The following is a 234664-nucleotide window of genomic DNA, read 5'->3' on the forward strand; positions in this document are numbered from 1 at the left end:
AGCTGGGCAGAAGGCAGGGTAGATTTGCACCTTTTATAGACAGACTAAATCAGATTCATAAGCACGGGGATTACTTCCTCAGATGCCATGAAGAGCATGAAAGCATATGTTATACATCTCTGATTTTACTCAGTCTGTAAAAATGCAAATCTACTGTGCCTTCTGCCTAAACATTAGACTGTCTCTTATTTCTTCCCACGATCTGGTCTTATTCACAGCACATCTTCTAGATGATATCACATATTTATGAAACATGTAAATCAGCTCATCTTTTTCTTTTTTTCCCTTCTCTTACTGTTAGCCTGCCTTGCCTGTTTCGATTGTAAATTCCAAAGGGGTCAGTCCCTTATGAAGGCCTTGCCTATACTAGACTAATTCTGGAGCCAGAGTAGTTCTGGGAGCATAGAGAAACCACCAACACAAATGCACATCTGCATGGCTTCTAGTAACTCTTGCCCCAGCCAGTACAGCTGCTACAGTAGAACTGGTTAAACACAACCCGGGAAGGCCCAGCTATTGAAGGGACCCTGCAGCCAGCAGAAAATGATGCTTGTTCTGCCAGCTGATGGGTGGTAGAAGAGGTATGGTCTCACTGTCAGGAGAAAGGAGGTGCTCTGCAGCTGAGCACCTTTTGAGTGTGAATGCACTAGTAACTTTACCAACAGGACTCTGAGCTTGAGTTCTGTCAGCAAAGCTGTGTAGTGTAGAACAGGCCTTGGTATGGGCTTAAGTGTCTGGCATAATGAGATTGGGTTTTCTGGTATGGTGGCAATACAATTAACTAATAATGAATCTTGCTTCCTCTGTGGCTTGTATATATCCTCAAGGATCATTTTTTCAAATGTGCTTATTAAGTTTTTAGTGCCATATGCAGATATCTTAGGCTTGACTTTCAGAGAAACTGGCATTTACAACATCAAATTACATTAAAAAATGCTCTCAAAGTCCTATATAGGATCTTACAAACTAAAGCAATAAGCTGTAAACCCAGGGGTAGGCATCTCCTGGTATGGGCACCAGTGTGTGGCACAAAAAGAGTTTTGCTTGGCCCATGCAGTTTGGGGTGAACAGCCAGGGCTGCACTGCCTCAACAAGGACTGGGCCTCTCACAGCTCCCCAGCTGTCCACCCGTGGCACGCCAACAAAGGGCAGTGCAGCTTTGGGCTGCATATTTCATCTGTATTTGCACTTAAAACACTGTGGACAGGTATAAGATGTGCTAATGTACCTATAATGAACATGCTGGAACTATTAGGAAGGAAAAGATGCAAACTCTGATGCTAAAAACAAATGTTACTGATTCAGCTAACAGACTGGTCCTAGCTGGCAGCTGTAGCAGGACTCTAAATTTCATATACGCCACGGATAGCAGGAGACAATATCCACAGCTGCCTATGGATTACATATGTAAAAGTTTCTCACACTGCTGCACCTGCATTATTGTGTTGTCTGGGCACAAACTGGCTTAAACCTTCTCCCTTTGAAATCAAAGGCATTTTTTACCATTGACTTAAAAGGGGAAAGGATTGGGTCTTTCATAACCAGAAGAGCATGGACACAATCGAAGGGGTTCAGAGCAAGTCTATTTAGAAGACAAGGTGGAGTTCTTACAGAACAGACCCATGAATTCAGCCTCAAACTTTTAAAGTGACAGCCTTGCTTTATGAAACATTGGCATTGCATAGTACTACAGAGATTGACTTAAAATGGAAAATAAAAAGATGAATATTTATAACTTGGCTCTACGGCCTGTATTGTATCTGACTATTAGCAGTAGAATTTTTTGGTTTTTTTTAAGACCAAGGAGGGAAAATAATTAACATATAAATATTTTAGGAGTCATGGGATTACATTAAAGAAGAGAAATTTAAGGGTGAATATTAGGAAGCACTAGTCAGCAGTATGATCTCTCCTGGGAAACATGGAAGCTCTGTCACTTGGTATATTTAAAATTAGACTGAACAAATTGCAAATCAATGTACAATAGGAAATAGTTACAGGGACTACTTGGCCTAGGTCTATGCCCATTTGGCAAGGCCCGAAGCAAAATGAATAATTATGATGCTTATCCTAGAATTTAGATTAGTTCTGCTCAACCTCAAGGTTGAGGGAGCATGTCATAGAGTAATGTGATTTGGTTAGGGTTGGTAAAGTCAGTGAGAGATGGAATCCTGATTTAATATCTAAGTAAAGATTACAGAGAAGCATGGGCTGTTGCAGCATTTCTGTTGTTAAGTTCACAAAGTTTGTTTGGAAGTCAGAGGTAAAGGGAAGCCCAGGGTTCAGAGAAGGAAAGGGTGAACAGTGCTGCCCTCTAGGCTAAGTACAGACAGTCAAAAAGCCCAAGGCTAAATCAGTTCAAGCTTTGCAGGTTAGTCTAAGCTGCATAGATTGAACTGATAAACAGGTAAACAGACCCTCATTTTTGATTCCAGAAATGCAGCCATATGCCTGCAGGGGCCCAGGCCAGCCTCTAGGGAGCACTAGGGCACAGTGGTTTGCAGGGGAGGCGCAAAGTATCCTGGGGTGCTGGAGGCCTAAGAGTTAACTTAAATCTGGAGTGGATCTGGGATAGAACTTCAACAAACCAATTTAACCTAATCAGTTAAGTCTGATGCTACATCCATCCGGGTACATCTTAAACTGGTTTCAGCCATTTTGAAAGCAGTTTATGCATACTGAACTTCTGTTGTGTTAAAATTTGAACCAGTTTCTGACCACTCATACCGGTTTATGTGTAATTTCTTTCCCTAACCCTAATGAAAGCATTCTACTTCAGTGGGTGCCAGAACTCTTCTTGTCAGGATAATATGTAATGTACAGTAACTGAGGTTTACTGATTCCCTCTGAAAGTGTGTATACAGAACTTGTCAAAATATGTGGTAATACTCTGAGAGTGAACATGCTTGGGTAATAGCTGCTTTAATGGGTGGTCCCTTTTAAGCTAAGAGGGCTCCGTGGGCAACTTCCTAGGTGCTGTAGCACTCTTGCTCTTTGTTTTCTCATAAAAAGAAGCAGAGCATAACCACATCTGTCTCCAAGATCATGGTGTCTACCTGTTCTAGCATGCATGGTTTTATTTTCTTAAGGTTTCTCCTTAGAGATGGGACTCTGCAGAGACCTTTGGCCAGGCCTTCAGTTATTAGGAAAAAAGCAAGTTGTGAGATACATTTGTAAAGCAGTTTGGTCTATATTTCATCACTGGACTACAGTTCAGCTGCCTTTCTTGAGCAGGAAGACTGATGGTATATAGAAACAAATATTAAAAAACTGCCTTCCATACTGCTTGTTTGGGGCAGGTGTATACTGGCTCCCATTACAGCAGAAATGCTCAAGGAGTTTGGAATAATATTCTCCTAACATATCCTGGAAATGCTGATGGAAGCAGAATACAACATAATATATAGATACTAGAAAGCAGACTTACTTTTTCCTCTGAATAGAGTTTGAAACTAAAGCAGAATTTCTATCCTATCCAGCATGGATTTGAACAGCTGTTACATGGTCATGTACAAGGGCCAGTTTTTCAAAACCCTTGGTTCAGAAGTTGGTAAGATCTAGTATAATTTTGGGCAGAGGTGGGCAAAATATGGCCCATGGACTGGGTCTGGCCTGCCAAGCCATTCTATCTGGCCCTTAGGGCTACTCTAAAATTTAGACAATTATTCCACACAGGTGGCTGCTCATCTGAAAGCTGCTGAGGCACCAGCAGCAGGAGGTGCTAGCTACAGCAGTGAGCAACTCAAATTCTGGTTGCTACGTGACCAACCCAACCCCAACCTGAGTGCCTGACACTCTAGCATGCCACTGGGCCAGGCCGGGGTGACTCTGTGCTGCACCGTGTGGATCCCAACCATGGAGCAGGAACCACATGCTGCCAGGCTGGGCTGGTTCCATGTCACACTGCATGGGTCCTGGCATTGCAGCCAGGAACTGTGTGCTGCAGCTGGGACAGGATGGGTAGGGCTGGCTCCATGCTGTGCCATGTTGCTCTGTGCCATGCATGAGGGTGGTAGGAGTATGGAGCTTTGGTGGGCTGGGTGTGGGTGTGAGGGAGGGTGGGGGGCTGTGAGAGCCCCCCACAAACTCCCTTCCCTTCCTATGGCACAGTTCCTGCTGCTGGCAACTAGGGCTGTGTGAAACACCAGTGTTTTGTTTTGACATCTGTTCACTGTTTCGAAGGGACAGTGTTTAATTTTGTCATTTCATTTCATTTCATTTCGAAGCGCTGTCCTGCTTCATTTTGTTGAAACCATTTCACTGTTTTGACGTTTCGCCTGTAGGCTATAATGGGGAATCATGAAAATGCCTATACCTTTGTCATTTCTTGCCTGATTCAGATGAAAATTGCAGAGGTGGTAACCCCTTCTGAGGGCATGAAGCCTGCCAAGTTTCAAGGAGATGGGTGCAGAGGCTTCTCAGAAACTTCACCTCAAACTGCAAAAAGCAAAACTTGTGACACTTGCAGGCAGCGGCAGCCTCCTGTCATCTGGCGCGCAGGAGAGCTGCGGGGCAGTGCCAGATTCCTCCCAGGGGTGCGGGCCCCCAGATCTGCGCCAGATGTCAAGCAGCTGGGACTGGTGCCAGGCACAGCCTGCACCCAGCTCTGGGGAAGACTGATGCTGCTGCTGGCCCCAGGCAGCAACAGCAGCCTCCTGTCACCCAGCTTGGTGGCAGGAGACAGGGGAGAATGAGGGCTGTGCTCTGACCGGCTCCACAGCCCCATGGAGCTCAACCTGGCAGTGGGAGGCAGAGAGCAGTCCTGGCTCTGCCCACTTCCTGACACTGGGATGAGCTCCATGGGGCTGCGGAGCCACTTGGAGTGCAGCCCTGGCTCTTCCCCTGCCTCCTGCCACCAGGCTGCTTCAAACCTCGAAGCATTTTAAAACTCAAGGGAGCAAGGAAGGCAGCCGGCTCCATCCCACAGGGCTTCCCCCAGTGGTGCAAGAGTGCCAGGGACTGTATTTGTTCAGCGGGGAGCCCTGCAGGATAGAAGCAGGATGGACAGGCTGTGCTCCTTGGCACCATGTGCAGCGGTGGCTGAAGCTGCGCACCACCAGGTAGCAGTGCCTATGTGGACCATGAATGCCCCAAGAGCTCGCTGCCACCTGCTGCTGCTGCTGCTGCTATTGCCAGCAGCAGTGGCTGTGCACCCACCCCACAAACCCCACACATGCACACCCTGCAACATATTCTATGCCCCCCGCCCCCCAAACCACACAGGTACATATGTGTGCGCACACATCCCCACCCAACAGTACACACACCACTACCCCCAACCACACCCCACACACTCCCGCATGCACAAAATACAAAAGTAAGACTTTATTTTTGATCTATTATGCAGTCATCTCCAGGGGAAGGATTTGCAGTGGCAAAGGTCAGGGGTTAGGGCTGGGACTTTCAGTCCCAAGATGGTGACCAGGGGCAGGTCTACCCTTGCAGCCCTTGACAGCTCATCAGAACTCATGAAGTGGCCCTCCAGCCTAAATAATACCCCCCCTCCCCCCCTCGCTGTAGGAGCTTAACAGTGTGGGCATTTCAGGGTGGGTTCTATTACTCTGCCATGCTTTGCACTTTAACTCCATTTTTTCTAGGTGGTGTCTAGGGCCAGGTACAGATATTGCACTTCTACCGGTATAAGTGATTGGAAACCAGCCTGTACATGTAATGGAACAGACATTTGGCACACAAAACCAGCTTATACCTGTAACGGAACAGAAGTTCAGCGTACCATAGACTGGTTTAAAAAGGGTAGAACCCAGCCTAAGATTTGCCCCCTGTGCAAATACACACCCCAAAGGGCAAATGTGTTTTGTTCACTACTGATCTCAACTATGCCACTTACAGAAAACTGTGCAACTTGCATTGATTCTGCCTTGGGCTTTTTGAGTGTCTTGTAGTTACCCTAGAAGTCTGACTGTTTAAGTGAGTCTTGCCATCACCTGAGGTGGTGGGTGCTGTAGAGATTCTCTGTAAAACAAAATAAAAGCCAGCTTGGTTAAAGTAAACTTGTTTAATCACACGCATTGCTAGAGGAGTAACAAACTAGTCATTTTGATTATGCAGAAGGTGAAATGAGTCATCTACTGCCAATTAAGTAAGAATGAAGATTCCTCAGGGCAAAATAATTATCTGCTCTATTTATTACCTGCAGTAACTGCTTTTATAATTGAAAAAATATTAGAAATTATTTTAAGAGTTTTTAATTAGGTAGCAATCATTAATGCATCTTTGTTCGAGTTAACTCAGAATTTGAGTTAGCAGGGACAAAAAAGAGGCCAGCATGGGTAAGTGTGTCCTCCTTGCCCTTTATTTTTTATATGAAAAATCATTATGAAAGCTACTATAGGAATGAATCCTGGTCAGGTAGTGAAATGAAAATGTTCTCTATAGAGAGTTTCTGCTGCATTTGCAAAAAAAGATAACATGGGAACAGACTACTGGCTCAGAGTACAAAAACCTGTCTCTAACGGTAGCAATACTAGTTGCTTCCCTGGAAGGCGTAAGACGCACTGCAATTAGCTTTTGTGTAACCTTCCCCACAGGAAAATGTCCTTCTAACTCTAAGGTACATGGTAAAAAAGATGAGGCACAGATGAGAGAATGGGCCTATGGTTAGGGCCATTCTAATCCTGCCTCCATAGTAGGTTTCCTGTTATTGGGCAGGTTACCAAAATCAACACTTTCAGGTAGCTATTCTGTGCCCTCATTGTCTTATCAATTTGATACCCAGGGCTTAATTATCAGAAATACTGGATGCTCATGAATGTAACAAAAGTCATTGACAATGGTGCCTCTTTGGCATGCCTGAAAAATCAACTGCAGTACCCAAGCACTGAGGCACCCAAAATCGGTGGGAGGATTTTTAACTTTTTTTCCTTTAGCATTTGTCTTTGTCTTGATTCCTTATGTGCAAACTGCTAATAAACTGCTAATTTAAAGTTCAAGTCTGAGTTCTTCAAATATTTATGATTATTATGATAGTGCCACAGAAAAGCCCATAAGGAAAATGAATAGCATGGTGATCCGTGCAGGATCCAGGTAGTATATGATGAGGAAAAAAAGAACATGGAACAAATATACCATTCCCTGAGCAGTATTTGTCATGGGCATGAACAAACTAGGGATCCTATGCATAAGTAATAACTTTTGTGGAACTGAAAACTTCAATTCTAGCTTTTTGTTTGTTTGGTTGTTTTTGTTAACTTCCACATGCCTCTTTCTTTACTTTACTGTAATATTCTGTTAACAGCTATGCACTCCCTATATAACTTCCTAGGTTGAGAAGAAAAATTAAAAGCTCAAACTTTACCACAAAACCTATAAAAAAAATTTTAAAAACCCCACTTAAAACAAAACAAAAACCTGCTTTCCAACTGTACATCAGCAAACTTTGACCTGATCCATTAGAATGGACCTCTGTCACTTGAAGTAGAGTAATGCACATCAGCTGGTAACAGCTGACAGCTACCTTCTGTGGACCACCACTAGAGAGGTGGTAAGAGACGTTACTTATTGGAACAGCTGATTGTCTATGTAGGAATATTCCCACTTGCATTCAGCAGAAAAAAGGCATGGGGTAATTTATTCTGACAGGTGGTATGGCTAAGTGCAGAAGCTCTGGATTTGCTGATTAGAAATATGGATATAATTTCCAGAAGGGACTTTATACTGGTTTTTCTTATGCTGTAAAATTGGACTGATATTTGCCATTCACATAAGGATGGGAGGTCATGACGTACATATGATGAGTTACGTTGGTCAGTAATAAAAGCAAGTCTACAATGCTTGAGTTTCTGGGTCCCAGTGAAGTGTACCTTTTTCTCTAGGGTACAAGTAACTTTACAAGGTAAAAACAGGCACAACACTGGTCATGCCCCAACCCTAAATTCCAGTAGCTACTTCAAAATGGTAGAGAAAACTCAGAAGGGCCTTGGAAAATGTGGGTAATGAGGATGGAATGCTAAAAGATTTGAGGAATGAGTACTCCCAGTCATTTCTACAGCATGTGGTGAAACTCTTCCTTTTCTGTGGCTTGTAACTTGGCCAAGAATTTTCTCAGGGGCACTTTCCACTTCCAGAACCAGACCCTAATGCTCCAAATCAGAGGCAAAAGTTCCAAAAAGATAGCTGGAGAAACTGGGTAATATTAGCAAAATTACCTGTATTTTCATGGTTTGGTGAAAGAGTTGAAATATTTCTTGCTGAATCTTAAACTAGCTCATGTTAGAGACCAAATATGGAAAATGTGAGCCTGAATGGTTAATATGTGGCAGTTATGAACAGCTGATGAGGTAATAAAGACAGAAGTCTTTGGCACACAATATAAGCTGCCAGTGTCCTTAGAATAAATCACTTGCACCAACTCTGACATTCATTCTTCACAGAAGTTTTATTTATACCAAAACTGCACAGTTTTGTTAGTGAAAACACTTTGCTTACTACAAATACAAGCAGCATCACTAGACCATATTGAACTGTAGAGTAGTTTTTGGACTGCAGTAAAAGAAACTGTGGACAGTCCACTAGAAACTGGCTCAGTTAAATTATAGGATGCTTGGCCATAATGAGGCCACACAGAATAAAACACTCTGATCTGCAGAAGAAAAATAAGAAACAACATGAAGTATTTGAAAGCAGGAAGTCATATAGTGTTGTTGCATCTGTTGCATTCATGAGGAAACTACCATGCTTCCAATGCAGAACAATTTGACAGTTTATCAGAAAAGTGACATGGGGCCAGATTTCTAACTAGTATGTAGTTGGTGTTCATCAATTTATTTCACTGGAGCTATCCTGACTTAGGCCAGCTGAGGGTTTCGCTATAGTGCATCTGTTATGTTCATGGGTAGATCCAGGATTTTGTAAAGAGAGGTGCAGAAGCAGTGACTGGTGCTAGAGGGGAGGCTGTACTGCAACTGGAATGGGCAGATCGTATCACAGGAGCAGCAGCCGGGGGCTTTTAAATCCCCAAAACAAGCAAGTGAATTCAGCCAGGGGTGGCAGCAGTGGGGACAGTAGCAGTAGGTAGGTTCCCTCTCTGCGCCTGCTCCTGGGGGTGTAAGGAACACCTGGGAGGGACTAGGCAAAGAGGGGAAACCTGCCTACTGCCAGAGCTGCCCTTGGCTGAGCTGGGCTTCCTGTACAGTACAGTTGGAAGAGGGCAGGAACATAAGCACACTCCTGCACCCCATCTGGTTCTGTTCAGGGTTCAAATTATACTTTGACTCTTGGAAGGGGGGGGGGGGGGCCTTAAAAAAAATTGGGCTCTGAATCATGATGCCCTAATAAAATCAAAGAGCCCCCCTCCCCAGTTATGATTTTTAATTCTTACGTGGGGGGGAGGGAGGGAGGGCTCTTGTCTTATCTCTATGAGCTCTTCTGCAATTCAAACCCTGGTTATGTTCATTTTAAAATGCACAAAAGTAGTTGCAATTTGTTTTGGATATGCAACTTAACTTCATTCTCTTCTTCGCCACTCTACGCCTATCTTTAAAAACGTGTACATGTGTATGTAAAGGGAGGGGTATATGATGTCTACAGGCTGCTATGGTCTTTTACATTGTAGTATCTGAGCTTTTTGCAATCATAAATAGAGGTTTTGAAGATGTTAAAAAAATCCTTATGTGGCATCCCTGGCTAGGAATAATAGGCTGGTTGGAAGAGAGGTATTTTAACAAGGTCTTATTTTAACAACAGCCTGAAACTTTTCTCATTGGAATTGAGTTTATTTACAGGAAAGAGCTGGACACAGAAATAGAGCTAGATTTCTGTATCGCTGCAGTTCTGTGGCAAGTTGAGGAGAAAAACTGCAGGAATACATATCGCAGACAGCAGAGCAGAGCACAATAGGACTCCTTTGTGTACTGAATGCTGCAGTTGGTGGCTTCTGGATGTTGTTCAGCAGAGGATAAACTTGACTGCGTGCTTTCTAAACTGCTGAGTTAATTCTGCCTCTGGTTTCAAACACTCTGGGTCTTTGCATAATTATTAACTTGATTAGATCCAGAGGGAACTCATACTATTGAATCAGTTCCATTTAAAGGCCCTGAATGCTGTGCATAGAAGCAGTGAGCACAACATAAATTTTTTTTAGTAATAAGCAGGTGAACTTCATCTTCAGTCTGGTGATAGAGAGCCTGTGCAACTGCAGCTGCTGGTCTAGCTGCAGTCTGGCTGGTGCCTTAATTAGAACATCACGGTTTTGACAGCAGTATATGCAGGAACCACAAAGACCACTATGATGCCACTGTAACATGAGCCAGCACAAGCAGTGAGACACAGTAAATATCCATCTGGCACTAGGCACAAAGTTGGGAGACTTTATATTCTTTAGAGATCCAGGCCAGATTTGGCTCCTGGTTTTATCCTTGTGGTCCTCCATAAGTCTCCTGATTCCCTTTTTATGTAAGAGAATCATAGGAACATGGGACTAAAATAGAAATCCTGGGTCATTGAGTCAGATCTCCTACTGCCACAGGCACCATATTACATACGCCTTTTCATAAACTGATCATCAAGCTCAGTCTTAAAGACTTCCAAACTGCTGCTTTGATGCTCAGAAACCTTCTAACTTCCAAACTAACCTTTGTTCATGACTAGTTTTTAACCAGCTTTTCCGGTACCAGCTTTATCCTGTACTTTACTCTTTTCCTAGTAGTTAAGCTACTTGTGTATTTATAGAAAACAATAGCATCTCTTTTTGCCCCTTGCCAGGTTAAACGAGTCAGTGTCTTTTTAAATATCACTTTGTAATGTACAATCTTTCTCTATTCATCCTAGTAGCCCTTCTCTGTATTTTTCCAGTTTACATCCTTTTTCTTGAAGGCGGGTGACCAGAATTGTTGTACTCTGTAGTCCAGATAAAGTTGTATGAGCTTTGTACCGTACAATTCATTCCCTCTCTCTGCTGGAAGTATTTCTCCTGAGAAATCCTAGGATTAGTTGTCTTATTCACATCCACTCTGCACTAGTGCATCAGTTATCCTGCAGCTGATTAGTATATCAAAGTAACTTCCCTCCTCTGTCGCCTCCAATTGCTGAGCTCCCCAATATTATAGTAGCAAAAGTACTTGCTAATTCCCAAGTTCACAACCCTGTACTTCATAGTACTGAATTTCATGTCATTCCAATTCCAGCTCCTGAAATCATCTAGTTCCTTATTTATGACATTCAAGGCACTTCTGTATTCATAATGGCTTACAACTTTGTTTCACCAGCCACTTCCATTAGAATGGTCCTACTTTTTGTACCAAGATCTTTAATAAAAATATCAGTCCAAACTCTGATCCTGGAGGAACTCTATTACTAACTCATCTCTAGCCCTTCACTTTCCCTAGCACCCCTATCTTTGTTTGGCCTTATCATTCTCTTACCTATCAATTAGCAATTGTTTTACTAATTCCCATCCTTTTCAGTTTTGCTAATAATTTTGAAGTCACAATACATGAGATTCCCTGCACTTCCCCAAGGATTTTTTTTTCCTACTGGCTTGGGTATCATGGGTGCTTATACATATGACAGGGGTTGGGTCCTCAGGGTTTTATTCTATGCCCCTTTAAATTGAAATGGTGGGTTTTTAATTAAAACCCACAGTCTCAATTTTTCTGTCATGTTAGTATGAGAGGCCCGATCCTTTTTTTGTCTGAGCAAGAGCCTGTCTTCAGCCAGGGGGTGAGCTACCAGCAGGCAGAGTGTCCCCTGAACTGCAGGGGAGGGCAGTCCTTCCCTCTGCAGTGGTGGTACCCCCCTGGGGCCACCCAGGTAGGCTGCTAGTGGGCTGGGTACTGCCCTAGCTTGGAGGCAGGCCCTGGCCTGATCCAACTGTTCTCTGAGCCCACCGGGGGAGCATTGCCTGGTGGGCTTCCAGTGTGTGGGCTTGAGGAAGAGTTGGATCAGGCCAGGTGCTGCCTCTGAGCTGGGGCATTATCTGGCCTGCTAGCATCCTATCTGGGTGGTCCCAGGGGGTGCTGTTGCCATGGAGGGAAGGACCAGGGCCCACCAGCAGTTCACCCGCTGGCTGTGGGAGAGGCGGGCAGGCTGGGGGGGGATAAAAATGGGTTTGGGCTCCTCACCACTTCTGCCTTCAGCAGGCACCTATTGAAAGCAGAAGTGGTGAGGAGTCTGATCCTTTTTTTCCCTGAGGAGCCTGCCCACCTCTCCCACAGCTGAGGAGCAAGCTGACAGCTGCAATGCATCATTGCAAACTAAACTACATCAAATGTAGGTTAATTTGCAACAATGTATACTCGGCTCTGTGCGGGCCGGAAGCGGTCCAAGGCCCTCGGGGGCGCGCGGCGGGCTGTGGCCAGCAGCCCTGGCACGCAGGTCGGGGAATGCAGGCCGGCAGACTAGAATTAGGCACGGACGCGTAGCGGTTGATTAAAGATTATTTTACTTACACCGAAGATGGTCGCGGTGCAGGCAGGAAAACTTGCTTGAGTTGCAGTTACAGACAGGAAAGAAGAAAAGCGGACAAGAGTTCCTTCCACGCGAACCTCTAGCCCAATCCGGTTGAAGGCTCTAAACACGCGAGCCCGTCGTGTCAACCGAAGAACACAACTTGGAGAAAAGAGCTCTGGATACACTCTCACAAAGTTTGCTAGGCTCTGTGGAACTTGCGCGCAGGGAAGGGGTTCGTCGAGGGATCATTCAGCGACGGGGAGAGGCCAGAGGTTGATCAGACCCCTATAGCCTTCTTAAGGTACGCGCTGGGTTCTATAGGCTCCGCAGCGCTTAGGGTTCTTCACAAGACGTGAAGCCCTCCTCCTCCAGATGGTTGTGGAGTCCTCCCTTGCGGGGTTCTCCTTGGAGTTCTCCAACTTGGGCGGAAACCGCTCAAGCCTCTTATACGGCTAGCAAGCCAAACGCTAGCCGCCACATGGGAATAATTTAGAAACAGCCAATAGTGGGGAACAAATTTGCATGCGGGTGGCGGGAACTCCTTTGCACTGTGCATTTCTCTTTGCAACTAAGAAATGCACCCTGCAAAGAAAGCTCCTCGTGGTGGGAAATAATTCAGCAGTGCCGAAGCTCGCGCACACAAAATCACACCCTTGGGTTGTGACAGGCTCAAACCCCCAAAACATGTGTAATGTGTGATGTCATTAAGCCATACAAATAACATCTTTGTCATGTGTACATCGTGATGACAGTCAGATGCGCAAGTACCCCAAAAGCCTGTTGGAGCGAATGGAGATGGAGTGAGTTCCAGAAGTCCCATGGTTTTGCTGAAGAAATGCCTCCCTACAAATTCCCTTGGATCTTTAGAGAAGTGTATCTGGATGAAATAGGAACATTGAAAAGGGTCTTTCTTTAGACCCTGGGATTGGAATAGAAATGTCACCAATAGGGTCCCCAAGATTACTGAAAATTTAGGATTAGAGCACGCTGGAAAGCTGGCAGGTCTCAGCAACAGTAACACAGTGACAAGCAGCAAGGATTTTTCAGCAGGAGCAATTCTACATACCTGTAAATGAAAGCAATTGTTTATGTTTTAAAAACAAAGGTAAAAAAATAGTCCTCACTTCCTGAAATTTCATCTAGTCCCCTAAGGCTCCACTGGCATAATGTCAGCACCCTTACCCCAACCACAACCTCATTTTCCATTTGTCAACCTAGAAACCATTCTTATAGCTTGTCCTCTGAGCATCTATACAAAAATAAAGGAGACTGAAACTCTATTTGCTGGTGACTTGACCACTTTACCCTAATAACGGTCTTATATGACCTGTTGTTGTTGTGACCTACCCCTAGAGTAGACTGGAAAAGCCTGTGTTTGAACTTATTCAAGTTCACTAGCAGGTTTCATAGATTCATAGATGTAGCGTCAGAAGGGACCTAAGTAGATCATCAAGACTGACGTCCGACCCCCTGCCCTGGGCAGGAGAGAATACTGGGCTCATATGACCCCAGCTAGGTAATTGTCAAGCCTCCTGTTAAAGACCCCCTAGGAAGGACCCAGCACCACTTCCCTTGGAAGTTGGTTCCAGATCCTAGCCGCCCTGACTGTGAAATAGTGTCTTCTAATGTCCAGCCTGAACCTACTCTCTAACAACTTATGGCTGTTATTCCTTGTTACTCCAGGAGGTGCTTGGGGGAACAGGGTCTCTCCCATTCCCCGCTGGTCCCCCTGGTAAGTTTGTAAATGGCCACCAGGTCCTTTCTCAGCCCTCTCTTGTGAAGGCTGAACAGGTTCAGGTCCCATAGCCTCCCCTCATAGGGCCTGCCCTGCTGTCCTCAGATCATGTGAGTGGCCCTCCTCTGGACCCTCTCTATGCTGGCCATGTCCCTCCTGAAGTGCAGCACCCAAAACTAGATGCAGTACTCCAGCTGTGGCCTGACCAGTGTCTCATAGAGAGGGAGGATCACCACCTTGGCCCTGCTTGTGATGCATCTTTGGATGCATGACAAGGTGCGGTTGGCCTTACTGACCGCATCCTCACATTGGCGGCCCATGTTCATTTTGGAATCAATAATGACTCCAAGATCTCTTTCTGCCATGGTGCTTTCGAGAAAGGAGTTCCCCAGCCTATAGGTATGCTGCTGGTTCTTACTGCCCAAGTGCAACACCCTGCACTTGTCAGTATTGAATCCCATCCTGTTCTCATTTGCTCACCCCTGTAACCTGTCCAGGTCCAGCTGTATCCTGTCCCTCCCTTCTAGTGTGCCCACCTTGACCCAGATCTTGGTGTCGTCAGCGAATTTGAACAGGGTGCTTTTCACCCCCTCGTCCAAGTCGCTAATAAAGAAATTAAACAGTGCGGTCCCGAGGACCGAGCCCTGGGGGACCCCACTGCCCACATCCCTCCAGGTTGAATATGACCCGTCCACCACCACTCTCTGGGTGAGGCCCCTCAGCCAATTTGCGACCCATCTGACTGTGTAGGCATCAATGCTGCAGTCGCCTAGCTTTTTAATGAGAATGGGGTGGGAGACGGTGTCAAAGGCCTTCCTAAAGTCCAGAAAGACTACATCCACCACGACACCTGCATCCAGTGATTTTGTGACCTGATCGTAGAAGGCAATCGGGTTGGTCAGACAGGACCTGCCCCTAATGAACCCATCTTGGTTGTCCCTGAGCATCGTTTCCCCTGCTGGTCCTTCCCAGATGTGCTCCTGGATAATTTTCTCAAAGAGCTTCCCCAGGATCAAAGAAAGACTAATGGGCCTATAGTTGCCTGGGTCCTCCCTCCTCCCTTTTTTGAAAATGGGGACCACATTGGCCCTCTTCCAGTCGTCTGGCACCTGGCCAGAGCACCATGAGCGCTCATAAAGCCTTGCCGGGGCCCCTAGATAACCCCTGCCAATTCCCTCAGCACCCTGGGGTGGAGAGCATCTGGACCTGCTGATTTGAACATGTCTTGTACTATGTGCAAATAGTGTACCATACTTTTACACTATGTACCAATAGAGCTGTCTGCAAACCCCAGCATCCAGGTGCAGGCTGTCTACCAATGGTTGTCTTTGGGATAAGTCTCAAGGCCTTTATCACCCCTGAGCCTAAGCATGACTTTCTCCTTCCCCTCCCCCACAAACACAGTAGGAGCATCTGGAGGAACTGGTTAGTGGAGAAGGAAGAAAGCCATTCATATGGTGGTAAAACTGGGTTTTTCCTTGTATCCCAACCGCTGTTATTAGTAAAAAGGAAATATACCATAGGCTATCTGGTATTTTATATCTGAACTCCATACCTATGATGGCAACACCTGACAAACACTAACCAATTTATCATCTTTACACACTCCTTCTGAGGCCATGAAATGCAATCTGATATAAAAGAGAAGCAAAGTCATAGCTTCCTGAAGGTGGGTAGGTGTCACTGAAACCAAAAGGGAATTAAGCGTCTACCAACCTTGAGGGAACTGGGCGTAAGTGACATGAAGTTGCACAAGATATCTGTGGTAGAGCAGAAAGCTGAACACATGCATCCTCTGTCTTTAACCAAGCTACTTGGCCACTGAACTAATCTTCACAATATGGAAATTGATAGGAATGCAATTACATGCTTTTGCAGCAGACACAAAGGACATCAGTCTTACTATGCAAAACAGCCTATTGAATCTAGCAGCAGCTTTTGCAGCTGATTGCTTGTTTTGATTAAGCAAAAGTAAGATTTTACAAGATCTGTTTCTTTAACAGTAGGGCAGCGGAAATATAACATTGCCAGGATGTTCTACATATGAAACAGTCTACTTGCACACAGGATGTTAGAGTGAGTTGCACATTATGCTCTTAAAATAGAGCACTTTGAAACTGGCATGGGATACTTTAGTTCTGGCTGGGTATCATTATTAGCTGTTGTGTAGTTTTAAGTAAAACAAAATGAGCCTTTGGTTCACGTTGCTTGTTTTTAGAAAAAAAATTCTAGACATCATAAGACATGGCAAATATTTCTGTATTTAATGTTTACTTGGGAAACTGCCCACTTTTTCAGCTTTGGCTGCGCTATAAGATGGATATCTGACTCATTATCTAATGTTTACTTGGGCAGATTCTGTGTGTATAAATCTTAAATGCTTCCATTTTGCTTAGCTCCTTTCTATTAAAAATAAAATTCCTTTAACTGTCTGGAATGCAAGTAGAAAAATAGGGATTTGTTGCACTGTTGAAAGTGTACAGAAAGCAACTTGCATTCTGGCTGCCCTCACACAATGGTTTCTACCACAAAAGCCTTCCCAGAAACTTTTCAGACACATGCTTATTTCCATTCTCAAGCCTGAATTTGACCTTTAAGGCTAGGTTTATGTAAGCATTTTAGCCAGCAGGGCATAGTGCACCAGTTGCACTCAGCCAGTTTGCGACCCATCTGACTGTGTAGGCATCAGTGCTACAGTGCTACTCAACTGATGTAAATTGTACCTAAACCAATGATGGAACAAAAATATGGGCAAAAAGGTAGGGCACCACTAGGCTAGATTTAATCAGTTTAGAAAAGAGATGCTTGAGGGGGAGACGTGACAAATGAAATAGGATCTCTGTTGTGACCATAGACAAAGTCAGACACAGGTTAAAAATAATCACTCCAATGTTGCATATAAAAAGAAACAAACTAAGATGAAATGGCTTCTGCAGAATGGTAACTACTTAAAACTGTTTAAAGGCTTTCTCGCCTGCTGTTATAGCAGTGTGTGTGGGAGGGTGGGGGGCAGATGGGAATGGAGGAGTTACCTATAGCTCCTGTATTCAGGGTGCATTCAAGGACATGCACTTACTTGCCCTTCCTACGTGTAGCAAAACAACCCTCTCAAGAGGTGATAAAATATCAAACTGCACATTATGTCTCTGGACAGTGGAGTTGTTGCATGCTTCCACACACAGCTGGTCCCATAATCTTTGTGCCCTCAATCTGAGGTTGATCTCGGATTCATGGGTGTGTGCAGACTGCCGGGTCTGGCTCAACATAAAGCTTATATGAATAAACCTGTGGGTAGTGTGTTGTGGCACTTTCTGATTTTAGCACATGTGTAATCTGTAATTCACTGTTGCCCTTGGGTTTTAAATGTCTTTCTTTTTTTTTTTTCTTAGTTTTTGCACTTCTCTCTATAAAAGGTTTAAACTTGGAGGATGGCGGTACGGGGAGAGGGGAAGAGAAAAATTCAAGATCACAAATGACAAGTTTTGTCTTAAGCCAGTTGAAAGGCAATGGTTGTCTGTTTGTCAGAATGCCACCAAACAATTTGGCAAAATTGAATAGACTTTACTTGGAAGAGGTCTGTAGGACAGGAACATGAGTCCTACCTGACTCTCATGGCTGAAGTTGGTTGATGTCTGTGCATGAAACTAATTTACTATGTAGTGAGGGCACAGGGCAAATTTAATATACTGGCTTTTTACTTCTGGAAAATTTAATTAGAAATTTATATATATGAAATACAGTAACTTAGTAGAAATTTTAAATTTGCTAGTCTTATCTTAGTCTCTGGGGGCTATATGTACGCATCATAAAAACTGCACATTTTAATGCATTTGGCAGTCTGTGCTATAGCTTGAATACAAGAAGGGTTTTTACGGGTCAGAATTTAAGCTTTATTTGTAGAGTGCCCTGGGAAACTTGGGAACACTTGCTCCCTTCCTTCCAGTGTTGATTGCCTGTTCACCTTTATGATTAGACCAATATTTCAGATTATTTAATTTTTGTATTCCATACCTGAAGCAAATTATTGGGAGTCCGCTAGAATTGATCCTGTTAAATAAAAACATGAATATTCATTTGGTCTCTGCAGGAGGAGGATGCTCTGGGACTTGGGGAACTGAGTGAAGGAGGAGCAGTTAATGAATCCTTCTTGGGTTTGGATTAAACTCAATGCAGACTGGGGTTCTTGGGTGGTTCTGTGCATGACCAGTACCAAAAATGTAAGTCCTTAGGGGGCTTTGCTGGCAAAAAAGTTAGGCAGTTAAGGAATGTGGGTACTTCAAGGATTAGGTGGAGTTTTGAGAATCTAGCTTTTGGGCTTGGGACACATCCCTTACAAGCGTGCATGTGTAATTTGCAGGACCTCAAACCCATTTGAGGAAAATCCTGGTGTCAAAAAAAACCTGCTATTGAAAAGTGGTATGGCGCACATGTTGGCAGCATGCACCAGCAGAAACCGGAGCCCTGGCTGGCCAGAACCACACTCTGGCTTCTGGCCAGGCTCCAAGTGGCCAGATGGCTGCTGCTGTCTTGGGAGGGCCCCAGGTAAGGCTGTTGGGGCCAGCACCCATCCCTTACCCCACCTGGGACAATTTGCCCCACACCAACCTCATGTGCAGGGGCATGCACAGTAGCAAAAAGCAGCAGCACAAATTTGTGCCACTGTTGTTGCCACAGCAACTGCAGGCCCCTGCATATGGGGATGCGCTCAAAGTATCCAAATGCCCCAGTATGGCCCCACAAGTGGGAACGTGTGCTTTGTGGCACCTGAAAGGCTTTTAAGGCACCACAGTATGTGCATGGTGCACACAAACAGGTTCACCGCATAGTATATTTGCCACATGGTGGCAAAAATTGGATACTGGGAACTCCTGGTATCTTTAAAAAAAAAAAAAAAAAAAAAATGGTGGTGAGGGGATATTGGTGTGGTGCAGGTGGCAGCAGTGTGTACCACCTGAAACCAAAGCCTGGCTGCCAGACCCATGCTCCAGCTGCCAGCCAGGCCCTGTGCACCTGGATCACTACTGCTGCAGCCTGAAGAGCCCCCCAGGACCCTGGGTAAGGCTGCTAGGGCTACTCCTGGGTCTGGCCTCAGCCTCCCCTCCCCTCCCCTGAGCAACTTGCTGTGCATCAGGGTGTGTGCGCAGGGGTGTTCGCTGCAGACCACTAGGAGCGGCACAAGCCACCTGTAAGTTTATCGGGTGCTCACCAGGATCTGGGGGAACGTCTGTTCACCAGAGCACCCCAAGGGATGACAAGGTCAAACTGTCACAAACTCCTCCATGACCGTTTCAGGCTGGACATAAGGAAGAACTTCTTTACTGTCTGAGCCCCCAAGGTCTGGGATAGACTGCTGCTGAAGGTGGTTCAAGCACCTACATTGAACACCTTCAAGAGAAATTTGGATGTTTATCTTGCTGGGATCCTATGATCCCTGCTGACTTCCTGCCCCTGGGGCAGGGGGCTGGACTCTGATCTTCCGCGGTCCCTTCCAGCTCTAATGTCTACACAATCTATGAAGTATGTGCTGCTGCTGTTTGTCCCTGGGGAAACGCATGCATCTGCTCATGGGGATGTGCCGTATGTGGCTATTTCCCCTTGTGGATCTGGTCTAATGGTCTATTTTCTAGGTGCTCAGTTTAAGATGCCTAATGTGTACAAATGCCAAGCATTTGCACCTGTAACCTAAGCCAACAGGAGCTGTGCTTATGGATGGTGTAAAGGGCTGCACAATGTGAAGTACTTGGATAAATTGGGGGCCAGGTGTCCAGAATTGTGTCCCTTTAAATCACTGGATACCTTCAAGCCTGGAGCCTGTGTCGCCCCTGCCCTGGGGCCTACAACCATCCGGGCTGTCCCGGGCGGGGTGGGCGCACAGGACGACGCCGACCAGGCTAGTCCAGCGGGTCTCAACCCTTGTAGACTGGAGGCCCGTTGCAAAGCGCCGGGTCTTGAGCTGTCGCTTTTGTCTTTGCCTGCAGGAAAACAAGAGGGCGGTTTTCCAGCTGAAAGGAGCTCCGCCACCCGGAGCTGGGGCTTTCTCCCCGCGGGCTGGGGCTTCCTCTCGGCGCACCTCGACCCTGCGGCGCCCCGGGCTGGCAACACGGCGCCAGCCCCGGGCTGCCCCGGCGTGATGACACCACGGCTCCCTTACCCGGGGGCGAGGGGGGGGCGGTGCTGGTCCCATTCTCTGGGCCGGAGGCCCCGCCCCCGCCCGTGGGCGCATGCGCGGCGGCAGGAGGGGTGGTGGCTGCTCACGACGGAGCCCGCGAGCGGCGGCGATGGGGACGCAGGGCGCCGGGCGGAAGAGGCTCCCCAACCGGGAGCGCCTCACGGCGGAGGACGATGCGCTCAACCAGATCGCACGGGAGGTGAGGGCGGGCGCGTCCCGCTGCTCAGGGCTTCCCGCGCGCCCGGCGGAAACGGGGGTGGTAACGGTCGGCGCCGCCCCCCCCGCCTCCGGTCCATCCTCGTTGTGGGGCCTGGGGACTTGCTCTTCCGAGGGAGGGAGGAGCGGGTCGAGGCTGCCGGCTGCTCCCTTGGGCTCCAGGATGCTCCCGGGCTCTCGCCTGTGGGGCGGCCTCAGGTGCGGGCCAGGGAAAGGGGGGTTGAGGAACCAGGCGCTCTGCCTAGTCCATGGGGGTGGGGAGCGGGGTGACAATGAGATGTAGAGGTCTTGTCATAGAGAAGTAAGGCTGCAGGGACGGACCCCAGGAGACCACCTCGTGCATCCCTGAGCCGACCTGCAGCATGGATGTTGGATGGGGCTGGAGGAAACGTTGCCCTGCGCCTCACAGGTGCACCCCCACCAGCCCGTAACATGGGCTTCCAAATTTCGAAGCAAATAGGTTTTGAAGCCCCCATTCAGATCAGGCGGGTGGTCCAGCTTTATTCTTTATTTTTCATGGTATTACACGTGAAATCATGCTGTCAGGTTTTGCGGGCACAATGTTTGGCGAAACGGTGGCTTAATTTCATGCCTGCATCTTCATTGCTGCCCCCTTGTGCAGGTTTTGCTTAGCTCTTGCATTGCCTTGAAGGCTTCATCTACAACAAGCCCCTTGGCAGTTTTGCACGGGTTTGTCCTCTGTTTTTGGTTGCCTTTCTTTAAAGCGTCATGCTCCGTGCAGTGGACACTTGGAAAATCCATTGGAACCAAATATGGTATTTACTCCAAATATAAGATGACCCTGATTCTAATATGACCCCCCCCCCAATAGTTATATACTAAATAGAGAAAATATTTAAATTTGATATACACATATAGAATCAAATTTTATTATTGGTTTGTCCTGAATTTGTCCCCTTCCCACTGCTACATCAGGGAAACTTAAATATGGGGGGTCCAGTCCCCTCAGCTTCTCACCCCTGTGTGAGCCCCTCACCCCTAGCCCTCCTTACTGTCAGATCCTGAGGAACAAATTTGAAGAAAAAAACCCAAAACCAAAGAACCTTGAAACAAACACTACTGTACTAATTTGCATATTGTAAGGGTAGACATAGTTCATTTGCAATTGATGCATTTTATTGGTTTTTGAAATCGCTGCAAATTTAGCACAGGTATACCACAGAAACACCCTTTTAAGCAGCACTTTAGCACCTGCATAATATTAGTCCAAAGCCAAAAGGCTCAGGATTAGAGACCTACTCAAATTATGATTTTGCCTCTTTCACATTGCCTGCAAAATCGGGCAATGTTCACAGAACCTGCAAAATCAAAAAAAACCCAAGAAACAACTTACTAAAAATAAAATGCTTGCTTCTCAGCGGGGCTATTCGGTGGTGAGGAGTGGCACCGCACAATGGACAGCCCTCAACCAGTCAGCAGTATTGGGGGGCCCATCACAATAAGCCTGTAAAAATGGCAGCCGGCCCCACAATCTGCTGGCAAAATCAGCTGCCTGCCACCTCAATGAGGTACCGACTCATGATTTACTATACAGTTCATTGGGCTGGGCCTCAGATGAATCAACAGCATTGCAAGCCATGGTGACTGCACAGCTCAACACTGCTCAGTATGCGTATACTCCAGATAGCTCAGCACTGCTCAGTTTGGGGTATGCATGTGTGCTCCAGATGTACCTGCCACCCACACACAAAGGATCCATGTGCTAATTAGTCATGACTAGATTGGGTGTTCTTGTCACAAGTCCTGGAATCTTCCAAAAATTTGTATGCACATGAGGCATAGGACAGCCCAGTCTGGCTTTTGGGTGGGAGGAGCCACACTAATGGTATGTACCAGGCTGTCAGCCCCTCTCAGAGGATTCTGAGTGAACTGTTTGGGTCCTGTTTGGTGATGTTTGCTAGACACTTAAGCTGGTGAAGAAACAAGGATCATTGGAAGTGGGAAAGGAAGGTGCAGCTTAGCTATGGGAACGAAGAGACAGTCTGAATATATGCATTGTAGTGGCTCACTTGATAAGAGTCAGTGATGAGAGAGACTGTGTTCAATGGGCACTATCATCTATTGTATTCAGATATATGTTGCACTGACCTATACTTTTGGCTCAGATGAAGTGTAGTAGTTCCTGTTGTATAGCTTCCCAATGGGAGGATCTCAGCTGCACACTTATTTTTAAGGAGAAGAGGGATTTCTTCCTAGCTTGCTCCTTTGGCCTTTTGGCTAGGGGCAAGCAAGACTTAGGGGTATCAGAATTCCAAGGCCTGTGGCCTTGGGGCCTGTTCATAGGATACCTGCCATGGATTTGGGAGTTTCTGTAGCCCTGGGCTGAAGAGTCTGGGAGGTAGGATACTTGCCGCTGGTCGTGCCATACAGTGTTGAACAACTGAACAGTTGATAGAATTTGAAACTGATTTGCCTAATTTCGCCTGAGAAATGGGGGAAAAAGTCTTGTGCTAAGTTTCTTTCAATGTTGTGGCAACGGGGGACTGCTTTCATGCTTTTCCCTTAGCTGCTTCTTGGCCTTTTGGTTACAAGCAAGAAAAACTAAGGGGCAACTGCCCTCCAAGGCTTCTAGGCCAGAAGCTTACGTGTACGATGCTGTCTGGGGGAAAAAACAAAAAAACCCATAAAAACCCTCTCTTCCTACAAATAACACACACGCACATGTCTGAGGTGTTATCCTTTGCCATCTCACTTGATGTAATCTTTGTATGAACTTGTTTTATTTCCTCTTTCTCAACTAAGAGACAGCCTTAGTATAGTTACAGCACATTAGATAAAAAGCAAGATTGTGCCAAGAACCTGTGTTAAAGCCAGTATTGTTTTTAGCCAATAGTTCCACTCCTCCCCCCTCTCCCCCCACTTTCTTTATGATGTACTATGTGTAGAAATAAATAGGGTTTTTAGGGCAGTTTATATTACAGAAAGGAATTTAACTGCAACAAAGGACAAAAATTTATGTGAGCAAGTGTAATTGGTTGTATGTAGAATTTATTTTTATATATTCCAGCTCTGACTGTGACATCTTTGCATTTAAAAATATCTTAAAGGCACAATGTCATTCTGTGCACATAAAGTCATTGTATGGTATTAGAGAGACACTGACACATTGATACGATATTGGATCGGCAACAATATATAGAAATTTGACTATCGGAAATCAGCCTGATGTGATCTATAATTTGGCCAATAAATGGCCTGTGCATGTGTGCAGCCGCAGCGCAGCACATAGGCAGCGAGGAGCACAGCCTGGCATCTTGGAGAGCTGTGTGCAGCTGGTAACTCTGTTGTGGAAGGGAAGGGGCATGGTGGGGCAGGCATATCAAGGTTAGAGAAGGGCTGGGGCTGGGGCAGGTGCTGCCCAGCTGGGGTGGGGAGGGGGACAGAGCCATGGCTTGTCTGGGAGTTGCGGGGTGGTTCCTGCTGCTGCACACACCCTGGTAGGACATGTGGGGGGCATGTATCCCCCGGGTCTGCATGAGGTAGAGCGGGGCAGGTGGACTGCAGCTGTGGGCTGGGGCTGCACCAGGCTCTTGTGGCAGATGCTAAGCTGCTTAGGGCGGGGTGGGCAGCAGCAGTGCTGGGAGGGGGGTTGAGGGGGCTATGGTGAATTTTGGGGTGGCTGCAGCCCCCCCATAACTCCCCTCCCAGCACCGCTGCCTGTCCTGAGTGCAGCCCAGCCAAGTCCCTGCTGGGAAGAGCCCAGCGCACAGCAGCAGCCCGACCCCCCTCCCCCCACAGATCTGGGGGCATATGCCCCCTCCATGTCCTCCCAGGGTGTGCACAGCGGAGGGAGCCCCCTGCGCCCTGTGGATGAGCTGCTTGTGCAGCTGCGCTAATTAAAGCACCTCCCCACCTCACAGAGACAGTTCTGTGTATTTAATGAGCGTTGCTTCATTAAGTGGATATCCCTTTTTCATTGTAGAAGCTGTACACATAAATGGCCCATAAGGTCTGGTTTTTCAGTTACCTGTGATTTAAATAGGGTGTTAGGCTTTTCAGCACCTTAAAAGAAGTTCTAAAAGTGCGATTAAAACTAATGTCGTATCTAGTAAGATAAGATTCAGATTGGCTTTTTAGAATGGAAATATTGCTTGTCCCTTTCTTGCTTAGAAATACTGGTACAGGGTAATAGAATAAATTGTAGAATAGACCTAGAATAAAAGGAATCAATGAGAATTCAGAAGGTCACAGACAATTCAGACATTTCTTAGCTTTGAGTTATACTTTGCTGTCATCAGTCATATTTGCATTAACGAGATATTCTGAACCTCTCTCTCTCTCTCTCTCTCTCTCTCTCTCTCTCTCTCTCTGTGTGTATATATATATATATGACTACATTCCATTGGTGGTGGCTTGGTAATTTTCCAAAGTGTAAGTAAAGTGCACTTCCATAGAATAACATAGTAAAATTTTATATATGTACAGTTGTTGGTTATTAATTCCCTAGCTTAGCAAAATTGTGTCCTGATGGATTAGAGGTGTATTAATTCTAGCAAAGTTGTCTGTTTTAGGAAGAGACCTACTATTCAAGTGTAAATTTATTAAATGCAAAACAAAATTATTTTAACGTCAAGAGGCTTAACCTATTTATAGTTCTGGGTCAGCACTCTAAAGTGTTTTAAAGTGTTTATATATGATAAATATTCCTTAGTGTCAACCAGTAATGAAGTCATTCTTTTCTCTTACCTTTAGAATTGCCAGTGGGATTGTTATGCTTCTTGGAATTTGTCTAGATGAAGCAAAGATCTCTGCCAAAAATAAAAACCCAAACAAACCCCCACCCTAAAACAACAAATTCACGAACACATGCCTCCTTACTTACCTATATCGCCTATCTTTTCCATTGGGCAGTAAGGCTAAGATCTAGAAACAAAGTTCAAGGTTTTTCTATATTATTTCATGATCTGGATTACCTTGTATCAATTCAGTATGGTATGCACAGTCCTCATCAAGGGATATAGTGTTAACATTAATACTGTGTATGAATTCTTAGTTTTGTTGAAAAGCAAGGACAGCCTACTTTTCTACAAGGTAAAAAGGGGAAAATGATTTACTGCTCACCAGTGCTCTGCACTAACTGCCTGTGTACAAGCTTTTACAGCTTGGTAGAAAAAAAAAAGTGAAACTCTTAACACAGTCTTTAGTGAAAACTTCTTGGATTCATTTGTCGAAAAAGCTTACAATGAATCCCAGACCTCCCTCCTAATGAGAACACCTAGAATGCTAAGAATGCTGTGGTGTTCAGATAGATGATGGCATTTTTGAGATTCCAGTTGTCCCAGTCTCGCTCTGGTGGTCTGGCAGTGTTTTGAGATTGTTTTCAATTGATGAGAGACACAAACATTTAAGAGAGAAAATTTATTTGAATCCGTCGGCTTCTACACTTCCTCCAACCATCCCTCTCCATTATATCGGAGAAGCTTGCAAATTGTATTGTAGCTTCTAGTTATTTTGCTGTGTTAAGACTGAGCATATAGAGTTTAGTGAAGAGGCTATGCCAATATTTTGTCATGTAAGATCTTATTCCTATGCGTTTTTGAGGCTTGGGAATTATTTGGCATTTGTTTGATGTTCTTTAAATTTTCTCGTTTCTTTCCAGTAATGTTCTGTTTCCTTTTGAGTCTTTGCAGTTACTGTCTCAGCTATGGCTACATTAACCTTAAAATCAACAGTTCTTGCTATATCAAATGCTTCTGCAGAACGTACCTGACCATGCAAAAGTCCAACTACACACCCTCACAACTGAAATATAAGCCTTAAAAATGAGAACTACCGTTCTGTTTCTGGTGCATTTGTGAAACGTAACTCCTCTCCCTAGAGCAACTTCATATAGAACATAGGAGGAGAATTTAAAGCAAAGTCTGAACATGGGTTTTTGGAGCATAGCATTTCTCACCTCTGCAGGATGTGAGAGGGCAATTTTAGGAGGAAGTAGCTCTGAACAAATGAAAGGAAATTGTATAAGTGAAGCCCATTGCAAAAACATCTTTTTTTACATTGTAGGTTCAGCACTTATTTCCTTGGAGCTATTTCTACACCAAGAATTTTTAGCTGTACTTTCACCACTGATTTACCCATGGAAGTCCATCCTAGAATAGGTCAGTTGCAGGTATTTTTGTCACCACATTGTATAGATCTGTTCAGAGTAGAGGTGGGATAACAGGTGACCTATAGTAACATGTCCATATGTGTTTAAAATAGTTAAGTGCTCTCAGTTTAGAGAAAGCTATTGTGCTGAAGGGCAAGAGGGGAGTAATGAAGTATTACTTATTGGAACTAACTTTTTCTAAAGGTACAACATTTACCTGGAATGCTAATTTATTTCAAAGCAGCCCTTGGTAAAAAAACAAAAAACCCCCAAAAAACCCTACTTTGAATTTGAGAGAGATGGAAGGATTATTTGTCCAGAGAGGATTTTTAAAAAATATATGTACTTGTATCTAATGCTGAAACTATTTTCTCCGTTGGCATTAGTGTTTTAAAGGTGAGAGTAAAGCTGATCAATGACAGGCTTCTCCACTTTCAAACATTGACACAGACAAGTGATGATGCCGGCATATTATTCTGCACTTAGGTCAGTGGAAACTTTTGGACTATATTATTCCCCTCTAGGAATGTGTGTCAGCAGTGCTAGCAAAATCTATCAATTCAGTGCTCCATTAATGGTATGATGCTGGCCAACAGTACAAGGACATGCATGCTGGAGTCCTGTCAGAATTCGAAGACTAGTACATTTGTTTGTCATGGTTTTGGCATGCCTTTGAAAGCTATGAAAACATTAGATAGCTATGCTAGATTTCATAGATGTTTAGGGTCAGAAGGGACCTTAGTAGATCATTGAGTCTGACCCCATTCCCTGGGCAGGAAAGAACACTGGGGTCAGATGACCCCAGCCAGGTGCTTGTCCAGCCTTCTCTTAAAGACCCACTGAGTAGGGGAGAGCACCACCTCCCTTGGAAGCCCATTCCAGATCTGGCAACCCTTACCATGAAGAAGTTCTCCCTGATGTCTAACCTGAACCTTCTCTCTGTCAGTTTGTGGCCATTGTTTCTAGTAGTTCCAAGGGGTGCCCTGGTAAATGGAGCATCTCCTATTCCTTGCTGTCCCCCCCTGACGAATTTGTAGATGGCCACTAGATCCCCTCTCAGCCTTCTCTTGTGGAGGCTGAAGAGATCCAGGTCCCTCAGTCTCTCCTTGTAGGGCCTTACCTCCAGGCCCTAACCATCCAAGTGGCCTTTCTCTGGACCCTGTCAACATTTTCCACATCCCTCTTGAAATGTGGCCCCCAAAACTGGACTCCAGCTGTGGCTTGACTAATGCCACATAGAGGGGAAGTATCACCTCCCTGGACCTGTTCATGATGCACCTGTTAATGCATGATAAAGTGCAGTTAGCTTTACTGATCACTTCGTCACATTGACTCATGTTCATCTTGGAGTTGACTGACTGAGATCCCTTGCTGCTGCTGCGCTGCTTAGAAAGTCATCTTCCGGTCTGTATGTGTGTTGGTGGTTCTTTCTCCCTAGGTGCAGTACTTTGCACTTACCTTTGTTTAACTGCATCCTAATTCAGTAAGAGTGAAAATCTCCCCTTTGCAGTGGGCCAGTGCAAAGACTTCAATCCTGCTTAGGCAGGACTCTGGCCCTGCCTGTCATGGTCATCTTATCATAGCAATGGGATCCTCAACCATGCCCATTCTATTCTGTGTAGCCTGCCTCCTAAACTGGAAGCAGGATAGTGGGGACTGTGGGGTGCTGCAGGCAGACTAGTTAGCATGGGGCTAACTGGGGCGGTCCCTGGGCTAATGAGCCCACCCCAAGTGGTCTGAAGAGGCAGGCCCGCTGCTTGTGGTTCCAGGGGCAGCCTGGATGGCACTGCCAGGTACTGTGAGTCTGCTGTGTTTGCCAAGCCTGTGTTTTGTTCTGCAAAAGCAATGAGGCTCATGTGCAGGAGGCAGGACTGTCTGCATGTTGGACCTCATGGGTGGGATTTGCTCTAGTAAGTGAGAAGAGGCCATGAGACTCCCTGTAAAGCTCTTCTCCGTGACTTTACTTTCCCTCCATCAGTTCATCTCCTATCAACAGACCCTGTGGTCTGGTCAAGTTCTTTCTCCTACAGGCAAGAATGAAGGAAAATGAGTCAAACACCCATTGGTCCTCCCTTCAAGTAGCTGACAGGTAGTCTCAGCTACTGCAGAGGTGTGAGCGAGGCAGGGCCTTGACCCAGAGCACTCCAGTGTGTGCTGAAGATGAAAATGTGCCCAGCTGCTTTCCTGACTCCAAGCTAACAATCAGCACCCATGAAGTTCCAGCGGTACCTGGTGAGCTGGTCAGATACCATCCATTAATTTGCAGTCTTGTAAGCAAAACTTGCTGCAGGAGAAGTTTAATTTCCCTTTAATTACTTGTTCCATCTTGCTCTGTGTTGTCAAATGTCTTGGATACAATCACCAAGCTTTCTGCATGGCTTTCTCCAGGCTCCTTTTTGGATCAAGAGTTTTAAAAAAACCAAACCATTGTGCTTTGTTAAACTTTATGGGAACTTGCTGATTTGTATTGCTCTACAGTGTCAACCCCATCTACACTCTGGTGACCCAGACTTGAAGCAGCAACACTTCATCAGGAATGCCTTTTATTTCTTCTGCTGACTTCCCTTCCATCCTCGTGTTTGCTGTTATGGCACAACATTAAATAGATATGAGAAGGCTACCAAATGTAGCAAGGAGGTTTGTCATTTGTATAAATGAACCAGTTCTGTCAAAAGAGAGGATGAGGCCATGAGACTCCCTGTAAGGCTCCTTACCATAATGTAGCTTTTCCTTGAATTGGGAGCAGGATATCAGATTATGTACAGTACTTCCAGTTTTATTAGGTTACCTAGAAAAGTCATTTATACACTACATTGGTGACACTTTGTATGGAAACATTTTTTCATTGATAATAGCTTACATTATTCCTGTGATAGAACACTTGTCCCTTTTTCTACTTTGCATACAAGAGACAAGAACAGGTTTATCGGTGATACTTTTGAAAACTCATTAAAATTAACAAAATGGCTGAAGCAAACCACATTTTTAATAGCATTATGAGAGTGTTTTCAACTTCAAATTTTAGAACTGGGTACTTGAATACTTTCCAGGATTACTGTTAGGTAGGACTCAATATTTACGTTTTGTGTGTGATTTTTTTTTTTAAAAAGAAGAAAAGATTTCATACAGTGTAGATTAAATTAATTGAAGCTTAATTTTGGTGGGTTTTGAGTTTAAGCATTCCTTTGCATTACTTAAAAGAAAAATGCTGCCATTCTGGATTGTGCTTGGGAATTAGAATATATCACTTATTTAAAAGAACAATAAATGAAAGTGAAATGGACTATTCTTTAACCTGAGGGAAGTACTAAAAAAGGCTGGCCAGCTGGTACTACACGAGGGGTTAACCTGCAGCTCAGTCTCTAACCAGGCTGCTTCCCTCCCATTGCTCAGGCTGAGCAGCAGTTGGGCTTCTAGGTTCCTTCTTTTTTCAACTTGTGTAGGTGGGGGAACCTGTGGCCCGAGGCACCCATGCAGCACAGTACAGCAGGAGGGCCTGCAGCTGCGGGGGGATGAGTGTTGGGGACCAACGTGCCCATGCAGGATGGTGCAGTGATGTTAGAAGGGGCAGGGAGAATGCCTGCATAGCATGTTGTCCTAAGAAGGCCTGTGGCTCCTACCAGTGCGACTCATGGGGCATGTGGCCCCTGGCCGCTTAAAAGTTGGACAGCCCTGTAATAAGTAATTTAAAACTCTTAAATTGTGAAACTTAACTTCTTTATGATAAACTACTGTACTGGTATATTGGTAGTGACATCTTTTTATGGCTTGGGATTTGAACTGATAAATATTTTGGGGAAGCCCATAGGGTCAAAAAAAAGGGAGCTATGTTATATTTTCTTTCATACTGTGGAGTGTGGCATCTGCTTGGGTTTAGGTATTAGAATATATGGGGAGCCCCTCTAATTGGAGTCAGTTTCTTAATAAAAAATGTTATATATGTTTCAGTGTTTTTTTTATGACAGAATTCTTTTAAGAACTCTGAAGGGCCTTGTACTCAAAGGATTTTTTTTCCTAATTGGCAATTTCTTCTTTTTTTTTTTCTCCTAGTATGATTCTACATGTGAGTAGAAAGGGCAGATGAGAGACAATTTCTTGTAAAAATAAATAAATTAAAAAAAAATTACTATACTATAGTTTTGAGTGACCAGGTGTCATGCAGATAAAAAATTCTTAACTAATTTCTGTCCCCAGGTTCAGCTCAAACAGTATAGCTGCTGTAGTGCATACTGAAGTGGAACTACTGCATATCTTTATTGCGAGAATGTGATTAGTTGGCTTCCTTTCTCAAAATCCATTCTAGTTAATGAGGAGGTGTGGTTTAGTGGCTGAACTTGGAGACAAGGGTTCGGTTTTTTGGCAGCTCCCTTTAAGCTTTCTATGTTACTGTTCATCCAACTGCACAATAGACCAACACAATACTTCTGACAGGATTATTGAGGCTTCAGTAAGGTTCATCAAGTGCTTTGTATTTTCATGTATAAAATGTCTAGGCAACTTGTTTTTATGTTTGAACATCTGGCTCAGATCATATAATGAGTTTGGAAAGGATGTGTTTACTCAATTATGAACATAGACAGTAATTTGGATGAGGGAGAAATAAGATGCAATGAGCAATTCTCCCTAATGGCTGTGGTGTCAGTGGAAAAAATTGTGTGGCATCTTTTAAGCAATAGTTGACAGAGGTGTGTTAAACTTAGGTAAACTGTATTAATATAGGGGGGAAGTTAAAAATTCTTGTGGATGATATCTTTTATTGGACCAACTGCATGGTTGGGATAGGTGTAGGCAAGCTTTTGGGTTTCATAGAGAAAGCGCCCATCTCCATTCCTCTTTGTAATTGTCCTTCAGGTATTTGCAGACTGCTAACAAACCCCCTCAGTCTTCTCTTCTCCAAACTAACCCTAGTTCTTTCAGCTTTCCCTCATAAGTAGGCACCTATTGAGGTTCCTGCCAGCTGATCTCACGGATAGAACATGGGGCCTGACAGCCATTTTGTGGGAAGAGCACAGGTCTCTCCATGCCTCTGGCTGAGTGGCCCCAGTGGCCCAGTCCCTTGCTGCTGATAGGTTACGAGGTTCCGCCCCTTGCTGCTGATTGGCTGAAGGCTGTCCATCATGTGGTCCTGCCTCCCCACTAATTGATAGGGAGGGGCAAGGCCGCATGACGGGCAGCCTTCGCAGACAATCAGCAGCGAAGGGGTGGGGACGGCAGCCATCTAGCTGGCAGCCTTTTGAGAGGGCAGCCACTCTTCCCCTTCCCCCCCGCAGTGGGCTGCTGTAGTGCCCTGGGGATTTCTGGCTCTGTCTGAGGAGCCAGCAGTTTATTTTCAGTAAGTTTTTTCTTCCTCCCTCACTCTCTCCCCCACTTCTTCCTCTCCCTTTGGATTTCACAGGCAATGCCAGATTTAGGGAAATGTACAGAAATAAATCGTGATTTTAGTAGGTCCCTACTTCATAAGTTTCATCTCCGGGAGCTTCAGTCCTTTTTGTTGCTTTGTGCTGGACTCTTTCCAAACTGTCTATAGCCTTCTTGAAAAGTAGGGCCCAAAACTGGGCACAGTATTCCAAGTGAGGCCTCACCACTGCTGAACAGAGAAGAAGAATTGCTTCCTCAGATTTGCAAGTGATGCTCCTTCTCATACAACCGAGCATGCTGCTAGCATTTTTGGAACAAGATAACATATTCACCTTATAGTTCACTGTAAGCCCCCCACATCTTTCTCTGCAATATTGCAGTCTAACCAGTCAGTACTCAGTCTTTATTTGTGTATGCAGTTATTCCATTTCAAGTGCAAGGGATTTTGTCCTTGTCCTCGATGAATCTCATTTGATTTTAGATCATTTCTCCAGTCTGTCCAGGTTGTTTAGGATTCTAACCCTACCTTCCAGAGTATCTGCAACTCCACCCAACTGGGTGTTGTCCAGAAATTTACTAAGCTGCGCTCAGTCTATTGTCCAAATGTTTAATGAAGACATCAAATAATACGTGACCCAGGACAAAGCCAGTGCTGTTTGTTGGCTATTTGTGGTTATTCCTTATTCTAAGGGAAATTTGCAAGCAAAGCATTCAGGAGTTTGGGAAATCTGATAAAACTGTAAAATCCATAAAACTGAAATGAGGTGGGTTCCTTCAGCTACTCTTCCAAACCAGGATCCACCTCACACCATGTATATTGCTATTTCAAATAATTGCCTATCTGTACATGCCTGTTCTGAATCCTGTTCAGCTGTTCCCTAACTGGCTGAGGAAGCAGCTGTTTTGTAACCCTCAGTTTATTCTCTGATGGAAATAGGACTTGTGTAAGGACTGAGGAGATATACAAATTCTAACCTTTCCCTTTTCAAAGCTAGATGCTGAATTTATCTGCAGGTTGCAGATAAGTAGATTGGATAGATATATTATAACTTCTAACGCACCTAAAGAAACAGTACTTTGAAATTTTAATCATTTTGAATTGAGATACTACAGGTGAAGTGCTTTTCCAACTAGTATTTAGAGGATTTATTCCCCCTGCCCCCCCCCCAGAACAAAGATCAGATACCAGTGCCTTTCCCAGAAGGGTCACAAAGAGCAGCATTTGTTTCTACTGGAGTACAGTCAGGTCAGCAGGCTTCAAGGCACAGTACATCAATCTAGATATAGACACTCGGTCACCAAACCTTAAAATAGCAACTGTAAAATATCAGCTGTTGTTTTACTTCTGTTCCTTAAACAACCTTTTTGGGAGGAAAGCGTGGGAGGACAGGAGTTGCCTGTCAGAGCTGGAAAGAAACAAACAGGAGATAGTACTGTCAACATCTGCATTTACACACACAGGTTGACAGGTGAAAAAATGAGAGTTGCATTGGTGTTCTAGCATGTTTAGAAGTTCTGCATGCTTCTGAAATCATCTGACCTATTTAAATATCTGACTCAAGTCCAAAGGCATGAACGGCTGATTTTAGGCATGGCAGGTGGAGAACAATATCTAGGTTGGATCTTGGGCACATGGCTATTAGAAATATGTTGGGGAATTTTATGAAGGTAATCCGTAAGATTTTTTTTCCTGGAAGAGCTTGATTTGTTTGCTCTTTCGCATCAGGTAAATGTAGGTGAGAAGGTAGGATAGATTTCTTCACATAAAATATATTAGATTTTTTTTTAATATTAAAAGTACTAGGAGTAAAAGGAATACTTCTGGAAGATAATTTTCAATTGCTTTGCAAGATACAAGGCTGAACATAACTACTTCTTGTTTAGTGCATTATAATTGAGACTCTTTAAATGTGAAAAGGAGCATCACTGCTAATTTAATGAATATTGATATATTGCTGAGAGTTCAAAGAAAAACCCATTAAAAGGACAGTGGGACCAACTTAATGCTTTAAATAAATGCTTAATATTAGCAGAATCAAGTTAAGGGAGGATAACATTGACTACAAGTATTTGATAGATGTAATTATCTAGGATAGTGGTTTTCAACCTGTGGTGTGTGAACCCCCAGGGGTCTGCGAAAGATGACTATGCTCAATCAAAAGTATGTGAATACCCACACTTACAATTCAGAGGGGTCTGCACCTCCACTTAAAGTTTCCAAAGTGGTTCGTACCTCCATTCATAACTTTAGGGGTCTGCCAATTAAAAAAAGGTTGAAAAATTAGGTTGAAAAATTCTTCCTCTGGGGAAAAAGAGGAATTAGTGGCCAAAGGTGTGCTAAAGTGAGTAGATGAAATTAGCCAAAAGAAATTGCAAAATGTCAATAAAAATATCTGTTTGGTTGTTTTCCAAAGTTGTAGAATCTAAAGCTAGTGTGATAACAAAGAATTAGATCTACTGGTCAGAGGACCAAAGAACATACTACATGACAGTCATGCATTGGCAGGATCTTGGGCTGGATGACCTAACCATTGTGATCGTTTGGTATCCTTGACAATCAGTTGGAGAAATCAGTGAAAGAGTTCCTTTCCCATAGCTATTTAATACATTTATTTGGATGTATTCTTAAGTGTTCTCAAAAGCTAGTTTGTTTAATAATCATGTACATCAATAGCGTGTTGAAAGCACAAAATGACTGGCATACAACATGTCAGGAATCGGGCACAAGTTGGAGATTTTTCTTACTTGGCTTGATAAAATAAAAAATGAATAGAAGTCGGTACAGAAAATAACTTTTCCTAAAAGGGAAATATCAACTAAGTTGCATTGACGGGCCGAGGGGTGGGGCAGGAATGACTAAATGTTATAGCAAAAGTAAAGAACTAAAGTGATAGCAGTTAAACTCACTAATAATGGCATGATTTGATTGTTGAGTTTTTCAAAATACCTTCTTGCTAATTGTTGGTGTGTGTATGCCTTGTGAGGTGATGTGGTGTTCTTTGAGGTGTATGTCAGTGAGCATCCAGCCTGCAGTTCTTCCTTGTCCCATTATTTTCCAATCCAAATTCTAATGTATACATTTTAAGTGTGTTCTATTTTGGTGGGCATTCTAGTTTCCAAGTTATAGTTATAATGACACTTTTCTAGTACTACTGTTTTTAGATTCAGCTTTTTAAAACCTTTTTCTTAGTCCAAAAATAGTTATTTTAGAAAACTTGAGCTAAATGAGTGGTTGTTTTTGAGTCGTGAAGAAATGCTTTAATTTTTTTTTAAGGCTGACAACTCATCTGGCAGGAGTGTTCATAATTTAGAAATTTCAGAATGACCAATCCTGTGATTATTTGTCTCACAAACTTCCTTGAAAGTTTTAGTTTGTGCAGAGTGCAATAACTTGTCCTAATTTTGGTGGGGAAGGTAAATTACTGTTGATTATCAATTCTAATTAGTGTCTTGACTAATTACTGACTTTTTTTCACAGTACAGCTTTAAATGTTGTTTCTCAAGGTAGAAATTCATTTCCCATGTGTCTTTTTTTTTCCTCCTCTTTTTTGCCTTCCCCCTTCTCCCCCCACCTCCCAAGAATTTTGATTTATTTTATAGTATCTGGGTACCCCTTCTGTGTGTCAGGGGTGACGGCCACATTTCATGGGCCTGTAGAATTAATTAGTGTGTGAAGATCCAGTTAGGAGAATGTTTTAAGTATAGACAGTGGAAGGTGTCATACACCCATGTCAAATATATACTATCTTTCAGGCTAAAACCTGATGAGGAAAGGAACCCCTCATTTTCTATCATGTTTAACTGTGCCTACCCATACAGCTCTTCTAACATATACCACCACATGTGTAGGAGTCTGGATGGCAGTCATTGATATAGTTTCTGTAACAGTGCCTGAGTGAGTATGTAAGCATACTTCTAGTCTTTGAAGGTGCTTTACTAGCAGCTGTGCAGCTTGAGTAAAGATTTAGTTTTTATTTTTGTATTGTATGCTGCACAAGTAATCAGAGCCTCTTGGTAAACCAAAACTGCCAAGTACGTTGCCACTTGTGTGTTCCTATTTTTTGATACTTGATAATTAGGTAGGGCTGTGCTTGTTGTCATTGGAGTACTAAGAAATATAAAAATAATGTAAACTATCAAAACCAACAAATTTTATTTTTTTTAGAAACGGTGAGGAAGAAGACCCACCCACTCTTTATATTAATGGTTTCCCTGTGCTTGAATCACTGAAAAATAATATACCACTTAGGCACCTATATCTACTTATGCACATAATAGGTAGAATGGAATCTGGCCATATCTGTATGTAGTATTCAGAACTGATTTTATGCAAAGGCTTGTTAATAGGTTTTAGTGGGTCATTTGATTTGTAAGTGACTACTTTTGTTTAATCTCTGTAACGCGTGAAAATAGTACCACTACTTATTTTCATTTTAGTAGGGGCAACGTTGTGATTTATTTGCAGAAAATTCTTGCTGTCTCCCAGATGTCTTGAACTGTATTACATAGTCTACACAAGCAGTGACCTTTTTCTGCTCTCTAGTATTTGATCTGCATCATATATAATTTTTCTTTATTCTTTTTCTGCTTCCTCCCCCATTTTCACTTCTGTGCAATCTAAACTCCTAATTTTTTAATTTGGGTCTCAACCCCTCCTTAATGCTAGTGGATTTTTAGCAAGAGCACTTTTCTCTTCTTAGCCAATTTTGTGTAGCAGGCAATATTAAATTACTTTTTTATCAGGTAGGCTAAAACTTGACTGAACTATCTGAACTTGCTCACTTGGGTCAGATGGATTTCAGGCTTCTCCACTTGAGGATTCTAATTATAGAATATTTATCAGCTACTTTATTAAGACAACAGGGAAAGAATTTTGTTATACTTCACATGGAACAGAATTCCAATCTTGTGGTTGGTTGCCCTGCCTCACTATGACTTTACTGTTTCCACTGGCACCATGAAGCACTATTTTAAAATTAAATGTCCTCTTAATGTAATATATTTTAAAGAGCCATACTTAAACTGTCTGATAATGCTATAGAGCCCTTAAGAGAAACTTTGTCAAATTCTCTTTTTGCATTTCTTTGAACAGTGAGACTAATGAGACGTTTTCTGCCTTAATTTATAATCACTTTCTGGTCTCAGAACTTCAGTGTTTGGCTTGTAAAAACTGGGGGGTGGGGGGTGAGAGTATCCCATCTTGATATTTTCCTTAGAGTGTCAGTTCTTTTGCATGAAAACCATAGATATTTATCAGTCTTGGTCTTTTTCCTTTGCGCATGCTGTTGTATAATATTTTCAATGTTCTACTGCAAAATGTGCTGAACCAACATCTGTTAAATTGGAGTGGGCTTTTGAGACATTCTTGCAATGCCCTAAGGTCACCCTATTCTGTTGTCTATTAAATATGAAATTAATTTCCCCCTTCTGTCAAATGAATACATTAAAAGTGATGTGATCTAACCTTCATGTGAACTGTGGAGGATTCTAGAGAGACTGAGAAATAAAAAGGTCTTGTGGGTACTAATAAATAGCAGCATTGAACATATTTGTGTGGAAAACACCACTTGGGAGGTTAAAAGAAAAGGAATGTTACGGTGTTTGCTAGAGATGCCTTTATCTGGTGCCTACAGAGCATATGAGCTGCAGTCACTAACTTGCATTCAAGAATTGTTACTCCTCCATCAGTAGACTGTAATGTAGAACCTTTTATTGACTGACCAAGGAACCTACCAACTTTTGCATATTAAAGATCAAGAGGGATAGAATTAGGAGAAATGCTTCTGTGTAGGCACTTGGGAAGTGTTGGTGAATAATGTCATGTTACCTGTCTATGCTGTATGGATCTGATGAGAGAAGGTGAAGGATGTGTGTGCGCAGTGGTTTGTAAGAGTGTCTAATGCATTATTCAAATTGCAGGTCCTTAAATTCTTAAGATTCACTATTCTAATTAAAAAAAATGAAGGAGACATTCTGCTGGCCACTATTACAGGCCATCCAAATCTAACTGGAAAGGATGAACTTTTCTTTAAGCATTTGCCTATAATGTGTAGAGCAGTGTTTCCCAACCTTTTCCAGCCCAAGGCACACTTAAATTAATAAAAATTTTCCACAGCACACCTGTTAAGGCATTTCCCATCTTCATACCTATTGTAGCTCATTGCCATGGCAAAATTTGGCGGCACACCTGTTAATTTCTGACCACACACTTTTGTGCTGGTGCACACTGGTTGAGCAACACTGGTGTAGACAGAGAGAATGCTATGGGTGACTTCATTTCAAGGGGGCATTTGGCATTGGTAGGGACTAGGGGTTCACAATAGAGATTTTGGGGGCCGATACTGATAGCTGATATTTCAGGAGGCATGTTGGCCAATACTGATCCGATACAGCTGCCATCAGGTGGTAAGTCTGGTGTGGTGGAAGGGGAGGGGAGAGTGAAGGGGCGTGGGGGGGAGGCAGTTTCAATGCCCTCTGCCATGAGGGAAGGTGGCAGTGCACGGGCCTTTTCTTTTTGCCAGTGGCTGGGCTCAGAGCGGGCTCCAGCAGCGCTGGGAGGAAGCTGCAGCCGCCCCAAATTTCACTGCAGCTCCATTCCCAGCCCCGCGCCTGCGCCTGGCACAACCCCTGGCTAAACACCCTGCCTCCACCCAAGCACTGGGAAAAGCCATGGCTGCTGTGATGAAATCTGGGGTTGCGGCAGCCTCCTCCCAGCACTGCTAGAGCCCGCTCTGAGCTCTGCACCTGGCAAAAAATGCCCTGAGCAGCGCCGGCTCCAACTCTACCCCGCAGCTGCAGCCTGTGCCATGCAGATCTGGGGGCATGCTCCCCTGCCTCCGCCTTCCTGGGGTGCAACCAGCGGTAGAGCTGCCCTCACCCCGCAAGCCGTGCCTCAGTCCTGTGGTGCACCTACCCCCCCCCCCCCCCCCCGGGCTGGACAGTGCCTGCCCCTGTCCCCTCCCTCACCACAGGGGGGTGTTGATTCTCTCCCCTGCCCTTCTGGTTTACCAGCTGGAGGAAGCTGTCCACACTGCTCACTCTGCTCTATGCAGTACTGTGGCCGCACACAGGACAGGCATTTATTGGCTAAATTATCAGCCCAGTCAGGCCGATATCTGATGTAGACAATTTTCTTTATATCGGTACCGATCCGATATTGAACCAATGTATCAGTGCACCTCTAGTAGGGACCACTGTAATTTAGACTTCAAGGGAAGTCTGCTTAAGGGGCTTCCTGCTCAGGGGAAAGCCCAAAATATAGCATTTCCCCCAAAGCCCCATAAAATTTCGATTTGGCTGGAAATGGCGTGAAACTGTGTGGAAGAGAAGGCAGAGGAAAAAGCTTAATTTGTTTGTTTGTTTGTTTATCTCAAGTGCAAAGCAGAAAGGCAGCAGAGTCCTAGAAACACCGTGGAAGCCCCTCAGGTTTCCAGGGGCAGCCTAATACAGGATGAGCCCCTGCCAGGGGTCAGCCAATCAGGTTGTTTGATTTCCCTGCTTTGGTGGGGAGTTTAAAAGCCCTGCCTAGAGCTGAGCAGGTAAGTAACCCCTGCTCTAGGGGCTGTGGGCACATGCCGGGTGCTTGCCCCCACAGCTGGGTATGGGGTGCAGAGTGCCCTTACCACAGGGGCTTCTCCCTGCCTGGCCCAAGTCTCCCAAGCCCTGCTTTGCTTTGCTGCTGTGTGGGAGTGGAGGAGAATTTCCTCCTTCTATTTTCAGCTTGACAGGGCAGAACGGGGCTCGGGAGACCTGTGCTAGGCAGAAGGAAGCCTCTGTGGGAGGGGGTGCCCTTCATTCCACACCTGGCTAGGGGTCCGGCACCCAGCATGGGTCTCCCAAGCCTGCCACTCCCTTCCTTTCCCATGCAGCAGCGGAGCAGAGCAGGGCTTGGAAGACTGTGTACCAGGCTGGGGAAAATTCCTGCTCTACCCCTGGCTGTGGGGCAGGCGCCCAGCTGGTGGGAACCCTCCCCCTCCCAGCCTCCCACCACTCACCCCACATCCAGCCAGCTAAGCAAAGTCTTGGCTGGGATGATATAGTTGGTGCTGGCCTTGCTTTGAGCAGGGGTTGGATTAGATGATCTTCTCGGGTCCCTTCAACCCTAAATTTCTATGATTCTATGATTTCAGCATTTTGCATGCTGCAAACTGAAAAGAGCAAGAGCAGTGTGATAATACCCCTGTAACAAATTTTTTTTTTGCCACGGATTGAGTGAAGCAGTTTCCTGTAGGCACTCTTCATACAGATGGTGGCAAAACAGCTGAAGAACAGCCTGTGTGCTGCTGTTCTATAGTAATCAGCCCTGTGGTGGGCTCCCTCAGCCAGTTAGGTGTGTGGGAGAGCTCACCCTGAAAAATGCCTGAAATTGGCTCCAGTGAGCCTGCAGGGAGCCCACTTCTCCCTCCACCAGAGCCTGAATTACAGTGGTCCCTATTTATTGGCCATTTTTGCAGATTCTAAAAATGATGGAGGATTATTTAACGTAAGAATCCCTTCGGCTGTCCTGGGATAATGTGGAAAGGCAGGAGAAACCTCCATTTGTTACCTCCTTTCTCTCCCCCTTCCTCTGTTCTAATACTAGGTGATCCAATAAAACAAACACTTCTGCTTATAAGACTATCTATCCAGAGTTGTGATTCTATGAAAAAACATACCAAACAGACAAATGCTAGTTTAACAAACCAGTACTATCTTAACCTCAAAATTATTTTTTGCTAAATGACCACATGAGTAGTCATGCCAGCTAAGTTCTGAAATTAAAAAAAACCCAACAATTAAAAAAAAAATCAATTGTAGCCTGCAAAAATTGACTGCATCATCCTTGAAAGCTCACAAGAGGTCATCCAAGTCCATGTAATGTCCAAATTCGTGGCAGGAAGCAAATTCACCACTTTGGAACCTGAAAGCTGACACCTTGGCTCGTGCTTATTGTTCTAGCTATATCTGCATGTTCACAGAGCTCAAAGCTGCCTCAATACAAAGAAATTCCTTGCCCAGGAGAATATTCCATCACCCCATCCTGCTGTGAAATATGAAATATCGTAACCAAAAGGAAACATAATTTAACATCCTGCCTGATACCAGACAACACTGAGGTAAATAGACAGTTCTAACATTTATCTGAGCCTAATTTGCACAAAATGAACTATTGCAACCAGGAGATATTACAACACCTTCAGCTCTCCTGTGAAATATGAATTTTAATTTCCATCTAAGAGAAATGTTACAATCTTTGCATTCTCCTATGCCTGAGGGAAGGGTGTGTGCACCTGAAAGCTTGCAAATAAGGAATTTTTTTCCGAAAATACCTAGTTGGTCTCATAAAAGATATCACCTCTGCCACAAGTTCTGATTCCTTTTGCCTGTAGCCAATATGGCTACATCCTGTATCCCTGGATACATGCAACATACTAACCCACCTGTCTACATCAGAATAGGATGACACAAACCATGGAGATGTCAGCAACACTTGCATTCCGTGAAATCAAAAACCTAACCTACAAGCCACAAATATTGCCAGTAACAACAAAATTAAGAGGATAGAATTTGACGGTAGTCCTTTTTTCTGCCCAGTTTGGACCTCTGCAGTCCAGTCTGCTAATGTGGCAGATTGCATAATTCAGGTTCCTGCAACAATGCTGGTTGCCTACAGAGACAGTCAATTGCTTTGTGATACCAGTTATTAGAGGTGCACCAATAAAGATTTTCTTGGTTGATACTGATTGCCGATTATTAACCAGTCATATTGGCCGATACCAATCCAGTAGCTGATTTGCAGGAATGCAGCTTGGCAGCTTGGAAAGCAACCTCTGGCTGGTAAGTCTGTGGTGGGGAAAGGGCATGGTTGGCGGGGGGTGCACAGATTGAGGCCTCCATGGTAAGGGAGGCAGTGAAAGTGACCCTGGGGTTAGAAGTGGGATGGAGCCACAGGTGGGCAGGGAGGGGATGCAGCTCCCTGCTGCAGCATGCACCCCCAGGGGAGGATGGGGGACATGTCCCCCCGCCTTTCCCCCCCTGGATTTATGCGTGAGGCAAAGGCAGAAGTGGGTTGTGCACTGTGGGCTTGGGGCCATGGGCTGTGCTGGCCTCTTCCCCATGTTGTGGGGAGGCTGGGCTCAGGTCGGGGCAGGCAGCAGCACTAGGGGTGCTACAGGGAATTTTGGGGTGGCTGTAGTCCACCCCATAGCTACTCCTCCCAGTGCTGCTACTGCCCACCCTAAGCACAGCCCCAGTACCCCCTCCTCCCCCCCACCAGAAAGAGGCCAGTGCAGCCTCTGGCCCTGAGCCCACAGCAGACAGCCCATCTTTACCCAGTACACAAATCTGAGGGGGGGTTACACATGCCCCTCATGCCTCCCCTGGGGGTGCATGCAGTAGCAGGGAGCCACCCCACCTCCCCATGCCCTCCAGATGAGTCACCTGCAGCTCTGTCCTGCTGCCAGGGTCACATTCACTGCCTTAGCTGTACAGCACCTGCTCCTGCCCCACTCCATCCCTAGCCATGGGGGCCTTGATCTGCCCTCCCCTGCCCCTTCCCCCCAACAATCTTACCAGCAGGAGGTTGCTCTCCATGTTGTGGCTGCACACATGCACTTGGCATTTATTGGTGACATTATCAGCTACACCGGCCAAAAAAAAGCTGATTGCCTCTTATCAGTGCCCATCTGATATGAGACTGATCTATCAGTACACCTCTACCAATTACCCATGCTGGGAGGTATGGCCTACTTCCTTGATATCACTGTAAAATTATACTGGCTGAGAAGGCCACTGTGCCAAAAAGTTCACACAATTGGTGATGCAACCTTTTGTAAATGCAGTGGTAACACACTGATCCCTTTATAACTTCTGAATGCTTGCCAAGTAAAACTGGCCCATGTCATTATGTATATAAAGCAACACCTCTGGTAAAAATTTACTGTAAATCCGTTAAATAGATCAGCAGGAACAACATGTTTGTCCAGGGGAGATGGTCTTGGAGATGTAGCAGAAGTTAAGACTCAAGTTCAAGACAGATTGCTCTTCTACCTGTGGGGATCAGGGTTGTGGAAATGTCCTCAAAGTATGCATCAGAAAAATTCTAATGTACACTTGCAATCTTGATTATTGGCGGTCTCCTTTGTAATCTAGATGTTCCTAATATCGTGCTAATCTGCTAATGCCTAGGTTTAACATCGCTGTCTACTAGGAAGGATAAATTGGTGACGTGACAGCTGAATGAATCCAGCAAGAGAAAGAGAAGAATAAATTAAAAAAGGACTTCTGCTGTTTTCATTTATATGAAATCAATAACATTACTAAGAGCATGGAAGCAGCCCTAGGGACACTACTGAGAACTTCAGTAAACGTCTACTGTTTCTCATCCACTTCCTAAAGAACCTAAATCTTTTTATCTTAGAGGTATTACATTATGTTTTTTTAAAACTGAACTCTGTTTCTTAAGTAGGGTTAAAAGTGTAAAGTCTTTTGGAAGGAAAATAGATCAGCTAATCCATGGCAGCTCAGTTCGTTTGGATATTTTAACCTTATCCTACTCTGACACAAAAGCTGTCTATTCATTTCTTAAATAACTCTGGTTTTGGCCTTAATCAGAGCTGATGGGTTAGTCAGCTCTGTTTGAGTCATGAACGAAGATGTTTTGACATGTATGGTCTTCTCAGTTACAAAAAATTCCTAAGCGAGAAGAATGGCTGCGGAATAATACCAACCATCAGCTGTAGTCTTCTGTTGTCCGGGTAAATTTCTGTTCTGTAAATAAGATGTTGACACTAAAATTTTATATGATAAAAATGCAGAGGATAACTTTTTCCCCTTTCATTTTTAGAAGTTACTTTAAAAATTATTTCAAATGTGTTACATGTGAATTGTGTGTGTGTGTGTGTGTGTGTGTGTGTGTACACATACAGTGAAGTGGATATCCATAAGTAAATATTAGCTGTAAACATATAGTTACTTGTCCCAATTTCTTTGTTTTGGACATACCCAGTTCTAGCTTACTTATGGGAGGACATTTAAAATACTGTAGCTTTTCTTCCATTTTTTAATCATAAGGGGTGTTAGCAGAGGAAATCTACTGTTCTTCATGCTTGTACTAAGGTCAGGAAGAAATTTTAGTAGTATTATCATCATTATTATTTATTCCCTCTGAAAAAAATCCAGTCTTTCAAACAACACATGGAAACTATAGAACTCTTCTTGCAAGTGGGGGTGAGGGGAAGCTATTTTGGATATAAAATAGCAGAAATGCCATTAACCCTCTGTGCAATTATTGCAAGTGTTTTGTAAACCAGGATTAGTCTTCTTTGCACATGCTCTTTTAAATTTGCTACATAAACATAGTCTGCTTTTTGTTCTCCTAACAGCTGTGTTGGAGGTGTTCATGCACTGCTAAAAGCCTAGTGCCAGTTACTGCATTTCATATTTGGGTGTCTTGTTGTATACAATATGTAAAAATTACAATCTTCATTGGAAGAAAAATCTGTAGGAATAGAAACATAATTAGTAAGCGTAAGTTAAAACGTTGTCTTATAGACAACATTATAGACAATGTTGTCTTATAGAATTAGTTACACAAAGGAGTTTAGTTGACATCAGCATATTTCAGAATAGAGTTTTATGTCTCTACCAGTCTGAGTTAATTTTATATCTACTTCCTTTATCAGAAAAAGATTTGCCATAAATCAAGAAGTGCTTGTATAGCGTTCTAAATATTGAAAAGATGTAAAGTTTAGAATATAGAGTTGGATTCATGTACTTTCTGCTTCCTTTGCAAGTATTTTGTGTGTGTGTGGAAGAATTTTAGATGCACAAAGATATATTTGAATCTTTTATTGTGAAGAGTCCCACATGAACTGGGACCAAATTTATAACTTTCTCAGAAATAGTTATGATGTAGACCAAGGCTGTCCAACTTCTGACAAGCTCTTGGACCATGCCACGCTGTCCTGCCCCCAGGGGCGGGTGCTGGAAGCAGAATCTCAAGGGAGAGGGAACTCAGACCAGCTGCAGCTAGTATAGAAGCCATGGCTGGAGGACAAGTTAACCCCTTGCAGGCTGTATGCATTGTGCAGACCTGCAAGTTGAACTGCCCTAATGTAGATATTATTCCACAACATTATAGAGGGTACAATGTAAAGTTTATAGGAAATCCTTATTTTATTGTATCAAAACAGAAACAATGTTTAGTTTCACTCCCTGTGTTCCCTCTGCTGCTTCCAAAGGCAATATGAATGAGATTTATGTAGGAATGCTGGTATCAGTGATTGTATGTGATCAAAGTGGAGTAAAAATAGTTTGCTTTTTTAAAACTGGAGGATGCAAAGGGATGGAACTTTGGAGAAAAATAGGAAAACCAACCTAGATGAGTTGTAGTACGGGGTGGGCAATTATTTTGCCTGAAGGGCTGCTTAATGGGTTTTGGTGAGCTGTTCAAGGCTGCAAGGGTAGCCCCACCCCTTGACAGGTGCCCCACCCCTTGGTTGCCATCTTGGGACTGGAAGTCCCACCCTTAACATCTGAACTTTGCCACCAGAAGTCCCTCCACTTGACCCCAGAGGTACTCCTTTTGAGAAGGGGGCTTGCCATCTTGGAACTGGTTAAAAAAGACGATAAAAATCAGATATCTACAGTAACATATTTTAGTTTTATTTAAAAAAAATTTTGTCCTGATTTGTGTGTGTTTGCATTGTATATAGAGGTGATGGCATAATAATAATGAAGTCTTATTCTTGTATATTGTCGGGGGGGGGTTATCAGGGTTTTGGGTGGGTGAGTGTGGGGGGCTCTGTGTGTGTGTGGGGGGGGGTGAGGCTTGTGAGGAAGATGTGGGTGGCTGGGTGGGGTTGTGGGGTATGTGGGGGGGAGGGTGATTGCCCAGGGGTGGGTGTGCAGGGAGTGTGGGTGCACGTGTGTGGGGGTCCCCTCCCTACAAACACACCCCCTCATTGTGCACAGCCTCTGCTGCCAGCCACAGGTGGAGCCCCTAGCAGTGAAGTGGTCCCAGTGAGCCCCAGGAATTCCTGTAGCTGGGTTGCCAGGTCCATCACATGAGGCTCACATGCCTAAGCCCTGTGTGATGAAGCTAGTGGTATAGGCCATGGGGCTAGGCCAGGGGGGCAGGGAGAGGGGTGGAGTCAGCCTGGCTTCATAGCGTGGAGCTCTCTGCCATTTCCCTTGACCTGCATGTAGCAATGAGCAGGGCTAAGCTGCTGGCCCCATACAATAGATCCAGGCGGTCCCTGCAACCCTGCCAGCCCATGCTCTGCACTCCTGGTGCCACACCCTGGGTCCCCACTGGCTCCAGCCCCAGGGCACCGGCATGGGCTTCACACTCCCACCCAGCTGTTGCTTCACTTCTGCCTGCTGCCACTGCCACTCCCCCCCTGCCCGTTACCCCCCGCTGTTGCAGCCTCCACTACTTCCCCCATCCACTGCTGCCCTTCCCTGCCACTTACCTAGCTTCCTGCCCACCTGCTGCCCCCCCTTCCCTCCCTCTGCCTGCCCACCCACTGCTGCCACTCCCCTTCCCCTTCTCCCCATGCCACCGCCACCACTTTCCCTGCCTGCTGCTGCTGTCCTACCTGCGGGGCCAGAGTCAGGGCTGGTCCCTTAGGAGAGGGTGGGAGTTCAGCGTGAGCTGCCCCTGTGAGTGTGTGGGGGGCTCAGGCCCACACAAGCAAAACAGGGGCAGCGTGGGGCTGGCCCAGATACAGTGAATTAGTAGGCACCCACCTGCGGCTGGATGAAATTGCCAGGCAGACTGGATCTGGCCCATGGGCTGTATTTTGTTTGCCCCTGATGTAGTGTCAGACTTAACTGATGTAGGTTGAATAGGTGTATTGAATTTGTCCCAGATCCCCTCCAGATTCAAGTTAACTCACAATCCCTCAGCATCCTACAATACTTTGCACCTCCCCTACAAACCCCTGGGGCCCCCTTCAGGATGTGTGGGCTTGCCTTGGCCCAAGCTGTCTGCCTCAGCTGAGCATGGAGACAGGCTCTAGCACCCCCCAACATCTGACCTGAGCCACTGCAGGCATGTGGTTGCATTTCCAGAATCGAAAGTGAATATCTGTTCACTTGCTTATTGGTTCCATCTACGCAGCTTAAGCTAACCTGTGAAGACTGACTGGATTTAGCCTCAGGCTTTTTGACTGTCTGTATGTAGCCAAACTGGGGCATTTACATGTTTGATGAACATCTTTTGTTTTTCCAGAGGTTTAGAAGTTTTTGCTGGGTTTTAGCAAAACAACCCCCCCATGTTTTATAGAAGTGTTTTAAATTAGAATAATAATAAAAACGTTTTTGTTTTTAAACTCTTACATTTTCATTTAATCGGGATACTTAAAATTCTAATACTGTTCCATTTTCAACTTGTATATCCTTGTTTTTGTAAGTAGATACTGTAGACAAGATAAAAATTTCTCATGTTTCTTAAGGCACCATTTTCAGTGGCTTAGTCTGACTTTGTGCATTTTGAATAAAAACAGGAAGACAAAAATCTACTTTTTGCAAGGAAAAGATTCAAGGGTTGTTAAAAATGTCTAACTTTAAACCTCTGAATAGGGAAGCAGTGTCCCTGTTGGATGGAATCCCCAAACTATTTCAGTGACTTAAAATAAAAATGGCACAAGTTTATCAAAAAGAAATTTTGAAGCAGTGTTTAAGATGGGTGTTTACATTACTGAGTTGCTGTAGAGCGATGATTCTCAACGCAAGGTGCCATGGCATGCAGGGGGTGCCTTGATCCTTTCAAGGGTGATGCAGAGTACTCCACAATGTTAATACTGTTAGGTATGCAAACATCTTATTCACAAGATAAACCTGCAGATTTCAAATAAGAATCCATAGTGTTAAAACCATTCTGGCCTGTTATGGTCTTTGCAAATTCTTTGCAACAGAAGAATTACCCTATTATTTTTCTGTAGTCAAAAATGTGTGAAAACTAAGAGCTGGCATTTTAGGAGGCGTCCCTTGAGTCTAGAAAGATTAAGAAACACTGCTATAGAGTGCTTCTGTATTGTACGTCTTGTTTTCACCCAAATCCTCTATTCCAGTTTCGGAGGTGATCAGAGTGTATCAGAAAAATTTAATTAGGCTAGCAAGTAGTTCATCCAATATTCCCTCTGCTGACAAGTTTCTCTGGATTAGATATTTGAGCTGTAGTAGTATGACATTTGTTTTTCAGTGTATACTATACAACTGCTGTATTGATTTAATTTCCTTTAGAATGTGTATGCGGTTATCCTGCCAAAAACTGCTTTCCATTATTAATATTCAGATGTTTAAGTATGAAAGTCTTCAAACAAATTTGAGGTTCATATTAACCCTGTCTGCCTCTTATTCCTCTCTCTCTATTTGTTGCTGTTTGTTTATTCCATATTTTCTTTGAAGAGCATGCCATATATGTTATATCAGGCAATTGGATGCCAGAATGAGATGTTTCTTGATACATAAGCAGTAATACAAAATGATGTGAATAAGTATGTACTTTCACCTGTTCTTAAAAAACAGCATTCTTAAAATAATTGCATTAGAGTTTTTATTCAAACTTCTACAAAAGCCCCTGTGTGAGCTTTGCAAATTGAATATTAAAAACTGAGAAGTATAGTAAACTTCTAAATTAGCAGAATTTCCCTACCTGTCTCCCTCACTGGCTGCTTGCATCGCTGCTCCCTGCACCGTAAAGTAGAAGGAAGTTGAGCACACTTCCCCTCTCTTCCCTGCTGCTGCTGCCGGCCGCCCCCCCCCCCCTCCCCCCCCCATGCCTGCCTCAGCTGGGAGCTGTGGAGAGCAGCTGTGCAGGGAGCCTGGCTTAGCTGTGGGCAGCAGTGGTAGTGTACATACAGGTTTCTCCTGCCTCCCCTCCTCCTCCTCAGTCTCTCTCACTGGTCTGGAGCAAGCTGGAAGGATGAACTTCCATGCTGGGGCAGGTGTGGCTCTGAAGCTCCTCCCTGGTGCCTACTGCCTGTGTTACCTATAAGCTAGGCTGATCCAGATGGGAACTGAAGGAGGAAGGGAGCCTGGCTCAGCTGAGGAAAGCATCAGCAGTGCCCGGATTCCTCCATCCAGTGTCTACTCCTTCCCAACAAGGGGGATGGGGGGCAAGGGGGTGCCAGGCAGGAAGCAGACACTAGAAGGAGAAACCTGCACGCCTTGCATGGGGGGTGGGGAGGGTGGGCGGAGCTCATCTTGGAATTGAGTATATACATTACGTTCTTTTTTCTCAAAATGCCTAATATTTTCAGTACAAACTGTTATATCTGGTGAGAAGCTGTTTGGGCTGGAGGGCCACTTAATGCGCGTTGGTGAGCTGTTGAGGGCCAGGGGGAGAGCATGCCATTTGATCCTATCGGGCCTTCTGGCCACTGCCAGAAGCCCGCAGAGGGAGGGCTGTGTCCCATGCTGCTCCACTGCTGCAGCTGGGGCTGGGCTGTCCTGGCACCACTGTCACCAGCAGCTGGGCCCGCATGGGACATGGCGCGATGTAGTGCACTGAGTAGCTGTCCCATCTGCCTGCCCGCCTGCTGCAATGAGCCACTGCTGCTGCGCTGCACCGGTGAAGATGAGGACACTTGCCCCAGGCTGAGCCCCTTCCCCCCAATCCCTTGCAGCCAGCCAGGACTTGCCTCTTAGCAGCACTGCAGCAGTCGTGGCTCATCGTGGTGGGCAGGTGGGACAGCTGCTCAGCATACTACATCACGCCTCGACCCATGCAGTCCTGGCTGCTGGAAGTCACAGTGCCAGGACTGCGCAGATGCAGCACCAACAGGAAGCCAGGTGGGGGATAGGGCAGGAGTGGAGGAGTCTGTGCTGCACAGAGTGGTGCAGGGCATAGTCCTTCCTCAGGCTTTTGGTGGGCTGGATATGACCCGCACGCTATATTTTACCCACTTCTGTATTACATTATAGAACTATAACATTTAGTATTTTAACAACATAAATCATCTCTGTCTGCTTGGTAGTCCTTTAATGTCAACAGTGCAGAAAGGCAGTTGTGAGGATTTGTAAAGAAAGGGCATTGGCATGGACTTCCTTTCTTGCCCCCAGTAAACTCAAAGGAGCTCTACTCTGCAGCCTTCTCAAGTTACTTGTGTCAGATTTGTGATTTCCTTTTAAAATACTTATTCTGGGTCTACCCACATCTATTATAAATTTCTGATCCTAGTATTGACAAAGCAGAAGAAATACTGTACTTGTATCGAACACCAAATTCTGTAATATCCTCTTCAGCAGTCCTGTCCACTGTGTGCTCTGACTGCTAATTTTAATCCCCTAGGACAGGGCTTCCCAACCTTTTCCTCAGCGTGACCCCATTTATGACCCTGTTTCCTCAGCATGGCCCCTCACTCCCAACTCTCGCCCCCGCCCCTAGGCCTGCTGGTGCCTCTCACTTGGAACCTGCAGCCCCCTGCCCACCCCAATCCTGCTGGAAGGGGCCTCAAGCTGCCATGGCCTGCAGCACCCTGCTCCCCGCACAGCAGTGCCTGAGCCCTGGCTGCCACCTGTGGGAAGCACCAGTTGCTATGGCTGGAGCAGAATGCAGAACACAGCTCATCGCCTGCCCCCACTGGTGGCATGGCTCAAGTGGAGCCCATGGCGGGGGAGGATGCAGGCTGTTCGATGTTGCCAGACAGGCAGGGGACACCTTGCTATGGAGGCGTGGCTGGTGTGGGGCTCCTGGCAGTGGCACCGAGCCTCTTGATCCGCTCTGCTGCGGAGGCCTTAAGGGGAGGGCAGTAGGGTGGGGAACACTGAGCATACATTGGGCAGCCTGTATCTACCTCTGCTCCATGTGCAAATCTGGGGGGCACTTGCCCCCCATGTCTCCCTCCCTGGGAGTGTGTGCAGGGGCAGGAAGCCAGCCCCCCCCAGACAAGCCACCTGTGGCTCCATCCTGCTTCCCCAGCCAGGCTCTACATTCCTGCCCCACGCCCCATGCACCAGCCTGGCTAGGCAGCACCCCCCCAGCCCCAGCTCTGTCTCATTTGCTCCCTCCCTTCCTCCCTCACCATGGGGGCTGTAATCTGTCCTCTCCCTCCACCTCTCTCCCCCCTTACTTGGAGGGAGCTGATATCCATGCTGCCTGGTTGCCACATGCATGTGTGGGCATGCATAGTCACATGACGCCCCCAGCCTGATCACCCTTCTCCTGGTCTCCCGAGCCCCAAGCAGCCCCTTGCACGCTGCAGCTGCCAACCTGCAAGGGAAACCTGTCATTTCCCACTTCTTTTTCACCTTTAAAAGAGAAAATCTGTGATTGTTTTTGTGATCCCATTTTTTTTGACCCCAGATGAGAACAGCTGCCCTAGGTCATCTTGAAAAGCACTGAAGTAATGCTTAAATAAATAAATAGGTCACAGGTAGACCATATCCTATTAACATGTTTTTAAGTGTTAAACCTCTCCACAATAGTTTCTAACCTTGACCTGTTTTCCATGTATAAACATGGTGTAAACCAGGGGTTGTCAACCAGGAGTGTGTGTATCCTTGGGGGTACTTGTATGCACGGTGGCGTGGAGTGGTGAATGGCAGTGACAGCTTCTGCATCTGAGCTCCCTGCTCCCCCCCCCCCCCCAACCATTCACCACTCCGTGTAAGGTACACCTCTTAAAAAAGGTTGTGTAAACTATTGGAATTTGGTGATTGTATGTTGAAGCGCTTGGCTTTTCTCTGTAGTTTTGAAAAAGAGGACAAAGCACATCAGCTGCAGGTCTTTATTTTTGTTGATGTCAAACTGATGGCTTACTATCATAGTTGCTCTCTGTACAGGATTCTTACTCCTTAGTTCTTGAGAGCAGCAGCAACTACATTGCAGAGTTTCCACTTGTCCCATGTCACCCCAGAAAAATATAAATGCTGGTCTTAAAATGTTGTAGGCTTTATTTCTATTGCGTGACATGAAGATAGTGAAGGAAAATTAGCTCCAGATGAACGTAATACTGAAAGCAATTACTAAAATTGAAAAATGAGCCATCAGAATCAGGCCTCCAAATAAATGAAAGTAAGAGCTCAACACATTTGCCTCTGAGCTCAGCCTTGGGGTAGGTTTATGGTCATTGCTCCTGCCTTAATATTATACTGTGCAAATGAAGGCTAAGACAGAATAGTACGCAACTTCCAGAGAATACTCCACCAAACAGTACTTATGTTAGAAACCATCATTGCATACAGGGGTGAAAGAGAATCAGGGCACTGACAACTATTAGTACTTGTTGGATGTCAAATTACCCAGCACTGAATCCCTGCAAATGTTGCTACATTAGACATTGTTTTTTTTCTCCTCTTTGCAAAATCCTTTTCATCTTCATATAACTAACATCATTACATTTAGAACATTTGCTTAGCAAAGTTCAGCAAATCATCAGGTTCTTTGAAGTCATTGTACATCCCTCAAAAAGAAAAAAAACTATGAAAAGCTATCAGAGTTTGTTTTATGCTGCTTCTCTGACTGTTTTATTTACTATATTTAGTAACTGCGTGGCAATCCCAAAAGAGAGGTTCAGGATGGAGTGGAAATAGTGAACTTCACTTGGAAGTGATTTAGATTTGCGTCATATTGGCAGAGTCCCATGGCAAAGTCGTTGCACTTCCTGACATGTCAGACTACCAACTTCTGTGATCGCAACATTTTATGCAAAATAATTTAAAAAAGAAAAATAACTTGTAACCATTTTCTGGGGGAGGGCAAAGTAATTGGTTCTGACTCTTAAAAAGATCTTAAAGAGAATAGAGCAGACAGAATTAATGGCGTTGATTTCTAAGGAATCGGAACTTATGGCAGCGGTGAGATCTTTTATTAGACCAACTAGATATTTGCAAGCAAAGTTCTTTATTTTAAGCTTTCAGGCACACTTGCCCTTCTTCAGGCATAGGAGAATGGAAACATTGTAACATTTCTTCTAGGTGGAAATAAATTCATATTTCATTGATTTCTAACAGCTTTTTGAATCTGCCATCAAAAGGAACAATAATAACCAGTAGCTGAAAGGGGGATGTAGGGCAGGATATCATCTCATACCATGTGAATTGAGAACGATACTAGTTGGCACAGTACTTGTGTTTTAATAGGGTACTGGAGGTTGTATAGTTTTTGTTTACACATTTCTGTGGTTCTCACTCCTTCATTAAGTACCTCTGTCAAATGCAGTAGAGGAGCAGTTACCTTCATATTGGAAGATGAGGGAACTGATGCATGCATGACTTGTGTAATTACACAGGAAATACAGAGCTGGGACCAGAGCCCAGGTCTGATGAGTTCTTGTCCTCAGTTTTAATCACCAGGCCATCCTTTTTCTTGTCGCTGTTGTTCCTCTCTCTATTTAGAGATTGGAAGTTGAAAGAGCTGTTTTTGAGAAGTTTGCAGCTCTAAAGTGGTGATTCCTGTGGCTTCACTAAATAACGTGTCATGCAGGAATGAGCTTCCTGTTGTAACGGTTCTCTGTACTGTCTTCTTTTCTCTGTGCAGCTGACTCATACTTGAAGTCAGATGACTAAGAAATTAACCCTTTACAAGAAAAAAATTAATAATTTTTCTTATTCTATGGACTCAAGAAGCCTGTAGCTAAAAGGGTGTCAGACAGTTTCTTTCAACTGAAAAGAGAAGCCTGTCCCTGTTGCTGTTAGGCAAATTCTGAGTTGTTTTCATTTAGATTAAGTCTAAAAATAGTGGACCTATTCACAAGGTAAAGAGAGTTGTCCAAGTAACCCATGGAGGTGATTGTAGACAAACTGCATATAAGAGCATGTATATACTAGTTGCAGAACTATTTGGTGCAGTTAAGTAATAAGTTGGTAGCTTTGTATGGGTTTACCTTATTAGAATTACTCGTGTGAAAACTTGTTCTTGTTTGTTAGAGTTTCTGTTTCCTTCATAACTCTTTAAGTGTGAAGCCAGAAATCAAAGCTCATTTGAAGGATGAATTAGCTGGAAGGTTCACCTTGATACTAGAAACTGAGGTTTGTATCTAGTTCTTAACTTATGTCTCTTGGAAGAAGTCATGTCATGGTGGTTTGGTTCTTGGAGTTCTAACTACTAATAAAAAGTAAACATTCTTTGACTGAAGAGTATAATATATTCCAGAGATCTTGTTGAAAAGTATAGTCCAGGGTTAGGAAAAAATTGCAATAGGCCTCATTCTGGGTATACTGAAACCTAAGACGAACCCTTTTAAGCTGGAAACCAGTCCAAGCTGGAAAATGTTTTTGATCCTGGCATATTTTAGGGAGCATCATGTATATATATGTAGTCTATATAAGCCAGACATTGTCTATCACTGAAAAGAAAAGGAAATTTGGGGCCCATTTGTAGAATCACCTTGTGTATAATGGCAAGAAATTGTGTGCGTGTTCTGATATATAGTCTGATATTGTAATTTAGTTTTGCTAAACCAGATACTAAATTTGTGTCTGCATGCATGTGTTGGTGGGGGGGGTGCGGGGAAAGAGGGAGTGAACTGCATACAGAGGAGGGGTTGGGTATACAACCCTCAGCAGAGAGAAGAGACAGGAAAGCTCTCCTATGAGATGGAAAAGCTCCTCCTATGAGACAGGAACCTAAGCTGGAACTTTTTTGTGGTCCTGTGTAATTTTGTTTTCAGATGTATTTCAGTGTATAAGCATATCTGAGGTATTAACTGCTGGAGAGGTAACATTTGTACCCAAATTTAAACTATTATGTTACAATACTGATTGATGTCAGTGACCTGGAATAAGGTTTTTCTTTTCTTGCATCTTGGATGTCAGTGATATTCTCATGCATATTACAGAACTCCTGTTCCCAGTGAGTTGTTGAGTGGGGCACTGGCCTTGTGTGCCAATTTAGAGGGGGCACCAGAATGAAGCTTGCACCAAGATAGCAGCAGCTTGTGTGCTGCAGGGATTTCACCAGGGTTTCTGGTATACTTTGCAACACCTCCTCATGCCCCCTCAACACACACTTGATAGCATCTCTGCCCAGGGCACTGATTGTGCTAATTATGCCTCTTCCCCTGAGCTTTCATGTCATGGAGGGATTGAAACAATCCACTTAGCTGGCTCAGAGATCATCAACTGGCTATCAGATCTCAACATACAACTTTAATTATCCTGCACCTTTTTGCCATTGCTTGCCCTAGCCATACAAGAGGAATTATGCCTCTGCCTTGTTTCCAAATATGAAATTTTTTTCAATATAAAAATAGCAAATGTGGAAGATTTAAACCATGTCTTTTAACGTCAGCAGAAGCCTTCAAATAAGTAAATTAGTGGAGCTACTAATGGGCATCTGAAACCTGGCATTAATCTCCAGCAAGAGTAAATGGGGACACTTAAATCAGTTATAATAGGAGAGTTATTTGCCTTTCTATCTTATTAGTTTACAGGAATACAGCAGGAAATATCAAAGTTGAATAAAAAACATTCAGTTTGGTTCTTAAGAAAACCTTAAGAATGCCTCAAGGCAAAATACCAAATAATGTGGGTGAAAAAATTTAAAGGAGCTACTCGACCATCAGAATACTGTAAAACAAATAGAGGATTAATGCTTGGGCATTAAGATCAGGCTGGGATTTTGTGCTATCACCTGTGTAATATTTATTACTGTATTTACTTGAATACAAGATGAGGTCCCATTCCACCAAATCAACATAGGGGGTAGGGGATGTGGGGGGAAGCCCCTCATCTTACATTCGCATACAGGGAAATTTCATTAAATACATTGTCTGTCATTAAACTGCTGCCAGAAGCAGCATGTGCTCAGTAATGGAAACCAACTACGAAGCTGATTAAATGTAGCCAACACCAAGCATGACTTTATTCAGCAAACATGCTGGTGGGAACCTACCACTTCTTTTAAATTTCATGCCTTAGCTCAAATTAGTTCCTAATTCTATCAACTGAAGCAGATCACACACACAGAGTGAGAGATGTTCCCAGAATGTCCTCACCACCACATTTCTTCTGAAAAGCAGGGATATCCTGAGGTTTGTTTAATGTTTGTAAAATGCTTGGAGGGCCCCACATAGATGCACTGCATAGAAATGCAAAATATATTTTGACTTATTTGATTGGCATCTTGGGCCGAGATTTTTCAAAGCCGAGTCAAAAGGCAAACCTCCATTAAAATGAATGGGTTTTAGAGGGCTCCAAATCTTTTATGACAACTTTATAACATGCCTATCTACCCCTTTTTGTAACTCTCAGCCATAGTTTGGAAGCTCAGCCAAAGAACATAAGAGCATAAAAAGTGCCATGCTTGGTCAGCCCAATGATCCATCTAGCTCTGTATCCTGTCCTGAACAGTGGCAGAGGTGGATGCTATAGAGGGAGAGTTTTGAACTGGTTAAACCCATTTCATTATCACTTCCTTCAACTTCATTGGTGCCAAAGGTCACGTGACATTACTTCTTGATGTGATACCACTTCCTGTGAGGTCTTTGAATATGGCTCGCTGGCCCACTGGGTGATAAAGTTCGTGATCCGGCCCCACGTTCAAGAAGGTTGGATGTACCTGCTATATGAGATGATGTGAAATTGGGGACACTGCCCCCCAAGCTGCAGGGAATCAATGGCCTGTTAATGACCCATTGGTTTTTGTACTTAAGAGGTGTTAACAATCACCTATTAAATACCAATTAGTGTTAATGGTCATTCCGCTAATCGAGCTAACTTACTTTAGGACAACTTTGTTGTCTGCTAGGACTTCTTATTTCACAGTTCCTGCTGCCCTGCCTCTGTACCCTGCGACCTGAGCCTGGGATACTTGTTTCAGTTTTCTCCAGCTGGCCAGGACTGGCCTCTGAAATCCAGGACTGTCCCAGCTGAACTGGGATGAATGGTCACACTATAAGGAAGATGAATGGTTTGAATGGTTCATCTATCATTAAATCCTCTTAACGCCAAAAGAAACTATCATCCTGTTAGCTGAAGTTAGTCATGATTATGCTGTGCAAAATTTCAATGGGTGTTTTGTTCTGAAGCTGTTTTGACCTGTTTTGTGCTCGAAACAGCAAAATCGAAATGAAACAAAAGGTTTTGAAACAGCTTTGAAACGAAATGAGGGCACTCGAACCGTTTCAAAACAGGCTTGCAACAACTAAACAGAAGCTAAGGAGAGAGGGAGGGGGGGGAGAAGGACTGCTCTCTGATATTGACATCTAGCTCCCTGTTCGATTCCCCAGCTCTCCAATCATTTCCCTAGGTCTTCCTGTGGGGTGTGGGCCCCCAATCTGCATGTGGGGTTTCAGCAGTCTGCTGCTGAAACTCCAGCGGCAGCCTGCTAAAACCCAGTGTGAGAGCTGGGGGAACGTTCAGGTCCCTGAACATTTCCCCCATTTCTCGGTTGGATTCCCCATTCCCTGATCTTTCCAGCAGCTCTTCCTGGGGGGCCACCAGCACCAGCTGCAGTAGGAGGGCTGCGGGCTGGGAACCTGTGCTAGGGTCTTCCTTACAGAGTTCAGCCCAGCGGTGGGAGAGCTGGTGTTGGAACTGCACAGAGCACAGCCCTGGTTCCGAGCACAGCCCTGGCCAGTGGCTCTCCCCTGCCTCCCGCTGCCAGGCTTAGCTCCATGGGGTGGGGCTGGTGGAGCTGCTCAGGGTGCAGCCCGGTGGTGGGAGGCAGGGGAGAGCCAGGGCTGTGCTCTGAGCGGCTCTGCCAACCCCACGGAGCTCAGCCTGGCAGCAGGAGAGCCAGTGGCAGAGTGAAACTAAATGAAATGATGAAATGAAACACTGTCCCTTTGAAATGACAAAACAGAAGTCGAAATTAAATGGTGCAGTTTCGCACAAACCTAACTCTTAGGGCTATTTCAGAAGCTGAGGATTTAAAAAAAAACCTAATACTGACTGACTTGTTCTAATTCTCACAGTTATGTTATAAGTCAAGGCCTAATAGTTCTGGCTGCTGTTTCAGTTTGCGGTGGGAGGCAGGGAGAGCCAGGACTACACTCCAAGTGGCTCCGCCAGCCCCATGGAGCTCAACCTGCCCTTCCAGCACTGCCACCGAGTACTGGGAAGAGCCCAGTGCCACCCTTGCTGCAGCCTTGGGAGTGGCAGATGCTGCCTGCGTGCAGCTGCCGGGCTACATTGTGCCTCAAACACCCTGGCGTGGCACAACCCAGCGACTGCAGGCAGGCAGCATCCACCACTCCCGGGGCTGCAGCAGCGGCAGCACCGGGCTTTCCCTGGCACTCAGGGCAGGCCACAGCAATGGAATGGGGGCTGCTGCCACCCCAAAATTTGCTGTAGCTCCCCCCACCTGCCCTCCCAGCACTGCCATCAAGTGCGGGCCTCCCGAGTGTGCAGTCCCCCAGATCTGCGCGTGGAATGACAGCAGGCTGCCGCTGCTGGTAGGTGATATGAGTCTTGCTTTCAACTGTATGAGGTGCAGTTTCACAAAACCCGCTGCACCTATCTCTTTGAAACTTGGCAGACTTCGTGCCCTCAAAAGGGGCTACCATCCTGGCAATTTTTACCCAAGTCAGGCAAGAAATGACAAAGTTATAGGCATTTTCATAATTCCCCATTATAGGCTACAGGTGAAATGTGTCGAAATGGCAAAACAGTTTTGACGAAACAAAATGGAACAGTGCTTCAAATCAAAATGAAACGATGGAACAAAACACTGTCCCTTTAAAATGGCAAAACAGAAGTCTAAACGAAACGGTGCTGTTTTGCACAGCCCTAACTCTTAGGGCTATTTCAGAAACTGAGGATTTTAAAAAATCTTAATACTGACTGACTTGCTCTAATTCTCAGTTTTGTTACAAGGCCTAATAGTTCTGGCTGCTGTTTCAGTTGAGGTTTGCGCAAACTTTTTTGCAGGCAGTTCCTTGTATGCAACATTGTTCTAATATATGTTCTGGTATTATAATCCAGTTTTGCAAAACTAGACACATTTTGTGACAGACCACAGGGGCAGGATGAGATCATAAAACTGTAATTTTTACCTGTCACAAGTTGAATATAAATCTCCACAGGAATTAAGCTAGTTCACTAGTCCAGCATTTCCCAACCTTTTCTGTCCCATGGCACACTTAACATGGCCTTTTCCATCCCACAGCACATCAGTTGAATGTGGAGTTGGGGGGCTGGGTGGTGGTGAGTGGCCAGACACGGAGCAAAGGGGTGGGGAGCGGCCAAGTGCGGGGCAGGGGTGGAGAGTAGCTGGATGTGGAGTTGGGGGGTTATCAGTGTGGGGCAGGCTGGGGCGTGGTAGCAGCGTGGGGTGGCAGTGGCAGCACTTTCTGTAGCCACGCCATGCCAGAAGCCACGCCCCTCCAAGATTCCGTGGCACACGTGGACGTGTCCGATGGCACACCAGTTAGGAAATGCTGCACTAGTCAACAATGTTTTTATTAGGGGTTTCTGTTGAGAGAAACAAAAAGGAAACAAAGTTAAATAACCAATTGTTAATAAGAAAGTCAGTGGCCCATTTGCAGTGAGCCTTCATTTCATGACTTTAATCAGAAAATGTATTTGCAATGATTAGAGAGTGCATTTCCTGTCAAAGAAAAGTGCCAAATGTGGGTCAAAGGAGTCCTGAAGGAGATTCACCAAAAGATTTGAAAGCAGATTAGTCTTTGACTGTTAGCACTTCACGTACCAAAATTCCACTGGCCTGTTTCTAGTTAGAGGGCAAAATTTGCTGCGGCTCCTGGGAGTCATGCATTTGTTGACAGGATGGAGTTGCTTTCTTCTGGAGTTGTAAGTAGAACAGCTTGTTGAGAGGCAGAGCTGTAATGTGGTGCATTAGATTTTTTCAGCAATTCAGTATAATTAATTTTATCATTCAACTTTACAGCCCTGCTTAAAGATCATCAGTTTACATAATAGATTGACGTTTAAAGAGATATAATCAATATCTGCAGAATGACCTTTGTCCACCTCTTATACATGAACTGTTTCTTATTGTGAAAATTTATACTCCCCAGTTCAACCATCTGTGCCAAAGAAGTGAAGCTTAAATTATGGTGATAGCAAACAGTGAAGACCCATATTAAATACTGTGCCATAGTAACATTGTGGTGTTTTTACAAAGGTTTGAAGAAGGAAGTGACAGCTTCCTGATAAAAACTTAGCTTACTTTCACTGATATTTTCTGGCTGTGAAGATTGGTTTTAGTTGCTTATGGACCTACCCTACTCAAAAATTATTGAAACATTATCATAATGAAAGTTTATTTCATAAAGTTGGCAGAATTTTTTTAGATCGTTTATATTTTTAATCCAATTTATGTAGTGCAAAGAGTAACAAAAGCAACTGGAATATTTAATAAATTGTCCCTTATATTATCTAACACCTCACCATAGCTCTTTTCACGTAAAAAATCTTATAGAATGAAAGCTACCTTTAGGATTGGAAAGCTGCAACATATCAGAAAAAAACGTAAAACAAGGCTTAGTTCTGCAGGGCCTTTACCTTTAATGAACACTAGGACCCTGTCTCCAGGGCTGCCTTCACACATTTGACAGTTAACAGAGTATATATCTTACATATTCTTCCTCTTCAAGAGCATCTAATGGCCCACAGGAAGATGTGAAGTTTATCACTTCTGAAAGTAAACCAACCTGCTATTTAACCTCCTCCTGCCTTTCTTCTTTTTCCTCCTCCTTCGTATATATAATCTATACTATACTAGAAAATTCTTTCCTAAAAGATTTTTTTTCATAGTAGGCTAATTCTAATGGGCTTTGTACTCCCTGAACAGAATTTATATTCTTCAGATGGGGAAAGAGGTTCTTCCATCTCCTCTTAGCATGACCTATTCTATTCTCTGTTGGCGCTGGGTTAGATATTTCTTTGCAGTTACTCCATACCCCTGAGGTGGACAAATAAGGAAGGCCCGCAATACATTTTGTAGGTATGATAGTTATTTGGAGATGGCTGAGCTGTTTAACAGCTGCAGTCCTCTGCTGTCTTGTGAATAGCTTGCTTTTTCTCCAACAGCTTATTTTAATAACTGCAGTGTAGTGTAGTCCATAATAGAGAACAGGCTCCTGCCCTAAAAATGCTTGCAATACAATTCAGACACTTAAGGACCCTATATGCTGGGCAACAGATAAAGCTCCAGTATCAAAATGGAGTAGAATTATCTCTGGCTTCCTAAGGAAAACTTTCAAGGAATGGTTTTTAAGAAGGGAGTTGAAAAAAAAATTGTTGTGCGGTAGGAGACTACATCTGTCACTTGCACCTGTGATCTTTGTAAACATTTTTATTTTTGTGATTAATTTGTTGCATGCTGGATTTCTTTTTCTAACTTGCACTAACAGGCGGGATAATCAACCGCTCCCTATGACTTCTCCCCAGTAAAGTTTTCTCCCTTGTGTCTCCAGCATTTAATTCCTGACTCTTTTGATTGAGGAAGACAACCTTGATGGCAGCATTTAGCGCCATCTATCTTTTGACCAGAGAAGATGAGCAAGAAGAGTAGGGTGACATATCAAAGAATCGGACGCTGATTGCATTGTTCACAGTAAACATTTCCAATAGGAGTCCTAAGCACTTTTCTTGTTCTCATTGGCTTTCTTTCAGCTGGGAAAACAATCGGGTTCAAGTTTGACTTGCATAGCTTACGTTAGTTAAATCCACTCATCCCCTGTCCCAAGTGAGTATAGGTGCAAGACAATATCCTTAGCTTAATTTATGTGAATTATGCAGAAACAAGATCTACCACTTCACACCCAGTGCAGTTACAGTTGCCCTAGAGAGAGTCTGTCCTGCATGGTATGCCTTCCCTATCCTTTTCATCCTGCCTTTGGATAAAAATAAATCTATGTATACAGTGCACTGAACCAAAATAGTGTTATAAATATCTCAGTGAATGGAAAAAATAACTTTTATTCTGATTTTATAGAAGGAAAAAAACATTTGTTCAAGTTAAGACACTGAGTTCAGCCCTCTTAAATTAGTAAGTTCTATATATATAAATACTTAGCTTTTAGGTAGATCTTAAAAAGATGCAGTAAGAGATTATTCAACTGAAATGTCTTAGAAATTTCTGCAGATGCTCATTCTTGTTAGCATCATAATTCTCAATGTTTCATTTCTGTTGTCATCTCTAATTTTAAGGTTTGATAGATGCCGTACCACTAGATTTCAAGATGGAAGCCTTTTATGGATCTGCTCATGTACTACATAAGTACGGTGAGGGAAGAGTAGTCTGGGTGGATCATCTGATTAATTCTTGTCTCTGTTGTGAGCTAAAAGGAGGAATACCTCCATCAGTTTTTATTCCTGTTCAGTCTTTCCTTGGAAGAATACATTATAATCTTAACTCTCTCTCATAGTAAAGCGATTGATGTTGAGAGAGAGGGGAGGAAAGAGTAATCTTGGATAGCTCTGTAGCCTAATGTGGTATTATTTCTATTCCCATTGAAATCAATGGGAATTTTGCCAGAGGTCTAAATATGAATCTGATGCATGCTATGTTCTTGAAACGTACATCAGAAACCCAAAGTAAAAAAATTTAAAAATGCATTTGAGTTGTATGTGCTTAATATTGAATTTAGATAAACTTCTGGGGGGGGTGGGGTGCCTTCTTCTGTAATGAAGGGATCCTTTTCTTAACATCTTATGAGCATATATTAATCAACTACTTCCCTACGGTAGCAGGGCATTGCTAGTGCCCTGGTCTCCCCCTTCTTTTGTCCTATGGCAGTGGAAGCCAACCTTTTCAGCAGGTATGCCGCAAATTAGACTGGCTGGTTCCCTTTCAGAGTGCCTCTTTGACCCTCTTCCTGACCCGCTGCATGACTTTCTGCCCTGTTGCTGCTGTGCCTTCTGTCCCCTGATCTGCCTTGTCACACAGAGGCTGCCCTTGCCATTTCTGGCATGCATGCCACAGATTGGCCACCCCTTTCCTATAGCATGTTACAGGGTGGTGGGGGCACTGCAGGTATTGTGCCTTGTAACTTTGTGTGAGGGTTTGAAGTGCCACTTTTGGAGTATTCCTTGGGTTAACAAATGCCTGTGAATATGGTAGTCTGGTGGATTTGATGGATCATGGGCCCCTTTCACTTCACTAAGGAACACAGGTGTTCAAACTTTTTGCCTTGTGGGCTGGATGGATGATGCCAGGTCCCTCTGCAGACCGGATCCAGCTAGTGGTCCCAGTCTGATACCCAGGGTAGGCTCAATGGGGCCCCATCTGGTTGTGTGGAGGAGGGTGAGGAATGGGCGGGGAGCGCCTGACCCTGATCCAGGCAGGCAGGGAAAGGGGACTTAGCCTGACTCTGAGGGGTTGGAGGGGGTACGGCTAAACCTCAGTCCAACTGCACAGGGTAAGAGGGTGTGGCCTGGCCCCAATCTGGCTGGAAGAGAAAGTGGCCTGGTTCTTACCCACATTGCAAGGCTTGGAAATTTGGCAGCAGGGGAGGGTGCCAGTATTAATTGCCGCTGATCTCCTGCCACCAAATTTTCTGATCCATAGGGAGACCTGTAGACTATATGCTATGGCTCCATAGACCATATGTGGCCCACAAGCCAGAGTTTAAGCACCCCTGTTCTGGTAAGTAGTCTGGAAGAATCTTTTGTGGTTTTTAGTACAAAGTAAGGCTGATTTACACAATTGCTGGTACTGTTTTAATACCTGAAGTATAAATACATTATTACACAGATAGGTATGTTTGTTAAGGCATACATGTTTCCCTGAACCAGCCCTGAAGCTCAGAAAAGAAGCTCTTGGACTGTCTTTTAGATTAAATCAATTATGTATAAAGACTTTAGCCTATACAGATTATGCTGTGTAGAACTGAGCTTCTTCCATTGCGGCTTCCAGTCAGTTACTTACATTTATCTGCTGCTCAAGTGGGTGATGGTGATAGACTTCATTTAGCACGTTAGCTGCTTTGATGAAATGTGTGCCGCTTCTCCGTTTTCTTGTAGCTGCAATAATTTTGAAGTGTTAAATATTTCATTCTTATTTGAGCAAACCAGTCTGCATCAGGCTGCAAAAAAATAATATTAAGATGTGGGGAATGGCTTTTAAAATTGGGTTAAATAAAATGCCTTCTGGAGAAATCAGGGTGGGCTCAGAGTTAATCCACTGTATAGTATGCTAGCGTTTCAGGATTGTGGATTAGTAGAGGCAGTCATTCTCTTCTCACTCTAATGATAAAATATGGAGCAGAAAAGGCCTCAGCATATAAAATAGTGAATGTTACTGGAATTTTGGAAAGGGGTGGAGAGGTGGAGGAGAGGGAGAGAGACCTACTGGCTCTTAACCCTGTGGTAGCTGTAAATAGAAGAAATGAAAGCTTTTGCACTTCATAAGAATGGGGAAGCCTGTGGGTTTGTGTTAAGCAACTTACTTTTCTGTTATAGTGCTAAAATGCTCTGAAAACAGTGTTTACCAAATATAATGTTGGTAGTTTTTTGGCTGTTTTGAATTGCAAATTTAGTCTAAATTAAGAGGTTGCCCATTAAGGAGTAACCTATAAATATTTCTGCATTAGTGCAACTTTGTAACCTTGTACAACAATATTTTTGGGTAAAAATGGCAGAAGTGACTTAATCATCCAGTTATGCAAGTTTCATTTGGTTTCCAGTGATTTAGGTGTTTAGAAATCATAAGTCACTCTTGAAAACAGGGCTTAAGTCCAAGGCCCAAATTCTAAAAGGTACTTAAGTACCTATGTGTACTTATTAGAAGAAAGTGTCATTTTTAGTTAGTGTCTGAGTAATGGTGCAGGAATTATGCAAGAGGCAAGGATTTTTAAAGGTGGTTTGTTTTTCTGTTGGCCCAACTGTATGGTTGGGATAAAGTTGGACAAGCTTTTGAATGCAAGAATGCCTTGGGTCAATAAAAGATCCTTGCCAGTGTCATCCTTAAGCATCTTTCAGCTCTCACCTTATCCAGAGGCGTTGAAAAAATATCTGTTAGTGGCCATGTGTGAAGTTACTTAAGGTCTGGCACTACCTTGCAGCCAGTTAGCTTCTGGGAACCCTGACACCATTTCAAAGCTAATAAGCAACTGGGCGTCCTAGCTCAGGTTGAAGCCGTGGGAGCTATCAAGTGGGATGCTCAAAATAGGTGTTGCAGCTGTGTAGTGTGATCCTGTTGGAGTCCTCGGGGCATGCCAAAGCTAGATGTAGCTCACAGAAAGACCACTAGGGACTAATGAGGCAGAGCGTGTTCATCCCCAGATTTACCAATAGCTTAAATATTAGCATACTCCATTGATGTGAAAGACTGGTTCAGCTCTCTGAATGCTATAACCACTAAACTGTGCAGTTTTGCGATGGCTCATCCTTCTGGTGTTTTGCTGTTGGAAAAACTGATCATTGATAAAACCAGTCACCAAGCTCCGGGGGAGAAGTTGATAGCTCAATATATGCTGCCGTGAGCTTTTCTGCTTACTTTCTATTTAACCAAGCTTATCAACCTTAGCTGGTGAAGATTCTCACTTCCTGCCTTGGAGAAATCACAACCCTTACCTAGCTAACTTGGCTGTTCTGGTAGACTTCCTGGGAAATCTGTCTAATACTACTGCTGCCATAAATTCTATCAAGAGAGATGTAGTAATAAACTAAGGACCCTTTGGAGGCTTGTGAAGCAGAAGCTTAATAGAGGAAGACATCTACTGCATTGTGCCACAATCTGTTTTGGTCTCTGAATGCATCTGTGAGATGAAACTTACAGAACTCTGCTGAACCTGAATTGCTTCTCAGCCTCTTGAAGGCTCAGATCAAGTGAAGAGAAATTGGCACCATAACAGTTTCAAGAAACACTTCATGAAAGACAGATGAGATGGATGCAGGGAGAGAGTTATTTTTTTTAAATGCAGATGGTATATTTTCCCTAAGACACAGAATGGATCTTAGTTTTAAGATCTATAAGGCCTGTCAACACAAGATGTTTACTGTGGAGTAGACTAATTAGTTCTGCAGTAAACATCTTGCATCTACATGTGCGGTCCTATTAGGCTGCAGGAAACTAATAAACTCCTCAGCAGGGTAGAACTTGTAAATACAAGTACTTACCCTTCTGTGGAGTATTTTACTCCACCGCAGTGCACGCGTAGACATTGGGGCTGGCTGGGGCATGAGGGTGCTTCTGTGAGGGGGGCAGCCCACTGGATAGTCCCACACTACAGTGCCCTAGCCAGCCCCTTCATAGCATGTTGAGCCAGGAGGGAACAGCCCCAGGCTGGCATGCTGACTCCCCTGCCAGCTAGGGATGCTCTAACCTGGCTTAAAGTGTTTATTGCTCCCAATGTGGCGCCAGCGAGCAATAAACCCAACATTAGCAAGCTGAAACAAAACAAACAAACAAACAAAAAAGTGAAAAAAAATTCTAGTTGGTATCTGCCTTGGTGACCAAAGCAGTTTTCACATTTTAGGGGAAAAAAGTGTAGCTTTCTAGGAAGACATTTTTAAAGTTGTTGAATCATTCAGAATCAAAATTGCTGCCTAAGCTTTCATTTTGTAAGCTTTATAAATAGAGCTTAAAAGAATTAATAACTGTTTATGTTGTCACCACTATAGGCAGCACTTCTTCAAAGACTGTTATTTCATATTTTTAGTTCTGCTTAATAACTAGATGAATTGGTGCAGATGGTGTGAGGAAATGCAAAACGAAGTTTTCTTGAAGCCCTGATATATTTCATGCATGTTTTGCAGAGCTATAACACTTTCACTTCTCTGAAAGTGTTAGTAGTTCAAAGCCAGTTATCTGGAGAAATGGACTGGTTGTGGTGATCATTTTGTAGATTAGCAATCATCTTAATGCTTATGTTTCTCAAATTGCATTATCTCCAGCCAGTACTGTATGACTCGGTAGTGGAAGTCAATTGCTACTAATTGCTTTTCCCTTTCTTTTTTTTCTCTTCCTTTTCCATGAATCTTGTTTCATGGGAGCACCATTAAACAATTTACAGTGTCACAAAAGAATGTTGCAGAATTCCTGTGATGAGCAACGGTAAATTTAAGATTTTGGGGGGAGGTTTGGTCACTTGAGAGGTCAGTGTCCTTTGCAATTCTTGGGGTCCGACTCTCTGTAAAGGATGAGGAAAAATGGCATGCAGTCTTACTTCAGAGGAGAAACTGTGGAAATTTATGTGAAATAGGGAAATTCCAGTATTGTGCCCATGGTATAACACAGAGATATTAAGCCATTTAGCTCAAATACTTTTAATGACAACAACTTTTCTGGGCAATGTGGATCTCTTGAGGGAAGAGAGGCACTTCGTAAGCATATCCTTACCAGCTGTTTCCTGTCACTCATATCTGTCTAGTTAAGAATGGAACTGTTCAGTGTTCCCCAGAGTGTTAAAGGTGGCAAGTGACAGTCTGCTTTTCTAGCGATTTATATTAATATAATACATATTTAATATTAATGAGATGTGATCAGAAAGGGTCTGCCCATAGGTAGGGACACACTTAAAACTTTATATCTGTAGTAAGGGGCAGGGGAGGTGGGCATGATTTTCTTCTTGTAGGAAAGGGAAGTTAACATGCACATTTTCCCCATGGGAAGACTAAGGCCCTGATCTTGCAGCTACATCTCTGCAGGTTTATTTGTGTGCTGAGGCAAACATCTAGTGATTCCTTGTGTGGGTTCAATTGCAAAATTGGGGTCTTAGATTGCTTGTATGTTTGATCTTTCTGTTGTCAATGAAAATATAGGCACAGACGTGGCAGAATCTTCCTTTTTAAAACTCCTGAGGAGGAGAAGAAACTCCTTACTTGGTATTCAGAGAGATTGCAAAATCCTTACCTGGTGTCCTCAAAAATGGCTGTTTGTTTGGAGTTTCTGCATTGTCACTAGAGATAGAAATTAGACATAAACCAGTATAAGTGATTGGAAACCAGTTCAAATCTGTAACGCCACAGAAGGTCAGTGCGCATAAACTGCTTTCAAAATGGCTGAAACCAGTTTAAAATAAACTTGCATGGATGTAGTATCAGACTTAACTGATTTAGGTTAAATCAGTTTATTGAAGTTCTGTCTCAGATCCCCTCCAGATTCAAGTTTAACTCTGTCTCCTAGCATCCTAGGATGCTTTGCACCACCCCACAAACCCTCCCTTTCTAGGTGGGCTAGCCTTGGCCCAAGATGTCTGCTCCAGTCGAGCAGGGAGGTGTGCTCTAGTATCCCCTCCTCCCTTTCCTCCCTAGCTTCTGGCCTGGGCTGTTGACTGCAACTGTTGGGGCTTTTTTGTATTGGTTGTACCTCAGGGTTAGTATGCAGCATAAGAGGGCTGTGTCATCTTACTGCTGTCTCTGAAAGTTGGAAGCCAGTGCTGGTATGAAAATGTGGAGCAGATGATGGTAGCAGCAGATGGAGACTGATAAATCTCAACCAAAAACCCCAAAAGTCTTGTATTACTTAGTGGAGATCTGCAAATTGTTTTAAAGTAAAACCTTAAATTGCACAAGTACTGTGAGTATACGATGAGACAGAAATAGATGCCTTCCTTCAAGCATCACATAATCATAACTCCTATATTTGATGTGCTCTGTAAAGTTTGTTAATGTCTTAGTGGTTTGAGGTCTGTCAGGAAATATATTTGGGATTACAGCACAAACATCAAAACTGGTTACAGTTCTCTTCTCTCTTCCTTTATTTATCTTGTCTGTTTAGATTATAAATTCTTCAGGAACTCTTGCTGTGGGCATGTACTTAGCACAGTGGTTGGAGGGAAGACAATCTCAGTCACTGGATGCTACTGGAATACAAACAGTTGTTAATAACTTATGGAAAAGCCTATGAAATGCAGACTTTCACAGAAGTAAATATTCCTGGGGTTTTTTCTTTCTAGAGAGATCACATGTTGCACAAATACAGGGGTGGGCAATTATTTTGGCTGGAGGGCCGCTTAATGAGTTTTGGTGACCTATCAAGGGAGGCAACAATAGCCCTGTCCCTTGATACATGCCCCACCCCCTGTTCACCACCTGGGGGCTGGAAAGTCCTGACCCCTGACCATTGGCACCAGAAGTCCCTCCCCTTGCCCCCAGAAGTACTCCTTTGGGGTGGGGAGTTGCCATCTTGAAACTAGAAAAAACCCAAATCATATACTAAAAGTCAAGCATCTACTATAACATATATTTTAATTTTATTTCAAAAACTATTTTTGTCCTCGCTTGTGTGTTTGTGTAGTGTACATAGAGGTGACTGAATAATAGCTCAAAAAATAAAGTCTTACTCTTGTATATTGTGTGTGGGTGTGCATATGGTGGGATGTGTGGGGGGGTTTTGTGAGGGTGTATGGTTGTATGTGGGAGGGGGTGTGGGACCCCCATATGTCCCCCACATGGCGCACAGCCCCCACTTCTGGCAGCAGCGGGCTCTTGGGGGTTCTCATTGCTCTCAGGCTCAGCTGCCTGGCAGCGCACAACCCCAACCAGTTCCAGGAGCTGCACATAGTGGTAAAGAGTGGAGCCAGGCCAGCTCGCCTATGTTATGTGGGACTCTCATGTGTAGTTCCTGGGACTCGTGTGCCACTAGGAGGAAGCCCCACACGATGGAGCCAACTGCCTTCCCTGTTCCCTGCCACCACGTGCACCTCCTGGGACTCAGCTTCCTGGTGTAGTCCTAGGAGATGCACATAACAGCAGGGAGCAGGGAAGGCAGCCAGCTCCATCATGCAGGGCTTTCCCCCGGTGATGCATGAGTCCTGGGAGCTGCGAAGCTGCGTGTGAGCCTCATGCAATAGAGGCAGGCTGGCCTGGCTCTCTTTCTTGCCACCACATACAGCTTCTGGAACTGGATAGAGCTGCGCCTGTGTGGGCCATGATCACCCTGAGGGCCTGCCACCTGCTACAGTGGGGGCTGTGTGCAGCAGGGCCTGCCACCTGCTGCAGGGGGGAGGTATGGAGAGTGTCCTTACACACCCCACAGATCCACATCCTGTGTGCCTAAGCTCTGTGCTCATGCTGCCCTGTTGGGTGCGGGCCCTGGGCTGCACACTTCTCCCAGCCCCAGCATCATGCTCCCATCCAACTACAGCTTCTCTCCCTACTGCCTGGGGCAAGTGCTGAAGCAGGGACATGAGGAGGAGCCACTGGAGGTCAGGGAAGCTGAGCTGGGGCTCTTGTGCAAATGAGTGTCAGAGTAAAGTATGCAGGCTGGATGAGGTACAATTAATTGGTGGGCTCCTGCAGGCTGGATGAAATCGCCTGGCAGGCCAGATCCAGCCCACAGGCCATATTTTGCCCACCCCTGCCTTAATACCTATTCTTGCACTAATACCTACCTAAGGGGGGAAAGGATAATTTGCCATTCTTTACAATGCAGATTACTTCCTAGGCATAAGACCTGTCACCGAAGTGGCAGGAAAGTGTCATTGAGAATTTAACCTGTTTATCTCAAACTTCTTTGTGATGAAAAACTAGTAGAAAGGGGTAAATGGATTATGGGAACACTTAAAGTGGCATTTGTTTTGACTAAGGCAAAACAGTAGGATCTAGAACTGAGTATTTACCTGTTGGAGTTTGTAGCTTGTGTTCAGCATTTTTTGTGTCCGAGGTCCTTGGTGAATGCAATGAAACACAAATCCAACACCTCATGTCTAATCTCAGAGAAGTCTCATCTCTGTGGATATTCTGCCTGAGGTACAAGGCACTTATGTTAGTATAGGAGCAGTACCCTACCCTTACTACACTAATGCTACTTTGGCAGAGTCTAAAAGCTGTCACCCTCCTACACACACTTTTTTTTTTCCCCCCTCTTCCCTCAAATGAACTCAGTGATGCTCAAAGCCTTTTAATAGGATTCTACCACACCATTTCCAAATAAATCTAAATAGGTTTAACTTTCCCACTACTAAGAGCCACTGCAAGATTTAAGTTAGTAAATTTTCAACGAATTTTTATTAGTTGGGATAAATTTTGTATATCTTGTTACACAAATGTGGTGTTCAATTAGCTCTTACTGTTGTACGTTACAGTATTGTTTTTAAGAGCCTTATATGTTTGTTAACCTCTTATCTTACACAGCTACATCTGGTAGGAGTCACCAACACTTATTAAAGTAATACATTTCTTGTCTGAGGTAGAAGTAATACTATGGAAACATCCTTTTGGACATAACTCCGATATGCAATTATGGGCAAGTATTAATCTGTGCGTGTGTGTGTGCGTGCGTGCATGGATAGGTAGATCAATTGGTCTACACACTGTATGAATGGCTTTAATCTATGAATGAAACTGGAACAATAGAATAGTTGTTGGTAAAAGCTGTTGAAAAGCTGTTGTGTGATCAAGGGAAAGTAGTGGAGACTGAAGTCAAGATCAGTATGTTTTAAATGCTGTACTGGAATTGTTCAGCATTCTCAGATGGCTTAGTCTGTGAGATTTGTAAGTAATATTGTAAAAAAAATATATATGTATATCTGAGGCAGCAAGGAGACTACTAGAGAGCATATGCAGTTGGACTAGGAAACTTTCAGTTGTGAAAGTCATGGTGCTAGCGAGTATAGCACTGCTGAGCCTATAAGTGTGATGTGGGTTCCCCGCTCCCCCTGCCCCTGAGGTGAAGCACCTTGCATTTCTCTGTATTGATGCCATCAGGTTTTCAACTGCACACCTTGCAAGTCTATTGAGGTCAACCTGGATCACCAGCCTATCCTCAAGTATGGATACTCTTCCTCAGAATTTGGTGTCATCATCAAACTTGACCAGTCCACTTCTGACACCAGAGTCCTGATCGTTTATAAAGACATTAAAGAGTACAGGTCTGAGAACAGAGCCTTGTGAGACACCACTGGTCACTGAGTGCTATGTCGGTTTGATTCCATCAACTACCACTCTCTGGGTCCGACCTCGGAGCCAGTTCCCCAGCCATCAGACTGTAGTGTAGGCCACAGTTGCCCAATTTTTCCATGAGAACATTGTGGGACACCAGGTCAAAGGCTTTTTTAAAGTCCAAATACATGATATCAACCTCTTCCCCTTTGTCCAGGTGATACGTCACCTGGTCATAGACGGAAATGAGATTGGTCAGGCAAGACCTACCTGCAACAAACCCATGCTGGCTATCCCTCAGAACGTTGCCTCCTGTTAGTCTGTCAAGAATGGTTTCTTTTTGATAATTTTTTCCAAGATGTTCCATGAGATTGAGGTCAAACTGAATGGCCTGTCATTTCCCAGATCTTCTTTCCTTCTTTTCTTGAAGATAGGCACCACATTGGCCCTCTTCCAATCTTCAGGTACTTTGCCTGATGGCCACGAGTTCTCAAATATACTTGCCAGTGGCTGTCTATGATGTCTGCCAGTTCCTTTGGCACTCTTGGGTGTAGTCTATCTGAACCAGCTGATTTGTGGGTGTCCAGCCTCTCAAGGTGATCCCTCACAAGATCTGCGCCAATGATGGGCATATATTCATCCACACCCTGGTCATCCCGTATTATGTTAGGCAGGGTGGTCCCTTTGGGCTGGTGAAAAACCAATGCAAAGTAATCATTAAGCAAATTGGCTTTTTCTTGGGTGTTGGATGTCAGCTGCCCCAATTGGTTTAGCAGGGGTCCAACGTTGCCCTTGTTTTTCTTACAACTCCCTGTGAATCTGAAGGACTTCTTATTGTCCTTGATTCGTGTAGCCAGTTTGAGTTTGGTTGCAGGCTTGGCTTTCCTTGTTTACTCCATACAGATCTCGACCAGTGCAGAATACTTTTCCTTAGTGGTGTTTCCTGTTTTCCATCCTTTGTTATAATCCTCTCTTTTTAGACGTTGGAGGTCCATGAGTTCCCTGTTGAGCCAAGGGGGTTGCTGAACCCATTTACCACCTTTCCTGTAGGTTGGGATAGACTTCCCTTGTGCTTCTAGGATTGCTTCCTTAAGGAGCAACCACTCATGAACTCCCCTCCATGGCCTCTCAGGGCCTCAAGAACAAGCCTCCTGAGCTTATGAAAGTCGGCTTTCCTGAAGTCGAAGACCACTGTATTGCTGGCTGACTTGCCAGCTTTGCAATGGATAGTGAAAGTGATCAACTTGTGATTACTGTCATCCAGCTTCCCTTCGATTCTTAGGTTGCTGATTAGATCATCCCCTTTGGCCAGTACCAGGTCCAGCAGTGCCTTACCTCTTGTTGGCCCATAAACTTCTTGAGATGGGTAGAGCTCATCCACGTATGTGAGGAAGCTTTGAGACTGATCGGATATGGCTGAGTGGTCTTCCCATGAGATGTCCAGGTAGTTGAAGTCTCCCATGACAACCATGCACTGAGAGCATGTAGCCTCTGCCAGTTTCCTGGTGAATTCATAGTCAAGCTCTTGTTCTTGATTTGGAGGTCTGTAGTAGACTCCTACCATTGTATCCCCTTAGCTATGTTCCCCTTGTATTCTAACCCAGAGGGTCTTCAGTCGTCCTCCTTGGGTGCCAATCTCAGTTTGTGGGGACACATAGCTCTTTCACAGAGAGCTACACCCCAGCCCTTTTTTCAGCACAATCTCTTCTGTACAGGGTAGAGCCATTTATACCCATTGTACAGTTATAGGAGTAGTCCCACCAGGTCTTTGTTATCCCTATGAAATTGTAGTCATTTTTGTTTAGCAAAGGACCAGTTCCTCTTGTTTATTCCCCAAACTCCTGGCATTAGTGTACAGCAAGTAAGCATGCCATTGGAAGCCCTAGGCTTCCTTGCACCCATGGAGAAGCTCTGTTCCTGGGCTAGGGTAGGAGTGGGTTCCCTTGGACATCTTAACCTGCTGATTTTATGAATGATGCTTGGTGAATTTGCTCTGGTGGCTGTCTGCCCATCCCCCAGCAAGCTTAGTTTAAAACCCGGTCAAGCAAGTCAGCCATTCTGGCGGAGAAGGACTTCTTCCCCAGTGGAGTGAGGTGGAGGCTGTCTCTTCCCAACAGATCACTGCCTCTTTCTCTGAAAAACAGACTGTGGTCGTAGAAGCTGAAGCCTTCACAATGACACCAGCATCACACTCTTCTGTTCACTACCTCAGTTCGTCTTGCCCTCCTCAGCTCGAGACCCATAACTGGAAGGATAAAGGAAAAAACCTGTACCCCCAACCCCCTGAGTCCTGCTCCTAGAGCCCTATAGTCATTCATGACCTGGTTGGAATTGCTCTGAGCCATGTCATTTGTGCCCGCGTGGATAAGGACTACGGGGTAGTGGTGGGAAGGCCAGATAAGTTTTGGGATCCTCTCAGCCACATCCTGGATACAGGCTCCCAGGAGGCAGCAGACCTCACAGATTAAGGGATCAGGGTGGCAGATCACTCCCTCTGTCCCCCTCAGGAGGGAGTCTCCCACAATGACCACTCTGCATTTCATCTTAGGGATGGTAGCTGGTCGCGTTTCTTCCTTGCTCGCAGAAGCTGGCACCTCTGCAGCCTCTACTGGTGCTGCAACGGGTTTGTACCTGTTGCAGAGATTCAGGGGGGTGGTGACCCTGGTGCAGTAAACCTTGGGGTTGAAGACCACCTTTGTCCAACCCCCTGGTTGGACAGTATGAGAGTGCCTCTTGGCCTCCCTTGTCCTGACAGGTGACCTAGCTCTTCCCTCTTCTTGGGGTGAAGGGTCTGGCAGTAGGAGTCAGTTTCCTGTTCACCATCCCTGATGGCATGCAGCCTCTGCACTGTGGTCTGCAGCTCCACTATCTGGCATTCCAGAGACTCCAATATGGAGCAAACCTCACAAGGGAAGGTGGCAGTGCCCCTGATCCCATGTGCCTGCAGTCATGCCAGGCAGTCCCCACAGCCAAGAGCCAGGGGCTCCGTGTGAATGGAGGCTGGAACCATGGGTTCCGTCTGGGTGGAGGCCTCAGAAGTACCAGACAGGAGGACTTCTGCCGCAGGGGGGGTACTTTGTGGGTGAGATACGTCCCACCCACCGTTGCACAGGTAGTAGTCTGGGCTACTGCTGTGCCAACTGTTCCCTTCAGGCTCACTGCCTGGAACTTCATGCCCCTCCTGCTTGCCTTCCTGTGTGAACTCGTGCACCAGGCCAAGAGGGCACCTGTTTGTGCATTCTGTTCGCAAGGCACCCTGGGGGGCTGGGCAAAGTAGGAGCTGAGGAGGAGGAGCGTGACCCTCCTTGGCTCCTCTCAGCTGTCTCACAGCTGAACTAACTCCCATCCACTGCAGGCCCCACCTACCTGCCAGCTGTTCTGTAGGTCGAGTCTGGGGTCCTGGGTGGGTCGCAGGGCTCACGGGGGCACAGTGGACTTCCACCCATGCATCTCGCTCCACAGCCAGGGCCAAACTGCAGCTTCTGCCATTGGCAGGCCCTTCTAAATTCTGCGCATGCTCAGCAGGGCCTGCCAGTCCCATGCTGTTCTTGGGGGGCTGGGGAGGTCCCTCCCCCATCAGAGATGGGGACAGGTAAGTGCCCCCCTTCCCCTGTCTCGTGCCGGGAGGCACCAGTCTTGTGGCTCCCTAGGGGCCTGGGCCAAGTAGGAGCCAGGGGCAGGGTGAGGCATCACCCTTGTTGGCTCCTCTCAGCTGCCCTGCGGCTGAACTAACTCCCACCCATCGCGGGCCCCTCCTACCTGTCAGCTGTGTTGGAGGTTGGGGTCCTGTTAGGTGTTCTGGGGGGTCCCAGGGCTCATGGGGTGCAACAGGCTTCCGCCTGTGTGTCTTACTCCCGAGCCAGGGCCAAATTACTTTTTGCACAGTGGCAGGGCACATTAAAATAAAATATCCTAGTATGAAAAAATGAAATTTGTTGCAATGTGTACTAAATGAACTCTGGTTGCACACTAGGAAAACTTGCTGAGATTGTTCAGGGGAAACTGAGGCCCAAGTCCAGTCTTTCCTCTCAGTCTTGAGTTGCATGATATTTGCATCAATGCACTTTTAAGTGCAAATGACATCCACTGAATTGGATATAAAGTTGCTATAATGCTAACTTGAAATAAAATCTGACTTATAGGCATAGCAGTTTATTTGTACTTTCTCCATACACCTTAGTGAAGTGGCAAGTTTATAGTTCTTCTTTCATTAACACTTCCTGTTTTTGCAGTTATGTAAACTCAAGCTGATCATCATGCTGTGTTTTAATTAGAATGATTTTAATTTTTTCTGTAAACACCTTTCATCTACTCATTAAATATGTATCAGATAAATTAAATCATAAAATAAGATCTGTACAGATATTTTAAAACCAAAAATAAGTGATTTTTCTCTTTCAATGTGCACTGTAATTTGTGAAAAGGTAAAGTAGTGCTATAATTAGCTTGAATAGCTTTGTCATTCACATTTTCAATTATCCATGCATTTTTTAATTGATTTTAATTTTGGTTTGGCAAGTTTAGGTTTTATTAGCACATGCGTCCTGTCCTGTGATTTTTATAACAGAGCAGCCTCTGACACTCAGTATCTCTCTACAGCCATTTAACACAGCAAATGAGAAATGCCATAGCCCAGTAGTGCTCAGCCTTTTGGCTCCATGGACCAGATGGTTGATAGAGGCTAGTCATCATCAGGCTGGATTGAGCCTAGCTTGCCAGGACAGTGCCCTGAGGTCTGGTGCTATCCCCTTCCTGCCCTGTACTCCTACAGGATTGGCACTTTTTCCTTCTGGCTTGCTTGGTGGGATTGGACCATGGGGCCAAGCACTGTCTTTGCATGCAGGAATTGGGCCCTGAGGTCCACCGCCACTTCTGCCCACCTCTACAAGCTGGGACACAGAACCGGGGTTCCCGTGGAAGTGGAGGAGTGGTGAAAGGGATCGGTGCCTGTATTATTGCTTATAAAATATATTTTATGCACAGATGTGGGTTTTCTGGAAAATTTTGAATTGGAAAATTTTCCAATGCCCTAAATAAAGCGTGAACTGATTTAGCATGCTTATTTGACTTATTTAGTAAACAAAACTAACAAAGTACCCCCATGTTAATTTTATGTCCCATAGCCACAAGTATTTGAACTAGAGGCTTACTGATACATCAGTCAAATATCACATTGGTACTGATATAAAGAAAATTGTCTAAATTGTATATCGGCCTGACGGGGCTGATAATTTCGCCAATAAATGCCTGTGCAGCACGGAGCAAGGCTGGCAGTGTGGATAGCTGCCTCCAGTTGGTAAGTTAGAAGGGGAGTGAGGAGGAAAGGGGTGTTGGGGGGTAGATCAGTTCCCCCACAGTGAGGGAGGGACAGGAGCAGGCGGGGGCGGGACGGAGGTGCAGCTCGGGTGGGGGCAGCTCCTGCCATTACCTGCAACCTGTGGGGGTGTGGGGGCGTGTGCCCCTGGACCTGCGTGGCACAGGGCGGGGTAGAGCTGGTGCTGTGCGGGCTTTTCTTGCCTGGGGCTGGGCTCAGAGTGGGCTCCAGCGGCGTTGGAAGGAAGCTGTAGTCGCCCCAGATTTCATCACAGCTTTGCTCCCAGCCCCATGCCACTGCCTGCTGCCTGGCACAGCCCATCTTTTCCTGGCGCTTGGGTGGAGGTGGAGCATTCATCCAGAGCTGCCCCCACCCCACAAGCCATGCCTCTGTCCCATGCCGCCCTCCCCATGCCCTGGCTGTGCAGTGCCTGCCCTGCCCCCTCCCTCACCATGGGGGTCATTGATCTGCCCTCCATGCTCCTTCCCTCCCCACTCCCCTTCCACCACACCGGACTTACCACCTGATGGCAGCTGTATTGAATACCAGATACCAGTATTGGCTAATATGCTTCCTTAAATATCAGCTATTGGCATCGGCCCCCAAAATCTGTATCGGTGCACCCTTAATTTGAACTGAAATATTTGATTAGGAAAGAATTAAATACAGCACACAACGTGGCTTAAATGTTATATTCAAACAAATTCAAAGCTTTATGTGGAAAGAAATTATTTTTATTGGAATACTTGTAAAAATGTAAAAACAATACACACTAGCATGTACTTCACTTACATTGTTTGTTTAAATTTAAGAAAAAAATGAAGGCACTGAAAACTGTTGACACAATAATTTTAGCACACCCAAAGAACTGTGCATGATATACCATGCTTTGGTTTTGATTTAAAACCTGCACAGCCAATTAAGTGAATTAATTGCTTGATTTTGTTTGTTTGTTTGTTTGTTTGGATTATTATGTGTGTATTTACCCTCCTGTTTACAAATCAGTAAAACATGTGTATTCTCTCTCACACTTCCTAGGGATAATCACCTGAAAAACATTAATTACAACTTTGAAACTGCCAAGCTTGCCTAATATTGTATTGGCATCCATTCATTGTTGCTAATGAATTTTATGAAACAATGAATTTTTAGAAATGGAAAATTTCTTGCAGAAAAATAAAGCACTGGAAATTTTTCCAGGCAATGTTCCGCACCACATCTCTGATTTTGTGTATTGGTCTTCTTTGTTGCTAGAGATCAAACTGAGTGCTAGCGATCTGAATGTTAGAATTCATTTGGCTTATCCAAACTAGCCTCTGTTAAACTCCTGTATTCCTTAATGTATTTTTAAATTGAGTCTTGTGGCTACAAATTGAGAGAGAATTGAGGGTAATATTGCATAAAATCTCCATGGGGAGAGGTGGAGATGATAAAAGAGCTGGGGGAATGAGCATTTTTATACTGTATTTAATGGACTGACTGGTAGTTAGGTGGTCAGAGGGTTTAAGTGTATACTTCAGCCTTTTTGTGCGCTTGCTTCTTGGCTGGGTGCCAAAATACCATGTTTCTATAGAGCTGTATGTGAAGTATACAGTATTGTAATTCCTGGAGTTTTCCAGCAGGCGGTAGGATTGTAATCTGCCATTCCTAGGGCGAAGTATATGCAAAGCATAATATATTGTGCAAGTAACCCTCCACTTTCTTTAAAAAATGATGGCGAAGAGGGGAAAAAATTCTTTTCCTTTTCCTATTTATTTATTTATTTATTGAGTAACGCCTTTTGCCAAAAGCCCCGAAGAACTAAGAAAACATTTAATGCTTCTCATTGTTTTATTCCTGTAGGAGAAAAAGTTATCAGGCTTTAAAAGTGCAGAACATGCACACAGAATTTTCACCATGGGTTAGGAACAGGTTTTTTCATTTTTTATTTTATAGTTTAAAAGGCATCTAAGTTTCAGGTTTGGATGGTAAAAGGTAGTAGAAGCCAGACTGGTTATATCATTGACTCCTCTTTGTATTTTCCTATATAGTAATTTGTTGGCAAGTGTTTGTGTCCTATATCAGATATTATGATGAAACAGCCAGTGAAACAGTGAGTACAGTGTAGTTAAAATGAGCCTTGCTGTTTTTGTTTAAACTCCTTGCAATTAAAAACAGGGTCATAATACATTCCTGGAAGTCAGTGCATAAACCTCTTGCAAGGGACAACTATAACTTTTGTCAAGTCAGAGAATGCATTTTCTTGTCTCAAGTCTTAATTTACCTATTGGGCATAGAAATTGATTCTCTTGAATGATCAAGTATAGAAGAATAAGGTGGCTGTAGGTTTGTCAAAGTTTTCCAGAATAAACTGAATTACAAAGGGTACAAAATAATTTGCTTGCAAAGCAATTTGTGTCCTCTTTAAGGTTTCCTGACCAATACTGTCTAAAACATTATTTTCTGATATGTAATATGGTCTTCTGTTTTTTTGTTTCCTTGCATAGAAATTTGCATTGCATAATTGGCCTTCCACTAGTTCTGATACCCTGAGCAAAACTAAATTATAATTATTTTATAAAAAGGTATCAAAAGGTACACTTCTGAACATACCTTTTGTCTTTAGCCTGCGACGTAATCCATTGTTATTAGCACCTCTAAGGTTGACGTTGGGATAGCATCCTTTAACTGTGCCTTGTGAAAACTGTGAATGTAGTTATTTGGAGCAACACTTCAGCATCCCGTTTTTTGTGAGGAGTTATTGTTTTTAACTCCTTTTTTTTCTTTCCAACAGGCATAAAAATTTAGTGTGCTTAATTTCTACTTCTGTGTTTAGTTTCAGTACTAGGTTTGTTAGTTTGTTTTCAACTCTATGTGCATCAGCACTTGCAACATTTTCAACTTAATTTTTTGGCAGCATACTCAATTGTGGATTCACTTTAAGACTGTTTCCTGTTTTGCTTTTGGGGAAGCTGAGACTGTCAGGCTTATAAAGTAAAATTTAATTGGTCAAATGTCCTGAATTTGGAAATTCCCTTGGCCTGGATAGTCTTACAGCTTGCAAAAGGACCTTGCTCTGATGTTGAATATGTTTTAGGATATATGGAGCATCTTCTATCTGCTCATTTCCACATGTTTTTGGTATTTGAGAGGATGACCATTTTTCCATGAGTCTTAAAGGACTCCTCAGAGATGCATTCAATTTCTGGTTGTCCTAAACACAGTTCTTTGTTTATCAGCCCTTCCTGCCATTCCTTTTAAATCCTCCACTCATTCCTAATATCCTTCTTTAGGTTACTGTTGATTAATTTTAGGTCTGGAGCTGCTTCGTACAAAGTTTTTCTTCTCTTACTGGGGCCACAGTCCTGGTACTGTCCTCAACCTGAAAAAAACCTGGGCTTCCTGCATTCAAGCCTTTTGACTCTTCAGTCTAATTGACTGCACTAGCTGTTTTTATTAAAGTTTTCTTTCTTGACCAGGGTTTCTGGTTGTAGCTGTGTTGGTCTAAGGACACAGGCAGGCAAGGTTCTTTGGGTAGATGTGATATCTTTAATGTATTTCCTTTGGCCCTTTTCTGTCCCCTGTTCTCTTCCCCTCCTTTACCTTTTGTTTTTCTACTTCTACCCTCTTATATTTTCACTAACATCTGTAACACTTTTAGCTTCTCCCATTCCTGCTTTCCTGATCTCCAGCTATTCCCTTTTTCACACACTGCCTCTTTTTCACCTTATATTTTATCTCTGTTGTCTCCCTCCTACTTTCTTCTCTCTCTGCTCTCTTCCCCCTTCCCTTTCTGCTTTTCCTTTTGTCTTGCTCATCTCTTCCTATTTACATTTTCACTGACATCCCTTCACACTTTTAGCATCTCTCATTCCTTGGAGTGTCTCAGATGATCAGAGACTCCCTATGCCTGACGAAGGGTAACAGCGCCCAAAAGCTTGCTCAGAACTTTTTTCCAACTACTCAGTTGGTCTAATAAAAAATATCACATCTGCTCAAAGAACCCTGTCTGTCTTGACCAGGGAACTGTAGTTACAGGTCCACTTTTATTTATCCTGCCATTTAACTTAAATCAAATCCAAGATTATTTTTAATGACCTGTTTTCTACAGTGTCCTGATTTAAAGCATTGCTTCACTTCTGCCACCTAAAAAAAGAAAAAAGTCTGATGTCATTAAAGACTTGACAGGCCCACCCTACACTGACCTTATTAAACTACGTGTTGTATTTTTTGTCAGTCTTCAGTCTGTAGACACTCTTTTTGACTCATGGTGCACCTTTGCTCTGCAGAGAGCTGGTTTGCTATGCGCTGATAATTATTTCCAGAAAGTAAATTCTGTTAAAACATCTAAAAATAGAGTAGTGGTATTTTCTTTGTCACACTCTTCTATATAAAGAAGTTGCTATAGTTGCCGCAGGTATGAGTGTTTAATGGATTAACTCTGCTTCCAAACTCAGTCCCTTTTGGGGTGTTAAACTACAATTTTAGCTCTTGTAAATGTAACAGCTATTTCAAACCTATTCAGCACTTTGTACCAAAAGATCTCAAAGCATTTTACAGTTTTTAAACTTCTCTTTGAGATGCAGAAGTCTTTAGTTTAATTCTGCAGATTGGGAAACAAGTACAGCATGGTTTTGAATTGTTCATGATTGTACATTGTCAGTGTTTAGAGCTTAGAGTAGAAACTCAATTTACGGTTCTCAACTTCAGCCAACTAGAAATACTTCCCCTTAAACAGTAAATTACAAATCAGAAGTGAATTGTCCTGACCTCTGACAAAGTTTGAGGGTCATGAATAAATGTAATTTGCAAGTAACTGTAATATGCATGATGAAATGTCAGTTTCATCACATTATGTTGAAATAACGGTGCAATTTAGATTATTACTATAGCTATAGGTTAATAAGCCCCCTCTTTACTGGCTGATAGAGCTAATATAGCATGTGCACTGTACTGGTTAGAAGGTGTATTTTGTTGTTATTTTTGACAGCACTGACCCCTTTGAATGAAATGCACTTCTGCCCTTCTTGAATACTGAAGGAAATATTCTTGATGTGTATAAGGGCAATTACTCTGTAAGAAAAGACATCTCATGCTGCATTGTAATTTTTATTTTCAGTGGACTGAAACCACATCAAAGGTCATTCTGAGTTCTTGTCTGTGTAGGAGAATACATATATTCCTACTTCAGGCTGTTTAAGTCATGGTACTCAACTTTAAATATTTTTCTGATTATTTTATACCCTCTTTATGAGAAGCTATGCTGAAAAATAATCTTTTAACGTAAGTTTCTGTAGAGGGGGCTGGTGGACTTGTGTTGATTTTTTTTTTCTGCCTCTTAGTTGCAGGAAAAAAACTACTTACAGCAATGGACAACTTAATTCCCTTCCTTACAGTATTTTGTTCTGTGAAGTCTGTTATAAAAACAGCTGCATCTTTATCCTAGGAGAGCTTGAAGGGAATACCCGCTGTATCCAGGAAGGATACATGAGGTGTAAATATTAATTTTAATATAAGCCTATTATTGTAGAGACAAACTTTGGAAAAGGGCTTGGAAGCTGTGACTTAAATTTCAGTAGTTTCTTGGGTTTACTTTAGTATTTTGATTCATTTTTAACATATGCATAGGGAGCCATTTTACAGTATTTGGAAGGGGAGGAGAGTTGTCCTTTGTGCTGTTACCTTTTTGATAATGGTAACACCTAAAAGAAAGCAAGGACTTATATGACTGATATAGTGACATCAATGTTATGAATAAGTAAAACAGCAATCTTTTTCAAGCTGCAGGCTATAGCAACCTGGCCCCAATCCCATGTGGCTTCAGCAGTGCATCCTCATTATGCTTCTTAATATTTTAAAAAGAGAAAGCAAACAGTACACTGGCATTTACAAGAGGGTTATGATATGAAATAAAACTGTGCCTGTTATAGCCCAGATATTTAAAATCGGTCTTCCTATAACTGCCAGTATATTTATGGAGTGATGGGTGTGACTCTTTCAAAACTGCAGATATTTCAGAACAGAAAGAAGAAAGGGTACTTATTTCTTAATTAGTTTATAAAGAAAATATGCAACTGTGGTTTGGTATTTTCTCAACTATAAATGTTATGAAATCATAATAGATTCATAGATGCTAGGGTTGGAAGGGACCTCAACAGATCATCAAGTCCAACCCCCTGCCTAGGCAGGGAAGAGTGCTGAGGTCAGATGACCCCAGCCAGATGCCTATCCAGCCTTCTCTTAAAGACCCCCAAGCTAGGGGAGAGCACCACAAGTGTATCTGATTTCCTGAGTAAAAGCTAATTGAAAGGAAAATCAGATGCTTTAGGTATAAAAGAATTAGTTTGCAATCTTGTTCTGCAGCTGTTTCTATGGCATACTTCCAACTTTGTTCAACTGCCTACAGCATTCCAGAGCTGGTATTTCTGGTGCATCAGGTTTGCATATCCACATATCTGTTCTATTGTGATGTCATGTGGACAGGGTGGAGTAATTTTTAATCATGATTTAAATGAGTAAGCAGGAAACTTGAACTTTATATCACTAATTTTAATTACTGTGTACAGTATTTATAACTTTTCCTTAAAGCTCGATTCTCATTAGTAAGTTAACCAATAAAACATACTGAGAAAAATGGTCTTCAGACTAAATTTGGTATTTTTTTGATAACCAGGAGAGTACACTATTTATGCACATTTATTGAAGTAATTTCATAGCTTAATAGAATTGTAGCTTGTCTCAGATTTATTTAGATGGAAATTGGAATTCAGTTAAAATATACAAAACGGTAAATGATTGTTTTAGACCTTAAATAAAACTACCCCACATCACATACATAAATTCAAAAGCAATTTTAAATGTTTGAGTTTTTAATGAAATTATTAGATAAAGGAAGAGTCATCTTTATTTAATTAGAATTGAACTGATTCTGGATGGCATGTCTTTAAAGATTTTGGAACTAGTAGATCTCATCCTCATACCTCATTTTATTTGTAGATTGAAAGAAGAAATTACTTTTCTGCTTTTCAACTCCTGGCTTTCTCAGCTTGCGCAAGCTAGTTACTTAGCTGAATCAATTTAATAAACAGAAATGAATAGAAAAAGAAGCAGCTGTTGTTAAAAGCTGGTTTAGCATTTTAACAAACTGCCACCAAATACTTAAGTTAGTAACTTCCACCAATTTAGTGCTTTGACTTTGTTTAAAACTTTGGCAGTAAACTTCTATTGATTATTTATTTCATGAAAATTATTTGACTCTATTTAAGGCTTAGTTTGTTTAGATTTTAATATAAGCTTGTCATAATGTTACATGTTAAATAGGCTTGTTTTTTAATTTATCCACCCATCTCGTGTAACAGTGAAAGCTGTATTTAGTTTAATGTTTTTGTTTGGTTTGCTTTATTTTTGTGGTGTTTTTGGCCAAAACTAACATTAAAAAAATGCCCATGGTTATGTAGGATTTGGGAAGAAGGGTTGCTTTGTTTAGATATTGTACATCTTCCTTGTTCCATGTCCAGAACATGAAGTACTCTGTTGGGTTTCTTTTTGGCATAGAAAATGTAATGCAGAACAGCAGAGTAACATAGGGCTCCTATACATGTGTAGAGAGGCTGCTCCGGCATGCTGTAATTATAGCACGTCATAGCAGACTCTAATAGAGCACTCCAGCAGACTCCAGTGTCATGTGTATCAGCGTCCCTGCCCTGAAAAATGGCAGCGGGGCGCTTTAAAGTTAATTTGATGAGCTTTAGTTCAAAGGCCCTGCTGCCATTTTTCAGCGTGCACATGAAGTTCCGGGCACTTTTAATAAGCACAGTTCTTGGAGCTGTGTTAATTTAAAGCGCACCCTGCCTCCTGGACCATGCCTATAAACACCAGTATTTTCCTTGACTGCTCAAACAGGTCTGAAATTGTATAATTGACTGAACAATTGCTTGACATTTTTTGTGAGTAATACAATATGGGTTACACATACCTCAGTTTTTAATTTTGTTCACTTGATGCTTGTGCTGCGCATTTCCAAAAAAAAAAAGGCCCTTGATTTTTAAAGAAGGAAAATAAAGCTTGCTAAACTGAAATTTGAGACTTTTCCAGGATAATTCCAGTTGTTGTTCTGTGTAATGATCTATCTGAAACACATTTATCTTGTAACTCTGTCTCCAAGTACAAGCCACATAAGAGGATGGTCACAGGGAGAGGTGTAATCTTTTCTGTTTCCTTGGCAATTGCAGTTACTGGAAATTTCTTAAGGTCAATAATATAATTCAACATGATACCTACTTACCTTTGTTGCAGCTTATTGTTTGGCATAATGCAGTGCTTGTTAGGTTATGGTCTGTTAGATGAATGGCCTTCTTGCTGAATGAAATAGTCTAAGGAACAAGTATGTAGGAGATTAGGCACATGGTTCATTAAGGGACTTTCTTATTTCCTGTTATGTAGAAACAGAATTTTTTTTGGCCTGGCATTATTATATATATTGTTGCAAGTGGATATCCTGGAAATGGTTAGGAGGATTTACTGGTGGTTTGATTTTCATTTGTTTTGGTTATGGCATAGAAAGCAATGAAATTTAATTGAGCCAGTTACACACCAGGGGTTGGTACCAGTATATCTTTGACTATAGTATAAGCAATGAGTTAATTTTAGGCAGTTACTTTGGTGATTAGACCATGGGATGTAATGAAATAAGGACTATATTTAAAAAGGAATGAAATGGTAGATTTATATATAACAGGAAAAGATGGACTAATGCTCAAACTTACACTCTCATAACTGAGTTCTAATGAATGATTCCCTGCTTCAGAGCATGGGTCCTTGCTGTCTTGAACATCTTTTTCTGACTACATTTTGAACATTGGATGCCTTCTATAGTATATTTGGTTAACCATTTTGTTTCAGTGGCTGACACTCTGTTTATCAGTGGTGGGTGCCAAAAATGTTAAGGGGAGGCAGAAGGAAGTATGGTAGGAATTTGCTTTTCCAAATGTCCCTTTTAGTCATCCAGTTCTTGCAGTATAAGGCAAGGTAGGACAGGGTGGCACCTCGGAGAGAAACTGGGTCAGAGAGGTATGAGCTTCCATAGGCAGCAACCTACTTCATCAGATGCTAAGATGATGCTGTGTCATAGCATCTGACTAACTAGGTTGTTCCATATGGAATTTTATGCCTCCCTGAATGAGTTCATGTCTAAGGTGCCACTCTGCCCTGTCTTCTACCTGACTTCAGACCAATACAGCTAACGACTTCCTTGCACTGTAAGTAAGCCTGAATTTCTCAAGACATTAAAAATGATAAGACCTTGTTGATGAGTTCCTTTATGTACCACATATTTGGTCCTTAAAGACTGCAAGGTAGTGCTTCATATTTATGGTAAAATTAACAAAATTAACACTTTTAAATGCATTGTCATATTCTGCAGGGTAGAGTAGAAAAATGGTTTCAGTAATCATGTGATTTGCTGGGAATTTCACAAGGGAGATGATAGCCAAATATGTGAAGAAATAAAAACAGCTTCATTTCAGAGACCCCTATCCCACCTGTGGGGGTGAAGCTATTGCCTTTAAGTATTTGGGTTAATAAAATGGGGGCTTCTGTAAAGCTCGTGTCATGCTTGAGTTGTTTGGAAATTGAATCTAATTTTCAGACCCTCTCTGTCTTTGGGCTGTGTTGGTAAATGGCTGTAATCAGAGGGAACTGCCATTAGACTGCTTGGATGGAATGTTTCTCTGAATAGTTGTTTTTTATTAAACTATTTTTGCAGTTCAGGAAGAGAAACAAATGAGACTTCTTTATGTCCATGTTCAAAGATTCTGGCATTTGCCCAGCACTAGAATACGCATAAGCGCATCTCAACCTGTGTTTATATTGTGGAGGAGACAGTCGAAGTACCACTGTTTATTAAAAAAACCAAAAGACCTGAATTTGGACATTATGCTTACTTCACCCGAAGCTCAGTCAAGATAATGTTTTTTGATCTCTAATAATATATACCAATAGCTAGCTTTATTTTGTATGCATGCTGCTCTGCTGAAGGGGTTCTGCTGATAGTTGAGAAAAGCTGTATGCCTGCGGGGTGAGCATGGGATAGGAAATAATCAGCAAGTTGCAATTTCCCAGCAACAGTAACAGCTATTTGGCTTCAGACCTAGCAAATAATTGTTACCATTATTCCTCTTGCAGTCTTTGTTGCAAGTCTTTGGTTATATTCAGAATATAGAAACAGAAACTATTCAAGAGGAAGGCTAAGTACAGATATTCAGTGTGGCTAGGAGGGCATAAGTTTGGGTAACTATTTTTAACTCCAAGGTAAATCGGGATGGGGGGACTAGCAGAAGAGGGTTGGGATCTCAGGGGTAAGCAGGCTCAGGGGAGGATTGGGGGGTCCATGGGATTTTGGGGGGCAAGCTTGGGTCCACAGGGAAATGGTAGGGGGGGCTGATGGGATCTGTGGGGGATCAGGGTGGGGCAGGTGGGATCTGCAGGAGAGACTGGGGAAATCAGGGGTACAGGCAGTGTCTGCAAGGAGATTGGGGGCACGTGGGAGTCCATGGGGGGTTGGTGGGACCCATGATGGAATCGGGGGACTCATGGGCTCTGTGGGGGGGTTGGGGGTGAACAGAGGGCTGTTTTTAGCGCCCCCCTCCCCCCACCTGCCCCTGCAAACCTACATTGTCATCCCTTCCCCCATTGGTATTTACTTCCTGAAAATCCACCATCTGCAAGCACTGATGAAAGTGGCACCAGGAGCAGCTTTTGGGATGAGGGTTTGGTGGGGAGCAAGGGGCCAGGGGGGCACTAAAAATAGCCCAGTGCCAGGGGCACAGGTAGGCAAACTAAGTTGAATTGGGTAGCCATTTTTAATATGATCTAACCTCTCCCTAACCTCCTTGAATGTTTGTATTTAACCTAAAGTAAGAAATGTGCATTCAGTAGAACCACTGGCACAAATTCATACCTGTGGATATGGCACGCCAACAACTGCAAATGTTACATCAGGAATGTAGTTTAGCTTTTTTTTCTGTGTTCACGTCATTTAATGGGTCAGTACAAAAGAGTGAGAATGCAGCCTCATTAAAATGCTAACTTTATCTTGTTCTTTTTGTATATTGTCATCCTAATAATTTTAGCAAAACAAAAATTGTTGCAGGTCCTGTATATATAAAGTGTTCATTTTTGCATATTGCGCATCATGCATATATGCAAAACTTTGCAATACATTGTGAATGTTGTTTAGTTTTCTGGATAAATCATTAATATTCAACATCCTTAAAATATTAATTAAAGACTATCCCTATAGCTTTTCTTGAAATTAGAAACTTATTTTTTAAGTTTGAGATTTCTTCTGTGCACATCCTGGAGCAGGCCCAGAGATTCCCTATCTAATAATTTACAATCTTTACTAGATGCTATTCTGTCTTCATGCCATCTTGTGCCTGCTGTCCTGCAACCCTGGATGATACTACCATTAGCTCCCTCCACTTAATTCCAATGTTCAAAATAGTTCTAGAAAACTAGGCAGGGCTTAACATTCAACTGTATAAGGAAGCTTGTTTCTTCATGGTTGCTTGTGAATTGCCCGTGCTGGGATTGCACAGCAGTAAACAAGCAGAGATCTATCTGAGTTGTTGATACAAAGTGACATACTTTATTCCTAAATATCAGTGTTATGAAAGAATTACCCACAATCCATGCTGACTTAATCATAAATTAATCAAGGAAAGGCAATCCCAGCAGTTCATGATTTCTTTGTGGTTGAAGTCAGTGACTTGTCTTGTATTTAGTCTTCTGTTTCTACTACCTATGAAATTTGGCATTTTTCTACAAAATGTACCCTTTTGACAGTGTCATTTTATTTTGTCTTTCTAACCTGCTGGTGATGAGTTGCCTCTTGTTCTGGTGTTCTCTACAGGAGAAAGTTATTTCAAGTGCAGTGCATGTTCCTAGCACTCCCCATGGATCCAGGATAACATCCAGCTGATGTTCAGCCCTTGGTGACGGAGAGGAGGGAGATCATTGCATAAACAGGCTAAGTCCAAGGAAGTTGAAGTAAACCATAGAAGTTGGTTGCAAGCTCTTTACTTCCATGATCTGTTATGAAGAGGGAAACTCTTCTGAGAGAGATACCTGTTTATCAGTGATGATATTACTGAACAGTGTAACTCTATAGAGGGCAACCTACAAAATATTTTTTTTGATGAAGGGCCAGCTTACCTAGGTGCATGGCTGACTTGACTAGGCCCAAGGCCATTGATATTACCCAGGGAGGTTGTGTTGTACATCCTGACAACATTGTGAAATTGGGACACTTAGGAAAAATTCTCAAACAGCTGAAACTAATTTGAATTTTACATTATTAATTTTTAAATCCCTGATCTTGGATTACTTATTTTTTAAGTTTGGGGTAAGAGTGACATTCATTTTTACAGTACATTAATTTTTCAAAATATAATGCTGTTGCCCCGGGTACTAGGCTATTCTTATATTTTCTTTGCCACATATCATCACGTGTATGTGGTGTGGTTGTCTTTAATCTTTTAGCAAATACAAGGCCACCGCTCTGTTTACTAGTATGTGTTTAGACAAGGAGGGTATTTTCAGAGTGGCCATCCATGGCAATATGGTTTTATGGACCTAAGATAGGATAGAGCTACCTAATTGTTAGTTCTATTTTCAAAGTTTTGTAGAAATAAACTGCTGCTCACAACAGCTTCGGAAGCAAAGAATATTCCCATTTTATAGGCAGGTGGAAGACAGAGTACTGATTAAAATGACTTGATGAAGGGAGAGAGAAAAGACCATTTCATAATCAAGAGTTTATGCTTCTCTGCTTTGTGCTTTCATTAGATTTCCCACTAGAGGCCATAGCAGAATTTTACACTAAAGCAGGGAGTGATCAAGTAAAAAAATCTTTATCACTAGTTTGTTTCCTCCCACACTGTATTGTGTTTTGGATATGCATTGTTGAGCAATAGTAAAATCAAGGATGTTCAAACCTGAAATTTAGGTGATGTGCGATTGCGCCATAGATATTTCAAAAGAGCTAGGCTGACTGGGTTTAAAAAAAATGCTTTGCCTCCTAAGAAGTTAAACTTCCTCTCCCTGTCCTCTTTTAATCTCTGAACACATCCCCTGCATGAAGAAAATACAAGAACTGTTCTTTCATATATAAACAAAATGAACTGTTTCAGATTCCTGATTATACTTTTATCCTGTGTGATTGCATAGGTAAATGGGTGAAATTTAATGAGAAATAGACACTTGTAAGTTAGAGTAAGTGTATGCCTGCAAGAATAGCTGTTATGGAATCACTAAAATGGTTAATGATTTTTGCGCGAGTAAATCATATTTATTTGTGTTTCAGATCTTTATGCTTGGGTATAGGTCACATGAGTAAGTGACTAAATGCTTTGGAAACTCAAACGAGCCTGAGATCTGATTTTCATTACATTTTGGTTAACTTTTCATTGCCCTTTCAACAGAAAGTCAGTAAAGTGCTTATGTAAGTTGGGGACCAACCATACTTTCGTGAGCTTCCAGACATTTCAGGCTTTCCTACATAGGTTTGCCCAAATGAGTTAGGTTTGAAATTAACTGCTTTTCTACTCCTTAGGCAAACTTTACTCAGAAGTCAGTGTTTTTACATCCAAACTGCCAGTACTGGGGGCAATAGTTGATAAGATTTTTAGTGCACCAAAACAATGGGGTTTGAAGTAGAGCTAGAGCATGTACAGGTGCTGAACTGAACAGTCCAACAGAGAAACAACTGCTAGAAGCAAAGGCAGTTTCCATTTCCTCATCTTTAAGTTAGTATCCTTGTCTGTTTTTAATTTTGATTCCGTCATAGCATGATTTTGTGGGATTAGTTCTCACTGTGAATGACTAATATCAAAGAAGGCTATCTACAGTTGAATCTTCTGCCTGAAAACTCCACCTACTTTTTCATTCTACTTTTGCAAGACATCTTTACCCTTAGTAGCAGATTAGTTTTATTAGGCAAAAGAGCCAAGAACCATAGGCATGAGTTCCTCAGGACATTGGCTGGCCACACCCTTACCTTATTGCCTTTTTTAGAAAGAAAAAAGGCAGTGTAACTTCCTATATACCAAATTTCAAAATCCTGCAAATTTTGTACCTTGTAAGAACTAGACACAAGCATGTTTATGTATCTGTTGCCCTGTGGGGTCAGGCCAATGCTCAGGATCTCAATATTGCATTGTTAGATAGGAGGGTGTGGTGTACAATTGCATGCATGCACGCGCGCGTGCACACAAATCAATTAGGAGTGCATACACACTCTAGGTGCATAAACCCCCATCAGGCGCACATGCATACATTACCAACTCAGCACATACACATCCCGAATTACCAGCTTAGGCACACCTGTCACCAATTCAAGCACCTATACACTATACACACCAAAAGTTAGACAAAAATCAATTCTTAATACCCGTACACTCAGTACACACATGGATCACTAATTCGTATATCACACACATGATGACGTGTGTGTATTCACCAGTTCACACACAAACCACCCACCTACACATACACACAGGTGAGCTCCTAACTTGGAAGGTACATTATACATATGTGTGTTTGGGGTATTTGGGATACCTGGGGGAAGGTTAAGGTGAGAGAGAAAGTGTAAGGAGTGGAAGTTGCCGGAACCAGGATTAGAACCAGTAGACTAGAGAGAAGCTGGCTGAGGAACTGAGGCTTGGGTTTACCTGAGGTTTAAGGTCAAGTGGCCCCGGGGTTACTTGGGGGTCACCTGGTGCTAGGATGGAAGCAAGGGAAAAAGCCTGGTGGCAAGGAGGAAACAGCCAGGAGACAGAGGCAGAAAGCTGGGAGATCAGGGAAAAAAGTGGTGGGGATAAGGCAATAACCGTGGCAGAGATCAGGAGAAATGAGACAAGTTAGAGGGGCGAGGAGCAGAGCTTGGAGCAGGGCTGGAACCGTAGTAAAGCAAAACCCAACTCAGGGTTCTAGATAACAGTTTTATTAAACAAACACTACTGTACAGCTTGGTTCCTACACACACCCACACAAAGGTAGCAGGAGAAAGAGACTCAGTGGAAGGGTTGGAGTCCAGGTAGGGAAGTCCTTGGTTGAAGAGAGGATGGGGGTGCTAGCTACCTATCCAGGCTGGAAGGGGGTCTTTGTCCAGCAAATTTTGTCAAGAGGGGGTTGCCAGCAGGGCCTCTAGGTGGTGTGGTGTGGTACTGGTCCAGATGGAGAGGGCATCCCACTGGGTCTGTCTTCACTACCCCTTTTTATGCGGTAGACTACCTATGACCCTAGTGGCAGGGGCATGCCCATGCAAGGGTCAGCCCCTGGTATACTGAGCATGTGCATTCCTAGGTAAGTACATGCAGTTTCAGGTGTCTGTGATGGTGGGTTGGTTGATTTCTGCAGCAGTCTTTGTCTTCCAAATCTTGAGCCAGGGAGGGTCAATGCAGGGTGATGGCTGGGTCCTCGAGTTGATGGTTTGGTCATTCAGAGGGAGCTATTTTTAGACCTACTGCTATTGTCTCTCAGGCACCCTCATTCATCCCCATTCATTCAGGAACCAAGTTACATAGGAGGGGTAGGTATGAGTCATAGGTTACAACATACTTGCACAACAGGGCATGGGGACAAGATGGGAACCTGACACACAAAATGGATACTTGACATGACTCATGCCAACCCACATTGCAGGCCGAAATCATACGGTATTAATATGAAACAATAAAAATCAATGCACAAATGATAGGACTACAATATAATGCAATATAAAACAGTAAAAATCACTACAAACATAACAGAACACTATTTACAATATAAAAAGGGACTTATTACAATAATAGCATATAAGAACTTAGCTTAGCTTACCTAGTACTACTTGCAATCACTTATAAGGGATAAAAAGGGAAGAGAGAAAGTCAGAAATGGTTAAGGGAAGGGGAGGGAATGTATTAAAAAAAAAAAAAAAAAAAGAAAGAAACTGCGGGCTTTGCTACATATCAAGCAGTTCGTGAAGCTATTGCTTCCTCCTTTTTGCTACATTTTATACTAACACCCCCAACCCTTCCTTCTCTAATCTCCCTCTCCTCATAGCAAATACTCTGAGACTAGCAGTACATTCATTTGGTAATGAAAACTAGATGATGTTTTCCTAAGAAGCATTTAGTTATATATACTTGAGTTCATTTCCTTGGTTACAATTTATAAGGAGTTTTTGTTATCCTTGCTAGCGAAACTGTAAAGATGCCAGGTTGCCCATTCCAGACAGGAATGATGAAGTGACATGCATGATTGAATATGTTAAAAACTTTAAAGAAAGATGACTTAGACTCTTAGCTATGAAATGTTTTCCAAACATCTTCTCAATTGAAATTACTTGCATTCTAAAGAGCATCAAAACTACAAATTGTAGTTTTCTTTGTTTGGTAGCAAATATAATATTCATATTAGACTTATTGAAGTTCTGAGATTTTGTGTTCCCTCATAACAGAATCAGAATTAAACCTCTGTTTAAACCTAGTTGTGCAGATTATTTCACAGTTAAGTAGTGCTCAGAAAACTGCACAAAGTTTGACTGCATGTGCTTGACTCTGTTTAAAAAAAACAAACCCCCAAAACCAAAAAACCCACAACTCAAACTACATTAAAAGAACAAAACCAATAGAGTTTTCCAAAATACTTTTCTATTATTTTATTTAGATTTTTCTTTCCCTTTGACTTTAAAAGCAAGACTACTGTTTTGTGTTGTTTTGCATATGTCCCTGGATATAATACATACCCTATTTTTTTTAAACCCCAAGGAAGAAAGGAAAAAACCTTATCATAAAATACAGGTAAGTAACTAAGGTCTGGGGTGTCTGGGGCTAGGGGGCATGCATGGAGATTGAAGACCACCCCGTGGCCCTGAGCGCCTGTGGTGCAGTGGCTCTGGGCCCCAATCTTGTACATCAGCAGTGGGGCCATATGACGAGTCCAGGGCCCTGAGTTGGTTCTGGAGCCACATGCTGGGTCTCACTGTGTGGCTCCAGAATCAGTGTGCGCTCCTAGAACCAGTCCTGGCATGTGGCCCCAGAGCCAGTGCAGGGTCTTGGACTCACCATGTGGCTTCAGTGCCCGATTGGGCCCAGTCAGGCTGCTCTAACGTCAGCATGCTGACGTGAATGGCACGTGGTGACTCCAGGATGTTGCAGTGGCTCCAGAGCCGCATGTCAGGTCTGGGTGCACAAAGTCCAGGACCACACATTGGCTTTTTGGCCTGCATCTGACATGCTAAGCCCATGCATGTGGCTTCAGAGCTAGTGTATGGTCCCAGACTTGCTATGCAGCCCCAGTATCAGCGGTGGGGCCCAGCCCGGCATACCTGTGCTTGGGCTGTGTTGCAGGGCCTAATCCAGCATGCTGGTGCTGGCTCTGAAGCCATGCATAGGGGCCAAGCTACTCTTGTAGGTGTCTAAAGATCAGTTAGCTATGTTGAAAACTGGGTTGGGTTCTTACAGGTATGGTGAAACCAGTGCTTTGAAAAACTGTGCACTTCAGCAGTTATTCTAGATCAGTGGTCAGCAATCTTTTTAGGCTGCAGGCCAGAGTGACCCAGTTTGGGTAGTAGTGGATTGGTGCTAGGACCCAGATGCTGCTGCCATTTTTCCCTGCGGTGACATGGGGAGAGCGCCTGCTGCTGCCTCTCCCAGTGGCAGCATGAGAAAACCGCACATCTGAGAGCCAGATCAGATGGCTCCATGGGTCATAGGTTGTCATCTCCTGCTCTAGGTGGCTGCCTTTACAGTTGTAAGAGCATTCTTCATACAGAAGCTGAATTAGTTCTAGAGAAACTGACACCTTGCATCATTCCTGAAGATGTCCTCGCCAATGGTATCACTATGAAAGATAGCTGACATTTCCTCTCCTGCTGACTACATTCCCAGCCACAACCAGCATCCTGGTACTGCAACATTGGCTCACATCCAAACAAAGTGCAAACTGGGTATTTAAAGAGTGGTTCAACTTGTATACCTACCAACTCCTCTGCTATTCTGTAATCTTGCCACAACATACTTTCAGGTGGGTGAGAAAACTTGTTTAGTGGAGTGTTTTATTTGAACATTATCTTTCATATTTGCTGCTGAAATTATAAAGAAAATCAAACCACTAGCCTGGTAGAAGTTACTCATGAGGCAGCTGGAACCTGAGTTTGTTGAAATGCTAGTCTCTTTTTAACAGCATGCTAACCTGGAGGTGCAGAGAATATTTTCTTCAGTTTTATACAGCTAATTCAAATTGATTAGCAGAAGCAATTCAGAGTTGGGAAACTTACTTGGGAGTTGAAAAAGCAAGTAAGTTTTATTTTTTTTTCCCAATCTAAGAATAAGAAAGGTTTAAATATACCTCACGTTTAAAACTGCTTTATTAAACAAACAGAAGTATTTTAGTTTGTGAGGGAACTGAACTGAGATTTCAGAACCTCAAAATCTAGAGTTTCTGACACCTTGGCGAATATGATAACCAGAAACACTCGGTTCAGTTTGTGGGGTAAACTTTAATACTTCTGTTTGTTTAATAAAGCAGTTTTAAATGTGAGATATGTTTAAATCTTTCACTTACAATCCAGCAAATGTAAGGTAGCTTTATGTAGTTTGTTAATATCATATTCATACATTATAATGTAGTCCAGTCTCCATTCAAGTAAAGCATGACTTAAATCAGTGGTTGCCAACCTTTTTGGCAGGTGTGCCACAAGCTAAATCCCCCTCCAAACTAAGTGTCCATGCCCTAGTAAAAAAAACCTAGAATTTTCCTTCTTTAGTACTAGATGAATTAAGAAATAGACCTTTCAGATTCTGTGAAGAAGCATAAAGAACACTGATGTTGAAGGTTTACCCTTAAATAACAAGGTCACAGATGTCAGATAACTACCAGATCAGCAAAATGGGAAAGAGAAAGGAGGCATGATCTTGTCTACTTCATAGGAACACAGAAGAATTCTGAGAATATAGTAGTTGAAGAACACCATTACCAAAAATACTTGGTTTAATTACTTCAGGTGACCGTAGCTTTCTAAACCATTTGCAGGCGCAGCAGTTGGTTTTTCTATGCTGTTTTGGTGTGCACTTTTGTCAGAGTGTTCTAATCTTTTTAGCTCAGTGCTATCTGCAATATAAAATTCTGAGTTTCATTGGGCCCTTAATGAAGACAAATGCAAGTTGGAGGAGAAAAAATGTTTAGTGTTTGATTTTTTTTTTTAACTTTTTAAAGTTTACTGAACAGCTTGCAACTCAGTTAGATGGTGAGTTTTACACTTGTGTATTGAGGTGTAAAATCTCTTTCAAATCTGGAATGTAAAATCAAAGAGGGCAAATGCAAGGATCCATATGTAAGATTCAAGTTTCTTGTAGACAAAGGGGAGGAACAAGAATAGGATCATCTCAGCTAGGCAAAACCGTGATGGAATGCTAAAATTAATTTGTGCAGTTTCTCAAGTTAAAGAAAACTGAGTTTTTTCGAGAACTGTGCCCAGTTTTTTATGTAAAAACAAAGTTCCACTTTTGAGAGAACGTTTTCTTATAAAAAGAATTTCAGAGAACATATATCCCCAAAGCCTATTTGTACAAGAAAGCTTGTTAAAATGTGTGCGGCCTGGTAGGAGCAATGCAGCATGGCTGGCATCCAGGGGCTATCGGTGAAGAAAATCGAAGTACTAGCCTGTGAATGTAACGCTGTGCCATGTGTTTCAAAATGAGTTAAAGCATTCTGCCAGTTACACAGACAAAGCTATGGGAACAGCATGCTCTGCCAATATGACAATATGGGTTCCTCCTGTGGGGCCTGGTAATAGTCTCAGCGTTTATGGAAAAATTAAATTCAGTTGTTAGGTGCGGCCTGCACTAGTTCCCGAACCTTTTCTGGCTGACCAGGCAGGAACATAATGGTTTGGTTACTAAGTAACAATCTATTTTGCTTGTCTGCACAACATAAGAAATGGTGCCAAGAAACAAAGACTCTATTAACACAAACCTACAAAACTTGAGCACCTAAAATAGGTCTGGTAGCTTTGGTAATCCCACTGACTACTATTTTTTTTTCTTGTTGTTAGAGAGCATGCATGCGCTTAAGTCATGAAATCCAGGCCCTACTGAAGTCAGTGGGATTTCTGCTGTAGATTGAAGTTAAGATTTAATCTGTTGTGTATAAATCACTCTGCTATTTTATTATAGATCTCAAAATATTGTTGGTTTGCTGGGGGACTTTACACAGTCTTTTCAAAATATGTTCATATAGTTCAGTCCTATCAATTAAGAGTGCTGATGAAAATAATAATTAGTAACATCTCTAAACTAAAATTGGCACACCATAGAAATCTCAAATAGATTTGAGAGAAAAAAGGATTATGCTGATTTATTCCTGCTTTATACATTGAAGAAATTAATTTAATCCAGTGAACAAAATCTAACTTTTTGTTGTTTTTTTGGTTTAGTACTCGGTGATTTTTAGAATGCCATGAAAATTGCTTGTGGCTAAGGGGCTCTCTCTCTCTGCTGACAGTGCCAGTATCCTCATCTCTAATCTGCATCACCCACATTTTGATGCAACTCAGGTTAGACACTCTGTGCCCTTGCTTCTTGCCTTGTGTTTCCATTTATAGGCATTGTGGATAAAGCTGTTATTTAACCATTGAAGAGCAAAAACACAGCTGTTGTTCTCAAACTTGATTACCTGTTTTTTTACTTGAATCTGCAGAAATAAAGCACAATATTGGTAATTGCACCAAAGTAGCACCCTATTTATGTTGGACTATCCAAGATGTATAGTAGGCATCTGTCTGTCTAATTTGCATGCATAAATGTATGCATGTAAGAAGCCTCTAAAGTAGGATTCAATATAAGCTTTCAGTGCACCTAGAGTAGCCACCTGGTAACCTCCATTGTTGATAGGTATTCAGTTAGGGTATTCAATTTGGCTAAGTACAGACAGTCAAAAAGCCCAAAGCTGAATTGATTCAGTCTTTGCAGGCTAGTCTAAAATGCAGAGATTAAATGGAGGAACAACTGGACATTTACTTTTGATTCAGGAAATGCAGCCACATGCCTGTAGTGGCTTAGGCCAGAAGCCAGAGGGCACTAGAGCATGGGTCTCAGCCAGCCTGGGCTGTATGCTGTCTTCCTCCTCCTGCTGGCCCCAAGGTCTCTGTGATTTGCAGTCCACAATCAAAATAGCAGGACTCTGCAGGGTTGCTCACCACTTCCTCTTCCTGCTTCCAGGTGCCTCTGGGATTTGTGGTCCACAGTCTCAACCAGCATTAAGTTCCAATAAATTTAGCAAGGAAGGGTAGCTCTGTACTTGGGGAAGTGGGGTTTAACCTCCCCCTCTCCGTAGCACCAGACCCCAGCCGGAGTTTGCCTGGTGGGGGGGCAGTCCCCATCTTCCCCTCCCTCTTCCCCTCCCCACAACCCTTCTCTGCTGGAGCAGACAGCATAGCCCAGCCCAGGGCTGGAAAGCATGCTGGGATTCTGGGGGACTGTTATTTAACTTGGACCAGGAAGTGGTCTGGGACAGAAGTTTCATAAACCGGTTTGATCCAAAACAGTTAGGTCTGATACCACATTCAACCAGGTTTATCTGAAACCAGTTTCAGCCATTTTGGAACTGGTTTATGTACACTTCTGTAAACTTCTGTTGTTACAGGTTTAAACCAATTTCTGATGACTTAAACTGGTTTATGTGTAACTTCTATCCTTAGACTTAACCTCCATTGTTTTAGGTTTATTTTCCCCTTGCATTGTGAAAAGTTGGGTAATGTGCAAATAACCATTCAGCCTTCAAGTGGAGTTCAGGATTTTCTCAGTATAAACCCCTTAAAGGAGTATTGTCATTACACTAGCAGAACTAGTAGTAGCAAGGACAACTGCTTCATAAAAGCAGCACAAGAGTCCTTGGTATTTGTACTGTTAATACATGGAAGCAGTGAGAGCCTTCTAAAAGTGACATACAGCATTAAAGTAACAAGCACATCCTGCTCTTTGTGCATTTCTCTCTGGTGTCTTTCTATTGGTTGTGACTATGCCAATAGAAATTGGGAGATTTGTCAGCAGATTTGTAGTTGATAGAGCTTAAGATTCACCATCCTGCATGTAGGTGAGACTGAACACAGGACCTTTCCTCACCTTTTTAACCATATGCTTATTTGCTGACTCAGAACTGCAATCACTGACTAACTGGAAGTTGAACTTTACTACTCTGCCTCTCCCAGCATTTCTCCTGCTGGATAGAGGAGGTGGAAACTTGCATGCAAATAATTTTCAGGAACTGGAAGTTTTTTGTTAGAGGAAATGTGCATGTTTTCATTTTCCTGCAGAGGTTATAGAAACAGTGGTTTATTTTTAGCATGCTGTCTTCTATCAGTTGCTCACTAAATCACCTGTGGGACTCGCCCTCGGTTTTAACCACTCCCCTCTGTAGACTTGGGTGACACTGCAGAATAGGATCTGTTTTCACTGACGACAAAAGCCTGAGGATTTTTGAGAAGGGACGGGGTCATTACTTTTTTGTTTGGAAAAAAGTTGGAGCAAATGCTTTCTTTGGAGATTAAGCAAATAAAAGCAGAAACCTAGCAAGTAGCAGTGAGGATATATGGTTTCCTTTTTTGTGAGTGAACTTTAGAGACTGAACTTGAATAACAAACTGCAGCGATGCAATCGGAAGCAGACTGCTTGAGTCCAGAAGCTCAGAAACTGGTAAGAGGAGAAAATTAATCTATTGCTTTAGTTCTCCTGTTGTTTGTACTGTATTTTAGAACTAGAAGGAAGGCAGTGCTTGACAGATATCTTTGTTTAGTGCTCCACTGGCCCTTCCACCTTAGGCATGTTGGTTTCAGATTACATTTAAGGAGCTATGGCTTCTGTATAGTTGAAGAGAATGTACATATACTAAATATAAGCCTTCTCCTTCCACCTAAATTCTGTTCCACGCGTCTGCCATATTTCATGTACAAAGAACAATCCCATCTAAAGCCAGAGCTTGTGCGCAGTGATATGTTTTTATTAATGATCTTAAAAATCTGTCCAGATGGCAAACTCCTAATGGCTGCATTTCAAAAGTTAATTATTTATTTTAAATAGCAGCTTCCTCTGTATACAATATCTAATTCAATATACACTGATTATGTGGAAAAGTGAATATTGCGGATGTTTCTTGAAGACCTCTAATCCAGTGGTGTTCAACCTTTTTAGACTCAAGGTGCCCCTTAGAAAATGCTAGCTTTTAATTTTCACTTGTTTTTAGACAACAGAAAAATAATATTCATTCTTCTGTAGCAGAGAACTCAGACAATAACAGATCACTGTTTTTAGCACTGAGTTCATATTTGAAATCTCTGGGTTTATTTTCTGAAACATGTTTGCACACCTAACAGTGGTAACGTTGCTTGGCACATTGAGGCACCCTTAAAAGGATCTCAGGGCACTCACAGTGTTGAATCACCCTAGTTGTGAATCTCTTCTGTAATCATATGTGCCTCTCAGCTCTATGCTAAAAAGGTGAAACCAACCTTCTAAAATCTTTGTGCTGATTCAAATTCTCTTCCTTGCTGTTTCAAAGTTTCTGATGTAGATTTATAGAAACTCCTTAATGCTACCTGACAGTGTTAGCAAAGTCCCTTTTATTAGTTTTCTCAGTGCTAGCTTACAGAAGACAGTTAGTGATTTTAAATGCAATAATAATTTTATGTAAAAAATCTCAAGTTTTAAGTATTTTTAATAAAAAGATATTTTTCTCAGACCTAATGTAAGAAAGGTTATACCTTATTAAGCCTATTTGAAAAAGCCTAAACTACATAATGCTCGATTTGACATATGAGCAGACATGTTAAATTAAAACTTGGCTGACATATTTTAAAGAAACTCCATAACAGTCCCTGTGGTGTCAGTGTAATGTGTAAGACTGACAGTGGAAATGCTGACTTGTCTGTTCATAGGTTTGTCTAAAGTGCAGACTCGAAAGTGTATTTCTGGCACATCAGTTGCAAGTGAGAGTGGAGTGTGTGCATTTATACACAGTACAGTTGCAGAGGGGAAACCTGTTGGTGTTCTGTTTCAGTGGCGAGATAGATGCAGGTTAAAAGGTGACCAGCTAAACAGGCTCTAGATTCCTCAATCCCCAGCTGATCCACAAGTCAGAGATAGCATGAACAAGCTGTGCCAAGTACCGTTTTTATAGTTGTGTAAAGGGACTGATATTCATCAAGCAATATGAGCAGAGAGAGAGATTTTTCTCTTACTATTTTAGCTCATGATCATTAGTTTGGCCACTTGGATAAATTTATTATTATTGTTTCAAAATGCTTAAGAAAGAATTTAAAAATGTATTCCACCAAACAGTTTGTTTTTGGATGAACTGTTTCAATACCTCCAAAAAGCCAAATGAATTCTGGGATAGAGTACTTGGCTGTATTAATGGATAGTGGGACAGCGTTATCATTTAGATTTTAATTTCAGGATTTTTATCAGAAAAATTGAAAAATACCTTTTGAAAACTTTAGTTCTTAAAATACTGTCTGTGGTTGAGGTGAAACTACTTATTATAAATGCATAAAACATTATCACTTCCAACTTGTATGTTGGAGTTTGGTGTCTGTCTCAATATTTTGATTTGCTTCACTGATAAGGGAGAGAGGATGATGACCACTTCATGTCAATAATGCAGTAACCAATTAAAGATAGCTGCATCTCTTTAAAAGAAAAGGAGGAGGGACAGGGAAGAGAACCTCTTTTTGTTTTGTTGCTGGTACATATTGCAGCTGAAGGTTAGTGTTGAGAGAAGTAGTTAGTCATGTTAGTCTGTAGTCAGTCAGAAGGCAGGATAGATGTGCACCTTAATAGACTCACTAAGGTGTGCCTTCATATATTACATGAATATGAGTACAAGCTTTTGGGAACCTGAGTTCACTTCATCAGATGCTGTGAAAGGACATGCAGAAAGCAGAGTATAAGGAGAGAGAAACTGAAAAATAGGTTGTCAATGTACCACTTTGCTAAAGAAGTTACGTGGCTAAAGAAGTTATGTACTACTTCAGTAAGACAAATGCTGTCATATTCTATCGATCACGTTTATCTGTTGACTCTGCATCTCAAAACAGGTGGAAGGAATGGCAGCACAAAACGCGTCTTTCAGCATGTCACTGTGGAGCATGCTTATACTTCCAAACATTAAAAATTGTTAGACGTTAACTTTATACAAAAAAATAGAAAATTTAAAATAGACTCAAAATAAAGTGTCCTCCAGTTAAAAAATACAGCGAATTGTTGTATGTATGCTGTTGCTTGACTAAATTGTTCAACTCTTCCAGCAATATTGAACTTAAATAAAATGATTAGCAGAAGAAGTAACTTAAAGTAATCACTTCTTCAGGCAGAACTGGTTTCTACCAGCAAACTGTGGCAGTGCCCCCTCTCTTTCTTACCTCTAACCCATAAGCACCTGCTACTAGTTTTGAATACTAAACCCTTAACAGAATGAAGTGTTCCTTTAACGTAACACAGTCTTTCAAGGTTCATCTACAAGCAGTTACAGAATTAATGCCAGGTTTGTTCCATTTAACACTACTGTAGTTTCCTGCCTTTGTTGTCTGTTTCTTTGGAGCTCCAATTTAACAATGAAGTCTATACGTTTTTCAGGGCATTTCCTTTCACATTTGCACCTTTGGGATGTGTCTCGTAGAAACCTGTACCTAATTAAATCTCTAATGTATATTATCTTGTTCAAAGTAAGATTTATATGCGTTACTTCCATGTGATTGGAAGGGGGGAAATGTATACTTTAACCTGGAAGTCAGAACTTCCTTAGCCATTGTTCTGTTTTATACTGGCTGAGCCCAGGCAGGGTTAGATATGGGTGCAAACAGGTTTTGGTCCGTTTTAACTCCTGTCTGATTCATTTTTAGGTTGGCACTGATATTTGAGAAAGTATGGGGAAGATAATTGGTTGTAACCTACTCTTGCTGGCTCTCCATCTTGTGGGGAGCAGTAGTGAATAAAGATTCTTGTCCAGAGGTAAAGTAAAAGAAAAAAACCTGATATTTTCAGAGACATTGGGTGAATCAGAGCTGTAGAAATTAGTTTTATAGTCTGTAGGGTTCTTGTACCTATGAGATACTGGCTATCAAACTCTTTAAGCAGGATGAGTGTCTGGTATTAATTAGTATTTTTCATTCTTTAAAAAGATAAGTTTGTGGCTTTAATTTAAAGAACAGAGACATCCAGCCGGGGTATTACACCAGCTGGTCAGCCAAGAAGGAAATACTACACTTTTTCAAGTATAGTAATACACCTGTATTAGGGCCTGCAGTAGCTTTATATGTTTTAGTGTTCAACTGTAATTCTCAAAATGCAGCAGTATGTATTGATATGGCAGCATTTTGGCAATTTCTGTAAAGCAGTGTTGTTCTAAATAACGCTGACTTCCATGGTCCTCTCTACAAGTGACTGTCTCTTCTTTTCTCTGATTTGTCTAGGGCATTGTTTGTAACTCCTCCGTATTCCTTGGCATAAGAGAATTGGTAATTTGAACCTTTTACTTGTTGGATCAGCCAATACGGTATAAAAGGGAGGATTCAAAGCTTTTAACAAATGTAATAGGGCTACACTTCTTATTTACTCATCTGTCTCTCCAGCGATTTTTGAGTGCTCGCCTGTCCTTTTCTAGTTAAGTCTGTTAGAGGCCTGCATCCCTCATTAGGTTTTTGGCAGTTTCTGAAAGATTAAGTCATCTATAAAATATCTAAATTAATTATTTTTAATCTTGAATAACATGAAATAATTCTTTCATATCAAGTTTGACAACCTGGAGAGTCTTGCCTTAATTTTCATTTACACATTTTACAAATTTTCTCTTAAGTCCTCTTGTTTTAGAGATTTCACTGATGTGCAGTTCAGCTGTCATCTCCTATTGGATGTAAGCAGGTCTGTCTCCTACCATCACTCTCAAGTTAGACCCCAGTTAATATTTGATGTGCTTATCTGCTTGGTCTGAAGGAGGGCCAAATTCATGCAGGCAATGTCTGTTCTGGCTTAGTCAGCAAGCAGTGGGAAATTAAAATGGCTGTTTGCATAGAGCAGAGGAAATCAAGATATTTAGAGCAGAGAACTGTTAACATCCATAAATAAAACCAGAAACCTTGGTTCCCCCCTCCCTGTCCCACCTGAACCCAAACCCGGTCTGCTGAGTACCCCCCCCCACCCCCCCACTGCTGCACCAGCAGGCCCCAAGGCAGAGGGGGCGGGTGGGGGGGGTTATTCCCCCCTCTGCCCCTGGGGGACTGCAACCGGGTCTGCCTGGTCTGATTGCTGCCGCCACTTGCTCCCTGCTTATGGCAAATAGTTGAATAAGCCCCCTCCACTGGACGCCAGAGGGTGGGGGCTTATTCTGACACTTGCTCCAAGCACAGAGCAAGTGGCAGTGGCCAAGGTGGGCAGACCCTGTTGTGGTCCCCTGGAAGCAGAGGGGGGAATAACCCTGCTCTCTGCCCTGACCCCCAAGGGACCCTGGAGCAGTGAGGGGGGAGCGACCATGATGGGGGCAACAGCCCCTCTCATGATTTCTCCCAGCGTGAGCTTCTTCCCAGTGCGGGGGCTGCACTGCATGGTGATGAAAGCTGCTGTGGAGTGTGGCGGCAGTGGTGCTATGCGGGGCTTGGAGGGCTCTGTCCCCCTCCGAGCCCCAGTGTTGCCATGCACAGTCTTCTGCAGCTCTGCCTGCCCTGCAGTGGGGCCCTCTTCTGGGAAAGGGCTCACACTCCCTGACACTATGACAGGGGTTGCTGCCCCCTCCTGCTGCAGCAGTGGGGTGGGGTTGTGGCCAGATGCCAGCTGGCAGGGCCCTTTAGGGGGAGAATGGAGGTTATTCCCCCCAAAAAAGGGCAGAGGGGGCAGAAGGGGGTCTTACTCCACTGCTTGTCCCAAGCAGGGAGTGAGTGGTGGTGGTCAGGGTATGCAGACCCAGCTGCAGTCCCCTGGGGGCAGTGGAGGTAGAAGGGGGAATTACCCCCCTCCCTGGCCCCCTCTGCCTCAGGGGCCATGACAACCCGCCACTGCAGCAGCAAGGGGTAAGCACCCAGCAGACCTGGCTCGGGTCCCTGCCAGTGGGACAGAGAGGGGGGAATTAAATCTCTCTGGCCAGTTCACCCTGGACTGGCCATCCCACCCAACACAGCTTCCCTGCAGCTGTGGGTACACTCTAACACCCCCCAGCTCCTGGCCTGAGCAACTGCAGGCATGTGCCTGCATTTCTTCAGTCCGGAGGGAATGTTTGCGCTGTTAGAAGCCGGTTCAACCTAGGTAGGTTAGACCAGACTTTTGGCCCACTTCCAGGTCTGCCACCAAGTGTATGGGGACCCTGCGCCCCCTCAGCTTGGTGATTGGCTGCGGGGGGGATGCCAGGAGCCCCCCCAGACCCAGGAGCACCAGTTGCTGAGCTGGGGGGCGGTCCCCTGCGTGCTCCGCAGTGGACCCAAAAGTGGACCAGAAGTATTTCTGGTCCACTTCCAGGTCTGCTGCTGAGCGTGTGGGGCAAACACTGCCCCCCCCCCCCCCGTTGCTCCCATGGGACACTCCATCCTGTCTACCATCTCAGCATTCATGAGCTGCACCTGGGTTAGACTAACCTGCAAAGATTGAATCAATTTAGGCTCTGGCTTTTTTAATGTCTTTCCCTAGCCCAGAAGTTGTTATATAAGCTGTTCATGTATCAGCAGGTTATAAGTGAAGTTTGTGCTGTAAAATCTCATTGCTCATGAGAGCAACATGTCTGCCTTCACAGTGTAACAGTCCAAGCCTTGATGCAAAGTTCTGTGGATAGTTGGAGGCTGTACAGTTTAATGCTAAGATTTTCTTAACATTTAATTGTGTGAAAACTTCACTTAAGATACCTTGTTTTGGTTTTTAGTGCAGCGCTTGGGAATCCCTGCACACAACGCTAGAAACCTCATAAATTAATTAGAGCAGGTTTTACAAAATTTCTTTCACAGCACTTTCCATGATCTCTCTCTCTCTCTCTCTCAGGTCATTAATTTAAAATATTTGCTTCCTGTAGCTTCAAGGTTAGATTTTTTACTATCTGCAGAGTGAACCAGAACAGCCTAAGAGTCAGAATTCACTGTAATTCAAATACAGCTTCTTAAGAATAAAACTGCAAAGATTGCAGCTTTCATGGTTATAGTTAATGACCAGCCTCATGGCACTGTAGTGCACTTCTGGCTCTCGCATAACAGCTAGGAGTATTATAAATAGGATCATCATCTTAACGAGGTTATGATTTTATTTTCCCAATTAGCTACTTTCCTGAACAACTCTGAACTTTTGGGGGCATTTGGTTAACCTTCCGTCTCAACCACAACAAAAGTACTTGTGAAATGCACATAGTAGTGCATTTGTTGCTGGAGGAAGGGACCTAATACTACAGAAAATGGAAAGGAGTCAAAACAGGGTGGTTGACACGTGCTGCTGACTGTAGGGTTTTCTTTATAAACCATAATAAACTAAAATTAAATTTTAAAAAAGTTTTATCTTGGAAATATACCTTTTTTCCCCCCTTAAATACCTTGGTAATCATATTAATGCTTATCGTGCTGACCAGAATCTTCTTGTCATGCCCTGGTGTTGCTCACATTTTGTCCTAGTCACTTTTTGTCTCTACTTACACTTTAGATTGTAAGGTTTTTGCAGAGAGAACAGTCTTTCTTACAGGCTGCTTTATCACCTACCACCATAAGGTTGGGTCCTTTAGTTGCTATTGCAATGTAAATACTTTATTAATAAGTAATTGTTCAAGATGGAGGCTTAAAAGGATCTAGACAGTCTGTGATGAATGCATGCTTAAAAACATAGTAGTTAAAACAAATCTCAGTGTTCAAACCAGTTTATTCTTGCACGATGTGGTTAAGATGAGCCATCCTAAAATAAATGTCAGTGCATTGGTTAGAAGAATGTTGCAGTGTTTTTTGCCCCCTCCCTCCCATAATGACTCTAGGAAGTACATGATTTCTGGCATTCGTGGAAGTTTATTGTATATTATTTAAAAATCTTAATTTAAAAGAATCCAAAAGGTATTGGCCAAGAGTAATAAGTAATGGTTAAGCTATACCATTAGATGGGAATGGGGGACACCAGTGTGTGTGGCTTAGAGGTATGTGGCTGTAAGCAAAACATGCTTGCAAGTGAAATATATTTGCCTCAGAAACAGCTCATCATTACGTCCGGTTGGGACTACTAAATGAAAACTTGTTCTCTTCAATCTAATTCTGTATCTATAGTTTGAATTTGCACATACTGGATGGAGTGATAATTTATTGACTGTGTGCCGAGCATGTACAGAATGCATTGATTGCAAAACTGGAGTATAATAAATTAATAGAAGCCTAGGAATTGTGTTGATCTCTAAATATTTGACATTAAAACTGGAAAACAAATTTTACACCAAGACACAGGTGAAATTAAAGTACTACAATATTAAACTGATTATCTTCTACTAAAAGCTGAAGCTGGTATTTGCATCTGAAGGAACTGCTGCGTCTCAAGGGCGAATTTCAGAATTCACAGGTATTAGTATCAGTACGTGACAAAATGTAGTTACTGCAAGAGTGGATATTTGTGACACTTGATATGTAGTGTATAAACTTTTTGGCCTTTAATTAAAAATGGAGGAGCGGAATACATGCATGTGTTTCGAGAGTAACGTCCTGTCATATATACCCAACTCCAAGACTACTTCGAATTTAAGATGACCCCCACCCCACCCCCAATTATTAGACTGTATAAATGGAGAATTATAGATGTGTTATAGTTTTCCATTTATAGAATCTAATTAGTAAGAAGTTGTTTTAAATTCATTGTCCCCCTGCTGTGGCTGGGCAAGTAGCAGTGGGGGTGAGGAGCCAAACCCCTGGTCCTTACTTCCTTGACCCCCCTACATGCTTGCTCCTGCCCTCCATCTGTTGTTCTCCCCCCACACCTTATACCTGTGTCTGATCCCTGCTGCTTCTCTCCCATGCCAGCTACCTCCATCCTGTGTGCTTCTTTCTGTCTGCTGCTTCTCTGTTCCAGTTCTGGAGCAGTCAACAGTAGCGACCCCAGCCCAGCATAGCCAGAAAGAAACGGCAGTAGCTCCTGGCCCGCCTGGATAAGAGCTGGAGGGACTGAAGGCAGGAGCAGAAAGCAAGGAGGGAGGAAACAGCTGTGCGAGGGGTGGGAGCAGACTGTTGTCTTCCCATGCTCCCCCTGAGCCGCACATGCTGGCTCCCCGTTTCCCATTTGTTCCCCCTCCCCCCTCCTAGTCTATCCCTCCCTGTCAAATGAGCCATCCCAGCCTGGATCAGGTGGTGGCCCCAAACCGGGGGCCAAAGCCCCAGCTGAGTTACAGGCTGTCCCAGACTAGTATGGAAATCTAAAATGAGGCCCCCTTCCCTCCCCGTCCCCCCATGCTGACGGAAGGGGAGGGAAAATCCAATTTATTTTGAATTTGAGCAAATATGGTAATGTCAACAGGTAGATTAAATTTAAAAGATTGTAATATCCAAAGAAATGGTTCTTCTCTCTCCTTTTCTTTTTTGGGTACAGTAAATATTGCTTATCCCCAGGCTTGTTTGAGTGACACCAGTAGATCCCAGAGTCCTAGATATTCCTCATGCACCAAGAAAAGGATAGGCTGTGTAACAAAAGACTCATTTAGCAGATCTTCCTGTCTGGGAGCTTTGGCTTTTTCAGTATTTTTTTTTTTTAAATTGTAGTGTTAGGTTAATGTAATGTTCCCCTGAAAAAAGATTGTTATAAGCTTGTCTGTATTTTTTGGCTCCTGCCAGTTTTTGTGTAGGCAGCCATGATCAGCTAAGCTGTGAGAAATTTTACAAGATTTTATCTTCACCAAAGTTAGTGTCATCTGTATTTGACAGGCAAGATTCATATTAGACCAACTAAATAGTTGGAAAAATTGTTCTTTACAAACTTTTGGGCACAAACACCCTTCTTCAGGTATAGGAAGAGTCTGCTGGTGTTTGTGTACTCTCGTGGGTGGAATTGAAGCTGAAGCCAATATGCAAAATTCAGGTCTGTGAAAATGCAAGTGCATGTCAGGGAAGATCAGAGGGAATGGGAGTTAATGGGTGTGAGACAGGTAGGAGGCAGGTAGTATTTGACAACTGTGCTAGAATCATGAAACTAGAATTTGTTTCTTCAAGTGTAGACTCAATTCCTAATAAGAAGGCTTATCTCTGAATTCATGCTGTTGTTGACAGATACCAAACCAGAAGCATTACTAATGTTAAGCATATTAAAAGAAAGGCACACCCAATCTTCAAATTTGATGATCTGGAAAGTTGGAGTTTTAGGGATGAGATTATCATTCTTCCTAAGGTGCATACAATGAAACCTTACTTACTTGACAAACTATCTTAATTGGGCAGCTACTGAAGGAGAAGGTGACTGTGTCTGGGCCTGGTACCCTCTAAATTTCTTGACTGCCACTTGTACTGAATATTTCAGAATGATCCCAGTTTTCGTAGTAGTGTTGCGTTGTCATCTCAGCTTTGTAGAGCCCCAGATAACACACTTGGCCTGTAATAGCCTTAAATATTTAAGGTTATGTGCACAAAACCAACATTTAATTAGGGGAACAAAGCATTTCATCATATTTTAATTTTTAATTGCATAGGGTCAAATAGTCCTCACCAATGATTATATAAACTATCCATATTGGATGCTAGGGTACTCAAGCCCTTAACGTATATATAAAGTACATGTTTTAAGAGAGATCAAACTTTGTAGTTTATAGATCTTTAGTTTATAGGATCGAGGCTCATGTTTGTACAATTCCAGGGCTAAGTTGTTTGCAACCTTTCTGGGCAGAGGCAAATGATATTTTTGATCCCATTGTTAGTTCTCACTAAAACCAATTAATCATATATGTTCATCAGGTATGTGAAAGTACTATCGTTGCTTTATAAATAACCTAAATGCTCTGAGACAAAGATCTGAGACTTGTTTTCGGACATGCTGCTAATGAGTTACTGTATCTTAAGATATCTCATCAAGTATGTTTTACAGTTTTTACTGTTGAATGAAATGGCTAGATACTCTAGAACTCAAATGTTGAACTGAAGGACAGCATCTTCTATTTAAAAAGAAATAAATACAATTTGCATTTTCCTGCCAAAGGGAAGTGTTTAACTTTTTGTGGAATCAGTAATTTTTTTCTTACAAGTATTGCCATCTTGACATGAAATTCAGGATGCACAGTTAAATGTCTTGTAATCTGATTTCACTTTCCAATATGCAGTAATCAAAGCAGATACCTGCATATGTGGATGTTTTAGAGGGAATAGAGTAAAATGATGACACTACTCCTTTGAAAAGGCAGGGGAAAAAGTTTGCTAGAAATATGAAGAGTCTTCAATTAGATATAAGGTCTCATATGTATTTTTGCATGTTGACTGGTGCAGTCTAAGGTAGAAATTTATGGTGATCTAGAAGAATTGTCTTTAGTTTATAAGTTGGCATATAGTTTAGGTTTCTAGTTTTGCCAAAAATGAGTTATTACCTGAGCACCAATATCTTTATTAACTGAGTGGTAGTTTCCTTATTCTCCTGTTGTGGAGAGGGAGGGAAGTTCCTTTCTCCATGGTTTTGAATGGTGAATATACTCTGCAATAAAAATCAGCAATTGAAGGCCCACAGAGCCATTGGATCTTTGGCATCTGGCAGCCAGAGCCTTTGGCTACAGATGCTCTTCCTGTGCCACCATGCAAACTGGAAGCGATTGAGTCCATAGCACCTGCTTTCTGACCTGTGGGTTGTTCTGAGTCGCATCTCGAAAAGGTTGCCCCTACTTTACAGAACAGAAGACTGATGCTTTATGTTCTCCAGTTCTTTTCGGTATAGGATGATTGGTGGAAGCCAATGTTCCTACTTTATGCTTTACCATAACCTAGCTGCAGTCCCCTTGTTTTTTGGTCAGTTAAGCTGCTAAAATTTTGTTGGTTTGCAGTTTACTATAGAAGTAACGTTTTACAAGTGCTACTTAAATTATTTTTAAATGTTGCGCTTTTCAAAGTGGCAAATAGATGCCACTATTAGGAAAGAGCTATTCGTCATCAGTGCTAAGTTCTATATTCTACTGCAGTAAAAAGTTTGAGGTCTTATTCTATGAAATCGTATAGTGATGAGCAGGGATCCATGGTTTTCCCTGATTTAAAAAAATCACAAATTCTCTGATAAAAAACAATTCCATGATTAAAATGAAAGGCCACTCACACTCCCCCAGCCCTGCTGGTGCCCCTCACGCCTCTTCCTCTCCCGCCAGCCTCCCTGGCCCTGCTGGTGCCCTTCACTTCCTGCAACACCTCATTAGCCCTGTGAGCTCAGGTGGAGAGGTGGGGCTGGCTCCTGGATGTTGCATGCGCTCCTGAGGGATGGGATGGGGGCAGGGGGAACTCATGCCTCCCAAATCTGTGTGTGAGGTAAGGGTGGGGGTGAGCTGCCCGCTGTGGGCTTGGGCTCCTGCCCTGCTGCCCTCCCCTAGGGCCTCTGCAGCATACTGGGTTTGGCCCAGCACTGCAGGGCAGAGTGGGGCTGCAGAGGACAGTTGCTGCCATGGCGATGTTTCCCTTTTGCAGGCAGCAGCAGTAACAGCCAAAGCCCTGTGCTGCTGCATTTGCAGGGGATGCATCTCTAGGGCAGCACAGGGCTCTCAGCAGCAAGCAGCTTTCCTGTACGGCCCTGCAGTGCCAGGTTGCATCCACTGGCCTGCGGAGGGCCTGGGGGAGGGCAGCAGGGCAGGAGCCCGAGCCTGCAGCAGGCAACCCACGTCGCCCCTCACCCCATGCACAGATCTGGGGGACACAGGTCCCCCTTGCTCCCTGAGAATGTGCGCAGCAGTGGGGAGCTGGCCCCATCCCCTGGACAAGCCGTACACAGCCCCATGCCACTCCCTGTCGGGGTCCTGCGGCCACATAATGCAGCATCTGGGTCCCAAGCTCCACGCGCCCCCTGGCTTGGCAACAGCCCCAGCCCTACCTAACTCCCTCCCTCTGAGGGCCTCAGTTCACTAACCTGCAGGAGCTGTTCTCCAGGCTGCCTGGTGGCCATGCGTATATATACATTCACATGGCGCCCTCTGCCTGACTACCCTCCTTCCGCTCCCTTCCAGCCCCATGCAGGCTGGAAGTCTGCCAGCCTGCAGTGAGCTCTTTGCAAAAGTGAAAAATCAGTGGGTTCTCCGCTAAAATGAAAAATCCGCATTTTCTTCTGGCAAAAGGGGAAATTTGTGTTTTTCTCTGTTTTCCATGGGAAATAGAAAACCCAGATCCCTGGTGATGAGGGTTAGTGTGTCATTCAGCCTTGCTCTACTGTGGGCTACTTCTGATTGCGACTGGGCAAGCCACTGAAAATATCAGAACAGAACCACACCTGAATCTCTGAGGTTTTGAAAATGTCAAGCTAATTTTAGATATATTTTCTTAATGTGACTTTTGCCTTCCTACTTTTGTCTGGAATCATAAACAGAATATTAAAATGTCATCCTAGAATATACTTTGGCATTTCCAACTGCTAAAATGGGGAAGTACTAAAAATCTCATGAGAGGCCTGCTCTTGGCAGATTTGCAGACCAGAGGGGTTTGGATAGGATTCAGAACATTTGGATACTTTAACAAATGTTAAGTGGATTTTCTTAGATTCTACCAATTCCTTCAATTATTTCAGTCTTTAGGATTTACACACAAAATCATGCCTAGCTTTGCTTATGGGCATGTGCAGTATCAGACTTGGAAAAAGCAAATATATTAATTGTGTATATAATATACATCTTTATTACTTCCAAGTTTCTTAATTTGTTACTCCTGTTTTTAAAATTGACAGATCTGTAACTCTCTCTTAATACAAATGTTTCCTCTGCATGTGTAAATGAGAGAGTGCTTCCTTTTAGAAGTTTTTCCTTCCTTCCTTCCTTAATGCACCTGATGAGTAAAGCTAGATGATTGTGGTTGCAAACACATGTTCAAATCCCCTTGGAAAATTGTCCCAGATCATGTTTTTCTGAAAAAATTTACCTGAACAGATGTTCAAATGCTGGGCTGCTGCCCCTATGCATACTTTGCAGGCTTCTCAGTCTGCTTGATGATAGATGGCAATAGCCCTGATGTGCTACCTTCCAGGCTGTGTCTTCTTGCATCACAACGTGAAGGTGCTTCCTGTTCAGTTGGAGCACTAAAATCCAGCTAGAGTGACATGCCATCTCTCTTGAATGGGGGTTGGGGAGAGAGGAGAGCAAAACACACTGGGATGCGGCTGCTTTCCTCAGAAAGTACATGTACAAGTTTCCTTTCCCAGGAGAATCTCTTCTTGGGACCCATTTATCTCTGGTTGTTCCCAGGTGTGTGTTCTCTCGGAGTGGCCATTTTTGTTCTGTGAGAATTGCTGACTGTCTTCATACTTATGGCATCTACTGGGAGAGCAGCAATTCTCCCAGTAGAAACTGAAAGTCTGTATGTAGCCTGTGTAAGGATGTAATCTGCCTACAAAGCATAACAAGTTATAGAAGGCAGGATCATTACTTGTGAATGAAATCCTACCTGTTATTTAAAGTCTAACTGAATCCCATCTCCTTATTCCATGCCCTGGTTTGCATTTGTGCTTCACATTAAATTGCCCAGCATTTATTAAATTGTTTATTTTCTCTTCATAGGCTGAAGCAAGGCTTGCAGCAAAGCGAGCAGCACGTGCTGAAGCGCGGGAAATTCGGATGAAAGAACTTGAGAGGCAGCAAAAAGAGGTACGTACCAAGTTTTCAGTGGGTGACCTTCTCTGCCTTCCTGAATAGGATCTCAATTCCTTAGGTCACTGGTTAATTTTCTACTATGCTGAAATGTCAGCTGTCTTCACTGGCAACACTTTTGATCAACCTAGTAGTGGTCATTAAACTGTGGTTAAAAATGAGTCTGAAAATGCAGAAAATGTGATGGGAATGCTTTTTGCTAGAAAACCCAATATAGTTACTTACAATTGGAGTGTGTGCGCCTGGTTTATACTTGTTGACAAATATTTCTGAGTTTATATTAACTTTTAGGGAGTTTTTGGGTTTCCCCTGTATCAGACTTTTACAAATATGATAATTAGGGAAGACATTGAGCCTTCATCTTTATAGTAAATTAAAACAAGCTACATAATGGCAGCGTTGACTCTCTCTGGATCTCATCCATTTAAGGAATCTGTGTTCTTAGAGTAAAAATACCATTTGCACAAAAGGTTGTAGCAAACTGAACTCATGAAAATATCACCTTCTTTTGAAAATATTTGGTGTGCCAATGTGGATTGCAGATTTGAATAATTTTATGGATCTGGAAAAGACTTCTGTTGTATCTGGCAGGTTAAGAGCTGTACTACAGAATATCAGACTTATCCTGTATTGAGTAACTGAGTTCAATATTTGTGTGCTTGGTGAATAAGAGGTAGTAGAATAACATTACAGTATTACTTCTAGGATGAGGCCGATTAGAAGAAAATGGATCAATTTTGTATAATGAAGAAGATAGTGCTGTCCAAAACAGCTGAAACTTCACATTTATTGAGATGCATCTAATGAACTGGGTTGCTGCTGTTATTGTAGATGCTTTTAAAATAATTGAGTTTTCTCAAAAACAAGAGGATATTGGGTCACGTTCAGGATAAAATGGGTGGAAGGAAAGTATGGCTGTGCAGCTATGATTCAGTTTAGTCTAGAAATAGCTAAACTGGTGTTCTGTTAAGTGCCATGGGACCTGGCAGTAGTTTAGCCATGGCAGTACAATGCCTCGTGCAGCCTGCAAAACCTGCCTGTAAATCAGGATAAGTACTGAGCAGTTAACCCACACTACCTTCTGTGCCATGGTGGCTGGATTGTTGCTGATGCATGAGCTAGCTAGTTTAAAGCTAGCTGAGATATGTATGTCTGCACTGCAGCTGAGAAACAGCTGCTGAAGAAACGTTACCAGAGAAGCACGATGTTGATTGCAGGAAGAGGCCTTTTGCTACTCCAGTTGCTTCTCATGTTTTGCATGGAATGTTCCTTTGTCACTTCAGTCACAGCCAAAAGGTTTGCATGGCTGGCAGTAGATTTATATTATAGAGCCTCCTGCTGTGCTTAAGTCCTGAGTAATAGGATTTCCGAAACAGCCTGGGACAAATCCATAGTAAACAAATATTTTCACTGTGGCAGCTCATAATGATGATAGTCTCTAATTTCATGGTAATTGCAAAGCAATTGATGACATCTTCCCTTCTCTGGGAGATTGAAAATTAATGCTACAAGCAGCTAACTGGTAAATTGTAACTTAACTGTCTAGTTCAGACTGTAACAAAGCATACGTTGTCTCTTGAGACTGCACTACTTAATTGTAGATAATAACCACAAAAAAAACCCCAATTCTATGAAAACATTTTTTTTGGCTAACTATTCAGTTTTAAAGATGCCATAAAGGTATTTTAAGTAACATTTGGCATGGAGTAAATCAGCCTTGTCAAACATACAACCTGTGGGTCAGATCTGGCCCATGGAGCCACTGTTTCTGGCTCTCTGGGCTACTGGCAGGTAACTGGAAGTAAGGGGGCATGGCTGGGAGATGTGGCCTACCACAGAATCTGGGGTCCATGGACCACAGTAGACATGGCAATCAGGACAGAAGACAAGTAAGGGCTAACAGCCCCAATTGCCTTTCAGCCACCTTGCCCAATGTCACAGTGGCCACCTCAGCTCCTCGGGTACCAGCCCTGCTGCTGCATGCCCTGTGCTGGACCTGGAGCCATCTCTGCTGTGTGCCAGAGCCATCGCCCCAGCATGAAATGGGCTGGTGGCAGCAGCTCTGGCTCAGGCATGGGGCATACATTACATGGTGGGAGCTGGAGCCATTGCCACCATCACTGCCAAAGCCACCCATTCCCTGTTCTAGATCCAGCCCCCAAGGAGCCCTGTGGTCTGGTTCTGGTCCAGTTGTCAGACATGTTTAAAGGATGACTGTGGGACATATTAAGATAGCCAGCAGCTTCAGTGGCTTCTTGGCATCTAAAATTGCCTTAGATGAATAGACATTGTAATGTCAGTAGGCACACAGACCCTTGACCTCTTTAAGAAAAGCAGTGGAAAAAAAACCTGTTCCTTCTTGAGAATGCAAAAAAAATGGTATTGTCCATGCAATTGTCATCTTGAATATCTAAGATTCAAAATGCTTGTTCTATTATATCAGGAAGTTGGGTTTTTTTAGATGCATTTACTGCAGTTATAAATGCAACAAATATATTGAATATGTGTGCATTTATCTCATGTTTAAAGCAGTACACATGCTCTGACAGATCTGCTTATGGGCAGGGATCACTTGAAAATATATACATTGTTAGTCCTTAAGGTTTTTAAATTTTTTGGATAATGTCATTCCAAGCTAATTTATTTAGCCTTTACATGCATGGCGGCAGTGGAGTAGCAGTGGACCATCTCAGATGTAACAAGGAATTGCAAAAAAGCAAATTTTCTTTGGTAATATCTCTTATTGGTCCAACTGCATGGTTGAGAGAGACGTTAGACAAGCGTTTAGGCATGAAGAGCCCTTCTTTGGGTCTGGGAAAGAAGCAGATAAGGCAATGGCTTGTGTTTAACACCATGTGTAAAGAAAGTAATGTAAAGAGGCTTTAAACTGTGGAGCAGAGAGACATTATCAGAAGTAGCATTAGAAAAAGAGAAATGCAGTTGAATAGCATCACTTTAACTGGCAGAGAGACAGTATGCTTTTAGTAGTTTGGGGAAAGGTGGGGGAGAAAGGTAGACAAAAATTGGGCACTCCCGTTTCTGTTGCAAGCACAGCTATTTGCTATGTAACATCAGTTCACCTCTGCTTCATTTTTCCCTTTTGTAAAATAAGAGTGCTTGCCTCATGGGAATAAAGTTGAGGTGTTTAACTCTTATTTGGTAATTTCTCTACTGTGATAAGCGCTTAGTATACATACCTATCTTAATTTCTTCACTTGTGAAGTTTATTGGCTGAAAAATGATCTGTGTATTTATATTTTTCGTAGAAAAGCTGACTAGTAAAATACTGTAGAACAATTTTGTTAAAGCCCCATACACAGAGCCTAGAGCTAAAGGCTTGTTCCAGGTATCTAGTAAAGCTAATGAGTACATTAGAAAAAATATGTAATATAAGGCCAAATTCTGATCTTCATTTTGGCAGAAGTTTTTTGGGGGGGAGCCTATTAGATTTATTTGAGGGCAGACAGTTGCAAATTTCTGCTCTTACCCTTGAGGTTATAAGTGTGACACCCTCCTTTTGATGCTTCTTCCATCCAGCTTCCTTATTTAAATATATAGGTCATTTAGGACCTGTCAGGAAACCTTATTTAATGCAATTATGATAACACTTGTTTTGTGCAGAGGGTTAGCACTCATTTGCTTTGCCAACCCAATGGCGTCTGTTTTGTAATTTTTTCTTCTATGTTTCCAGTGTTTATGACCAATGCTGATGAATCAGTTGTCAAGTAAAAGTAAAATACAAGGTGACTGTGTAGGACCTATTTTGGAAACTATGGGAATTATGCAGTAGTACACTGATTCAGTTAGTCTGCTGAGTAGAATTACTATTAAAGACTTAAGTAAATTGTCTCTCAAAAGTGAAGGGAATCTGCTCTGGCACCTCCACTAATGCATGACCAGGGGATTTGGAAGACAAATGGTAGAAAGGGTTTGAATGGGTTGGGGAGGTAGTCAGTGAACATGGTAAGGGGATATTTTGCGGGTTGGAAGCAAGGAGCATGGCTGGTATGATATTAAGCCAGGAACTTAATCTGTATTTGCTCAACTAGAAGAGGAACCTGAATATAAGATGACCCTCCAATAATTAGATTCTGTATATGGAAAATGTATAAATGTTTTTATAATCCTCCCCCGACTTTTTCCCCTGGCAGCCCCTCCCCCTCTCCTTACTGTAAGACCCTGCTCTCCCTAAGCACATGGAAGTGAAAAGCAAATGTATATAACCTTGAAATTGAACATGGCTGTAGCTATTTGCATATAGTACTCATAGGCTTAGTTCATCCAGAATTGACAAATGTTACCTCTTTTGAAACTGCTGCAAGTTTTACCACAAGTACTCTATAAACGCTTGTTTGAGCAGCACTTTGGCACCTACTTGTACACAGTACAAACTATTCTCGATATTTAGTCCAAAACCAGCAGGCTCATGACTTACTGTAGAGTTCACTGGGCTGGGCCCCAGCAAAGTCAGCATGGTGACCACAGCCTAGCACTGCTCAATATATGCGTATACTTCAGATACCCCCCACAAAGGAGCTATGTGCTAATTATCCCCATACTCATGACTGGAATTGGATGCTCTTGTCACAAGTCCTAGGATCTTCCAAAAATACATATGCAGATGAGGTGCAGGGCAACCTGGTCTGCCTTCTCTTCATTCACTAATCATGTGTGCCAGGCTGAGAAAGGGAGGGGTGACAAAGGGATTCTGGGTGAGCTGTTTGGGGCCCCATTTGGTGATTTTTGCTAGACATTTAAGGCTGGCAAAGAAGTGTCAGTGGGAATTGTGCAGCTTAGCAGCGGGAGCGAAGAGGAAGTCAAAATGTATGCAATGTAATGTCTCACCATAACTGGAAAAAACAGTTGGTGCTGAAGAGGACTGTGTTTAATGGGTACTACTGCATGTCTTATTCAGATGGGCTGCACTAACCTATCCTTGTGGTAGGTTCCCATCAGCATCTAGGCCTTTTGGCTGTGATCAAATATAGCATTTTTGCCACCAAGAGGAAGGTGTCAGGGCTGGCTCTGGCCCTCCTGATGCTGGCCTGGTATTGCTGTACCTCCAGGCCCCATGCCAGTTCCCTGAGGAGGGAACACCTGCCTGTTCTTTTTTAAGGCAAGGTGCTGTGTATGGATGAAGAAGAGGAGGGAGACCTAGGATGAGCTGGACCACCAACATCAAAGACCGGACTGCAAAAGACAGGAAAATGGAGGAAAGTTATGTTACATCAAAGGTGCCCCAATGCTTAGAGCAGCCTCGGGACAGACAGACGGATGGACAAACTGACACATGCATGCACGCGCACACAAAAAGAGTTCTCATAATAATTTTTGCCTAATGTGGTCCATGTTTTATAGTTCTGTTCAGTGTTGGCTGCACTTAATCAGCTTCATATTTGGTTTCTGTTGCTGAGCACGTGCTCCTTTTGGCAGCAGTTTAATGATAGTGTATTTAGTGAAGCTTCCTTATATGCTATTATTAGACAAGAGGCTGTTTTCCCAATGCCAGATTGGGGGGAGGTGGCTACCTCATCTTGTATTTGAGTAAATAAGGTGTGTAACTGATTCAAGTTCAAGACAGGGTAGAGATGGGCCTTATAACCTAGTAAAGTAAATGGACACAAGGACCATGGTCCATGAGACTTGTTTGGTGTCGCATCTTGACAGATCAGTAAATTATGATGGACACTAAGTAGCAGGGATATATGGAATCCCACAATGTATTAAAAGGGAAGAAAGGATTTCTTTGGGTGATACCAACTGAACCATTAGGATAAGATTAGATAAGCTTTTGAATACAAGACATTTTGAAAGCTCTGTCCCAACTATGCAGTTGGTCCAATAAAAAGTATTGCCCTAAGAAGTCCTGGCCTCTTGCATAATTCCTGAACCAGCATGGCTACAACATCACTCTAACAGTATTGAAAAGGGAAATAAGAAAACTCACTCACTTTATCCAAATGCAGTGTTTAATGAGGAAGAATACATGCTGACAGGATTCTTTAGGAGACCTTTAAAGAAGTAACTTGTAATCATGGAGATCCCTTAGCAATGAGCAGTAAGGTGCAGTGTCAAATGGCCAGAAGTACCTGAGTAAATTCTTTGCAGCAACAGAGAGTGGAGATGTCACTAAAAGCATATGTCAAATATATCTGATGCCCCTAACTGGATCAATACCTGAGGATTGATTAGGGGAATGGAGAAGGAAAATAATTTTTAGAATGTGCTGAAATAAATTTACAAAGAGTTGAGAGGCCAGAACATGTTGACTGGAACCATGACTGAAAGAGATGCTAGCACAACACAGACCAATCTGAACTAAAAGCTGATAGATTGCACAACTAGTCTAGTTAGTATCTGAACAGTTGGATATACCACTCATCCAGTGTGCCTTCCAGAACATAATTTATGAATTGTTCCTTAAATATAGGGCCAAGAGCAGTTTAGATATGTTTTAGATGTCCTTTTGGAAAACATGCTTAGATGAAAGTGTGTCCTATGCAAGTAAATTTTTATTATTATATTTTTTTTTTTTATGAACAGTACCCTTCTGATTTGAGAGCACTGTTTGGCTATAATCAACCTGAAGTACTAAGCTAGAAAACCTAGCTAGCTGACTACCATATAAGCAACCACTCAAAATTACCCATATCAAAATTACCTGATGCAGTAAATATATCATTTTTAACTTCAAAAGGTTAGGATTGAACCAAATTTGATGTAGTCTGTTTCTGTGAAATATAGAAACACATTTCTGGAGAGGAATTCAGATCCTATTATACCCTATCACTGAACCTGTGCATAGGATTTAATGTTTTTCTAAGAAATTTCCTACTGAAAACAACTTGAGATGGGTCTTGCTTGTACCTTCATGAATGCTTCTACATCCTAACATAAAGGGGTGCAGATCATTGAGAATTAGTGGATGATATGACTTGGAAATTGTTTGAACTTTGGCAAGTGGCAAACCTATGGGTGACATTTTAAGTAGATGCAAAGAAGGCAAATACTTATGACTGAAGGGTCCTCATGCTACATCTTTTTACCACCTGCTCATTACAGTTGTCATCAAAACAATTTCATTTTTGCATCGACTGCCATGCAAGATGCTATAATAAGAGAGAAACAATCTCAGGGCTGGCCTTAGGGAAAATGGCAACCTGGGCAGACTTGTATTTTGGTGCCTTTTCTTTAAGTGTGTAGTAGTATTAGTAAAAGTTTAAGAAATAAAGCCCTGGGGGTACCTGCTGGGCTGGATCATGAGACTTGCTTCCCCATGGGAAAGCACCACTGCTGCTGTGCAGGGGAGCAAAGCAGGCAAGTGGACTGAAGCAAGTGCCGCCCCCCCTTCCCCCGCCATCTTCATGGGCCTGGCCTGCCTCCTCTTCAGCAGTGGCCGGAGGCAGGGGTGGGCTGGGCTGGGGACTGCTAGTCTTGCCTGGGGTAGGGAATGACCAGGGTGGGGCAAGGGGAGAACGCTGCTGTGGGCATGGGCTGCTTGTAAATGCATGCGTGTGGGAGGGGGGCACCTTATCATGGTGCCCTAGACAGTCACCCACACTACCCATTCATAAGGGTGGCCCTAAGCAATGTACTTCGTGAATTAGTGTTGATGAAAGTAATATTTACTCTAGGGTGGTTGATTGAAGCATCCCATTTGCTAGCTGTGGTAAGGATACATTGCCAGTTCATGAGCCATGATAAGAGGAAAAAATAACATATGGTTCTAACAGTTATACTTGCAAGTCTGCCAAATCCTATTTAACATGAGAAGAAACACATTGGTGTTGGGATTCTTTCAGATCCAAAGTGCAGCAGGAACCCAGTAAGTCCCAAGCTAGCAGATGTTTTATGGTTTATAACTATATATAACCAACCAGTAAAATCTTTTGGTTTTGTTTTCTGGCACTTTATTTCTCTGCAGTAGGGTTTGTTTCAAAGGAGTCATTTGGAGAGGGTTAAATTGTAAAGCTGGATTTATAATTGAAATCATTTAAGCTAGACTCGGTTGCAGCAGTTTTCATATTTTCAATTTTGATGCCTGGTTCACAATAAGTAATTTTAAAAGTTAGTCAAGTACTGAGTTTGTTTCTGAAATACTTTTTAACTGCTGGAAAATCATTGCACCACAGATAGAGAAAGTTGTTTCTGGCGGCTTTTAACAGCCTGGGGTACATGGAGCTCTTACAGCAAGAGTGATTTAGTGAGTGGAAATAATGATTCTTAAGAGAGAATAATGTTTACGTTAATCTTTTTTTCTTTCTGTAATTTCTTTTTTTTTTCCCCCTCCCCCTTTATATCTGTTTGACTGAAGGCTAGTCCAGAGGGGAGATAAACAATCATCACTTCTTAGTTTGTGGACTAAGTTTAGTTCTTCTGTCATCCTTAGCCATATGGCAGATGGATAAAGGAATGATGTCATTTAAGGCAGATTCCAGTGTGATTTGTTGTATTAGCTTATAAGGGCAATCATAGCAGGCAGTACTTATTTCTCCTCTTTCTGCTGCCTAACTAAACTGTGCTTTTATCCAGCTAGTGAGAGTTGAAGTGGTGGCAGGACTTGTCTGCTTCGCATTATTACAGTTCACACAAACTGTGCTCTCCATTGTAGTGCTAATTTTCAGTCCATTTCCCAGGCACTGTGTGTTCTTGTGTTTCTTTCTGGGGAAAGTGGCTGCATAAGTTCAGGCTGTTTTTTTGGTCAATTGGACTCTTATCTGTAAAGTGGACTTTCCTAACATATAGTTAATTTTCTTTGTGCAGTGAATTAATTACCTGAGTAACTGAGATCGTCAGGGTTATAGGCAAGATCAGAATTGGGTTTTTTATTTGTGAAGATTGGAATTTTTTATAGAAGATTTAGTAGAAGTTGAATTCTTAAGGCATTTAAAAAAATCCTGTTTTAGAGGAAGGATGAAAACTAATTTGTAAATTTTGTAAGTTGCAATATTATTGGTACTTGATGTAGAAAGCTGAAGTTTACCCCTTAAAAAGGGGTACATTCTTTTTTTCTTTCTTTCTTTTTTCATTTAGACCTTCCTTAAGTTTTCCTTCCTAGGACATAAAGCTTAGACCTTTTGTTTAAATTGATACTGTTAACTGAAGTGTAAATAAAGAATAATCTTGTTCCAATCTTTAATCCACAGAAGAAAATCCCTACACTTCAACTAACACAACAGAGAGCTTGCAGAAATGCTTTCTTTCTTTTGTCTAAATGTTATGAGATCAAGGGTGTAATAGCACAGTGGAAACTCGAATTGCTATCTTTCTAAACACGTGCATAGGCAAATCAAGAAGAGGAAAATATTTGCCAACTGAAGCAAAACAGTGATTCAGATATTTTCTAATGTCCCTTTGTAATTGTTTCCTCAAGATGCTTGTGGAAAGGTAACTAAATTTTAAGTTAATGACTGCAAAAGATCTTAAAATGAATAATTTACTTACTGTCAGTTACCCAGGGATTGAAAGGGCACTTCCTTCTGGATTTAGTCTCTAGAGATCACGTGATCTGCTGACCCAGATCTGACACAGTGAGTGTACAGGACGGTCACCTAAGTCTGGTTAGACAACAAGCACAGAGACCTACAAAATTACTGCTGGCTTGGACAGAAGCGAAGAGCATTATTGGTTAGAACTTGTTTTTCCACTTATTTATGGGAGAAAATGTAGGACTGTTCCTTTATGAAGGTCAGTCTGTATCCTTTTTAAAGAGATTACATAGCAGCTAAAAACAGGTACTGTACTTTGTGGCAAGATTGACGGGGAAAAATGAAAAGGGTATAGGGATGTTAATGTTATATTATCAATAGATCTGTTCTTTTTGCAATATATTTCATAATAAATGTGTGCCAGAAAAATTTGCAACTCTTGTTCATGTGAGAGATGGTACACAACTTACTCAACAGAAGCATACAAATTAAGTGGTATATGTTGGGTGTTGTAGGAATCAGGGAAGTCCTGTATTCTTTTAGCACTTGAAGCAATAAAATGGTAATGAGAAGTATGATCTATGAAGAATTGTGAGTACTTACAAATCTGTTGACTAAAAAAAGAAAAAGCTTTGTAGAAGGACATACCTACAATAAGACATTTGGATTTGTTTAGAAGTAATGGGTGTTTACTGCTTACTTTTCATCTATGTATAAATAGTCTTTAAAACCTTTTCCTGCTTATCATTTTCCTATTCGACACTTAAAACATTATGTACTGTATTGGTTGACTGTAAACTACCCCTAAAGGCAAGAGAGAGCTCTAATTGTAACTGTAAAGCGTGAAAGAGCATGGTTAGAATGGGAACGTCTTAGAGATTAAAAGGAGCCTTTTGAAGGATTTATTGATTAAAATATGGTGTATAGAAGGATGGCTTTCAAAGCCAGCTTTGCCAATTTTTTTTAATTCCAGATATTAGACTTCTTGAAGCACTGTTGTGAGAACAGTATTGAGTAGACTTGCCACTTGGCTCAGATGTTATAACCTCAAAAATGGGATTCCCAAAATAGAACTAGGAGTTATCTATATTGTGCATTACACATGTATAACTAGAAGGGAATCGATTAGGATTTCATGTTGGGAAGTATTGAAATAGAAGCTAATTAGGTTTCTGGTGTTTTCAGTTGTGCTAAATACTAACTTACTATTTCAGCATATTTCCAACTTGTAGCTTCCCTTCTTATTTTACTTAATTCTGAAATTATAATGCTGAAACAATGGTGCCATTTTGCTCTAAAGCAAGAGGTTGATAGCAATTCAGAAAGATAACATCGTGAGATGATAGACAAGTTGACTAATTGGGTGAGGAAGCAATTTTAGATCTTTTGGTTCCAATTGTTCCCTCTGTTGACATTTGACGAGTTGATCTGTTGGGGGCATTAAATTAAACTTTTCAATTGTAATTTATAATTGCCATAGTATAACTTACACAGGCATAGATGGAATGGCTGGCCTGGGAAGCATAGCTTTTGCAACATGTTGGTTTGTGTAGGAGGAGATGCCTAGGGAAATGCTGTAAAGGCACTGGGTCATGGAGTATCTCAAGATCTTTATTTAGGAGACTGAGGAATCCAAAAGCGGACCAACCTTGTTTCTCTTTCCTTCCAGCTGAATAAAAGAAAATTCAGAATTGAAACCAATTTCTTTTTCCCCACTAGATTTTTTCCATATATGAACACCCTTGTGTAGAAGTGATAAGCTTTTATTCAGTATCTGTGCGTCTCAAAATAGACAGTAAATTAATGATGTTTCAGTTCTGGTAAACTAGAAAATTGGCCTTGATTGAACACATTTGGCATGTACAACAGATGGCATATATTTTCTATTCTGTCACGAATTAGTGTTCCTCTAAACTAGCTGTTGCACAAAAGTTGCTTGTTGCTTAGGAATATCTAATTAATTGTACAAATTCAAAAGAAAATGTTCTTTTCTCTAAATTTTTTATCCCATGTATACACGGACTTGGATAATGTAAAAATGAAAGTCAATTCCAATATATGTCAGAAAGTAATTAAAAGGGTTTAATTTTTTTCAGTGCACTATTCAAACTGGTAGAAGAAATTAGGCGGTAGCTTTGTTTGTAGTAGCAGCAGTACAGTCATTAATTACATACATTGATCTTTGCAAAACTGTTAAAATATTCCCTCCAGTGTGGAACTGTTGTATATGCGTGAGAGAGAGAGAGATGAACAGACTTCTTAAACAGTATTCTCAGTTCACACCAACAACTGAGAGTTAATTTTACTTGATAATGCAGCTTTTTACCAGCTATTGAATGGTTGTTGCTTCTCTTTAATTTAGCAGAAAACAGCAACGTGGAGGACGATTCTGTACCAAATATTATTAAACTAGTTTGATTTTACTGCTATAATGGATGCATGTCTCTCTTCTTGGATGAATATTTGGGTATTCATTGTTTTTGAGGGGAGCGTTGCCATAGGCAAGAGTGCTGCAAATACAATTAGCAGATCTTGGAATAGTAATTTTACCACATGCTCAATGTAAAGTTTAAGAAAAAGATTTACACAGCATGTAACTACATCTCTGTTTGTGTAATATGGTATCAAATGGGTCTGAATATTACAAGACAGTTGCAATGAATTGGGTAATGGGGGGGGGGCTGAGGGGAGTTCTTTTTTTACAAAAGGTGAATAAATGTCAAGTACACCTTATTTCTCTGTTTGCATTTTCCTGGGCATACTGCAGAAAAAAAACCCACTTTTTTCCTTTTCAGTAGATGTTTAAAATTAGTGCTATTCATTAACATACTCATGCTAGCTTTGTTTCTTTCCTTCTTTCCTTCCCGTTCCCCTTTTTCCTGTAGATCTATCAGGTTCAAAAGGTATGGTTTGGCTTCTTGCATTATGGCTTGCATGCATTTCTCTCATAGGTCTCGCAGCATTTCAGAAATAAACCCCTCAAAAATGTAAGGCATGCAGCAGGTTTTATTTTCTCCATGTGACTTACTTACAGTCTGCCTCTTTCCTTCCCACAGATCTTCAAGGTTAGCTAGAAGTGAAGGGGAGAAAAAAGTTTGTATAACTTTCCTAGTCAAACATTTAAACAGCCCCTTTCCCCTGTCACATCTCAAACTAGCTCAATTCCCATTCTGTACACTTAATCCCTACTTTTAAGTCTACTGTAGTCGATAATAATTTGATGAACCTTCCCTAATAAGAGATGTTATGCAGACTCCTTGTATCAAACTCTGCATGGAGTAATGTGTGGAATGAATACCAAAGGCACAAGTTTTAAATGTACAAATAATAGTATTTACTGTGAAGCTATGGTAACATTCTGAAAGTGACAGCAGATGCATTCAGATTATCTCAAGTCAAAAAACCATATTGGTATATTGATGGCTTATAATACCTTTTGGGCAGTGGATCCAGGATTTTGAAAAGGAGAGGGTTTGGGACCAGCAACTGGTACTGCAGGAGTGGCTAACACCTTCCTCTTCCCCCTCCCCCCCCCATTTGTTGTCAGCCACCCCCTCCTGTCCACCATACTGGGCAGGCAGACGAACTCCCCAAAGCAGGTAAGAATTTCTGCCCCCCCCCCCCCCTTTTTCCATTCCCAGCTCAGAGGCATGTCCCCCTCCTCTACTCCCCAGCTGCCGCTGCCGTTTTCCCTACTGTCCTGGGGGTGAGGGGAACTCCAAAGTAACTCCAATGGGGCTGCATGGGGGGCTGGGCTCAGCTCAGGACAGTGGTGGAGGGTGAGCAGGATCTGCTGCCCCACACCTGTCCCAGGCCGATGGAACACTAGGTGAAGGGGGGGAACCTGTCTGCCACCTCTGCTGCTGTCCCAAGCTGAGCCCAGCCCCTAAGCAGCCCAGCTGGAGTAGGACAGGAGCTCCCCTCACTCCTGGGACAGTAGCAGTGTCAGGCAAGGGAGGGGACAGAGGGGATTCTTAACTTCTTTGGGGAATTAAAGTCCCTGGATGCTGCTCCTACAGCATGGTCAGAAAAGGTGTGTGACCATGCCACTGTATATGCTCTGGATTCATCCCTGCTTTTGGGTAAATTAGAAAGGTACATGAAATAACTATGATATGTCTTTATATATAAATTATCCATCTGTCTGAGTTAATTTAAAGATACTCGTCCCAAAATGAACTTCACAGTTCATTATTTTTGTAATTTAGGAATAAACTTCTACTATTCAGTATGAACATTTTCAGGTCACATGTACTTTGGGTACTCTACAGTCCATGCACAATAAGAGGAAGAAGTACAATTTAAAAAAAATCATAGGCATCATACTATCTTGGGTTAAAAAAAAATAGAAACCTAAGACACTATAAACCTGCTGCTGGCCATCTTATTCAGTAAATGCTGTTGCTGTGTCTATTACTTCTCACTGAATTACTAGTGTGTTCTGAAAAATAGAGCTCTGTTTTGCCACTCCTGTGTCCTTTGTTGCATGTTTCACTAACTGACCGCAGTAGTGAGTACACTTTCTGAAAGTGCCATTATACTCTGAAAAGTAACTAGATTAAGAGATACTTGTTGAAAAGACATGCTCTATATTCAGAGTTCTAGCCTGATGACTTGAGCAACAAATTTGCATTTTGCTTCTGTTTATCCCTGCAGAGCAAACTCTTGTTTATTGGAGTATCAGCTAAATTCAGTACCTTTCTGCATGTCATCAAAAGATTAATTATTAAAAGTTAAAAGGGTCAATGTTATGGTCAAATTTTAACCCTCAGTTAAAATGGACATCTGCTATTCAAGTGGGAGGCATTCAGATTGCAAAGATACAATAAAGCAACATTTGGCCTTAAGAATCTTTACTACTGAATTTGGCATGCAAACAAGAAAACCTCTAGCTAAAGTTTCTGATCCCACAGGTTTCAAGATTGGCATTTATTAGCTTATAAACCCAGAATTAGTGCCAGGTTTAAACACAGAGCCTCATAATGTCATAGCTTTTCAGAGTGGAATAGCACTTTAAGCTGGTTATGGCGTGCTAACTGCGTAGTTTAGTTGAATGGGTGAACATTTTACTTCCTAAAATAAATGGAGTATTGACTCATAGAAGTCAAAAGAAAGATTATCCAGCTTCGAATACATGAAATGTGAGAGGCAGTGGTTGATTTGGTAGGTATCAGTAACACTTTAAAAGGCTGCCAACCATTTGCAGTTTAATAGGAGGTGATCCTGTTTATTACAGCATTTTATAAATTGAATAAAGCCTTGTTCCCATCCTCTTTTCAGTAGGCTGAGTTAAAAAACCCATGTTATAAATGATGGGGTTAGGTTTGTATAAAGCATGATTTTTAACATTTTCGGTATATCTTTTTATAGAAACTGTGTAAACAAAGACCTACTTTCTTATTCTTATGGAGTTTTATCCTTAAGTTTATATTTTAAATCCATCTGGCCCATTGGGGAATTCCAAATCCATTTTTTTGGAGGGGGCGGGATGTCTTTTTTTAGGATTTTAACTGGTCAACATGCCCTGCTTCAGCAAGACTATGTAGGTAGACATGAGGTTTTAAACCAGTGGCATCTGGTTAAGGATAGAACCATACATATTTAATTTTTGCAAACTTTCATAGTTGTTACATTTCTGCCTGTTTAATACTGGCCTCAGCTGCTTTGATGAAAGTGTCAGAGCTTGTAACTATTGCCAGTTGTTGAAGAAAGAACAGAAATGTATTAACCTCTATTTTCAAGTACCATTTAAGTTATCTGAACACTTAAAGCTGAAGGAGGAAGTTATACTACACTTGCACTGGGGCTAGCCAAGTCAAAAAGATGTGTTCACACCCATGCTTAAAGGTTTTTGGAAAAGGTTAGGATTTGCATATTTGAAGAGGGGTAGTTAGCTGCGTAAGTCTGTAGTCAGGCAGAGGACAGGGCAGGGTGGCACCTTAGACTTAATGCATTTCTGAATTATTTGGTCTCTAAGGTACCACCCTGACCTGCCTTTTGCCTGTTTAAAGGTAAGCACATGGTTAAGTACTTTGCTGAATCATGGTCTCTTTCTTTGTGATCTAGAAACATGATGTTCTCTTAATGCTCCATATAGTTACTCGAATCCAAGATGAAGTCTGTTTTACACATTCTACGTCCCCTACCCCTGCCTTCCCCCATTCAGTGGTCCAGAAAGCCTTGTCTTGGATTTCAGTACTGGCCCAAGACGGCCCACAGCTGACACCTGCCCTTGGCCAGCCTTTATGTGGCTCATGAGGTAGGGGAGAGAGTAAGAAGCCTGTGCAGTGTGTAGCCTGGGAGGAGCTCAGGGGAGATTGTGGAGCAGCTCTAGCTCTTGTCCAGGGCTTGGGCTGAAGCTGCTGCTGCTTCCTGGCTGAAACTAGAGCTGCCCCATAGGGTGAGTGGTGGCCGGGAGGCAGGGGTCAGGATGGTATCAGGCTACGCAGACACTGGGCGGCAGGTAGGGAAGTGGCTTAAGAGTGGGGAAGGGTTATACCACTGCTTTCCCTGCCACAGCAGTACAGGCCATGCAATTAAGATGACCCTCCAATAATTAGATTCAATAATCATGAAATTAAGATGGTCCTCCAATAAATTATAATTGATTTATAATTTTCCATGTATCAGATCTTAAGATCATATGTATTCAAATCCAAGATGATTTCCCCCCTCAGTTAACATGGGGTGGGCAGGAAGAAGGGGAAGCCCCTAATCTGGGATTTGTGTACAAGTGTGTGTGTTGGGGGTAAGGGCAGACAGCTGCTGCTGCAGCTCTGACCCCGACTCTGACCCTGGTGCCGCTGCTAGACAGAAGTCTATTCACACGTCTGTAAAGGACCATTTAAGAGCTGTTCACTACTTCCATAAAAATAGATGGAGATCATCAGTTGGTCCATTTAAATGAGCTTCTCTTCTTCCCAAGTAGGCAAAACTATACAGTACAACATGATTTGACAGCACGTTTCACCTTGAAAGTGTGCTTTTAAAATCCTTTACTGAAATGGGTCAGGAACCACAGCTTATTACTCTCCCTTCTTTGGGCCTTCCTCCATGGCGCTGACCTGTGATTATACGTAGAAAACAGCTTCTTGTGCGTAAGGAACATTGTTTGGACATGCGTTGCTCTAAACAATGCTTTCAGAAGAGATTCCAATGCTACAGTTTGCAGCTTTTCCCTGGCATGTTTATCTAATCTGTGTGTGTGCGCGTGTGAGACTACAGCTCAGCTAAGCCCTGGCAACTGCATGTATAAAGTTCACTGCTTATCTTTCTCATCTAAATTCTGTTTTTCCCTTTTCTGTCTGTAGAAATATTATGGTCTGGATACTAAGTGGGGTGACATCGAGCAATGGATGGTAGGCTTGACCAACAGAATTAAACAGTTTTAAACATTGAAGAACAATTTTCACTTTAAGAGTTTATAGAGTAGGTATATTGCTGTATTTGAAGAATTGATGTCCAGCCCTTGTAATAAGGCTCTTGCAGTCTGAACTCACATAGCCACACATTAAAACCATTGTTAACATTAGCAATATATACAACTTTATTGTGCATTTGTGATTTTTTGGTGACAATGGAAGCTCTCTCAGCAGCTGTTCCTTAGCTTAAGCAAAAGCACAAATCTTGGTAGGTTGTAATCATAGATCCACAGTTATTTTTAAAACTGAACCTGCAGTTTTCAACTATACCTTAAATCTTGTGGTTTTAAGGACAAACAGTGTGGTGAACCCCCTTCGCATTGCAAAAGTAATGCATTGCTTAGAGAGAGCCTGAAATCCAAATGTTTGGGTTTTATTAATCTATAAACCATTAAGCTAGACAGCATACATGGACTAAATTATTAAGAATATCTGTCTAATAGATGTCATGAGTCTGAAAGAATTGCTTAAAAGGCCAGATTTTATTTATTTATTTATTATTATTTTAATTTTCATAAAAATTATTCCTTGACACTCAATTTAAAGAGTCAGCCACTAGTTGGAAACTAGAGAAGACTGTAGTTTCCAGGCTTAGTGGTTTTGCCATGCGACCTATAGTGTTGCTCTTCAGATACTATGTTGAAGGGACATCTCCCTCCCCATCTTGTCTTTTTGGTTACACCTGACAATCACAATATGCAAGTTAATTTTTAGAAGTTCAGTGGTTTGCCCCATGCATAGACATTTTCTTAGTTAATTCCTAATTAAGAACCATCATCCTGATGACTTACCATCCTGAACAAAGTAAAGTGTCTGGTGTGCCCTGAGGATCTCAAATCAGTCGTTACGTCACTTTGGATCTTGTGCTTTCTTCAGACGTAGGGCTCACCATCTGTAGTGCTTCCTAGATCAGAATTTTAGCCCTTTTGTGGAGTTGTGCTGTTTAACTACAGAACACTTATTTAATTTTGCTTGAAAAATGAGCACGTTTTAAACATCTTGAATACGACAAATGTAGATATGCAATATTAACCAATTTTTATTTTTTTACTTTTAAACACTTTTTTTTACTAAATATCATTTAAAACCGTTTTATTAAAATTTAATACATCCTGCAACACTGATGTTGTTAACAGAATCTTTAAGTCCCCCGTAAGGCAAGGTGTGGTACATTCTAAATTGTAAATAGATTGTAAATAGAATGTATGTTCTTTTAGCATGTTATGTCTTAAATTCATATTTCATATTAATTGCCTTCTCACCTTTCTTGGGTAGACTTTTCTACAGTTTATATGAAATAGACTTTTTCTGAAGCTGCTGTAGACTAGAAATCTTAGCTGTGAAAAGAACTGTTGTTACTTGGGCTCCTAGACATACTAAGATAATAAATTTGACCGTCTTGATCAGTGTTTCTCCTATTATCTTCAAGGTACAAATGAAATAACCAAAGTACACAGTTTGCCATTGATATTCTAGAAACATATAGTAAAGTGGAGGGGATAAGGAAGAAATAATGGAGGACAAGTAAAGGAAATAGGTATATCATTTTTTCCCTCAGTTTCCAGTGTCATTTGTTGTCATCTTATTTAACCTTGCTAAGTCCAGTTTCCTTCTAAATACTGCTGACTTTTCATTGTTTCTTTCTGAAATCATTTTTTTGGTATTTCTTTTTCTTTCAACATCTCATTCTTGATTTCTCTGCTGCCTTGGTAGGAAGACAGTGAGCGTTATTCCCGTAAATCCAGAAGAAATGCTTCGGTTAGTATTTTGTTTCGTTCGATCTTTATACTTTGCATGATGGTAATCTGTCTTTAAAATGTATTTACATTGTGTCACCTCTTGCAAATGATTCTGGAGAACTTTTATGAGTTTTCCAGACCAGAGGGAGAGAAAAACAAACAATAAACAGTAGGGACTATGAACCAAACATAGCCTAGGGATTGGCTGTGTAACTTCTTACCTCATTCAGACTCCAGTAGAATGCTTCGATGTGTGTTTTAGATGCTCTTGTTTGATTAAAGTAAGTAAGATATACTGAGCATTGTTTTAAGGTGCTTAGCCCAATTTCTGCCCCACCACTTTCCAATTCAGCTTTCTGTGTCTCTGATACTATCTGCATTTGCTTCATTACTCATTATCTGTATTCTTTTCACTCTTTTCTTCTTGGGTTTTTTTTTTGTATTTTCTTTTAATAGGCTTCGGATGAAGATGAGCGCACGTCAGTGGGTAGCCGTGGAAGCTTGAGGGTTAGTAAATTGTACAATTAAGTGTGTGTGAATTTTTATTGAAGTTGTTGTTCTTCCGCATCCTGGAATAGGTTACTTGTCATCCCTTCTAGAACTCTAATAATCTCTTCTCTCTCAAATCTTCCAATTTTGCCTTATTGTAGGCTTATACTTTGCAGGCCTACCTCAAGGCTATGTGTTCTCTCAAATAAGAACTGTATAGGCATTTCATATACATTAAATTGTAAGTATGAATAGAAGAAAAGCATAACATTCTTTAGATATTATTTTCTGTGCTAAATATTCTCATAGCTAATCACTGAAGAAGGTATTTAGTTAAAATGTTGGTCTACAGGCTTTCATTTACAGATACTTCCTAGCTTCTCCATATTGTAATCAACACTGGGGAAAAATGAAGCATTCGCTTTGAGGTCAGTGTTCAAGAGCTTAAACTAACGACATTTGGGAAAGCATAAGGGTTGAATGTTACCGTGAACCCGTGTTTATACTTTTCATGTGAACCTGTATTAAGCACTCTGGGAATGCAGATGGCTACTTTCTTTGAGCTGCTCAATTTGAGATATTTAGAGCTTGGCATCTGTCTCTGAAATGGGGTTGGGCGCTGAGGCAAAACCATTTCGTGCGTGTCTGAGCCACATTTTTTAAGAAACTTTCCAATCCAAGAATAGGTTTTTTTGCTTTTATGTCTGTGAAAACTTCCTGGTTACATATAAAATAACTCCAAATTTTGCTGTGTGTTAGTTACCTGGATGAACTGAATAACTTGTTAGTCACAAAGTGAAGTTATTTTTATAATTCAAGGTAGGATTCATATTAATCCTAGTTTCTACCTTGTACAGAAAGGTTGTGCTTATTTTTGTATGTCATTCATATGTTGGTCATGACATGACACTGATTTGACTATTAAGCTCCCAATCCTCTGAAGTGAAGTGTTAATTTCACTCAATACAAGTAAAATATTTTAATGACTGTGCATTTCTCTAAAGAGAAAGTGAAGAGTTTTTTCCTTAGTGATGAGAGGAAAAAATAAATGTGATGTCTGATTTGCAGTACAATTAAACTTGATAAGACTGGCGGTGGGTGGGGGGGAGGCGGTATCTTAAATTCTTTCATCACTAGGCCCCTTGGTTTCAATTCTGCTTTTTGTGGGTGCTTTTTCAGTCAAAAGGAATATACAACCTGAATATAACTGTCCCATGGCCTGCAAGGAGGATTATAACTGAAATGTCATAAAATGTCATAAAAAATTACAGTCTTTATTAGACATCAGTTCACTTTATTCTGATGTCCATTGGTAATTAAAACTGGCATTTCACTTTCACTGGTCACAGTTCTTTTGAGAAAAATATATAATATCTAGTTTCTCTCCTGTAGTTTTAAGTGCAAATCTTCAGCTGGTGCAAAGCACTATATTTTCCTGGCAGTCTGTATATAAATAGCAACAGCTGCAGATTCGACCTGTAAATATCTATGGATTACATTTATGAAAACGCTCTTCTTTGGTGGGAAACTTCTAGTTTAACGGAAGATTTATGCTTTATTTCCTCTCAAGCACTTCTCTCATTACACAGGTTTTTTGTTCTGTTTTGTTTTTTTGAAAATAGATCTGCCAAAGGTCATACCACACCTGACTACTCTTATTACAGTTTAAAAATAAACCAAACCAAAACAAAAAAACACAATAGGCTTTGACTCTGTGAAAGTCAACGTTTGGGGTTCTGTTCATATCCATTGAGAGCATTTGGACTGGGCCTCGTATACTGCAGTGTATACATACCCTAAAATACATTCTTGTGGCTGGGATAGATAAAATCCCCACAGGATCTGACCACTCTGGAAACTGCAAGCTTGTGTACCTTTTAAATGATATTTATTACAGAGAAGCTCACAGAATACAATCCTACTTATTTTTAGGATATCTGATTCAGATTTCATTCTTTCCCTGCAAATGTTACCCATTTTGATAACTTTACAGAGCTGAGTTTCACTTCCAAAATCATACTAGGTGCAATGTTGTCACAGTATCGCCTAACACTGATGTAGTGTGTGCATAGTTATCCTTTTGGGGGTTTTTTCCCTCTTCACTTGATGCTAGTTGCTGAAATTCCTGTTCTCTAGCCCTGTGGTAGCAGTCCTGATATCAAAAAACAGATGGCATTTTAAAATGAATTTATACCTCAGTGTCTGTTTCTCTGATTTGCCATCTTCTCTTCTTTGTGTTCTGAAACTTTGTTTCTTCTCCTGATCCTGACAGTCTGACTTGGAGTATGCCAGTGCCTATCCAGTGGTGAGAATAGTTTAACAAATCAATGTATGTTTAAAAACTGAAAGACTAACACCAACTCCTGTATCTCAGCAGTGGTAGAGGTGGTGATCCAAAGAACAAAGATCCTAATGCAGTCTTAAGGGGTCCATGTGAAAACCATAAAAGCAAGGAAAAAGACTCACTTACCAGTATGTGAAATGTTTGTTTCGGGGGCAAGCGCTGAGGTTAGGGACAGAAAATACACCTAAACTGGTATAAGTGATTAGAAACCGGTTCAAATCTAACACAACAGAAGTTCAGTGCCCATAAACCACTTTCAAAATGGCTGAAACTGGTTTCAGATGAACCTGGATGGATGTAGTATCACATTTAAATCAGTTAAGTTAAATCAGTTTATTGAACTTCTGTCCCAGATCCCCTTCAGATTCAAGCTGTCTGCTCCAGCTGAGCAGGGAGGCATGCTCTGGCCTGAACAAACTGCAGGCATGTGGTTGCATTTCCAGAGTCAAAAGTGAATGTCTGTTAACTTGCTTATCAGTTTGATCTGCACAGTTTAAACTAACCTGAGAAGATTGAATCGATTCAGCCTTAGTTATTTTGACCATCTGTACTTAGCCTGAATGAACAAGGACAATAAACTGACATATAACTAGAGATGTAGGTCCTTCTTGGGCAGAGTGGAGAAACTTGTAGTGCCCCTCTTTATTTTACTTGCTTTGAAGATGGACTTTCTTTCTTCAAGTATGAAGTCAGTACCCTACAAAATTCACTAGTTAATAGGTTATAAGAAACATAGAAATATGAGACAAAACCATTTTTTTCCGTTCAAGTACTCCTGCCATCATATCCTGGGGTTTTTTGTTTTTTTTAAAGGTCGTTGTCTATATGCAGTTACAGTGCTAACACTTGTGTTGGATTTGTGCATGGATGTATTGCTGTAGTAAGTGTATATATAGTAGGTGGCTTTATTAATTGATTTAACCTAGTAAGCATACATAATTTGAAGTCTAGCTACTAATTTAAACAGTACTACCTAAGTCTCTTTAATCATCTTTAATACAACTTCAGTTTGATTCTGGAATGGTTCTGTTTTCTATACTTACATTGTGTGTAGACACTGGTATTCCTCTAAATTAGAAATCATTATACAAAGTGTGGTGTTTTTGTTTTTGCATGTAGGTCTGCATGACTGGATATGAGGAAGATGGTAGGGGGTGGGAAGAAGGTGGGAGAAGGAGTTAACTGATCTTTTCATCCTGCATTCTTAATCTCACTGCAGGCTGGATTAGAAAATGAGTGGACCAAAAAGAAGAACAACTCCAAAGCTGTATGTATTTAGACTGTCCTTCCTCTGAGAAATTTCACACAATGCTTTGATGGGGCTGGAAAGAATTATCAAAGTACCTGGTATAGAGTTTAGCCACATTGGGCCAGATAGTTTGTTGTTTATCCTTGTAACCAGCCTATTGTCAAGCATATCCTGGCACCCCTTGTGATTGTGTGAGCATCAGACATCCATTTGTTCTATCAGTTGAAATGGTTACGCAGCAATGCTGCTTATATAGAGCAGTGTGAACATGATAAATAACTTCAGATATTAGGTGAATGTGTGACAGTATGTAGAAAAAGATGGCACTAATGTAACAGTATGTGAGAGGTGGTTATGGCTGTTTTTCCAGGGGAGGCGGCGAGGGGGAGAATTGCAGATTTTTTTACAGGTAGTAAAAGGGCTGGCATACTTAAAATACATAGTGACTGAATGATTTTTAAATCATTTAGTGAAACTCCTAGCAATTTAGTTTCCAAGTACTTAAAAACAGTTTTCTGTTTTAGAAAAAAGAAAAAAATGCTACCAGGAATCCAATAATGATCTGTTTTAACAAACAAACACCTTTGGAATCTTTTACTTTAGAAAAATAGATTTTCAGGGTTGCTCACAAGTAGGAGTACAGAGTTGGTTATCCAAAGCATTGAATGGCATGTTATAAGAGGTAAATTACTTCCATAACCTGAGTTCTTCCTGTTGCATTGCTTTTATGCCAGAGTTGTTGCCTGTTTTTCCAGATCAGAAAAACCAGCATTTCCTTGAACGTGTGATGGGGCTTTTACAGGAAAATAACAAGTAGAATTTTTTTAGTACAAGTGGGAGTGTTGCATTTAGTGCAAACCATATCTTAATTAGTATTTCACTTTTGCTGTGGACCTAAAAAGTTGTCAAATGCTTACTTTGGTCTATCAGATTCATGCATGGTAACTTTTATTAAGAATTTTGAAGTTAAGCATGTTGCATGAGTGTATACAGTATCAAGGTCTGAATCGCATTCATGTCAATCAAGCTTTTCTCAGTACATGGATGGTAATAATAATAAGAAGAAGAAGAATATCAGAAAGCTGGAATGCTTTTCAGTGAGTGTTCATAGCAAATAATCGCATCTTCCATAAAATCAGTGACCAAAAATAAGTCTTACTAGTAGCTACAACAATATTAATCCTCTGTGGCATGCCAGTTCGCAATCTTTTCAGCAGAATTTATGTATTACTTTGTGGATCTGTGAGACTGGGAGAATAGATTAAAAATGAAATTCTGACTTTCTCTTTTTCCCCCACCATGAGTTCTATTGTTACTTAAACATTTTTAGTTTTCACTAGTGCTTAATAAAGTGGATACTCAAAGTAAAGATTGTCTGACATGATTTGAAATGTCTGCTGCAATTAGAAACTCCCTTGGAGTAAACTACCAGGGGAGTGGCCATTTTGCATTTGATTTTGTTTTAATAGGAAGGAGCTGTTTGATAGTCTAAAGGTGGTAGATAATTTGGGTAACGATCATAATCTGAGAGTACCTGATTCCAAGGGAAGGAAAGTAGGAGGACAGTAGAATAAAAAAAATTAACTGCCAAAAATATAAGTGGGGGAAGTAAGGGAGAAACAGACTTAAAAAGACTCATAATTGTTCATTGGGTTCTCTAGGGAGTTTAAGAAATGAAGTACAGGATATATGGTAGTTACTGAAAAAGCCTTTAGTAAAGACACAATGCTAAACTATCCCAAAATGAAGGAAACATTGGAAGCATTTTCGGGGACCAGCTCTGACAGTAAAAAAAAAATTAAATGGCACCTTTTTTTTGAAGCAGACACATGATTAAGGGTGGGCATGAAAGAATATCACAAACATGACAGACGTGGAGAGAAAATGAAAAGGGCTAAAGTGCATAATGAGTTAAAACTGTCAAGGAAAATAAAAAGCAGCAAGGAAAAGTTTTATAAATTCATTAGTAATAAGAAGACAGGGGAAAATGCAGGTCCATTGCATACTGTATAGGAGAGCAAATCACAGAAAAGTAGAATTACCCAATACTTTTTTTGCTTCAGTCTTTCAAAGAAGTTAATTGTGACCAGATAACTAAATTAACTAGTAGTGAAAGCCAGACTTCGGAAAGAACAGGTGACAGCATTTTTAAATAAGTTAGTCAAGTTTGAAAGGTCAGATGACATTTCCCCTAGAATGTGTTTGGCTTAAATAATTAGTCAAGAAATATCTGTATTTAGTAGCTTTTACCTTTAAAAACTCATGAAGGAATGATTGAGTTGTGAAAGAGCTGAAGCAGAGCCAATATAATACCTCTCCTTAAATGGTGGAAAAGAAAGGGCTAATTAATTGTAGACCAGTCAGTGTAATTTTGATACCTGCACTGTATTAAAAAAGATTAAAGAATCACTTTATAAGCATCTAAAAGATAATGAAGTAAACAGGCAATAGGGATTTGTCAAGAGCAAATCATGTCAAACCAATCTTATTTCTTTCTTTGACCAGGAGAATGAGCCTAGTAGCTAAGGAAGAAGCAGTAAATTTGTGATATACCTTAACTTAAGGGATATGTCATTATCCCACATGATATTCTCATGAGCAAACTAAGGAAATATGGTCTAGATCAGCGGTTCTCAAACTGGTCCGCAGATCACTGGTCCGCGAGCTCAGTTCAGGTGGTCCTTAGAAAGGTTGCGGAACAATCAAGAACATCTGTACTTGTAAGGTAAGACTACTAATATTAAAATATGAGTTTTGTGTTTTGATTTGTAGAACAAAAAAAAGTTTATTAAGTGGTCTGCCGAGACCCTCAGCAATTTTCAAGTGGTCCATGAAAATAAAAGTTTGAGAACCACTGGTCTAGATTAAATTGCCATAAAGTAAGCTTACAAATGATTGGGGAAAAATGCACTTAGTTATTTAGATTTTGCTGTCAGACTAGGAGATAGTTTTAAGTGGGGTCCTTCAAGGAACTTTCCTGGCTGTGGTTGTAGTCACTATTTTAGTTAATGACCTGGCTGACAGACCTGAGGGTATTTTTTAGATATTCTGCAGAAGATACCAAGTGGGAAAGGGAGTTGCAAATACCTTTGAGGACAGAATTAGAATTCAAATACTCTTTATAAATTGGATAAATTACATGAAATAAGCTAATCAACAACATCAAATGTAAAGTATTACATTTTAGAAGAGGAAATCAAATGCACAAATCCAAAATGAAGAATAAGTAGCTAGCCAGCAGTACTGGCACATTTCTAGCCAACAAGATTTCTACTTTGGGTCATGACATGACTTAATGAAATACTGCTGCAAAATAGGCAAATTTTAATTATAAGAAAATAAATCGTGTGCGAGAGATATGGGAGGTAATTAGGATGTTCTGCTCAGCTCTATTGAGACCTCAGGTGAAATAACGTGCCCAATTTTTGGGCATTGTGCTCCAAGAAACATGGAGAATAGTTGAAGGAACTATGCTAATCCTAGAAAAGAGAAAGCTAAGAAAGAGAAGTAAATCTTCCAACATGTAAAGGTTTCTTCTAGGAGAAGTGTGATTAATGGTTTTAATCTAGCAGAAGAGTAGGAAGAAAGCGGATTGAATTTTCTTTGCTGAAACTTAGTTTTAATATTAAAAGAGCAGTTCTTAATAGTTGGATAGCTAAGCATTGGAACAGCAATTTACATTGGTTAGGAAAGTTCCATGGAAGGTTAAGAACAGATTAGATATAAGTCTCTTAAGGATGGTCTTAATATACTTACAATGCCTCCAGAGCAGTAGATGGACTAGCAGATCTCTTGATGTCTCTTTGAGCCCTATACTTCTGCAATTTGTCGCAATGATGCGTTCTGGTGTGAGCACAGCAAAACATTGATCAGGGGTTATATTGCAAATTCTATTCTTTTGTTTTAATTGACTTTAGGCTGTTTTCACATAAATCATTTTTCATTATGCAATTGAATTTTATTTAATAACAAATTTAAACTGGTTTAGCTGGTTTTCACTTCAGAAATAACTAAAATGTAAGTTTTAGTTTTTAATTAAAATAAATTTACAAGTTTAATTAACTGGCTTTTACAAAAGACTTCATAATGTAGAATGGCTGCTATAAAATTAACTGTCAAGCTGATTTAAGATGTTGGTGGCCATCAGGACAGGAGACCACGAGTTGCAGAACTTTTGGTATAAGTTTGGAGCATCTTTGTACTAAAAACAGAGCCATTCCTATATATTGGACCATTATTTGGCTTCTGATTTCCATATCATAGCAGGGGCTGGAACACCTTGCACTGCTCATGAATAACTGATTCTGAAAATGTATTATTTTTTTGTGAAGAGAATAATGCCCACATCAGTCAGGAAGATTATAGAGAGGTAATCCTTAAGAACAGAGGAAAGTAAATGAAATCAAGAAATGTAAGAGACCAGTGTAAGTTTTTGCCTCTTCTCTCCCTCCCTCCTAACCCCCTTTTCCTGTATAGGGAAAATGTTTGTTGTCTACATTTGAAGATGATGTAAATAAAGAGTGGGGGAAGTCCAGTGTAAGATCTTGTGCAGTATTATTTTTAAAAAGCGAAATTTAGTGGATTTAATCCTGGCTAACAGTGCTGAGAAAAGTGTTTCATTATAGTATGGCATTTCATTTAAAATTTAGCTGCCAGGAAAAAAAGGAAATGTTTGTGATAGGTTTTGGTGGGGTTTTTTCTTATCATTAGACTTTTCTTCCTCAGAGGTTGAGGAGCTTGCAATACTCTGCTACTATACCACGTTACCAAAAAAAATTGTGTTGAAAGCAGGGACAACATCCTTGACATCTTTGGCTGGTTTACAGGTTCTGCTGGGAGACAAAACTCAAGTGTTCTTGAGGTCTTACTATGAGTTGTTTTTAAAATCATTTTCATCCTTGATGGATCTTCATTATGTACAGCTGCTGTCCCTGGTGTATTGTTCTTATGAAAAGCACCCTATGCTTTGGTTCTTCATAAATGTCGACTTTCAGTTAAACCTCTAGTTTTTTTTTAGTTTTTCTTTCCTTTTTTCTCATGACAGACCAATGGTTATGATGAAGACATGTACGGATCATCCCAGAATAGAAAGTCTAGCAGGGTTAGTAGAGAATTTGCTTTTTAAAGAAAAATCTATATTTTTGAGTTCATGGAATTAATATACATACTTCTTAATTAGGACAAAAATCAGCTGTCTCCTATTAGAGTCTGTCCTGAAGCAGATGGTCACATTTGAGTGCCTGCCTTGTAAAGCAGGTGTTTCCTGGCTTCCTTAATACAGTCCTTGTAATTCGTAATAGGGCTACTGCAAGAAATCCATAAAAAATGACAAAGGCAAGATGACTTTGGCACCCAATTATTACTTTATTATATAGCCTGTGCTTTGAACTTAAATTGGTCAAAAGTCATATTGCAGGGAAAAATATCATTTTGATAGTCGGTATCTAGTGTGAATTGGAGGCTCTGGATCGCTTGAATGCGTTATTTAAAAGGGTACAATTTGTCATTTGAATTTGGACCTGAACTGGTTCATCTCTTTGTCATTGTTTCCCTATGTAAACATTTTAAATTCCTAATCTGAAATAGAAAGGCTAATCCTTTTGTTAAATTCTGAGCTTTTTAAAATTGTTCTCCTCTATTCAGGTCAATCCAGATAATATCAATTATTAGATATGTGACTATAAAAATTATTTCTCATAAAAGCAAAAAATGTGTTTTTTCTGGAAACTTCAGCAGACAAATAAACAACATATAAAGCAGTTGTTATATTTATATAGTCTTATGTACCATGTCGAAAATCTTCTGTAATTCATCCAGTAAGGTTGCACACTCAAATCACAAAAGGTTAGCTTCATCATTAACTCAGCTTCGTGGTGTATGCATAATCATTATGATTCAATGCCTTGCTTTTTAGTACAAGTTCTGTAGGCCAGTCTGAGACTTGTCTAGCTTTTTCTGTAATGTAGTGTTCTGCAAATTATTTCCTTTAAGGTTTTTCCCTTGTCCTGTGTTTACTCCACACAGGCAAAGTTACTGGAGCTAGCTGCCTTTCTGATCTCTGGGATTTGCCTATCTTTAAAAAAACAGGACTCATTAATGTGCAGACTAGAAGCCTGTACTAGAAGCATGTATGAAGGTTCTCAGTACTGTTTGGCAAAGCATTTTAAACGCGTGCTTAACTCAAAGCTTTTGAACAATCCTGTTGAATTTAGTTGGGGACTGCTTATGGGCTTATATGGGTAGCATAATATAGGGGCTTATTTTTTATGTCATTTGTAAACTGTTTTTTCTTGTAGCCTTAACTGTTCTATATATTTGTCATGCATACAGAACATAGTGAATGAAATAAGTGAAGTAAACTTAAGTTTTATTTAAAAAACCCATTGAACAGTTTATAAAGAGTCATGGTAGTCAAAACTCAAGATGCCTGGTCATGTACCATGAGAAATTCAGCAAGTCTCAATAAATAAGTGGATATAATTAAATATATAGTTGGACTTGTAAACTATACCTGCCTTAAACTTACAATAAGCAAACTGAAATTGTAACAGGGACTTCAGCCAAAGATCAAATTGTACTTAAATGACTAAGAAAACAAACGTTCTGTTCTTATATTGCCAGTCTCGCTGAACTGTTTGACAAAGAGAGAACAGTATAGTGACCTGCTTTTCAAGAAACTTTTATTCTTTTGAATTGTACCAGCGCTTCTGATAAATTATGTTCTTGTTCTTTAATGATGTACTCCAGAGCTACGGCTACAGCGGGGAGAGCAAAAAGTCTACAAGGAGGTCATTCGGGGAAGAGAAGTTGGTTGGTTTCCAGTTTAATATTTAAATGATCCCCATGGAATCTTCAGAGTTTGCAGCATGAAGATTTATAATAGAGCATATGACAACAGCCACTCAATTCATTCCTTAATACCTTCATTACCAACCATAATTCAGATTAATCACCATCTAAAATGGGAGTGGGGTTTGAGAGGGGAAAGTAAGACAGTTGCTGTCTTACTATCTTTATAGGAGCATAATGAACTCCACCTACTCAGTGCCTGTCTTGCTGGCATCCAGATTGTGACAGCCTAAGTAGGGTATTTTTGTTTGGGAGTGAAGGTTGCTGTCAAGAAATCAGTGAGGGTAAAGAACAGAACAAAAACTTTGTTTTACGGTAATGAGTCTGACCAGTATTACACCCTTATTTCCAAACTATAATAATAGAGTGCAGGATCGCAAAATGTAACATGGTGTGCATGTGGTGTGGTAGTTGACTTTGTAACTTGAAATCTTATCACAGTCCAGTGAGCCACTAAAAAATAGATAATGATTATTGCAGTGATGTCCTATGATTGAATTCCAAGATCTTGTAACAGGAAAAGAGTAACTCCCTAATGCAGTTAATCTTGAATGAGCCCTCATATTATCTCCAATGGAAATCTTCCTTTTTAGTCACCTAATGAGAAATATTTATTAAATTGTAGGCAGAAGGACTTAAACTGTTCTCTAATGGAACTATGAATTTTTTCCACTGATGTACTCAACTCCCACTTCTAGGAGTGATTTTTTTTTTCCCCGATACAGTGTTGTTCACTACTGTCAGAAATCTGAACAGTCTTACAAATGGGCAAGTTACTTAATCATCTGCCTCTGTTCCCTCATTTGTACAAGAAGTCGGTAAGGTAATATCTCAGTCCAGTGCAGATATTAGTTATTGTTTGTAAAAAAGTTGAGTAAATTATTTATTACTAATGAAAATAAAACATCATGCCTCAAGTCGAATTACTTGTATAAATGAATGAAGAGACATGTTAAGTGGGTAATTGTAATGTGGTACGGGAGAGAGGAAAATGGGGAAAATGAGGTTCTTTAGGAGCAGGCAGTCCTTTTGTCCATTCTTGTATTTTCTTTTTTAGAGAGCAGTTGGTATCTACATTCCTAAAGGACTTTATAAATTTAACTATACAAGTTCACTTTCTACTGTGAGGTGAGCTGTACTGGTTTGCCTGTTTACATAATTCACATCAAGTAAATAGTCGAAAGGGCCAGCAACCCTGCCCTGGTTTATAAGTGGCCTTGTAATCCTTGGTGTGAATTGATTTTTATCACCCTTCTGCTCTTGGATTACTCCTGGCAGCCATTTCACAAACAATCATTATTTTTGTGGAATCAAGAAAGGAAGATATGCAAAGTTTCCATAGTGACTGCATTTGTTCGGATCCATTCTTGCCTTCATAAAATATACATATTTCCTCCTCAAAAGAATATAGATTTATATCCTACACACCTAAAACATAAACAGGTTTTAATTTGTAAATGTATGCATTTATGCATGTAAAATGTAACCGTTTTTAGTTATATGAATTAACCATTGGAAGTTGTGTGGATATTAGTGCATGCTACATCAAATACATTATATACTTATAAATGTATTTCCTAAAGCTTTTGGGAAACTGAACATTGAATCTTATTCAGTATTGTAAGCTGCATTTCTGCTATCTGAAGGTTTGCAACCTGGTAAGCGTAGTTTGCCTACACTATCCAGACTTATTTTTAGAAGACCCACTATTCGAAATACCTTTGTGCTCTCCATCAGGGTTATAGTTGTCTCCCTCCACTCCCACATGCCACCATACAAACTACTTGTAGATATATTAAGAACCTCTCTGAAAGAGTGAGAGTCTTGCTTGCTTACGTTTTAAGTCTCTCCCAGTGTGTCCTACACCTCCCATCAGTCACGTAAATATTATAAACACTTTAAAGTTGGCAGCAGTTCATGCTTTTTCTCTGTTTGCCTAGAAATTGCATTAAATGTTCCTGATCTTACAAGTTGGACAGGTCAGATGCTGACCTGAATTCATGTCAGCGAGGTACTGGAGAGGAGACTGCTAGTGTGACCTTGAACTCACAAACAAGAGGTTTTAATTTGAGTGGTACCTTGCATAGATTTTTCTTTATAATCAATCTTGCCATACCTGACAGTGGGTTGTCACCTGTTTCTGTTAAGAAAGGGGAATCAGGAAAAATGTTTGGCTTCATGCCCTGTGGTCACCTGTCAGAGAAAGTACTTGGTCCTGTCAGGTTTCCTGGCACCATTGTATAGCACAGAACCTTACAAATAAATTTTAGGGAGTTCAATAGGACCGGTTTTCACTCTTTTGCTTCACCAGGCTTCTTTTGTGACTGCAGGAACAGACCATATTTTAAACCTGCTCTGTTACAGAATTTTGCTAGGCTGAGTTACATAGCCTCTCCCTCTGGGGTCTCCACCATTCAGTACAGAAGATCAGAGTGTATCAGAGGAATGTAATTCCTTTTCTGTTCTTCATTTCTCCATTTTCCTCCATTTTCCCTGAAAAACTGGGCAATCTGATTCCCAAATTTGAGCTCATGGGAAAAGAATCACAGGAAAAGATCCTGAGGGCAAACTTTGATCAGTAATGCTCAGAGTTATTACCTTTCTTGTTAGCAAGCCAGAGCCTATCCAGTTTTTGTAGGCAAACCTGTTTAGTGGCAATTTCATTTTCCTATAGTTTCAGAGGAATTCTTTGTCTTGCACCATTCACAGTTTGACAATTTGATACAATCAGAATGGGGCAGCCTTAAATAAAAAATAAAAAAAAGTATAAATCTGTTAAGGGAGTCTGAGAAGTTCTATGCTGTACCTAGCTTCTAGTTGCACTTTATCAGCTATCCTGAGCTAGGTGTACCAATGCTCTCCTTGAGCGAAGTCAGTTATTCCATTTGAGGAGGCCATCTCCCATTGAATCTCGGAGACAAGAATTTAATTGCTTTTTGAAGAAGGTAGGGAAGAAGCATCTTTCTTGCTTCACTTATGCTATGTGAACCATCCTGACATGCTCTTCTTTCCTGCCAGAAGTCTCCTCACTAAAGCTTAAACTCTCAGAAAGTTGCTGTTCAAATATTCCTAGGTGCTACCTTTACATCTAGCACATTGTGACACCGATTTACTACACTGTGGAAAGATCTGGTAGACAACATGGACACAAAGCAACACCTTTGGCTGTACTCCCAGAGCAGATGTCCAGGCTGAGCATTTAATAGCTTCAACTAAATGTGGAGGGAGGAAACATTTGTTGAACACCTTGATAAAGAAGTAATTAAAACTAAAAACAAGTGTAAGAGCTTTTCTGTCTTGAGCCATCAAGATGAATGCCAACACTCCTGTAGAGCAAGCAGCCCTTTCAGTGTTTTTGTTCTACTGCTATTCTAGAATGTTTTGTTTCACTTGGCCTCACTGGAACAGGATGGACCAGAGCAGAAGCGTGCATAGTGCAGTCCTGTCCGATTCCAACAAATCTGTGAATTCTGCTAAATGAAGGACAAGAAAAAGGAAGGGAAAGGACTAGAATAGAATGAGATGCAAGGCCAATAGATTAGCTTTGAAATGCAGTCCCCTGTCTCCAAATTTGCATCTGTTTTTTGCATTAAGTTATTGGAACTCCAGGCTGAGGGAAGAACTAGTCAGTTTGTTCCTTTTTTAACTATGTTGAACTGCCACTTACCGCTCTTTTGTACTGGAAGGTAGCGAGTAGGGCTGTGCGAAGCTTCAGACGCTGATTCGATTCAGCGGAGATTCGGCCCAATTCAGTGGCCAAAACTCCAAATCCGAGTTGAATCAGGAGACCCTTTAATCTCTCTGAATCAGGTTGGAACCTTCCTGATCAATTCATGGAGATTCGATGATTCAGACATAGATACAGCTTTAAATGTTTTTTTCTACATACCTCAAGGTACCAGGGAGCTCATGAACGCTGAGATGGTGGGGTGGATGAAGCGTCTCCTGGGAGTGCAGGGAGGTCCCCACTGCTCTTGGCACCAGACCTGGAAGTGGACCAGAAGCACTTCCAGTCCACTTCCGAGTCTGCAGCCGAGCGCGTGGGGGACCCGCCCCCCGGCGCAGCGACTGGTACCTCCTGGGTCTGGGGGGGCACCCGGGGCCCCCCCTGGCCGATTGCTGAGCCAGAAGGTGTGGGGCAGGGGCATCCACTGCATACTTGGCAGTGGACCCCTGCGCTCCTGTGGGACGCTGCATCCGCCCCACCATCTCAGCATTCACGAGCTGTGCCTGGTACCTCAAGGTATGTAGAAGAAACATCTAGGGCTGTGTCTATGGCTGAAACACTGATTCTCTGAATCAGCATCAAATCTTCAGATTCATTTTCAGCTGAATCGAATCAGGACAGTGATCCAAATCAACTAATTGAATCACTTTCCCCCGAATCAGGCTGAATCCGAATCCAAATCAAATATGGCCCAGTTCGCACACCCCCAGTAACGAGTATTCCAGATGTGTGCAGGTATCATATGGAGCATTCTAACACTGTTATGAGAGTCAAACTGGAGACTGAAGTTTACTCTAGAAGCAAAATCCCAGGGAGAACTTTTCATCTATTTAGGGAAGGCTTACCTCCAACTGGACCCTATCATCTGGTCGCCCCCAAAGGATGTACAAATAGGTTTAAGTGATTGCTTTCCCAGCCTGACAGGTCTCGCTTTGTTTTATATCTAGAAGAAGAAGGGACCAGCACACTGTCAAGAATGGTGGGACTGCATATTGTATAATTATTACTGTGAAACAAGTTGTATAAGTCTGTGTTACCTAGGAAGCCACTTGGCTGTTGTAGCTAATAGCCTAAAACTTGAAATAAAGATGAACTGTATATAACCAGCTGTTTTGCATAAAGTGATAATTCCACAGCTGAGTCTTTGAAAAATATAATGACCAGATTTTGACTAGGCTTCAGAGCTTTAAGTATTAGGCTGCATCATGAGGGTGAATTGGAGATGTTTAGGGAAAGGATCAGATTTCAAGTGCCTAAATGACTTAAGCACCTCAAGAACTGGTATCTTCTAAAAAATAGGGTTTAGGCACTGAAGCCACTTAGGTGCTGTTGAATATTTTACTTACCTTGGGCTTTTATTGTTTTATTTTTTCTGTTTTTCTTCCCCTGTTCTATATTAACAGTTTTTATTAGAAAGTCTCCTTCCCTGGAATAGGAACAATTTTGTTTTGGTCTTTGGAAACCTTCAGGGTGAACAATTCTTGCATTCTATTGTGACTTCCAGGATGTTTTCCTTAACTCAGGTGTATGTTTTCTCTCTAAGCCCACTTCTTGTAACATCTGATTATGTCCTCAATTTATAGTTCAAATAATATTTCTGTTTTCAAATCCCAATATTGCTGTTTTCAAACCCTAGTTTATTTTTTGTTATTGAAATGAATGAATTGGGGATTTGGCAATTTCTTTACATGAAGAAGAGTTCTCAGGTTGTTTTTTCATGTTGCTACAGGCTTCTTACTACTCTGATCTTGGTCTTCCCAGCAGTGGCTTTACTTCCAAATCTCAACCTTCTTGCCAGAATGGAAGCCGGGTCTGTCACTGTCTGTTTCCTCTGGGCTTGACTCTTTTATTGCTCTGATTTAACCTGGACAATACAACCTCCTATATTACTAATGAATAAGGCTTTGAGCCAAAGTAGCACCCATTTGTTTGGTAGCCAGGAGTTTATAATATCTCCAGCCTGAAAAAGTTTTCAAGTTAATAAATAATAAAAGAAAAGTTCGTGGAAAACTTTGTTGAGATGGCTAAGATGAAGATGTTACGCATTTTTCCTTTTTCTGCAGTTGTTCTTTACTTTTGACATTTGTCCTGAATTGATCTTGGAAGAGATTTCGAGTATACCTGGACTTCTTCACCGTTGCTGAAACAACTTTTCTGCTCAGTTTGACGGTTGATTTTTCTGGTGGCAAATCAGAAAGAAACCATTGTTTTAAACTTTAATTTACAAGAAAAATGAAGTCATGCATTGTTGTTTAAAAAAAATCACCAAGGCTTTTTAAATGATCTTGGAGGTTGAATTGTCCACTTTGCATGGAGACTAGAGTACAGTGTGGCCGTCTGGGACCAACTGCTGTTAGAGTTCATGCAGTATCTAATAGAGCCACATTAGGTTTTCTTTTTTGTGCTCTCTGAACTTAACTGTTGCATCCTGTGAATGTATTTTACTAACAATAATGTTTTTTGAATACACTCAACAGTTCCTATTTTATTTTACAGTTTCTTGACTAGAGTATTCAGAATTGTCATTTCTGATTATGGATAATTTGATTTTTCTCTCTTTCTCTGTTCAGTTATAAAATAGGGCACAAATGATTCAAAACTCACATGGAACATTCTAAGTATATAAATATCTATATCCTAACAAATTTTCCTGTCTCTCTTTGGATATTGTGCCAACATCACTCTTGGCAGTACTGGCTTTGACTCGAACTATAATAGTCTCTCCTGGCTGCTGGCCATAAATGTAAGAGGATTAATGACCTAACACTAAATTATTCTGTTTTTCTTCTGCATACCATGGTACCTCCCTTCCTGCTGGAAATACGCATGTGTCTGCTTCATACTCTTCATTGCTGGGAGTTGGACTTTCAGATATTTAAGCACAGATATTTTTTTAGTAATACTTTCTGTACCATGTTGTACACAGCGTGAGAACATTGAGTTTCCCTGCTTCATAGCTCCAGAAGTTTAATAGCGTGACCATGTCTGACTAGGAAGGATGCTTCTGAGACAAGCACTTGTTTTTTGTGTTCCATTCTTTGTTATAAAAAATGATTGTACTTGTTTTCCCTAGCCCTCCTTGCTGTACAGTGATGTCCTGCCAGCCAGAAGTTACAGGGTTTGTTGTCCTTTGTCACCTCACCATAAATACAGAAGCTACTTGCTCTTACCCATACTGAAGTTGTCTTTGACCCTTGTAATTTATCAAGAATATATTGTTGTTCCAGTTTACTCCTGTTACGCTATATTGTCACTAGTGTTTGATCCATTTGAATGGAATGCACATGTCCATGGTGTTTGTCAGCTCTGTTTTGCTGGTTCTCCATTTTACTTCCATTGGGATTCTGAAACCATTGCTGATAGAGCTGTAAAGTTACTGCAGGCTTCTGACTGAAGGCATTTGTCTTCGTCAATGTATGATTTAGATCACTGAAATATAGACCAGAAAGAGACAACATCAATTCTGACTGGACCTGCAAAAAAAATAAAAAATAAAAAAATTTCATAGACATTAGGGCTGGAAGGGACCTCGGAAGATCATCGAGTCCAGCCCCCTGCCCAAAGGGCAGGAAGTCAGCTGGGGTCATAGGATCCCAGCAAGATAAAAAGTGTTAAAAAAAAAATAATTGCCTTCCTTAAAAGTTAGATAAACTGTAATATTTCTTGTGAAGAGAATTTCCACTGTTCATGTGTTTGGTTTGTGGTTGACTTTTTATCAAATTATTACAGGAGAAACAGGAGACTCTACCTTGCATTTTCTTAGTCACATAACTGTGCAAAACAGTCTACTAAAATGCAGCCAGATGGTAGTGGTTTAGAACATGCTTTTCCATCAGCTCATTTATATTAATGCTGTAACTGTAATATATATTAAGTAAAACTTACTTGGAATCTCTCTTTTTCCTTTTCCTTACTTTATCCAGCACTTAAAATATATGATATAGCTTTTCTGTATATAGATATAGATTGATGTTGTCACTTTCATAATGGGCAGTTTTAACTGTTAAGAGTTAATGGTTTGAAGAACTGCAGAAGTATTATTGCATGACTATAGGAATGTTCTTATGATGATTTTGGACCTTATTTAAATTCTGCATGTGTCCTGTAGAGTTTCACAGCCCACTGGAGCCTGAGGTTTGGGTTCATTCTTCACTTGCATGCTACTCATGAAATTTGGGAAAGGTCACTACTTCTGCATTTGTTTGTTCCTCTCCTTCCTTTCTTTGTGCTACACCGTACCACCTTGTAATGCTTCAGATTAAAACCAAAATCAAAGTCTACCAGTTCTATTCTGACTCTGTGTTTTAATTGTAGGCTTCTCTGTATGATGAGAGCATTTACAGTGGGAGTCGTCGGTATAGTGCTTCTAGTTCTCGTGCTGTAAGATGTTTTCTGCATTTTTCTGTTGGCTTGTCATCTTTGTTTTAGTGTCACTGATGTTTCTATAGAATATAGTTTTCTCTGTATCAGTGGAGTGTATAAGATCATGGGCTTGTCAGTTGATGCTGGTGAATTGTGTAGACAAGACTGGGAGTATCGCCCCTACAGATCTTACTCTGGAGAATCACTGGAGTCAAAATACTTTTCTAACTTCCTGGAATTGTCCCTTGTATAGGTATCCCCTAATATATCCATATAACTTGATAATAAGGGGTTTTCATTTCTGGGATGAAAAATTTTAACTCTGCCTTTTCATTTGCTTACTGATAAAGAAAGTAAAAATGCAAATTAGAAAAACATCACCTCTTTCTTAGGCTCCACTCTCTTTTGAAATGAATTAATTTTGGATTAATTTTTGGATTAATTTAATTCACCATTCCAGTGCTAACATATTACTGTCTAAAACATGTAGTGCAGAATTATGTTGATTTGTTACTGCCTTAATCATGTTTTGTGGGTTCACATTTTCTTGAAACATGATATACTAAAAGATGAGAGGGAGATCACCCAAATGCATGCTAGGCTAAGTAGAGGGCTTAGTGGAGTTATTTATGGGAGGAAGGAACTTCCATTTTTTAAAATCTGATCCTGTTAGAAATAACCATTTATTGACACCTAATTAACAATCATTCAGTAGCTTATGAAAATTATTGGGGCACTTACTAAACAGATTTTTTTTTTAATCACCATTGCAGTTAGCACATTTGACAGTTGCAAGAAGTAAGCAAAAGATTGAATAACTAGACATAAAAGCACCCTCTATCTCTTCTGAGGTTGTCTGTTCATGTCAGAATTGGGTATATTGGTGGGAAGCATGACAGAAACTTACTTACTTATCGCCTCTGTTCTTAAATGTACAAGCCTTTCTTTTTCAATGCAGCCTTTGTGGAAGTGTCATTTCTTTTTTGCATTATTTCTCACTAATTAAAAAAGAGAGCATTTAACACTCCTTTGCCTATTAGAAATATCATTTTATTAGCCTGTATAAATACTGTGTGTATATTTTGAATAATAACTCAGGTAATATTTTTCTTTGTCTTATTTGATATTGTTGGAGTCAAAATGACTTGTTAATACTTGGTATCTTTATCAGTATCCTTTTCTTCAAATGTCTTTGTTTCACACATATTTCCTTTTTTTGAGGGGGTATTTTCACACTGTTGCAAACTATGATGATCAGTTTAGTCAGTAAGCCAATAAATTTGCCATCTGGATAGTGCGGATTTATGTTTGATGCTAGCAAATTGGGTCTGACCCTGCTCCTTTCCTCCCCCTGTGTCATTGGGTCTGACCCCACTGCCTCCTCCCCCGCCCCAGGCCACGTCAGGTCCAACCCCACTCTCTCCCCCACGCTGCGCTGGGTCCGACCCCACTCCACTACCCCAGACCACTACGGGCTTGCCTGGCCCGCTTCCACCTGCCTCTCTGCTCACCGCCTCCCGCTCCCTGCTGGCAATTCTGAGGGGCGTCTAGGCAGGGGTGGGCACCGCCACAGTGATCTCCCCTTCACGCTCGGGCAGGGAGGCAGGGGGTAGCTCTGCTGTTAAGGGGAGGAGGGAGGTGGGGGGAATCCCTGCTCAGGGAGCTGGGGCATGTTACCTGCCGTCAAACTTCCCGGTGCAAACTTGGCCCCACTCAGCCCAGCCGCACAGCCAGTCACCACCTGCCCTCTCGGCAGCACGTGCACAGTTGGCCAGAAGCGTGACAGACAGAAGCACAGACAGACTAAGCCTTTTATTATATTAGAATGGTCTTTTATGCATATAGATTGTTTAAAATGAGTGCCTCAGTAGTCCAGATAGAGCAGTTCTAATTTGGGCTAAACTGTAGGTTGCGGACATGAGAGGGTTGTTTGGTTTTTTTTTTTAATGTCAAAGGATAGTGATTTGAACAAAAAATGTTGTACAAATAGGCTATTTGGTCTTTTCCCTGGCTCTGCTTTGCCACAGATTTTGTAGGTTGGTTTATAATGGTTCATTTTCAGCGTAACATGGTATTTTGTAATAGAGAGTAGAAATATGAGGTCCTCTAGGGATACATCCACATAGCTATTGCATTGATCACAGTTATGTTAATTGCTCTGAAGTCTATAGTTCTTCTGACATCTGGAAAATGTACAATTTGGACAATAGCTACCAAGGAGGATTTTCTGAAGGATGGTGGAATGCCACTAGTCCAAGCAATGAGCAAATAAACTGAACTAGACTTCCCTTGTTCCAAATTCACTGAGCAGAGAGCATTTAACTCAGTAATCCACCTTTTCCTGTGTTTTGTGACAGCTCTCAAATGTTTCCCATATGCTGTTGATCTTTTAAAATTAAACAATCAAATGCATCGGTTATAAAGGTTAAAGCAAGAAGAGAAACTGCATAAGTGAGAAATGGTCTACAGTGGAAGTTTTGTATTAGACTGGCATAAATAATTTAACTTTTTCATAGTACAAGTTAAACACCTTATATGTTTTTATTATACCAACTGTACATTTTTAATACAAATGATAAAGCAGTATGCAGATGTCAGGGTTTCTTAAAGAGTGATATCAAGGTATTTGCTACAATTTGTTTTCTGTAGCACTTGAAGCATCTTTGAGAATGAATACAGTAAAAAATGAATAAAGAATACCCAAGCTTGTTCCAAAGCTTTTTGTTGCTATGACTTGTCAAACAAAGTTCAGTAGTTAATGTGCACAAGTGAGATTTTTTGTCACTTTATGCTGTATACTTAGAGAAGCATGGCTTGGTATTTCTTTTATATTCCTTTGTGGCTCTTGTTGGTTGCTAAAGGCAATGCCTTGCAGACACAGTTTCTAAGCTTATGGCTGTACTGAAGGAGGGACAAAACATGGGGAAAACATGTTAGAAATTTCTTCTTCCTTTGCCCTGCCCTAGTGACACATTTCAAACAAACCTTTGCCCTGCCCTAGTGACACATTTCAGACAAAGTTAGTAACTTGCTCACCTTCAAGGTACTAAATCTTATTTGTTCTGTCAGCAGCATATGAACTGTAGCAGGTCATAAATTTTACTGGTTGGTGAAGGACAAAGTAAACACAATTCAGTTCCTACATTAACAATCAAAATGACCTTTTTGCAAAATTAGTTCAGAAGAAACTTACCAGTATCTGTGGTTTCTTGCTTTGGCCTGTAGAACAAGTATCAGTTTTATAACTGCCTGGTGTTGCTTAAGAGGATGGGGAACTGAACAGAGATGGAAGGTAATATTTCATTTGAGCAGATGGGATGAAATCAACCTATACATATTGAAAAAGAGGGGTGTTTTTATTTAGTAAATTTATAAATAAAATGTCCTCAATCAAAAGCTTTTTTCTTGGTCCATCTACTATACCTATTGCTTTTGTGATGTTTAATGTTAAGTAGCTCCTCTCTAAATTTAACCCTGCTTTTCTTTGTCCAGCGTCATGTAACCCTTTTTCTAACTATGCTGAACTGGTGCTGCTCTGATTCTTCTGCTGTTCTAACTCTGTTTTCCTGTCTCTGCTTGCTGTGTTCTTGGGGTGTATGTGGTCAGCCTTCTGAATACAGCTGCTACCTTGGTTCCGGATCTCGGACATCTTCAAGAGCCAGTTCTGCTCGAGCAAGTCCAGTGGTGAGCACTTCTGTTTTCTTTTTTCTTCATCTTTATAACTGCTTCATTCCTCTGTTCACCAAGGCTTTTGCTGTACTTTTACAGAAAGGTCATTATGTATTGTCCAGAAAACTAACTCCATCCCAGAATTAATGAGATCTGTAGCACAATATTTATAATAACTAAGAATGAATGAATGAATGAAAGAAAAGGAACTACCTGAATCTTAGTTCAGACCTTTTATCCGATAAATTTGAGATGTCTTCTCAGGCACAAACATTCTTACTGTCTATAGTGTGTTCTATAAATAAATTACCCAGGTATGCTCACATCTTTTCCCTAATATTCAGTAAAATCCATGGTGAGGATCTCTGTAGGGCAGTTTACCATCTTCACATGGTGCGGTTTGAGTTGTTTTCAAGGGCAGAGAAGAGCAATGAATTCTGAGTGGCCTCTTATTTGGAGAAACCCCTCAACACAGATTCAAAATTGCACCTACCGTAGTCCAGCAGAGAGTACTTGACTCAGGACTCTGTAAGGATTACAGCAAACGGTACTAATTATTCATTATGTGAGAGGTTAGAGCTGTCTCAAATTTTATGAGGTGGATTATTACATTGGGAAATCCAGCCCCTTTATATAAAGGTCTTGGGAATTATTACCAGCCACTGGGAGTTGGAAGACTAGTCCTACCAACAAGAGACTACTGCTGAAGTTTGAGTGGATGAGATGAACTATCCAGTAGCAATGCTTATGTCAACACTGCTTCCTTTAATTTTCTTGGAAAAGAGAGAATGTTGTAGTTACTTGCCAAAGTACAGTCCTTGAAGCCCTCTTGGGAGCTTCATACTTGCCATTTTTTAGTTAAAAAAATAAAAATAAAAATATCATGTTGATTATTTGAGCTTTTCCTCAATTGAGGAAGAAAAACTCCAATTATTTTAGTGTTTTGGACTATTTTTATACCAGAAAAGGCATTTCCTGTAATGTTGTCTTGGCTAATTATATAAACTTTTACATATTAGGATCAAGCTATCTAATCAAATATCTAGAACTTGGAATGTAAGGAAAGCTATTTAGGCTTTGTTGCAAAATAACAGGACCCTGTGAATAAGTTTAAAGGTGAACATTTTTTGGCCATGTCTTTTCACACTGTCATCCCAGATGATATCATTCCATCACCCACAAGGTAAAAAAAACTGTCTCAGCAACATGATGGTGCCACAAAACACTCTGGAATACCAAATTTAGTATGAAGTATAGAAAGATTGTGGGTGTCTAGGTGATGCAAAATTTGATGCGTGTATGCAGTGAGTACATTGTGAACTTGGAACGGCTATGCTAATGTAGGTTCTCCTTTTCCTTTTAAAGTGCATTATAGTTGGCGGTCCTACTATGTTCATTATTCCATATGTCAAATTCAGTTTCTCAGTCTGAGCATTTAGAAAGTGTTTAATGTTGTAGACCATTGTAAGTATCCTGTGTTGATTTTGATTTTAGTGATTTCCCCCCCACACACACACGCGCACAAATCTGCTTTTAGTGTTCAAGCTTTTTTCCTAAGTTTGTGCACAAATGTGTACTGACTGTGTGAGTGACTCAAGTTAAAAGGTTATTGGGTGATCTTTCTATATCAAATATAACTGTAGTTTGTTATTCCTGGTTAAATTAATCCCACTTGGTAATAATCCCTTTTGTTGTGAATATTTTGTGTTTGTGCCAAGTACATTTTCAGTTACATACTTATATACTGGGTCATAGATAACCTACAGATTACTATACTGTTACCAGTGATTCTCAATTGGGGTGCAAAAAAATCCTTTTAATGGTGATACAATGGTTGGCCCTTGTGCAAGGAGAGAGATGTTCCTCCCTGCCCCCCCCTCCCCCCCCAATTCAAAGCCCTATTTCCAGTATTTTTCCAGGGATTCCCACTCTTGCAGCTTCCTGAACCCTCTTTCCTCCCCTTGTGCTGGCTCCAGATCTCCAGGTATTACTCTCTGCCACAGGCAGGTGGCGGACATCAGGCCACACTTCAGCACAGCTCTTCCCATGCTCCTGGGGCTGGCAAGAGAGGCTGCAGGGGCAGATGGCTCTGGTGGCCAATATGTGGGTCTCTGAAGGAAGATTCTCCATCTGTAATCATTCTTTCTTCCATCCTTTGTTTCTCGTGTTTATTTATATTTTGCTTTTATCAGGACAAGGACATCTTTTTACATATCCATCACCTAGAACATTGTAGTTCTGATTTTGGCTAGGGCTTCACAGTATTGTAATATATGTAAATAATAACAAAAATGACATAGGTGGGAAGTGGTAAATTAATGATCTTGCTAAGAGTCATTTCAGCAGGGCAGAGAGCTCCAATGCCAGATGGGAGCTGTTCTAAGAGAGCAGGCAGTATACTGAAGAACTGAAATTAAAAAGGGAGTTTGGATGGAAGGCAAGTGGAGCTGACTTCTTTTTCAGGATAGAGACCGTGGGAGCATTTTTGTACTGTGACATAAAGAAGCAAGAGAAAAGTATGGTCAAAATAAGGAATATTTAAGAGTTAGTGGAAATGAGAGGACAAGAAGGCATTGAGTAAAGGGAAAAATTGAGATCTTGCCAATAGGTAACAACAAGGGCTTTAGACTGCGGAGTTTTAGTCAAAGGAAAGATGAAAAAAAAGAATAGAGGCCATTGGTTCTCCATATCCTTTCCCACCTTGCAGTCAGTCCCTGTCTAGAGCTCTTGAAAATCTGACTGCTTATTTTGTTGTCTAAAACAAAGATTTGCAGCATTGTGGGGTGCCATAACAGCCTTTCAAGGGTGACACAGGGGGTGAGGAGATAATAAATTGTAAATCAATAAACTGTAATAAATTACTTTTTGAAGTCGGGTACTGCTCAATTCAGAAAAGTTATGGAGGGGTGACTTGAGTCTAAAAAGACCTGATAACTGCTGTGCTCCCTATATTTGGTAAGACATTTGGTTTCTTATACTTTGTTCTCATTGTGTTCTAGTATAACCTAGAGTTTTTTCTTGCTAATCTAAGGCAATCATTTTGTCTTTCTTTATGTGCTACATGCTTCTTTCAGCAAGCCACACACCTAGTGTAATTTAGAAGTTGAGTCCGCTAATTACAATCCATTAAGGTTCACACAAGTGCAGTTTAAATAAATGCAAACTGGTTTTTATCTGAAACCAGTAATCCTTCTTCAGGTAACTTTTTTGGTTGGTCTGTCTACAGGTTGATTTGGTGGACTCATGGTGTTTCAGACTAATGTGTCAAAATGTATGAATTACAATAGGAAATCTTGTAAAAGAGCCCTCTGGAAATTGCATTTACTTCACCAGTAGCTGCTTGTCCTTAACTCCCATCAAAATGAGTTTATTTAGAGTAGTCTTCACAAAGGGACTCTGTGTTGTTAGTGGTAACCATTCCCACACCTGAGACTGGAGACCTAAGTTAGAAGCTGCGGTTGAAAACCTGAGTTAGGCATCTAAATGTTCAGTCCTTTTAAGTGCGAGAGTTGGGTGGACTCAGGCAGGCAATAAGAAATGCTGAAAGCAGTGGTACATCTCAAATGCTGGATTTAACCTGCATTTAGGTATGTATGTAAGACTGGATTCACAGCCCCAAAAATCTACCTGTTGGTTAGAGTACTTCCCCATAAATTGGATATATAGATTCTAGGCTGCCCTAAACTGAAGGGGGTTTTAAATCAACCACTAGACCAGAGGTGGCCAACCTGTGGCAAAAGTGGCATGGGTAGTCTTCGTGTGTGACATGTGGCAGATCAGCAGGGATCCTGGTTTTCTCCAATTAAAAAAAAAAAAAATCCACAATTTTTGGTTAAAAAAGGTAACCCCAAATCCACATTTTTCTGTGATGTAAATGAAACACCACTAAAATATATAACTATATATCTATATATATATAGAAAGAGAGAGTTTTATATATACAGTGGTGTTTCATTTTAATCATGGAAAAATGTGGATTGGGGGTTATGTTTTTTTTTTAACCAACAATTGGGGATTTTTTTTAAACTGGGGAAAACCAGGATCCCTTCAGATCAGGAAGGGACAGGCAGCACAGCAGCCAATAGGGCAGGAAACAGCAGGAGATCAGACAGGGAACACAGGGCACGAAACAGAAAGCAGAGGAGCACCTCAGGTAAGGAGCACAAACCAGAGCAAGCAGATTGGGCAGGGTAAGGGGATTATAGTGATACTTGAAGGGTGGGTGACTAATTTGTGGCATGCCTATCAAAAAGGTTGCCTTCCCCTTCTCCTTCCACTGTACTAGACCTTAGGCTGGGCAGAACTGAGGGCTCTCCATACTCTTCCTATTGAAACTGGGACTCTCTAATACAGTTAAGAATTGGATTCCTTCTCTAGACTCATTAGAGCAAAGGTAGGAACATGTCTCTATAGTCCAGTGGCTGTCACTTATATCAGGTCTGGCTACCCATTCTATAAAGCATGTACATGTACAAAACATGGTATGGAAAACTTTCCCAGAGACTCCTAAGACTCCTTTGTTTATCCGTCCAAAGTAAATTCCCAAGATTAAATCTAGAGCTGTCAGGATTCCAATAAGAATGTAATTGTAATATCATAATTAAAAACAAACAAACAAATGTCTTTCGTTTAATAAAAATGCATTATTTTAAAAAAACGAACAAATCTTCAGGGGGGCGGGGTTGTACTCCTGAAGAATAAATTTGAAATGGATGTATTTTAAAGATATGGTATCTTTAGACAAATTTCTGATACTTTAAAAGTGAACCTCTTTAAAGGACAGGGCTATTTCCAGTTTTAAGACACACACAAAGCTTTTTAGTAAACAGCTAAAGTACTCCAGGCATCCAGCCCATAAATAAATGAGCAATTTTTATGATTTATTTGATTACACTGTATTTTCTCCTGGCTCTGCAGGAATATCTTATATCAATAATGTAACTATTGAGAAGCTTTTAGAGCTGAATTTCAGCATCCCCAACAGAAACAAAGAGAACTTGAATTAATGGGAATGCTGTTAAGGTGTTTAGGCTTAGTGCCCTTGAATTCTTAACATTGAAATTGATTTCTGTAACTTATTTTTCTTGTTAGTTATAAGTTTTGAGTAGTTAATGGGAAGCTGCTTCTAAGTAAGGAGGCATATTTATCATATGTCTTAGAATTTTTTTTATAACCGGAGCTGCTGTCATTGTAGGATATTTGCAGTGGAGAAATGGAGGTGCTAACCAGTTGGGCTGCACTGAGGCAGAGAAAAAAGTCCCTTTAAGGGTTAGCGGTTGTTACAGGGGTTTTGGGTTTGCTGTCCTTCTAAAACAAGGACAGTTGTTGGCACAGGTACCGCAAGTTGCATAGGCATCCTCTGTGTGGCGCGTAGCAGACTGCCAGGAGGAAAGGCAACATGATCGCAAATGGGGCAGAAAGCAAAAAGCAAAGCAGCTAATTGAGCATGGAGCACAGGTCTGGGAGCAGAAAGCAGAGCAGAAGGTTGGGCAGGGGAAAGGGATTGGAGTGGCACTTGAGGGTACAGGGCTAATTTGTGGCATACCTGCCAAAAGGATTGGAGACAGGATACTGGGCTTGATGAACCATTGGTTTAACTCACTTTAGCACTTATGTTTTGAGTTGTCTAGATACTGTGATTAAAAATTATAAGAACTGGTCACAGTGAGGTTAGGTTTGTCTTTGCCATTCTTATGGGTATAGTTATTTCTGACATTGCTGTGAAAAATCTAATATTTTGAGTGTCTTGTCACTGAAAAACACTAATCTCCCAAACACTATTTCCCCCCCTACTGAGTTGCTGTTCCTGAGCCCCCAAACCTTTTTTCAGAACTTAATTTCCAGTTCTATCAATATTTTTCACCTCTGTATAAAAATATCAGTAGCGGCTTATACATAGAGCTTTGTAAATCTGCATTCTTGAGCCTCAATACAGTGATATTTTTAAAGTGCATATTTGGGTTTAGAAATGCACTCCAATGTTGTTGTTTTTTTAAATTGTATGTGTGAAATATTAATTTCAGTATTTGGATTTTTTTAAGAACTTGAAAGTAGTGACTTCCTGTTACTGTAGATGAATGCATGCCCCACTCAATCACTGTTATCGTGTGATTCACTATTAACATGTGATATGTATGCTTTGTATGTTTATCTAGATATACATTAATTGCAGGTTAATGTGCCAGTAAGTGCTGTCCTTTTCTGAATAAAATATGGATTGTAGGGCCAGTGCTGACAAATGTCACTTTTCATAAATCTTCAGTAGCAGAGACAAAATTGGAAGCAAATCTTACACATGTATAGATTTCCCCAAACCTAGCAAATTAAAAGACTAGATGAGAGAATTTTACAATATATGTTAATAGCAGTCTGAAAACTTAAATGTTTCGATTTTTTTATCCATTAGGAGGTATAGTAGTGTCAAAAGATAAGTCTCAAGATAGAGAGCACAGTGGAACTGGATTCCAAAGAGACAGACTTTCAAACAGAGCTAACAAGAGGATGGCATGGACAGAGCCAGTGTGTAGCTTTGGGGGACAGCGTACTGGATGATTGTCATCCTACATCTTGAGTTTGAAAATGAACTATTAAGAAAATGTGCAGTCCTGATACAGCAAACTGGTATAATACTTGAACAAAGCTGTGACTACTCATACAGTAGGGCAGAGATTCCCAAACTTTTTCTTCTTGTGTACCCCATTCCAGATTTACCGGCTGCCCATGTACCCCTACCAACATATGTTTTATATTTTAACCCTGTAAATGGCAATTATTATTATAATTAAATCCACCATTACACTGTCTCTCGTGTACTTCCCCCCCCCCCTCCCCCCCCACAAGATGCCTGGCATATGTGTACCAGTTTGGGAACCCCTGCTATAAGAGTCCCCTACTATTTCAATGAACCAATATAGGTGAAAGCAGAGGTGGATTGAATTCTGCCCAGAATGTATGTGTGCACTTACACTTTGCCCCCAAGTTGTCATTACTTTTTATCTGGCCCCATCATCCTGTACTGTTTTAAGACTACTCATACACCAGGGCTGTCAGCAGTAATCACTGAAGAGTGGCCAGAACTGGCTGTGCTTCAGGCTCTCTGGAGCTCAGGTCTCCCTGGAGAGCTGACTTACGTTCCAGAAGCTGGTGATATGTTTGTGTACAAAGCAAGGATTGGCATTCCTCGGATAGGAAAGTTACAGCGAGTCCTTGAGAAACACCCCGTTCAGTCTTGACACAGTTCAGAAAGGTTTTCTACTAATGACTTTTTAAAACCTCTAAGCTGATTCCTAGTCCACAGGAGCCTTTATGTTGCATTGGAAAGATCTGTAGGATTTAGTGGCAGGAACAGGTACACTTGTAGTCCTGCCTCTGTTAGACTATAGTTCAGTGAGTTTACATCAATCATATGTCTATATAAGGGAGTAAGTCACAATTATTATTACAGTAACTTTTTTTTTCTTATCCCAGTGTTTTATTACATTTATGACTTGAATTTTCGGCAATGATTTGCTTTGCTATCTCTCATTTCAAAGTACTGAATGTTTGCCTCGGAGGCTCTTTCCTGGTACTCATTTTATAGAGCATAAAAGATTAAGCAATATAATGAATTGTTGCACCAATGGGAAATTCATCAGGAAGGTGAATGACTTTAAACAGCATATCAGTATTAATAATAGAAAATAAGGCCACAGGAAAGAAGAAAAAAACATGCTGCCTTATGGGGAAGGTAATCTTAGTCAATACTTGTCACTGAGATGGAGCTGAAAAGCAATCCAGTGAATATATTCGGCATGTTCAAGTTGTTTTTTTGGCACCTCAGCACACTTAGAGGAGTCCTCTAGCATCTTTTTGTTAACACAGTAAATACCTGTTCTGTGGCCTAGTGCAGAAGACTGATGGTTGGAATATGTGAATTAAACTCCTAATTTTTTCACCACTTTCATGTGATGGTGAACATATGGAATTACAACTCCCTTGACCCCCATTTACCTTGCAAGCTGAGTATAATATGTACCTACTTCACAGGAGCATTCAAGTCTTGCCAGTAAGGCTAGGGACAGACGTTCAAAAAGCCTGAGCCTTAATTGATTTAATCTTTGCAGGTTAGTCTAACGTGGCTAGGCTGAACTGGTTTGAAACCAGACAGAGAGTCTCTCTCGGCTGAGGAAATTCAGGCACATGCCTGCAGTGGCTCAGGCTAGAAGCCAAGGGGCACTAGAGCAGCCCTCCCTTCCCTTCTGCAGGGAGCTGAGCTGAGGGGGTGTGGCCAGGCCCTGGCAGGACTCTCATTAGGAAGGTCTGCCTGCACGGTCCCAGACTTTTCCCCTCTGTCTGCTAAAGGGACAGGACTGTTGCCAGCCCCCAGCCCTGGGCTAGCACTTTGAGGCAAGGGATGGGGGGGAGGAAGGGTTACAGTGCATGCATCTGTTGATGATACAGAGCTTTTCAGTCTCCCTCTGTGCTTTGTCATACAGTCTGCAGCAAACTGACAGGCAAGCAAGCCACCCAGAGGGGGGGCTGATAGTGATAACAGTCTTTATCACCTGATTAGCAAAACAATGGCCTCTCTCTATTACTTCAAACTTCTTAAACAGCTTACTGGCTAACCTGGTGATTAGCTCCAAACAGCCCTAAGCAGTCACTGTTCTGTCTGCCTGCCCCAGTGAAATTGGAGAGAGACGCACACAGACACCTCTTGGCATTAGCTAGTATACCAAATGCCTAGGGTCCGTGGGGCTGGGGTCTGTGCTGTGGGAGATTGGGAGCGGGATTTCCTGCTTGAGCAGGGTGTGGGGGGTAAGGTAGGGGGAAGCCAGGCAGACCCAGCTGTGTCTGCAGTCTCTGCTGGAGCTTTACACAGCATTAGCTAGCATACCACATGCTGACTATGGTCCATGCTGTGGCAGAGAGCAGGAAGGGATCCCTGCTTAAGCAGCCAGTGATGATGGGGCTGGGGGAGTAGGGCACAGGGAAGACATAAGACCCTGCTGTGCCTGCAAGACTCTGCTAGAGGTCTGTCCAGGGAGCAGAGGGGAGGGGACAGCCATGCTGTGGAGCAGAGGCGCAGCCAGCCCAGAGAGCATGCTAGGATGCTGGGGGACTCTGGTTTAAGTTAAACCAGCAAGGGGTTTGGGACAGGCATTGCATAAGCTGGTTTGACCCACATCAATTAAGTCTGATATGACATTCAAACAGGTTTATCTCAAACCGGTTTTAGCCATTTTCTAACTGGTTTATGTGCACTGAACATCTGTTCCGTTACACGTTTAAATCAGTTTCTGATCACTTAAACCGGTTTATGTGTAATGTCTGTCCCCAGTGTCGGGACCCAGGGCAGCCGGCCAGCAGCTCTCCCTGACTCCCACCCGGGCAGTTAAGCGTTTGTCAGGCAGGTACTTGTGATGCATGGAGTGGAATTAATTAGGCGGACGCTTATCAGTTGTAAAGCAAGATTGTTTACTCACGTCAAGGTGGTGTAAGACGGAGGTCAGAGATAGTTAGTTACAGCTTAGAGATCGTCGTTCAGTCGTTCTGCAGATATATATATACGGGCCGGCGGTCGGCTTATCGGGCATGCGGGGCAAGGGTACGCCAGGGAGGTCGCGGCAGGAAGACGCTGACAACTGATCAAATTGTCAGATTTACTCCAAGGTGTGGGCAGAGTTGTCTTCGACTTTGCGAAAAATGTAAGCGGGTTTTGTTTGTATGATAGCCAATTGTTTTTTGCCACGTCATAAATCTAATTAGAATCGCCAATTATCTAGCGGTCTTTGCTAGGGTGTTATCATAGGGACACTCCCTGTTTTCTCTGACCAGTTATAATGATTTATGTATAGCACAGAAGGCTAAGTTCTATTTCATGTTAGTGTTGCAGTTATAAATCTCTTTTTGACACGCGCAGCAAAAAAAAAACGGTTACTATCATTATTGTTAACCCTTAGTTAACCTAGTGCAGAAAAAACTGTTTTAAATGGTTATTACTTGTTTGTGACATGGGCACTACTTAATTTGGTTGTGACACCCAGCCTAAATGTTTGTAAACCATTGTGAAGGCATTGGGGAAAGGCACTGTATCAGTGGCAGGTTGTTTGTGGTTGTGATGCTGGACCTGGATGAATAGAGAGACAAAGTACTTGAAGAGTTGATGACAAATAAACAATCGGCAGAAATAAGAATAGGGAAGGAATAGGGAAACAAGTTTCAAATGCATTAAGCTTCAATACTTTTTTTTCTTTTTACTATTTATGAAAAATAGGTAATATTTCCATATATAGACTTGTAGAGTTAGCCTGCTGTTTAGCTTCCAGCTGCATGAAGCTTCTGATACACCAACTGCTGAAACTTCCTTAGCCTGATGAAAGGTTTTTGAACCCGAAAGCTTGCTTAATAACTTTTCTCCAACTATTTGGGTTGGTCTCATAAAAGATATCAAATTCACACAAGGAACCTTGTCTGCTGATATTGTTGATGCTCTTTAGTAACACGCACCCCTGGTTTTATTCTAAAAAAAAAAAAAAATGTTTGAAAGAAGCTGAACTTTGATCCCTTTGCTGTTGCTTATTTTAAAAAGAAAAGTTTGTCCCCTTTGCTGAATTATTGATGTACATTGGAATTTTCTTGAAAAGCATTCTATGTACCACTTCTTCCCCTTTATGTCCTATGTGTGCAAGGAAAAAAAAACCCCAGATCACATTAAGCGATGGTAACGCAGGTGATAATCTGTAAGCAGTGACCTGAGGGTCAATTCCATTACAACTTTATATACATGGCCCTTAATTGTATTTCTGTAAGAACAGTGGTTTTGTATCTTTGTTGGCATGTCTGTCAATATCTACTTATTTGGCAAATATCTTATGCCTTCATATTTTAAGTGCTGTTAGTTTATTAACTCCTTTTTTATAAGAAAAGGTAGATTGAGTCATTTGGAAGCAGTTCAGTGGTTTCCAGTGAGGTGTGTAATAGCATTCTTTGCAAGCTAATATGAAAGTTGTGCATTGTTTGGCAAGAACTTTGTGCAACTTCGGAATAAGATAAACTTTTCTTCCTGACCCATCACCTTTAATAGTATCTGATTGATTCAAATATTCAGGAGCTTCCACCACGGTAATGTACTTAAGAATTACATGAGAATACCAAGAGTTCCCTCTGCTGGATGATGGAGATTTAGCTTGAAAATCAAAAATCCATTCTGTTCTGTGGCAAGACGGCTTTCTTGCTTTAAAATGAGAAGTGAGTTTCCTGTTCTTCTGGAGACCAGCAGAGTAAGCAAGAGTAACCAGAGCTGTCAGACTTTTCCTAGTCTTTAGGAAGCTTTAATACATTTGTAAATCACTGCTCTGTAAACATCATGAGTGAATGATTAATCATTACAAATTAGAACTTTGTTTTAGTGACACTATAAAGTTATTGTTTTATTTAATTGATCTTTTTATTGTCATACGTGCTGTACACCACATAACTAGCTGGCTCCATTTCTGGAGCTCTTGGTAGTTTCACTCTACTCATTTATCAAACTAGGCATGTCTTATCAAATGTTCATATCCAAACAGGTGAATGTTTTTTCACAGGGGAATATACCTCCCATTCATGCACATACATGCTCACTTGAACTGAAATAATCTGAATGGATTTTTGTTGTTTTATTAGTGCTCTTTCTTTTAATGACATTAAAATAGCCTTCTGGCTTTAGAAGATGTTAAAAGGAAGAAATGCTGACAACTGCTGAGCTTATTGGAAATTCTTGAAAGTTCAATTTCTTTGGCTTTTGATGTCATGCATTGTGCTGCAGTATCTCATTTCAAATTATTGTATCTACAACTAACTGTGCCTGAAACACGGCTTGATTTCTGCTTAATTCTTGGCCAGCTTCACTGTTTCCTCACTGTATTTCCAATCCGCATGGCTGCAGCTTGCTGAACTCCAAATAGAATTGGACAGTTAATTTTTTCCTTATGGTAATGAAATTGTTTTAAGGAAATTGAATGAAATATTCTGCGTTTCCTCTTCAAAACTACTTTTCATTTAGATATTTAATTATGGTAATTGGCACAATATTTTTCAGTTGAGCAAAAATAGAGTTTGTTATTAAAGTTTCATTTTGTGGGAAAGGCAAGAGTTTTGGTGGGTGTTACCTTTATTGGGCCAACAGCATGGTTGAGATAATTTAGACAAGCTTTCAGGTATTGCAGTATCCTTCCTCAGATCCCCCTCTCCTCATCATAGCCCAACAGAGGGTACCGCGATATCCAAAAGCTTGCCTGCGTCTCCTCACCCCCAAGAATTCTTGCCTTTTAATTTCATGCAACTTTTCAGGAAATGGAATACCTATTTCCTGCACAGCTCCAATTGAAAATAGTTATGCTCTCCTTTGGAAAACTTGAACTGCTTCTTGAACTGCCTCTTTGCAGCCCATAGGAAGGTATGTTCTCCACATTTTGTAATCTTAAACCTTGTAATTAGGGGCAGATTTATCATCTGATCATGAGTTACCTGGGAGGGTTTACGCAAACTACTAAGGGGGCTTCTCTCCTTATCCCTATCTATTTTTTCTAATCCTCATTCTGAAATTCTGCTCATCTCATTTTCTCCATTTTTAAGAGCACAGCTGCTGCAGAATTATGCCCATCCTGTCTTAAACTACTTTCTTTTAACTGTAACTATGTTAACTTTGTATTCTTGATGAATACCAAGAAGTCTTTTTGGTTAATCTCCAGGCTATTCCTTCAGGTCTCTTAAGACTCCATATTTAACTTTGCTATATGTCAATGTCAGAACTTTCTCTAAAGATTTCTGCAGCTTATCATTAGTTTGTCCTCCTTGTCTCCTTGACGTATCTCCTTGTCTTTGTTGTTCCAGCCTGTTTTGGGGTACCATATCTTCATTTGTATTGATGGAGACTTCCCTTTGTTATGTCTGAAATACGTCTTAGTGAGGTTTTAAGCTTTCTAACGTGGGGTAGTAGGGATGGGGGGAATGCTAAGTGGGGGGGGTCCCTTTGCAACCTTGTGCTTTGCTTGTTTGAAAGAAGGGGCAGTGATTTTAGGGGGCTATTGGAAGTAAAGACCTCAGACTTCATGCAGATGTTATAGTCTGGGTATCTGATTGTCAAAAGTCTTATTTTTAATAACCTTTAGGAAAGTGAAAATTGCTTCCTTTTGGTTTGAGCTAGGGATGTTCTCAAGGACTGTGCTGCTGACAGTTTTTGTTGCACCTGCAGGTGACAATGCAGCAAATGTTCAGTGCAATTTTTTTCAACTTTGTAACTCCAGGAAAAAAAATTTTTTCGTTTGCACTGTGGACTTTAAGCTTTTCCTTTTCCTGAGTGCTATTTTGCATATTTACTGTTTATATAGAAATTCCTGCAGGGATAAAACCGAGCACGAGTAAGTCGATATAATATTGTGGTTAAATGTATAATCAAACACAACAAAAACATTTGTTCTGCAATGTGGTTATGGTATGCTTACACTAAGTTACTAAATTAAGTAGATTCAGGCTTATTTCATATGTGATTCATGCATTTTGTATGGTTTTGGACTATATGAAGCATGACTTTGAGTAAAATAAAGGCATTCCTCTAGTTTATATAACTTGAACAGTTCTAAAAATTAATAAGAAAACCTACCTTAATATTGTGTATGCCCAAGAGAGCTTTTCAGGGATGAGTGTTCCCATTGCTGGTGTAGTACCGTGTGCCGTAGTTGCTTTTTGTGCAGAATGAATTGCCAGTGAAGAATGTTTCTAAGATCCCTGACACAGCTCAGTTTAAAAGCAAACTGCCGTCAATCTTGGTCTTCTCTGTGTCCTCTTTTACCCAGTTGTTGTGTCTAAATAATCTCTCTTTGTTTGCAGATTGAAGAAAGGCCAGAAAAAGACTTTGAGAAGGTAAGAAAGCTGATAAGAATTATATTGATAATCACTTATCATCACATTTCCATATGTGGAATCAACACTGTATTTGCACAAATCTTGCATAAAATCCACTGCAGACTATGACTGCATGGTATTATAGGTAGTATAGCTTTATATTATTTTAGCTTGACAAGCAGATTTTTCAAAAATGCCTTAATTGAGCAGTGCGAGTCCTAATGACTTTCAACAGGACATTAGACCCTAAATTCCTTAGAGGTAAAGCAACAGAATATCTTTATATTCAGTAGAGCATTTTTAATTATACTGCTATAATGTAATTTGTTTACATAAAATGCAAAAAAAAATAGCACTGGCTTTTTTAAAAATTTTATTTTGGAGGTGGACTTCTTATGCAGAATTCAAAACGTTCTAATGCTGCTATTGGAAAGTACATAAAACATGAATGACAAGGGAAAAGATTGACAGTGGAGTTTTGTTAAATGTATCTCTGTGAGTTTTAGAGGACAAATGTCACTTGGTAGTGTCAGGAAGGCAGGGGGAGAAACACCTACAGGGCACTGTTAAAGTTCTTGGCATGATTAAAATCTGTGCTTGAAATCTTCATCTTTGTCCAGGCTGGTGAGGAAATGATTATTTTACCAGTTCTTAAAGAAGATGCTTTTGTTGCCAAACCCAGTTATGCCGGCAGTATTTTTTTAGTCTAATCTTAAACTAAGCTGACACATTTCAACACTATTAGAATGATTTGAAAGTAAAAACTGACAGTTGTCATCATGACTAATTTCCAATAACATTTGAAGAAATATTTAAGGAACCAGTTGAAATAAGGACTCTCCCATCCAAGTGGATACAATTAACCCATCAGGGCTACAATTTTACTTGTCTGATTTGAATAAGTAGTGTAGTATTTGTCTCTATATCCAAGGGTGTTTAGGTCTGAGTGGAGCTTCTTGATCAGAATAAGCTGGTCTTTTGCTGGAGGAATCAGAAGGGAAAAAGTTTTATATATATAAACTGAATCCTTTATCAGCTTTTCACTTATTTTGCTTGGATGATGTAAGAACTTTAATTTCTAGGACAGTTCACAAACAGCATGGTATTTTGGAAACTTTCTCCTTTTTGATGTTTTTTTATAGATACAGAAATACAAGGATGGAAAGTTTGGTTGATTATAGCACAGAGGCAGTACACTTTTGTAAGAAACTTGACTTCTCATCATGTAACACTGATTGCAAGACTATTCAAAATATTGTACAATATCAATAAAGCGCCCACTAAATAGATTAAGAACTGGATAATTGGTCTCAAGAAGCATTTGTCAATGAGGAAGTCAACATTAAACAGGAGTGCTTCTCTTTAGAATTTCGGATAAGTGTTAGGCCCAATACCATTCAGTGTTGGGGTTTTTTTTTATATAAAATCACTGCTGATTAGAATTTGCAGAGACAGATTAATGGAATGATGGATAATAGTAGGGCACTCATACAGATTGATCTGGGTTACTTGATAAACTGGACCCATTCAGCTAACATGCTCAGCTAATAAGCTAAATTCAAGGTCTGCAAGGAACCAAGAGTACGGGCCAGACATAGAGAATGGGGGACTATATACCTGAAAACAATCTCTTTGAAAAAGACTTGGGGGGGTGTGGTAAAGTACCTGCCAGCTGGCCCACTCTCTAACTTGACAGAGAGGTTTATTGCCTTTGTCCAGCACCCTTTCTTGATTGCTAACCTGCCTGTGCAGTCATCTGTCTGCCTCTTGCGGTTCTCCAGCCAGATCACATTTCATCCCACTGTTTCTGAGGAACTTGTTAGCAGCAAAATTTCAAACAAGGCAAATACAGTTCCAAACAAATAGTCTGTCTCAATACTGGTTCTCAATACCATATCTGGTCATCTTCTTGATTCGTCTCATCTCTCTGAGTTATGAGATCCTGGGCTTCTCCTTAAAGCCCCTGAGCATCAGCTACCCTCAGAAAAAACTCCAAGGAAAATTCAGTTTATACATCACCCTCTTAACCCAGGTTCAGACTTTGAGTCCCTCCTGGGCAGATGTCCAAGTTCCTTTCAGAACAGGTCTTCTGTAGAGTTCTCCTTGGGCCCTCATGAAGCTCCTGAGCCTGTACCAGGAGCAGGCTTTCTTTCTCCTTGTAACTGGGCTTATTCCCCCATTCCCACCTCCTAATTCTTTTCCTAACTCATTTATTAAAGGAAAGCCAAGTCCTCAGCTGGTGTACCTGCTGACCCTATTAACTGCCTGTGACCAGGTGCAGCCATGAGAATACAGTTCTTTGGCTTTTATTAGTTACCCCACCCAATTTCTATTAGTATTGGGAGTAATTTGCTCTATTGCAGGGGCATAGGAGACAAGGGACCCTACCTAGGCTTCCAGTGCAGTGCTCTGGTAGAGAAGGTTATTGCAGTTCTTGGGTGTACAGAGTAGTAGGGAGTGACCTCGATTTCTGTGTGGCCTGCATGAGTGGTAGGAAAAACTGATATGAGTTCTGCATCCAGCTCTTGTGCCACATTTTAACAGAGCTGTTCAAAAATTAGTGCGGAAGTGATCCTGTCTATACAGTGCAAAGAGTCTCGCTTCCATCCTTGGCAAGTTGGTAGAATCTGTAATAAAGAACAAAATAAGCAATCACGTGGACAAATATGGTTTGCTGTGGAAGAATCAGCATGGTTATTGTAAAGGTAAATCCTGTCCCACTAGTCTGCTGGAGTTCTCTGAGGGTATTAACAACACTTGAACAAGGGGGATCAGCTGACAAAATATATTTGGACTTCCAAAAAGCTTTTGATGAGGTCCTTCACCAAAGGCTTTTTAAAAAAACTGTTGCCACAGGATTGGAGGGAAGATTCTTTTATGGATTGAGAGGTGGTTAAAAGATAGGTAGCAAAAGATGGGGCTAAATGATCACTCTTCAGGTTGGAGGGAGGTCAAAATAGGGTCTTGCAGCGATCTGTGCTGGGCTGAATTTTGTTCAGTATTTTCACCAATGACCTGGAAATGGGAGTGCACAGTGAGCAAGTTTGCAGATGATACCCAACAATTCTGGGTAGCTAAGTCATAAGCTGACTGACGGGAGCTGCAGAAAGATCTCACCAAACTTAGTGAGTGGGCAAAAAAATTGGCAGATGAACATTGTTGTCAACAAGTGCAGGGGTAATGCACCTGGGAACCAGCTGTTATGACTCAGGAAAGAGACCTTGGAGTCATTTGTACTTAGTTCTCTAAAAAGTCAGCTTAGTGTGCAGCAGTGACCAAAAAAGCCAATAAAATGTTGGACATCATTAAGAATTGAAAACAACATCATTAAGACGTCATTAAGAATTGAAAACAAAAAGGAGAACATCATGCCAATCCGGGATGTGCCCACATCTTGAATACTGTGTACAGTTCTGGTCCTCACATCTCAAAAAAGATGTAGTAGAATTAGGAAAGGTACAGAGAAGGGTAACCAAAATGATAAGGGACCTGGAATAGTTGCCATACCAAGGAAGACTGTAAAGACCAGAACTCTTCAGTTTGGAAGAAAGAAGGCTGAGGGGGGGAATATGATAGAGATCTGTAAAATCATGAAGGGTGTGGACCTAGTAAACAGGGAACTGTTCAAGTCCCTGAATACTAGGACTAGGGGGCACCTACTGAAATTAGTAGGAGACAGGTTTAAACCTAACAACAGAGAGACCTTTTTTGTACAACACAGTTAACTTGTGGAAGTCATTGCCACAGGAGGTGGTAGAGGCAGATAGCATAACCAGGTTGAAAAAAGGACTAGATAAATGTATGGATAATAGATCTATTAATGGTTATTGAACAGAATGGTTGAAGATATTTCTTCTCTGGCATCTCTAGACCAACAATAGTGGATGCCAGGGAGAGTTATGAATATGATTTACTCTATCTCTGTTTCAGTCCTCTTCCTCTAGCAGCCTCTGTCAGAGACAGGACACTGGGTTAGATGGACCATTTGTCTGACCAAGTGTGGCACTGCTTAGATTCTTTAGAAAAGGGACACAAAATGACTAAGTACTGTAGAATGAGAGTCTTATAAAGTTAAGTTTATTTAGCTTTTCAAAAAAAAGGTTTGAGAGGTGACTTTAATTGTAGTGTATAAATATCTTCATGGAGAGAGAGAACCACACACTAAAAGCCCCTTTAATCTAACGGAAAACCAGTGGTTGGAAACTGAAATCAGACAAACTCAAATTAGAAGTAAGGCACAATTTTAAATGAGAATATTTAACTAGCTGAGAAAACCAAGGGAAGTGGAGTGGTGAATTCTCAGTCCCCTGATATTGTCCTATCACAATAGGGTGCCGCCTTGAAAGGTTTTGCTTTAGTTAGGCACAGGTAGTGTGCACTTCTGTGTCATGTGATAGCATTATACGATCTAATAGTCCTCTCTAACCGTAAAACCTGTTAATATTATAGAATCAATTCAGTGGAAGTACATGTTTCCCAGTTTACCACCCTTCTATGGAACTTAAGCTCCCTATGGAACTTAAGCCTCTGTATTCAAATACTGGCCCCCTAGGACCGATATCAGAAGTGCCAAATTATAATTGCTTCACATGGATTCATGTCTGTTTGTTAACAGAAGTAAAAGCTACAGACATGTTTCCTGTAAGTCTCCAAATGGCAAAGTGATGGTAATTGCTGTCAGTCATTTCCATCTGGGCCCAAATTTGAACAGCTGACCTCAGAATAAAAGACTGTGTTCTAGTAACTATACTGTATCACAACCTTATGAAACCAGCAGGATGTAAAATTTGTACATCCAAACTTTTGTGCATCACTGAAGCACAATGCCTGGTGTATCTTCCAGATGATATATTTGCTATTGCTGAACATGACTTTTTTTTAATGGTTCCAGAAAGATAATTATAGCAGTTTGTTCTCTCCACCTAAAAATAAGTGAATCGCACTCTGAGAATTGATATATATTCATTTTTTATGTTTAAAAATGTTTCATAACTATTGTATTTTAACTGTGTATATTTTTAGGGAGCTCGTACTGTGTCAAGCTTATCAGCAGCTACACTCGCCTCTCTGGGTGGAACTTCCTCCCGGAGAGGCAGCGGAGATACCTCTATCTCAGCTGATACAGAAGCATCCATTAGAGAAATTAAGGTAAGAAACTTTTATAAAACAAGTTATTTCTGGGATCTGTCACTTGCTGGAACACACATTCTACTCAGTCTGTCTGTCTTCATGCTTTTTTTTTCTACTATGCAAGCAGTAGAGTTGTTTAAAAGCAGAGGCATTTATTTCCTTAACAGGTGATGGGAATTTACACAAGCAAATTAGTATTGACATGGGATACCAAAACCACCCCATGCAGGACTAGAAGATGCAAGCCTGTTTAATTCCACATTGGAAAGTAACCAATCTGTCTGGTTCCAGTTGATTGGCTAGTTTTTAAATCGTCAAATAGTTTTAATATTTGAAAAACAGTGCATATCTTTCCTAAAGATGTGCATTATCCAATCAGAACCTAAGATCTTGAGGCAAGTGAAAATACACTGGCCTGCCTCATACAGGAGAGCAGACTAAATGGTCTTAAAGTTTCCATCTGGCATTAAAAATCTACGACGGCAAGAAACTGATCCAATAAAACATAGTAATGACAGGCTTGAAATGATGTAAGAAATGTTACATTTGTGTTTTGTACAGCTTTCTATAAAATAGTTTTGCAGTGTGATGTTTCTCATATGAATAATAAAGATTGGGATAAGAAAGTTGAAAATGTTTAAAAAACAGCAAATGTCTACTTAGGCCAATATTTCTACCATTATTAAATTATAAATGAGATGGCCTTCAGAGCACAGAATTATTGTATAGAAAAGTCCTTCTTAAATATTTATCGTCTTAAAGTGGTTGATGGGAAACGGAACATGTGGTCTACTAAAACCTCTCTATTTCTAATTTTGTGTTCTGAAGTTACCATTATTAAAATTATCTGGACTGTAAAAGCTAATCCAAATAGTTTTGTCCTGATGCCAGAACTGTAAAACAAGTAAAAGAGAGAGCGAGAGGTGGCTTAGCTATATTAGTCTGAAGTCAGGCAGTACTGGGTGTGGGGCACCTAAGAGAATAATTGTTCAGAAAGACAAGATTTTGTAGGCAACAGTTTCCTTCATCAGATGCTATGAATTGACTTGCAGAGAGGAGGAGTCCTAAATAGAAAGGAATAAAATAATATTAATACAAAAATAGGGACAGGGTGAGGAAAAGGGGGGGGGGGGGCACTGTTGCAAGAGGTGAAGATAGGTTGAAGAGATCAAAAGGGATAAACAAAGCAGTTAACCCATTGAGGCATACACTAGTTGTAAAAGCTAGTCCAAGTAATGGAATAAGAAACAAGAATAAAATATAGTAATTTGAAGGTGACCAGAGAGAGAATAGTGTTTAAGTGGTCTCATAATTTAATTAGCTTTTTAATCTTTTTCCCCTGCAATATTTATCCATGCCTCCTAGGCCTGCTGTTTTTGTTTCTTGGGCTTTCTATGACAGTTGTCACCCAGTATCTGAGAAGCTTACATCAGGGGTGCTTAGCTTCTGGCCTGTGGGCCATATGCAGCATGTGGAGCCAACATATCTGGCCCACGGGGCTCCCCACAGGTCAGGAAATTTGGTGGTGGGGGAGTGGTGGCCATTAATATGACTACCCTCCCCTGCTGCCAAATTCCCAAGCCCTGCATGGCTGGTTGGGGCCAGGCCACACCTGCTTTCCTGCCCCCTCATGGGACCAGTTTGGGACTAGGCTATCCCCCCTCCTCCCAGGGTACCATTTTAGGGCCAGGCCATGCTCCCTCCCACCCATGGGGCTAGGTTGCCCCACTCCTTCCTCCGTGCAGCTGGATGGTGCCAACAGGGCCTGCCCCAGATGCCAGATTGGGCCCCCCCAGCAAATCCAGGCTGCACACAGACTGGGCACTGCACATCCGGCAAATTCATCTTTGGGACGCCCTTGTTGAGTGCTAGGAGGGAAATAGTATTTCTCAGTTACGGATGGGGAGTTAAGGCAGATCGAGTAGGTTATTTGCCTGCTGGAGAATTGGAAACCAGTCTAGGTAACAGTCAGTTCTTTAAACAAAAGGCCATCCTTTTTTTTAATCATCTCATTTTTTCAAATTATTAAGACAGGTGAATGGCAAGGTGATTGGCTGAAAAGCCTCTGAGCATGTTTACTATAAAGATTAGAAAATTCAAAATGAAGTGGAAGCTTATCTGTAAATGTAAATTCTGACCCGACTTCTCTCTCAGCTCTAAATTTGCCCATTAGTTTTCTTGACATCATTCACCTTTTCTTACCATTTCCCTCAGGAGATCAATGAGTTAAAGGACCAGATTCAGGATGTAGAAGGCAAATACATGCAGGGATTGAAAGAAATGAAGGTACCAGTTTATTGCAGACTGAATGTTTGATAATTAACACAAGCTAAACTTTCAGAGAGGCACAGTGAGAATGATAACTAGAATGTAATGTGCATGCTTTTCTTCTGAATGCTCTGAATGGTCTGAAAAGCATTTAATCTGTGGGGAAAATATACAGCCTGCTTTAAAGTCCAGTGAATCCTTTCTTTGAATAATTCTGGTGAAATGCATCTAAATCATTAACTGCTGTAGAAAAAAGCCACTAATTTCTATTGCATGTCTTGTATTTTGTTGTCTTGAAGATATCAAACTTCGTTGATATTGTAATTCTGCATCCAAAGTTTACCATCTAAAAAAACTAATCAGCTTATTATGGAACAGTAAAAAACATGTGCAAGAAGATATTGGTCAAAAAACAAAATAAAAGTAAACACCGATTATTGAGCATGTAGCCAACCTTTGGCCTTCAATGCCATGGTATGTTGGGAGTTCAGTGGATCTTAAGAGACCTGATAATGAATCCTAGTATAGAGTTAATAAACTGTGTATGCCAGGGAAGCATCTATCAAATATCAAGAGTGTAAAAGTAGCCCTTATGGAATGTCCCGATGGAATAGGCAAAGTTTCCTAGCAGTTGCATGGAAGGAATACTTATAAATATTAACGCGCACACTGGATTTTGGTACAACACATAACTATTGATTTGACACTGCACATTGTGATCAGTGACACTGGCTCCACTTCTGAAAATAGCAAGCTTGCAAGATATTTTATTAGACCTTGGCACACTTGAGCTGATAATGTAGTGCATGTTAGCATTGTTCATAAACTAAAACTTATGTTTCCACTCCTCCGCTCAAGGACACAAGATGTGGAATTCCTGGCATCCCAAGTGCCCTGCAAATGTGAAAAGCCAGTTTGTGCCCTTTAAAAGCCTTTTTTCTCTGACTGAATGTAAAATTGTAGATATTGCATGTCAGAAACAGTTGCCTAGAATTTTGTAATTAGGGTCCCTTACACTACAGAAAGGTGTCTGTTGTTGTTGTTGTTGTTGTGGCATCAGGTGTACTGGGATGTCTCCCAGCACAGCTGAACCAATAGATCAGCAGAAACCAATGTCTCCAGGGTTGATGTCCCACAGGATTGAGTCCCTGCCACCCCTGGGACTTCAGGGGCCTGATCTTGCCTTGGGTGCTACACCCCAATATTGGACATGTCTGAACCCCATGGCCATTGCCTCACCTGCAGAGGATTCCTGAGCCATGTGTTCCACACCACGCCCTGTGCTAGCCCATGTAAGCAGGAGATTCTCCCAAATTGCAGACACACACCCTATGAATCCCTTGACAGGGTTGAGCAAAGTATCTTGAAACATGCCCTGCATGTCCCTCAGCAGATTTAGGGTGCAGCAGCATGAAATTTATGCCCCGGGAATCCCCTGCAAAGAAACTGAGACTTCCTCCTTTATAAGGCATCACAAGCAGTGACTACATTGATCTCACAAGCGTTTTGGGACAGTTGGAGCATGACAAGGGATAGCAACATCTGTTCACTTGCAAATTATGCAGCTATAAAACATTTTATTGAAGCACAAGGGCTATGTCTGTTTGCACCCATAGAGTGCGTTTATAATTTGCTCATGGGTAGAAATGTTGCAGTTCCGCCCATGTTTTTGAGGACTCAACAAGTTTGACTTTCCTTATTCACTTCTGAGCTTGTTTTTGCCATAGAACATGGAATATGTATTTTAATTAAAACCTCTTTTCTAGCTGGAGTAACTTCCTTTAGAAGTTACCAACAAGAGACTAGACCAAGATAAAATCCTGCCCTGACAGGATAAATGTATTAATGGATAGATTTGGCTTGATCTTCAGTGAGTGCAGTGACTGTTTTAAAAAATGAGAATTAACATTTGCTTTGTGAAAAAGGTGTGATAGAATTAGATAATACTAATAAGACATTCCTGACTCTTGATATGATTCTGAATTCTCTGTAAACTCCTAATAGCATGTATTTTGTTTCTAACTAATCTCAAGGATTTAAGCATATCGGTGTTCTTATTTCTGGTGGATCTTTGTTCAGTTCTGATATTAATCTAACAGAATGGGAATGCTAGAAATAGATGACATTGTATCGTCACTGCTCGTGTTATTAATTATGAAACTTTATACATTGATGGACTCTTGGTCCTCTTTTAATTAAAAAATAAAAGACATGTACATATCTCCTTTTTCCCCTTGCACATATGCTTGCTGTTGGGACTTGTAGTGCAGCATGGAAAATGGTCCTCAGCATTGTTTGAGTTGTTAGATGAGTCTGAATAGCTGCTGTTTATCTGAATTACTCTTATCTTCGGGTTGGGAGTTAACCAGTCTTAGTTGTCAAGTTGGCAGGACATTGGGCTTTTTTTGTAGAGCAGATTAAGATCACACAAGGTTAGTTTGGGAGATAAACCTGGTTTGTTTTGTATGATGCAAAATTTTAATCAAAAGTGTAAGTTTAGTGTTGGTTTCAGCAGCTGCAGTATTTTTTTAAAAGCCATCACAGTGCCCTAATGCGAAAGAGCAAAGAATGCAGATAACTCTTCCCCAACCCTTGGATCCAATTAAGTAAAGTACCATATTTACTCGAATTCAAGACAACCCTGTATATGAGATCAACTCCCTCTAATTAAATTCTATAAATGAAAAATTTATAAATTCCTCACTGCTTGCAAGGGGATGGCAGGTGGTATGGGGAAGTCAAGCAGTTTGCCCCCTGTTTGGGTCTGCCTCCCTGCTACTTCTGCCTCCTGCCTAGTCCAGGCTGCAGCATGGATGGAGCCTGCTGGTGTGGAGCACAGGTAAGGTGGGGGAGGAAGAGGGGCAAGCAGGGGAGCAGAGAGTGCATTGGTGGGGAGCTGGGAAAGAGGCAGGGGCAAGCAGCAGCTGTGGCTGCAGCCCTGACCCCAGGTAGCCCAAACCACAGCAGCTGCTTGTCATTACCTACGCCCCCCCCCCCCCCACCTGATTCTGAGCCTGAGGGGCATTTTCCCTGCTAAATGGAGGATGGATGGATACCTTGTCTTAAAATTGATTACAGTACTTAAGCACACGATTACAACAATTAGGTTTAATGATATTACAGATGTGCTATAGGGCTTCTGTAGCTTGTTGAATAAAGGTTGTGGCTCAGAAGATAGAGATGTTTTCTTTAATTTTTTTTTATATCTCACTATAGTTGCAAATTAACATAATTATTATATATTCATTCTCTGCAGGACTCCCTAGCAGAAGTTGAAGAAAAATATAAGAAAGCTATGGTGTCCAATGCTCAACTAGATAATGAGAAAACAAATTTCATGTACCAAGTAGACACCCTGAAAGATGCACTGTTAGAGTTGGAAGAACAACTGGCAGAGTCAAAGAGGCAATATGAAGAGAAAAGCAAGGTAAATGTACAGCACTAGAGCCTTCATGAAAAGCTGAAAGTCAGAGCTGAACAGTATCCTCGGGGAGGAGCAATGGCACTACTACTGAAATTATCTTCTTTTTTTTTCTTTTTTTTTTAAGTACCAAGATAACATGATAATTGGTGTCCCTGCTGCCTTTTTCTGTCTTCATCTGTTAAGTTCACATTTTTGTAAGGCAGCTTCCAGTATGTGAAGAATCTTATCTTTCATGAGAGAGATCATACGCTTCGTTCGTATTATGATTCTTGCAACAAACCCAAAACGTATTTCTGACTCAGAAGTTTTATTGATAGTAACTTCTGAAAATATCTTTTTCTTCTAGAATGTTACGTCATATGAAGTTTGTTCAAAAGGCCTTAAGTGTGTAATGAGAGATGCAAATCTTAAGGTGGTGTTAGAGTGATGTTGTAGTAGGAGTGGTTCAGGAATTATGCAAGAGGCAAGGATCTTTGTGGGTGATATCTTGTATTAGACCAGCTGCAGGGTTGGAATAAATTTAGATAAATAATCAAATGCAAGGCATTCCTCATCAGGTCTGAGGGAAGAAGGTGCCACTGTGATTAAAAGCAGTGAGCAGGGATTTGGAATTGGAGAAGAGAGATTCCCAGGGACAGCAAACAAAGTTAACTGAAGAAAAGAAGCTTGGTTAATTGAAGATGAAAACCTATCAAAAGGGAAGATGGTCATTATCCCCTCTAGTGTAAAGGAAGAATTTCAGGCATCAGGTAGATTGTAGTATGCCTTCTTAATTAAGATATTCATATGGTTCAGTATTGAAAATATTATACCAGTGGCTTGAACTTATGCTGCATTAACAGGTAATGATAGTAGTGCCATTAATTGAGTATCTGTTAGTTTACTTCCACTTGGTATTTTTCATAAGTCTTGTGCTAACTTCAGAAGTGTACCCTTTGGCTAATAAGATTAGTTGATGTGCATCCAACATCATGTATGGCTCTAGGCAAATATTTGTTTGAAATTTCACAGTGAACTGGCCAAATGGTAGAGTCCTACATAGGAAATAAAACCTAACTGTTTTCTGTATCATTCATCTCTGAGGTCAGCAGGACCTGGGAGTACTTTAAGTACTGCATGCTTTGACAGAAAATAAACAAACCAAAATCCTCTGCCTACTGTATTATACAATAGTGTATAAAAGATACGAAGAGTCGCATCTAATTTATTGTTCCTGCATTATAGATGTTTGAAATAAGAGATGATAAATTAGAGCAGCTTGTAGAACAAATTTAAAGAATATTCCGAACAGTCTTATGCGGAGTGTTTTGTTTAGCAATTCCTTTCTTCTGTTCTTCATAAAATAAAGACTTTTCCAGTCACTAAAACATGCTTATAAACTTAATTTCTTCTGTCTTCAGGAGTTTGAGAGGGAAAGGCATGCTCATAGCGTATTGCAGTTTCAGTTCACAGAAATGAAAGAAGCCTTGAAGCAAAGAGAAGAAATGCTTGCAGTAAGTAATTTCTTCTTGTGTTTACTGGCTTTCATGACCCATGTGTTTCAAACTAGAAGATAAAATATAGAAGGCTCTGTGAGGATTGGAAAGTCTTATTCACTGCCTCACATTTTGCTGCTGAAGAAATACTATAAGGTCAGTCCATTAGTCATTTTTTTAAAACGTTGGGACAGATAACAGTATTTCATAATTACTTTTTTTTATTTTGCACTATTTTTAATTTCCAGGAACAAATTTATTGTCTGAGACAGTACTTTTAAGAGAATTTTTTTAAGGAACATTTTTTGTGTTCCAATTCAAATCAGCCAAATCATTTCCAAATCCATGAGTCGTTCAAGAATCAAATGTGGCCATAATACCCACAAACTTCTTCCACCCCCACCTGGGGCTTCAGATGCTTCCAAATCCTTTGGCGGGCATCCTACATACAGGCCCAAGCCTGGAAGCTTGGGGTTCGGATGTCCCTGAGTTTGATTTGCCCTCTGCCATGTGGCCACAGGAGCAGGTTAGGGAAGGGTCTCCCATTTCCATAAAGTTAGCATGTAGTATAGATCCTCCCACTGGAACCTGGCCAGTGGGAAGCTGACTGTGAGGCTCTCATAGGGAGCTCTATCTGCAAGCAGACAAAGGTGCAACCCTCAACTACACAGTGGCATTTTAATTGCATTACCTTGGTCAGGGTATTTCCCCTGCCACCATTGTAGTCATAGTATTTCCCCTGCCAGATAGGAGAGGGATAGGCAACTGGCATAAAAGTGAAATCAAAATAGCTCTGCTAACCTAGTATATGCCTGCCTTCTGCTGGGTGGGATTGGATGTTCACAGTATGATAGACTTCAGGAGCTGTTTTAACTTTTCTTAAGGAAAACAGTTGGGATGTATGTGGGCCAGTTACAGAGCTGGGCATGTGGGTAGTCTTTTTTTATTCTCCTAATGTCTCATTTAATTGTTCCTTTGTGTCACTACAATCTTGAGTCTTTTCTTCTGGTTAATCCTTTATCTGCTTTCTGTCTCCCTGTTTGGTCCTGCCCATCAGGAAATCCAACAGCTACAACAGAAACAGGAGAACTGTGTCAGGGAAATTTCTGATCTTCAGGAGACAGTAGAGTGGAAAGACAAAAAAATAGGGGTAGGACTCTAATGCAACATCTGAAATTTGTTATAGTTGGTGCTGTGCCTTGCTAGTAAATTCTGCATCTGCAAATCCTCGTGAATGAAATAGTCTATTTAATAGGGTTTTTTTAATAAGGCCATCTCACTATATGACCTGCAGTTTGTCAAATACGCTCTTTAAATTGGATTTTGGATTTAACTCAAAAGATAGAAACCAAGAAAACGCTGACCCACTGACCTGCAGAGTTGAACACTGCATAGAATTCTCTTAGTGTGCTGAAATATGCATGCTTATGTCAATGTAGTGATCTTCATTAAAGTGAAGGCTATTCATGATGTGATTTCATTGCAGAATAAAATATTTTTGCTTATTCAAATTTGTTTTTAATTACTAACTAAGGCCATACCTGCAGTATGGTAAAGGAACACTAGATTTGTTTATAGATTGTAGATTTATTAGGAAGAACATTTCCACCTCTTTATTCCCCACCTGTATAAGTTAAATGTTAGGGATGTGTGAGGCTTCGGTAGTCAATTTAATTCGGAGGAGATTCGGCCTGTTTTGGCAACAGAATCTCCGAACCCAAATCAAATTGGGAGACCAATTAAAAGATCCAAATCAAACGGGCAGCCTCTGAATCAATTCAGAAAAGATTCGACCGTAGACTAAACAGGCAGCATTCCTCACCACGCTGGAAACAGCTGCCTCCAGATGGTAAGTCTGTTGTGGTGGTCAGAGGGACAAGAGAAGGGGTGTGGGGAAGGGAGGGATTGAGGCTGGGGCAGGGGGGTGCAGGACTTGGGAAGGTGGGTGGAGTGGGGTGGGATGTGAGCGCAGCAGCTCTGGGAGTGGGGGCTATGCCCTGCTGCTGCTTGCCCAGCCAGGATTGGGGGGGGGGGTGGCAATGCAGGCGTGGCTTGCTCTGGGTGGCTTGCCCCCACTCCCTGTGCTGTTGCGCCCATATCAGCGGAGGCTCTACCCTGCCACCACTTGCCCAGCTCAGGGGGGTGGGGGGTACACGGGATGCGGGTGTTGGTGCTGTTTGCTCAGCAGGGGGAGGGGGTGGGATTCAGGCGTGGCAGCACTAGGAGCAGGGGCTGTTGCCTGTTGTCACTTGCCTCCTTCCGCCTGGAGCGAGCCACACCAACATCGCATTCCCCTGCCCTGGCTGGGCAAGTGGCAGCAGGGCATAGCCCCTACTCCCAGCACTGCCACGCCCGCATCAGTGCTGTGAGCAGGGGCTATGCCCTACTGCCGCTTGCCCAGCTGGGGCAGGAGGGAGGGCAGGATGCAGGCACGTAATCTTGTGCCTCCCCCCGCCCTGGCTGGGCAAGCAGCAGTGGGGCATAGCCCACATGTCCAGTGCTGCCACGCCTGCATCCCACCCCCCCAGCTGGGCAATCGGTGGCAATGCTCACATCCTGCACCCTCCTGCTGTGGCTGGGCAAGCAGTGGGCTATGCTCCGCTGCTGCTTGTTCCCTTCCGCCCAGAATGAGCTGCACCCGCATCCTGCCCCCTGCCTCAGCTAGGCAAGTGGTAGCATGGCATAGCCCCTGCTCCGAGCACTGCCATACCCGTATCGTGTGCCCCCCAGCCCGGGCTGGGCAGTTTGTCCCATCTCCAGTCCCTCCCTCCCGCCTCTGCCCACCACAACAGACTTACCAGCTGGACGCGGCTGTGTCCAGCGTGGTGAGGACTGCTGTCTGTTTAGTCTATGGCCAAATCTTCAGATCTTATTCGGCTGAATCCAGCGAGGAAAGTGATTCGAATCTCCAAATCGAATCACTGCCCTTCTGAATCAGCTGAATCCGAAGCGAATGCTTGCTGCCTTGCACAGGCCTATTAAATGTTACTTTTTCTGCAGGAGTGAAACTGTAAATTATGTTGTGTAATTGGGGATGAGCAGTGAAAAACTCATTTCTCAGAGAGAGTTCGCATGGGGGAGGACTTGCAAGTTATTTGTCCTTGATGATGTTCAGTAGTAATTTCTGATAATTTGAAATAAAATGTAGAAAAGCTAGCATTCACCACTGCTAACATAATTTCATGAATTCATTATGCTTGTTATACACAGTAGTAAAATATGCACAAGAGGCATCCTAAAACTCAAAAGAAGCTGTTCTGTTGAGTAACTTGTCAGAATTATCCATGTTACTTACATCTATGATAGAATATAAGAATTCCAGGGAAGCTATTAAGAGATGTCATGTCAGCTTTTTTAAAATCTCTTTTGTATTTTGATACAAATATAATACTCCACACAAATGTGACATGGAAATAAGGATTTACCTGATAAAACTAGAAATCTGGTCATAAATGAAAATATGTCTTTAGCTGCTTTATGTTATGACTAGCTATTGAAAAATTAGGGTTGGAGACTGAGAACCAAGTCTTAAGTATGATCTCATAAGCTTGAAATCTTGAATTTAGCCAGGCATTTCTTAAATTTTGATACATCTGCATTTATAAATTTAGCTCTTTAATCAGTTCATTTTCCTTTATTTTCTCCCTGCATGTCAGCTCCATTAATTTCTGAACATCTAAAGCCTGCTCATTCTTATTGTTAACCTGCTTTATATTGCCTTTACTTGTTCACTTGTCTCTTCTCCCTTCTTGTCTTCCTGCCTTCTCTGTGTTTGTGCTGTAAAAACTCAGGCGTTAGAAAGGCAGAAAGAGTTCTTTGATTCCATAAGGAGTGAGCGAGATGGCCTTAGAGTGGAGGTGGTTATGCTGAAGGAACAATTGAAGGTATGCAGTAAGAAGAGAAGAACCTCTTGTTGTAAAGAAATTTTGTAATCAATGTCTCCTGGTGCCCATAGCAGAAAAGCTAGTTCCAGCTCTGTAATCCCAGCAAGAGCTGTATACTGATGTTGCTCTTATTCATCTCAAGTATCTGTTCACCAGCTGTTCCTCCTGTAAGAGATAACTAGGAGTTTCCAGTATGCTGTCATGTAAGTTTAAGGGCTCAGAGGTTACTTCTGTTTAAAACCTGTTGTCTAAGGAATGTTTCAGATGCTGGACAACAGAGATGCATTAAAAAAAAAATCTGATCAGTTCTGTTCTTGTGCTAAAATAGAAAATTGGGAATTTATTATTCCAGAGATATTGATCTTGGAAACATTTTATATATTCTACCCTGCTCTGTTCTAACTGTTTCAACGAATTTTACTGAACCAGTCAGTTTTGGGAAGCTTTTGTTAATGCAGCCTCTGTTTAAAATTTTAAGGTACAAGAATGCTCTACCATTTGTATTGTATTTCTGTACACCAAACTTTCAAATATCCTTCCCTTATCCACAGAAACATGGAATAATCCCAGACTCAGAAGTAGCTACCAATGGAGAAACTTCAGATGCTTTTGATAATGAAGGACACTCAGATTCTTCCAAGATTAATCAAGGCACAACTCAGGTGCTAAACACATTTGGGGATGGGACCCTAGGTATGTGTTCACATTCTGCTCAACTTTTCCATCCATTTGATCACCTTCACCTTTTTTGCTTGGATATTGTGTTTATTTTTCAGACAATTAACCAATCACGCAGCATGCTACTTGTTGAATCACTCCCTATGCATTTTTCTGCTTAAGAATCATAATCACTTGAAACATATCATGCAGTTTTCTTCTATACTTACAAAAGGAGACTTTTTAATATAAATGTCTTTATTCCCAAGCCCAGGGTAACAAAGGATAATGAAACAAATACTCACAAAGTGAGTAGAAGTAATTTTTTTAACATTTAAGTCTTGAATCCAGAAAGACTTCAATACTTATAGTTTTGCTTTTGTTTTTGTTTTGTTTTAAAAACAGGGAACTCAGAGAAACAGGATAAGAGCATTTGAATTCCATATTTGTAAATCGAATGTAAAAATTTTCTAACTAACATTTGAGAACCATAAATGTCTGTTGAGCAATGGTCTAGTACACTGTTGCAAAACCCACTTTCATACACTATATCTAAATTCTACATATCCAATATTACTGTATTGCTAGCATAATGATGCAGTTCACATTGTTAAAGACTGTAACATTCTTGCATATTGTTGAGTACAGGGCAAATATGTATGAATACATAGGGAAGGAGGAATCTGATTGGCACAGATTCTGACTTTGTGACTATACAACACAGTTGCATTAATATGAACAGTAGCTGTTTACCTTTCTATTACACTCAGGAAAGAGGAGGAAATATTTAATTTTGTATTTCTAAGTTGAAGGACTGGCAAATTGCAACAGGTAGTCAACCACTAAATCTTGAAGTGGGAATTGTTTTACTCTTGGTGTAGTGGGTTTGGTTTTTTTTTTTCCCCACTTGCTCCATTTGATAAAAATGGTTCCTAACAACAAAGGGTGCAGACAAGAAGTGATAACTTTTGCTGGATCTGGCCACAGAAAGCAGTTTATAGTCATGACCAAACACAAGTGCACAGCTGCAGACAGCTTCAAAAATGGTTGATTAGATGAAAATCTGAGCCCTCATTGCATGATTGGTCAGATGTCTTCTGTAACTTCTGTCTGCCAGCTAATTGCTGTTTTCAGAATGGGGGGGGGAGAGGGAGTGGAGGCCCCCCCCCCCCCAGTGAGGTGGGGGTGGGGACTCCAATACACTCACCCTCCAGTGCTGGCTGGGGAACCCTAGAATGAGCTCCCTCTGCTCCATCCCCCCTCCCATTCTGAAAATAGGGACAAGCTAGAAGAGAGGAGAGGTCAGTTGCTAGGGGAAACTGGCTGCAGCCTTCTAGCCAGCAGCTAGATTCTCTTCTGCCCTGGAACCAACAGTGAACTTCTGTTTGTTCCAGGGAGTTGTAACTCACTACTTCCTACAAAGCATTCTCACTTACAGCAGGGAGCTGCACTTTTGTCTGCACCCCAAAATCTAGGTAAGAGTACTTTGTAAATTGGGTCTGGGAAACCACCTGTTTCTTTGCCATCCTGTACTGGTCCCCTCTCCCTCCAGTATTCTGGTTCTGTGGAAATAGATGTAACATAAGCTAACAGCTCTAATTAAGAGCTTTGTACAATACCTCCTCCTTTTGCTCCTATATACAAGTTGGGGAGGGGGGGAAGACATGTTCCCTTGCGTGGATGCAGTGACTATAAGGAGCACCAAATACAGTTTTAACTGTTATTGGTTGTTAAATGTCCACATAGTTGGAAAATTTGCCTGCCAATCAGAATAGACCTTTCATAATGTCTGTTACACATAATATCTTTGAGGGCAATAGGTATAAAATATTGTTGAGTATTAGGTAAATTACTTGGTGGCTATATTGTCAAACCATGCACTTTTGCAATTACAGAGAAGTGTCAGGGTTCAAAAAAAAAAAAAAACAAGTAGAAAAATTTCTGTCCTTGTGTCATAAGCTTAAATCTGCAAGTGTTACTGTTAATTGCACTGCTTGAAACAAAGTACCTCTCATTTATGAAAGTTGTACTTCACAGCTTCAACTGTAGCAGAATCTTTAACTTGCAAAAACACAAAGCCAACACCAGATAAAAATCTTGCTTTTGAGAGGGTGGTGGATTTCACTGATCAGAAAACTTACTAATACAATTGCCGCTTTGCCTCACACAATTGGCAAGAACTGATCTTTTATTAACCGATTCTCTGATTCATTCTTTCTTTTGGGTTCTAAGTGTGGAGGTAAGTGCTACCTTGTTTTTAAAAGTTGAGTAATCGCCCCTGGTGTAGTCCCTTCAACTTTCTCAATGGTCTTTTAGGCAGAACCAATGAAGTGGAGATGAAAAATGAGATTTTGGAGAATGTGGGGAAAAAGGAAATCTTGCAGAATACTGAGCATGAGCAACACAAGGAGGACTCTGAGGAGCAGGAAATTGTAAAGGAGTATACGGAGATAAAGACCTTGCATACTGATGAAAATACAGAGAGAGAGAAAGCTACTGAAGATACTGATGTCACCTCAACAGTAATATTAATGAATAGTGGACTGGAGGAACAAACTGAATGCTATAGAGAACATGTATTAGGAAATGTATCTTCCTCTGAAAATAGTGATGCAGGTAGTAGCATAGAAATCCAGCAGCCCATTAGTTTGGAAAGTGAACATGGTAGTGACTTAAATGAGAGGACTAATCAGAATCTGGAAATGGGTACACTGCAGAGTCAGGATATTAAGGCTTCCCAGGCAGGGTGTTGTAACTTAGAGAGACAGGAATTTGAAGGAATTGCACAGCAGCAGAAAGAAAAACAGGAGGAGTTTATAACTAGCCAAAAAGAAGGTAGTGAAGCAACTCAGGAAGTTCTTGATTTTGTAGCAAGCAGCCATGCATTGGTTTCTGATCAGTCTGAACTACCTGAAATTGTAATCACAGGTTCAGCTATTGAAGGGCCATGTGTGGAAGCTCAAGTTGAAAGACAGGATCAAGCAGAAGAAAGCCCTAAAAATGAGGTTATGAGTGATGAAGGTGAAGAGTGCATTGACAGAAAAATTGATAATGTAGAGAGTGGTAGAGAGGAAGAAGAAAATAAAACAGATACAGTCCAGAATCTGGAAAGCCAAGAAATAAAACCTGTAGAAGAGGAGGAAGAAGTGTCATGTGACACCGAGGTAGTGCCAGATAATATTGCAAAGGAACAAAAAGTAGATGAAACACCAACTCTGTCACTTCTTTCAGAGAATGATCTGCTATTAGCAGGAGAAGAACAAAGTATGGTAAGTGCGGCAGAGAATGGAATGAATATGAAGCAGAGGCCAGGACAACGGGAAGTGTTTGTGGGCAAATTGGATTCAGATTCTGAAAACAAAGAGGTACAACTTGAAAGATCTGTGGAATCTATAGACTGTATTACAGAGGTAAAAGAATCTGAATCATATAAAACAGAGCAAGATCAAGGTCCCATGAACAAAGAACAACCCCAAGAAAGTATTATAGACCCTAGTCACAGTGATGAAAAAATTCAAGGGGCAGAAGATACTGAAGTATGGTATGAATCTCAGGAATTTGAAGATAATAGTACTGAGCAGGTGGAGGGTAAGAACACACAGGTAGAAGTCCAAACACTTGAATATAGTGAAGACATAATATGTGGCACAATAATAGATAATGTTTTGGAAAGTAAAATGCAGGGAGTAGCTAAACAAGAAGCAGCAGCTGCACAGGAATCTCCTGAAAATATTAGTGTAATTATTGAGGTGAAAAATGGAATGGAGGAAAACAGCAAGAAGCCAGGGCCTGCAGACCAGCAGCTTGAAACATTTCCCTCTGCGAGTACAAATAATGTTTTGCAGGAAGCCACAAAACAATCACAGCAACATACTGAAGAAGTTGGTGGCAACATAAAAGAAATGGAAGAGCAGAATACAAGGTCAGATGATATGTGTGAATCTGTTAGTGAAGAGACGGATAAAAACTGGGAGGGTCAGGGAAGTGAGGAGGACAAAAATAATAGAACAGAACAGCAAAATGAGATGCAGGAAATCATTCCAGAAGCTGAGGGGGAATCAAGTTGCCTCAATAGACAGGAAAGTCAGTTAGATAAGAAGCTTAAAGGACAAGTTAATGAGGTAGAGGGTCAAGAGGAAGGAGTGGAAGATAAGGGTGAAACATTCATCTTTCAGTCAAATCAGGAATTAGAAACTAGTGAAAGGAAGGATGCAGAGAAGGTTGATGCACAGAAGCTGGAAGATGTTAAAGCAAAGGAAATTGTCACAGAACCTATCAAAACAGGAGAAGGTGGAAAGGAAGAAGCTCATCAAGGAAGTGTGTACAAAACAGAGAAGGAAGGCTTGTTGACTGAAGACAATGCAGATATCCAAGAAAAAGGAGAGGAATCTGGAGAATCAAATGCATCCAGATCTGAAACTGCAAAGAACACATGTGATGTGGTGGAGGACAAAACTAAAGTGTTAGACACCGATAATACAGAAAAAATAACCAGTAACCCTTTATTAGATAAAGAGTTGGAAAGCTTGGGCACTACCAGTGTTGAAAGTAAAGAAGATATCACAGGTATTAAAAGGGGTAAGGGTAAATCTAAAGAAGATTGTATAATATCATGAGTCCATAATCTAGGACCTAAATAAATTAACTGCTCTTGGATCAGTTCCAGTACAAAATAATGCACCATGCACAGTAATTCAGACTTTAGGAATGATGATGGTTTTGTTTTGCGGTTGTTTCATCATAATAATGTCAGTTCATAGATGCGAGTTCCATCCAATTTACTGTCATGTATCACCACCAGATATCGTATACTCAGATTTTGTTTTCTAATTTCTCTCAGGTTTCATGTTTATCACCAAGTAAGCATCACAAATCAACTTTTCAGCCCAACTTGTTAAAATAAATGTAAGGCCGATATCTTCCAAAAAAATATTTAGCAATTGTTCTTATTTTCTAGACTAGTTTTAAACAAGCTATAGGTCTTGGATGCAAAGACAACAAACAGTACAATTAAATGTTGCTTTGCTGAACATAAAGCAATATAAGGTATGCAGCACCATGGATATTGTTACCACATTTATTTGTGAACGCTTCAGTTCAGGAACCAACTATCATTGCTAATACAAAAAGTATAATTTCACTGTGTATTATTTTAATATGGGCACATTCCAAAGTATAGCATATAGTTTATAGATGAACTGCCAAAATATATTAGTTTATACACTTTGAAAGAGCAATATACAGTTTAAGAATTTAAAGCATAAATGTCTCCACAGTTGTTAGTCTGCCAAAAGGAGTAAGTATGTATATGCTTACTTAGTCTAGGCACTTTGCACCAGAATAAGCCTTTGACCCCATGTTTTAACAGGGGCGTTCTTATCTTTTTCTAGGGAAGTTTTCTCAGTACACGCTGTGATGTGTTTTCATACTTTCTATCAAGTACATTTAGTTAATTAGGTATATTATGATACTATTTTCCTACAAGAAAGTTTAAATTGTATTTCCTTATTGCATATTTTTGCAAAATACTATTCTGAAAGAATGTTTTCTTATCTCTGGAAGTACTTTTTCCTTCTTTCTTGCCAGAATGAAGGAAATTATGAATGTCTTAATCCTCTTGAACGTCTTAATTTTTATTGAAAAGCATCACACCAAAGATAACTGCTGTTGCTCTTTGTGTATTATCTCCTATATACCAAGCACTGAGTCTTGTGAAAAATAATGTTGCTTTTGATTTGATACTGGAAATATAAACAATTGAGATATTACCAAATCTTCAGTAATTTCTTATGTGACTATTTTAAACCAGATGAGAGGAAATGTGTTTTTTGCATAATGAAACATTCTTTTAAACTTCATTTAAGTAATGAAAAATAAAAGGGAATCCGAACTAAAGTTTTTGCAGGTCATAAAATATTTCTTGTATTGCTGTTACAAACTTAATAACTTACAGATATGTTGAAATATTTCATATGTATATCACAAATGTACTGAGCTGTATATAATTGAAATAAACATATTTTATACTTTATTATGCTTGTCCAGAGCACTACTTACAAACCTGTGTAAATATGGATCTCATTTGATACTGTTCTAAAAGTCTATTTTGTTATAGACATTGCACAAAAATAACTCTGTCTGCTTTATATACATCTCTAATATCTTGAAATATTAATGTACCTTTTTTCTTACTGATAGACCTGTCTCCATGCTCTTCACTGGTGATAGAATTGATATGATTTCATTCTGCTAAGAAATATGGGCCTTCATATTTAAGAATGCTAATATGATATTGTACGAATGTCATTTTTAAACCTTTTTCCAGAGCTGCTTTCTTGACACTAACAGTAGATTCCGCACAATGTCTGTGAAAATATGCGATCATAAAAACTTAGGACAAATATGTCAATATTAGGATGTAACCATAAGAATATTAGCTGGGCATGCTGTAGATCTTAAAAATATCCCTTACTGTATTTTATCCTTTAACTAGGATAGAAATTGTTCCTTGCCTGACTCTCCAATGTAATGTTGCACAAATAAATATGGTTTCCATATCTGTCCATAATTTAAGAAGGATTTTATGGTTGGAAATAGAATTTATACTTGGACTACTGAGACATACCAGCACTACTACTTCGCGCTCTCCTTAGAACTTGTGTAGAATTCAATGAACTGTTCAGAACATTTAGTGCAGGGCCAGGGAAAGGTACACTGGTTCATTCAGTAGCTTGGTCATTTTGTTTTGTTCCAAATTTAGGTCTCCTCTACTTTTCAGATTTGTTGCAGCTTCAGCTGTCAGTATCCAGACATCAGTGTAGCTTGGTTTATGTTGATACATCTATCAAACACCCATGGCTGAGTCCTTTGGGCACTTGATTAAGTGCATTTCCCCTCATTTTGTATGCTATCTTGGGTTATGTGCACAATATGAGTGGGGTTCCATGCAGGCAAATCAAAGAACTAGGTTGTTAACAGAAAAAAAATGTTAATTACTTATCTTCCAGATTTTTAGAGGAATAGCACAACTTTTGCTGATTACTACTTAAATAGAGAAACAATGTGTCAACATCAGGTGTTTGTAATATATAATGCAGTTTGGAAAGTATGCACCTGAATATAAGTTTCTTTGGCATGATATCTCTGGAGTCCATAGCTAGTATATAATAAAAAATCTAGGTTAAATCATCTTCATTTTGAATGAAGTGACAAACCAATGTTTTTTTGGAATTTTCATCAGTATTGGATTCTAAACTAGAACTTTGAAATTAACTGAGGTAAAACCAGGGCTCTGCTCTTTGTTTCCTTTATCCATTCTCTGCTTGTGCAATTTTAACCCACTGCTTAGTGTTATGTCCTCCTTGAACACTGTTTTAAAAAAATAAGACAGAGAGCAGCACAGAGTGCACAGAGTGCTGTTCTTTAGGTCAAAGAAGATGCTTTTAGCTCTGGAGAGTTGAATTCCTGATAGCAGCTGTAACCGACAATAATCTTATCTAGGTTTTTCATTCAGCAAAAGCAAGACAGAGTCATCTTTCAGTAAATGCAAGAATTCATGGCACAAAATCAACGACAATAATGTAGCTCATATATCAAGCATGTGTATTTTTTTCATGAGGATTTTAAGGGTTCAGAGCTAGCCTTTGGACACCTCCAAAAACACTGGCCAAACAGTTCAGGACCTAGTAGTAGCGAAGATATTTTCAAATTCTACATAACTAACTCTCATCACTCTTCTTTCCAACACTAGTCTTGAAAATGAGGGCCTGATTATTTGCCTAAAAATACAGTAGAATTTGCGTACAAGTTGTGACTCAGGTTTTTGGTCTGGTGGAATATCATCTTTTCCAATTTCAGAATGCGGTAGATAATAAAAATGATCTGGCAGAAGCACCAACTGGGCTCTGCTTTCCTTGGGTGACCAAGTGTGGGAAGAGACTGTACTCTACGGATTGTCTGCTACACTCATAGAAAAGGCTTAGTTGAACCTGTGAGTCATTTCTCTTGCCCTTCTTCCCTTCTCACACCAGGACTTATAGTTGATTAGGATACGAAGGAATCCCCTTTCTGGGGAAGGGGGATTCTCGGGAGAAGAGGTGAGGTCAAAATTTGCTTTGTAAATGCAAATACCAGCCTTAACTGATCCATAATAGTGGGGGCAGATTAATAATAATAATTATAGCACAGGGGGAGGGCTTACTGAGCACTTGTCAGCTGATCTGGTATACCTGTTTTATCTCTCCACTCCTATCCTGTAGGAAGTTAAGTTAAACCACCATAATTTACCTTTGAATTAAACAGGAATTTAATTATTGTAGTTCAACTTATTATCATGAGATACAACAGACAAATAGGTAGAGTGGCTTCAGGTGGACCATGGTAAGTCTCGTCCATCCCCACCCTTTTAAAGTACTATTATAGTTTCATGTGTTAACATTCTTAGTTAACAATAAGCTTCCATTCTGGACACTGGGAATATATTTATACATGAAGGACATATTTAATTTAGTTTCCAGAAATAAAGGGACTGTTTGGTGCTCAGGTTTCTTCTATGAGTTTGTGCTAGTTCCCCATTTAACTACAAATTTTGTCCTACAGTAGGCCTCATTCTTCTCTCCTCTCTTTAGCAGCTTGTTTTCTTGGTAATCTTCTGATCTTGGACACCTAGCCCCAGCTCAAGCTATGAACCTTTATATCTCCTTTCACCGTTTATGTTCCTTTAACAACTTCTTATTGTTAACCTTGGTTTTGTTTCTTTTCCTTTTGTTAGCCATGTTCCTCTTCTCAAGTCATCCAAGTATTTACACATGAATTTTTCTTATTTTGCAGGAATTTCTGCAACTGTTTTAAATGTAATCTTTTCTAAGTTTTGTTTTTCCCATGAGATTTTATTAAATTGGCTTTTCATATTGATGCCTTGGTACTATAACAATGGGTATACTGAAAATTCCCAAGAATTGGATAGGGCATGGGGAAATTCAAAATGATCAATGCTTTGATAAATTGACTTATTATGCTGCTTAATATTCAAATCACTTGAAAATTGTGCTGTTGCACTGCATCAGACCCCACAGGTGAATGTGCAATTTCACACTCTAGAATTACTTCTGTAACAGAAATCATATGCATACAGAGTGAGGAGCTCTCACTTTATCATGAATTTGTATTAGACTGCCATATTTGTGACTTCCATTAAAGTTGATGTTTTCTCCACATACTATACATTGGTATCAGATAAAGTTATTTCCTGTGATAAGAATAGTATGTTAACATGGAAAAGGTCATTTATTGTTCTATGGCATGTATAATATTTAAAAGAAAATAAACTAACCTGTTTTCATAGTTCGTTCAAGGGATAAAAAATATAGTGTTAGTCTCAGAATATATTTTTAAAGATATAATTAGTGATTTATGCAACTCTAGTTTTGTTTTTGCAAATGACGTTTTTGAAGGATCTTTTTTTCCTAGGTGACTTTCACATTTCAGTAGTTAAGCAACTCCAATAGGCCACAAACTGGAGTTTCATTAAGTGACTAGTTGAGTGCTCAGCATCAGTAGATTTGGCTCTTCGTAAATGGCTGCATGTTAAGGAAGCCTAAGTTAATATACGTGTTCTGCTCTAACACAAAACGTTGAACAACTAGAAAGGAAAATAACCAGAGTCAAATCTGTCCCTCTCAAGGGAATGTTTTTGATTCTTGTGCTTCAATGTATCTTTTTCATTTATAAAGGTCTATGTTGATGTATAATAAGGTCATTGTTGCATAAAGCATTCCAGGACCTGCTAAAATGTATGCATTTCTCTTTGCTTTGCTCATATTTCAGCTTCCTCTTCTCCACATTTTTTTTTAATTTGTTGTGAGCTATTCTACTTGTGTAAGCTTGAGTGATGATCCATATTGCTTCTAAGGTCAGATCAAGCCCAGGAAGTTGCATGACCCAACAACCTCCCAATTTACGAGCATCCTGGAGTATGGTCATCTGAGGGACTACGTGGAGACAGCTCTTTACCAGACACTTCTTAATGAAACAAAAGATTTGCCTGTTTAATGTGTAATAACTATAATGGAAAAAATGTAACCAAGCTGTTTAGTTAGCAAAGTAATGGTTAAGATTTTAAAATGTTAAGAATGTGATCTAGTTATGATTGTAGGTATTCATAATTTCTCTTCCTAATGTTGTTAAACTGTAAAGATTTGTGAGATTTTTTGTGTTGCAGTTATGTTTGACCCTAGAGTTCTTGCATGCTAACCTAAAGTAGAAGATTAGCCTCTTTGCATGCAGCTGGGTGCTGCTACTGAAGTGACAAGCATGCTCTGTGAGAATGACATAACTTCCCTTGGCTGAAACCCCCTCCCAGTCCTGTCTGTGACCTCATTTCCTGTGGTACGTGCATAACTACCTTCATCATTACTTCACTAACCTTAACAATTCTTTCTTTGATAAATGCACTGAAATGTGTAACTCAGCTAAATCAGCATTGAAGTCTCCTTTTTTCTCTTTCAGATGTTAGACTGAAAAAACTCCTTGATGAACGAGAATCCTTAGTAGAACAGGTAATTAATACTTCAGTATTGCTGTACGTCTGCTAATTCTACATGATGAGATTAAGGGAAGGTTCAGCAGACAAAAATACTTGAAATATAATGAGCACAGCAGATCATGTCAATCAAACAACACCTGGTTTGGTTTTCTCTTTTCAAATTCTCAATGATCCAAACTGTGATTCTATTCTGTAGGAGCTAGAATCAGCTTTGTATGTTCATGTGAGAGTACAAGGCAGATTGCTACCAGAAACAATTAAAGAAGAAAAAGTAGCAAGCTGAGACTATAGAAATAGCACAAGAACTCTAAAGAGGAGACTTTTCTCCAAGTGTATAGAGTTATCCCAGAAAACTGTATCTCTGACTTCTAGTCTCTTTGAATTACTCCCTGTGGAGCCTGCGCCTCGCTCCGCCTGGCCTATCGGGGTGTGGCCCCTCCCCTCAACTCGCCTGCCACGACTTGGATGTACTAGATTACGTTCAGAGGGGTCTCCAGTGGAGATCTTTATCCTGGGTGGGACCTCCCGATAGACGGTGTTACTCACGGTTACCGGACGCGGTGATCCACGGGGCTCCGCCTCCCCTACACCCCGTCCACACGCCAACCGCTGGGCGATGTTGTCCAGATGTTGCCAGGCCCAGTATGATGGCCCCTGACCGGTTCCCCGGTTCCGGTCGTCCTCCTTCCTGCTGAGAGGGGTTTCTCCTTCCTCCTTCCTTAAAGATAATACTCCTCCGAACCAGGGGGAGCTGGTGGGTGCTTCCCCTGGTGCCAGCCCCCTCCCGGGGCCTCCGCTGTCTCCCCTCTCCTCCCGTCCGCAGGGTGCTCCCCTGCCTCCTGTGCGTCTGTCGTTTCAGGACGCTGAGAGAGTGCCTCGGCGTGCACTCTCTGGCTGCCTCCCGCTTGGCTGCCGGCGGCAGGCTTACAGCTCCTGCCCACACTGCCTGTTTGAGACCCGCAGGCGGGGTCCTCGCTGCCTCGTGCGAGAGCCTGCGGCACGGGCAGCACACCCGTACTGTCTCTCCCTGGCTCCCGCGCCTTCCCTGTTCTGCCGGCGTTCTTAAATCCTCCCGCCGCGGCCGCTCCGGCCGCTCGGATTGGCTCAGCTGTTTGCCGCGTGGGGAACAGCTGTTGCCAGAGCCGGCGTAATGGCGGCTCACGCGGCTGCGGCCACGGATGCGGCTCTTCCTCCCGCTGCCCCTCTGACGGTGCGTATGCCCTTCTGGGGGCTTGCTCTCGGGGTCTGGGGTCTGTGGGTCCCCTTTGCTCCCCCTCGCTCGCCTGTGGGGGCGCTTCGCCGCTACACTCCCCTATTGACCATTATGGGATTCTTCCACAAAGGCCAGGCTTTGACCTGCAGTCCATCTTCTTGTGGTAGCCATGATTTCTCAGCTGGCTGCCTTAGGCGTGGCCCTGCAATTTGGTCCTTTCTGGGACAGTAACCCTGTTAACCACTGGCCAAAAACCTCAGAGCAAAGCATTGGTTTGTTGGAACAAGACATTTCAGAGAACAAGAAATTTAAATATGAAATAAATGATTTCCCTGATTATCTTCCTGCCTTTAAGGCTTACTGTGCTCTGGATTTGCAGGAAGGTCCTCTTCCTTAGGCTCCCTAGGCACTGTTCTTCCATGTGTCAGCAGTTTTCCATGGAGACAGGTTGACAGTTGAGGTCTTCTGTCCTATGAAGAGCTTTTTAATTGCTTGTAGTCCTGATGTCTAAGCATTTAGTTTTCCCAAACTTCAGTTTCTAGCCTGGAGAATAAGACATGATATTGCCATGAGCATGTATCCTTATGGTCATCTTTGGGGAGCTGTTGTATTGACTTCCTACTTGTTCTCCCAGGGAGTCTATTAAATTAAATCAGGGGTATCAAATGTATGGCCCATAAATTCCTGAAGTGGCCAGAAATTTGAGGGTGGGGCTAGGAGGGGCATGGCCCACCATGGAATTCCAGTTCTGGATGTGAGAGGGCAATTTTAGGAGGAAGTAGCTCTGAACAAATGAAAGGAAATTATATAAGTGAAGCCCATTGCAAAAACATCATTTTTTATATAGTAGGTTCAGCGCTTAATTCCTTGAAGCTATTTCTACACCAGTTATTTTAAGCTGTACTTTCACCACCGATTTACCCCTGGAAGTCCATCCTAGAGTAGGCCAGTTGCAGGTATTTTTGTCACCACATTGTATAGACCTGTTCAGAGTAGAGGTGGGATAACAGGTGACCTATAGTAACATGTCAATATGTGTTAAAATAATTAAGTGTTCTCAGTTTAGAGAAAGCTACTGTGCAGAAGGGCAAGATGGAAGTAATGAAGTATTACTAATTGGATCTAACTTTTTCTAAAGGTACAACATTTACATGGAATGCCAATTTATCTAAAAGCAGCCCTTGGTAAAAAACAAAACCTACTTTGAATTTGAGAGAGATGGAAGGAGTATTTGTCCAGAGAGGATTTTTAAAAAAATGTATATACTTGTATCTAATGCTGAAACTATTTTCTTCTTTTGAAGTCTCAAGTTCTAAGAATCCCTGCAACTTCATGTAATAGCAATACAAGCTATAAACCACGTTACCAACAAAACCCTTCTCCTCAGAAATGATTAGTACTAGTCTTGAACCTAGCGGTTCATTTTCTAAATAATTTGCCAGATTAAATTGTGATATAAAGGAACATCTAGCACACTAGTGATCAACCTTTTGGCCATGTGGGCTGGATGAGTGGTATGGGGTCAGATGCGGGCTAGATTTCACAGGCAGTGCCAGTGTGCAGGGTCAGTCTGTGGGTACAGTCTGGCACATGGGGCTGTCATCTGCCCTACAGGACTCCCCACATATCTGAAATGGCAATAGGAAAACAGTGGAAGCATTAACTGCCACAACTCCCAAAGCTACAAGAATTAACACTGCCACTGCTTCCCTACCGCCAAATTTCCAGACCCAAAGGCAGCTTTGCAGGGTGGATTTGGCCCACAGGCTGGAGGTTGAGCACTACTGATTTAGACAACTATTTTATTGTCAATAAATGTTAAAGGACAGACTTTAATTATGGACTTTCTTTCCAGTCAGCAATACTTGGTCTCTGTACCAACCCACTGTTTTAATATATTTGCTAGCATCCAACAATTTACTAATAGACTGATTTGATCCACACTCTGAGCTACTGAAAGTAACAAACTATTTTGGGGATTTCAGATTAGAAAACTAAAAGGACAACTGGAAGAGAAGCAGAAGAATGGCAAGATGGAGACTATTCATTCTGAAAATGAAGTCCTTGAGAATGGGACGGATATGCACATGATTGATCTCCAAAGTAAACTTCATTTCCATTTGAAGAATAAACTGTTGTGTACTGAATGTAATATAGCTGTATAGTGCAAAGTGCACAGGTACAGTGAATGTGTCTCTAAATGAAAATGAATTTTGAATTCTGAGAGAACCTACAAGTGAGAGACTGCCTTGTCTGTCTACTTGTTCAGTTTATTCTTCTTACTTTGAGAATTCTCTCAGTATAATAAATGGTCAGATACACTTCTACAGTAGGTGAGGGATGCCTTTTAGTATTTCAATTTCTGTTCTCAAGACTCTGCATGAACTCAGGTAGGTCTGGACACGGATTTTTATTTCATACTTTACCAGTTCTGTTGTGAGAATGGTCAGAGGGGGGTCACTGTAAAGCTTAAACATGTATACCTGCCAGTTGGGAACTGTTAAGGGAACTTTTACCAAGATATTTAGCGCTAATACATGAAGCATGAACCAGGTACCTACCAGCCCAGCCCAACAAAGTTATGTCAGGATAACGTGGTTTATCTAGAACCTGGTCCAGGTTTGATCCTGCATTTCTGGTAATAAATTTGAATTATTTTCTTTTTAGGAGATGCCAACAGGCAGATCAGTGACCTCAAATTTAAACTAGCAAAGTCTGAGCAAGAGATAACGGCACTGGAGCAGAATGTAAGTTCTTGTATGGAGAAAAGGTAAACAGATAAATATGGTTACATGATAAACTAAATAGTTGCCCATGGATCCTTTTGAAGTCAATCTTGTCAGGGTTTCAGAGCAATGTCTTTGTTGTATAGACCAGAAATACTTCCATTTAATTACAGAAATATTCCATAAATCTGAATGAACAGCTCAAAACAATAATAAATGTTAAAGGCAAATATGTTGTAGAACTATTTGGCAAATAAGTGCATTTACTTCAGAATTTTGGTTATAAGCTAGAGTGGGGTTCTTGAGTGACTGAAGACACATAGGCTAGAAAATATGAGGCATTTTGGCACTGCTACTTATTACCCTTATCCTTAGTAAGTTACCAGCACTATTCTTGAATGATGAAATAATGGCCCAATTTAGTCCTCGTCTCTAGAAAAAGTTGTTCGTAGTTACTTTCAGTATTGGCAGGTTATTGTTATCTCTCTAAATATACCTTAGAGCATTTTCATTGGCACAGTTTTTCTCAAAACGTGTCCTTTAATCTAGTAAGAGAAAAATGGAGATTCCCAATTTCTCAAATATCTCTAAATGGCAAAGACAAGACTGAGAAGTAAAAGTTACTTTATCTTGTATGCTGTTCTTACTGATAAACTTTGCTGTTAAATATAGGTAATACGGTTGGAGGGTCAAGTAACTCGATACAAAACTGCTGCTGAAAATGCTGAAAGAATAGAAGATGAACTGAAAGCTGAAAAACGCAAGCTCCAAAGAGAGGTAATTTATGGTTAGAATATTGTAGTAGACTGTCAGATTCAGTTTGTATGGAAAGGGAAGCAGATATCTATTTCTGAAAGCATTTTTACAACCACAACCACCATTGTTGATTATTGCACAGTAATAAAAGATGCTTTTGTTTTATTCGTGTTGTTTATGCTGAAGAATTTGGCCTAAATCTAGCACTTAAATGTAGTTAATGATGGTGCATCTTTGACACTTCACAATAGTACGCTTCCCCCTGAACAGTGCATGGCACCTCTCCTTTGTATTGGGATTGGTGCCACTGGCCATTCTGTTGTTCATGCTCTGTAGTCATGTCATTCACTACAGTTTTAGTTCATTGACAGTATACAAATGGTCAGTGTTGCATGTCGCTTGTAGCTGTCAGATCTGAATGTTCATTTGTTCAGCATTTGTAAAGCCAAGTAATCGGTTTAATTTTTTATTTACTTACTTTCATCTTTCTGTGATATGTAAATGAGAAATTACAAGAAAGCTGGCAATATTGTCTTTAGGCTGGCTGAGGATTCATGTTACTATTTAACTACAGTGCTGTACAATACATTTACCTTGAATGAAGAATCTAAGGATGCCTGTAAATGTGTGGGGTGCGTGCTCGGACACGCTGTAATTACAGCACATTAGAGAAGACTCGGTTAATTGAATCTGCTGGAGCACGTTAATTAGCACACTTCAGCAATCTGTGTCTCGTGTATTCAGCATTCCTGTGCTTCAAAATGGCTGCCATTCCCAAGAGCTGCTCTAATTAAAGCGCCCCCTCCTGCCCCTGGAGCATGTGTAAAGACGCCCTAAGTTTTCAACATTTTCAAACTTGGACACCTAAAGTTAACCAAACTGATTCAAACTGCAACTGTTGTAGTAGTCTTCCTGCTCATTGATCATCATTCCCCTGAATAGTCCCTCCCTTGACTCCAATTCATGGTTGTCTTGCATTTCTTTTGTCACCAGCTTCAAAGTTCTTTCTAAATGCCTCTCTCTACTTAAGCTGCCTAGTCAAGCTTCACGTTGCCCATGCCACCCCTACAATTCACCATTATTCTCAAGTTTGTTTGTCCATTTGTCAGCTTCTCTCACCATTACTTCCATGCCTTCAGGGTCACTTGAGTTTAATACAGACTTCCTGGCCACGTCCATGCATGGTGTAGACGTTTGGTTCCCCAGGGACAACTAGCAGTAGCACGCCTTGCACCACCGCTGGTTGTCCCCAGGAAACACCTGTGCCACGTGCATTTTGGTGCACGGCAAGTTACCCTGGGGGCAGTAGGGGAGGCTGAGGCCAGCACTGGGCTTTACCTAGTGTCCCCAAGTACCAAGTGCCTGGCCCTCAGAAGCTCCTGAGGGCAAGTAGCCCTGGCCTGCTCACCAAGCCAGGTTTTTATACTGCTGGGGCCAGCAGCTGTGCTGATCTCAGCCTTCAGCTCCCCCTAGCTGCAGATCCGGAAGGAGCTGGGCAGGGTCTGTTTTTTCCTCAGGTGGCACAACTTGCCCCACACCAAAGTGTATGTTCAGGCACGTGTGCTGAGGCACAAATCTCCTGCATGTGTAGACACCTCCCCTGAGGCCAAAGGGAGCGTTGAACTGGAGTCTGCCACCTCCTGAAACTAATACTACTAAGTTATTGTATAAAATGTGGCAGTACAACTGACCACCTCCTCCTCTGACTGCATCAAAAGAAAGGATTGACCTCTCCTCAATTTTTAATGGAAACCAGAGGAAGATTCCAGACCATGAATTCTGGGTGAAGTACCCAAAGAGTGGTGAGATTTAAGACATGCCCTTTTCTTCAATATGTCTGATTAAGTGGCAGCCGAGCAGGCTGTGGGTTCTGAGTCAACTAACTCTTCCTATGAAGTACATCAGGAGTTCAGGCTTCTAACTAACTCAAACCTGTGAATTTCACTCCAAGGGCTGGAAACCTAAGAGTTTGGCACTGTGATGTTGATCATCATGTCTAAGTCCTTTTGTGGCTGTGGCCCTGAGCACCCTCTTCAGTTGGAGTTGAAAGTTCTCCATGATTCTGAGATTCACATAGTTTCCATGGGTCTCTAACTTAGGGCACCCACGTTTCCAAAAATATCACTTTTATAGCTTACTGCTGGAATACTCTGAGGGTTGTTAAAGCACTGGTGCAGGCAGTTGTATAATTTTATAAGAACTTGTTGAAAATCCCTGTACATCTTAGGTTGCTGCAGTATGCAAGCATGAGTAGAATAGTGCTGGTAGAACTTCAGCATCGCCTTATCTTTGGAACAGGGAAAGCATTTCAAAATTTACTAATGGCTTTTCTTTTCCTTCCCTCTTTCAGCTTCGCTCTGCATTGGATAAAACTGAAGAGCTTGAAGTGAGCAATGGCCATTTAGTAAAACGTCTGGAGAAGATGAAAGCTAATAGGAGTGCTTTACTTTCTCAGCAATAATTGCCAGCTTTCAGAAACTACTACTTGATGAAATGAGAACAACATTGCAGATGCTTCTGGTTTTGCTGTTTGGGATGCTTTGTACTATGCCTTCTGAGAACAAAAAAACCCCAAACACATGCACTCATTTGCTGTGTGCCACCAAATTGTGGTTCTCTCTACGCCGATTCAAACCTGCTGCACTATATACATAGGAGTAGCCAATCCAAATGGCTGTGCCTATTGATGCCCTTCCACACAGTACTTTTGGTACGTTTGTAGTACAGTACCTGTATACCAGTTAACAAGCACAGTTGGCATCATGTAAGTTCTCCATCTTGAAAGGCACAGCAGCCACTTATTGCCATTTAAAATGGTGTTCAAAATATACATTTAAACTTGGACTTGAAGTTTCTGTGTCTTGCTGAAAATTAGAAAAATTACTGTAACTTTTGGACTTCCTCTCATGGCAGTAGCTGCAATTTAGTGACTACAATAGTATATGTATAGTATGCTCTTCATTTACAAATCACTGTGGAACCACAAGCCATTACAAAACAAAACTCCTTCAGTGGAAATCATGGAAGAAGGTGGTCTTGGAAGCAAAAGTGACCTTAAATGACTTTGCCAATAAACAAAGGAGTTTGGAGGGATTTTTGCACCAGTTCAATCATAAAACTATTTTATTTCAGGGTAAATAGGCAATAGCTTCATTGAATTACAGCTTTTATTTGTATTATTTAATCCCTGTATGCAGAATTGAAGTCAACTACTTTTAAAGGATGTAATGTTACATAAATAAAGCAAAGAAAGGCCACATTTTAAAAAATGGTGGATTTTGCACTTGCATCACTCACTTCACTACAGTTGTCAGAGCAAATGGTATTAATTTAAAAAATGTGCGATGGGTTTTCTACATCAGAAAGCATCTACCAGTACATGAACTGTTAAACTATGTGTCTGTATATGTCTAATTTTTGATAAGTAGCCGAGAAGTAAAGAAGCACTTTAGAATACATTGCTGTATATGTTTTTCTACAAATACAGTAGTAGCAAAACTGTCCTCTTTTGGTCCTTAGAAAGTTTTCCACTTCCTCTTAAAAAAAAAAAAAAAAAAAAAAAAGAACCCTAACTGTTAAAATACCACAGGCAGCTTACAGCTAGCATAACAGATATGCTCTATCGGAAAGGACTTGGAACGTTTTGTTCAAAAGAGAATAGCAGTTATCTGACAAATAAAGCTCAACCCAAGAAAAAATCCTTAATACATAAAGAATGAAGATGATTATACCAAGCACTTCAGAATTTTGCTCTGATAAGATTAATTCCCTGTTCCACAAATATTTTTTCATGAACGTTGACTGCTCCTGACTCCCTATACTTCTGCTTACCATCCACTAAGCCAAACAGATTATTTCTTCTTAACTTGCTCTTTGTTTTTCTGGTCCATGCACTATTCTTCTTACTCCCTCCAGATTTAGCTTAGAATATTGGCCATTGCTGTGTTGTCCACTCAGCCTATATTGCCAGTCTCTGTTTTTGAAGCACCTTCATAAAAAGTACAAACCAAAAATATTAACTCAATGCATTTCTGTAACTGGACTAGATAAAAAACACTCCTTCCTATGTTATCTGGATACATTCAGAGATATATGGCTCATTGTTGGTGGGGAAGGAGTGAAGTAGCTAAATTCATGTTCTGGGAGAAGGATTGGGGTACAGAAGCTTCTGTGGTCTGGAGAAACAAATTCTCATCCATCAAGTGTAGAGCTATTTAGAAGTAAACATCTACCCAAGTCCTTGATTTTATGGGGAGAATATTCTGATGCAGAGACAGGTGTCTTGCCAAATACCTCAAATGAGAAGTGGAAACAGATTTACAACTTTCTATGGCTTGCTTGTAAAATTTCTGGTGTGCAAAACCTTTAGCTCCGACAAAATCCAATGAAGTTTCAGTACACATGCCAGAACATCATGTTAGCAAAAAATTAGGTTTTATGACTGCTGCTTGGCATCCTTTTTTATTTGTAATAGCAGTGGAAAATATTGTTCCATGATACAAATCAGAAGAAACAAACTGGTCCAAAAAATTAAAAACAATATTTCATTCATCAGAAAGTGATGTGATTTTTTTTAAGTAGTTTCCATCTTTCATCCATGTGCAGTAGTATCTTATCACAGAAAAAAATCAAACTGAGATATTTCAACCCAGATATAGTTATTCCTCTAGAAATTTTTCCACGTGTAATAAAGTAGCTGAATATGAAAACCGTTTTTCCCAACTTTCAATATGACTTAGCTTTAGTTGTAAGTAAAAAGGAAGAAAAAATATTGCAAGCTATGTTTTAAACTGTCCTGTGAAGAATGTACAGTAACAGGGCTGTGAATGGTAACAGCCAAGACTCCAATCCTTCTGTTGGTTCCATACTGAGGTGGCTCTGCACCTGCCAGCCCCGCTGACTTGCTCTGGTTCTGTGTGGATGCTAGTCTCACTATGTGTGTAGCTTGTTAAGGGATCAGGATGAGTGTTCCAATAACTGTATTTAAAATGGCTATCATCTGATTTATTTTTAATGTTTAGTAATAATTTTATTGTTTAAAATATGGAATGTTACCCCAAATGGTTTTTAAAAATCATTTCCTTTATTAGGAAAAACAAGCACATCTGAATTGATATGGAAATGCATAAAAACTCACTAATAAAAATGTTACTTATTTGGGCAATTTCTATGGAGTGGTTTATCATGATAAATGGCTATCCTGGAAAACGGGTTGTATGGGAAACAACAGACTTTAAATGAGACCATTTGAATTAAGCCATGTTTCATTCTTGATATAATTGCTGACCAAAAAATAAAGTAACAATGATGACGTTCCCATTCTAATTGTAAGATGTACAATTATTAACGGCTGGTATCTGTAAAGAATAGAAATATAAAATTAGCATAATACTAGCTTTCCTGCAAAAGGCTGTATTGGGAAATCAATGTTTATTTTTATTTAAATCACTTGAAAGCTGGCACCTGCATTTCCATGAATGGGGCTATGGGAAGAAGCCTTCACAGCTGGCGTGAATAGGTTTGAAGGTGTCAAGGTGTCAGCCTAGTCTAAACAGGCTTGTTCACCGTACAGTTTGGCATTTGGTCAACAAAGTTTGGAGAAAAACTCAGAACTAAAATAACCTTAATGCTGAAAGTTGAATTGCATGTGTAGTGTGGTATACTCTCCCATATTCATCATATAGTGGAGACAAGCCACCAAGTAACGTTTCCCCGTCATCCAAAAGAGACCAGCTTAAACACAGAAGTAATTTGAGTCTACCAAAAGCTTGTACACTTCCGTGTTACATGTAATGGTATTCTGGACCTAAAAGTAATTATGTTTACCTATACATGGTGCGCTAATGGGAAAATACAGCTTTTTTTCTTTTTTCCCTCCTTTCTTACATTTCTCAGTACACATAACTTTTCTCAATCATAAAAAGCCAGTAATATTAATCCAGCATAAAGTATAAAACCAGTAAGGCTGCTTACGGACATTAAAAAAAACAACCACCCCAAAATGGGCCAGAAGAGGCATCAAGTTAGTTGGGCACAGCTCACCCAACATTTTTATAGGTTGGGCATGTTAGAGGGGCTTTTTTTGGTGCTTTAATAGCTGATTCAATCAGCTTTAAATACAAGCACCAAAAAGCCCCGCTTGAAGCGCCCAATCTATACAGATGCTATGGAGCCAGGTCAGAATAATGCGCTGATGCTTCTGGTAAAGCACTTTGTTGTTGTTGTTGTTTTTTAATGTCTGTCAGCAACCAAAATATCTTCCTACTTGACCGTGATGCCCTCCACATTAAATTACGGAAGTGCGTACATAAAGCATAATATAGTTAGCACAAGTAATATGCCTTTAAATGTTAATGTATTTGCACTTAGGTAATTCATAGACTATGAATTGCTATGATAGTTAGCATCAAGTGTCACTACTTGTATAAATAAAAACTGCTACATTTGAAGGCTTAATTTCTCAAATGTAGCTGTAACTGGTTAGCAGAGCTCAAGAGTCACCGATGTCACTTTTTTTTCTTCTTTTTAAACAGCAAAAAATTCTGATGTGGTCAAAGCAGCATGATTCATTCTTTTATTAAAATGCTGTGTCATTTAGGAAAGCTACACTTTCTAATTCATTTTTGTATTGATCTGTAATTGTTATAAAATATGTACCAACTCAGGTCAAAACTTTTCAGTTTCTTACTAATTTTGTGTTGTAAAACCTGGATTGTTTGAGAACCTAGAAAATTTGACAGGCCATGTACATAATGTACAAGCTTTAACATATACTGGGGGGAGCCATTCTGTAAGTACCATACTAAGAAATAAGGAAAATGTTAATAGGAAAAGGTGTTTCGATTACCAAAGGTTACTCAGACAACTCCTATCAACTTTAGATAAAAACTGGTAATGAGCACTGCAAAACTGGACCCTGTATTTTTCCTCCAGTGTGTATATGATAAAGACTTTAGTCTCCAGCCAAACAACCAATAACATAGCACTTACTGAATCAGCAATTCTAAAATTGGGCCATAGAAAAAATTAAAATGGAGTCACCTAAACTCCATGGGTAACAGTACAGAGCAAATAACATGCTGCAGGTAATGCCATACTCTGATCTCTTTCAATCTGAAGAAACAGCTGAGGAAAGGAGAATTTACCATGGCTTTAAACAATGTCAGAGGGGTGCAAGGACAACATGATGCCTATAAACCATGGGTTAACACTAGAAAATAAAGCCAGTGTGTTCACCCAATTCAAAAAAAAGTGGAATTACATTACATTTCTACTTTAATCATAAGCTTTTCTTTTGTCCTAATGTGCTGCAGTAGCAATTAAAGGAACTCCAGGGTGTGCCTTTAGACCACTGATTCTCAACTGAGAGTGCCAGATCCTTTGAAGTAAACCGCAGGTACCCTTGTGTGTAAGAGAAGCCAGGTGTGAGGTGGTAAGTTGATAAATGCAGACTCAGTTTTTTTGAAATTGGGTGCCACTCAATTTGAAAAAGTTATGCAGGGGTGCCTCAAGTCCAGTGAGGGGTATGTCGAGTCCAATGAGGTTGGGAACCACTGCTTTAGACTGGTTGATAATTAGGTGTAATGTATTTAAGTATTTGCATTTGGTAGGAGAGCTAGTACCAGTGCCTCTGTCTTCCCTACTACACAATTTATTTCAGAAATAAAATGTCAGTCTTCTAGTGTACTTTAAAATCTGTTCTACATTCAGTGTACAGAGATTAACATGCATGCTTTCATATTGGCAGACATTTCACAGGAATGTGCACCTTTACTTTAAAGTAAGCACTGAAATGCATACCAAAATTAGTATGGGTATTGCCAACACCTCTCTGAATTATTCTGAAGTCTTCATAGTGAGAGTTATTCCTTTCCTTAGGGCAGGGGTGTCATACTTGCCTGGCCCCATGGGCACAGGACCAATCCATGGGCTGAATGAACAGCATGGTCATAACCACACGTGCGTGGACATTTGGTTCCCCAGGGACAAATAGCGGCAGCACACTTTGTGCCGCTGCCACTTGTCCCCGGGGAATATGCCATGTGCCCTCTGGTGCACTGCCAGTTACCCTGTGTGGGGCAGGGGTGGCTGGGGCTAGCACTGGGATGGCCCCAGCAGCCTTACCTGGGGACCTCCCAGGGCTACAGCACCAGTGATCCTACCACAGAGCCTGGCTGGCAGCCAGAGCATGGCTCTGGCTGGCCAGGCTCTGGTTTTGAGCAGCATGGATATCCCTTGCAGCGTAGAAAACAACTGCATGTGTGCGGTATATGGCGCTGCAGATGTGTCTGCAGCACCACATGCTGCATGGTCACACTCATCTGGGTGCAGCCCTTGGAGCCAGCCCCACAGGCCAGATTGGGCCTCAGACTTCATTCCCACCTTCCTTCCCCTCTGCCCCCACGAGCCAGACTCAGCAGTTGCTTTGGTCAGTCCAGGACAATGCCACATACAGCACAGGTCCTAGACCAGCTGTGGCTCTGCGAACTCTCTTTGACACTCTTGTTTTAGAGTAATGGTTCCTACAGTGGTGCACAGAACATTACCTCCTTACATGATGTTACTCTTACAGTGTTGCCAACTCTCACGATGTTTGGCGTTCTTAAAGTCTGCACTTCAGGAATGTGAAAAACTTAGCTCTTTATTTATATATAAATATATCTAAAAGAAAGAGCTAAGTTTTTCACATTCCTGAAGTGTAGACTTTAAGAACAATGCCAAAAATCACACGAGTTGGCAATACTGCTCTTATTTGCAGTTCAGAGCTTGAAACAAACCTTAAAATTATTCTGAAACAGTAGAAATCTTTGTCGTTAAGTTCTCTATATTACTATTACTATAAACCAGGTTTTAGAACAAATTGATAAACCCATAGGTGACTCATAGGGGAGGCACGGAGGGGCATGAGCCCCCCCCCCCCCCCCCCCCCCCCGAGATCTGATGCCAGCAGCTTCTGTGGGCGATCGCTGCCCACCCTTGCCGCTGCCCGCATGTGCGGATAGTCCCCGCTCACCGCCGCTGGTGTCTGCAGGCAGACCATGCTCACCATCGATGCTACAGCCTACAAATGGTGCCCCCACCAGTCTCAGGAGGCACAAGTCATTCATGGATAAACCCCAAATGGTAACAAGTTACTAGGCCTAATAGTATTCTCCCAAGTGCTTTAAAGGAACTCAGCTGTGGAACACTAGAACTGTTGTCAATAGTGTGTTCACTATCGCACTGTAACACCAGTCTTTAAAAAGGGCTCCTGGGGTGATCCAGGAATGTGGAACAATGCATCTAACTTGTGTTCTTGGCTAATTAGTAGAATTTCTAATCCCAATTAACGTAATAGCTGTGTGGATAAGTGTAACATTCTAGGGAAGAGTTGACAGGGTTTTTGTAAAGAGTAATTATGTCAGGACACCCCTTCCCCCCCCAAAAATCTAAGACGGTTGATAAATGGATGTGTGGCAGTACAGGGATTGCTCTACTGCTGCCCTACTTCTTACACACTTTTCTAAAACCTCTACTCTGCCCTTATCAAAGCCAGGATACTGACCATGATCTGACCCAGCATGGCAGTTTTCATTTTTTTGGAGTATGGAAAAAGCCTGAATATGTAATATAGCCTAAAGCCCCAGACACCAGGCTTCACAACCAGTGGGTTTTGTAGTGGTGCTTAAGGGCCATGGGTCTTTTTTTTTTGCTTGTGCTGGTTCTTGCTGCCTCATTTGCAACCATGTTCCCAGGTGGGGGAGGGTCCACTCCCTTTGGAGCCTTTGCCTGGTGCTATCTCCCTAAGAAATAAAGTGTACAGACAGATTGGGGGTGAGTTTTGCTGAGGGAAACAATGCAGCTTTATGTAACTAAATGTGTGAAAAAAAGTAGAAAAATGCACTTGCATAGTAGATGATGCACTTGCACCCCCACAAAATGTAAAACCAACCTTCTGGCAGTGGCAGCAGCATTTCTAGTAGGGCAGGGCTAAGGGAGTCAATTGACTTCTTTGCTCATTATAATCTACCTGATCTTTTCTAAACCAGTTATTCCACCAGTGTTAACAATCCTCTCTCCTTTTTAACTGTGTTGATATTCCACCAGTCAAGCCATGTGTGCTTTGTTCTGCAATTCTGCTGTTTGACCTTGGTAACCAAGCTCTTATTTCACAGCCCTGCAGATGATTTTTAACTCAATCCAATGAAGTTGGTTCCCGCCACCCCAATCTTACCCTCAGTAATGCAGCCCTGGGCCCCTCCCCTGGGACCTAGGGTTTGAAAAGGGGGGTGCACGTGGTGAGCTGCAGGACTGCAACCCCCTTTCCAAAACCCTAAGTCTGCCCAAGAAGTGAGGTGACCGGGTCCTTCTGTCCCTGGCAATAGCTCAGAGCCAGGGAAGCTGTGACCCCTTCAGGGCATGGGGGCAGGCCCCACGGTTCTCTCTCACTGCTGCTGTTCCTCCTGCCCTGTGCCTCGTGCCTTAAGGCAATGGGGCGGGGCAGGGCAGAGCAGCTGGACGAGGGGTTCAAATGCTTTTGCTTTCCTGTCTCGGGCCAGATCCGTTCTCAATGTTACCGGCCGAACAGAGCGCCGTCGTCCAAGTCTCCTACCTCCTAGACCAGCCTGGCGCTGCAGATGCGCCAAATCCATGACAGGTGTCCTAGTGCAGGCCCCAGCCCGGAAGCCATGGCGTCCAGATGTCCCCAAGTCTGACTCGCCCCGAGGCACAAGGCCAAAGGAGTAAGTTGGGGGAAGTCTCCATGACAATAAGGCGTGCAGCCGAGATCCTCCAGAGGGAGGCCCCAGTAGCCTCCTGTTGGCGGTGACCTGGGCCCGGGGGAGGCGGTGGCACAGCACACCACACCGCGCCGCGCCGCGCCGCGCCCGGTTGGCTCACCATGTCCCTCGCGAGAACCCGTCCCCCGCGGCTCCGGCCTCGCCGGCTCCCGCTCAGCTTGTGCCAAGCAGCTGACTGGATCCCGCCTCGCGGCTGGCCCCGCCTCCTCCTCGTGGCTCTAACCAATGGGAAGCACGGACCCTCCCGCCAGCCAATGAGATCGCGCCGGGCAGAGCGAGGCGAGGCTGCGGCGGCGGGCGGGCGCGTGCGGTGGAGTGCGGTGCCGGCGGGTCAGTGCGAGGCGTCTCGTCCCGCGGGCGGCGGCGCTGAGGGGCGGGGTCGTCTCACGGCTTCAAGCGCTTGCGGCGGCGGGCCGGGGCAGCGGGGCCAGGTCGCTGCTCCGCTCGACAGGAGCGCGGGAGCGGCGGGGCTGCCCGAGCCCGGCTCCCCCTGCCGGTGCCGAGGCTGCGGGCAGGGGAGCCCGCCTCCTCCGGGGTTCGTTGCCCCGGGTTAGACTCGCATCGGAACAGGCCCGTCGGCGTGGCCATGGGGCAGGCTGAACGGGAGTGAACTCGGGTTAGCTGCGATTGTGCGTCCGTTCGGACTTGCCAAGGAAGACCTGGCATCAAATATCGTAACCCGAGATAAAATGGTATCTATCCCAGGATAAAAATCCCTGCCCCCGGGGTAAAGGCTTCTTTTAGCATAAAAGGGCCCAACGCTTCCCATAGCCTTGAAATAGCTCGGGACTAGTCCTGGGCAGCCTTAGAAAGTTAGGCTAAAATCAGGGGGTTGCGAGGCGGGGATGGGACTGGCTTCAAGACGCAGCACAGTTTTGTGCGCTCTGGGTTTAGCGGGCAGCAAAGTCCATGTAGTGGCGACGGTTCCTAAGCACAGTCTGAATTGGAGTAATTCACCAGCACCGAGTGTGGGACAAGGGGCTTGCCCGGCTGTGAGGTCTGGGGTTTGCTGCAGGACAAAACGCTCCCATCCCAGTCAAGCCGGTTGTCTGTTTTTAGCCCTTGAAACCATGTACTCCTGACCAGCTTCACAGTGGGGATAAACCAAGGGAATAGGATCCGGTTGCGAAGCGGGCAGCCAAGCCTGCCCATGGTGTGTTTATGCCGTTAGCCAATGTGTGGGCACCTGGAGCTTGTTGCAATACAAGCAGTCGGCAGCATGTTCAGTCTCACACTGTCAGACTATGAAGTAAATGTTGTACTTCTCCATGTGTATGTGCCCAGGGTTTACAAAAGGGAGTACGTTGGGCACCTGAAGCAACAGGGACAGTAGTGATTTTCTCCCTCAGTTTTTCAGAAGTTGAAAACTGTATTCTGAAAAAGCATGGGGGTCTGCTCTGGTGGGGGGGTGGGCTGGGGGAGAGAGCCAGGCTTGGGGGAGTTTCTTGCAGCGCTTTGCAGAACAGGCCAGTGTATTGCATGTTGCTGGCAAAAATATTTTTTAAAAGATTAAGAGACTGCTTTTGCCATGTGGGAAGCCTACAGTTCTCTGGAAGTGAAATGGAAATGCAGAACTGGAGAGCTGATTTTAAATGTGTATGTGAATATTGTTTTGGGGTTTTTTTTAAGTCTTCTATCAGATAGTTAGACTGTGCTGATAGTTGTTGTCTGGATGTCACAGAATCCAACTCTTCCCCAATATTTGTTGCAGAGTTGCTTCCCCCCTCCCTCCCAAGGAACTAGATAAAAAGTCTTGTATCTGTAGGCAGCACCCCAGTATTCAATATCCATTTGTATACAAATAATTGTTTATCTAGAGCTTATCTGTTCTGCAGAGCCTCTGCTGATAAAGCTATGCCAGCAGAGTCTGAAAGAATTTCTGCTATAGTAGCTATGCAAGCATCTCAAGTGACATTCACTAAGCTGAGCAGCACTTTTCTGTTGATGTAGTTGCATCGCCATGTGCAGTTTTGCTAATATAACTGTGTTGGCTAATATTTAAAAGCCAGATTTTTATCATTGGTCTTGTTTTCCTCTGTATTACCAGACTACCAGTTCCATCCTGAATATATTCAGTTGCTGCAACAGAAGTATGGGCTGCACGGTAGACAGCAGAGACCTAGCCTTCTGTGTATAACCTGTGTTGCAGGTTACAAACTTTCCACAAAAATCAGACAGACAGACAGACACTTTCCTCCTCCATTTTTAAACCGTTAAGGCTCAAATTGAATATTAAGCTTTGATTTTTTTTCTTCATCTGAAACGCATTCTACTGTATATGGCATATTTGCATAGTTGAAAATGTCAGTCCATTAATTATGTGGAAAGAGCTAGTAGATGATGCTTAAATTCAAAAATATGTTTAACCCCAGAAAATACATTTTATTTTTGTTGTAGATTATATAGGCATAAATGGCAGTTGATACTTGTCTTCAGGTCATACATAAAATTCTTCTTATTGCTTTTAAGTTTGATTTTGAGTTACTTTCCTGAGATTTGGGAAACAGAATTTCTTTCCTATTTGACAGACAAGGTTCTTTGGGTGAGTCTGATATATTTTATTAGACCAACTTAAACAACCTACACCCCTGTTTCCTATTTGATTTATTTTTCAAGTTTGTTTCTAAAGTACTAGTAAAAAAAAAAAAGAAAAAGACTTGAAAACCCTAAAATATTAGCACTGGTAGATGCATATTCCTGTGGTGTAATCCATCTCTAAGAGTAATAGGTAAGTTTTGCCAATGTTGGTTTGTTGGTCAGTATTGTGATTTTATTTCGCCTCTTCCTGTCCAATTCCCCTACGATGACCCATGACAGCAGAAGTTTTAATATAGACATAACCATAACAGCAAAAGTTTGCTTGCTGGGATAGGCTACTTTTTGTTTGGAGACCAGTTTTAACTGCAACAGCCAGAGTGCTCTTGTAGATGTATAGTGCAGCTCCACTGTAGAGGATTGCTGGTACCATCCAACCCTTGTGAACATGCATAGATGAGGCCTAAGATCTAGAATTAAGTTATTAAGGACAAAATTAAGGTAAGGGCAAATTTAACCTGAGTATGAAAAACTTACTTTAACAGATACAGCTATTTTATACCAGATTGAACCTGAAGCAAGGAGACTAGAAAATGATTGTACTGAAAAAAATTTCATGACTTTTCTGTGTTCAAAATCTTATCCAAACCATTGCATTAAGGATTTTTTCTGTCTTTACTACCTAAATTCTTTTATGCTGGTATGAGATGGTAGGGTAATAAACAGCATTACATAGGATACAAAATTACAAATGAAAAATTAGTTATTATGCATTTATTCTTTTAACTTCTTCAGATTTTTGAAATCCAAAACAACTCTGACAATTTTTTTGAAAATACAGTGAAAAAGTCAACAGACTAATACTTAAAATATGAATAGAAATTCCACAAAAAGTGTTTTACGGATGTTAATTTTTCAGTGGGTGAGTTGAGCATGTGCAGCATAGCGTGCACTGGAGTTTTAATATTTTGGTTATGGGGGTGGTTGAATATATATAGTTATATCTCTCGGGCAATTAGTTACTGTGCATCACTGGATTAAGCTAATTATGTCCCCTATTTCATTAAAAGTAGACAATATGGAAGAAATAAAATAGTATGGCATATACAGTGAATGAAATTTGATAAGATTGAAAAATTTACTTTGTAATAAGTTCAGAAATATCCTCTGTTCTGCTGTATTAATTGTTAGCTAATAAAACCTGCCTTGTTTTATATGCCAAACCTGGAACGTTTTAAAGCATTGCCTGAGTATTTAATATTAACTCGAATGGTATTTCATAGTCATAAACATGTGTAAATAAGGATAATATAGTACAGTGGGAGCCTAAATATAATATGACCATTTCCTGACTGAGTTGCTTTAACCAAATTAGTAAACTTTTTAGTAAAGTTAGATTAATATATATGTTTTTTTCATTTTAGCTGCTGTTTATATAGCTGTATTTGGCATACTGTCCCCAAGTCATTTGTTTGAGCTAAATTCTATAAATCTTAAATCAGATCATGCACACTTTATTTTAGTGACAGTTTGCAAAGTCTTTTCTGTCAGGCCTACAATTTTTGAGAAAATCACTTCTTCAGCAGAGCCTTTATATTTCAAGCTGGGAACAAATGATTTGTTGGATCAGAATTAATTTGAAATCCTCAAATATCAGCCCCCTTTCTATTATTATCCTTTGTCTGACCAATTGCTCTTAATGCTTGGGCCAGGAGATCCAATTTTCAGAGGATTAATACTTCAGTGAATGCCTGTGGATTACCAGTCCTAGAGAACCATAATGCTATTCCTCAGGATGAGATAATTCTACTTTTATTTGTTTTAGTACTGGTCTCTGTATGGAACTTTTTTGAGATTCCCCAAACTTATGATTCATTCCAGTATTCAGTTTTTTTTTCTAACATTTTAATACAGGTGTGGTAAAAAAACAACCTGCAGGCCAGATCTGGCCCACAGAGGGACTTTGTCCAGTCTGCAGCAGGTCCCTTGGTCCCACCTGGCCCAGGTACTCTCTGGCCTGTTGCATGCCCCATCACCTCCTGGGTACACAGCAGGGCTGGGATGGCTCCACAGCTGGACTGCCTTTCTAGGCAGCGGAGGCAACAGCTCCTGACTGCTGCCACCACTGGCCCTAGCCCTGTGGTACAGGCAGGAACCCGCATGCACAGCTCTGACCCTGGCCCGCTGTGGACTCGGCCCAGCGGAGTGAATCAGATCCGAACCAGCTGGAACCCACGTACCCAGTCTCACTCTTGGCCTGCCCCACATCTACTCTGGACTTGCCTGTCCATGCTGAGCAGTGGCAGCAGCAGTGGTAGCAGCCAGGCAGAAGCTGCTGCTCAGCATAGGGAAAAATCAGCCCCTCCCCTTTGCTGCTACCAGGCCCTTGCTGCAGCTGCCTGGAGCCCGTGCCCAGTCTGCCCCTCCAACCTCCTGCCAGCCCTGGCTTACTCCATTGTGACTCAGGTTGCTGTGGTCCTGGGTGCTGTGCAGACACTGCGCTCAGGAGCAGCTGACTAGCGCAAACGGTGCTGCAGTTGATTATGTCAGGTTAATAGCACATGCACCCAGTCAGTATTCAGCTGCATAATTGAGTGTTGTAAAGTTATTCACTTATTTTTAAGGGTTGGATCCCCAGTCAATTACTTTGATGCATAAAAGCAAATGCATTTTATTCATTACTATTTAAAACATTATGCAGTGTACTTGACAGTAGATACAAGTTTCAAGAAACTGTAACTTAGCTGGATTATGAGGATAGCTGGAATCAATTAGGTAAAATTAGTTTTCCATTGCATTTTAACTCAAGAATAGTGGCTTTTCTTTATACAATTTGCCTTATTCTTCATAGTGAGATTTGTTTTTTAAGCATACCCTAGCTTTTATCACAACCCAGTGGACAAAACATGATAGTGCTACATCTCATTCTGTAGAAGTATATTTACATATAATATACTTCTATTAGATAGAATGATTAGAATTTTCTTTTTTTTTAATCAGGTGAGAAACATATTTAAAACCAGGCTGGTGACTTCAACATTGAATGGTGAAAGTGAATTAGAGGATGCTGAGTTTGAGTAGATTACTTCTGCTGGTAACCCTGATATTTGGACCATGGAACAAAGGGCAAATAGCTTTAATAATGAAACAGGAGCCTACCCTGAGGCATATTCTGCAACAGATCAATCTCATAGAGTTAACTGTTCCATTTCAGACCATACATGCTCCAGGAGTTTCTCAGAATTAAACTTGCAAGAAGAAAGCCTGTCTTGTTTAAGTTCATCAGTAGATGCAGAACTTGATAACTATAATAAAAGGGGAGAGTGTGTTTCTGATATTTGTGGCAACAAAAATGGAAATGAAGCTTGTGTGTTAGGAGAGGCCTGCAACAATATACATTTCAGTTACAAGGAGTGTGATGACTACAGACACAAAAATGAGACGGATGAAGACTCACAGTTAGAGTACCATAGTGCTGAAGAACAAGACTGTTATGATCAAACTACCTCATATATGTCTTTTGAACATGAGAAAACTTCAGGGATCCAGAATTTGGAAGTTTTGGAGTTGGTAGATTCAGTTTGTAGAGTTGCAACTGATGAAGAAGACTCTTTTGCCTCTGGACACAGTACCATGGAAGAATTTTGTAATGAAGCAGCTATACCAGAACTTCCCCAAATGTTTGTTCAAGACTCCGTACCTCTGATGGATTATAAAGGTCTGAAATGTGAAAATGAACACACCAATGACATGTATCGTAGCATTCTTTGTGAAAATTCCTTTGAAAGTGATGCTTATGGGAGCACAGCAAGGGCTTATCAAACAGTGCTTCAAGCAAACAGTTTAGAAAATCAAGACAAGATAAAGCATATTCCTGTTTGTGATAATGCCCAATCAGCTCCAAAAGCTAAAGAACAGGAAGTATCTAAAAAGAGAGATGGCCTCAACCACATGTTGCTGAAGCAGGGAAATCCTTGCATATTACCCTGGGAAACATCTGTTGTAACATCCACATGGATTTCTAGCAAAAATACAGAAGATGCAAGTTCTTATATTTGTGAAGAATCATTTCTGTCTGCATTTGATACAGATTGTGATGGTTGTACCCAAAAGATTGTTGAAGCCAAATTCAGTTTTTCATCTGCAGCCTCCAGAATTCCAGTGAGAGGAAGTAATTTGTCTGGTGCAGAAATTAGAGACAAATCTGCTGGGGATAGTACAACAGAGGGTTCTGACTTAGAACAAAACTGCCACATCTGCTTGAATAAGATCACATGTAATCAGAAAGTTACCATTAACCAGACTGTTGATGCAAGTTCTGATTTTAGGGCTTGTTTTACAACAAGCAGAGCTACTAATGCCAAGGCTTCTGTGGCATCTCGGGCAGATAACACAGAGATAACAATGATGAACAAAACAAGGCCCAAGGAGTGGCAAACTGAGAACTATACAAGTGTTGCTTGTAATACAGATTTGTCATGCATACACAGCAACAGAGAGGAGATTATATCAAAGCTTGCTGAGACAGGAGTAAATGGTACTGATACTTGTATCACAGCACCTGAATGGATTTCCCAAATTCAGGTAATATTTTGAGCTCACTGAGCTACTCGGAATTACTTGTATAATTGTGATTTTGATATAAGAAAATGCAGGTGTATAATTTTAATTACAGTGATTTATTTCCAGGATCCTCTGAAGCTGAAAAATAATTTGTATATTGGGGAAGCGAAGGAAAACCCTGAGAGGTTTGTCATTCATTGTCATTATTTTTATGAATGGATACTTATTATTATTTACTACATCTTTTTATTACTAATAATATAGCACCATATGCCCTAGAGGTGCTCGGCTGCCTTTACTATTTTCATCCATTCCTGTCTACTATGTGCCTTTGTTCTCCAATTGGCCATGTTTAATTTCTGTACTTTAGGCAGCCTTTCCCCTCCAGCACCCTAAGAAGCACTTTCTTTGGTGTCCTGATTACTTCTGTAAAAGGCTGTAAAATTTGACCTGGGCTCTGTGCTGGTAAGTAGGGGGCAGGCTGAAAGAGTGGGGAGGGGACCATGGGGAGACCTCCACCAGGCCCCATCCCCTGCCTGCTCCCCCAAACCCCCTGAGTGCCCCCTGACCCCCAACCACGCCAGTGGCTGCGCTGCCTGGTGCCAGCATCCCAGCACTTTTAAAAAAATTTTAAAAAAGCCCCGTACTCACTGGCTGCTGCAGGGCAGGGGGGCGATCCCCACTGCCCCGCCCTGCATGGGGGGCTCTGCCATGAGCCCCTACCCCCCCCCACACTCTCCCAGCCCTGTTGATAGCTGCCCCGCCCGGCCCAGCTCCTAGTTCTTAAAAAAAAATAGCCCCACACACCAGCTGCAGCAGCAGCTGTCGGGGCTTCTGGGTGCAGCGAGCATTGCCAGCTCCTGCTTGGCTGGAAGCAAGTGGGGGCTTTTTTTAAAAGCACCGGGATGCTGGGGCTGGGTGGGGCAGCCATTGATGGGGCTGAGAGAGTGGGCGGGGGATGGGGCCTGTTTGATTCAGAGATTCAGCCAATTCTGTGGCAGCCAAATCTCCCATTCAGATTCAGCTGAATCGATGCGGGACAGTGATTCGAATTGCCATCCCCCAATTCGGCCGAATCCAAATCCAAAGCAAATACTAGCCGCTTTGCAGAGACCTAGTCCCTAGGTATGCTGGCTTTCCTTGTACTGGATAATAGGAATTGATTTTTAAATTTCAGGTTTCCTTCCCAAGTTGTGGTCAGAAGTAGTTTCTAAAAAGCTAAATAAGTTTTTAAAATGACACGTGCATCAAGTATTAAGAAATATTTTTCTTATTTACATTCATTAGTTAATATTAAATATTGTTTTCTTTTTAAAGGATGTTGCACCTCACCACAGAAGTGGAGAGTTGTTCATCACACTGTTGTAAGAAAATACTGCAGAGAGCTATAAAAGCAGATTTGCAGCTTCTACAAACTCATTATTGGATGTGCCGTCAACACTGCTGGAAGATTTACAAACTTGTTACGGAGGAAAAAGAGTGTTTTAGCAGGCATGTATGATTTTTGCAATATCACGATGTTGGATGTTCTCTAGAATTTGAAAAATCAAGCCATTTGTTAACATAAAGAGAGCAACAGCAAACGCTTTCTTTCCATTTGGGCAGCAGTAGTCCTTAGTGGAATTAAAATATTTCAAATCTAATTAAATTGGTTATTGCTATCAAAAATATACTTATATGCATTTTTATACATAAAGGTGTAATATATAATCACATATCCACTGCATTTCTCAGTTTCAGGTTATTACTGATTAAGACTTATCCATTGGACCAGTTTGGCTTGGTTCTGGTGAAAATATTTTCCTAGAGTGCAATGTCTGTGTAATGGGTAGATAGTGGTAAATTATCAGAGCATTTTTTATCACTATTGGAAAATGGTAGTGCCACCATGTCAAATATTTAGTATACTAATTTTTTTTTTCTTTTCTCATTGCAGAACTAGTTTGGTTTGCCCTCCAACAATGTTCAAGTAATAGATACAAATACGTTAAATATTCTAAAATATGATACCTTAAAGATGTCGAGTTAGGGGCCCAAATTTTGGACGTGGACAGATAAAACAGTTATTCTGACGGGGTGGGAACAAGTGTAGCTTGCTGCACCTCAGGCTTTTCTTTTGTAGTTGGTCTGTGTCTCCTGTATCCCACCATAAGTAGAAGCAACAAAAAGTATTCTAGCAGCCGTTTCATTCTCATGGAAAAGTGCCTTGGTTTTCCACAGGATAGGAGTGGATAGATGAAACAGTAACAACACATTAGTTGCAAGTGGCAGGTCCCCCACTTTAAATCAGTATAATTATTTTGTCCATCTACAGCTTTTGTGCCCACTTTCTAACCTTTGACTTTAATATCTCTGTTTTACTTACTTAATCATAAGTTGGGATGATGATACTACCTTTCTTCTGGTGGGTGACGTGAAGATGTATTGATTAATGGACAAGAAAGTCAGATACTATGGTGACAAACACCATAGAAAAGGCCATGAGGAATTTAATAATTCTATATTCAGCACAGAGTTTACATAATAAGGAGTAAATTAGGTATGAAGCTACACATTGAAAGATCCAGATTAAAAAAATAATGGAATAAGAATTTCCCCGCTGTACCTGAAGTGTTTGTTTTCTATTTTTAACAGGAATTTAAACAGCAACTTTGTCAATTTAGTGTCTGCTTTTGAAGAACTGAAAGTTAGGTACAAAAATATGAGAGAGAAATTAGTAAGGGGCATACCATTAGATGCCTTACCCCCGTTATCAGTAGAGTCCAAATTGCTCTCCATCTTTTCATCTTACATTCCATCCAAGGTAATTAGTTTTTAAAGCAGCCTCTTTGCCAGTAGCAATGTTTTTTTAATTGAAAAAAATAAAGCAAATCTTTTTTTTTTTCCTTGACAGTTAGTAAGTGAAGATCTTCATTACGAGTAAGTCGCTACAATTTTTGTTTATATATTTTACTAAGAAACAGGTAAGAAGTGAAGTTAAAATAAACAATGCAAGTGTTTGGATGTCTTGTGTGAGCGTGTGCTTTGAAATGGCATTTTGGCAATTTGGTGGGTAATATAATATTTCAGAGTGGAGTTTTGCTGTTATTTTCAAAATAAATTTTCTCAATTTATGAGAGATTTTTTTTTCCCAACTCTCATCTCTGAAAACTATATCTGGGATCTTCAGTCGTGTTGTTGCTGCCTTGCATGTCTCACTTGTAATAAAGATTTTTGCAGTCAGCGCACGATAAGATCTGTTGTTAAGATGTAAGGCAAAAAAGAATCCATCTAGCTTTTCTGTAACAGCATTGGGTCTCCAGTACTAAGGGTTAAGTAGTAGCAGAACAATATCTCTCTTAAGCACAGCTACGAAAGTGATGGAATGTTAAGCCACCTTGCAGTGTGTATCTTCTGCTCGTTCTTAAACAGACGCTTAATTTTCCATTATCACAACTATGATATGCTAGGGTTTAGATACCGCAACAACTTTAACCATCATATACCAGTTTCCCAGCACTTACTTTATCAATTTACTCCCTCAACTTTTCTTGAGCAGGCCACCTTTAACATTAGCTGGATATGTTTATTAGAGAAGCTTAGGGGAAAATAGTTTGGCAAAAGGGACTCAGCTGATCTGACCTCTCAAAAGGAAGGAGAGTGCGGACATTTTGGAAGAGGTATCAGTTTCTGACCTTTTCTAAAGTAGATTATTGTTTGGGCTCTACTGAAGGATAATTGTTCAGTTATGAAATTTTGTGCAAGTCTTTTTTTAAACAATAAAGACAAACTATGCTTTTACTTTTTTCCCTTTTTAACATGCTTAGAGAACATTTCTTTAAAAGTATATTAAAATATAAAGCTTCATTGAATAAGTTGTGTGTTTATTCCTTATTTTGAAACCATTTAATTGATAGAGAATATACATTTTGAAAATTATGCTGGATAACAGGTGTTTATTGAGCTTTATAATCCATGTAGACCATAAATACTGGAGGCTGCAAGTGAGAGAGGAACCGTGGAAAAAAACCCCCGGTCATACCCAGTTAACTCCTTTTCAGCATCTGCTCTGCCACTGCATGATATAGGATACTGGGCAAGATGAACCTATGGTCTGACCCAATAAATGACTCTTCTTATGAACTTTTGCCAAAATTGTTAGATCTTTTTATTTATTTATTTACAGTGTTGGGCCAGGGAACTCAGAAATGGAAACATTAAAACCTAAAGAGACTGAAACATCCACCAGCCTGACAGGAGCACCCTCTTCTGTGAGTTTCACGAGCCTTTAGTTGATTAACGTATAAGCAGCTGATAATCTACTTTAAATGTGTTCTTATATGTAGACAGATTTTTTTAGAGTAGTATATAAAAATGGAACTTTGAACACTATATCCCAGCCAAGAAATTTTTTGTGCTAGCAATAATATGCATTACAGCTAACATCAAGTGGGGAAGAGCAATACTGCTTTCAAAACATTAAAATGATTAGGTATCCTAAGAAAGATTAGTGAACAAAGGATTTCTATAAGCTATCAGCTTGTCTATTTTATATACTATATAGTCAGAAAACATTCATATAGTAAAACATACATTTTAAGCAAAAAGTACTGCAACTTGCATATGATCCAATTACTTATGTATTATAGATTGCTTCTCAGAGGGTATGGTTACCGGCTAGCAGTAAACTTAAGTGTAGGACCTTTGAAGAAAACTATAAAGATGAAGATGTAGAAAAGGGTAAGTTAGTTGTACCAAATCCAATGGTTTTTTAATTAAATTGAAAACCAATGACCCTTTGAACATGTGGACTTATTCCCTCTCCCCCCATGCCCTTTTCCATTCCCCTTCCTTCCCCCTCTTACTTACATGGCCATCCAAGGAAAACTAAGGGTTTGGGCCATTTGCATCAGTCATGAGTACATCTGAGCTGAAGACTTGTTTTGCATTCTGTTGGTTTCTTGGGACTGTGTTTACTGCATGTCACTCAAAACAGATTCAAACTCAACTAATGTCTCTTACTACAATCCTTTTCCCTTTTACATTTTTTAGATTGTTACTTTATTATACTATTTTAGCAACAACCTGAAAAATCCTGCTTTATCTAAGAGTAAGTGCATCTAAGCCCTATGGTACCTGTGCGCATTGCTTCATATATCAATTTTCTTGTGTGTCCCCTAGTATATATACTCGGTGTAATTTAGTGAGTGCTGCCAAGTATTCATATGTATGAGGGGAGTCGTTTTCTGGAATCTTTCCAGACTAGCATACTAGAGCAGGGTTAAGGAATAGGATTAATGTTAAAACAATGCTGTTTGTTTAAATAAAATATATTTATAAATAGCAGTGGATTTAAAACTTAAAAATGCTTCTTTTTCCTCTGACTCTGTTGGCCTGTTTGTTGTTCAGTTTATCAGAAAAAAAACAGAATATGAACTCCAATATAAGTAATATTTAATATTATTTTTACATTTGAAATACTGTGCATGTTGCACATAAATTGGCCTCAGTTAGTGTAAACCTCTTTCCTTTATCCCCCTTGTCTACTTAATTTCTCTTGTGGAACAGGGATCTGCCTCTAGTTGTTTTTAAAGTACTATCTATGGGTCTATAAAAATCACTTCATATGGAATAATACTTAGCCAACTGCCTGGCTTATGATGATAAACAGAAAAGACAAATTACTTGCCTGAGTCGGAGCAACTCAATGGGAGAACCAAAATGAGTTCTCGGGGCATCACAACTCCTAGCCTTGTGCGCATTTCTTCAGACAATTACTTAAATTTGAATACATGAAACTAACTTTATTTTAACTGCATAGATTTAAGAAAAAGTCAAGAACTATATGGACACTGGTTTGATGCTAAAGAAAACTTGACAGCAACTGATCTTTTAGTAACACTTCAGGGAAATGCAAAGGAACAAGGAAAACTAGAGAGTGTGTGTACAACAGGTAGGTTTGAGTTAACTAACTGAACATTGCCTCAGTTTTATCCTCACTCCTTCAGTTAAGCTATCCTTATAGTAAATATCTGTTAACAGCACTTCAAATCTGTGGTGTCCTATTGACTTGATTAGTAATTTTGGAGAGGTATAAAACACTATAAATGCCTCTAGTATGTTCTTTTGAAAGCGATCATGAAAAGCATCTAAACTCCTTGGCTAGTGAAGATCTTCTAATCTCCTGACAAGCCATTCATAAGGGGCTTGACAATTTCTGTGTTATCCAGAGGGAAGAAGGCAGGGTAGATTTAGTTAGTCTACATAGGTGCAAATGTAGAGATGTAAAGCATAAGCTTTTGTCATGGTAAACACACGCAGCAAACTTTAGGTCAGGTCAGCAGAAGCTTGGTTTATTAGAGAATGCATTCTGGACAGACTCATACACAATTGGAGAATTGTGAAGAGGTCTGACCTCGTACAACAGGTGAAGTAAGTTCATATAGAAAATATGACATCATAAGCATAGCTACGATATAACTAATCAGCATTTGCCATGACTTTGTTAGTAAAGCACGTCTTATTTTATGATTATATTAGCAAAAATTTTACTATCTCTTGTCTAACTTGTAACTTAGGGTTCACTTCCCATTTTGGGCTGACTCAGCAGGCTGGTTTGTGGTTACTTTTGTGCTAAGCTTTTGTTTTTTACTAGACCAGGGCAGGATGGTCCTAGTCTTGTGTTAGTCTAGGGGTTTTGGGTCATGCTCTTTTGACTTCCTCATAGGCTAAGCTGAGTATATGGTTTTTTTTAATTTATTCTTGCATATAATGGAGATTCAACTCCATTTTTCCCTTCTTCCACACTTTGGAGAGGACTTACTTCATCAGTTGCTGTGAAGGGACTACAGAAAGCAGAGCTGCTAAATAGAAAGTAGTGATTAGAATATAAAGGGTAGGGAAGTGGGAAGGAAAAGAAAAGGGGCACTTCTGAGCGAGGCAAGGGTGGGTAAGAGAAAAAACAAAGCATTTATGCTCTGTGTCCCTCAGCGGGTTGTAAAAGCTAATTCAGGCAATGAGATAAGAATTCACGGTCTCAGTTTAGACTAAATACAATCAAGTCTGTGGATGATTTCTTGTTCTGCAATTTCCTGTTGAGTTTGTTTTAAATTTTTGTTATCTAAGAACTACTTTGAGGTCAGTGATGAAATGTCCAGGGAGGTTAAAAAAGCATCTGATGAAGTAGACTGTTGCCTATGAAAGATTATGCCTCTGAATCGGAAAGTCCCTAAGATGCTACCTTCTCATGCCTTCTGACCGAGTTCAGACTAACAGCTAGCTACCTTTCTCAGTGTTTTGTGTAGGTACTGTGACTTGTGAGTCAAAGGATAATTTTTTGGCTACTTGTTGTTCAACAGCCTAAAGGTTGACAGCTACTCATTTAACACAATAGGCCTTGAAGCTTCACCTTGGTACCATTGAACTGTACCTGTATTAGATACTGAAGGGCATCGAGATTTAAAAGCTCTTAATACATTCTTGGGCAATGTTTGACACAGGCTCCTCCTCTAAAGGATATTACCATAGTCAAAGCATCAAAATTTCCCGGGTAGGAGGGGATGGGATTGCTTGAATGCCAGTTTGCACCTTGCTCTCAGTTCTGTAAGCCAGTGGTTCTCAAAATTTTTCCTACCAGGACCCACTGGCAAAGATCCATGGCCTGTCCTGACCCACATCCCCCGGCCCTGCTGGTGCCTGCCCCCCATGGGCCATGCTGATGTCCCTCACTCCTGATCTACGGTCCACTACCCCCCCACCCCTGCTGGAGAGGCCCCACCTGCCCCCGTACCACTTGGAGCTGCTGGAGCCACTGTGCTCCAGCCCAACTCGCACCCCTGGCATGGGCTGGAGAGAGGAGGAGGAGAGGCATGTGGTACCCTCCTGTCCTGGGCTGGGGCACCGCATCAGACAGCCTGGTCATGGCCCTTCCTGCCCCCCTGAGCTGGGTCTCCCAGCCGCCCCAGGCCTACAAGCACAGACACTAGCCTGGCCACACAGCTCTCCCTGACCCCCTTCCCCCACTGGAAGAGGCAGGAACCTTTTCGCTGCCCCTATGCCCTGCCGCAGCTCACAAACCTTTGAAATACAATAAAATCCCTGTTATCCGGCATTCCACCATTTGGAATATTCTATTAACTGGAATTTCCAGCTGGACGGACGGACGGACAGAGGAGTGGGGAGGGGCAGGGAAAGCTTGCACGCTGCCACTGTCACCCCTTCCCCTTTCCCCTCCCACTTTTGGGTTGCAACCCAAGCTATGCACTGTATATTAGTTAGATAGACGAATGTATGTTCATGTTAAAGCCCTTTCTATATCATTAGAAACAATTAATGTCTTTCTGAAGAAGCATGTGAAAAAAATATTTTTGTCCTATGGTTTCATTTCTAATATTTCTGCTGTGTATTTTTCTTAGTATTTTAAAGTAGGGTTTTTTTAAAGCAGATCCAGTTTGAGCATTTTTGTTACTATATTGGGAAACATATTTCCTCCATTCATTAACTTTAATAGTTTTGGAGAAACCTTTTGCCTTATGTATTTTCTGATTTATTTATTTTTTTTCAATTTATTGAAGGTGAAGGTTTTTACAGATTGAATTAAGATGGCATGTAATTCTTTTTTATATATTTCTGTATTCCCAGAAGTAAAGACAGTGGAAAGTAGAAGAATTGACCCAGATGAGCAGTATTTTATTTGTGTGAGTGGCTTAAGTCCTTCAGTATTGGAGGTAAACCAGTCTTTCTTTAAATGGTATTGGTAATACTTGTCTGTCTGGTAAATGACATTTATTATATATTTACAACCTAAATATGCTTATCTATTGCAGGTTGATCTTAGGTCTCATTTCAGCAAGTATGAGGTTTCTGAGGTTTCAGTTTGTGGGGATCCTGATCAATACAGGTACATTTATATGAGCATTTATTTGCATGAGATTCAGAAAAATAGAATAACAGAATAAGTAACAGTAGTTTTAACTTTGTCTTATTTGAATGGCGTTTTAATTAAATTGTTTTCAGTCTGTTATATTTTAGATGATTATTTGGAAATGACTTGTGCTGGAGGCAGCTAACATGTTACTGCAAATTATACATTTTATAGGTTCTGTTCTATATTGTAGTTCAGTTAAAAGCAGCATTTAACATGCTAAGGCAGAGCGTTCTAATATAGTGGAAAGGCATTGTGGTTATGAATATGGTAATTAACTACATTGCATATTAGTTTAAACTATTTTTTCTTAATCCTAGCATATATATTTTTTCAATTGTAGATATGCTTTTCTTAGCTTTAAGAAAGCCAGTAAAGCAAAGTTGGCTGTGGAAGAAATGAATGGAAAAGAAATAAAAGGAAAAGCAATCATTGTTTGCTGCACAAAAACTGCAGAAGAAAACATATCTCCAGCTTCTCAAAAGCTCTCAAGTCCACCATTCTGTAAAAACCAAGTCACTAATAGTGTGCAAAAAAATGTTGAAAATACAGATCCCCCCTCCACTTCCTTGAAAGTGCCAGTCACCACTTCTGCCTCTGTAAGAGGGTGTGCTCCTTCTTCTGCCTGTTCAAAAGTTCCTCCCCTGATCTCTACAAAAGTACTCGGCTCTTTAAAACCCCATACATGTCAATCAGTTGCAGTTACTCAAAAGGTAAATTAATCCTTCCCACAAATACTACATGTGTTAAATTGTGAAGTGTTTATAAAACTTGAAGCAGACACCTTTATTTCTAATGTGAAATGTAAGCATATGTAGCAGTACTAGTACTGGCTTGTGTAAGTGTCTTTTGGATTAAAAACATCTCTGATAATGGAATGGACAAAACTCATCTTTGGCACTGAATATATTGCATTTTATTTTGGTGTTTCATTTTAGATGTACAAGTTTTGATTCTTAAAATATTTGCATATGGTAATAATGTCTTGTGACTTATTAATGTAAAAGAAGTATTTTAAATTTATGGCAGAATTGGAGAGAGACAACTTCTGTTTAATTTAAAATCTGAAAGTAAATTAATCATTTAATATATTCATGGTCCACTTGTAGAATCTGGTGGTTATGGTTATTAGAAGAAATCAGAACTTTGAACGCTCTTGGATAAATCCTGAATGATGCCTATTTTACTGTGTTTACACATGAAAAAAACAACACTAACAAGAGTATCTTTAATTTTAGTGAGCAACCTATTTGGCCTGTCTTTTACTATTTCTGTTAGGTTTCTATATAGGTATAGATAGTTATGAGATGCAGTAGTTAGTTGCATAATATAATAGTTGGTTTTATTCTTTACAAACTAATGTGTACGTATGTGTTAAACTAGGTTAGCTGTACAGTATGTAACACTTTTATTTTCAATTCGTTTAATGTACACCTAGACCATCAGAGGGGATCTTTTGAAGGTAAAATCTGTTCAGTTCTTTCCTGATCCATCTGCCACCTATATGCCTCCTAACACATTGAATTTGAGCAGTTTTACCAAATTAATGAAGAAACTGCAAGAACTGCATCCAGAGGCTAGCAGGTAAAAAGTGTCTTGATCTTTTTCCCTGCCCTGATTTACGATCAGTCTAATATTTGAGATAATCCAATAGATCAATGCATGTTCAATTGTGGCTGTTTGTTGTTTTCTTTACATATCTTTATACTGTGCTAAAGAAAATCTTATTTCTCTATTACTTATTTAGAAATGATATTGTGGATGCTTTACTGGAAGTGAGAACAAATAATAACGGTTTTCTCAGTGGCCTGTCTATTAATGCTATTGTGGAAATGGCTTCCTTGGCTCTGAGGAAAGATACAGGACAGTATAAGAAGAAGTAGTACAAATAGGTGAGTATTTGAGTGTAGAAAGGTCCATTATTTAAAAGATGTTATTACTGTTATGCATATAGAACTTGGCTAATATAATACATAACTTCTTATGTTGGAGCAAAACATCCATAATCAAACATTTTTAGCAGTGAGTAGTTTGAGACAAGTCACAGAGGTTTTAACTTCCTTTGATGAAGTTAAAGTGACTGTTTACATTTGTATTAATGTCTGAAGTTAAACTGCCAGCTCATTGTATGAAACTTGGCATACCAAGGATCTTTATATCCAAACTGTTTCTTTTTTGCTGGGAAAAGAGTAGATTTTTTTTCCTCCAATGGTAGTACTGTGAATGCAGTCACAAAAATGTTCCCGATAGAAGTGACATCTATTGGCCAGTTCTTGCAGTGGCGTTCAATATAGACAGTCCAGTGAATGTTAAAAGGGTCAATTTTGATGTAAGAGTTGAGAATCTTAAGTTCTGATAAAGGTGAGGACTGGATGGGTAAATTATTGTAAATATAAATAAGATTTTAAAAGATTCTAATAAGCTAAAGTTTCTAACAAAATACATCTTGAGCTGAACAAATCACTTTTTTCCTTCTACAGCTTTGCAAGTATGGGAACAAAAAAAAGCTGAGAGAACCAGAGTAAAAACTTTTACAGTTTTATTAAATTTTGTTTTCAAAACATTTTCCATTTTGTAAAGTTTAAAAGCTCTCAGATATGTTATGCTCAAGTGGCTGAATGTTCTCAAAATACTAGCTTTAGGCTTTACGTTAATATTTGTATAATAATAATTTTGTTCTGCTGTGGTGTTAATGAAAACAATGAAAGTAAAAGATGTTGCTACAACTATGAGAGAACTGGGTGAAATGAAAGCAGCCATCTGCCTCTGGAGCTCTTAAATCACTGCATTAATAGTTTCCTAAAATAACTAAACCTGTGTAAGAATGTATTCTTTAGGCCGTGTTCATAAGGGAAAAGGTGTAAAACATGCAAAAGTTTGTTCTTGTTAACTTGTTTATAATATTCTGGCTCTAAAAATATATAATTTCAAGTGTGCTCTAGCTGTGCACCCACTGAGGAAATACCCTTTGAGAATCTTAAGTTCTGTCTTGCAAACTGATGAAACATCAAGTCATGTTTTGATGGTTGCTATGTTATATTATATAACACTGCTGTATGAAATTAATACTGGAAAATGTTGTTATTTCTTCTGTATAGCCATTTACCTGCTTCAGAAAAGCTTGGTGTAAATTTCAGTTGTGTATTTTGGTTTTGACTTTTTTTACAAACAATAAAATGTTGGTAAAAACAATGTGTTTATTTCTTATATTTGAGGTAATATTTTATATTTGGATTAGAAATGGTACTGAATTTTTTTGCAGGTCTCCATTCATGTAGTAGAATATAAATACAGGAGGCAGTTGATAGGTTTTTTTTTTTTTAACTGCTACTAATTTGTAAAGGAAGTATTTTAAATAAAAGAGTCTAGCCTTTGTAAATAAAAGGGAAGCATGCTTAGCTTAGGCCACAGTTAAGTAGGGTGCTTCAGCATACGCCTGTTCTTCAGCATGTGAGTAGCTCCTAAGTTATATGTGTGCTTACCTGCCTGGCTGAATTGGGACCTAAAATAATGAATGAATTGACTTTAGAAGCATTGTATATTAAACATAAGAAAAGCAAGTATATCCATAAAGCCTTAAAAGTAAATAAATATAGACCTCTTAAAAACTTGCATTTGTTTACATAGCGCACAAACTTCAAACTTGTTTCAGTATAACTCAGATAATTTCTCCTGACTTTTTTGTTCTTTGTCTAGATATTTTAAGGGGGGTTATGTTTATATATTGAATATTGTGGGTGTGTCAGTTCCAGGTATGAATGTTCCCAAAATCAGTGATTGCAATTCTTACTGTAATCTGTATACATATTCATGCTAGGATCCCTTCAATATTTTTGCTGTTGCAAATTTGTTTTTTCTAGTTAACTGCAATTAGCTTCTCCTGACCAAGATGAAATAAGGGGCCACCCCAAAAAACCCATAAAGAAAATGAACAAACCATCTAACAGACTAGTATTTGGCAATTTCTCACTCATGACCTGTTGCATTCCTACCACTAAAGATAAATAAGACTTATACTGAAAAGCATAAATAGCGATCAAATCAAACCCCTCATATGAGCTAAATCAGGGGTAGGCAACGTTTTTTGGCCAGAGTGCCGAAAAAACCACAATGCCTGTTAGAAGGTGCCAGAGTGCTGGCTTGCCAGAAAAACAAAATGAGGGCGAGGGGGGGGGGGTACATGGCAGGATGTATTGCATATTACAATATTTAATAGTCATAAATGTTGGCTTTGCTGTGTATTCCTTTTTTGTTGAGCATGTTGCAACGAGAGAGAGAGAAAAAGGGGACAAATAAGAGGAGAGGCAGAAAGAGAAAGAGGAGAGCCGAGAGAGAACCGGACACACACACATGCACACAGAGAACCAGAGCATACCCAGAACGGACACATGCACACACACATCCAGAACCGGACACATATGTGGGCACATAGACGCACAGAACCAGACGGAGGCAGACAAGTACACAGAACCAGATGCACAGGCACATGGAGCTGGGCTACTGGACAAAGTCCAACCCAACAATGTCCTGGTCCCGCCAGAGCCCCTGTGCTTCTGCGGGCAACCAGCCCTTGGGCTTGCAGCACAGCTGGCCGAGGCCCTGGCGCGGAGCCTGCCCATCAGCCCAACCACCCACCCACCCACCCTGCACAGCTAAGCCCGCAAAAGGTGTGGTGCAAGGGACAGTGCCAACCTCATCCTGGTGGAGGGGCTGGTCTTGGACTGGGTGGGAGTCAGGTGGGCTCAGTTGTATGCCCTGCTGCAAGCAGGCTGGGCTCCATGGTTGGCAGCAGCTACCAAAGCCTGGGCTGGCTGCAGCCGGGAGGCTGCAAACAGCTGCTCTGGGCTCTGGCATCAGCTCCATACTGGTGGGTGCATGCGGACCTTAGAGTGGATGGTGGGGGTAGGGCCTGAGGCAGCACAGCCCTCCCACTATCCGCTCTGAGGTGCACGTGCAGTCACCACCAGCATAGAGCTGATGCTGGGGCTGTGGAACCCGGCGCAGCTGTTTGCAGCCTGCCTGCTGCAGCTGCCCAGAGCCCAGGCTGGCTACAAACAGCTGCGCCGGGCTCCAGAGCCCGGTCATCAGCTCTGTGGCAGCAGTGGGGGAGAGGACAGGGTTGTGTTGCCTCAGGCCCCTCCCCCACTGTCCACTCTGAGGCACACATGCGCCTGCCAGTATGGAGCTAATTTCAGAGCCCAAAGCAGATGTTTGCAGCCTCCTGGCTGCAACTGGCCCAGGCTCTGGGTAGCTGCTGCCAACCACGGAGTCTAGTCTGCTTGCAGCAGGGCTTGCAGCTGCCCAGCCACCTGCTGGGAGCAGCCCGGGGTTCATGGCTGGTAGCAGCTGTCTAAAACCCAGGCTGGTGGTGGTGTGCTGAGCGAAACGGCCTAGTGTGCCATTCTCGGCACACGTGCCGGGGGTTGCTGACCCCTGAGCTAAGTAGTGCCTTTTACATAATTTATTGACTTGTTCCTGGTCCAGAGAAGCCTCTGGAACAAGACAAATAATAAGTATGTACACCTCTGAGGTAAGGTTACCCAGATGTATGGTTTTAAATGCATAACAACATAGCTATTTATTTTTTTTATTTTTCCTGAACAATAGCCTTGGACACTCATTCTCAGTAGTGAGTGCTGTCATACTTGGATAATGGAATATAGAGTTCTTAGTGTCTTTCTTTCTGCCTTTCTTTTTTTTAATCCACTATCAGCAGTGAACAAAAACTGGTATAATCTAACTGGTGAGTCAGGCCATTCTATTTTATTTTTGCTGTACAAACATCAACACCCAGACACCTTGCATGCAACCGGTAGATGGCATGATGGTTTAAAATTGCAAATGGCATGGAAACAGAACTCTCCCTATCATAGAGCAGTGATTCTTAACCAAGGTGCTGTGAGATCCTTTTAAGGGGGTTGTGCAATATTAGCACTGTTATGTGTGCAAACACCAACACTTGATTTATAAGATAAACCTAGAGATTTCAAATCGGAACCCATAGTGTCATAAACATTTTGCCCTGTTGTGTTCTTTCAGAGTTCTTTGCAACAAAAGAGTTGCTCCGTTATTTTTCCATAGTCGGGAAACAAGTGAAAACTAAGAATTGACATTTTCTGAGGTGTGCCCTGAGTCTAAACATGTTGAAAATCACTGCCATAAAGATTATAAAACAATATAATTGAAGGAGCATGTAGTTTCTTCATATCTCCCAGAAACAGACAATTCTGCTTTTTCATTTGAAGATGCAGTTTTAAGTGTAAATACAGAGAGCTTAAACTGCTCATTGTCTAACTTGCTGCAGTTTCATTTCTTTCCAGCACTTGCTCTGTTGCTCCATAACTGACTTTTCTCTAAACAATGTAACATGTCTTTACCAAAGGAATGCTGTTTCTATCACAGGTATCCCTAACGAACTAATTGCCATTTATATCTATTATGTGCCCTTTTAAATTGTGGCATGGCCTTACTTACTAAACATCTACAACTTTATTGGATGTTTAAGTCACCAGTGTCATGTATAAAATGTGGTCTTCAAGTTTCCCAAGTATGGAGTGCCCATGGTGTGATTAGGCAGACAGGGTTTTTTAATTTAATGGGATATTAGTTAATCTAATAAAAGATTTCACATTTACCCAAGGAACCTTGTCTGCCTATGTCCTAGACCAACATGGCTACAACCAACACTCCTGAAAAGCAGTGTGATTATAGGTTTTGAAGCCTATTTTTAATATAGTGGGGGGCAACCTTTTTTGGCAGGTGTAATACAGATGACTGAATCTTTCCCCAAGTGTCACTCCAATTACCTGCTCTGTCAATCTGCTGCTCTACTTTCTGCAGTTAGCCTTGCACCCCCTGTCTGATCTGCTGCTTTGCTTTCTGCTTCCTGCTCTATCTGTCTGTCCC

At 41.4% G+C, this 234664-nt stretch overlaps 2 protein-coding genes and 1 long non-coding RNA gene across 12 annotated transcripts; 2 read left to right on the forward strand and 1 right to left on the reverse strand.

Moving 5' to 3' along the window:
- The first annotated feature begins 20356 nt into the window (after positions 1–20356).
- LRRFIP1 (LRR binding FLII interacting protein 1) lies at positions 20357–206144 on the forward strand. 8 transcript variants are annotated; one of them, XM_059727186.1, is made up of 20 exons: positions 20357–20508; positions 113672–113758; positions 126075–126092; positions 130500–130547; positions 132324–132368; positions 132806–132856; positions 154976–155053; positions 168890–168922; positions 173927–174052; positions 176249–176320; positions 179559–179729; positions 181127–181219; positions 182259–182351; positions 184993–185085; positions 185637–185778; positions 196249–196298; positions 199484–199601; positions 200166–200245; positions 200897–201001; positions 203331–206144. In XM_059727186.1, the coding sequence occupies exons 1-20, from the start codon at positions 20362–20364 to the stop codon at positions 203439–203441; spliced, it is 1761 nt and encodes a 586-aa protein (XP_059583169.1). In that variant the 5' UTR covers positions 20357–20361; the 3' UTR covers positions 203442–206144. The 8 variants fall into 8 exon arrangements, with proteins under 8 accessions (XP_059583169.1, XP_059583165.1, XP_059583167.1 ...); XM_059727182.1 differs by lacking the exons at positions 182259–182351; positions 196249–196298; positions 199484–199601; ... (1 more) ...; positions 200897–201001; positions 203331–206144 and adding an exon at positions 188059–191773 and having other exon boundaries at positions 20358–20508; XM_059727184.1 differs by lacking the exons at positions 176249–176320; positions 182259–182351; positions 196249–196298; ... (2 more) ...; positions 200897–201001; positions 203331–206144 and adding an exon at positions 188059–191773 and having other exon boundaries at positions 20358–20508.
- On the reverse strand, positions 204926–211951 carry LOC132250373 (uncharacterized). The gene is made up of 2 exons (XR_009462069.1): positions 211572–211951; positions 204926–206337 (listed from the first exon to the last, which is right to left on the reverse strand). It is a non-coding gene; the product is annotated as an uncharacterized LOC132250373 (long non-coding RNA).
- A 56-nt stretch (positions 211952–212007) lies between these two features.
- Positions 212008–230950, forward strand: RBM44 (RNA binding motif protein 44). 3 transcript variants are annotated; one of them, XM_014594269.3, is made up of 15 exons: positions 212008–212088; positions 217294–218877; positions 218983–219041; positions 220174–220347; positions 221491–221659; positions 221750–221775; positions 223022–223106; positions 223485–223575; positions 224657–224788; positions 227476–227561; positions 227661–227734; positions 228102–228471; positions 229197–229342; positions 229506–229650; positions 230239–230950. In XM_014594269.3, the coding sequence occupies exons 2-14, from the start codon at positions 217408–217410 to the stop codon at positions 229639–229641; spliced, it is 3018 nt and encodes a 1005-aa protein (XP_014449755.1). In that variant the 5' UTR covers positions 212008–212088; positions 217294–217407; the 3' UTR covers positions 229642–229650; positions 230239–230950. The 3 variants fall into 3 exon arrangements, with proteins under 3 accessions (XP_014449755.1, XP_014449757.1, XP_014449754.1); XM_014594271.3 differs by lacking the exon at positions 212008–212088 and adding an exon at positions 212131–212450 and having other exon boundaries at positions 227479–227561; XM_014594268.3 differs by lacking the exon at positions 212008–212088 and adding an exon at positions 212133–212450.
- The last annotated feature ends 3714 nt before the right edge of the window (positions 230951–234664 follow it).

Source organism: Alligator mississippiensis, chromosome 4, assembly GCF_030867095.1.
Source record: "Alligator mississippiensis isolate rAllMis1 chromosome 4, rAllMis1, whole genome shotgun sequence".
NCBI lineage: Eukaryota > Metazoa > Chordata > Crocodylia > Alligatoridae > Alligator > Alligator mississippiensis.

Coding starts and splice junctions, on each gene's coding strand:
- LRRFIP1 (XM_059727182.1), top strand. CDS start 20,362: ATGCGCGGCGGCAGGAGGGGTGGTGGCTGCTCACGACGGAGCCCGCGA. Junction 132,857..154,975: donor GTAGCCGTGGAAGCTTGAGG/GTTAGTAAATTG, acceptor GTATGTGGTCAG/CCTTCTGAATACAGCTGCTA. Junction 181,220..184,992: donor AAAGAGAAGAAATGCTTGCA/GTAAGTAATTTC, acceptor GTAAAAACTCAG/GCGTTAGAAAGGCAGAAAGA.
- RBM44 (XM_014594269.3), top strand. CDS start 217,408: ATGGAACAAAGGGCAAATAGCTTTAATAATGAAACAGGAGCCTACCCT. Junction 219,042..220,173: donor GCGAAGGAAAACCCTGAGAG/GTTTGTCATTCA, acceptor TTCTTTTTAAAG/GATGTTGCACCTCACCACAG. Junction 229,343..229,505: donor CTGCATCCAGAGGCTAGCAG/GTAAAAAGTGTC, acceptor TTACTTATTTAG/AAATGATATTGTGGATGCTT.